Here is a 288,358-nt window from a genome sequence, read left to right as displayed (position 1 = left end):
TCATAGACAAGCATCCAGTCATTTTCTTGAATTTCTCTTTGCCGAAGTCGATGTCACTTATCAAATCTTCTTTTGTTCTTTAGTCTTGGTGTATTTAGCTTCTCAATAGCTGCTTGAATATCTTCAAGCCTTCTTTCTAGCTGCCATATGCGCAAAGTCAACAACTCTTCTCTATTAATGCCTTCCTCCCAAGATAGAAGATTCCATGTGATAATCGATTCTTCAATTGGCATAATTGGTTGTTATCCATGCATAAGTTGGCTGGCATATAGCCAGCCATTGAATTGTGAGTAGTCCGGTCAGTCCATAATGCAAAAGGTAGCATTTTAGGCCATTCTTTGATCTTTCCTATACAAGACTTTGCTAGAGCTTTGAGAATAGGTTGATGACCTCTCTCACTCTTTCCATTGCCTTCAGGTTTGTAGGATGATGTTAAAACCAACTTAATACCCAATTGAGCAAAGAAGTTGTGTGCCTCATCAGCATCCAACTCTCCTCTATGTGCAGTTACTTTACCCACACAACCATATCTACAAAACACTTCTTCAAGAAAAAAATGACAAACAGCTTGAGTGGATTTGGTTGTTAAGGCTTTGCCTTCAACTTGATTGGTTAGATCCTCTCTTACAAGCACTAAATACTGCATATTTCGTATTCCTGTAGGCATGGTTACAAGATCAATAACGCATCTATAATGTATAGACAAAGGATAAGTTGGTTGTAACCCATCTCGATGCTTGACCATAGAATACATTTGACACACATAATAGGTTTCAACAAAATGTGCTATGTCCCAATACATGTTTTGCTACCAATATTTTTCTTTGACTTTACTAAAGGTTCCCCATATGCCTCTTTGGCTAGCCCATAGGCTTTCATGAAATTCCTTCATTACCTATTGTTGCAATCTTTTGTTACCTAAAACTTGGATAGACGCTACTTTCTTCTTCTTTGCGTGCTTCCATAGATGTCCTTCTTTAAGAAAAAAGCCATAAGCTTTCTTGTTGATATGCTTGAACTCCTCATCAGTCCAAGTCTCCTTCTTCTTCATTGTGCTCAAATATTGGCCGATCTTTAGCCAATCTTCTTCATAATCTTCTTCAAGGAAATGAACTAGAACTTGAGCAATGCAATGAGCATGCTGACTTCTAGTTGACCATCATGTTGTTTTCAGCTTTGGACCAGTATATGCAGTAACTGAAAAGGTATTTTCAGCAACCATGGAATGAGAAATTCAGCAAGCATAGATTCTTCAGCTTCATCTTCTTCCATCAGCTCTTCTTCATTGTTATATCTTGCACGTGATAGCATGTCAGCAAACAACTGGATTTGCCTTTCCTACAATATGCTTTAATTCGGGGTTGAGAGACTTAATATATGCAATCCATCTTAGCATAGCAATGTTGGATGTAGAGCAGTTGGCAATCATGCCCAAGAGTGGAAGACAATCAATTTCTACCACTACGGAAGCACCTATAAAGTATTCACGATCACACTTGAATGATGTTACAACTCCCCACAATTCCCTTTTTACTTGTGCATACCTTCTTTGACGTTCATTGAGAATTTTTGCTCCAAAATGAATTGCATACATGTTACCTTCAAGATCCTCTTGGCCAACAACCCATCCTATCCCAATGGGACTTGTATCCACAGTAAGGATGATGGGTTTACTATTTGAATAGTTAGCCCTTTTGAGAGTGGGGGCTGAAATTAATAGCTTCTTTAATTTACACATAGTGAGAGTGTGCTCTTTATTCCAAGAGAATCTTTGGCCTTTTCTTAATAATTGATAAAGGTTTTCGGCTACTGAGCAAAATGTGGTATCCATATGAGATAGAATACACATGCACCAAGAAATCTTCTCACCTTTGAAACATTTGTGTATTTTTCTTGCATTCTGCTAATGGCATCTATCTTGATTGGAGAAGGTTTGCATCCATAGGGGCCACATAGATGACCCACCACTAGGACTTCTTCTACTCCAAAAATCGACTTAGCTCCAGAAAGGGTAAGATATACCTCTTCTAGCCTTGTCAAAATCCTATCACAATCATGAATATGGTTAACTACAAATGTCCTGCAACCATCTTCATCAAGCTTCCCATTATTTTCATTGACTTCACATCCCTTGGTACATCCTCAAGAAATGGAAGAGTAAGTTATGGAATAAAGTCCCTTAAGACTTTGTGCATGGCATTCATCATATGGGCTACGGAGTTTGTTGCACCTTGTGGTAGAGTGTACATGTAGACCAATCCAAGAGGTGTCTTCATTGTGGTAATGTCTTGGCTTTCTAATGAAAGTTGAAATTGGTCATATCCTGAATATAGGCTGCCCATAGAATAAATTGCTCTACTTGCAAAAGCTTCAGCAAACTCATCAACAATTGAACCCGAACAAACATTTTGGATTGTGCACGATTGACAGGCTGTAGATCTTGAATGAATCGTAAAGATCTTTTTTTCTTAGGCACAATAAACCATTGGTTTGAGTAAGGTGCTGAAGAAGGTTCTAAAATCTTCATTCTGATCTTCTCATTTAGAAGTTCCAATCATTTGGGCAGATGCACCCTTGGAACGGGAATGGGCTTGAGGTTCCAAGGAACATGTGGGACCGTAAAAATGACCATAGGAGCCACAATATTTGGATCCACACAGCCTATTTCACCTGGTTGAAATGCAAAATCTTTTCCATGTTTCATTAGCATTTGCATAAAAGAGTGTTTTTCAATTAGCGAAAGGAAAGAATTTTCACCTATTTTGAGCTCTTTTATACTTTCAAATGCGAACTTGTGACCAATGTTTGAAGGATCACGAAGACTTGGCTGATTTTCTGCCCTATCAGCAAGCCCTTCACTTTCAAGAGGTAGTGGGACACCACAGGTTTGACTTTCTTATCCACTGTCTTGTATTTTGTCTCCACTTGTACTTCAGCCTTGTTGAGTAAACCATTGTCTTCCTGTTCAACAAATTCTTGAATTTTTTGATAAAAATCCAATGTACATACTTCTATGGACTGATTTTTAGCCTGATTTTCTGCATGAGCAGCTGCATATATTTCAGCCAATGTGTTAGTAGTAATTAGTCTAGAAAAAATGCCCAAAATATCTTCATTTTCAGCCATAATGTCATAAGTCTTCAGCTCCCTTTTTACATGAAATAAATATTTTCTTTCATCCTTAGTCATGGCCAGAAGAGACTTATAACAGGCCATACTATTGGCTATATATACATACAAATTTGCTAGAGACACAGTTTCTATAGCATAAGGAGGTTCAATCTTTTTACATGACGCACTACCATAGCCTCCCTTTATAGTAGTGCAGCTCGAAAACCTTTGAATTCTCGGGCATTAGGAGGCACAGGATAATCACGCAATCGATCTATGTTTTGATGATGGTTAACACACAGAGTAAAAAATTGGACAGCTCATTCATTATCCTTGCTTTGGATTCCAACATAGGAAGAACCATCATCAAGAGCTTTTGTTTCCAAGCGGGCTTTAGAAATGTAAGGTTTCCCAATAATGATAGGGTAACTACAAGAGTCTTGAACAAAAAAGTGAAAATTGTCTTTTATATCTCCAATAGTTACTTGCACATTAGGACATGCAGTATATAACTCTCTAGAAGAGTTTTTTGCAGCTCTCATTCGCCAACCTGGATCAACATCTATGGGCCATCCGCCACTTTCATAGAGACTCCTTGCCATGATGTTTTTCTCCGAGCCATGGTCTAAGAGTGAAATATATGGTGTTTCTTTTTCTCCAATTTTGACAATTGTCTCCATTGTTTCTCTTGCCCAATGCTTATGGGAGTAGTGACTTCTTGGAATGAACCGAGTCTCTTCTTCCTCATGCATGTGTTATAGACGGCCTTCTTTTTGAGAGGTGGACTGCCCAACTGGTTTAGACCAGCAGATCATTACATTTTTAGCTTTCACTTATTTAATTTTTGCATTCATTGTTTCTTTATCTTTAGCTTCAATTGCTGCAATTAATTCTTTAACTGCTTTAAGTTGAATTCCCTGTGAAGTCAGCTTCTCTTCATCTTGCACAAAAACTCGAAGAACTTGCAAAAAAGCATACATTGTTTCTTGAGCTTCATCACCAACATATTGTATTTTCCTTTTGATTACATTAATAATTACATCATGGAATTCACGTTTAGCAATTCCAAATTTTTTTCCTAAGGTGAATTCAATTTTTCTTCCTAGAATTCGTTCTTCTAGGACTCGTTTGAGATCGGTTTGCAGATTCTATGTCAGACTGCAATTTGTAGCCTGGCTGCTTGCCTTTCTTCTTTCCTTCGATCTTCTTTGTTTTTGGCACATCTTCCATCTCTTGATCTAGGGTTATATTTTCAGCAAGCTTTGGTTGTCCAGGTGTTCTTCTAGTTACCTGTTTTGGAGGGCCAGAAGAGGAAGGCCCTGGTTCATCTTCTCTTCTTCTCTTTTCTTCAATCAAGACTTCTTTATGATTGACATCAGCCAAATGTGCAAAGGCAGAAAAAGAATCTACAGATTCTTTCCAACCGGTTATTCCTCAAACATACTGACTCGTGTTAGCCAAATCTTCTTTGGTTGCTTTACTACGTTCCATTTGATCTAGTGCCTATATCCATACTTTAGATTGCACATTAGCTTTGCATGCTTTCAAACTTGATTTAATTAGCTCAATTTTCAGCCCATAGGTAGCTGCATCAATGGCTGCATAGGCATTCTTACAGTTAAATCTTATAATATTTTCTTCATTCCACCATAGCCAAAATTTGGCTCCAGTGGAAGACCAGTTTTAACTGCATGAATTTTTATGTCTTTCCAAAAGATGAGCTTTTGTGCTTCAGCCTCATGGAAGACAAAACACTACCTCTTGTCATGTTGTTCGCTGTCATACCAAATACAACGCCTCTTAAAGCCTTCTCTCATGGGTCTTTGAGTTGATGCTTGTCCTCGCTCTTCAACTTTGACATCCAGCTTCTCTAATTTAGAACTAATTTCTGTAAGATTCAGATGAAGGTTACACATGCTTTTGATGAGTTCATCCATTACATCATTTTTAGAAGGAACAAAAGAAGAAAGAGTTGGTTGATTAGTCAAAGGAATAGGGGATTTTGAAGGTGGAACAAGCTCCATCAATGGAGTTGTTGAAGTTGAAGTAGAGCCCAATCTTAGTCGCATCCGCTCTCTTTGAGCAATCATGTTAACTGCATCAATAACATCTGTCCATGCAATCTTGACTCCTGATTCAGCATCTTCTAGGAGATCAACAAGCTTCTCTTGCAGAATGGGATCTGCATCCTTAAGGAATAATTCAATATTCCGACCTTCCATACTTTGTTGGTCTTCAACATCAAGTTGTCCAAATTTACTTTCAAACTCGTGATATAGAGCTGTTGCAGCTAAACCTTTGTTGGGTTTTTCAACCCATTCAGTGAAACTTTGCTTCGTCATTAGGCCAGAGTCTTCTAAGAAGAATTCTTCGTATAGGGCTTTTTTGAATCCAGCCCAATCCACATCTTGTTGAAAAAGACCATGGATTCTTTCTTCAAGACCATGCTTGGCTAGTCTGGCAAAATAATGGCTCCATGCATGTTGTGGTATACGAAAGAAGAGCATTTTTTTCAACATACTAGTGAATAAAAACAGAGAAATTTTGACCATTAAATTGTTTTAATTCATGCCCAACTTCCTCTAGGGCCTTGATAGCTATGGAATCAATCTTCTCTTTGTCTTGCCTTTGTTGTTGTTGTTATAACATTTTTGGTTGTTGAGTGTGCTGCAGTATGCGCACTAGTTGTTCTAGAGTATCTCCTAAAGAATCCCCCATCTTGGAGTTCTCTTACACCGCCCTTCACGTTGGGTTCAGCAATGTTGCAGCACGTAGGGTTGAAGGTCACCACAGGGGTTTGGCAAGAGAAGAATGTATGGGGGTTCAAGAGCTTAGACTTCGGAGATAGTAGAGATAAGAGAAGGGTTGAAGGTTTCAAGCCAAGTTCTTGAAGATAAGAGACAACAAGGTGTAGGTAGATTCAAGGAGAGGAGTAGACATAAGAGAAGGGGTTCGAAGAGATTGAAGATGTAGAAGAATACTCCCAAAAAGATTTAGAAAATATAGAAGAATACTAACAGAGATGAAGCTTGTTAGTTTCTTTTGGAATTATGAGAAAATATAACTCTAATAGACAAAAACGTGTACAAAATAATACCTTCCTCTATGCTGCTCAGATCGCCAATCTAATGTTTCCAATGGCTCCAAAAGGGGGGTTAAATACCCAGACACCTGCCTAGAATCCTGCCAGATCACTCCTTCTTCATCTCCCACTTTCAGAGTGCTATTCACTGCTTGAAAATAGCAATCGCGCATCATGTGATTTCATTAATCTCTTTTTTTTTACATAAAATCCTCTCAAATTGGCTGAAAGCTACATGCTTTCTTTTACATGTCCTCTTAATCTAGAAGTTATCTATAGTTTTATGGATTTTTACAAGAGATAATATCTAGAATATAAAAAATTGACTAAAAACATGTCCAAAAAAATCTAATATTTTGAACCATGGACACTAATACTAATGCCTAAAGTGGAATTGGCTCTCTAAATCTAAAAGGAAGCCAACCTCTAGATTTTTTCACACGGTGTGCATGTAGCGGCATGACAACGTGCCATCCAATGGACTATAGAAGATATTCCCCACAAAACATTAGCTTGCACTTATGTGGAACATTGCCAACAGATAACCACAAAAGGCACATGTGCCATCCAATGGACTATAGAAGATATTGCCCACAAAACATTAGAAATAAGCCCCTCAAGCTTTGACTAGAGCAAGTTGGAATTTAAGTCCCGCATCACTCTACTCCAACAATCTACATAGGCTCCAAATCATTCCAAAGAGAAGGAATCACAGGCTCCTAGTCAATGCACCAAGGCAAGCACTGCAATTGCCATCCAAGAAATTCCCATAGCCACCATGTCCCATAGCTCACCTCTGCCTAGGAAATCATAATTTTGATAGAGTTTTTTCCAAATATTGCTCTACATTGCCTAAAATATGTGGTAGGAGGTCTCCAACACCATCAGCTACTATGACTGCAAGTTAGATCACTATACATGGAATTCTAATAGGTGTGGTAGGACAACGATGCCCTACAAGCTCAAGTTCAGTAGTAGTAGGCAGAGCTTCAAGAGCCACGGTAGTCTCTCTAGATCTAGTTGACTCCCTCTAAGAACACTTTTGGTGAGCAACACATGAGTCTCTATTCCTATTTAGAAACCCGAAGAGCAAATACTTCCTCAATACATTTTAGGGCTTGTTAGACTAGCTTCAAGACGGAACTATGGGATGCCAAGAAAGACGCAATTTGGAAATGTTAGGCTACCCTCTCAAATTATTGCTCTTAATTGCCACCTCTTTTGTATCAAAAAGATGATATAGATGCCAATGCAAATTCCCAACCTCTTGATCATCTTGCCCTAACAATTCATGTCCCATCCCTTTCTAACCTTGATTCCACCATACCCTCTTCTTTTCCCACTATAGTGTCTCCCTTTCTGCCACCAGTAGCTTGGTAGCAGTACTTTAGTAGCAATATATAACGCCTAATCCAACCCCTATTCCTCAAGATCTGCCTGCAAAATTTAGCAAGGTGCAAGTAGACCCTTCTCCCATTCTCATGGCCATAAATATTGTAGCTTGAGGTAGAGGAGGCCTCAAACCTCTTTTCATTTTCTAGGTGCAACAATAAGGAAAGAGGTAGCATACCGTGTGAGTTCCCTTTGCACAATTTGGAATCACCCTGGTGTTGCCGAAAGCCATTCCCCTCAACAATGATAAAGCTCTTGAAGGAAACCATGCCAAGTGCTTCTTCAACTTTTCCACTAGCATTTCCTCTCATGATCACAAATGGTTCATGCTCTTGAGCAATAGCATGACAAGGCTTTGGAGCAAGTGTTAGTGTTTTAGAATGATCATCACCAACTATTTCTTCATATAGACATAAAGGTCAAATAGCTATATAAGCACATTACATTGGCTATCCAAAAAGAAAAAAAGGATCAAATGATGTAGCGGGGTGTTATCTCTTTCAAACCGACTATAATCACAGTCATAGCCCCACCAACAATAGTTTGCACTTGAGACAAAATATCCATTGCTATACACATAGTCTAGAGGAAGCCCACCTTGGTGAAGAAGTCCAAGGAGGAGGTGAAAGAACAACACATCAAGAAAAAACTCACCACCCAAGGTAGGAGGTAGAAGAGATGGAGCCCAACATCAAGCTATCTGCTAAAGTGGAGCAACTAATGGGGAGGTTGACGTAGTTAGATGCCCTAGTATCTAAGTGCATGATGTGTATCTACTCCCTCCAAGATACTACTAGTTCACAAGATGAATGAATTGAGCTTTTTTCATAGCAGCTCATAGTGTCAAGGTGGGAGTGTGATTAGCTTGAGCAAGTTGCAGAGCGTGGGACTTATTACTTGGAGATCTTGGCGATCAAACTCTACGCTTACCAAAATTTTTAGCCCTTGTATTAGGTGTGCATGGACCTTTGGCTTCAGCATAATAGTATCCATTACTCCCCATTCTTGGACTCACCTCAAGCTTCTCGAGACCCACTCCTCACTTGAATCTACCCCCCGCCCCACCAGAATCTTCCTATCCTACCCACTCCATGGTATTTTCTCAATTGAACCTCGATTCCAACTCAGTGTCCATACCACCAACCCTTGCACAAGATGTGGCCACTTTGGAAGAGGAAGGTGTCATTAAGGAAGGACATGTGGGTTTGAGTCCTCCATGCATGCCATGTGTTCGATTCAAGACAACCTAATTGGTGACCTGAAATAGCATTTATGGAATGGTGGCTAAAAGAGACCATCAAATCTAATGACAATGGTACGATAATATAAGGTGACGGACTAGTCAAGAATTATAATAGAAGGACTTCATGATAACACAAGCACCACAAGACAAAAAAGGATTAAGGAAGAATTGTTGTGGCCTTCTCTTCTTCAAGTTATCTTTACATGGAATCTTCCTTAGTTATCCCTTTCTTGTACCCCTTCTCTTGGTTTTGCATCCATCTCTCTTCTTCTTTACTCCCTTCTTTCTCTTGCTTTTTAGATCTTGAATCATCCTAAACCCTAATGATCTCCTTGTAATCCTTCAATATAGTGTAGCATTGTAAAGGTAGCCAAGTTAGTCCACTCCATTGTCATGTATTTCTCCTGAATAGTTACCTTTTGAGATGTACTTTGTGTTCCAATGTCTACTATTAGAACTATACACACTTGATGGAACATATAAGTATTCTCTTTTCTTGATCCAATTGTTGTCTCAATAATGTATAATGGTAGTTAACTCTATTGGTATACTCTATTGTTAAGTTCATAATGCTAGTATACCCTTTTGTTGGGTTTGGGTATGATAAGACTTTGATGTCTTATAGAGCTCGTGCAACAAGTTTGTACTTGGCAACCATATCTAGAACTTGGATCCAATTACACATATAATCCTTAGCTTTTTGAGCACATTTACACTCTTACTAAACTTTAAGAGCTTCCTTGTATTCAGCCCAAGTGTACATTGTATCTCTTGATCTTGTTCTTTGTACTTACTTACATCAATGCATTCAAATCATTCAATCCTATAATCCTCTTGGATAGTAGACTCTTGCATTTTCTCCTTAGAAACACTGAGGTAGCTAGGTACGTACTATCCAATCAATAGTTTCACTTCCTCTACAACTAGTTGAAGTGCTTTTAATGTCCAATCATGCATCTGCTTAAATTTTTGCTCAATCATTTCTTCTTCATGCATATCTCTAGCTTGGTATGGTGATAGCATTTGAATTTCCTCCATAAGTGTTTGAGTTGCTTGTATCGCGGAATCCATATCCAAATCTTCATGCTCAACACTGCATATACACTTTCTTAATAGTTGCAGTTACTTCCTACTACATTCCTTGATAAATTCTTTGTCAAGATTATGATTTCTGTAGTCTATTATCTTGATATCCTAATGCAGCATTTCATATTAGATTCACCACAATGTTGAAAGGAAATGTACACATAGATATGATGAAACACAAGAATAAAAGTAGTGAATATTATACTCAACACTAAGAAAACTTTCCATTTTAGATCCTATCTGATTCTTTAAACTCAACTTACAATCTTTTTATGAGAAACTCTTGGGTGTTAGACCTCCACCTCATTCATGCACTTTAATGGCTTAGGAGTGGTTGAGACTAACCCCAAATTGTGGTTAGATCTCCACTACTTTTGAGTATAATGTCACTTAGGAGTGATCAACATTAAGTTTCATGTTAACTGTGATCAATTCACATCGAAACATCATGCATATTTTCTTATAGGAGATATAACCCATTCTTTTTCACTACTTCTCTTCAATAAAGCATTGACTTATACAAACCTAAACAAGTACATGCAATCTTAGTATAGCTATAAGAAATCATCTATATAACGTGCATTCAAAAGATGATAAGAAATACCCTTTCTTTACATGCTCTAAGGCCTTAAAATGACCCCTTTTACTTTACTAAACTTACGAATGTTTTTCAAATTGTAATTTAAAATTTCATTTTATAAATATAATTCTATAAATTTTACTAAAATACAATTTCTTTTAAATTCACGTGGTATCTTCAGCATCACAATGTAACCTTTTGGCAAGAGGGAACACAATGTGTTCTCACTAAAAAGGTTTCTGTGAGCATAAGGCATTTGTAGAGCCAAGAATAATTGATCATTATCCTTATGCTCAAAGCATCAAGAACCAAAGTAAGAAAGGAAGGCGTTTGATTTGATCCTTATTGCATATGACCGAGGTTAATTGAGAGCTATGGACCATACGGTTTTGTCTCAATTCATATCGTCAGGTTGTATCTATTGCAATTGTGCTTGAACTTCTCCATACTGCATTACTAGAACAAGCAACAAGTTGATGAGATAATGTATGTCTTTTTCAAAATGAAATCCATTTCACAATCCCAACATCATCAACACAATGCATTGCCTTGTCATGTCCAAGCACTCACACCAACCTACATAAGAGCTTTTTACTCTTCCACAAACACATATGATCATGAGCTATAATTAAGGCTTTGTCTTTTAAATTCTAAGTGATTAGTACTGCTCTCCTACAAAAAGATCCAAAAACATCCTTCATGAGGCTCGTGTATTTTGCTAGCCGCCTCATGACAGCTTTAGAGAAGGGTTACACCTCCATGGAACAACTAGTGTTGGCCCTCATGTTTGCAGTAACCAAATTTTGGCCATATTTGCTTCCAAAGAGGTTTGTGATCATCATTGTGGATTATATGTTTCCCTATGCACTACAACATATGGAAATATCTGACAAAATAGCAAAGTGGGTGGTCTGACTTTAAGAGTTTGATTATATAGTGCAGGTTGAAAAACAACTCGAGCATGCCTGGCTGATATTTTGACAAACAAGTGCTATGAGAAAAATCTCAGGATGAAAAGAAATGACCTTCCACCACCCCCATCCATAAAGACTCTTGTAGATGCTTATAGCCTCTACTTTGATGGTGCATACAAGAGAACTAAGGATAAGGCAGCCGGAGGCATTGTTGTTTTCTCTCCTTTAGGAGAGAAAATCTATGGTGAAGGAATCATCTTGGAAGGTGTCCACTCTAACAATGAGGCAGAATATCAAGCTTTAATTCATGGTCTTTGTTGGTGTCTTAGTAATTCAATCGAGAGGTTGAATGCTTTTGGAGACTCCATGCTATTGGTAAGGCAAATGCAAGGTACATGGGCATACAAAAATACAAACCTCTCTAGTAAAATGAGAGAGGCCAAATCTCTTATGAGAAGATTTAGGGAGGCACAAGTACATCATGTGCCAAGAGACCAGAACAAGGATGCCGACCATCTAGCATCATAAAAGCTAAATGAGTCAATGGTGGGAGCAGTGGCTATCAAACCCCCACTTCAGTGAGGCAAGGAAGACTTAGAAGATATCCTACACCTCTTAGAGCAAGGAGAAGCTCCCAAACACCTGACTAAGGGAGAAAGACAGTGGCTAGCTCAGAAGGCTACAAGATATCACATGGTAAATGATAGTTTGTATTGTCTTGGTAAGGATGGTGTGCTTAGGAAAGCTCCTTCAAAGTGGAAAATTGAAGAAATCTTAAAATCTTGCCATCATTATGTGTGTGGAGGCCACTTTGCACATGACATCACAAGTAGAAAGATTCTACAAGCCGGCTTTACTAGGCCCAATCTACACCAAGATGTAAAATATTGGTGTCAAACATGTGAAGAATGTCAGAAATCAAGACCACGACAGCTCATAACAGAACCCCAAACCCCAATCAAGGTCTATGGACCCTTTGAGAAGTGGGAAATTGATGCCATAGGGTCTCCACGCATTCCATCAGGAAAAGAGTATATTATCATGGGGGTAGATTACATGATGAGATGGGCCGACATTTGTTGTAGGTTTGGTACCCCTCTTGAAATACTATCAGATAGAGGACCAGAGTTTAGAGCTAATGTGGTGGGTGAACTCATGAAAAAGCTAAATATTCAACGACGACACTCTACCCCTTACTACCCTCAATGCAATGGATTGGTGGAGAAGGTAAATGGAATGATTTGTAAAATCATTAGCAAAACAGGTACATTCAAGGCCTCGGGATTGGGACAACAAGCACCTTAGTGGAGCTCTATGGGCTTACAGAACCTCTTTCAAAACCATGTTAGGGTTCACACCTTTTCATCTAGTTTATGGACAAGAGGCTCTTTTGCCTATTGAGGTGAAATTAACTAGCCTTCATGTATTAGGTGGCACAGTAGGCTCTCAAAAGGAGAAGTTACATCAAAGATTACTAGACCTAGAGAGGCTATAATTGGATCGTGAAGAAGCCATCAACCACTACTCCCAAGAAGCTGAGAAGCGTAGAGAAAAGTTCAACAAGAAGCTAACAAATAAAAACATCAAGGAGGGATCTTTAGTGCTTCGATATGACAATTGCTTTGATAAAAGAAAGGATGGCAAGTTTCTCTACCGATGGGAGGGACCGTTTTGGGTCACAAAAAATTCAACAATGGCTCCTACAAACTTCAAGACATTGAGGGAAAAGTGCACAAGACCAAGGTAAATGGATGGCGCTTAAAACCCTATCACATCAGGGTGGGGTCAGCTCAAGATACCAAAGAGTGTCTAGAGGCATAAATACCTTTAGCGAAGTTGGGGAGGGCTATATGACCTGTGAAAATCATAAAAAAATATTTGTCTAATACTTTGTTGATTTTTTATACATTTGGAGGTTTGAAATAAAGAAGAGGGTGGGAACAACCTCTTGGGAAATCTAAGAAATCACTGGATGGAAATATTTCATGGACGAGTTTACCAAGGGGGGGTGAAGAGTAAAGATCAATGGAGCAAGGTGAAGGGAAAATGTGTAATGTAAAAAGAAAAGATATTAAATGGATTTGGAGCCATCCAAAGGGCATGTGAGACTCATAATGTCATTGCTTTGGAGCCTTATGATAATTCAAACAAATGGGACCCTTCTTGGAAGCATTAGTGGAAGAAAAATCAGGCACATGATTTTGTAAGATTTTATAAAAATACTTCCACTCCGATCCAAAAAAACTTTTCAACATAAAAGTTGTAGCTCGTGAGCTGTAGTTTTAGCTTTTTTTTAATTATAATTTTTTGAAGCTAAGAGTCAAGAGATATGGCCAAAATGGTGGATGGCAACTTTTTCCAACTACGGTGGAGACCACCTCCCAATTTTATAAGCACCCACACTTTCTTCCCCACACTTAACACTTCCATAAAACATCATTCATTAGACCAACCCTTTCCCCTCTCTTCTCCTCTCTCAAGCTAATAAATTGGTGCACAGATCGGATGCTGTATGCTCGCGTAGTGAATGCCGGAAGGTCCCCAAGAACAATAGAACTCTACTTTTTGCACAAAATTCAATGTAAAAAGCATGAACGACATGAACAATAGACCAATTGGGTGCAATCTCCCCCCATGCCTTGTGTGAGCGCTCCACAAAGCATGTATTTTATGTATTAATCATCTTCAAGCTCAAATAATAGCCCAAATTACAAAATATCAAGCTTTTAGCTTTTGAGTTTGCTTTAGCACAAAATAGGAATAAAGCTAGTGGGTGGTGCCCAAAGAGTTTGGCATGCCCAATACAATGTCCAAGTAGAAATAACATAATTGTGCGCCCATGCGCATACAAAATAATAATAAATATCCAACACCTCAATAAATAGGCGTGACAAAATATAGACGCCATGCCTAAGGTATGCGCCCATCAAAATATAATCAATAAATCGAATACTTGCTATCCTCCAATGCTTTCCTCCGCCAGTGCTGCTATCTCTACACATCAACTGAGGCATTCACAATCATTAGTAAAATAATACAATTAAACCAACAAAAGTGAATACCTAGTAGTCTTCAGCTACATAAATAAATCAACTGGTTAGAAATCAATCCTAACCTTAATTTATTAAGAGTGGGAACTCTAAACTCATAAACGTTTATTAATTTAATATGCATTTTGCGGAATCACCTGCTATGGAATCACCCATGTACACACTAAATTAATGAAACGCCCGAAAAGGACAGGCGTCCCCATCAACTTCTCACACAAAGAATCCACTTTGTGTATGAGCCCCGGTCATCAAAGTTTACGAAATCCACCGTAAAACCTCACGGAATCCACAGTGGCACGGAATCCACTGTGAAATATGCCTCCTCGCATCATACCCCCGGGGTGGGATAGAAATTGACCTCAATTGCTATTAGCTCAATGTGGAGCTAACAGAGTGGGGAAAGCATTTAAGTCTCTAGCGCACATCCATTGTGCTTCTTCTACAGGATGGTTTTTAAATTTGACTAGATATCTAGAATATCTTCGGCCAGTTCTAGTGGTCATAAAATCAGTATCTATGATAGCTTCAGGTTCAAGTATTTCAGTCTCTTCCTCTAACAAAGGTGGGTTTTCATAAACAAGGTGTACAGGTAATTGGCCTCTAAATGGTCTTAATAAACTAATGTGAAATATATTGTGAGTTTTCCAGTGAGGTGGTAATTCTAACTTGAATGCATTGTCATTAATTTTATGAATGATCCTAAATGGTCCATAGAATCTAGGGGCTAATTTCACAACTGGGTGTTTATCTACACTTTGTAATCTACGTTTTTCTATTCTCAACCAAACATAGTCATCAACTTTGAAATTCATTGCTCGTCTTTTCTTATTGGCTTGTTTGGTATATGATTGCTAGGCTTTGGCAATCATGTCTTTAACCTAATCAAAAATAGTATTATGCATACTAGAAATATCATCAGCACTCTGAATTCTATTTGACAAAGATACAACAGGTGTAGATAATCTATAACCATAAATAACTTCAAACGGTGCTTTCTTTGTAGATGTGTGTGGTGTATTGTTATATGCAAACTGCAATAAATACAAATGTGTATCCCATGTGTGAGGTTTAGAAATTATATAAGCACGTAAAAGATCTAGAATAGTGCTATTAGTGGCTTCTGTTTGTCCATTAGTTTTAGGATGAAATGTAGATGAGAAATCAATCTTTGTGCCTAGGTTAGCAAACAGAGTAATCCAAAAGTTGTTACAAAATCTAGAATCACGATCTGAAATAATAACTTTTGGTAATCCATGGTTAGTGAAAACAGTTTTCAAAAACAATTGTGCTGCTTGTGATGCTATTAAAGTTTTCTTACATGGAATGAAATATGCTTGTTTACTAAACCTATCTACTACTATCCAAATCATATCATGGTTAGATTTAGTATTAGGTAAACCAGTAATAAAATCCATAGAAATTTGTTCCCATGGTCTAGATGGAATAGATAAAGGCATAAGTAATCCATATTGCTTACCATGATGTCTCTTAACTCTTTGACAAATCAAACATTCAGAAACAAAGTTAGATACATCAGTGTCCATATGCGGCCAATAAAAATCTTCAGTTAATGTACGTAAAGTGGATATGATACCTCTATGACCTTGATATGGGGGACAATGAATCTCATTCAAAACAAAAGATCTGAATGGAACTGTAACACATAATCTCTTTTCATAAAACATAAACCCATCATTATAAGATAATGAATCAATAGGAATCAAGTTATTTTGAACTAATTTATTCCAATTAGAATGAAAAGCAATATCCTGATGATAAGTATCTTTCATAGCAATCAAAGAATAAAAAGATATAACATAAATATTATGAATGGCAGGTCTTCTACTTAATGCATCAGCCACTACATTTTCTTTACCGGGTTGATATTGAATGATAGGATGAAAACTGTGAATAAAAGATGCCCATTTGATATGTCGACGGTCAGATATTTGGGGTTGGCTAAGTAAATGTCTAATACTTTGCTGATTGGTCTTAATCATAAATTCTGAGCCCATTAAGTAGTGTTTCCATTGTCTTAATGCTTGTACAACAGCTAATAATTCTTTGTCATATGTGGAATATTTCAGTTCAGAGGGTTTCAGCTTACAACTAGAATAGGCTATAGGATGATTGTCTTGCATAAGTACGGCTCCTGATCCACTAGCATCAGTCATTACTAGAAAGAATGGTCTATTAAAATCAGGCAACTGTAAGACAGGGGCATGGGTTAATGCATGTTTCAATAAGTCAAAGGATTTCTGTTGATTATCAGACCAATGATAGACAATACCTTTCTTTAGAAGTTTTGTTAATGGTAAAGCAAGTAATGAAAAATTACGCACAAACTTCCTATAGAAACTAGCAAGACCAAGGAAAGATCGTAACTCATGCACATTTTTAGGTACAGGCCAATTCAATATTGCATCTATTCTCTTAGGGTCAACTTTAATTCCATCAAATGATACAATATGACCTAAATACTCAATTTCTGTTTTAAAGAATTCACCTTTTCCAGATTTGCATACAGTTGATTATCTTTTAATAATTGGAAAACCAATTACAAATGCTCATAATGTTCTTTCTCATTTTGACTAAACACCGAAATATCATCAAAGAAGACAATTACACAATACTGATATTTTAAAAATATATGGTTCATTATTCTACTCAATGTAGCATGTGCATTAGTCAATCCAAATGGCATCACTAAAATTTCATAATAACCGAATTGTGTCCTAAATGCAGTCTTGAATATGTCTGACTTATCTAGTCTCACCTAATGATAACCAAATTTAAGGTCTATTTTACTAAATATAGAAAATCCTTGTAGTTTATCCATAAGGTCATCGACTCTAGGAATTGGATACCTATTCTTTACAGTGATTTTATTTCAAGCACGATAGTCAGTGTACATACGATAGGTATTATTCTTCTTCTTGACTAACAGAACAGGTGCACCAAATGGAGAACTACTAGGTCTAATCAATCCTCTATTTAGTAATTCCTCAACTTGACTTTGAATTTCTTTTTGCTCTATCTGGTTATGCCTATATGGTGCTTTACAAGGTGGTTGTGTACCAGGAATCAAATCTATTTTATGGTCTTCTGGACGTGAAGGAGGTGAACCAGGTGGTAGATCTTCGACAAAACAGTCTTTAAAATGTGCAAGAAATTCTTTATGCCTAGGGTGCATATGATTTTATTTAACTTGCAGTTCATTCACCCAAATGAGATAAGATTTACTACTTTTGCGTAATGCACGTTTAGCTTGAGTATGCGAAAGCAGTGGAAAAGCATTAGATGCATGCATACCATACAATATAATATGTTTTCCTTGAAATTGAATATTAATTGAATGTGTGGAATAATCTATATCTGGGTTATGCTGATGACACCAAGGCATACCTAAAATAATGTCACTCGGCTGTAATGGAACAACTAGAAAATTTCTTCTTTCAATGTATTGACCAATTTGAATTTCTAAGTCATGCACTTCCTGTGTACCATTATACCTAGTGCCTAAGAATGCTACTTTGATGCGATAATGCATAGGTACAGTCTATAACTTCAATTCTTTTACTAGCTTTGCTGAAATAAAATCATGAGTACTACCATCATCATGCAAAATAATCTTTTCCTTTCCATGCACTAAACATTTCATAGTCAATAAAGAATGTGGGGTTGGCATACCTAGTAAAGTATCTGAAGGAGTAGTAATGTCATCCTCATCTTCTGTGAAATCAGGCATATCTTCATGTTCTTCATCTTCCATTGCTCCAAGGTAGTTGATATGGACAGGTGGCTTCTTCGAATGGCAATTTTCTACTAGATGTCCGGCTGGTGGCATTTATAACAGACTATAGGCTTGGCTTTGGTTACATTGTTTGCAATGGCAGGAAGTCTAGGGACATTAGGATTTGGCTGTGGAATAGGCTTAGGTTTTTGATTGGCATTGGATGGTAAAGCAGGTGGTTTTGCCCAATTTTTACAGAAAGATGGTGAAGTGAAATGACCTTGATTAAATCTTCTAAAATTTGAGTTGAATTGTTTAGATCCATAGTTACCATTGGCTTGGAATTGCTGTGGACGTTTGTCTCTACCTCGCAGCTTGTCTTCAGTGTCGTGAGCTAATGAAATTGCGTCTTCAAGAGTAGCAGGCTTGAACATATTAACTTCAGCGTAGTAATGCCCAAGGAGTCCAGACATATACTTGCGCTTGTGTGTCGCTTCAGGTACGTCTTCAAGCATGCGTAACTGGAGTAATGCATTCCAAACACGCTCTGTGTGTACTGAGGAATAGGCTCACAATCCCGTTGCTGAAGAAGATCCCATTGCCTTATAGCTTTCTCATGAAATTGTGGAGGAAGAAAATTCTGCATAAACTTCTTCTTGAAATTCTCCTAGGTAGTGGGACCATCTATACTCTTGCGTACTACAGTCCACCAAAGAGATGCTCTATCCACTAAATGATTAGTGACACACTTGATTTTATCTTTTTATGCATAGGCTTCCTCATGAAAGTAGTCATCAAACTTACTAATGAATGCAAGAACAAATTTTCCCTCTCGAGTGCCATTGAAAGTATAGAATTTGAAATTTCTTTTACTTATCTTTGATTCCTTGTGGATAGTTTGAGCTTCGAGAGTCGCGTCGATGGTACGTCGGATAAGATCTTCAGATTGAGGTTTCTCTTTGCCGGTAGACGATCTTTGTAAATTTGCCAATTGAACTTGCAATGCTTGCCTAGCGCGTCATTCTTCATCCAATTACATCATAATTAAGTCCAACTTTTTCTCCATCGTAGGTTCAGGTAGATCGCCTTCAGCCATTAAATCATGTCATCCTGTAAAACTCAAAAGACCTCTCACTCTAAAAGTCAAGTTAGCGGGATGAGCATAGCTCAAGTTCGGGAATACAGGCTTATATATTTTTGGGTGTGGTTTTCACAATCTTTGAAAAATCTGCGTTTTATCCTTCTTCGTATGCTGAAAATGCTTCAGCAAACCTGGGTATGCGTAGAGTACCTTCCAATGAACAACTTTGCAGTTCGGAATTTCTACGCAGGAACAGCCTTTCTATGAGTTTTGAACAGAAGTCAGTTTTTACTCCAGTTGACTTGTCTGACTTGCAGAGTACCAGACTAATGTGACTTGCAGAGTTTGTAGACTTGCAGAACTTAGTTACTTTTTCAAACTTGCAGAACTTGACTTGAAAGAACTTGCAGAATTTGATTGGTTGTGTGTGACTTGGAGTCAGAATTTGGTTGGTTGTGTGTGACTTGGAGTTTTGATATGACTGGACTGATTGATGCTTAAGTAACTTAGAGGTTAGGTGATTAAGCTTTAGGCTTAATCTTTCTGAAAATGGCGATTCGTGGGGGGGGCGTTTTTTCTGCCGACGGAAAGCGGAAAAATCGCTGATGTCTTCAGATACCTCACAAAAATTTTGAGAAGCTTAAAGCTTCTTTAAGCTTAAGCTAAGCTTCTTAAGCTTTTAAAGCTTGATTAGCTTTTAAACTTTTGGGATTAAGAGAGAGCTTATCTCTGTTCTTGACAACTTGATGTAGGAGAGATGGAAGTGGTCCTCCGTCTCTGCAGACCGGTCCTTCGCAATTTGATGATGGAAACTGGGGTTCTTGATCACCAGGAATCTGCTTGTATCGACCGTTCGCGACAAGATTGACCGTAGAGCTCGATCGTTCCAGCAGCTCCACCTTCGCACAAGATCGGTAGCGATTGGAAGCTCTTAATCTCAGCTCCTCTCTAATACCACTAGTGCGCAGATCGGATTCTGTATGCTCACGTAGTGAATGTCGGAATGTCCCCAAGAACAATAGAACTCTACTTTTTGCACAAAATTCAATGTAAAAAGCATGAACGACATGAACAATAGACCAATTGGGTGCAATCTCCCCCCATGCCTTGTGTGAGCGCTCCACAAAGCATGTATTTTATGTATTAATCATCTTCAAGCTCAAATAATAGCCCAAATTACAAAATATCAAGCTTTTAGCTTTTGAGTTTGCTTTAGCACAAAATAGGAATAAAGCTAGTGGGTGGTGCCCAAAGAGTCTGGCATGCCCAATACAATGTCCAAGTAGAAATAACATAATTGTGCGTCCATGCGCATATAAAATAATAATAAATATCCAACACCTCAATAAATAGGCGTGACAAAATATAGACGCCATGCCTAAGGTATGCGCCCATCAAAATATAATCAATAAATCGAATACTCGCTATTCTCCAATGCTTTCCTCCGCCACTGCTGCTATCTCTACACATCAACTGAGGCATTCACAATCGTTAGTAAAATAATACAATTAAACCGACAAAAGTGAATACCTAGCAGTCTTCAGCTACATAAATAAATCAACTGGTTAGAAATCAATCCTAACCTTAATTTATTACGAGTACGCACTCTAAACTCATAAACGTTTATTAATTTAATATGCATTTTGCGGAATCACCCACTATGGAATCACCCATGTACACACTAAATTAATGAAACACCCGAAAAGGACAGGTGTCCCCATCAACTTCTCGCACAAAGAATCCACTTTGTGTATGAGCCCCGATCATCAAAGTTTACGGAATCCACCGTAAAACCTCACGGAATCCACCGTGGCACGAAATCCACTGTAAAATATACCTCCTGGCATCATAAACCATTAGAATTTTCCCCCTAAATCACCCTCAAATCGTCATTAATTGTAGTAGTGATATATGAATTCTCACTAATCTCTCTCCATTATTGCTAGATATGATCTTATTTTATGAAGATTCTCTATATTTTTTTTATATGAGAGCTCTTGGACTCAAGCTATGGGGGGAAGAATAGAGACAACTCACCTATAATGAACCTTGATTAAGTACAAAATTGGTTAACAAAACATCTAGATGGAGCTTCCACATTGGTGGAACCGCCTTAATGTAGCTTTGGTGGTGTTAATTTCTATTCTATCTTAACCTCCTCCTTAAACACCCTCAAGGCCTATATAAAGAGGCCTTCTCCTTTGTAATTTGCAAGAGAGAGCCAAGAGGCCTTCTTCAGCCCTATTGAGCCTTCCCCATTCTCTCTCATGAGCTTATGCAGTTCATTCTCTTACTATAGCTTATGCATGCTCTATAGTGTAATAAGCCCATGCTATTGCTGTCCATATTGTGTATATTGGTTATGTCTTGAGGGTTCTCTATCTCTTGTGCCCTCTTAAGTTTTATTGATTCATCTATTTTTTGTAGTTCTCTCTCTCTCTCTCTCTCTCTCTCTCTCTCTCTCTTAGTTTTCCTCTCTTCTCCCTCACAAGCTCCTCTCCCTCTTGCATAGCATCCTAGTCTGCTCTTCCATGACTAGGTGGTGCCCTTACCTCATTCACTTTCTGGCAAAAGGGAGTTTGGCATAGTATAGAGGCTGCCATACCAAATTTCCTTCGTCACCTGGTTGGAAAGAAAGGAAGTTTAGGGCATTGATGTGTAACTATATTCTATTTTCTGTAATTAGTATTAGGTTGTTAACTTTGCTATGTTACTTTATAGATTGCAAAACTAAGAAGATTGTTAGGCCCCCACCATGGTCTCATGCCCAATCCAAAAGCTAGCACAGTGAAATCTGATCTTTCACTAGTACGTACATATTTTATTATTACAAGCTATTTGAGTATTCAAGTAATGTTCCACCTTTGAGATTTTTAAAAAATATGATATGTATTATTTTTAGTGCCTTTGTTGGAGTAGTAAAGGATGTGCCATATTTAAGTGTTTTAATACTGGTTTCAATAGAAATGTAAATACTGGGGGGATTGTTAGTGGGAGAGAGTTCAAAAGGTCTCTTTTGGTTTGTATTCTGCTAATTGGTCCAAAACTTGGGCATGTATTGAATGATGCCCCTCTTGAGTCAATGCTTTTTCTATAACCACAAACTATGTAGCAAAAGTTAAATTTATGTCTTACTAGGTTTTTTCCTTAAATTTACTCATCTGCTTATGCTTGATGTGGCTAGTGTTTCTGACTTTGATTAATGGATGAAACTTGTGATCAATGAAGATGCAATTTTTGAGTTCAAAGCAAGTAAGGTTAAATATAGAGCTAACAAGATGGGGATTGTTCACGTGCCTTTTGGCAAAACAACATTCATTGTTGATGATTTACTCTCAAACCTTGTAGCATTTGTGGTATGTTAGGTGTGTTCTTTAGTTTTGTTCCTTTCCTCACGTGAAGCTTGAACTTCCCTATCAAGACCAATGGCGGCAAAATTTTGTGGATTCAAATTGGCCTACTGGAGCCAAGGGTGTGCATTAGAACATCACCTTTGTAACATTACTGATGGCAAGGTGGATACGCTGCAATGAGTAGTCAATATTACAATGAGCTTGTTTTTAAAAGACATATTCCAACAATGATTTCTTACCAATATTTTGCTTATTAGGAATCACATAAAAGATGATGGGTAGGCTCTCAATCTTGATAGAAAATGTTAGTTCACATTTATCTAAAAGTGGATAGGACAGTTGTCATGCCGCTACACAATGTGAAAAACCCTCGAGTGCATCATCATCTAACTTTCTTATTAATCTAGAGAGTCAATGCCATATTAGTCATTAGTGTTAGTGTCCATAATATGGGAGGTTTAAAAATACAAGATTTTTGGATAATTTTGGTATATTTTTTATATTATTTCTTGTAAAAATCCAAAAAATATGCAGAAAACATCTAGAATAGAATGACATGCAAAAAGAAAGTGGATTTGTCAGCTAGTTTTGGTGATCTCGTGCTAAAATAAGAGCTTTTGAAATTTCACAGTTCACGATTGCACCACTTGATATGTAACATGTCCCCCTTTCCACTTGTAGGACATGTCTTCGCAATCCATCAGGAAGAGAGTCCAGAAAGCACCGCCCGACACTCCCATGGAATGTCACGGTGTTTGGGATCTAGGTCTTCCCAAGTTTGCCACGAAGCGAAAGCATTCTAGCCGTTTCCACTCAGGACCGACCTGAATCAGGGTTTTCCTAATGGTCAAGTTCTTAGAAGGTAGCTAGCGTCGAACTACTTTACGCAGAAACATCAAGGTCAAATCAAATTATACTGCACTTGGTTCAAGGAGAATGGGAAACGAGAGGGATGCAAAGCTCGACCTCTCTACCCATAAGGCATAGTCCCATTCCGTTCCCCTAAAATAGTATAAATCGAGATTCTAGCTCTAAAGATTCTAGGTCATCGTTTACCTTGCTGTCAATTCCTTTGAGAAAAGTTCCCGGCCAACCAGGACCACCCTTGCGTAGGACAGACCCATGGTCACATCCACCGCACTTTCCTCAGGTTTCTTTAGTTATCTAATTACCTACCACATTTAGTTTGATAAGCAAAAATAGCTTCCTTAATTAACCAATTAGTCATTGGTTCCTTCGCGTAACTTAGGCATTGACATAGAAAAACAATGTCAAGCAAGTTCCTTTTCAACATTTGATCTTTATTTATCAAACTTTGGAATACATCATATAATCTAGTCCGAAGGCTATTCCATAATCTGCCCGAAGGCAATTCCATAATCCACCCGAAGGCAATTCCATAATCCGCCCAAAGGCAATTCCATAATCTGCCCGAAGGCTATTCCAGCAATCCTTAGGGATCGCTATTCCAAGTTTCCGCCTGTTGACTAGTATGTGGGCCTTGAGATCCAATCTCGAGTCACGTCGGCCTCTTGTGCAAGACCCAGAGGCAAGGGATTTATGGCCAGAGCCCCCCTGGTACCCAAGCATCCTCATGCTCCAAGTAGCACCCACGGAGAGACCTCTCACGGTGAGTTCGGTCCACGTACCCGACGTAGCTAACAATCCCCTTAGATAGGGTCAGGTAGACAGTCGGGGGTAATTGATGCTACCTCTCTCTCCAGGCTTTCAACCTAAAGCGTTAGTTATTTTCCAGCATTAGTTCCTTGAGCAAAGAAGAACAAACAATGCTCCTAAGTGTATAAACACAAGCACTCTAGTGGTCGCTTATACGGCCAACTGCTAAGGTATAATTCCTTCTCTGCGAATACATCCAGCATTCGATCTGGGATCAATTGCAACTTGGCAAGATCCCAAGGGTCTCGTAAGCTAAGTTGCTTGTTTACCCTTTATCCTTGGGTTAGGGTTTATACCCTGTTAACCCAAATTGTCAATACCTTAGGGTTCCATATAATATGGTCAATAAATCCTGGGCAACCTCATTGCCCTAACTTTTTTGATCAATTGCTTTCTTGGCAAATTCATAACTCCCTTAATCTTGACAAATCAACCCCAAGGAAGGGTTATGTAGCATGATGACTACTCATCCTCTAGAAAATTAGACTTGTACTTAGAACTTGCCAATCTTGTTCTAAGGAGTGGCAATACTATTTTGATTTAGGCACAAAACCATGCGACATTGCAACTTGTGCACGAGATAGGTGTCGCATCTAACTTGTGGGATTATTTCTCCCATCACACGGTATTTTTTGGCCAAGAATACCTTTGACCAAGATATAGGATTTGGGAGTTGTATTGACCCGATCCAACCCTAACCCTACTAGGCCGATAAGGCTTTGGCCCTAGGGTTCCTAATTTCCTTGCAGAAATCTAGCATTTGGTCATCTGATCATTAGGGTAAGGACCCTAGATCATTCTTGCACGGCCGATTTGACAACCCTAACATTTTCAAGAATGTGGGTAGGACCTTTGAGGTCAGAAATATTAGATTGGCAACCTAAGTGCAATACTAGGCAGAATTTTAGCGTAACTTAACCCTACCTAGCACTTTGAGGTAATCGTCGTGTGCAATCTAATCATACCTTTATGACTTTCATGTGAGCAACTCAACTATCGCAAATTACTTAGTTGATTTAATTAGCCCACGATTAGAGACGATCATCATTTTTAAAGATGCAATTGCTTCCTTCTAAATTAGCAAGTACCTTTCCCTTAGAAGGTGCAAATAACTGCAAGATATAACATTCCATGCAAATATGCGATTTCAAAACCATGGACTTTTTCCTTCTATGTATCTATAAGATCTACAATGATCGTTACTTTTCCTTTCCTAAACTATAATGTTGCGATGAAATCAAAGCTTTAATATTTTTAATGAAGAGGCATTCAAATTTTGATAAAAGAATTCATGCATGAGCGAATGCCATGAGTCCATAATTGACTTAATCCTTCCTTTTGCACTTAACCCAATCTAAAATGTAACCATCTTCTCGTGCAATTTGCAAGTTCATAATTCCTTTCCATGCATTGTAACTATTTGGACATTATTCAATGGCCGTTTATGCTTTGTCTTATACACGAATCGCGGCTAGAAAATTACCACGTTGTCAGAAAGTTTATTGTTCATAATATAAATCATGGAATTCTTATGAACACAGAAGGACTTTACTAGGATTTATATGAGGAATTTTCATAGATAACTCAGTCATTGTTACCCAACAACCAACTTATATATCACTTAGTTACATAAGTTCTTTTGTATTTGTTATACAATTTTCAGTTGTACCATGTATATTGATAAAAAATTAAGTCTATGGGAACCCACAACTTGATTAGCTGGAAATAATTAACAGCTTGCAGGCTAAGTCACATTGGTTCAAGTGGAAAATTTGGTTAGAAATCAAGAAAAGTGCCAAAAGTCCACTAGGTTCATGGGGACCTGAAATAATGGACTAAAATAACGTGTAAGTGACCTAAGTGGTCAAAATGATAAGTGGGAGCTAAGCAGGATGCAGCCCACATTTTTCGGTGCAAAAAGCCGGCATGCATACCTGTGGCAACTAGAGAAGGAGCTATGGGCTATGGTGCATGCTCCAAAGCATGCAAACTAAAGACAAACTGGAGCTAAAGAAGGAGTTACAAACAAGGAAGGTGAGAGCTCTTCTTACCCGTCCATTTGGTATGACGAAAATGAATGCTATGACAGTCCATAAAAGGGGAAAACCTGAGAAAAAGTATTCAACCTGCTCTTATGTATGTCTACTCACATTCTTTTATCTTATTCATGGTCCAATGAAGCCCGACTTATACCCAAGTACTTGAGTGACTTTGGGGCAAGCAAAGGGAAGGATTTTGAAGGTGTATGGGCTGTTATGGACTGAAAAGACCAGTCATAAACAGTGCAGCCCACTGTTCTTGTCCATTTTGATGAGTAAACAAGTGATCTATGTGGTTGTAATAGAGGAAATTGACCTCTTAACATCAGGGATTTACTTGTGAATGATTAGAGGAGCTTATACTTGAGATTATGTATACTTTTTGAGCTTGATTATGGGCTGGAAATTACTATTTTAAAACAAGGCTGAAGTTAAATTTATGCTTTATCAACGCATTTCATGAGCTTTTGATCTATGTCTTGAATGTACTTGAGTCTACCATCAAAATACTTGTCTCTTGGAGTTGTTATCCATCCATGTACATGAAATAAAAACCATTTGAGCTTGCATTTGGAATATGCATTTGGTTTAAATCTAAGATTATCCCTAATGTAAAAACTTATTATTCCCATATGCATTTGATGTGATCAAGACAAAGTCTTTCATTCCATTTATGTATGCCAAATAAATAGAAAAAGCTTGATATCTTCTTCTTCAACTAAGTCATTTTTTAAATCCAAATCTTGTCAAACCCCAATCTTTCCTCCTTCTCCAATCCTTGAATCCCACACTCTTCTTCTGCTCTAAACCCCGGTGGTAGACCTTCAACCCCCAACACGATGACAGTGGTGAACCCGACGTGAAGGTCAGCCATGGAAGAAGAAGTACAATGGGAGAATCATCAAGTTTGGGAGGAGATGCCTTGCAACAGTTGGTTCATTTGATGCAAGAAAGCCAACAACAACAATAGCAATTTCAGTAGCAGTTGCAACTGCAACAACAGCGGAGACAAGAAGAAGAGCGGAATGATGCCACTGCCATTAAAGCTTTGGAAGCAGTCGGGCAAGAGCTCAAGCAATTTAATGGGTAAAATGTGTCCTCTTTTATCCGCCTCTATACTGACAAGATGGTCTACTTTGGAGTTCCTCATCATGCTTGGAGCCGATATTTTGCCCGTTTGGCCGTGCATGGCCTCCAGGACCGAATGTCAAGAATCGCGTGGTGGGGGGAGTTGCTCAAGATGATGCGCCGAACACACACAGAATGCACAAGGAGAAGCTCACTCAAGAGACAAGAAGAGAGATGGAGGCCAAAACGTTTTCTTGCTGATTTCTTCTTCTTCTTCCACACACTTTACAATGTACCCAAAATATAGATAAGATTCAACATAAAAGGAAAGTGGCCTACTAAGTCAAACAATGCATAACCGACTACACTAGTCGACTGGCGCTCTAACTATGCCAGCTGTAAATAGGTGTAACAACCTGAATATAATAAGTAATGAGTCAGTGGCCATCTGAGAGTCATAATGACCACCGACATGCTAAGTGTAGACGTGTGGACCCATCTAACCAGGCGGTCCATCATCAATGTCTGCATGTGTTGAGCTTGTCATCTCAACACTCCCCCTCAAGCTCAACTGCATCTCTGCAACTCCAAGTAAGCTTCAAAACTTTTGAAGCTTCTCTGTACCCAATGCCTTCGTGAAGATGTCAGCTATCTGATCCTATGTGCTAACATACACCAAGTCAATCTCACATGCTAGTACCTTCTCTCTCACAAAGTGGTAGTGTACCTCAATATGTTTTGTCCTGGCATGGAACACAGGGTTCCTAGCCAACTGCATACTGCTCATGTTGTCACAATAAATGACAACTGGACCTTTCACCTACACATCCAAATCAGCCAATAGCTTTTGCAGCCATACTACCTCACATGCTGCAACAGCAGCACCTCTATACTCAGCCTCTGTACTTGACAAAGCAACTGTAGATTGCTTTTTGCTACTCCATGCAACTGCTGCACTACCAAGAGAGAACATGTATCCACTGGTAGATCTTCTATCAGACATACTACCAGCCTAATCTGCATGTATGTATCCAAATACATATACATCTGTACGTGCCTCATAGAAAAGTCCATAATGTAATGTGGACTTCACATATCTCAATATGCGTCTGACTGCATCCAAATGTGGCTTTCTAGGTATTTGCATAAACTCACTCACAAGACCAACAGCGTAGCTCAAGTCTGGCCTTGTAATGGTCATGTAGATCAAACTCCCCACTATCCTCCTGAACATAGTAGGGTCTTCTATCTCATCCCCAACATCAGCACTTAGCTTTACATTCTGCTCCAACGGGACTGAAAGTGGTTTGCATGCAGTCATACCATACTTGGACAACATATCCAAGCCATACTGTCTTTGGGACAGCCATATACCATCATCACATCTGACCACCTCAATGCCAAGGAAGTACCTTAGCTCACCTAAATCCTTCATCTCAAACTTCATCTTCTAACAGCCCTTGACTTCAGCAATCCCACTATCACTATCACCTGTAATAATCAAGTCATCCACATAGATGACTATGATGACCAAACCTGCATCTCCCTTTCTCACATAAAGTGAGTGATCAGCATCAGAAACATAAAAGCCAATATTGACAAGATACTCTCTAATCTTGTCAGACCATGCTCTAGGTGCTTGCTTCAGTCCATAGAATGCCTTCTTCAACCTGCACACATACGTGGGATGCTCTAGATCTTCATAACCTGCTGGTTGATCTATATACACTTCTTCCTGCAAATCACCATGCAAGAAGGCATTCTTCACATCCATTTACTGCAACCTCCAACCTTTGGCTGCTGCCAAAGCAATCACACATCTGACAGTTGCCATCCTAGCAACTGGACTAAAGGTTTCATCATAATCTATGCCATATGTTTGGGCATAGCCTTTTGCAACTAGCCTAGCTTTGTATCTACTAATAGAACCATCTGCATTGTGCTATATTATAAACCCACTTACATCCAATATCTTTATTTCCTTCGGCAATGATAGTAGATCCCAAGTCTTATTGGCCTCTAATGCAGCCATCTCCTCATCCATTGCTGCATCCCAATGAGCATGACCAACAGCCTCCTCAAAAACATGTGGGCTCAACATCCTCAACTAGTTTCACCATATAAGCATAATGGTGAGCTGCATAACCTTCAAAACCAAATCTTTTAACAGGGTATCTCACCCTGCTAGACGTGCGTACCACTGGATCACTCAATGGAGTCTTTACATTAACGCGTGCTCTCTGCACACCTGGAGTCCTCACTGAAGGAATGCCAAGCTCATCATCCAAGCTCTCTGAGCCACTGGAGTCTCCATCAAGAACTGCATCAATGCCTTCTGACACTTTATTATTTCCTTTATCTTTACCTGTAGTGCTACTAGATGCACCGAAAGATGTAGAGGTACTCCTTAGTCTCCCAGACCAAGGACTACCAGATGACGTCTCTGGTCCACTAAGAGTTCGTGATTCTTGCTTCTCAGCCTGCACATGAGTGTCATGATCATCATCATCATCCAATCCATCACCACTAGGTGCATACCAACTGCTCATTTGATCAAAGATGACATCCCTGCTCACTCTGAACTTACATGTGACAGGGTTCTAACAACGATACCCTTTCTGCTCTAAAGAGTATCCAATAAAGTCACACTTTTCAACCTTTGGATCCAGTTTCTTCCGCAACTCATCTGGCACATGAACATACACAATGTAGCCAAACACTTTCAAGTGTGAAACATCATGCTTCTTACCTGTAAAACATTCTTCGGGGGTCATACCATGAACTACAGCTGTGGGAGTTCTGTTCATAATATAAACAGCAGTATGAACAGCCTCAGACCAAAAATGCTTAGGCATATTCTTTTCAGCTCAAGGCACATGCAACTTCTGCAATATGCCTATTTTTCATTTCTGCAACCCCCATTTTGCTATGGGGTATACCTACATGTGAACTGTCTCTTTATCCATGAGACCTCAGAAAATCACTGAACTCATTTGAGAGGTACTCTCCCCCTCCATCTGACCTCAAGCACTTTACTTTCAAGCATGTTTCTCTTTCAACTGCAGCCTTGAAAGTTCTAAAGTGCTCAAAAGCTTCACTCTTTTCCTTCATAAAATATACCCATAGCTTTCTAGAACAATCATCAATGAATGTGACAAAGTATGAACTACCTCCAAGAGATACATTTTGTGTAGGCCCCCAAATGTTTGTATGCACAACATCAAGGATATTTATGCTTACATATCTGTCATGTGAAAAGGGTTGTCTTTCCTGCTTACCAAACTAACATGCTTCACATACCTTCTGAAATTCTGCAACTCTAAATGTAGGCAAACCTGTAACCAACCCTTTGGACTGCATTAATTTCAGCCTCTGTACATTTGCATATCCAATGCATTTGTGCCAAATCTCAATGTCTGCAACAACCCCTTTTCCTTTGGCATACATAGCAGCATTCATAGTAGGAATTCCAACATCCAGAGTAAACATACGTCCAACTCTACTTCCCTTTGCTACCAACCTGCACTTGTCATTGAAGTCTTCTACAAAGCAGCCCTTTGCATTAAATCTGACTTGCAACCCTTGCTCTATACCATTTGACCGAGTGAGACCAAGTTCTTTGTAATAGATGGCACATGTAATACATCTGAAAGACTCTTTGTCTTACCATCATGCAAGGACAAGGGAACTTTTCCAATGTGTAAAATTGGGTGGCATGAATCATCACCTATCTGCACATAACCTGCATTCTGCAAATCCTGCATCTCTCCAAACCATTCTGCATGGCTAGTCATATGATTGGATGCACCTGAATCAACATACCAAACATCTTCATGTGTTCCCTTTCCTGTAACAGCATTCAACATATGCTGCATAATGAACAAACGTTCATTTTTGTCTTCATTCTATCGTGAAGATGATGCATAGTTTTCTTGCTGCAACTTACCATTGCGGATATAATCTTTCTTAGCATCACATTGGACTGCAATATGACCTGTTTTGCCACAGTAGTGGCACACAATACCAGAGTTATTAGAACCTCTGTTCTGCCATCCACCTCTTCCTCTAAAGCTCCCCCTGCCTCTAAAGTTACCATGACCTCCTGAAACCTGCATATCGCCAAATTGTTGATTCAATCTGTTTTGCTGATTATCACTACCACGTCATGTACCACGGCCTCTTGAAGAGAACCTGCCATGTCCCCTTCCTGAACTAGAGTAGAAAGCTTGGACTTGTTCACCACTTCTTTCAGATGTCTCACTTTTCATGTTGATTTCTTCAGTGATCATCAGAGAGACCAACTCATCGAAATCTGGGAATGGCTTTCTAACATATACAGAAGTTACAAAAGACTTCCAAGCATTTTCATTGTTAAGTCCACCCAAGGTTGACGACACCAAATAATCATCATCGGGCATTGCATCAATCGCTGCCAGTGCATCTGCAATGCTTCTTACCTTCAATGCATACTCATTGATAGACATCTTCCCTTTCTTTAATGTATTCAACTCTTGCTTGTGTTGAATCTTTTGTGCCTTTGTATTTACAGAAAACATACTTTCAAGTATGGTCCAAGCTGCATATGAATTCTCTGCATTTTTTATATGTCCCAGCATATTATTGTCAATTACTGCTGATAGCCAATACATGACCTTCTTGTCTTTTGCATTCCATTCCTTCCGTGCCTTTGTCTCTTCTGCCATTGGAGGATCACTCACCTCCGGCTCCTTTTCTTCACCTAAAACAAACTCGTAGAGGCCTTTTCCAATAAGGAAGTTCGTGACATAAAACTTCCATGAAGGGTAGTTGTTCTTGTCGAGCTTCTCAATGATGGGGCTTCCACTGTTCTCTACCATTATCACAAAACTAATACCAAACAGCAAGCAAATCTCTGCAACCCTCGACCTGTAGTGCACAACAATACACCAGACAGCCTTTTTCACTGTCTGCTCAACAATACATGCAATTTGCAACTAGTTTGCAGATAAACCTTGTATTTACTCACTGGTAAACACCTTTGAACTTACAGATCTGAAATCTGTAACCTGCACATCCACTTTCAGTCAATACAGTCGAAGTCACAGTGTACCCTGAAACTGTTGTCCGCAACCTTATGGCTCTAAAATGAGCCCTGAAACGGCCTCAAATGCCCAAGATAACTGCGGGAATGCTCTAAAGGGCTCATCTGTAGAATATACAATGCTCTTCGCACACACCAAATCTCACTACAATCTGAGATTTTTGCTCTGCCTTGCTTCCGGTGCCTCCACAGGCACTATTCAAGAGAAAGAGTGGAAGGATGGGAGAGCTTCTTACCCGTGGCTTGCTTGCTCAAACCTTGCTTCTTCTCCTTTTCTTTAGCCTTTGAAATCAGCCTCTCTCAGTGGTGCGGCTCTAATACCATGTCAAGAATCGCGTGGTGGGGGGAGTTGCTCAAGATGATGCGCCGAACATACATAGAATGCACAAGGAGAAGCTCACTCAAGAGACAAGAAGAGAGATGGAGGCCAAAACGTTTTCTTGCTAATTTCTTCTTCTTCTTCCACACACTTTACAATGTACCCAAAGTATAGATAAGATTCAACATAAAAGGAAAGTGGCCTACTAAGTCAAACAATGCATAACCGACTACACTAGTCGACTGGTGTTATAACTATGCCAGCTGTAAATAGGTGTAACAACCTAAATATAATAAGTAATGAGTCATTGGCCATGTGAGAGTCATAATGACCACCGACATGCTAAGTGTAGACGTGTGGACCCATCTAACCAGGTGGTCCATCATCAATGTCTGCATGTGTTGAGCTTGTCATCTCAACACTCCCCCTCATGGTCTTTTCCAAAAAGACGTGGGATGGTCCGCATTCAAGAAGGCTCTTCGAGAAGAATTTTTTCTTGAAGATTCTGGCCTCATGACGAAGAAAGTCTTCATTGAATGGGTTGAAAGGCCCAATAAGGGACTAACCGCCACTGCTCTACACCACAAATTTGAAAGAAAATTTGCTCAACTAGATCCTAACGATCATTAGGGTATGGAAAGCCAAAAGATTGAACTATTTCTAAAGGCTGCAGATCCTTTCCTTCAAGAGAAGCTAATTGATCGGCTTGAAGATCCTGACTCTAAGATGGGATTGAAGACTGCTTGGAGTGATGTCACTAAAGCAGTTAATATGATTGCTCGAAGAGAGAGGATGCGCCTAAGATGGGGATCTACCTCTACACCAATTGAATCCATGAAGGAGCCTGTTCATGTATCTCGACCTCCTGTCTCTATGGCCGAGCAACCAAGAAATCCTGTTGTTCCATCTCCAAAGAAGGACGTCATGGATGAGCTAATTAAGAGTATGCGGGATCTCCATCTTAATCTAACAGAGATTAATTCTAAGGTGGAAAGGCTTGATGTGAAAGTGGAAGAAAGAGAACAGACAACTGTCCAAAGACCCGTACGAGAAGGCTTCAAAAGACGTTGTATCTGGTGTGATAGCCTACAGCATGATAAGAGGGAGTGTGATGCATTCCGTGAAGCTGAAGCACAAAAATTAGTCTTTTGGAAGGATGATAAAATTCATGCAACCGAAACCAGGCTTCCTCTTGAGCCAAAATTCGGTAACGGTGGCATGAAGAAAAGACTGGAGGATTTGGCAATAAGAACAACCTATGCAACTGTTGATGCAGCAACCTATGGGCTGCAAATCGATCCAACTAATGAAATTGTTAAAGCATGTAAAACTGATGCAAAATCTAAAGTGTGAATGCAAGCCTTAGATCGCATGGAGCAAGGCAAGGCAACCAAAGATGATTTAACTACCTCTAGTCAATGCATCCGAGGAAGAACCAGATGGACCGAGCTAGTTGATTCATTTTCAGCTTTCACTCGATTGGCTGAAATTAATAATCATGAAGCTACGGTAGAAGAAAAGAGAAGAAGAGATGAAGATGTTGCCGGTCCCTCCTCTTTGGGGCCAACTAAACGTGTGACAAGAAGCAAACCGGATCAGCAGAAGGCTGCTGAAAATCCACCACTGCTAGAGCTTGATATGGGAGATGCCCCTCAAGCAAAGAAGACAGAAGGAAAAAGAAAAGGCAAACATCCCAGCTACAAGTTGCAGTCTGACATAAAGACTGCGACGGATCTTAAGCGGATCCTAGAAGAAAGGATTATTGGAAGTAGAATTGAATTTACATTAGGTGAAATTCTCGGAATTGCAAAATGAGGATTTCATGATGTAATAATTGATGTAATTAAACGAAAAAGACAATATGTTGGTGAGGAAACTGAAGAATCCGTGCATGCTTTTTTGCAAGCACTTCATGTGTATTTGCAGGATGAAGAGAAGCTGAAAACTCAAGGGATTCGATTGAAGGCAATCAAAGAATTGATTGCAGCCATAGAAGCCAAAGATGAAGACATCTATGAAGCAGAAATTGAAGAAGCTATTGCAGAAAATGTTATGGTGGGGTCTTCTAAATCCAAAGTACAGCCCATGCATAAGAAATAAGCTCATCTTCACAACATGCAAGAAGAAAGTGATGCTCACTTTATTCCTAGTAGTCACTACTCCCATACCCATTGGGCAAGGGCGACCACCGAAACCGTTGCTAAGATTGGAGAAAAAGAGACTCCATGCATTGCCCTTATAGACCATGGCTCGGAAATCAATGTCATGTCAAGAAGTCTCTATGAGAATGGCAGATGGCCCATAGATATGGACCTAGGTTGGCGCATGAAAGTAGCCAATAGCTCCTCTGGCAATCTCTATGCAGCATGCCCTTATGTACAAGTTACTATTGGTAATGTAAAAGATGAATTTATTTCTTTGTTCAAGATTCCTGCAACTATCCTATCATTCTTGGACAACCTTTTATTTCTGAGTCTCGTTTGGAGACAAAGGCCCTTGATGATGGTTCATCGGATAAGAAGTAAAGATAATAACAAAGCTATCCAATTTTTTACTGTATGTGTAAATCATCACCGGAATAGAGATCGATTGAGAGATCATCATGTACCTCATAATGCCCGAGAATTTAAGGGTTTTTGGGTAGCACTGCTATAAGTGGAGGGTATGGCACTGCTTAATGTCATAAGAATTTCCTCCACATGTAAAGGGGGCAATGCCAAAAGCTGACTTACAGGTTTTTATGGCCAACAATGTGGGTTGTTATAAACAGTTTTCAGCCATGAATAGGGCTGAAATAAAGCATTTATGTCATGTGGAACGAGAGCTGATGCAAATTGATGTTTTGGCTAAAGATGAAGAAATTTCAGGGCTATTTCATGGGCTGATTTATAATGATACATTTGCTGAAATATATGCAGCTGTTCTTGCAGAAAATCAAGTTGAAAATCAGTCCATACAGGTATGCACATTGGATATGTATGACATAATTCAAGAATTTGTAGATCAAGAAGCTTTTGGACAGCCAAACAAGGTTGAGGTAAGAGTAGAAACAAAGTATAAGAGAGTTGACAAGAAGGTCAAGCCGGTGGCTACTCCTCTACCTCCCGAAAGTGAAGGACTGGCAGAAAGGGCATCCAAACATCCAAGCCTTCGTGATCCCAAAGATATTGGTCACCAATTTATAGCTGAAAGTATACAATAGCTTAAAATTGTTGAAGACTCTTTTCTCTTTCCATCTGAAAAGCAAAGCTTCATGCAGATGTTAAAGAAACATGGAAAAGCTTATTCATTTTAGCCACATGAAATTGGCTGTGTGGATCCAAGTGTTGTGGCACCAATGGTGATTTTCACGGTCCCACATGTTCCTTGGAATTTTAAACCAATTCTGGTACCAAGGGCTCATTTGCCTAAGTTACTGGAGCTTTTAAATAAAAATATGAAAATGCGAATATTGGAGCCATCTTCAGCTCCATATTTCAATTGATGGTTTACCGTGCCTAAGAAGAATGGATCTTTACGATTCATTCAAGATTTACAGCCTGTCAATAAAGTCACTATTAGAAATGTTGGTTCGGGGCCCATTGTTGATGAATTTGCTGAGGCTTTTGCAGGTAGAGCAATTTATTCCATGGGAGATTTATATTCGGGCTATGACCAATTTCAGCTTGCTTTGGAGAGCCGAGACATTACCACAATGAAGACGCCTCTTGGTTTAGTCCGCATGTGTACTCTACCTCAAGGAGCTACAAATTCAGTAGCTCACATGATGAATGCCATGCATAAAGTATTGAGAGATTATATTCCCCAACTTACTCTTAATTTCCTTGATGATGTATCGATCAAAGGATGTGAAGTTCATGAGAAGAATGAAGAACTCAATGAACTTGGATGTCGCAAGTTTGTTTCCGATCATATTAATGATTGTGCTCAAATATTGTCTAAATTGGAAGAAGTCCATCTTACTCTTTCAGGAGCTAAATCTGTTTGGAGTTGAAGAAGTTCTTGTGGTAGGGCATATGTGTGGTCAATATGGCCGAAAGCCTTCTCCAACTAAGACTGATGCTATCAGCAAAATGCGGGAAATATCCACAAATGTTTCGAAGGTGAGAAGATTTCTTGGAGCATGTGTCTTCTACCTTATTTGGATCCCACATTTCACTCATGTTGCTGAAAATCTTTATGAACTGTTAAGAAAAGGCCAAAGGTTTATATTGGAAAAAGAGCATACTCAAGCTATTCGGAAATTGAAGAAATTTCTGATTTCAGCCCCCACCTTAAAGAGGGCTAATTACTCTAATGGACAGCTATCATACTCACAGTGGACACAAGTCCCATTGGAATAGGATGGGCAGTCAGTCAAGACGACCTTGAAGGCAACATATATGAAATTCTCTTTAGAGTGAAGGTTCTTAATGAACGACAAAGAAGGTATGCTCAAATTAAAAGAGAACTTTGGGGAGTGGTAACTGCATTGAAATGTGACCGAGAGTACTTCATGGGCGCACATGTAATAGTTGAAATAGATTGTCTTGCACTCTTGGGCATGATTGCCAACTACTCCACTCTCAACATAGCTATGTTAAGATGGATAATCTATATTAAATCCTTAAATCCTAACTTGAAACATATTGTAGGAAGAGATAATCCAGTTGTGCTGACATGCTTTCGCATGCCAGATATAAGGATGAAGAAGAGATGATGGATGAGGAAGAATCAGAGTCTATATTTGCTAAAAATGATGCTGTAGTTGCAGGTTCAAATCTGAAAACAGCAAGTATAGCTATGCCTAATGATGGTTCAGCTGTAAAAAATGTAGGTACAACATTAATTGCAGCAAGCACAATAGGTTCAGCTGCTGAAACAAATTTTATATCAGCAAAGAAAGAAGAAAAAACCATAAAAGGATAGTGGGCAGCCGATACACATCATGCTCAATGTTTTGTTATGGTTTGTTCACACTTTAAAGAAGAATATTATGCAGGTGATTGGCTAAAAATTGGCCAATTTCTGAGCACTATGACAAAGAAGGAGGATTGGATTAATGAAGAGTTCAAGAGAATCAAGAGAAAAGCTTATGGCTTTTTTCTCAAAGATGGCTACCTTTGGAGGCATGCGAAAAAGAAAGGAAGGGTGCCTGTTCGTGTCTTAGGAGATAAGAAGACTCAAAGAGTGGTCATGCAAGAACTCCATGAAAGCCTATTGGCTGGTCATAGAGGCATATGGGGCACTTTTGCCAAAATAAAAGAGAAATTTTGGTGGAAAAACATGTATAAAGACATTGATCATTTTGTTGAGTCTTGTCATGTTTGTCAAATGTCTTAGATGGGTTATTGATTTAGTAACCATGCCTACAGGAATTTGGAACATAAGATATCTAGTACTTGCTAGAGAAGATCTCACAAATCAAGTGGAAGGAAAAGCCTTGACAACAAAGTCTACTCAAGCCATTTGTAGATTTTTACTTGAAGAAGTATTTTGCAGGTATGGTTGTGTTGCCAAAGTAATTGCTGATAGAGGAGAATTGGATGCCGATGAGGCTCGCCATTTCTTTGCTCAATTGGGAATCAAGCTATCTCTTACATCAGCCTACAATCCTAAAGGCAATGGTAAAAGTGAAAGAGGTCATCAACTAATTCTCAAAGCATTGGCAAAATCTTGCAGAGGAAAGATGAGAGAATAGCCTAAAATGCTACCATTCGCATTATGGACTAATAGAACTACCCACAATGCAGTAACAAGTTATATGCTGGCTGAACTGATATATGGGCAGCCACCTAGTATGCCTATTGAGGAGTCTATCGACACGTGGAGTATCTTGCCTTGGGATGAAGGCATAAATAGGGAAGAGTTGCTGAATTTGCGCATAAGGCAGCTTGAAAGAAGGCCAGAAGATGTCAAGACAGCCACTGAAAGACTGAAGACAGCAAGATTGAAGAATAAGAAGAGGTTTGACAAGCATCATCGACTCCGTCCAAGAGCTATTCAAGAAAATAATTGGGTACTTGTCTATGATAGCAGCCTAGACAATCAATATAGTGCTCATAGAAAGTTATCCAAGCAATGGTTTGGACCATATGTGGTGAAAGTAGTACATGATAATGCTACTTATACTTTGGCTTAAATGGATGGGACCATGGCCAAGGTACCAATAGCCCGTAAATGTATCAAGCTCTTCAAATGAAGAGAGTCTTCTACTTATGAGCTTAATGACTTGAATATGAGCCATCTACTTGAAGACAAGCAAGATGAAGAAGACTTAGAGGATGAAAATGAAGATAAGTCAGAAGAAGACCCTCCTTAACCTATAATCTTGTGAAATGGCACATGTCGGAGGATGTGCAAGTTAGGAGGGGGTGAATGTCAGAAAGTTTATTGTTCATAATATAAATCATGGAATTCTTATGAACATAGAAGAACTTTACTAGGATTTATATGAGGAATTTTCATACATAACTCGGTCATTGTTACCCAACAACCAACTTGGATATCACTTAGTTACATAAGTTCTTTTGTGTTTGTTATACAATTTTCAGTTGTACCATGTATATTGATAAAAAAGTAAGTCTATGGGAACCCACAACTTGATCAGCTAGAAGTAATTGACAGTTTGCAGGCTAAGTCACATTGGTTCAAGTGGAAAATTTGGTTAGAAATCAAGAAAAGTGCCAAAAGTCCACTAGGTTCATGGGGGACCTGAAATAATGGACTAAAATGACCTATAAGTGACCTAAGTGGTCAAAATGATAAGTGGGAGCTGAGCAGGATGCAGCCCACATTTTTCGGCGCAAAAAGCCGGCCTGCATACCTATGGCAACTAGAGAAGGAGCTGTGGGCTATGGTGCATGCCCCAAAGCATGCAAACTCAATACAAACTGGAGCTGAAGAAGGAGTTACAAACAAGGAAGGTGAGAGCTCTTCTTACCCGTCCATTTGGTATGACGAAAATGAATGCTATGACAGTCCATAAAAGGGGGAAACCTGAGAAAAAGTATTCAGCCTGCTCTTATGTATGTCTACTCACATTCTTTTACCTTATTCATGGTCCAATGAAGCCTGCCGACTTGTACCCAAGTACTTGAGTGACTTTGGGGCAAGCAAAGGGGAGGATTTTGAAGGCGTATGGGCTGTTATGGACTAAAAAAACTAGTCATAAACAGGGAAGCCCACTATTCTTGTCCATTTTGATGAGTAAACAAGTGATCTATGTGGTTGTAATAGAGGAAATTGACCTCTTAACATCAGGGCTTTACTTGTGAATGATTAGAGGAGTATATACTTGAGATTATGTACACTTTTGGATCTTGATTATGGGCTGGAAATTACTATTTTAAAATAGGGCTGAAGTTAAATTTATGCTTTATCAATGCATTTCATGAGCTTTTGATCTATGTCTTGAATGTACTTGAGTCTACCATCAAAATACTTGTCTCTTGGAGTTGTTATCCATCCATGTACATGAAATAAAAATCATTTGAGCTTGCATTGGAATATGCATTTGGTTTAAATATGAGATTATTCCTAATGTAAAGATTTATTATTCCCATATGCATTTGATGTGATCAAGACAAAGTCTTTCATTCCATTTATGTCTGCCAAATAAACAGAAAAAGCTTGATATCTTATTCTTCAACTAAGTCATTTCTAAAATCCAAATCTTGTCAAACCCCAATTTTTCCTCCTTCTCCAATCCTTGAATCCCACACTCTTCTTCTGCTCTAAACCTCGGTGGTAGACCTTCAACCCCCAACACGACAACAACGTAAGTGCATTATGTGTTTATGCCCTATCCTTTTTTCGCGATGCAACAAGATGCCTTTGCACAACTCCGTCTTTAATTTATGCATCATGCGTTTAGAATTTGCAATTACCCATGACCATGGAAATGCAAGAAATTTCAATTACTCGGCATGCAACTAATTTTTGTAGATCTAACAGGCAAATAAATTTCCCAACGTGTTTGAACTTGCCTACGTGAATTAAAGACATGCTTAAATGCATCCTTTTTATGCAAGAAATTTATCGGAACTTGGGCATTAAGATTTGGAGTGTTTTCCACTCATGTACTTGAGGTGGAAGCTCCCGTGTGTGCGCTTCGCAACTTTTGCTTTGGAGCCATCGATGACGTAGTGGACTTGGACTCCGCGAATTTTCCTTGCCCTTTTTCCCGATCTCCAAAACTGCCTATTAGGCTAATATTTCTTTCCCTGCGCAGAAACTGGGGCTTACAAGACCAGTTTTAGAACTCGGGGAAGGCACGTGTAAACAAGGCTTATGGAAGCCTTTAATGGAAGCTTCCATAAAGAAGCTTCTAAGTTTCTGAGAGAGACAGATGACAACGTGGAGATGTCGATGAGAATGACGATGAAGGAGAGGAAGAGGATGATGTTTATGATGATGGCGATGATGGCGCAGCCTGGCAGCAGCAGCGCATGACATGGCAGCAACAGTGTGACTCCTCATGGTAGCAAGGCAGCATCTTATCCTTGCATTTCAAATTTAACAGACGTTTCACACTTGGTTTACTTTTTAGATTCTATTTTGTTTTTTTTTTACATTCCACCTTACTACCCCCCTTTCCCCCTTTGGAAAAGAAGAATCCGTCCTAGGATTGGAGGTTGCGAGGCCAAGGCTTTCAGCAGAAAGGTCGTCGCTCTATTTGTGTAGGAGCCAAGCGTAGAAGTTGGGGTTATATTCCAGTTGAGCGGCACGGTCCAGATGAAAGGGTCGAATCCCTACGTGTGTGATGTACATGAGGACATCTGTGAGAAAGTCACCAGAGTCGACTCGACTTGCGATGTGGAGTTCTTCCTCTGTTAAGAGGCGGTCAAGATAGGGATGCCCCATGATATGCTCGTCCATGGGTCGACCTCGAAGAGTGGTTAACACTCTATACGAGGTAGGCGTGACGTAGGTGGGATCATACTCTACCGTTTTGATGGCTCGGCATTGTTCAGCGTTGGTCATTATGCGACATCGGTCAACCTCCCATTTCAACCTAAGAGTGTACCACTGCCTTAAGAAGAGCGATCCAGTATCAGCAAGGTGGGATAACCTTGCAATCTCTTGGTCAGTGATAGCAGACGTTGTCCGTGGATCATATGATGTGATGAGGTGTTGCTTAATGGCTTGCTCTTTGGAGACCTCGCTAGCGAGCAACTCAGTGCAGAGCGAGAAGCTTGTGCAAAGGCGTATTCAAAAGTCTCCCAAGAGCAAGGCATATTGCACACTTTTGTTGCAAAGGGTTCCGCTAATAGACCCAAGTCCAAGTGGTCATAGATGAGGGCCATCAACACAAAGGTGGCATCAAGCCGTTTGATGCAGTCCACCATATCATCTCCTATGTCCTCTGCAAGGTCATCAGCGGGGCCAGCGCCAGAAATGACTTCCGTTCATAGGAGGGCATAAGGCCAACGGGTGGTTGAGGTTTGCTAGAACTAGAGGTCCTGACAGTACAGAGTTGCAGTTGGGAGTCCACTTGATCCTGAAAACAGGCTGTTTGCAAGGGAGGTGGGTTAGGGAGAGCACTGCGGCCTATGGTCTTGAGGTGTTGGGGAAAGTGGGCTGATCAGGCTTGAGGGTGGCGTAGGACTAGTGCCTTTGGCCATAGGGGCCTTAGGGATCCACAATGAGGCATTTCCCTTATAGTAGCCTTGCGCACGTAGGAGGGTTTTAGGGACCCATATTTTCTTAATCACGCAGTGCTTCCAGTGATTGTGTTTTAGTTTCCTAGATTTAGAGTTGTAGGTCTTATGCGGACAGGCGCGTCTAGTCCTAGGCGATTCTTGAGGCTGTTTAGGCACCCATTGGAAGCGAGGCTGTGGGGTCCTTACTTTGGTTGCTACGGTCTGCAGTTTATGGGAATCAGGGAGCGGCAGATGCACACTACTCCCCCCTTAGTCTTGCCTACGGATGTTTCTATCGGTGGCCCTGCGGACGGTGATGGTGTTATGCAGCCCTTGCTGAAGGCTGTGACAATACGCACATTGCCGATTGCTAGGTGGATGCACTGCGACTCATAAAAAACATTGCAGTGAGTCTGTTTTTGAAGGTTCACCGGAGCAGTGACTCCATGCATGCATCCATAGCACTCGGCAACACGTAAAACAACATTGAAACAATCTCAGACTCAATAGAAATGGCGACTCTGCACTTGCCGAGAAGTGCGTAAGATTGAGCCCTTAATTTGGCAGTTTGGGTTGAAGTAGTGATTTTCCAAGTTGGATCCAATGCTTGTGCGTTAAGACATTGAAATTTGCTCCCTCATCAATCAAGGCATTGAAAGAGCATGTTTGCTTGGCAGTGATCGTGACACGAAGGTAGGTGGGTTCTACAGCTTCCTCCTCATTCTCGTGGATTTTAGTGATTGTGGCTACTCGTATTTTGACCGGCGATTCTAACATTGGTAGCTCATGCAAAGGATGAGTGTGAGGGTAGTACTTCTTGACACGGCTACCATTGGAGAAGCCTATTCCTTCACCATCCAGGATCTCAAGCTCGACATTACCGGTTCGGCTGATTGCCCGAACCTTGAAGGGTCCAAGACCTTTGAATTTCATCTTTTTCTTATGTACTTTAACTGAGTAGAGGAGCAGTAAGTCACCCTACTCAAACTTGCGCTGCTTGACATGCTTGTCAAACCAGCTCTTGCGTCGGGCTTTCTCATAGATAAGTGCGTGGGTGGCCATAAGACGAGTTTTTGATAGTTGTTCCAGCTCGACCAAACATTGCGTCCATGCTTCCTTCCCTTCCTATCGTTCTTGGAGTGCTATTCTCAGGCTAGGGACGAAGAATTCTAATGGTAGAATTGCTTCAGTCCCATAGGTTAGCCTAAAGGGGGTTTGGCCGATGGCCGTTTTATAAGCTGTGCAGTAGGTCCACAAGACTGCCATCAACTTGTTGTCCCAGTTGCTTTGTGAGGCTGAGACTACTTTAGTCAGGACATTGATGAGAATTTTGTTAGTTGATTCCACCTGGCCATTAGCCTGAGGGTAGTATGGTGAGGATTTGTGATGGATGATAAGAAAGGTGGATAGGAGATGTGCTATCACTTCGTTGATAAAGTGCGTGCCTTGGTCGCTAACTAGTTTGATGGGGCAACCGAAGCGCGAGATCACTTGCTCCCATAAGAACTTGGCAGTCGTCCTAGCATCATTTTTTCTTGTGGCTCTCGCCTATGCCCATTTCGTGAGGTAATCCATGGCCACCACGATGTACTTGGCTTGTGAGTACTGCGCCGCCGGGCTAATGGGTCCTATGAAGTCAATTTCCCATTTTTCGAAGGGTTGGTGAGAAATAACCGAGGTTAACTCCATTTGATCCTTACGAATCGCGACTTTTGTCTGTTGGCACTCGTCACAATGTTTGACGAATTGCTTAGCGTCGCGAAAAAGTGTGAGCCACCATAGTTGGGACTGCAGCACCTTCCGTGCTGTCGTGTCTCCCCTAAAGTGTCCTCCTGCAATGATGTTGTGCGCCTCTGAGAGCACATCGTGCATCTCATGCTCACATATGCACTTATGCAGCAATCCATCTTGCCCCAGCCTATAGAGTTGGCCTGCAATTAGCTAGTAGGGCTGGATCTTCAGGATCAAGCACCTAAGTTGTGCCTTTTCTATTGGTCGCTCAGGTAGTCCGTGCTTGAGCACTTGGACTATGTCATCTGCCCAGTATGGCATCAGATTAGCCTTAAATAGATCTCTCGCGCTGAACAGGTGGAATAAGTGGCCGTCAGGTAACTCGTCAATGATGCCTTGTCCAGCGGCTTCTCCTGTGGGTATATAGGACATGTGATTAGCCATGTAATGTTACTTTCCCTTTCGTACCACTACGGAGAAATCAAACTCTAGGAGCAGGAGGAGCCATCGAGCTATGCATCCTGTAGCACAAGGTTTGTTCACTAAGTAGAGCAGGGCTTGATGGTCCACGAAGAATATGAAAGAGGTGGCCAATAGGTAATGCCAGAACTTCTTCACGGTGAACACCATGGCTAATCCCTCTCTTTCTATTGTCAAATAATTCATCTCCGTCTCAGTGAGTTGCCTATTAGCAAAGCTTACTAGGTAATCTAGGTTATGCTCACCAGGTTGGCACAACACTGCCCCCACGGCAAACTTAGAAGCATCGATGTGTACGTGGAAGGTAATGGTCCAGTCTGGGGCTCGTAGAATCAGTGATGTCGTCAGAGCCTTTTTCAATTCTTTGTATACCTGTTGGCATGCCTCGGTCCACTTGAAGACAATCAGCAGCTTGTACAATGGCCTGGCGATCAGTACGTAGTTCAGCACAAACCGTCGATAGTATCCTATGTGATCTAAGAAGCATTGAACTCCCTTGTAATTAATTGGGGGTGGAAGGTCAACGATAACCCTGACCTTCGAGAAGTCAGTGGGGCAATGCCATTTTTCAATACCACGTGTCCTAAGATGTATCCGTGCTTCACCCCAAACTGACATTTCAAGGGGTTCAGGGAGAGACGATATAAGCGACACCGTTCAAAGATTGCGCGGAGTTTGTCCAGGTGCTCGATCTAGGTCGAATGGACACACAGATCGTCGACAAAGACCTCTAACTCCTTGCAAAGCATGTCTTTGAAGATGGTGCACATGAGGCATTGGAAGGTGGCAGGGGCATTGGTCAACCCGAAGGGCATGACTATGTATGCAAAGACGCCCCATTCAGTGGCAAAGGCGGTCTTGTGCCTGTTTGCAAAATGCACTTGCACCTAGTTGTACCCTGAGAAGCCATCCAGAAAACTGTAGGCTTCCTTGCCTGCCACTCTCTCAAGCATGTGCTCGGTGTACGACAAGGGATAGTTGTCTCTCTTTGTAGCAGCGTTCACCTTCTTGTAATTGATGCACACTCGAATTTTTCCGTTCTTCTTCATCACAATGACTATGGCTGTGTGCTCAATTTCGTAAATGAATCCAGCTCTCATCAGCTTGTCAATTTTCTCTTTGACAGAATGAGCGTGTTTTGGATTCATGGGGTACGGTCACTGCTTGACCGGCGTTGCATCCAACGTCATGGGTATGTTGTGAGTCACAACACTCGGATCTACCCCCCGTAGCTCTTCTAAGGACCAGGAAAATACGTCTATGTACTCCGGAAAGAGAGCGACAAGACGCAACTCTTCTTCACCAGTCACGTCATCGGAAATGAACACTGGTTGGGGTATCTCCCCTTCCAGGGCTAGGTTGACCTCCTTGACCTTGGCTGGTCTTTCGATTGGTTCGCTCATTTGCCCTTGACGCTTGGCACCTAGCAGAACCACTACCCTATCCCCTTTTTTAAATTTAGTGAAGTGTTTAGGGAGGTCCTACGGCTTTCGCTGTTCTTCTGATTGTGCATCCCTGGGGTGCTTTGCCCTATCCTGCCTTGATCATCTATGTCTCAGGTGGACAGGTAAGTCCCCCTTGGTGCATCTGGTCATGGGCGGCCTAGGGATCTCTCGGTCGCTATCCGAAGTAACTTCCAATTCAGAGTCAAACCCTCCATCTTTGCTAGAAGAGGTGGTCTCCCTTGGTGGCCACAATTTGGATGGCAATTCGGTTCTAAGTATTGATGTCGTTCCTGATTGGGCTAGGCCTGCTTGCTCAAGGTCTATTGCCCCTATACATTCCAACCACGCACGATCACATTTCATTTGCATGACTCCTTGCTCCAGTCTAAGGGCTTGCCTTTTCTACAGCTTGGCGTCTGCTCGTATCTGCTCAATTTCTCGTCCTTCAGTGTCGTACTCAATGGTATCCACTTCAGCCTCGCTCTCATCACTGAAGAATTGGCAGTCTTCGTATTCATCACAGGATTCTTTGTCATTCCACTACCCATCATCTCTTAGGGCTTGGTATGCCCCGTGTTGTTGGTCTGGAACCAGGGCCCAGTTATACATGAGGTTCAGCTCGTGCACCCTGGTTCATTGCCACTTAGAATCCTCTAGGAGATCCTGGAGCGGTTTGAAGTTGGCAGCCGGGTTGCCCACTAGCTAGTCCGTTAGGTATTCGAGTACCCCCTGGAGTTCCCTTTTGTTGGATGGCACTTGGAATGTAAGAGGCTTAGGCCTTCCATGGAGGCTTGCTGCCATCATGTAGACTGGTGTAGAAAGTGCTTCATTTTTCTGACCGATTGTTTTGATGGACTGCTCAAATGCCTCATGGTCTGAGAATGGCAAGTCAATTGTAGCGAGAACGTGCATCAAATCCCGCTCATCCTCTGGGTATGGGATATACTTAGTCAAGGACCCATAGGGCTCCCTGACCTGAGTATTCCCTTTGAGCATAGCAGAGATGGTGTCTAGGTCGACTGGTAAGGTCTTCCAAGTGTCCATCTCTATTCTTACAGCATCAGTTCTATTGCCAAGGAAGATCAAACCATTACCCCAATCTTCGATGACTCTAGCATTGCGCATCCAGGGTCGGCCTAATAGGACATCGTAGTCCACTCCCTTCATGACTATAAAGTCGACATAGAACTGGACACCTGCAATCTTCACTAGCCAATTCTTCAAGACCCCGAATGGCTTCACTCTCATACCATTTGCTAGCGTGATGTTAAACCTAGCAGCTTTGACATGCGGGTTTCCCCATGTCTGCAGCACTGCATGGCTAAGCACACTAACCCCAGCTCCCGTGTCTACGATTCCCTTCCTTGTTGTGTCACCTAGGGCTAGGACTACTGGCAGGACTGCGTGCATCTCAGAGCCTTCCCAAAAGGCATTGACATGCAAAGATTTAGGCACGGAGTGCAGCGTCAGACTTGGCAATTGTGTTTCTGCATCCTGGTCTTGAGGGTCTGTCGTGACCTGCTCTTGTGATCCCTCAACCCACTACTTAAGGTCTTGCCATAGGGCGGGGTTGTTGAGATGGCAAGCTCAACACATGTGGACATGGATGATGGACCGCCTGGTTAGATGGGTCCACACGTCTACACTTAGCACGTCAGTGGTCATTATGACTCTCACATGGCCACTGACTCATTACTTATTATATTCAGGTTGCTACACCTATTTACAGCTGGCATAGTTATAGCGCTTGTCGACTAGTGTAGTCGGTTATGCATTGTTTGACTTAGTAGGCCACTTTCCTTTTATGTTGTATCTTATCTATTCTTTGTGTACATTGTAAAGAGTGTGGAAGAAGAAGAAGAAACTAGTAAGAAAACGTTTTGGCCTCCATCTCTCTTCTTGTCTCTTGAGTGAGTTTCTCCTTGTGCATTCTGTGTGTGTTCGGCGTAGCATCTTGAGCAACTCCCCCCACCACGCGATTCTTGACACGGGTGTTGCTTAAGCAGATCTTCTAAGCTAAGTGTTAGAGGGATGGTCACTAGCATGGTCAAGAGATCATTAGATACTCGTCCTTCCTTTAGCATGGTCAAGAGATCGTTAGATACTCTTCTTGTCTCTTGAGTGAGCTTCTCCTTGTCCATTCTGTGTGTGTTTGGCGTAGCGTCTTGAGCAACTCCCCCCACCACACGATTCTTGACACGGGTGCTACTTAAGCAGATCTCCTAAGCTAAGTGTTAGAGGGGTGGTCACTAGCATGGTCAAGAGATTGTTAGATACCCGTCCTTCCTTTAGCCTCGACTGTCCGAGCCAATGGCTACGGGGGCTGATCTGCGGCTCTGTTGCGTCTAGGCTTGGTCTCAGCGGCACTGCTTGTGGCATTGTGGCTTCGGCCGACTTAGGTTGAGGCGGTGACATTGGCATGCTTATGATGGAGAGATCATCGATATTTTCCTCTATGATGGGTTCAGCATCTTTGAGATGTTGTTGACCCTCCCTCACCCATTCCTTCACCTTTTCTATGGCCTCTAATTGTCGCTTTGGATGTGGGTATTCCCCTATCTTAGTGCTTCCCTTTTCGGCTTTCTTAGGGGCTAAAGTCTCTGCCTCCGCATCTGAGACTTTCTTCCCAGCAGGTAAGGTCGTAGCACTCTCGGTCTTTAATGAGACCTTAGCTTCCGATCTCTTCTTTTTCCGCCTGTGGCTTTTCTTTCCTATTGAGGTGGTGCCAAGATTGCTAGGTCCTGGCAGAGAGATGCCGGCCTGCTTCATTTGGGCTCGGGTCATAACTTGCAAGGGAATAGGTGTGGCCTCCCCATCGGGGTTTTCGACACCAAACAACCCCAATGGGATGGATGGCAAATTAGCTAAGCTAGAGGATGGCTTCTGCTTTGGGTAGTCTATGAAAAGATGGGTGATTCCGCACTCTGCGCAACATGGTCAGCCTTGTCCCTGTTTTGCTGCTCTCTTTCAGGGCAGCGTGATGAGACATGACCGGGGTGTCCGCAAGTCCAACAAGTGACTGGATCCTGTGGTTGCCCTCCTAGGCCTCTACCCCGTCCTCGTCCTAACGCCATCACCCGCACGGGTCGTAATCCATGAGGACCGCGTTTCCCTCGTCGTCATGCGAGATGTAAGGGTATATGTAGGTCTCTTCGTCATTCGGCTCCTCCACGTAGTGTACTGGAGCATCGTACGGTGGGTGGGTCACATAAGGACCAGGCGGTCTAGGAATGCCTGTAGGATTTATGTCCATTCTAGGGACAGCTGGTTTCATATTGTTAGGCACGGGTAGAGCCAATGGGGCTCCCCTTTCGAAGAATGGCTACGGCTTGTTAGCTAGATAAGGCTGGCCGTAGGGTTGCGAGTATGGAAGTCTTCGTGGTAGTCTGCAATGTGCGACATCGTGGCCGAACCTACTGCAGTTAGCACAAGGTCTTGACCTAGGGTCTTGACACTCGACCGGCAAGTGGTTTCCGCCATAGTATACGCACTGGATGTGCGGGCACGTTGGTCGTCTCAACATGTCTTGTATCTTGGCTAATTCCATCTTGACCTCAGCCAAGCCTTGGTATGTCTCGCTGGCCTTCCCCTTATCTTGGGATGATGGGTTTGACTGCTCACTAGAAGCCGACATTCTCTCTAAGCTTCGAGGGTTGGCCTCTTCTAGAGTTGAGCTCCTAGAGCTTCGCTCTTTCAGTTGGTCATCAACTCTGATGGATTCCTCAAAAACTCTAGCCACCACGTCCCGCTGCAAGCTTGAATTTCCTGCCAATGCCTTATATAACTCCTTGTCTCTAATTCCGCTGATGAATACAATTGAAATTGCTCTGTCAGTCAATCGCTCGCCTAGAGGGATTCTCTTAAAGAGACTTCTCACATGGGTCACGTAGTCGCGGATGTCCTCCTTCTCTTTTTGCTTGACATTCATCAAGCGTACTAGCAGGTTATCGGAGTATCCGGGCTTGGCGAACCTCTTGACGAAGAGATCCTTGAGATTATTGAAGTTGGCTTGTTCCATGGCATCCAAGCTTGTGTATCACGTCCTACCCTTGTCGCCTAAGCAAAGCCTGAATGCTTGCGAACATTGAGTCTGGTCGTTGAGGCTGTTGGCTTTGCAAACTTGCTCAAATTGCTCAACAAAGCTGTATGGATCATCATGCGTTTGGTACTTGTCGAGTTGCTTGGCAACAATCGGTATTTTGGCCTGGCTCTTTGAGCCCTGGTTTGCCCCTAATCCTACAAGCAGAGACGTCGCTAGTGCAGTGGCACTCTGCTCTATTGCGGTGTTATTGAGTAGCCGTTTCATGAGGAGCTCGCAGGTCTCCTTCTAGCGCTCGCTCATGGTCTGTTCGATTCCGGCCAGCCAAGTTCAGCACTCGCTGCACCTCATGTAGCTCCATGCTTTGCCTTTGGCTCCTAGCCTGTGGATCCCTATTATAATCAGATATGCCCTGCAATGCCTTGCGGGCTAACCTTCTCTCCTCCTCTATGTCTGCAATGATTGCGTCTGCTATCCTATAGCGGTGCTCGTACCGAGCGTGCGCATCGTAACTTCTCACCATCTGCTATATAGTATCTGGGAATACACTCAAATCGAGCTCCTCGTTAGACCGATGGTCTGAGCTTTCTTCCATCATGGTCGAATTCTTGCGCCTCGCTGCGCTGTCGATCAGGTTGAATAGTCATGATAGATCCTCTTCGTTGGCGCTCCTTGCTTGGTTCTACCCTGCACTTCACTTGTTTGTCTATGTCTTGGGTCCTCTCCTATTGGTGGGTTCCTTGAGTGATTTATCTAAGTGAGTTCCTTTGATTATTGAATACAAACCTAATGTTATGATCACCTGGTGAGTGTGTCATTTCTCGTGCACTTGTGCCCAATCAGGCTTTCAGCTTTTTTAGGTGTGCTTCAAGTGCGAAAATTCAATATGAGTACCACAAGCAATTCCTCGGCATCTTACTCACTCTCGCTCGTTTCTGCTTGATAGGCTTTGTTGCTCAAGTCTTTGCCATTCTAGTGGGTTCTAGGGTCTGCGCTGCTTCTCACCGTTCACTAGGGGGTAGGTCGGTGGGGAGTGCTCCAGCACTGTCCCTTGGTCTTGACTCCTACGTCGGGAACTGCCTACAAGGCGTTCGCCATGTCGTCCTGGAGCGGGTTGTGCTGCTTCCAATTGCTCGTGGGGGTCAAGTTTTGATGTTTCCCCCCCTTCTTCTTTTTTTTTGTGTGCCAGACTCTGGGAATCGGACGTCCAATTTATCAATGGTCTGATTCTAGTGGTCGGATTTACCAGTGGTCCGATTCTAAGAATCGGACCAGGTGGGTCCGAGTTGAGTAGTCCGAGTCTCAGAATCGGACGGGGGTTAGGTGTCCGATTTTAGAAAATCGGACAAGTGGTCCGATCGGACAGGGTCTGAGTGTCCGATCCTGGGTGGTTTGGGGGGAATCGGAACAGACAGGGTGGTCCGATTACTGACGTGTACTAATTTCTCCAATCAGACGGTTGGTCCGAGTCAGAGCGTCCGAGTCAGACAAGTTGGTCCGATCGTGGCCGGAGCGTCCGATTCTGGGAATCGGACACTGAGTCGAGTGTCTGATTCCACCGACCTGACAAACTTTCGAGCACGGATTCGTCCAAAATCTCCAGATATCTATGACTATAGACCACAAAATTCACCAGTAATGATGTTGGAGTGGTGGGGAGAGATCTATGTACCTGGGGATCGCCGAATGCAACATCACTCCGTGCCCTGATCGATGGAACGGTCGCCCAAGCTCTCTCTCTCTCTCTCTCAGCTGGTTACAATGAGGATTTCCTTGCCCTTCCAAAACTTATAAACCTGCTGGTCATTCCCTAGATGCTATAGATCACTCTCCTAGCAATTCCTACACATTCAAATGCGCGTTTCCTCCATTTTCCCCTTGTTTTCCCCGATTTTCTCCCTGTTTTACAACAACAAACCCTCTACCTCTTGGTTGTGATTTCCTACTATTACCCTACTCTAAACAAAAAATAAATCGAAAGCAAAACACTTAACTAATTTCTCCATGTTTTCCAATCATTAAACAACCAGAATAATCCCCCAAAATTCTTACCTATTTTGAAGATCAAACACCCAACTTCCTACCTATCTCAAGCTTCGTTTTGGGGATGAATACCCTACTTCGATGCTCAATATGAGGCGCGCAAGTGCTCAAGATTGAATCGGTTGGTCTCGGTAATGGAACCAAAATGTGGGAGCTTTTGCTCAACCGCCAAGACCCACGGACTGCTTATTGCTTCAAGCGTTCCAAGCCGAGCACTAATGGCTACCTCTCACATAGCCGACGCGCCATCCATATCTACGGGTGTAGTGAGCTTACCTCCATGCCGATTGAGTTACCTCCTCTCTCACGCACTCTGGTAGCTCCAGGATCCAAGTGCAAGCTTCAAGCAAGCTCCATCCCCAAGCTCCATGCTCCAAGCTCCATTGCCGCGAGCAAGACAAGAGAAGAGAAGAGAAAAGAAGAAGAGAGGAGAAGATGGAGAGCTTCTCCTCCCCAGTCCCTCACCCTCACACACTCACTCTCTCACACTCTCACACTCCCTCTCTCAAGCACAAGCTCAAGTAAGCAAGAACAAGAAGAAGAAGAAGAAGAAGAAGAGAGCTACTTTTGGCCACACACAAGAATGAGCTTTTCATTCACTTTTCAACTTTATATACAAAACCCTAAATCCCTTTTGGGCGGTCATCCCCTTTTCCCTTTTTTTATATGGCCCCGGCCGTAGCCTAGGCCCTTTTTCCCATTGTCCTTCTATCTTCCTAGCTTCCTTTCCATGGCCCGTCTACATTTACAAATTGCACGGCCGGCGCTCCTTGAATTAAACCATGGTGCACTTGCACTCTTTTACAAAAGTTTTAACTTGCGTTTTTCCTTGTGCGCCTTTCTCCCTTATTTAGGACTCTTCTCCTTGTGTGTCTTTGTCTTCCATTTCTCTTTGCCTTGGCCTTTGTCTTTGTCTTCTGCTTTAGCTTTTCCGGATTTTCCACCTTCGTTTGTTTGAGGGTTAACATTGTTCTTCTTCATTATTCTTCCATCATACTAACTGAAAGAGACTTACACACATAAGTATCACTAACCAAGACTAAGTGTGGTTAAGTCACTAACTACACCAACTTATTGAATGTCATACATGTGTACAGTCACACACATAAAGATAGGTTGACTGAAGAGTAACAAGAGCTTGATATTCTAGCACTCCCCCTCAAGCTCAAAACATCTGATAAACTCCAAGTAGCTGTGTGAAATATATGAAATTTTCTTTACCAAGAGACTTGATAAATATATATGCTACCTGGTCTTTAGTCTTCACATGAATCAAGTCAATCTTCCCTGTAAGAACCATTTCTTTGATGAAATGGTAGTGAACCTCAATATGTTTGGACCTAGCATGGTAGATAGGATTGCTAGCCAACATAACACTGATGAGGTTATCACAATGCAATCTCACTCTCCTTTCCAGTTGTATTCCCAAGTCTTTTAGCAGTTTCATCAACCAAACTACTTCGCAAGCCACTAAGGCAGCTCCTCTATACTCAGCTTCTGTACTAGGCAATGCAACAACACATTGTTTCTTACTCTGCCAACTGATCATACTGTTGTCCAATCTAAATGCATAACCATTGGTTGACCTCCTGTCATAGGCACAACCATCCCAATCAACATTAGTAAACCCTGTGTTATCAAGGGATTTTCCATATGCATAAAACAACCCATAATCTGTAGTACCCTTTACATATCTCATAATCCTCCTGACTGCATCTAAATGTGGTTTGCAAGGCTTCTACATGAACTGACTAATCAGCCCCACTGCATAACATAAGTCAAGATGGGTAATAGTCAAGTATATCAAGTTGTCGATACATGGTCACATTCTCTATGTGATTCCCAACATTAATCTGCAGCTTGGCATTCTGATCAAGAGGTGTCTCCATAGGCTTGCACTCAACTATACTATACTTCTGTAACATGGTATGAGCATACTGCTTCTGTAGCAGCCATATACCTTGAGGCATAGAGACTGCCTCAATCCCAATAAAATACTTTATTTCACCAAGGTCTTTGACTCTGAATTCATCCTGTAAACATGATTTAATTTTAGCAATGCCGTCTTCATCATCTCCAGTGATGATAAGATCATCTACATATACCACTAGAAACACATATCCATGATTTGTCTTCTTTGTGAACAGAGTGTGATCTGCATCACCCAATCTAAATCCATGTTGCTGTAAATAACTGCTGATCTGACCATTCTATGCTCTAGGTGCCTATTTCAGTCCATATAAATCCTTTTTTAGTTTACGTACATGTGTAGGAAAGTTCGAGTGAACATAGCCTTCAAGCTATTCCATATATACTTCCTCAACCAAATCACTATTCAAGAAAGCATTCTTAACGTCCATTTGCCATAATTTCTAGTCTTTGCATGATGCCAAATTAATGACAATTTTGACTATTTCCATTTTAGCAACTGGACTAAAAGTCTCCTCATAGTCAAGGCCATATCGGTGCGCATACCCTTTTGCAACCAGCCTAGCCTTATAGTGTTCTAATGAATCATCTGACTTGCAGTTAACCTTGTACACCCATTTGCAGCCAATGGGGACTTTGCCTTTATGCAACTCAACCAATTCCCATGTCTCATTTTCAGCTAGGTCTGCATACTCCTCATCCATGGCAGCACACCAGTTATCATCTATAATTGCATCATCAAACTTTGTAGATTCTTTGTAACCTGTCACACTAGCCATATATGCATAATGGCGGGCCGAATAACCAATGTATGTAAACTTGTCAACTAGTTTTCTTACTCTCTCAGATCTCCATAATTGTGGCTCACTCTGAGCTTGCCTTGCTCCAGTGAGTACATAACAACTCTGCCTTGCTCTAGTGTCATTATAGATGGAATGCCCAACTCACTATCCAAACCATCACTGTTAGATGACTCATAACCTATTGTAAGTGGACTTGTCACATCCTCAAGCATATTTTCTTTTCCCTTATCCAATCTCCCCCTCACTAACATATCCATGTCAGTGGACGTAGGAGTATGACTCCGCAAGCGTCCTGACCAAGGACTTACTGTAGGTGATCCATCACATGTAGGACCACTCATAGATGTACTCAATGTAGGTGTATTTTCAGCATTACTAGTGTTGGTTGATCCATCAGTAGCCACTGCGATAGGATTACCATACCATGATGCTAGCTCATAAAAAACAACATCTTTAACAATCAATGTCTCATGTGTAGACGGTACATAACACTTGTAAGCTTTCCGGTCTTGTGCGTAACCAAGGAACACATTCTTGATAGCTTTAGGATCCAATTTCTTCCTCTTTTCATCAGGAACATGCACATATGCAATGCTGCCTAATACCTTCAAGTGTGAAATGTCAAGCTTATGACCATACAACTTCTCATATGGATTTACATCATGAATCTATGCTATAAGGGATCTATTCGATACATAGACAATAGTCACTACTGCTTCAACCCAATAACCATTTGGCAAACTCTTCTCCTTCAGCATAGCTCTTGCCGATTCCATCCATACCCTATTTTTCCTTTCTGCTACACCACTTTGCTACGGTGTATAGCTGCAAGATAACTATCTTCTGATCCCATGTTTAGCAAGCTACCTGTTAAAGTAATTAGAGACATATTCTCCACCTCCATCTGATCTAAGACATGAAATTTTACAGCTCAACTCATTTTCAGCATGCTTCTTGAAGTCCTTGAATGCATCAAACAGATCATCCCTATGTTTCAGTATGTAAAGCCAAGTATACCTATGAAATCATCAATGAAGAATACATAGTAATGAGCACCACCAAACAAAGCATTATGACACATACCCCATACATCTGAATGTACCAACTGCAAGGGTCGTGAGCTATTCCGTACATGTCTCATAAATGGAAACCGTGCTTGCTTTTCAAACTGTCATGCATCACATACATGTCCATAGTCATGATACTTGAACTTAGGCAATCTAAGCACAATCTCCTTCTGCTGCATAAATTTTAGCTTTTGTACATTCACATGGCCTATCCGCTTAGCCATATCTCAACATCTTGTATAACACCATCATCATGTGCAAACATGGCTGCTTTCAATTTTGGAATTGATGTATCAATAGTAAACATTATGCCATCTTTTCGGCCTCTAGCAATCAATTTGCAGCCATTACCATATTCTTCAACAAAGCATCCATCTCTATTAAATCTCACTTACAGATTCTATTCTACCATCTGTCCAACTAACAAAAGATTCTTGGTTATTGTAGGTAGATGTAGTACATCATGCAGGCTCTTTTTCTTGCCATCAGGCATCAATAAAGGTACAATTCCTGTGTGTTGAATGTCATGTTGGGTGTCATCCCCAATACACACATAACCATGCACAACTGCAACCATCTCATCAAACCATTCTCCATGGGGTGTCATATGATTTGAAGCCCTTGAATCAATGTATCATCTCTCATCTCTGTTCTACCTAGATGCATTCTTAGACACATGCTGCATGGCAAACAATCTATCAACCTACTCATCATGAGCACCACTAGAAGATGCATAGTGCCCATACTCTTTGCCCTTCTCCTTCATATCTCCTTGCTTCTTGTAACAATCCTCCACAATGTGTCCATATCTACCGCAGTAATGGCATTCCTTATCTCTATTTGACTAATCATTTGACTGCCATGAACCAGATCCACCACCTCTACCATGGGGTGATCTCCCCCTACCTCTAAAGTTGTCAGATCCATGATGGTCCTATGTATTTGTGCCATGTCAAGCATTCTTCTCATGCTATCCATAAGCATTTCAAGTGTCTCCTCGACCTCCAAAAGAGCCATGGCCTCTGTTGCCTCTACCACGCTAGCTAGAGTAAAGAACAATGTCTCTGCTTTGAGATGTACTAGAACATGTATTCAGCCTAAGCCTAACTTCCTCATGTAGTAGTAAAGCAATTAGCTCATCCCAATCAGAGGATTCAACTCTCACAGAAATAGACGTATCAAATGCTTTATACTCTTTGCCAAGTCCATTCAATGTCATTGCAATCATACCATCCTCAAACACTGAAGATCCAATGGTGGCAAGCTGATCTACTATGTTCTTAATCTCTGTAATGTAGGCGTGAATGCTTCTGTCGTTCCTAGACATGTTATTGAATTGTTGCTTTAGCTTAATCTTTCTTGCATATGTTACACTTCCATAATTCTTCATGAGTATATCCCATGCATCCTTTGGAGAATTGCATCCAGTAATGTGTATAACCATAGCATCTGATATACATAAGGAAAACCAATGTAACACCTTGCATGCTCTCTCAGTCCATAGCTTATGAGCCCTTTTCTAATCATTTACCGGATTCCTTTCATGCATTTCAGGTTCAACCTCATCACCTGTACATAAGTCCCAATAACCTCTGACAACCAAAAACTTCTTCATACGAAACTTCCATAAAGCAAATTTTTTGTTATCTAGCTTTTCTCCTACAATTTGAGTGATATTGTCAGTGCCTTGAGCATTTGCCATAGTTGTAGCTTAGATATTCAATGATGTATACAACCAGTAAGTATCCGACTCCTTTTCCTATAGTTCAAGACCAGTTTCCTACTATTTATGACATTTTCTTGCAATTCAAGATAGTTTTCCTGACAACCTACTTGCTATAAACTGTATTCCAACAATGAAAAAACATAGTCAACTGAGCATAAACCAAGCTCAAATAAGTTCAAAACATTCTATGATAGTGGGAAAACATCTCAGTAACAAACTATGTCCATACAAGTATCAATGTTTGTATTGTATACAAGTAGCAGTACCAAATATAGCCATCTCACTGCTATAATTAGATGTATTTTCTATGTTAAAACAAGAGTATTCAAACCTCAAAACAGCCCCAAAACATCTCATTCAATTGCCACTCTATGCAAGAGTTGATACATGTCCAACCGGTCAAAATATATTGCATGTATGTCAACTGAAGATGATAGGTATCCTTCATGCAGACAATAATCACTCAATACCCTAGTATAACTAGCAACAAATCAATCCAAACTTTGGACTTTCAACACTCACAATATCCCAAAAATCATCTACCACTCAAGTGGTATAATCCAAGCATTTTTTTGTAGCAAATAGGCATCACAAATACTTCAACCGTGTAGGTATATTGTTTCCAAATTCGGAACAGCAATCAGTTCACTATTTCCAGCCTGCAAATAAGCTCCAAAATTGAGCATTTAACACTCTAATATCATCCTCAAATGCATGATAATAAGGCCATATACATTGTTAGGATGAAAGCCACCAGTGGCTTGGAATCACCTGCTATTTACTGCAGTAAATAGCCAGTCTGTATAGGTGTGTGCTAAATATCTCAAAATCTGGGAGAAATTTGAAAAACATTTCTTCTGCAAAGTTGTAGATGACGTTCAAATAGTCAATAATGAAGGGATGTTTCTCTAGAAACCATTTTCATAGAAAGATATAGCTTCTGCAAAAAACAGGTTGCAGGCATAGTCTCCTTTGATGACATTTTCTTCATATCTGATGTCTTGATCTCAAATGGCCACTGCCAAGCCTTCAGGATTTAGATGTTCAAGCTCTGATACTATGTTGGAAGAGAGGGAGAGAGACATAGTGGAGTGGAAGATGAGCCTCATCTGATTGTTGTTCTACTTCATTATTCTTCCATCATACTAACTGAAAGAGAGTTACACACATAGGTATGACTAACCAAGACTAACTGTGGTTAAGTCACTGACTACACCGACTTATTGAATGTCACACACATGTATAGTTGTATCCAGCTAATGTTGGTCACACACATAAATGTAGACTGACTGAAGAGTAATGAGATCTTGATATTCTAACAAAGTCAAATGAAAGACATGTTTCTCACAAATGAATTTTTTCCTTTTTCGGAAAACATATCAACATCTCTCCATTCATGCATAGGACTATCATACCAAATGTAGTGATAAATAGATCTCTCTAAAGAGAAGCCTTAGGGTTGTATCCTACTCCTTCTTATCAATCTTTGCAACCTTAGGTTGTAGGTCATACATCCCTTCAACCAACTCATCTATAAAATCGTCTCTAACAGAAGTGTAGCTGTAAATATAAGGTGTTTTATTATAGGCTATGTCATGTTACTAGAGGCTATAGGCGCATAATCCTAATATTAACATGAAATCTAGATTTTCCTCTTGTCTCTTAACAAGAACAAAGACAACATCCTTTACATTTTGCTAGTCTATTTTCAAACCTAATTGTATTGTTTATCTTCCAAGAGCTCTTCCAAGCTTACTTGCAAGGCACGTTCTAGAGCCATTATAGCATTTAGACCTAATATCAATGTTCAAAGTGATGGAATTATTCATAGAAAAGAATTCCTCTTGTTATTATTAGTGTTGATACTAGCATCACTAGAAAGCATCCCTATTTGCATCATTATCACTATTGGTATCAGTGTTGGTATATCAACAACAATATATTGATACTGATACTAATGTTGATATTGATAGTTACAATAAATTTTTGATGCTAATAGTGATGCTTGCCTGTAAATTTTTTTACGCAAATAATATTGATGGTTATAAACAAAAAAAGGCTAGATGACCTAAATTATTTTTCATAATTCATTTACAAATGTACTATATAGTTAATGTCTAATATTTGTAGATCATCATTTACCAAAAATAAGAAATCCATTGATTGAATGTATGAACAAGTATAATGATAGCCTTACATTTCATAATACTCCATCGAATATATGGAGAAGCAACAAAGAAAACTATTTATAAAATTTGTCAAATGTGAACTACATACAATGAAGGAAATATTTTTATAAAGAAAGGATACAATCAATGGAAAAGCTATGTATAGTGTACAAGGCCAAAAAAGAGAGGGGTACTTCATGAATCAAAACTCCTACTATAGTCAACAACCATGTAATAGCTCCTCTCAACACAATGGATTGTTGAAAGGAGTCTAGAACATAACCAATGATCAATCCAGATTAGAAAATGCATTACAAGATCTAGAAATTACAAAATGAAAGAGGCCTGACTTACCAAACTCATGTGCATGTATCTTATCGATAAGTCCAATCAAGAAGGGCTTTTGGTATATCATCTCTCGAAGCCTGTAGGATTCTGATTTGTAATTGAGTGCTGCAACAAAGAAGGAAAAGTAGCATTATTAGAATTATATTATTATAACAAGAAATATATAAAATAAGAAAGTGAACATAGCTAATAGATAACTTATAAAGTCCTCTAGGTAGATCCTGTGATCGGTACTCCCAAGGTGGTGTACGACTCCAACCTCTAGTCATACCATCATGTCTTTTGCTACTATCACCATTGCCTTGGAGAGTCTCACTACCTCCTCTTTAAGCCTCCTCAAGTCCTTCTAGTCTAGCCACTCAGGCTTTCTTATGCCTCTCTTCACTACCTCCATATATATGGTCATCTATGAAACATGTAGTTGTGCATCAACTCCATCATCCATCTTGTGAAGAAATGATCGACTACCACTATAGGTACTCAAACCTCCTCATGTAAGAATGTTATTATGTAGTCCTTGCTATCCTCTGGTACATTATTCTAGTGATCCAATATGTTGTTTCTAAAACGTACAAGAAAAACTCATACATACGTGCGATCAGTATTTTTCCCTCATCATGCATCGTATTTTACTCCATCAAGTATGGATAATCTATAGTAGAATGGATCTCATGTACATACTCTCCAATGAATTTTTAAATAAAAATTTCACTAATTTGGCTATAAAATAGATTCAAAATGTAAAAATTTGGCTATAATTTATATAAAAGGTTGCTATTTATCACCAAAATATAACTATAAAAGATGTTTTTGAGGTATTTTATTGCCAAAAATCACTTATATTTCATAGTAAATCAAAAGCTTTTTTACTTTCATATAAAGCTTTCTCATATTTCATGACTCGGTGAGCTTCACTAACCAATAGCTCACAAATAGAGACATGAATTAATCCACCATTGAAAGAGGACTAGGGATGGTATTTGCCACCATCAAGAAGTTTTGCCATTACTTAATACGAACATCTTTCATATTTCTCATGGACCATAAGGCTTTGATGTACATAATGAGCAAGCCATGTGCTATGAGCTTCATAGAGTGTTTTCATATATAGTGATGCCATTTTGTCCTAATGCTCCTACAACTTTTCAACGATTGATGTGCTTGTACAATGTTTGATTACTTCCCTTCATTCTCACTCTCTTCTTTCTTTCCCACTTAGGTAAGTTACTTATGAATATATGTGTGCATCATGTGGGTTCAAATAATGTATTTTTAAAATACCATTTGTATACATTTTTTACATATAGAAGGGTGTAATATAAAGGGATTATTTATAGATTGAATAGAAAAGGGTTATGTTTTATTGAAGAAAAATTCACAAATAAGGATATTTATAAATAGGCCTTAAACGCATGTGATGTAGAGGATATACATATAGTAGCTTCCCCGAGCTTTCCCATCCTTACTAGTTTCTTCTTCATTTTCCTTCTTGTTTCTAATTCGCATACTTTTTCAATCCAATCTTCTAATCGCATCCTTAGCTATGGATCAATCATCTAATGATCTTTGTAGCTCTAGTAAAAGGTCTCTCTATCATCTTCATATTGAGTTGGATAGTGAGTATGAACCAATAAGGAAGAGAACAAAACCCATTACTATAACAAAGTCTATGAAACATATACTCAAGTTTGAAGGAAAGAAGAATCTTGATATTTGGTTAGATGGCAAGCTATATCCTAAAGATCCTAGCAAAAATAGCACTTCTCCTTTCTATAATAGCTCTTCATTATTGAGATTCATTAGTGATGGTCATAATGGGTCTCTAGGCTATAAGCTTAACTTGGTTGTACAAAAGAATTTTCAAAAATTGGAGAACCATCTTTTTTCAAAACATAACAACGCGTTATTACAAAAGCTAGAAGGCTATCAACAGAGGATTCATTTGTTAGAGAAATTCATCAAATCTTATCAAGGAAAGCAAACTATTTTGGAACTTCGAAATTGACAAAAGGCTCTTAGAAATATTGAGAGTCTCAAATGAGGAGGTGATGGTTGTAGTAAAAGAATCCAAGGAGCAATGTATATTTTTTTCCACTTTAAAAATATGAAATATAACTTTGTTTATAATTAATTGTATTGATTTGTGATGTTGATTTTGTTTAGGTCTCTTCTTTAACCGAATGCAAGTGAAAGATGTTCTTTGAAAGCATCTTAGTTTTATTATCATCTTCTTCCTTCAGTAGTTTCAAAAGATATTTTGGAGAAGAAGAAATTTAAAAAGGCAAAGAAACAATGCTTGGAGTCATTTATAAAGGATCTCTCTTTGGATATTGAGTTAGTGCAAAAGACACTAGATAATATTGGTATCAGTACTCAAGATGCTTATATACAACTTTTCTAGCTTTTACAGTCAAATATGAAGCAAGGACAAGTACATAATTGCATACTTCCAAGGCCATCTATGATTAGAAATACTAGAGAGAGAGTGAATAACAAGGTAATGGAGATTTTGTGTGAGCCTTTCCATATCAAGGCTAGCTTCAAGGGAAAGAAGTGGCTAGATTTGTGGTTAAACTTGATGAAAGTGAGATTCTAAAATGTACAAAACTAGAGAGGGTCTCTATTATTGTAACAAGTGGGATACACATTGACTAGGGTTTAGACACCTCGTCACACTGATGACCGGGGTATTTAAGGTGTAAGAGCCCCAAATTAGGGCAACTAGCTATTATCAAGATCATACTCTTCACCTTCATCTCCAGCTTTCATGGCTTCCTCCCTTCTCTCTTTCTCTCTTCTTCTAGTCTTCTTCCTTTTTCTTCTTTCTCTCTTTCTCTCTCCTCTCAGCTTCTTTCATTACAAGTGGTATCACAGCTTCAAGATTTGGTCCTTTTCTCCTTTCCCCTTTTCTTCCTTCTCAAATCCCTAGTTACTCAACTTACAGGTACAGGTACATCAAGAAGGACCGTTAACTTCAGCTTTTTGGAGTAAGCAGTAGCTATGGTTGGAGACTCAGACATATCTAGAGGTAAAATGGTTAAAATATCAAGTCGTCACTTCTTTTCATGCAAATTTTAAGGGTTCCAAGCCAAGTTTAGGGTCCCAAGAGTTGGAAGAGGGCAAAACCTCAGTTACTTTTTGCTCCAACCCCCTTTCTCTCTCCTCCGAGGCAAGCTGCCATAGTCATATAGCAGAGAGAACTATTTTTCCCTGAAACAGCCATGGTAGGGAAAAATTGAAGCCCCAGGAGCATTCCCCACTTGCCCCTAACCACAAGCAATACCCTTGAGGAGGGTCACAAGCTAGGAGAGACCCCATGGAATAGCCCACAATTTGCAGTGCATTTTGCGTTGTTGTTCGCTGCTCCTCCTACCTCCCCCCTCTCCCCCATGTCAAAATTGTGGGAGAGAAGGAAGGAGTCTCGCTTGAAGCTTTCTTGCTTGCACAATGGGGGAAGACACACAAGGGTGGAGGCTGAAAACAGTTTTCCTCTTCTTAGTTGTGTAAGCCAAAAAGAACTCTCGTACAAAGAAAATAGAAGAACCCTATATATGGGTCTCAAACCAAACTCAACTAACTAAGGTGGCATAATAACTGAGCCACGAACTAGAGTAGATAAGGATAGCTATCATGTAGCTATTATTCATGGGCGGTGTACCAACCGCGTCTGCAACTGACAAGTCGGTGACATAAATATACAACGGTCACCCTGGCGTATCACGAGTGGAGCTCGATATCTCAACACTCCCCCTCGAGCTCAATCCCAATTCCTGCACACCAAGCAGGTCTCTGAACTTGCGCAGCTTCTCTGCGCCCAATGCCTTCGTGAATATGTCAGCTACCTGATCCTCTGTGCTGACATAAACTAGATCAATAAGACCTAGTAAAACCCTCTCTCGCACATAGTGATAATGCACCTCAATGTGCTTTGTTCTAGCATGATAGACTGGGTTATTTGCCAAGTGTATACTACTCATGTTGTCACAATAAATGACAACTGGCCCATCTGTAGACTGATGCATATCATAAAGTAGCTTATGCAACCAAGCTACCTCACATGCAGCCATTGCTGCACCCCTGTACTCAGCCTCTGTGCTCGACAAGGCAACTGTAGGCTGTTTCTTGCTGCTCCAAGTGACTGCAGCACTCCCAAAAGAGAATACATATCCACTGGTAGATCGTCTATCAGAAATACTACCAGCCCAATCAGCATCAGTGTATCCATGCAACTGTATCTGAACCCCAGTCTCATAAAATAGTCCATACTGCAATGTGGACTTCACATACCTAAGTATGCGTCTAGCCGCATCCAAATGTGGTTTCCTTGGAGCCTGCATAAACTGACTTACCAATCCAACAGCATAGCTCAAATCTGGCCTGGTAATAGTCATATAAATCAAACTTCCTACTATGCGTCTGTACATAGTAGGGTCTTCTAGAAGCTCACCTGCATCTGTGCTCAGCTTCACATTTTGCTCCAAAGGAACTGAAATAGGCTTACAGCCTATCATCCCATATTTGGACAGCATGTCCAATCCATACTGCCTCTGCAAGAGCTGTATCCCACTTGGTGATCTAATCACCTCAATGCCCAAGAAATAACGCAGCTCTCCCAAATCCTTCATCTCAAACTTCTGCTTCAATAGCATTTTCACATGAAGGATATCTTCATCACTATCACCTGTCATAATCAAATCATCAACATAAATGACAAGCAGCATAATACCTTTCTCTGTTTTTCTCACATAAAGTGAGAAATCTGCCTTGGAAATCTGAAAGCCAATAGTGACAAGATACTGTCCTATCTTGTCAGACCATGCTCTAGGTGCTTGCTTCAAGCCATACAAGGCTTTCTTCAACCTGCAAACAAACTCAGGATGAACAGCATGCACATAACCTGGTGGCTGCTCCATATAGACCTCTTCTTGCAAATCACCATGCAAGAAGGCATTCTTTACATCCATCTGATGTAAAGACCATCCCTTTGATGCAGCCATAGCAATGACTGCTCTTACGGTTGCCATCCTTGCAACCGGACTAAATGTTTCTTCATAGTCAATGCCATATGTTTGTGCATACCCCTTGACTACTAATCTTGCCTTGTATCTGTTCACAGAACCATCAGCATTGTGCTTCACCTTATAAACCCACTTACAGCCAATTGCATTCTTACCTTTAGGCAAAGGTACTAACTCCCATGTAGCATTTGCTTCCAAGGCATCCATTTCTTCATCCATGGCTTTCTCCCATTTTTCTTTTCCCATGGCTTGCTCAAAAGATGTGGGTTCTGGTTCCTGTATCACTTTGACCATATATGCATAGTGAATGGCTGTAAATCCATCATATTTCAACCTATCCACAGGATACCTAGCTCTTGTAGACCTGCGCAAAGTAGGTTCACTCCCAGGTGCTCTCAAAACATCCCTGGTCTTCCTTACTCCAGGTGTAACAATAGAAGGAATACCCAACTCATCATCAATGCTCTGTTCTGAGCCACTGGATTCACCATCCACATAAGAGTGACCTGCATTCACATCAAACATGGGCTGATCAACCTTCTCTTTTCCTTTTCGTGATACCTGCATACCACTATCTGCATTGCTTTGAGAAGATTCTCCTGATCTCAATCTGCCTGTCCATGGCGAAGAATGTGAACCACTGCTAGAGGACGCTCCAGGTCCACTAATATTTTGTGACTGCTGCTGTGAATTCTGTGTAGCATTACCATTTTGTGCATCTTCATCATCAATCACATTTACTGGTCTATACCAGCTACTCATCTCATCAAAAACAACATCTCTGCTCACTGTAAACTTACGAGTAGAAGGGTTATAGCATCTATACCCTTTTTGCTGCAGAGAGTAACCAATAAAGATGCACTTCTCAGCTTTTGGATCCAACTTGGATCTCAGCTCATCTGGCACATGTACATAGGCAATGCAACCAAAAATTTTCAAATGAGAAATATCTGGTTTCCTACCAGTATACCTCTCCTCTGGAGTCATTCCATGTATTGCTGCAGTGGGAGTCCTGTTCATTATGTAGACTGCTGTAGCAACTGCTTCAGCCCAATAAAAATCAGGCAAGTCTTTTTCATTGAGCATGGCACGAGATACCTCTCCAATATGCCTGTTTTTCCTTTCTGCAATTCCATTTTGTTGTGGGGTATAACTGCATGAATATTGCTGCTTTATGCCATGCTCCTGCAAGAACTTTGCAAACTCATTTGAGAGGTACTCTCCCCCTCCATCTGACCTTAGGCATTTTATCTGCAAGCCTGTTTCTTTTTCAACCATAGCTTTAAGAGTTTTGAAATGCCCAAAAACTTCACTTTTCTTTTTCATAAAATACACCCAAACTTTTCTGCTATAGTCATCAATAAAACTGACAAAATAATGACAGCCTCCAAGAGATGCAGCTTTAGTTGTCCACACATCAGAGTGAATTAATTCCAATGGCTTCTCACTCTCTTGAACATGTCTAGGAAATGGTTTCCTTGCCTGTTTTCCAAACTGACAGGCTTCACATACCTTATGCATTTCTGCAACCTTGAATTTGGGCAATCCTGCAACAATATTTTGGGCCTGCATTGATTTAAGTCGCTGTACATTAACATGACCAATGCGTTTATGCCAGATATCAATATCTGCAACTACACCGGTCCCATGTGCAAACATTGCTGCACTCAATTCAGACATGTCTGCATCCAATGTAAACATTCTGCCCTTCTTCTTTCCTTTTGCTATCAAGCGACCTTTATTTTTCATATCCTCAACAAAGCATCCATGAGGATTAAATCTGACCTGCAAGCCCTGTTCAACCATTTGACCAACTGAAACCAGATTCTTGGTAATATTCGGGACATGAAATACATCGGACAGGTATTTCTTTTTCCCACCCTGCATAGACAAGGGAATTTTTCCAATCTGCACAATAGGATGTGCAGTATCATCACCAGTCTCCACAAATCCTGGTTTTTCCATTTTCCTTGCATCCTCCATCCATTCTGCATGACCTGTCATGTGGTTTGATGCACCTGAGTCAACATACCATACATCATTGCTTTCTTCTGCACTTGTCATAGAATTGTTCATGTGCTGCACCATGAACAAATGCTCATTTCTGTCATCACCCTGTCTACTAGAAGATGCATAATTCCCTTGTTGCAGTTTTCCATTCATGATGTCATTCTGCTTTTTATAGCAGTCTTTAGCCATATGACCCATTTTACCACAATAGTAGCATTCAACATTACTGTTTGCATTTTGGCCTCTTTGCCATCCACCACGACCTCTTTGGCTCCCCCTGCCTCTAGAGTTACCACGTCCTCCTCCATAGGACTGGTTTTCTTGAGTTTGCTGCATATTCTGATTTCTGCCACGGCCTCCAAATCGGCCTCCTCTACCTCTGCCTCTACCTCTTCCAGCATTTGAGTAGAAGACAGCTTCTTTTGAAGTTCCTCCTGAAGAAGATGCACCACCATTTCTCTGTTCCTCAGAAATTAGAAGAGCAACCAACTCCTCAAAATCAGGAAATCTTTCACGAACTGAAATGGATGTCCGAAACTGTGCATAATCCTTTCCTAGACCATTCAAGGTCACGGAAACTAAATCATCATCTTCCACTGGCGACCCAATGGAAGCAAGTGCATCTGCAATCTTCTTCACCTTCATGTGGTAGTCGTTGATGCTCATACTTTCTCTTTGCACATTATGCAACTCTTGCTTGAGCTGCATTTTCCTGGCTTGCGTATTTGTGCTATACATTTTTGACAAAGTATCCCATGCCTCCTTTGGCGTACTTGCATCCTGAATATGCACAATCATAGAGTCTGAAATACTGATAGATAGCCAATACATAACTTTCATGGCTCTCTCATGCCATGTTTTAAATGCCTGCATTTGTTGTTGATTGGGAACATCAGGAAGAACTGGTTCTTCTTCATTTCCTGCAACAAATTCCCAATATCCTTTTCCCATAAGGAAATTCGTCATTCTAAACTTCCATGCCTGGAAGTTGTTCTTGTCAAGCTTTTCAGTGACAATCTGTGAAAGAGAATCAGACGCCATTACAGAATACTGCAAGAAATTCTGTCACTGCAAAAAACACAGCTTCACCCTCACAAGGGCAAATCTGCAAAACTGGCGAAAGTGGTATTTGACCACACAGTCACTTCCTAGTGACAATTTTGCATAAACAGGAACCAAGGATGATTCTGAAACTCCCAATGTCTCTGCGCACAAGCATACGATGCAATTTCTACAGTAACTTTTCACCGACCTGTAGAACAGTGGTCGCACAGCATAAAACTGAGCCTTTTCTTGAGTGCGTGCAGAAAACTTCCGTCTGCAAAACAGGCCCCGAAATGGCCTCAAATCAAAAAAACAATGCACTCTTGCTTCACCGCGAAGGGCGTCTCAACCTGAGACAATGCACTCCTGCAATTTCCGGCTGTGCTACCTGCAGAGATCTGCTCCCAAAACAGGAAATGAAAGCAACACTGCTCCTCTTACCAGACCACCGCGAGCTTGGCTTGCTTTCTTGAGCTCCTTACCACGAACAAGGCTCTGATACCATGTCAAAATTGTGGGAGAGAAGGAAGGAGTCTCGCTTGAAGCTTTCTTGCTTGCACAATGGGGGAAGACACACAAGGGTGGAGGCTGAAAACAGTTTTCCTCTTCTTAGTTGTGTAAGCCAAAAAGAACTCTCGTACAAAGAAAATAGAAGAACCCTATATATGGGTCTCAAACCAAACTCAACTAACTAAGGTGGCATAATAACTGAGCCACGAACTAGAGTAGATAAGGATAGCTATCATGTAGCTATTATTCATGGGCGGTGTACCAACCGCGTCTGCAACTGACAAGTCGGTGACATAAATATACAACGGTCACCCTGGCGTATCACGAGTGGAGCTCGATATCTCAACACCCAGCCTTCCTTCCCTGTTGCCCTCTACCATTCCAGGTCCTGAATGAGCACACTGACCTCCTCCTCCTTGATACTCTTGCTCCCAAGATTCGGCCCACAAGGTTTGGAATAGTTTGGGGCAGCCATGGATTCTTGAAGCTAAACCATCTCTGACCGTAAGAGCTCATACCCCACAAGTCCTTCAGTCCATGAATGATTTCTTTTGCCTCGATGAAGATATTGAATTTAGCATGCATGGGAGCTTTGTGGGCAACCATGAAAGCTTCACTTGAATCTTCCCATTATTGAAGCTCAAGCTCAGGGACAAGCACGAAAGCCTTCTTCATCCAGCAGGAGCATTCGAATCCTGAAGTATTCTTCCAAGGATGCCTAACCAACAACTAGGCTTGATCAATGGAGCAATTGGGCACCATGACAAATTATGCTACAATGATCATCCCAAGCATTAAAGAGGTATGCCAATCTGATCTTAATCTCTCAATTTAGCCACTTGCTGAGCTTAATCCGTTGTTGGAGAGATTTGAGATTGCATAGGTTTAATAGTTCAATCCTCTTTGTGTGCATGCATCATACCTCTTCCTGAAATTTATTGTAATGGCTGACATTAACCCCCATTTGGTCTTGTGATCTTGGATGAGCCCCAAATGAATAATATCCATTGTAAATTGGGTAAGTAGCAGCCAGTGAGTCACTGGACTGCCAAGGCAACCCCTATCCCAACCTTTGTCATTCCTTGCATCTCATGAAAAGACCAAATGTCTTATTTCCAATACATTTCATGATGATTGTCTAATAAAAATGTTTGTCGTGTATACTCTAATTGAGGAAAAAGGTCGATGCTAGGCGAGGTGGTAAGACAAAAGAGAGGTGACCCTCCCTTACCACTTAAGACCCTAAAGAGGTGCACAACCTGGCCCGGGGGAAACTTTGCTCACCTCCCAATTATCCGAAGCCCGATACTTGTATGCAAGTGCAGGTAGTCCCATGAGCTCTACTCCCCTGTCCCAATGATCCCTCTTTGATACCCCACAATGCTATTGGCACCCATGTATGACACTTGAAGTACATGCAGTCAAAGGAGATGTATGGCAGTGAACGTACTTATGTATTAATGGTAGAGCTGATGGGTATGTAATGATGCTTGAAATTATGCTAATTATGCTCAGTATGCTCAAGATGTTACTGATGTGGCTGATCAGGCCCCTTGAACTATTCTCTATCCATATAAGACCTTCGAACTAAGGGACAAGCAGTGTTTTTGGTCACAATCCTGCAAGACTATCACAAAGATTCCATTGTAGAAAATGCTTTTCTTAATTTGGGGGTGAACCCTATAGCTCACCTCGAAGAGGGGTTTGTCCCCTTTGGTTTGAATTAAGAATCTTCCCAATCGAAGCTACGATGTGAAATTTATGCTCATTTTTGTGCACTAGGGTCACTATGGATACGGTGCAGACCGCTCCAAGACAGGCACAATAAACCCATTACATAAAATTCTGATCATTTTCTATCACAAAGATTAATAGCTTATCTCAAAGATGACATTTTTCCCTCTGACTTGAGCCCAAAACCTCATTAATCAGAGATTTCTACAAAGAGTTACATCCCTTTTACTGACAACAGGTCCTATGGACTGCATCCACATGGCTGGCCAGAAAGGCAAAAGCAAGGCCCAAGAGGAACTCCAGAGGGAGATTAGAGACTCCTGGACCTCCATGAATGAGGAACCAAGCTCAGTGCAAGATTACCATGGTGACATATAGGAGGAAATGCATGAAACGGACCCATATACCATTCTCAATCACACCCTCTACCAACATGAGCTCCGTCATATGGAACGACACAATGATATGGTCACCAACCACCACCAAATGATGTCCAAGTTTGATTGAGCACATGGCTATCTCAAACTCGAAGACTCAACAGACCTTAGAGCAGCTCACTACTCTTGTTGCTCAATTAGCGATCGCTTCATCCCAAGAGAAGACCAATGACTCTAGGCATGAGTCTAGACATCCTCCACATCAAGAAACGTTGCATGGTCCATGGGTTATACTTGGTGCTAAGGGAATTTCCCATTCTACCTATGAGATCGGGGAGCCCTCTACTCATGATAAGCCCCTATTGAATTCTCCCATACCATGTCAACAACATCCATTTGAGGCCTTCTCCCACCTTGGGTCAGATTTCACCTACTCTACCTAGGAGCCCCCATGCACCCAATATGAATCAGCCCCATCAAGGACAATATGGTACAAATGGCCAGCCTGGCAATCATGGACATCATGGTTATAATGGACAACATGGGCTTAATGCACCACAAGGGATGTATGGACATCAAGGCATGTATGGCCACCACGGGCTGCATGGACAACAAGGATTTCATCGGCATCATGGCCCCTATGATCTACGTGACAAGATCATCCTAAGAAAGTACAATGGGCAATCCCCCTCACCATCTGACTTGGAGGAATGGATGTCCAAGTTGGAGTCCTACTTCAACATCTACCCTCACATTGATAATCAAAAAATACTTTTTGCCTCTCTCCACTTGGAAGGGTTTGCCCACACATGGTGCCGCTATATCAATTGGGAAAATCAACAGTTCATTGATTGGGAAGATTTTAAATGCATATGGTCCAAGTTTTTGTGTCCCCTATGGAAAAAGAATGGTTGGCAAGATGATGGTACACTCTTGGCCAACTTAACCTCACTATACGTGAATACACAAATCAATTCACGAACTTGACCATGTATGTGGAGAGCATTAGTTACGATGCTAAATTGCACAAGTACATCTATGGGTTGGAACTGATTCTATTGCCCGATGTCATGGCCCAAAAACCTACCACACTATTTGATGCAATCGAATTGGCTGAGAGATATGCAAGAAAGTACCGTAAGAATGAGAATTTTCAACAATGTGTTGAACCTCCCTGCATTCCTTCATGATCAACCCCATACGGAGGTGGGTTTTTGAGGTACTTCTATGCCTAATAACAGCCCCAAAGTACCCACTTACCCCGCCTTCCATGCTAAAAGAAAAATGGGCACTTTTGGGACATCATCGGGCTCTAATGCTGAAAATAGGTATCCTGAAAATAAATAGTTCACTGCATCACCTTCCCATGGATCCAATAGTCAACTATTCATCTCCCCAGATGTTGTGAAGGAACGGAAAGAAAAGGGCCTATGCTTTAAGTGTGGAGATAAGTACACTGCTTATCATGCCTCCAAATGTCCGTACAAGAGAGCTAAGGTCAAAGGTCATATCATGTATGTCATGGAAGATTGGCACACTAAGGAGGATGACTTGCCCATTGACCAAGATGAGCCTATGGAGGATGTTGATCACGAGCAGTTCTATGACCCTGAGGATGGGTTTCCCTTTGACCCAGGTGGTGCTCCATCACAGATACTGGATTTAACATCCCACCCACCTCCCTTTGCTCGATCTCCTTGGATGCTTGGACGGGTTCCCGCAGCCCCAGTACCCTTCGCATTCAATGGAAAGCATGTTTTCATCCTTGTGGATAGTGGAAGCACTCACAAAATTGTCAATAAATCAGCCATTGATTGGTTGAAATATACCCCTATGGCATTACACCACCCCTTGAAGGTCCAAGTAGCAAATGGAGAAGAAGAAATCTGCACACATGTATGTCTTGTAGTTCCCTTATGCCTGGCTAAAAATTATGTGGCACTAGTTGATCTGATTGCCCTATATATGGGCCCCATTGATATTGTCTTGGACTGTGATTGGCTAAAACAATTGGGGAAAATTGCTATGGACTTCTCTCATCTTTACATGGAGTTTATGATGCATGGACAGCCTATCCACCTAGAGAGAGTTCAAGATCATGCTGATTTTCAGCTTATTACAATAAAGCAACTCAAACGGGAGTTTAAGAAATGCTCACAAATATTTGTTTTGCAATTAAATAAGGACAATTCTGATCAGACCTCCACAGTATCTCATGATTCAGCCTTGCAGGCCTTACTTGAGGAATACAATGACTTATTTCAGATGCCTACATCCCTCCCTCCTAAGAGACAAGTAGACCACCCACTTGACCTAGAGCCCCATTCCAAGCCAATGAATGAACCCCCCTATAGACTCTCCAAGTGTGAGCATGAAGAGGTTGCAAATAAAATCAAGGAGTTGTTGGAGATGGGTTTCATTGAACCAAGTTCTTCCCCCTATGCATCCCCTGTTCTCTTAGTCAAAAAGAAAGATGGCTCCTTTCGCATGTGCATTGACTACAGAGTTTTGAACAAAATTACAGTGAAGAACCGCTACCCCATCCCTCAAATTGGTGATTTTTTGGATGAGTTAAAAGGAGCATGCTTTTTCACTAAGATTGATTTGCGCTCTGGCTACCATCAGATTCGTATGCGGGCAGGAAATGAGGTCAAAATGGCCTTCAGGATTGATCATGGACTTTATCATTTTCTTGTGATGCCTTTTGGGTTCACTAGCGCCCCTGCCACCTTTCAAAGCCTCATGAACAAAATCCTGCATCCCTTTCTCTTCAATTTCGTGCTTGTTTTCTTTGATGACATCCTCATTTACAGCAAGTTATCTATGGAGCACTTGACACACGTTCAGAGGGTGTTTGACATATTGAGAGAGCATCTACTCTTTGCTAAGGAGAGCAAATGCATATTCATGCAGACATCTGTGGAGTACTTGGGACACATTGTGAGCAAAAATAGTATAGATTGACCCGAAGAAGGTGTAATGTGTTAGAGATTGGCCCACTCCTTCCACATCACTTCTTTGCGTGGCTTCCTTGGTATCTCTTCATTCTACAGATGCTTCATTAAGCACTATGCCACCATTGCAACACCTTTGACTGATCGCTTGAAAAAAGAGTCATTCTTTTGGGATGCCACTGTGGATCATAGCTTCAAATAGTTAAAGGACGCACTTACTTCAGCCCCCATCCTTGTTTTCCCTGACTTCTCTAAGCTATTTACCATTCATTGTGATGCTAGTTGGTTGCGGTATTGGTGTAGTATTGTTGCAAGAGCATGGTGTGATTGCATTTGAAAGGCGTAGGCTTGATGAGAAGGAGATGCAAATGAATGTATATGACTAAGAGATGTTGGCCATCCTCCATGCCATCAAGAAATGGCACCACTATTTGTATGGCAGCCACTTCCAAGTAAAAAGCAACCACCAAGTCCTCTAGTACTTCTTGACTCAGTCTACTTTGACTCCTAAGAAAAGGCGATGGGTGGCAACCTTACAAACTATGAATTTGATATTTCACACACTCGGGGCAAAGATAATATTGTGGTTGATTCACTCTCTTGAATGTGGGCATGCATAGTGTCCTCTATCTCGGAATTGCATAGTGATTGGGTTGAAGAGCTCCAAGAGACTTACTTGTTAGATTATAACTTCAGCCACACATTTTAGAAATTACAACATGGGGTTATGACTGAAAACTCCCAATATTAGCTCAAGCATGGCCTTATTTGGTCCCATGGCAAGATTGTCATCCCGCACACTTCCCCCTTCACGCAGAAGATCATGGAAGAGATGCATTCTTGCCCCACTGTTGGTCACTTAGGTGTTTTCAAAACATATGACAGGATTGCCAAGATCTTTCATTGGAAAGGCTTATGGAGGGACATCAAGGACTTTGTGACCAAATGTGTTCCATGCCAACAGAACAAGGATAGTACACTTAGGCCCGCTGGCCTCTTGCAGCCTCTCCCTATCCCTAAAGGGAAATGGACTCACATCACAATGGACTTTATCACTAGCCTTCTTGCGACTAAGAAAGGGTGGAACAATATCTATGTGGTAGTTGATCGCCTTACCAAATCTGCCCACTTTATCCCCACCAAGATCCAATATATTGCCTCTCAGGTGGCCACTCAGTTTATGGAAAATGTCTTCAAGCTGCATGGCTTACCACAAGTCATAGTACATGATTGGGATGCAGAGTTTATGAGAAAATTCTGAAAGACAGTTTTCACGTCCATGGGGACCAAACTTGCTCCATCCACTGCATACCACCCTCAGACTGATGGCCAAAATTGATGGCCAAACTGAGAGAGTGAACAAATGTATTGAGACATATTTGAGGCACTTTTGTCATGATGTGCATAGTTGGGATACGTGGCTTCACTTGGCCGAGTTTGCATATAATAACTCCACACACTCTAGCATTGGAGTTTCCCCTTTTGAGGCCTTATATGGGTATAAGGTTCCCCTTTCCAGAGTCTTGTTTACTGATAAGATCAACCCTCAGAGTCAAGTTGAATTGGATCGCATGCAAGCTTTACTTCAGCAATGCAAAATGAACCTTCAAAAGGCCCAAACACACATGAAACTCTATGCTGATGAAAAACAAAGGCATTTGGAATTGGAAGAGGGGGAATTGGACCTTTTGAAAGTGTCTAAGTCCCACTACTCAACTCTCAAAGAGGGCAACAGTAACAAGCTAGCCCATCACTTCTATGGCCCATACCGGATCCTGAAGAGAGTTGGTGACTTGGCCTCCCCCCTACCACCAAAATCCACAATGTGTTTCATGTCAGCCAGCTGAAACCCTTTGTATGGTCCTCAATGGACTATATGGAAGGACTTCCCCACATAGATGAAGAGGGCATCACTCAATATGTCCCTAAAGCAATCATTGGGCAATGAGATAAGCACTTACGATCCTGATCCATCAAATAATACCTCATCAAACAGCAAGGCCTACTCTTGGAAGAAGCCTCTTGGCACCCAGCAACGATCCTCAATGAATTTCTCTACCTATGTGAACCCCAACGACTGGAAGACTAGCCGATCATGCCACAAATTGACCACCCTCTACCTATAGATTGCACACTATTTCAGAACAATTTTATACTCACTCAAATCACATGCATGTGCATTTTACATAGGCTGAAATTACTTGTCATAAGCTCCGTTTTGACATATGGTAAGCCCTATTTGGAGCAGCCTATCAAAAGTTGTGCCTAGTTTACTTCAGCAGATCGGTCCCGAACTGCATGATGTCCCTAGTCTCTCCACACCTAATTTTCATTGTCAAAGGGCTCTGAGTAGTACTCCACAACCCTCCCCTATCCCACCCATCACTCCCATCGATTTTTCCTTGTTTTTTAGGGCGAAAACCTTCCGACTGGGGATGGATTGTAACAAGCGGGATACACATTGAGACTAGGATTTAGGCACCCCGTCACATTGACCGAGGTATTTAAGGTGTAAGAGCCCCAGATTAGGGCAACCAGTAATTATCAAGATCATACTCTTCACCTTCATCTCTAGCTACCATGTCTTCCTCCTCCCTTCTCTCTTTCTCTCTCCTCAACTCTTCTTCTCTCTCCTCTCTCCTCTCAACTTCTTTCATTACAATCACCTTGATGAATATAACACTTTCATCCAATCATTGCAATCACTCAATGTCATTCAGTGTTTAATCGGAATACAACATCTGGTGGCTAGGAGCATTCAAAGTAGATACATGGGATTTTGATATATTGTATTGGGTTTTTCATCGAACACCAATACATGATGTTATTAAGAGACAGCAAGAAGGAGAAGAGCTATTTGTTGAAGGATTTGGAAACTATAAGATTGAGTGGCACATAGTTGGTGACTTAAAGACACTTAAATGTATGTACAATGTATTAAAGGGAGCCAATTGTAGATCTCCTTTCCTATATTGCATGTCCCTAGCCATAGAGTTGAACTCAGGCAATTGGAATAGAGCTCCCTCTAGGCACAACAAGGATCCACAGTTTAAGCCAATCCTAGATATCCCTTTGGTGAATGCCCATATTTGTACACTTCATGCACTTTGTAGCATAATTGAAAAGCTTGTTCATCTTTATATAGGATTTGCATGGAAGCTGAAGCCATTATCAACTAGAACAAATGCTAATGGCAAGAAGTTTGCATATGTATGTCTCTTTATTGTCTGACTCATATAGGGTTTTGTAATTAAATTTCCTTATTTGTTAACTATGCAGCATATTTTATACAACCATGCTCCATATTTTATCAAGAAATATGGATCTCTATCTATTTGGTCAACCCAAGGTATGGAAAAATCACATTATCAAGAAAGAGCAAAATACTTTAGACACACAAGACATGGAGGTGGAAGATACAAGGCAAACAATTTATTAGAGTTCTTTCAATGGTTCTACACACAAATTTGGCACAAATTCAAGCTCAAAGACACAATCACATCATGTAATACATCATCTTTGGTAAGGACTATATCCACTATTACCCAAAGAAGAAAAGATGGATATTTAAACTCTTGTGCAAAGCAAAGATATTTTGAATGGTTACAAACTAGACAAAGAGATGGAAAAAGATGGGTTTCAAGAAACCCTTAACATCTTTTAGTTTGACACTATTGTAGAAGAGTGTTTAGTTTCAGGGAATTCACTAGGTCCTCTAAGGGAATCTTTTGTTTCATCCCACTCTATGAGACCTCTACATTTCAAGAACTCTTGTTTTCTATATCCTAGAAGGAGCTTCAAATTCTTGGCATCTTCTACATGGGAGAGAAAATAAGAGGCAAGAACTCCAAAGTATCCTACCCTAGATGGTGCACAGATCGGATATCGTGCGTATGTAACGAGTGCCGGAAGGCCCCCAAGAACAAAGAACTCTACTTGTTGCTCAAAAACCAAGAGAGAAGACTTGCATGACATGAAGTAAGAAGACCAATTGGGTACAATCTCCCCCATCCTTGTGTGAGCAATCCACAAATCATGTATTGAATATATTATTCATCTCCAAGCTCAAAAATAGCCCAAATTTACAATTAGCACGCTTTAGCTTTTGTGTTTGCTTTTGTCCAAATAAAGAGTAAAGCCATCGGGCACCCCAAGAGTCGGACTGTGCCCAAATACAATGTCGAATAATGAATATCTAAATCATGCGTCCATGTGCATAAAAAATAATAAATATATCTCAAGCACTTTAATAAATAAGCACGTCAAAATAAATATCGGTGCCACACATAAGATGCGCGCCGATCAAAAATGATAATTTTTTCTAAATAACTTGAATACACACTATCACCCAGTGCTTCCCAGCGCTACCACCGCTTGCTCTACACATCAATAAAGCATTCACAATTGTTAGAAAATAATAAAATTAAATCGACAAAAGTGAATACCTAGCAATCTTTAGCTATAAAATAAATAAATAGGTTGGAACTCAATCCTAACCTTAATTTATTACGAGTGTGCAATCTAAACTCATAAACGTCCATTAATTTAAATATGTATTTTGCGGAATCACCCACTATGGAATCACCCACATGCACAATAAATTAATGAGACACCCGAAAAGGACAGGTGTCCCTATCAACTTTTTGCACAAGGAATCCACCTTGTGTACGAGCCCTGGTAAATAAATATAATTTTACGGAATCCAATGCAAAACCTCATAGAATTTATCGTGGAATATGCCTCCTGGCATCATAACCCCGGGGTGGAATTGTCCTCAATTGCTATTAGCTCAACGTGGAGCAAGCTGTGAGGGGTAAGCACTTAGGTCACAAGCGTGCATCCATTGGGCCTCTTCAACATGATGATTTCTAAATTTCACCAGATATCTAGAATATCTACGGCCAGTTCTAGTGGTCATAAAGTCAGTATCTAGAATAGTCTCAGGTTCAAGGATTTCACTTTCTTCTTCTAACAAAGGAGGATTTTCATAAACAGGGTGGATAGGTTATTGGCCTTTGAAATGTCGTCACAAACTAATATGAAAAGTGTTGTGGATTTTCCAGTATTGGGGTAGTTCAAATTTAAAGGCATTGTCATTGATTTTGTGAATGATTTTGAAAGGTCCATAAAATCTAGGAACTAATTTTACAATAGGGGATTTCTCAACACTTTGTAGTCTTCGCTTTTCAATTCGTAACCAAACATAATCATTAACTGTAAGATCCATAGCTTTTCTTTTATTGTTTGCTTGTTTAGTATATGATTGATGGGCTTTCGCAATCATGTCTTTAACTTCATCGAAAATAGTAGCATGCATGTAGACAATATCATCAGCAGCTCTTTGACTTTGGTTAACAATGAAGTAAGAGCTGTAGGCAATCTATATCCATAAATGATTTCAAAATGTACTTTTCGTGTAGATGTATGTGGTGTGTTATTGTATGCAAACTGAAGTAAATGCAAGTGTGTATCCCATGTGTGTGGTGAAAGCGGAATTTTGGTGCCGAGAAGTGCTTAAAAATAGCTAAAAATTATGAATATCAAGGGAAAAATATTCAACATCGAAGGCGGCGGCCCGATCTAGGACGATTTTAAGCATCAAAGTGCTTTAAAGGCGCCCAAGCGACACTTGTTGATTTTTCATAAATTTTCAGACTGCCGTGCGGGTTAACAAGAGTTACCGGCCAATCCAGGATGCCGAGCCGGATGCCCAAGATTTTTTAGAGCTCGATTCGAAGTCCGGACGGGGAAATGGCCAAGAAACCAGTCAAGATACGAAGAGGTGGTCAAAATTTGGCCAAAATGGGCAAGTGACCCTTGGGAGCCCAAATTTTAAATGTAGCATGAGACTTTCATGCATAGGATAGGAAAAAATGTGGAGGAGGGCGTGAGCAGGAGGGCGCCGATTTTCACGCCATGGATGGAGGAGACCAATCTCCTGCCTGTGAACAACCATGCCAATTGACATTGGGCCTTCAATCCCCCCTGGATGTTGATCCTTTCGCCATGCTTCGCTTCTCCAATAGCGGTCTCTATGAGGATCTCTGATTTTATTCTTTCTCTCTCCTCCCTCTCTCTCCCCTAAGGACAGATTTATGTGGTCAAGAAGAAGAATAATAATAGATAGCGAATGCTTGTCTAATGAAGACCGGATTGCTCCGTGGTTCAAGAGGAAGGAAGATTGTTGATTATGGACTGTCATGAGCATTAATGGTGGCTGGAAATCAGTCCCGAGATATGGCAAATAAAAACCCGCAACCCGCCAAGAACGGTAATCTCATTTTTACAAAGGAAATTGATGTTTTATGCAATTTGCTTCATGAGTATTTGTTCCCATGGGATGATTATGCATCATTATGTTGTTTGCAATGTCTTCCAACTATTTTAAATTAGAAAATCAGAAAATCATAAGTGTTGTGGATGAAATTAATAGTGTAAAACCCGTAAAACACGCGAAGTATGGGAAAATTGGATGTTTTTGAGATATAAGTGGAAAATATAATAAGACACACCAACTTAATTTGTGTTTTTGCTGCAAATGAACCTAAGGGCCACAGCCCACAACTCCTTTTGAATTTTCAGTCCTTTAATATTGTAAAAAATACAAGAGAAATAGAAAAAATAAGAGAAAAATAGGGGAAAAATGGATTTTGAGTGCCGAAAATTAAGGAAAAATAAGATTCATGTTTGTGGATGTATGGGGGGTCTGAAGTATGAGGTTTAGCCTCAATTCAGTCCTACCTTTATGTTTTAGTGAGTTTCTATTGCTTTTTATACAATAAAAATGTGAAAAATGAATCCTAAATCGATCAACGATGCACAACCTAAACGGGTGAGGGGGTAGAGTGTATGAAAAGTGTTTAAATACTGAATGGAATGATGAAAAGATTGCTGGTTTTATGCATACCATTTAGGCTGATCGATAATTAAAAATTAAGGACCTAGTAGCACGAGGGTTTCTCGGTGCTAGGTTCATGCAACGCCACATACGATAAAAATCATTGAAAGAAATGTTTTCAACATGTGAACCAATGCTGATTTTCTAAATTGTTTAAGCACGTGGACATTCACAATTTGCATGAAGCATAAATGATAAAAAGTGTCAGACAATATCTCCTGGATGCATGGCAATTGCTTTCTAGAGGAATATGACCAACGTTGAGTGAGTAAGGTTGTCCAAGCTGTAGGCTAGGTGTTGGGTCTAAGGGGAAAGTAAAGTGAGGAAGCATGGTATATCTCCTGGAAATACGCGGATCATAAAAGAGAGAAGTTTGTGTGCGATATTGTGTTATACATGTTTAGTGACGCATCGAGGGGCCAATCCCCAAGGTGTAGGAGAGTCGCAGTGAGGTAGTGGCACAGCCGTGGGAGGACCTCCTATGTTTGTACTTCGTGCTATTTGGCAATGTGCTGGGACTCCCTCTGAGAAGTGTTAATTGGGTTAGAGTTAGACTACGATACGTGAAACAAACGCAAGATGTTTAGGAAGATAATGTATGATGTATGTGTCATCCACGCTCCTGGCCGCGAGGCCGTGGGGTTGTTGAGCGCATGATAGAGGTCCGGCTAGTGCATGAGCCAATGCCGGCCCGTTTTAGGTCCCATCAGTGGTGCGTCTACCGGGAGCGGCTTAGAAGTGGCGGTCCTCGAATCCTGGTTGTCTAGGGACCAGTTAGCAGTTTATGCCAAAGGATATTGAGATTGACCCGTTATTCATCGATAAGCATTGTCTAGCCGAAATCCAAAAGCGAGAGACGAAAGAGCTAGGCGACGTGCTGAAATTCTTAGGAGGTATTCCCCTAAGTGTAGCGGTGCTAAGCCCTTATGAGGGAGTGGATCTAGTGGTCTTGGTGCCACAAGCAGTAAGTTAGGAGAAGGTGGAAGCTCTAGTGCTCCCCTTTCTTCCATAAGGCAGTCTACATCAAGTGCAGGAGGTGTAACCTCACCGTCCCCTATTCCTAGTGCAAATCTAATTTTTGTCATGGCACAGCCCATTGCAATTCCTGCAGGAACAACGGATTTGCCGGCTCTAGGTTACCCGCTACCCATTTTTCATGGGTTAGTTGAGGAAGATGCAGAACTCTACATTAGGGAGTTTCAAAAGCTGATGTTTAATTGTCACATCCAAGAAGAATGACATTTAATGATGTTCTTCAACATGACTCTCAAAGGAAGAGCTGCCATATGGTATCATGGTTTAGAAGCCGGAACCATATTGAATATATGATTCATTTTATGGAGCTTTTCGAAGGGAGTTTACCCCTGAATGGGGTGGGCAATATTGGTTGCATGTACTCAACGTGACCCGCCAAGAAACACACGAGGATATTCGTGCTTATGCGAAGAAAGTAAAAGAGATTTTCCGTAAGTTGTACACCTCTATTCCTATCCCCACAGCTGCCCAATTACAATATTTTTTGCACAATTTGGACTTTAATATCTAGTTGCAGTTGAGTAGTGTCCCTTTGGGGGATATAGATACTGCCATTACATGAGCACAAGAAGTGGAATCCCGACTACAAGCAGCCTATCCTTCTCGAGGCAATTTGAATATGGGTCTAGCATTGAGAAACAATATGGCGACAACCAATGGCAGTGGTAGTCAAGGGATAGTGATGGCTAATCCTAATGGGAGAGGGAACATGATGCAGAATGTGCCTTTATTACTAGCTCCCCCTAGCATGTCGATACCTACAGGCAGTCAAATGGCTCCAAATGGTAGAAGCCAGGCAGTTAACCCTAATACCATGCATGTGGTTCAACAGCCAGTGCCTAATCGAATTGTTAGGCCGATGGAATGATAGGGTAATGATCAAGGCTACGAGTCGAGCGCTTCCAATGTTCTTGGCAAGGTTAGGGACATGATGAAGCATTATATTGACATGATTACGGGGCAATATCGACAAATAGCCATTGATGTCAAATTTCTTAAAAAACAACCAAATTTGATAGGAAGTAGATACCCAGATGAGGGTGCACCTTCGAGGTTTAGTTGCAAATGGTGTGGTGGGTAACATTATCCACGAAATTTCCCAAATATCAAGTGTGACATCTGTGGGAAATCCGGCCATTTAGCAGCCACTTGCTGGAGTAAGATTAGTTCCCTACTAAGGTCCATGTCACTGTTGCAAATGTAGAATGTATGTTGGACTTTAGGGTAATTCGTTTTGCAGGGCGTCCAAGTTACCAAGTATTACTTGGACAACCTTGGATCTTGCAAGCAGACTGCCAAGTGGATATACCCATCGGTCGGCTGATATTCGGCAGAGGTGCTCAGCGCGTGGTGATTGATGCCTATCCTGAGTCCCTGCAAAGTGAGAGAGCTCCTCTATCATCCACAGAATTGGAGACATTAGAGGATTTATCCGCCAGTGAGACATCATCGAGTGATGAGTCCAAAGAGGGATCCACCATGGAAGACATCTATCAGATCACTTTGAACGAGCCGATAGAGGCCCAAGTTCATATAAGAGATGCAGATGTTATCGAGCTAGACCTTAGTACGCCTGATGAGTCGCGACCAATCAAATTAGGGTCCATGCTCAGTGTTCAAGAATGCGAGGAGTATGTCTCTCTGATCCAAGAGTTCCCCAATATTTTTGCATGGAGTTATGATGAACTTAGAGGCATTCCTCCTAGTTTCGCCGTTCATACAATTCCGTTGAAGGAAGGAAGCCGCCCTGTATGACAGAAAGTAAGAGTATGACTTTCGAACTAAGGGACGGGCTATTTGAAGAGTTACAGAAGCTTTGGAGAGCGGGTTTGATTTTTCATGTGCAACACACGGAATGGTGTTCGCCAGTTGTGATCAGAAAGAAGAAAAATAATCAAATCCGATTATGTGTAGATTTTAGAGAGCTGAATAAGCAAACAGTTAAGGATTACTACCCATTGCCATTCATTGACCAGATTTTGGATCAATTAGTGGGTAGGGAGATATATTCATTTATGGATTGCTTTACAGGATATAACCGGATGGCAATTGCAGAAGAAGACAAGTTGAAAACAACTTTTATTACTATCTTTGGTACTTTTGCGTACCATGTGATGGCCTTTGGTTAATGCAATGCACCTGGTTCGTGGCAATGAATAGCAGATAAGACATTCGGTGACATATCCCCTGAAGAGTTGAAGGTGTTTATTGATGACTTAGGGGCAGCCACCATGAGAGAAAGGCAGTTGATTATTTTGCGAAAAAAATTTGAGCGGTGTAGGCAATTTTGCATCGCTCTAAACCCACAGAAGTGTGTTTTTGGTGTACCTTATGGGCTATTGCTGGGCCATGTGGTTAGTTTGATAGGAATTGCGACATATCCCAAGAAGGTCAAAGTCATAGTTGCCATGGGTCCACCACGCACTCCGCAAGAAGTTCATAGCTTTCTGTCTTCTGTTGGTTATTACCGCAGATTCATAAACTCCTTGGCAGAAAGAACGTTGCTGCTTAAAAATCTTTGGCCTTTAGCTGTTTGTTTGTATGGGGTGACCCTTGTAAGGTAGCTTTCGAGGATGTGAAGCAGGAGCTAGTAAAAGCTCCAGTTTTAAAAGCACCTAAAAGAGGTGAGGTATTTTATATATTTCCAGTAGCCACCATGCACAGCATTAGTTGTTGTTTAGCGCGGATATGGGAGGAAAAGTGGTATCATCCGATAGCTTCTGCTAGTCGGAACTTGGGCATTTTAGAGATTAAATATACCTACATGGAGAAGTTGTATCTTGCTATAGTCTTTGGGACCAAGAAATTCAGGAACTATATCCTCTATGAGAAAGTTGTGCTTTATACGAAGGCGGAGGGGCTTCGATTATTGATGAATAAGCTGCAACCGCCTGATCGTCTAGCGAAGTGGTTAATCACTTTGCAGGAGTTTGATTATGAAATCATGAGTAAGCCACCAAGGTTGCAGGGTATTTTGGAATTTCTTATGGACTTTGGGGAGCCGAAAGAATCTGTTGCTGAAGGTAGTGACATGGAGTTGTTATTTAAGATAGATACGGCGTCTATTCCCTCCTGGTACGCTACAATAACGCATTATTTATCCACAAGAGAGGCTGGATCCGAACTATTTAAAGCTAAGAGAAGAAAACTTAAGCAGCAGGCATTAAAGTTTTCCTTGATCGTAGGTACATTATATCGGCAAGGGGTTGATGACATCTATCGCCAATGTGTGATGCCTGACGAGGTGCCATTCATTTTGGAAGAGTGCCATGATTCCGCTTGCAGAGGTCATTTTGCTGGACGGCTTACAGCACAAAAGGCTTTAAGAGTAGGTTACTAGTGGCCTGCCATCTTCCATGTCAAGATTGTGGGAGAGAAGGAAGGAGTCTCACTTGTAGCTTTCTTGCTTGCACAATGGGGGAATACACACAAGGGTGGAGGCTGAAAACAGTTTTCCTCTCTTAGTTGTGTAAGCCAAAAGAACTCTAGTACAAAGAAATAGAAGAACCCTAGATATGGGTCTCAAACCAAACTCAACTAACTAAGGTGGCATACTAACTGAGCCACGAACTAGAGTAGATAAGGATAGCTATCATGTAGCTATTATTCATGGGCGGTGTGCCAACCGCGTCTGCAACTGACAAGTCGGTGACATAAATACACAACGGTCACCCTGGCGTATCACGAGTGGAGCTCGATATCTCAACACTCCCCCTCGAGCTCAATCCCAATTCCTGCACACCAAGCAGGTCTCTGAACTTGCGTAGCTTCTCTGCGCCCAATGCCTTCGTAAATATGTCAGCTACCTGATCCTCTGTGCTGACATAAACTAGATCAATAAGACCTAGTAAAACCCTCTCCCGCACATAGTGATAATGCACCTCAATGTGCTTTGTTCTAGCATGATAGACAGGGTTATTTGCCAAGTGTATACTACTCATGTTGTCACAATAAATGACAATTGGCCCATCTGAAGACTGATGCATATCATAAAGTAGCTTATGCAACCAAGCTACCTCACATGCAGCCATTGCTGCACCCCTGTACTCCGCCTCTGTGCTCGACAAGGCAACTGTAGGCTGTTTCTTGCTGCTCCAAGTGACTGCAGCACTCCCAAAAGAGAACACATATCCACTAGTAGATCGTCTATCAGAAATACTACCAGCCCAATCAGCATCAGTGTATCCATGCAACTGTATCTGAACCCCAGTCTCATAAAATAGTCCATACTGCAATGTGGACTTCACATACCTAAGTATGCGTCTAGCCGCATCCAAATGTGGTTTCCTTGGAGCCTGCATAAACTGACTTACCAATCCAACAGCATAGCTCAAATCTGGCCTGGTAATAGTCATATAAATCAAACTTCCTACTATGCGTCTGTACATAGTAGGGTCTTCTAGAAGCTCACCTGCATCTGTGCTCAGCTTCACATTCTGCTCCAAAGGAACTGAAATAGGCTTACAGCCTGCATCCCATATTTGGACAGCATGTCCAATCCATACTGCCTCTGCAAGAGCTGTATCCCACTTGGTGATCTAATCACCTCAATGCCCAAGAAATAACGCAGCTCTCCCAAATCCTTCATCTCAAACTTTTGCTTCAATAGCATTTTCACATGAAGGATATCTTCATCACTGTCACCTGTCATAATCAAATCATCAATATAAATGGCAAGCAGCATAATACCTTTCTCTGTTTTTCTCACATAAAGTGAGAAATCTGCCTTGGAAATCTGAAAGCCAATAGTGACAAGATACTGTCCTATCTTGTCAGACCATGCTCTAGGTGCTTGCTTCAAGCCATACAAGGCTTTCTTCAACCTGCAAACAAACTCAGGATGAACATCATGCACATAACCTGGTGGCTGCTCCATATAGACCTCTTCTTGCAAATCACCATGCAAGAAGGCATTCTTTACATCCATCTGATGTAAAGACCATCCCTTTGATGCAGCCATAGCAATGACTGCTCTTACGGTTGCCATCCTTGCAACCGGACTGAATGTTTCTTCATAATCAATGCCATATGTTTGTGCATATCCCTTGACTACTAATCTTGCCTTGTATCTGTTCACAGAACCATCTGCATTGTGCTTCACCTTATAAACCCACTTATAGCCAATTGCATTCTTACCTTTAGGCAAAGGTACTAATTCCCATGTAGCATTTGCTTCCAAGGCATCCATTTCTTCATCCATGGCTTTCTCCCATTTTTCTTTTCCCATGGCTTGCTCAAAAGAAGTGGGTTCTGGTTCCTGTATCACTTTGACCATATATGCATAGTGAATGGCTGTAAATCCATCATATTTCAGCCTATCCACAGGATACCTAACTCTGGTAGACCTGCGCAAAGTGGGTTCACTCCCAGGTGCTCTCAAAACATCCCTGGTCTTCCTTACTCCAGGTGTAACAATAGAAGGAATACCCAACTCATCATCAATGCTCTATTCTGAGCCACTGGATTCACCATCCACATAAGAGTGACCTGCATTCACATCAAACATGGGCTGATCAACCTTCTCTTTTCCTTTTCGTGATACCTGCATACCACTATCTGCATTAGTTTGAGAAGATTCTCCTGATCTCAATCTGCCTGTCCATGGCGAAGAATGTGAACCACTGCTAGAGGACACTCCAGGTCCACTAATATTTTGTGACTGCTGCTGTGAATTCTGTGCAGCATTACCATTTTGTGCATCTACATCATCAATCACATTTACTGGTTTATACCAGCTACTCATCTCATCAAAAACAACATCTCTGCTCACTGTAAACTTACGAGTAGAAGGGTTATAGCATCTATACCCTTTTTGCTGCAGAGAGTAACCAATAAAGATGCACTTCTCAGCTTTTGGATCCAACTTGGATCTCAGCTCATCTGGCACATGTACATAGGCAATGCAACCAAAAATTTTCAAATGAGAAATATCTGGTTTCCTACCAGTATACCTCTCCTCTGGAGTCATTCCATGTATTGCTGCAGTGGGAGTCCTGTTCATTATGTAGACTGCTGTAGCAACTGCTTCAGCCCAATAAAAATCTGGCAAGTCTTTTTCATTGAGCATGGCACGAGATACCTCTCCAATATGCATGTTTTTCCTTTCTGCAATTCCATTTTGTTGTGGGGTATAACTGCATGAATATTGCTGCTTTATGCCATGCTCCTGCAAGAACTTTGCAAACTCATTTGAGAGGTACTCTCCCCCTCCATCTGACCTTAGGCATTTTATTTGCAGACCTGTTTCTTTTTCAGCCATAGCTTTACGGGTTTTGAAATGCCCAAAAACTTCACTTTTCTTTTTCATAAAATACACCCAAACTTTTCTGCTATAGTCATCAATAAAAGTGACAAAATAATGACAGCCTCCAAGAGATGCAGCTTTAGTAGTCCACACATCAGAGTGGATTAATTCCAATGGCTTCTCACTCTCTTGAACATGTCTAGGAAATGGTTTCCTTGCCTGTTTTCCAAACTGACAGGCTTCACATACCTTATGCATTTCTGCAACCTTGAATTTAGGCAATCCTGCAACAATATTTTGGGCCTGCATTGATTTAAGTCGCTGTACATTAACATGACCAATGCGTTTATGCCAGATATCAATATCTGCAACTACACCGGTCCCATGTGCAAACATTGCTGCACTCAATTCAGGCATGTCTGCATCCAATGTAAACAATCTGCCCTTCTTCTTTCCTTTTGCTATCAAGCGACCTTTATTTTTCATATCCTCAACAAAGCATCCATGAGGATTAAATCTGACCTGCAAGCCCTGTTCAACCATTTGACCAACAGAAACCAGATTCTTGGTGATATTTGGGACATGAAATACATCGGACAGGTATTTCTTTTTCCCATCCTGCATAGACAAAGGAATTTTTCCAATCTGCACAATAGGATGTGCAGTATCATCACCAGTCTCCACAAATCCTGGTTTTTCCATTTTCCTTGCATCCTCCATCCATTCTGCATGACCTGTCATATGGTTTGATGCACCTGAGTCAACATACCATACATCGTTGCTTTCTTCTGCACTTGTCACAGAATTGTTCATGTGCTGCACCATAAACAGATGCTCATTTCTGTCATCGCCCTGTCTACTAGAGGATGCATAATTTCCTTGTTGCAGTTTTCCATTCATGATGTCATTCTGCTTTTTATAACAGTCTTTAGCCATATGACCCATTTTACCACAATAGTAGCATTCAACATTACTGTTTGCATTTTGGCCTCTTTGCCATCCACCACGACCTCTTTGGCTCCCCCTGCCTCGAGAGTTACCACGTCCTCCTCCATAGGACTGGTTTTCTTGAGTTTGCTGCATATTCTGATTTCTACCACGGCCTCCAAATCGGCCTCCTCTACCTCTGCCTCTACCTCTTCCAGCATTTGAGTAGAAGATAGCTTCTTTTGAAGTTCCTCTTGAAGAAGATGCATCACCATTTCTCTGTTCCTCAGAAATTAGAAGAGCAATCAACTCCTCAAAATCAGGAAATCTTTCACGAACTGAAATGGATGTCCGAAACTGTGCATAATCCTTTCCTAGACCATTCAAGGTCACAGAAACTAAATCATCATCTTCCACTGGTGACCCAATGGAAGCAAGTGCATCTGCAATCTTCTTTACCTTCATGTGGTAGTCGTTGATGCTCATATTTTCTCTTTGCACATTGTGCAACTCTTGCTTGAGTTGCATTTTCCTGGCTTGCGTATTTGTGCTATACATCTTTGACAGAGTATCCCATGCCTCCTTTGGCGTACTTGCATCTTGAATATGCACAATCATGGAGTCTGAAATGCTGATAGACAGCCAGTACATAACTTTCCTGGCTCTCTCATGCCATGCTTTGAATGCCTGCATTTGCTGTTGATTGGGAACATCAGGAAGAACTGGTTCTTCTTCATTTCCTGCAACAAATTCCCAATATCCTTTTCCCATAAGGAAATTCGTCATTCTAAACTTCCATGCCTGGAAGTTGTTCTTGTCAAGCTTTTCAGTGACAATCTGTGAAAGAGAATCAGATGCCATTACAAAAGACTGCAAAAAATTCTGTCACTGCAAAAACCACAGCTTCACCCTCACAAGGGAGAATCTGCAAAACTGGTGAAAGTGGTATTTGACCACACAGTCACTTCCTAGTGACGATTTTGCATCAACAGGCAACAGGGATGATTCTGTAACTCCCAATGTCTCTGCGCACAAGCATACAATGCAATTTTTACTGTAACTATTCACCGACCTGTAGAACAGTGGCTGCACAGCATAAAACCGAGCCTTTTCCTGAGTGCGTGCAGAAAACTTCCGTCTGCAAAACAGGCCCCGAAATGGCCTCAAATCAAAAAAACAAGGTCGCCAAGGGCTAAAGCCTCTCCCGCAGCATATACTGCCCTCTTGCTTCACCGCGAAGGGCGTCTCAACCTGAGACAATGCACTCTTGCAATTTCCAGCTGTGCTACCTGCAGAGATCTGCTCCCAAAACAGAAAATGAAAGCAACACTGCTCCTCTTACCAGACCACCGCGAGCTTGGCTTGCTTTCTTGAGCTCCTTACCACGAACAAGGCTCTGATACCATGTCAAGATTGTGGAAGAGAAGGAAGGAGTCTCACTTGTAGCTTTCTTGCTTGCACAATAGGGGAATACACACAAGGGTGGAGGCTGAAAACAGTTTTCCTCTCTTAGTTGTGTAAGCCAAAAGAACTCTAGTACAAAGAAATAGAAGAACCCTAGATATGGGTCTCAAACCAAACTCAACTAACTAAGGTGGCATACTAACTGAGCCACGAACTAGAGTAGATAAGGATAGCTATCATGTAGCTATTATTCATGGGCGGTGTGCCAACCGCGTCTGCAACTGACAAGTCGGTGACATAAATACACAACGGTCACCCTGGCGTATCACGAGTGGAGCTCGATATCTCAACATTCCAGGATGCGTTCGCGTATGTTAAGAGATGAGATATTTGTCAACGACATGATAGTCGAGAGAATAGGAAAAGACCACTCACCCCTATTACGGCAATACTTCCATTTGAGAAGTGGGAAATAGACTTTGTGGGTCCTATTACTCTGTCGTCGACTGCGCAAAAGAGGTATATTATTGTAGCAACTGACTACTTCACAAAGTGGTCAAAAGCACGTGCAACAAGGAAAGATGATGCTAAAGAAACTGCCAGTTTCCTTTTATATCAGATAATATGCCGTTTTGGTCCACCGAAAGAATTAGTGTCGGACCGTGGAATCCATTTCCTGAATAAGGTGATCAAAAGCTTGACAAAGGCTTGGCAAATCAAGCACAACAAAACGACTCCTTATAATCCGTAGGCAAATGGGCAGCTTGAAAGTACCAACAAGCAGCTTGTGGATATCCTATCGAAAGTCGTATCTGAAAAGAAATGTGACTGGGATAAGAAGCTATATGTGGCAGTATGGGCATATAATACCACGTTCAAGCGAGCCACTGGCCACATGCCGTTTAAACTAGTTTATGGTGAAGAGTGCGTTTGACCCTTAGAAATTGAGTTACCGACTATTAGATTCGCAATAAACCATTCTTTGGGTAGTGAAGACGCCCTATTAGAGCGATTTACTACCTTAGCACACCTAGATGAACTTAAGTTACAAAGTCTATTACATCAAGAGGTGGCTAAACGTCGCATGAAATAGTTGCATGACCTAAAAGCGAAGAAGTATACCTTTAAGAAAGGACAACTGGTTTTGTATTATGATGCGCGTAGGGAGCTTTTCCGAGGAAAATTGGTACCTAAATGGGATGGCCCCTACAAGATTGTTAGGTTAGGGAAGAATAGGTCTACGGGCCTATTAGCTGATCTACAGGGAGTAGAGCTTAAGAATAAGGTCAATCTTAATAAGATTAAACCTTGTTATTTCTAAGAATGCTAATACAAAGAAAATGCATTGCAGGTCCATGCTAGGAATGATTTGAGACCCACGAAAGAGCTTAAAGTTGGTTGATGGGTCGGTTAATCCCTTATTTGAGCACCCATATCTGGAGCAAAGATACCATCAGGGGAAACTCATCTGGTGGAGCAAAGAATATAAAGTGATTGAGCAAGAAGACGGAACCTTTGTATGGAAGATCAAAGTCTTCTGCCATCACTACTTACGACTATTGACGAGTATCCCTGTTGAGTTCAATGAAGGTGGGATGGAGCCGTCAGTTCATTCTCTCAATATGTTAAACTTTGATTACCACAATTACGAATAGAGGAGTTTGTGATGGCCGGCTGTGTAAACCCATTATGGATGTACACATTATATTTTGACGGAGCGTCCAGGGGCCCTAATAAAAAAGGAAGTGTTGGAGTAGTAATCCGAGATCCCTGACGTAGAGTGACGATGAAGTTAGCTGCTTATCTCGGGGTAGGATTCACTAACAATATGGCGGAGTATAAAGCCTTGATTATGGGACTGCATATTGCCAAGCAAGGTGGTATTCGTCGATTGTTAGTAAAAGGGGATTCCCAGTTGATCCTGAATCAGCTAGATGGGACATACACAGTGCGGAATCCCATTCTTTGGATGTATCATCGGACTGCTATGACCCTACTTGAAGAGTTTGAGAGAGTGTCTTTTCAACTGATTCCACGTTACTGGAATCAGTTTGCGGATTCATTAGCAAATCTTGCTTATGAGGAAGACCTCTTCTTTAACTATGGTCCTAGTTTGGATATTGTGATCAATGATGAAACATGACCCGATCGCTTGTGGGGTATGTTATCAGAAACATGCAATATATGGCCGACGATGGTTGATATGGGTGATACAAAGAGTGGTCGAGACCAATCTACCGTTATTATATGGGGCCCATAGGTTGATTAGACAACATATTATGCGTACGCTTCTTGCTATTTATGCAGGAGGGATGGGTCACAACCTTATGTACTTAGTTTAGGGTTACGAGCCTGTTTTTTCTCCTTGGGAGGGAGCCTATTATTGTATATCTGGATTCTTCCAAGGAAGGATGTGTAGGTGATATTATGTTTGATCTCATTAGGCCAAGAGGGCCGATTCAGTTTTGTAGTGAAGTGTTTTATTTCATTAGGCCAAGAGGGCCAGTTGTCTTTTTAGTGCGGGTGCAGTTAATGGTTTTTTGTTTGAGTTTTGTGCTAGACAGGTTCGGAAGAATAGCTTGGAAGGAGCCTTTTGTTGCGTGGAAGCTTCTTGTGGCCCTATCCAGGTGATATCTTTCCTTTATGAGTACTGTGGATTTTATGTTATATGTGTTTGTATACTTGTTAAGGGGTTTTTTCGTTTCTTATTGGGGACCGACGTCCAAGGCATGAAGTCCCAGGATTAGGTTCAGTATGTTTGAGGGAGGTCTGAGTAGTTGTTGCCTCCTATAAAGACATTGTCAAGCATCAAAAGACTTGTTTTAGTAGGAAGTCCTAGTGACCCTCTTCTGCTAGCCTGCTAGGGAGTCGTTCTAGGAGTTCTTGTTAGTTGTGAGGCAGTTAGAGAAGCCTGCTGGAAAAGGAATAATAAGGATAAGGAAAAAAAAACCCTAAATATCTTAAAGACAATGCATAGATACAGAGGTGTGTAAAAAGGGGTTCTAACCCCTATCAAAGAAAAGAAAAGAAAGAAGAATTTACAAGCAGTTGATCATTGCCTTGCAAAGGCCCGGTAGGTTCCTGGGGACGAGTCAGACCCAGGGCCGATGCCTTGTCTTCCTAGGGGTGGCTTCTTGCTGAAAAAGAAGAAAATAAGGAAGGTTGGAGCGAAAATAAAAGTGAGCGTCAGAAAAGGATTAAGTGTCGCCTTGCGAGGGCCTGGTAGGTTCTTGGCAACTGAGACAGGACCTGAGACCAATGCCTTGTTCTCCTTGGGTCACTACGCTCAGCTACCTCCTTTTTACATACCCGAGTATGGAAAAAATAAAAACCCTAAAAGTAGAAATGTGCTGAATGAAAATACTTCTTGATCACGCTACAGGAGTCCTCGCCTAGTAGGAACTCCTAGTTGTGTTGTCCTTAGTTAGGTAGGTAGTTCAGACCACCACTTAGAGCAACCTCTTTGACAGTTCTTTTTAGTTTGGCTGTGTTGGAGCAGTGGGTTAGTGACTAGCTTTGGATCTTCTATCAGATGATGCTAGGCCTACTCCTTGTGGATGTCATGCCTTGGCTTTGTCAGGGGGTAGGGTGAGCATTGTGCTGAGTTTTATTGTATATTTGTTTTGTATCAGCTTGATGCTTCCTTTGGTTGCTTTTGTGCAGATCTATCGTGGGATTCAACGGGCTGAGTTGCCCTATCCCGTGGTCGCCAATGAGAGCAGAATTTTGGTGCTGAGAAGTGCTTAAAAATAGCTAAAATTTATGAATATCAAGGGAAAAATATTCAACATCGAAGGCAGCGGCTCGATCTAGGACGATTTTAAGCGTCAAAGTGCTTTAAAGGCGCTCGAGCGACACTTGTTGATTTTTCATAATTTTTTAGACTGTCGTGCGGCTTAACAAGAGTTACCGGCCAATGTGGGATGCCGAGCCAGATGCCCAAGATTTTTTAAAGCTCGATTCGGAGTCCAGACGGGGAAACGGCCAAGAAACCGGTCAAGATACGAAGAGGTGGACAAAATTTGGCTAAAATGGGCAAGTGACCCTTGGGAGCCCAAAATTTAAATGTAGCATGAAACTTTTCATGCATAGGATAGGAAAAAACGTGGAGGAGGGCGTGAGCAAGAGGGCCCCAATTTTCACGCCATGGATGGAGGAGACCAATCTCCTGCCTGTGAACAACCATGCCAATTGACATTGGGCCTTCAATCCCCCCTGGATGCTGATCCTTTCGCCGTGCTTCGCTCCTCCAATAGCGGTCTCTATGAAGATCTCTGATTTCAGTCTTTCTCTCTCCTCCCTTTCTCTCCCCTAAGGGCAGATTCATGTGGTGAAGAAGAAGAAGCAGAATGGATGGCGGATGCTTGTCCAATGAAGACCGGATTGCTCCATGGTTCAAGAGGAAGGAAGATTGCTGATTGTGGACTGTCATGTGCATTAATGGTGGCTGGAAATCAGTCCCAAGATATGGCAAATAAAAACCCGCAACCCGCCAAGAACGGGAATATCATTTTTACAAAGGAAATTGATGTTTTATGCAATTTGCTTCATGAGTATTTGTTCCCATGGGATGATTATGCATTATGATGTTGTTTGCAATGTCTTCCAACTATTTGAAATCAAAAAATCAGAAAATCATAAGTGTTGTGAATGAAATTAATAGTGTAAAACCCGTAAAACACGCGAAGTATGGGAAAATTGGGCATTTTTGAGATATAAGTGGAAAATATAATAAGACACACCAAGTAAATTTGTGTTTTTGCTGCAAATCAACCTAAGGGCCACAACCCACAACTCATTTTGAATTTTTAGTCTTTTAATATTGTAAAAAATACAAGAAAATTTGGGAAAATAAGGAAAAAATAGGGAAAAAATAGATTTTGAGTGCCGAAAATTAAGGAAAAATAAGGTTCATGTTTGTGGATGTATGGGGGGTCTTAAGTATGAGATTTAGCCTCATTTCAGCCCTACCTTTATGTTTTAGTGAGTTTTTATTGCTTTTTATACAATAAAAATGTGGAAAATGAATCCTAAACCGATCAACGATGCACAACCTAAACGGGTGAGGGGGTAGACTGTATGAAAAGTGTTTAAATGCTGAATGGAATGATGAAAAGCTTGCTGGTTTTATGCATACAATTTAGGTTGATCGATAATTAAAAATTAAGGACCTAGTAGCACGAGGGTTTCTCGGTGCTAGGTTCATGCAACGCCGCATATAATAAAAATCATTGAAAGAAATGTTTTCCACATGTGCACCAATGCTGATTTTCTTAATTGTTTGAGCACGTGGACATTCACAATTTGTATGAAGCATAAATGATAAAAAGTGTCAGACAATGTCTCCTGGATGCATGGCAATTGCTTTCTAGAGGAACATGACCAACGTTGAGTGAGTAAGGTTGTCCAAGCTGTAGGCTAGGCATTGGGTCTAAGGGGAAAGTAAAGTGAGGAAGCATGGTATATCTCCTGGAAATACGCGGATCATAAAAGAGAGAAGTTTGTGTGCGATATTGTGTTATATATGTTTAGCGACGCATTGAGGGGCCAATCCCCAAGGTGTAGGAGAGTCGCAGTGAGGTAGCGGCAGTCAGCCGCCGTGGGAGGACCTCCTATGTTTGTACTTCGTGCTATTTGGCAATGTGTTGGGACTCCCTCTGAGGAGTGTTAATTGGGTTAGAGTTGGACTACGATACGTGAAACAAACGCAAGATGTTTAGGAAGATAATGTATGACATATGTGTCATCCACGCTCCTGGCCACGAGGCCGTGAGGTTGTTGAGCGCATGATAGAGGTCCGGCTAGTGCATGAGCCAGTGCCGGCTTGTTTTAGGTCCCATCATGTGATTTTGAAATTGTATATGCACGTAAAAGATCTAAAATTGTGTTGTTTGTAGCTTCTGTTTGCCCATTTGTTTCAGGATAAAATGCAGATGAAAAATCAATCTTTTTTCCTAAGTTAGCAAACAAAGTAGTCCAAAAATTATTGCTAAATCTAGAATCACGATAAAAAATAATAACTTTTGGTAAACCATGGTTAGTGAAAATAGTTTTCAGAAACAATTGAGCAGCTTGAGATACAGTTAATATTTTCTTGTATGGAATGAAATATGCATGTTTGCTAAATCGATCTATAATAGTCCAAATCATATCATGATTAGCTTGAGTGTTAGGCAAACAAGTAATAAAATCCATTAAAATATGCTCCCATGGTCTTTCAGGGATTGGTAAAGGCATTAACAAGCCATACTGCTTACCATGGTGTCACTTAACTCTTTGACAAATTAAACACTCAGATACAAAGTTAGAAATATAATATTCCATCTGTGCCCAATAAAAATCTTCAATCAAAGTACGTAAAGTGGAAATAATACCTCTATGGCCTTGATATGGGGGACAGTGAATTTCGTGCAACACAAATGATCTAAATGGAACATTTACACATAACCTTTTATCATAAAACATAAATCCATCAGCATAAGATAATGAATCAATTGGAATCCAATTATTGGCAATTAGTTTATTCCAAACAACTTGAAAACTGGGGTCTTGATCATAGGTATCTTTCATAGGGATAAGAGAATCAAAAGATATCGCAGAGATATTATGAATAGTTGGTCTTCTACTCAAGACATTGACAACAACATTTTCTTTTCTGGGTTGATATTGAATAAGTGGATGAAAACTTTAAATAAAAGCAGCCCATTTAACGTGTCTGTTAGATATTTGTGGTTGACTAAGGAGATGTTTGATACTTTGTTGGTTAGTTTTAATCATGAATTCACATCCCATTAAATAGTGTTTCCATTGACGTAAAGCTTGTACTACATCTAGCAATTCTTATCATAGGTAGAATACTTAAGTTCAAAGGGTTTAAGCTTGCAACTGGAGTAAGCTATGGGATGGAAATCTTGCATAAGGACAGCTCCTATTCCAGATCCACTAGCATTAGTGACTACTAGGAAAAATGGTTTAGTAAAGTCACGAAGTTGCAATACAGGAGCATGAGTTAAAGCATGTTTCAGCAAATCAAAATACTTTTACTGATTTTCAGACCAATGAAACACAATAGCTTTCTTTAATAATTTTGTCAAAGGTAATGCAAGCAATGAAAAATTTCTCACAAATTTTTTGTAAAAAGCTAGCAAGACCTAAGAAAGCACATTTTTACGTATCGGTCAATTCAAAATTGCTTCTATCTTTTTAAGATCAACTTTAATACCTTTAGATGAAACAATATGTTCTAAGTATTCAATTTGTGTTTGGAAAAATTCACTCTTTTCAGGATTAGCATATAATTGATTATCTTTCAGTAATTTAAAAACCAAATATAAATTTTCATAATGCTCATTCTCATTCTTACTGAAAACTAATATGTCATCAAAGAAAACAATGACACAATGCTGATGCTTCAAAAATATGCAATTTATCATACGACTAAATGTGGCTGGTGCATTAGTTAATCCAAAATGCATAACAAGGAATTCATAATGTCCAAATTGAGTTCTAAATGTAGTTTTGAAAATGTTATATATGTCCAGTCATACTTGATGATATCCAAATTTAAGATCTATTTTGCTAAATATTGCAGCCCCTTGTAGTTTGTCCATAAGATCGTCGACCCTAGGGATCAGATATCTATTTTTGACAGTGATTTTATTTAGGGCACGATAATCAATGCACATCCTATAATTTTTGTTTTTCTTTTTAACTAATAGGACAGGTGCACCAAATGGAGAACTACTAGGTCTAATGAGTTCTCAGATTAACAATTCTTCAACTTGAGTTTGAATTTCTTTCTGTTCAATTTGATTATGTCGATAAGTTGCATTACATGGTGGTTGAGAACCTAGAATTAAGTCTATTTTATGATCTTTAGGATGTATGGATGGTAAACCAGGTGGTAAGTCAACAGCAAAATAGTTTTTAAATTGTTAAAGAAATTGTGCATGCCTAGGATGCATCTTATTTTCCTTAACTTCAATTTTATTTACCCATATTAAGTAGGATTTGCTTACCTTTTCTTAGCACATGTTTAGCCTATGTATGACTAAGCAATGGAAAATTATCAAAAGTATGCATACCATGCAATGTGATTTGTTTCCCATGAGAATGAATCTTCATTGAATGTGTGGAATAATCTATATCAGGATTATACTGATGACGCTCATGCATTCCTAAAATAATGTCACTAAATTGCAGAGACACAACTAAGAAATTTCTACGTTCAACATAATCACCAATTTTACTTTCTAAGTCATGCACGTCTTGTGCTCCATTGTATCTAGTGCCTAAGAATGCAGCCTTGATGCGATAATAAGTAGAAACAATATGTAATTTCAATTCTTTTACCAATTTTGCAGAAATAAAGTCGTGTGTGCTCCCATCCTCATGTAAAACAATCTTTTCTTTACCATGCACAAGACATTTCATCGTTAATAAAGAATGGAGATTTGGTATACTTGGGTAAAATATCTAAAGTAGTGCCATTATTGTCATCATCTTCCATGAAATCTGGCATTTCTTCATGGTCTTCATATTCAGTTGCTCCCAAATAGTTGATGTGAACAGTTGGCTTTTTGGATTGACAATTCGCCGCTAGATGTCCAAGTTGATGGCATTTATAATAGAGTATGGATTTGGATTTAGACACATTATTGGTAATAGCGGGAAGTTTAGGAATGTTGGGATTTGGCTGAAGAGATGGCTTAGGATTTGGATCTGTGTTTGATGGTAAAGCAGGGGGTTGTGTCCAAGATTTACAAAATGAAGATGGCAGAAAGCAGTTTTGATTGAATCTTTGAAAATTAGAATTCAATTATTTTATACCGAAGTTATCATTGTTTGAGAATTGTTATGGACGCTTCTCTCATCCTGGAATTTTTTCTTCAGCATCATGGGCCAGGGAAATTGCATCCTCAAGAGTCGTTGGCTTGAACATGTTCACCTCCACATAGAAGTGACCAAGAAAACCAGACATAAACTTGCACTTATGAGTCGCCTCAGGTACATCTTCAAGCATTCAAAGTTGCAATAAAGCATTCCAAAAATGCTCGGTGTATTGGAAAATAGGCTCGCAATCTCTTTGTTGCAGAAGATCCCACTATTTGATTGTTTTTTTATGGAACTGGGGTGTAATAAAATTTTGCAAAATTTTCTTTTGGAAAGTCTCCCAAGTAGTAGGAAAATCAATGCTTTTGCGGACAATAGTCCACCATAAGGATGCTCTGTCCACTAAATGATTAGTGACACACTTAATTTTGTCTTTTTTGGCATATTGTTCTTCATGGAAATAATCATCAAATTGATTGATAAAAGGAAGTATAGTCTTTCCATCGTGTGACCCATTGAAAGTACGAAATTTGAAATTTCTTTTACTTATGTTTGTTTCTTTTCGAATAGATTGTGCTTCAAGTGTCGCATCGATCATACGTCGTATAATATCTTTAGATTGCGGTCCATCTTGATCGGCAGTAGATCGTTGCATAATACTGGCCAATTGAGCTTGCAAAGTTTGACATGCTCTTCAATCCTCTTGAAGCTGCATCATAATTAGTTCCAGTTTTTGCTCCATCGTTGGTTTCGGTAAATCACCTTCACCAATAAAATCTTCCATATTTTGATCGGTCATCCGGGTGGTCCTCTGCCTGTAGAGGCTGGTCCTTTGTGATCTGACTACGTAGCAGGGGGTTCTTCACCACCTAGAACACGCTCGTATTGACGGATTGTCACAAGAGTGACTGTAGAGCTCAATCGTTCCAAGAGCTTCACCTTCATACGAGATGCTAAGCAATTGGAAGCCCTCGATCTCAGCTGTTGATGCCAGAGGCATATTCCACGATGGATTCCGTGCCACGGTGGATTCCGTGAGGTTTTATGGTGGATTCCGTAAACTTTGATGACCGGGGCTCATACACAAAGTGGATTCTTTGTGCGAGAAGTTGATGGGGACGCCTGTCCTTTTCGGGCATTTCATTAATTTAGTGTGTATATGGGTGATTCCATAGCGGGTGATTCTGCAAAATACATATCAAATTAATAAACGTGTATGAGTTTTGAGTGCGTACTCGTAATAAATTAAGGTTAGGATTTATTTCTAGCTAGTTGATTTATTTATGTAGCTGAAGATTGCTAGGTATTCACTTTTGTCGGTTTAATTGTATTATTTTACTAACGATTGTGAATGCTTCAGTTGATGTGTAGAGATAGCAGCAGTTGCGGAGGAAAGCATTGGAGTTTAGCGAGTATTCGACCTATGGATTATATTTTGTTAGGCACCATGCCTATATTTTGTCATGTTTATTGGGGCATTGATTATTTATTATTATTTTGTATGCGCCTATGCGCATGGATATGTTATTTCTATTTGGGACATTGTGTTGGGCGTGCCAGACTCTATGGGCACCGTCCATTGGCTTTATTCCTATTTTTGTAAAAGCAAAATCAAAAGCTAAAAGCTTGTCATATTTTTGTAAATTGGGCTATTATTGAGCATGAAGATGGAAATATACATAAAATACATGCTTTGTGAAGCGCTCACACAAGGCATGGGGGGAGATTGAACCCAATTGGTCTCTTGCTCTTGTCGTTCATGCTTTTTACATGGTAATTTGTGCAAAAAGGTAGAGTTCATTGTTCTTGGGGACCTTCCAAGATTCACTACGTGAGCATACAGCAATCGATCTGCGCACCAGTGGTATCAGAGCGGAGCTGAGATCAAGAGCTTCCAATCGCTACCCATCTCGTGCGAAGGCGGAGCTCCTGGAACGATCGGTCTCTACGGTCAATCTCATCGCAAACCATCGATACAGGCAGACTTCTGGCGATCAAGAACCCCTGTTTCTGTCATCAGATCATGAAGGACTAGGCAATACAGGCAGAGGACCACTCCCTCATCTCCATCATCAAGTCGTCAAACAAAGAGAGATAAGTGACAAATACCAAAATTTAATATTTCAAATCTTCAACCATTAAAGCTTCAGAAGCTTAGTTTAAGCTTTAAAGAAGCTTCAAAGCTTCAATTTCTCATCGCGGTACATTAGGAGCTGTCCGCGTTTTTCGCCACCTGGGAAAAATGGCCCCCCCCCATGAAATCTGTCGATTAAGCTTTTTAAGCTTAATCCATTAAGCTAAGCTAAATCACTCAAGCAACACAAGTCATCTCCTGCAAGTCAACAAACTCCAGGTCCCGCACTTCAGAGATCAAGTTCTGCAAGTCATTTGTGATCAAGTTCTGCAAGTTCACTGAGTCGACTAAGTTCTGCAAGTCTGCAACTCCGCAAGTCACATAAGTTTGCAACTCTGCAAGTCAGACTAGTCAACTGGAGTCAGAACTGACTTGTGCTCAAAACTCCTAGAAGGGTTGTTCCTGTGCAGAAACTCCGAATTGCAAAGTTGTTCGTTGGAAGGTATTCTACCCATACACAGGTTTGCTGAAGTATTTTCAACATACGAAGAAGGAAAAATTGCAAATTTTCTGAAGATTGAGAAAGAAATACCCCAAAACACATAAGCCTTGTAACGCCAAATTTGAGCTACGCTCATCCCACTAACCTGATTTTGAGTGAGAAAGGTCTTTTGAGTTTTACAGGATGACGGAACCACATATGGATGATCTTATGGCTGAAGACGATCTACCTGAGCCTACGATGGAGCAAAAGCTGGACTTAATCATGATGCAATTGGAAGAAGAACGAAGGGCTAGGCAAGCATTGCAAGCGCAACTAGCAAAATTACAAAGAGCGTCTACCGACAAAGAAGGACCTCAAGCTAAAGATTTGATTCGACGTACCATCAATGCCACTCTTGAAGCTCAAACCATTCGCAAGGAATCAAAGATAAGTAAACGAAGTTTTAAATTTCGCACTTTCAATGGCATACGAGAAGGAAAGACTGTTCTAGCATTCATTAGTCAGTTTGATGACTATTTCCATGAGGAAACTTATCCAGGAAAAGATAAAATCAAGTGTGTTACTAATCATTTGGTAGACTGAGCATCACTTTGGTGGACTGTAGTACGCAAGAGCATAGAATGTCCTACTACTTGGGAAGATTTCAAGAAGAATTTCATGCAAAATTTCCTTCCACCGCAATTTCATGAGAAGGCTATCAAGCAATGGGATCTACTTCAACAACGGGATCGTGAGCCTATACCTCAGTATACAGAGCGTTTTTGGAATGCACTCCTCCAGCTACGCATGCTTGAAGATGTACCAGAGGCGACACATAAGCAGAAGTATATGTATGGACTTCTTGGGCATTACTACGCTGAAGTTAACATGTTCAAGCCTGCTACTCTTGAAGACACCATTTCACTAGCTCACGACATTGAAGATAAGCTACGCGGTAGAGATAGACGACCACAGCAATTCCAAGCCAATGGTAATTATGGATCTAAAAAATTCAATTCCAATTTTAGAAGATTTAATCCAGGTCATTTCTCTTCATCATCTTTCCGCAAGAATTGGGTAAAACCATCTGCATTACCATCCAATGTCAATCAAAATCCTAAGCCTATTCATAGCCAAATCCTAATGTACCTAGACTTCCCGCCATTGCAAACAATGTAACCAAAGCCAAGCCAATAATATGCTATAAATGCCACCAGCCTGGACATCTCGCAGCAAATTGTCATTCAAAGAAGCCACCAGTACATATCAACTATCTTGGAGCCATGGACGAAGACGAACATGAGGATATGTCTGATTTCACTGAAGATGAGGACGACACTACTACTACTTCCGACACTTTACCAGCACGTATGCCTACTCCACATTCTTTATTGAGTATGAAATGTTTGGTACATGGAAAGGAAAAGACTATTTTGCATGATGACGGTAGTACTCATGATTTTATTTCAGCAAAATTAGTAAAGGAATTGAAATTACAGACTGTACCTACGCATTATCGCATAAAAGCTGCATTTTTAGGCACTAGGTATAATGGTACACAGGAAGTGCAAGACTTAGAGATTCAAATTGGTTCATACACTGAAAGAAGAAATTTCTTAGTTGTTCCATTACAGTCGAGTGACATTATTTTAGGAATGCCTTGGGGACACCAGCATAACCCAGATATAGATTATTCCACACACACAATGAATATTAATTTTCAAGGAAAATCTATTACATTATATGGTATGCATTCATCTAATGTTTTTCCACTGCTTTCGCATACTCAAGCTAAACGTGCATTACGCAAGAGTAGTAAATCCTATCTCATTTGGGTGAATGAATTGCAAGTAAAGGAAAATCATATGCACCCTAGGCATAAGGAATTTCTTGCATACTTTAAGGATTGTTTTGCAAAAGACCTACCACCAGGTTTACCTCCTTCACGTCCAGAAGACCATAAGATAGATTTGATCCCTAGCACACAACCACCTTGCAAAGCACCATATAGGCATAACCAGATAGAGCAAAAAGAAATCCAGAGTCAAGTTGAGGAATTACTAAATAGAGGTTTGATTCGATCTAGCAGTTCTCCATTCGGTGCACCTGTATTGTTAGTCAAGAAAAAGAATAATACCTATCGTATGTGTATTGACTATCGAGCTTTAAATAAGGTCACTGTAAAGAATAGGTATCCTATTCCTAGAGTTGATGACCTTATGGACAAACTGCAAGGATCTTCTATATTTAGTAAAATTGACCTTAAGTCTGGTTATCATCAGGTGAGGCTAGATAAGTCTGACATATTCAAGACTGCATTCAGAACACAGTTTGGTCATTACGAATTTTTAGTCATGCCATTCAGATTGACTAATGCACCTGCTACCTTTAGTAGAATGATGAACCGTATCTTTTTGAAATATCAGTATTGTGTAATTGTTTTCTTTGATGATATTTTGGTGTTTAGTCGAAATGAGAAAGAACATTATGAGCATTTGTCATTAGTTTTTCAGTTATTGAAAGAAAATCAACTGTATGCAAATCCTGAAAAGAGTGAATTCTTTAAGACAGAAATTGAGTATTTAGTTCATATTATATCATCTGATGGAATTAAAGTTAATTCTAAGAAAATCGATGCAATATTGAATTGTCATGTTCCTAAAAACATGCATGAGTTACGCTCATTCCTTGGTCTTGCTAGTTTCTATAGGAAGTTTTTACGTAATTTTTCATTACTTGCTTTACCATTAACCAAACTTCTCAAGAAAGGAATTGTTTATCAATGGACCGAAAATCAACAGAAATCCTTTGACTTACTGAAACATGCATTAACCAATGCCCCTGTTCTACAGTTGCCTGACTTTAATAGACCATTCTTTCTAGTAGTGACCGATGCTAGTGGATCAGGAATAGGAGCCGTACTTATGCAAGACAATCATTCTATAGCATATTCTCGTTGTAAGCTGAAACCCTCTGAGCTGAAATATTCCACATATGATAAAGAACTATTAGTAGTTGTACAAGCATTAAGACAGTGGAAACACTACTTAATGGGTTCAAAATTTATGATAAAGACTGATCAGCAAAGTATTAGACATTTACTTAGCCAACCCCAAATTTCTGACCGTCATATCAAATGGGCTTCCTTTATTCAAAGTTTTCATCCTATCATTCAATACCAACCTGGAAAAGAAAATGTAGTGGCTGATGCATTGAGTAGAAGACCTGCCATTCATAATATTTCTGTCATATCTTTTGATTCTTTGATTGCTATGAAAGATACATATCACCAAGATATTACTTTTCATTCTGATTGGAATAAATTAGTTCAAAATAATTTCATTCCTGTTGATTCATTGTCATATAATGATGGATTTATGTTTTATGAAAAGAGATTGTGTGTTACCATTCCATTCCGATCTTTTGTTTTGAATGAAATTCATTGTCCCCCATATCAAGGTCATAGAGGTATCATATCTACTTTACGTATGTTAACTGAAGATTTTTATTGGCCGCATATGGATGCTGATGTATCTAACTTCGTTTCTGAATGTTTGATTTGTCAAAGAGTTAAGAGACATCATGGTAAATAGTATGGATTACTTATGCCTTTGTCTATTCCATCTAAACCTTGGGAACAAATTTCTATGGATTTCATTACTGGTTTATCAAATACTAAATCTAACCATGATATGATTTGGACAGTTGTAGATAGATTTAGTAAACAAGCATATTTCATTCCATGTAAGAAAACTTTAACAGCATCACAAGCAGCACAATTGTTTTTGAAAACTGTTTTTACTAACCATGGATTGCCAAAAGTTATCATTTCAGATCGTGATTTTAGATTTTGTAACAATTTTTGGATTACTCTGTTTGCTAATCTAGGCACAAAGATTGATTTCTCATCTGCATTTCATCAGAAACTAATGGACAAACAGAAGCCACAAATAGCACCATTCTAGATCTTTTACGTGCATATACTATCTCTAAACCTCAAACATGGGACACCCATTTGCATTTATTACAGTTTGCATATAACAATACACCGCACACATCTACAAAGAAAGCACCGTTTGAAGTCATTTATGGATATAGATTATCTACACCTGTTGCATCTTTGTCTAATAGAATTCAGAGTGCTGATGATATTGCTAGTATGCATAACAGTATTTTTGATGAGGTTAAAGATATGATTGCTAAAGCCCAGCAATCATATACCAAACAAGCCAATAAGAAAATACAAGCCATGAATTTCAAAGTTGATGATTATGTTTGGCTGAGAATAGAAAAACGTAGACTGCAAAGTGTAGATAGACATCCAGTTGTCAAACTAGCTCCTAGATTCTATGGACCATTTAGAATCATTCATAAAGTTAATGACAATGCATTCAAGTTAGAATTACCATCTCATTGGAAAATTCACAATACATTTCACATTAGTTTATTGAGACTATTTAGAGGCCAATTACCTGTTCACCCTATTTATGAAAACCCACCTTTATTAGAGAAAGAGATTGAAATACTTGAACCAGAAGCTATTATAGACACTAACTTTATGACCACTAGAATGCCGAAGGTATTCTAGATATCTAGTTAAATTTAAGAACCATCCTGTAGAGGAAGCACAATGGATGCACGCTAGAGACTTAAATGCTTTCCCCACTCTATTAGCTCCACATTGAGCTAATAGCAATTAAGGTCAATTGCTATCCCACCCTGGGGGTATGATGCCAGGAGGTATATTCCACGGTGGATTCCGTGCCACGGTGGATTCCGTGAGGTTTCACGGTGGATTCCGTAAACTTTGATAACCGGGGCTCATACACAAAGTGGATTCTTTGTGCGAGAAGTTGATGGGGACACCTGCCCTTTTTGGGCGTTTCATTAATTTAGTGTGTACATGGGTGATTCCATAGCGGGTGATTCCGCAAAATACATATTAAATTAATAAATGTTTATGAGTTTTGAGTGCGCACTCGTAATAAATTAAGGTTAGGATTTATTTCTAGCTAGTTGATTTATTTATGTAGCTAAAGACTGCTAGGTATTCACTTTTGTCGGTTTAATTGTATTATTTTACTAACGATTGTGAATGCTTAAGTTAATGTGTAGAGATAGTAGCAGTTGCGGAGGAAAGCATTAGAGTTTAGCGAGTATTCGACCTATGGATTATATTTTGTTAGGCGCCACGCCTATATTTTGTCATGTCTATTGAGGCATTGATTATTTATTATTATTTTGTATGCGCCTATGCGCACGGATATGTTATTTTTATTTGGGACATTGTGTTGGGCGTGCCAGACTCTATGGGAACCGTCCATTAGCTTTATTCCTATTTTTGTAAAAGCAAACTCAAAAGCTAAAAGCTTGTCATATTTTTGTAAATTTGGCTATTATTGAGCATGAAGATGGAAATATACATAAAATACATGCTTTGTGAAGCGCTCACACAAGGCATGGGGGGAGATTGAACCCAATTGGTCTCTTGCTCTTGTCGTTCATGCTTTTTACATGGTAATTTGTGCAAAAAGGTAGAGTTCATTGTTCTTGGGGACCTTCCGGGATTCACTACGTGAGCATACAACGACCGATCTACGCACCAGCTACGCTTTGATACCACTAGTGTACAGATTGGATGTCGTATGAGTACATAGCAAGCACCGAAAGGCCCCCAAGAACAAAGAACTCTACTTTTTGCTCAAAAACCGAGAGAAGACTTGCATGACATGAAGCAAGAATACCAATTGGGTACAATCTCCCCCCATGCCTTGTGTGAGTGCTCCACAAATCATGTATTGAATATATTATTCATCTCCAAGCTCAAAAATAGCCCAAATTTACAATTAGCACGCTTTAGCTTTTGTGTTTGCTTTTGTCCAAATAAAGATTAAAGCCATTTGGCGCCCCAAGAGTCGAACTGTGCCCAAATACAATGTCCAATAATGAATATTTAAATCATGCACCCATGCGCATACAAAATAATAAATATATGTCAAGCACTTTAATAAATAAGTGCATCAAAATAAATATTGGTGTCATGCCTAAGACGCACACCCATTAAAAATGATAATTTCTTCTAAATAACTTGAATGCATGCTATTGCCCAATGCTTCCCAGCGCCACCGCCGCCTGCTCTACACATCAACTGAAGCATTCACAATTATTAGAAAATAATAAAATTAAACCAAAAAAAGTGAATATCTAGCAGTCTTTAACTACAACATAAATAAATAGGTTGGAACTCAATCCTAACCTTAATTTATTACGAGTGCGTACTCTAAACTCATAAATGTCCATTAATTTAAATATGTATTTTGCAAAATCACCCGCTATGGAATCACTCACTTGCACATTAAATTAACAAGACGTTCGAAAAGGACAGGCATCCCTATCAACTTTTCGCACAAGGAATCCACCTTATGTACGAACCCCTGCAAATAAATATAATTTTACGAAATCCATCGTAAAACCTCATAGAATCCACCGTGGAATATGCCTCCTGGCATCAGGAGATCTGCTATATCTAGGCATGAAGCCAAAAACTCTTATAGCTTCTTCCCTCTCCACCAAAATTATCTTTTCTAAATCTCTATTGAAAGCTTGAGATTCAATCACCTTGGAGATAGCTTTCAAATCCATTATTGGTAAGCTTGACAGCCTGCTATGATAAATTGCAATTGTTTGATTATTTAAGCTTCCAATATAATGACCAAGACCTTGACTTTTCCAAGCTTCAATGGCCTTGAGCCATTGGCTGTTCCAAGAAAGTTGTCTGCATCTTCAATTTCTATCTGCACAATAAATCACAAAAATATAAGATATCAACAGATAATATAAATCACAATGGATATCTTAGAATTATCTTTCATATCTTAGGGTTTTCATCTTCTTCAAAAAGACTATCCTCATATAGATTTATTGAACTTTTTGGTTTCTCCTCTAATGGAGACTTCAGTTTCTCTTCATACCCCATGTTATCAATACCAAGTGCAAGGCTATAGAACTATCTTGAAAATTCCCTCCCGCAATATCAAGAGTTGCTAGCAATTTCTCTTCATAACCTATAAAATTATTATCATTTTGACCCCATGCAACAAAGATTGCAAATTAGTAATCTTCTCTAAGATCAAAAAGGTGTTGAATATCATTTGGCAATACATATCTCTTTTTGTTGATGAGATAACTAGGAAATGTTGGGACACATTCAAGAGTGGGAAATGTTGGGACACATTCAAGAGGACTTGTTTCAATCTTTGTACTCAACTCTATCTCCTTTTCTTCCACTTTTGTAATGTTCTCACTTTTAAACAAAGCAACATCGAATCCCTCCACTAATTGGTTCTCAATATTTTTCTGAAAAATTTCACCCTTCTCTTCAACTTCTTTGTCTTTGCATGCAATATCCTCCACCTTCTTCTCTTGTATTGTATCTGAAGAAGAGCTATCCATATATTGAAGATATACAAGAAATCCAACATCCTTCTATACAAGAAGACATTGTTGCTAATTGTGATGAAAAGTGCAATTTGGTTTCCACTTCTTGAATTCTTCATCAATAAGGCTAAACCATGTTTGTAAAGTTGTTCTAGCAGCATTGGAAGCTTCCATTACATTACTATAATGGAAAAATCTGGTGCACAGATCGGACACTGTATGCACGCGTAGTGAGTGTCAGAAGGTCCCCAAGAACAAAAGAACTCTACTTTTTGCACAAAAAACAATGAAGAAAGCTTGCACAACATGAAGCAAGAGACTAATTGGGTGCAATCTCCCCCCATGCCTTGTGTGAGCGCTCCACAAAGTATGTATTTTATATATTATTCATCTTCAAGCTCAAGAAATAGCCCAATTTACAATTAGCATGCTTTAGCTTTTGTGTTTGCTTTTGTGCCACTAAAGAATTAAAGTTATTGGGCACCCAAGAAGTCACGCGGTACCTAAATATAATGTCCAATACAAATATTTAAATCGTGCACCCATGCGCATACCAGAATAATAAATAAATATCAAGCGCTTTAGTAAATAAGTGCGACAAAATATAGGTGCCATGCCTAAGATACGTGCCCATCAAAAATTGATGATAATTTGAATACACGCTATCCTCCAATGCTTCCCAATGCCACCTCTACTTGCTCTACACATTAACTGAAGCATTCACAATTGTTAGAAAAATAATACAATTAAATCGACAAAAGTGAATACCTAGCAGTCTTCAGCTACATCAATACATTGGTTCAAACTCAATCCTAACCTTAATTTATTACGAGTGTGCACTCTAAACTTGTAAACGTTTATTAATTTAAATATGTATTTTGTAGAATCACCTGCTATGGAATCACCCACTTACACATTAAATTAACAAAATGCTTGAAAAGGATATGCGTCCCCATCGACTTTTTGCACAAAGAATCCACCTTTCTAGAATATCTATGGCCAGTTCTAGTAGTCATAAAGTCAGTATCTATAATAGTTTCAAGCTCAAGGATTTTAGTTTCATCATCTAGCAAAGGAGGGTATTCATAGACAGGGTGTACAGGTAGTTGTCCTTTAAAAGGTTGTAATAAACTGATATGGAAGGTGTTGTGGATTTTCCAATGTTGTGGTAATTCTAGTTTAAATGCATTGTCATTGATTTTGTATATGATCTTGAATGGTCCATAAAATCTAGGTGCTAATTTGACAACGGGGTGTTTATCCACACTTTATAATCTTCCTTTTTCAATTCGTAACCAAACATAATCATCAACTTTAAAATTCATAGCTTGTCTTTTCTTGTTTGCTTGTTTTGTGTATGATTGCTGGGCTTTGGCAATCATATCTTTAACTTCATAAAAAATAGTAGCATGCATGTTAGCAATATCATCAACAATCTGAATTTCGTTTGATAATGATGTAACAGGTGTAGGCAATCGATATCCATAAATAATTTCAAATGGTTCTTTCTGTGTAGCTGTATGTGGTATGTTATTATATGCAAACTGAAGTAAATGTAGATATGTATCCCATGTATGTGGTTTTGAAATTGTGTAAGCACGCAAAAGATCTAAAATATTACTATTAGTAGCTTCTGTTTGACCATTTGTTTTAGGATGAAATGCAGATGAAAAATCAATCTTTATTCCTAAGTTAGTAAACAAAGTAATCCAAAAATTATTGCAAAATCTAGAATCACGATCAGAAATAATGACTTTTGGTAAACCATGGTTCGTGAAAACAATTTTCAAAAACAATTGAGGAGCTTGAGATGCAGTTAAAGTTTTCTTGCATGGAATAAAATATGCTTATTTGCTAAACCTGTCTACAACAATCCAAATCATATCATGACTAGCTTTAGTGTTAGGTAGACCAGTGATAAAATCCATTGAAATCTGTTCCCATGGTCGTGATAGAATGGATAATGGCATTAGTAAACCATATAGTTTACCATGGTGTCTTTTAACTCGTTGACAAATTAGGCATTCAGATACAAAATTAGATACATTAGTGTCCATATGTGGCCAATAAAAATCTTCAATCAATGTACGCAAAGTAGATATAATTCCTCTATGACCTTGATATGGGGGACAATGAATTTCATGCAAAACAAATGATCGAAATGGAACAGTCACACGTAATATTTTTTTCATAAAACATAATCCATTAGTGTAAGACAATGAATCAATAGAAATCCAGTTATTTGCAACTAGTTTATTCCAATCAGCTTGAAAAGTAGGATTTTGGTGATAAGTATCTTTCATAGGAATAAGGGAATCAAATGATATCACAGAAATATTTTGAATTGTCAGTCTTCTACTCAAAGCATCAGCAACAACATTCTCTTTTCCAGGTTGATATTGTATAAGGGGATGAAAACTTTGAACAAAAGCAGCCCACTTAATATGTTGGTCAGATATTTGTGGTTGATTAAGGAGATGTCTAATTCTTTGTTGGTCAGTTTTGATCATGAATTCAGATCCCATTAAATAATGTTTCCATTGACGTAAGGCTTGTACTACAGCTAGCAATTCCTTGTCATAGGTAGAATATTTAAGTTCAGATGGTTTGAGTTTGCAGCTAGAGTAGGCTATGGGATGAGAATCTTGCATAAGGATTGCTCCTATTCCAGATCCACTAGCGTTTGTAACTACTAAAAAGAATGGTCTATTGAAGTCAGGTAATTGTAATACAAGAGCATGAGTTAAAGCATGTTTCAGTAATTCAAAGGACTTTTGTTGATTGTCAAACCAATTATACATGATGCCCTTCTTTAAGAGTTTTGTCAAAGGTAATGCAAGTAATGAGAAATTCCTTACAAAAAAATTGTAAAAGCTAGCAAGACCTAGAAAAGAACGTAATTCATGCACATTTTTGGGTATCGACCAATTTAAAATTGCTTGTATCTTTTTAGGGTCGACTTTAATACCTTCTGATGAAATAATATGTCCTAGATATTCAATTTTTGTTTGGAAGAATTCACTCTTTTCGGGCTTAGCATATAATTGATTGTCTTTTAGTAACTTAAAAACTAAAGACAAATGTTCATAATTCTCATTCTCATTTTTACAGAAAACTAATATGTCATCAAACAAAACAATGACACAATGTTGATGTTTCAGAAATATGTGATTCATCATACGACTAAATGTGGCTGGTGCATTAGTTAAACCGAAAGGCATAACCAAAAATTCATAGTGTCCAAGGCAGTTTTGAATATATCAGGTTTGTCCAATCTTACTTGATGATATCCAGATTTAAGATCTATCTTACTGAATATGGCAGATCCTTGTAGCTTATCCATAAGATCATCTACCCTAGGAATTGGGTATCTATTCTTAACAGTAAGTTTTTCTTTCTGTTCAATTTGGTTATGTCTATATGGTGCTTTACATGGTGGTTGTGTTCCAGGAATTAAATCTATCTTATGATCTTCAGGATGTGAAGGTGGTAAATCAGCAGCAAAACAATCTCAGAATTAGGCAAGAAATTGTGTATGCCTAGGATGCATTTATTTTTCTTTAGCCTGAATTTCATTCACCCATATTCAATAGGATTTGCTACTTTTACGTAATGCATGTTTAGCCTGAGTATGAGTACGTAATGGAAAATTATTGGAAGCGTGCATACCATGCAGTGTGATTTGCTTTCCTTGAAAATAAATTTTAATTGAATGCGTAGAATAATCTATATCAGGATTGTATTTATGACTCCAAGACATTCCGAAGATAATGTCACTAGACTGCAAAGTTACAACTAAGAAATTTCTTCGTTCAGTATAATCACCAATTTTAATTTCTAAATTATGAACCTCTTGTGTTCCATTATATCTCGTACTTAGGAATGCAGCCTTGATGCAATAATGTGTAGAAATAGTTTGAAATTTCAATTCTTTGACCAATTTTGCAGAAATAAGGTCATGTGTGCTCCCATCATCATGTAAAATAGTCATTTCTTTACCATACACAAAACATTTCATTGTTAATAAAGAATGGGGAGTTGGCATACCTGGCAAAGTATCAGAAGTAGTACCAATGCCATCATCTTCTTCCGTAAAGTCTCGCATCTCTTCATGTTCTTCATCTTCAATTGCTCCTAGATAATTGATATGAACAGATGGCCTTTTGGTTTGACAATTGGCTGCTAGATGTCCAGGTTGATGACATTTATAACAAACTATGGGTTTTTCTTTGGATACATTATTGGTAATGGCAGGAAGTTTAGGAATGTTGGGATTTGACTGAAGAGATGGCTTAGGGTTTGGATTTGTGTTTGATGGAAAAGCAAGTGGTCGTGTCCAAGATTTATGGAATGAAGATGGAAGAAAACAACTTTGATTGGATCTTCAAAAATTTGAATTGAATTGTTTGGAACCAAAGTTACCATTAGTTGGGAATTGTTGTGGTCGCTTGTCTCGTCCGCGAATTTTCTCTTCAATGTCATGGGCCAAGGAAATTGCATCTTCAAGGGTTGTTGGCATGAACATATTGACCTTCGCATAAAAATGTCCAAGTAGGCCAGACATAAACTTGCATTTATGAGTTGCTTCAGGTACATCTTCAAGCATTCGTAGTTCCAATAGGGCATTCAAGAAACGTTCAGTATATTGTGAAATAGCTTTGCGATCCCTTTGTTGTAGAAGATCCCATTGCTTGATTGCTTTTTTGTGGAATTGGGGAGGAAGGAAATTCTGCAAAAAATTCTTTTGGAAATCTCCCAAGTAGTGGGACAATCAACGCTTTTGTGAATCATAGTCCACCATAAGGATGCTCAGCCAACTAAATGGTTAGTGACACATTTAATTTTTTCTTTCTCAGTATATGTTTCTTCATGGAAATAATCATCAAATTGACTGATAAAAGCAAGGACAGTCTTTCCATCACGTGATCCATTGAAAGTACAAAATTTGACGTTTCTTTTACTTATCTTTGTTTCTTTCCGAATAGATTGGGCTTCAAGTGTTGCATCGATGGTACGTCGTATAAGATCTTCAGGTTGCAATCCATCTTGGTCGGTGGTAGATCGTTGCAGATTGGCCAATTGAGCTTGCAAAGCTTGTCATGCTCTTCGTTCCTCTTGTAGCTGCATCATAATCAAATCCAACTTTTACTCCATTGTTGGTTTGGGTAGATCTCCTTCAGCCATAAAATCTTCCATGGTTTGATCAGTCATCCTACAAAATTCAAAAAGACCTCACACACTCAAAACCTTGTTAGCGGGATGAGCCTAGCTCAAAGGTGGGTTTACAAGGCTTGTATTTTTTTTTTTAAGTTTGGCTTTTGTAGTATTTGTCCTTTACAATTGCGAAATTCGATGTCACAATCGTCTTCCAAGAAAGTAATTGTGCGTATAGATTGCGCATAGTGTGCATGTTGATGATTGTTTTGTTGAGATATCGAGCTCCACTCATGATACGCCAGGGTGACCGTTGTGTATTTATGTCACCGACTTGTCAGTTGCAGACGCGGTTGGTACACCGCCCATGAATAATAGCTACATGATAGCTATCCTTATCTACTCTAGTTCGTGGCTCAGTTAGTATGCCACCTTAGTTAGTTGAGTTTGGTTTGAGACCCATATATAGGGTTCTTCTATTTCTTTGTACTTGAGTTCTTTTTGGCTTACACAACTAAGAAGAGGAAAACTGTTTTCAGCCTCCACCCTTGTGTGTCTTCTCCCATTGTGCAAGCAAGAAAGCTTCAAGCGAGACTCCTTCCTTCTCTCCCACAATCTTGACATGGTATCAGACCCTTGTTCGTGGTAAGGAGCTCAAGAAAGCAAGCCAAGCTCGCGGTGTTCTGGTAAGAGGAGCAATGTTGCTTTCATTTTCTGTTTTGGGAGCAGATCTCTCTAGGTTGCACAGCCGGAAAGTGCAGGAGTGCATTGTCTCAGGTTGAGACACCCTTCGCGGAGAATCTTATCAAAGTAATGCAGATAGTGGTATGCAGGTATCACGAAAAGGAAAAGAGAAGGTTGATCAGCCCATGTTTGATGTGAATGCAGGTCACTCTTATGTGGATGGTGAATCCAGTGGCTCAGAACAGAGCATTGATGATGAGTTGGGTATTCCTTCTATTGTTACACCTGGAGTAAGGAAGACCAGGGATGTTTTGAGAGCACCTGGGAGTGAACCTACTTTGCGCATGTCTACGAGAGCTAGGTATCTTATGGATAGGCTGAAATATGATGGATTTACAGCCATTCACTATGCATATGGTTAAAGTGATACAGGAACCAGAACCCGCTTCTTTTGAGGAAGCCATGGGAAAAGAAAAATGGGAGAAAGCCATGGATGAAGAAATGGATGCCTTGGAAGCAAATGCTACATGGGAATTGGTACCTTTGCCTAAAGGTAAAAATGCAATTGGCTGTAAGTGGGTTTATAAGGTGAAGCACAATGCAGATGGTTCTGTGAATAAATACAAGGCAAGATTAGTAGTCAAGGGGTATGCACAAACATATGGCATTGACTATGAAGAAACATTCAGTCCGGTTGCAAGGATGGCAACCGTAAGAGCAGTCATTGCTATGGCTGCATCAAAGGGATGGTCTTTACATTAGATGGATGTAAAGGATGCCTTCTTGCATGGTGATTTGCAAGAAGAGGTCTATATGGAGCAGCCACCAGGTTATGCGCATGCTGTTCATCCTGAGTTTGTTTGTAGGTTGAAGAAAGCCTTGTATGGCTTGAAGCAAGCACCTAGAGCATGGTCTGACAAGATAGGATAGTATCTTGTCACTATTGGCTTTTAGATTTCCAAGGTAGATTTCTCACTTTATGTGAGAAAAACAGAGAAAGGTATTATGCTACTTGTCATTTATGTTGATGATTTGATTATGACAGGTGACAGTGATGAAGATATCCTTCATGTGAAAATGCTATTGAAGCAGAAGTTTGAGATGAAGGATTTGGGAGAGCTGCGTTATTTCTTGGGCATTGAGGTGATTAGATCACCAAGTGGGATACACCTCTTGCAAAGGCAGTATGGATTGGACATGCTGTCCAAATATGGGATGACAGGCTGTAAGCCTATTTCAGTTCCTTTGGAGTAGAATGTGAAGCTAAGCACAGATGCAGGTGAGCTTCTAGAAGACCCTACTATGTACAGATGCATAGTAGGAAGTTTGATTTATATGACTATTGCCAGGCCAGATTTGAGCTATACTGTTGGATTGGTAAGTCAGTTTATGCAGGCTCCAAGGAAACCACATTTGGATGCGGCTAGACGCATACTCAGGTATGTGAAGTCCACATTGCAGTATGGACTATTTTATGAGACTGGGGTTCAGATACAGTTGCATGGATACACTAATGCTGATTGGGCTGGTAGTATTTCTAATAGACGATCTACCAGTGGATATGTGTTCTCTTTTGGGAGTGCTGCAGTCACTTGGAGCAGCAAGAAACAGCCTACAGTTGCCTTGTCGAGCACAGAGGCTGAGTACAGGGGTGCAGCAATGGCTGCATGTGAGGTAGCTTGGTTGCATAAGCTACTTTATGATATGCATCAGTCTACAGATGGACCAGTTGTCATTTATTGTGACAACATGAGTAGTATACACTTGCCAAATAACCCAGTCTATCATGCTAGAACAAAGCACATTGAGGTGCATTATCATTATGTGCGAGAGAGGGTTTTACTAGGTCTTATTGATCTAGTTTATGTCAGCACAGAGGATCAGGTAGCTGACATATTCACGAAGGCATTGGGCGCAGAGAAGCTGCGCAAGTTCAGAGACCTGCTTGGTGTGCAGGAATTGGGATTGAGATCTAGGGGGAGTGTTGAGATATCGAGCTCCACTCGTGATACGCCAGGGTGACCGTTGTGTATTTATGTCACCGACTTGTCAGTTGCAGACGCGGTTGGTACACCGCCCATGAATAATAGCTACATGATAGCTATCCTTATCTACTCTAGTTCGTGGCTCAGTTAGTATGCCACCTTAGTTAGTTGAGTTTGGTTTGAGACCCATATATAGGGTTCTTCTATTTCTTTGTACTTGAGTTCTTTTTGGCTTACACAACTAAGAAGAGGAAAATTGTTTTCAGCCTCCACCCTTGTGTGTCTTCCCCCATTGTGCAAGCAAGAAAGCTTCAAGCGAGACTCCTTCCTTCTCTCCCACAATCTTGATATGTTTGCTGTAATCTGCTTCTATCAGTTCACAAGTGTGAACAGGGGCTTCGAGAGGGTAGTAGACTGATTCGTGAGTTGCTGAATACGAACTGCCTCTACGATAGTTGTTGAAGATGACTTGTAGGACCTTAGTAACTTGAGTAACTTAGAGAACTTGTAGTTTTAAGCTTTAGTAACTAAGCATGATTTTGGAGGACTTCAGGAGCTTTTCCCCAGATTCGGCGACAGCCATCTCATGCTACCACCGTTGACAGGTAAAAACAGATTATGAAGCTTTTAATAAGCTTCTTTTTGGAAGCCTTATAATTAATCCTTAAATTTTGAAAAGCTATGGCAAGGAATTTCTTATCTGAGAAGAAAGAACCAATGACTTCATGAAGGAACTTTCCACATGGTCCTCCGCCCACCGCAGAGGCCGGTCCCTCGCGATCTGAGTGTACAGCAGGGGGTTCTTGACTGCTAGGAATACGTTGGTATCGACCGTTTGCCACGAGACTGACTGTAGAGCTCGATCGTTCTAGGAGCTCCGCCTTCGCATGAGATGGTAAGCGATTGGAAGCTCTTGATCTCAGCTTCGCTCTGATACCACTAGTGCACAGATCGGACGCCGTATGCACGCATAGTGAGTGTCAGAAGGTCCCCAAGAACAAAAGAACTCTACTTTTTGCACAAAAAACAATGAAGAAAGCTTGTACGACATGAAGCAAGAGACTAATTGGGTGCAATCTCCCCCCATGCCTTGTGTGAGCGCTCCATAAAGCATGTATTTTATATATTATTCATCTTCAAGCTCAAGAAATAGCCCAATTTACAATTAGCATGCTTTAGCTTTTGTGTTTTCTTTTGTGCCACTAAAGAATTAAAGCTATTGGGTGCCCAAGAAGTCAAGAGGTACCCAAATACAATGTCCAATACAAATATTTAAATCATGCGCCTATGCACATACAAAAATAATAAATAAATATCAAGCACTTTATTAAATAAGTGCGACAAAATATAGGCGCCATGCCTAAGATACGCGCCCATAAAAAATTGATGATAATTTGAATACACGCTATTCTCCAATGCTTCCCAATGCCACCGCTGCTTGCTCTACATATCAACTGAAGCATTCACAATTGTTAGAAAAATAATACAATTAAACTGACAAAAGTGAATACCTAGCAGTCTTCAGCTACATCAATAACTTGGTTAGAACTCAATCCTAACCTTAATTTATTACGAATGCGCACTCTAAACTCATAAACGTTTATTAATTTAAATATGTATTTTGCGGAATCACCCGCTATGGAATCACCCACTTACACATTAAATTTACAAAACGCCCAAAAAGGATATACGTCCCCATCGACTTTTCGCACAAAGAATCCACCTTATGTATGAGCCGCGGTAATAAAATTTTACGGAATCCACCACAAAACCTCACGGAATCCACCGTGGAACATGCCTCCTGGCATCAAAATCCCTCAATCTCTAGGCCTTCCACATATCTAAAATCCTTTAGTTTATCTTCAAGATCCTTCAAAAGCTCTTGCAAATCAAAGGAAACATTGAGCATATCTCTGATGTAAATAAATCTAGATGAATTTCTAGTTGCATGAAGAAAATCAAACTGTAAGAAGCTGGGAATAGCAAATAAGTGTTAATAATGTTGATGTTATGCCATGTCACACTGACATTGGTATAAAAGGAGAGAAGATGTAAATTTTCACATCTTTTTGACACATTAATACAATTACAGACTTTCTCTCCCTTCTTGCTCACAGCTTCTATGGCTTCCCCTTCTTTCTTGTCTTTCTCTCTCTAAATCCAGTATTTCTCTCTCCTCATCACTCTTATTCTCTCTCTTCCTGCAGTCTTTCTCTCTCCTCTACAATCTTCTCTCTCCTCTTTCTCTCTCCCTGGTTCTCTCTTTGACACAAACAGCTTTTCATCACAAGCATCCTCCAAATCCTCCTCTTCCATTCCCTCTAAAGACAACTTCCTTTTTGTCATCCTTATTACTCACAAAGGAAAATTTAAAAAATAAAAATAAAAATTAGGGGCATAATATACAAATCCACATTGTCTCATATCTAGTAGACCAAAGAAAGATTGCTAAAAAATATTAGTCAAAACCTATAAGACACTGCTTTTGTAATTTGATAAATTTAACGTGTTTGTTATGTAAAATACTAAGAAATACAAGATGAATGAAATGAATTAAAACTTTATGCAGTAGAGAAAGCATGAAATTCTAGGTCTCATCGATCAAACTTTGTTTAACATTCACGACTCGTGAAACACGAAAACAATGATTCAGACTGCCTCACAATTGATAAAATCATGTTCCACACGTCTCCTCTAACAAAAAACTTGACGAATTCACATTTTATACATTTGAAAATTTTGAACAAAGCAATGCGTCAAGAATATCAAAACCCCATCGTTTAACATGTGTACTAGTCCAATATTGATAGAAAAACAAAGTAAAACCATTACAGAATTTCTAAGTCATTGACACATCTTTCTCTTCTTAAACCAACTAACATCTTCAATGCCTCGAAATTCAGAATTGTAGAGAAATATATTAAGAAAAGTGTGATACTCAATATTTGCAAGCCTTGCTCCTAAGAATTAATGGTTTCTTGTAAGAATATACTTGGTCTGTCTTGTGATGCTTACAAGATACATAGCTGGTCGAAGACAAGACAAGATACGTGAAAGAAATAATAACCAAAACCCCAACCTGAGTGTCCATATATATATGCCAATGGTCACTACACATTTGATCAAAAAGTACATTGCACTAATTTGGAGAAAGTATGCTTAAAATGAAAAAGAAAATGGTAAAAACTTAAAAATCAGAGCCATAAAAGCACTATCATGCTAAAAAAGTAAGTGACATGTGGCATAACTTCCCAGGCAAAACGGTCTGTAGTCGCTAGTGTGAAATTAACTACGCATTATAACAACCACATGTGTAAACCAACCTCCTTATAAACATGATTTCTGAACCGCAAAAGATTTTTTTCGAAGACAAAGCCCTCTCTATGCTCAACCACACCAACACAATGCTAATTTAATCGCAATACAAAATAATTCTTCCGTGCAAGGCTACTAAAGAAGGTTTTATCGCCCAGCATATGCACCAAACCCTCAAGAATGTAAGTTTTTTGCCAAAATAGGAGTAAGCTTTAAATCACTTGAAAAGTCCTACCAAATCATCCCCAAAAATGAAAAACATATGAAATGCGATGGGTGCTAGGTTTCTCTTATAATCCATGTGAGACCTCCTTGTGTTTCATACGACTAAGGCCTGCATTGTTTCTATTGTGATGATGGGTGTAAGCTTTCTCTTGTCCATGTTAGCCATCGTCGCGTTTCATATGTCATGCACATGCACATGTAGGTTATAGAACTTTGAATATCCTCTATGACCTTTAACTTCAAGCTTCAAGTAAATAAATGAGTTCAGGTGAAAGAATCTCTTTGAATCTTCCAAATACATGTATGTCTATTGAAATAGCATATATTACAAAGTCAAAATTTAATGAAGAAGGCAAGAGATGGTTAGGGTAAATATTGTTTCTAGAAAGATATCTAAAAGACTAGTGGAACAATAAAACTTTAAATATAAATTCCTTGAAAGATAAAATTTGCTACATGAAGATTCCTTGTAGAATAGATGTGTTGAATGTTTGTATGTCATTTTCAAATCTTATAGCTTTTGAGGACCTTTATAAGAGAGAAGTATTAACATCCAATCATGGAGCTTTTAAGTAATTGGATACCACATATTGTTCTTTGAATGTTATAGCATGAACATGCACGTATGAAATGCGATGGATGTTAGGTTTCTCTTATCCATGTGAGGCCTTGCATTTCATATGACTAAGGCCTACGTTGTTTCTATTGTGACGTATGAAAAAAGATTGGTGTTATGTTCTCTTTTCCATGTCAGGCCTCCTCACATTTCATACGACTTAGACCTACATTGTTCCCCATGTGTCATATGAAACACGATATGGTGTTAAGTTCCATGGTCAAAAAGACCTCCTCGTGTTTCATACGTCTTGTGCATTATTTTATTGAAATTGGATTTAGACTATTTGGTTAGTGTTTGGTTGCTACATATGAGAGATTTGGAGATCTTTCCTAATTTGGTTGTATGATTTGTTTTCTTGTATATTTCAGATGGCTAGAACTAAGACCAGTGCAAGGAAGCAGAATGTTGATCCTAGAGGTCTTGCTTCAAAGATCCACCAGTCCTCCAAGCTTTCCAAACTTACAAGGAAATAAAAGCCAAGGAGAAGGTTTTCATAGTATGTTAGGTGCCTTAAGGAGATTAAAAATGCAATGAAGGCTTTGAGTAATGTAATTCCAAAACTATCTTTTCATAGGATTGTTAGAGAAATTTGTGATAAGTATAGCCTTGATAGTTTAAGATAGACTAGGGCAGTTCTCAACTATATTCAAGAGGCTATAGAGGATTTTTTATTGAGTTTTTCCAAGATTCTTATATCTGTGCTACTCATGCACATAGGCTTATCCTTATGGATAAAGACATGATAATTCTCAGGAGATTGAGATACATGTTTTTAAAGGTCCTTGAGCTAGTCCCTCTTTGTGATGAGGTCTCGAAAATGCCTTTTAGGAGATAGAAAGAGAGTGCTCTAGACTAATAGGAGAAAGCCTCCATAACAGAACTTTTATTTTTAAAAATACAAAAAATTATTTCACAAAAATATACATATATAATAATATTATAAATTTGTATTGTCAATATCTATTTTTAGCCTTTTATATTTGTGATTATGACATTCTTTGCATTAATAATATACAGTCCTGGCCACTTTTATTTAATGATATGTCTAAATTAATGATAATGATAGGTTTACTCTAATTTCAAATTAGTAAAAAGCTTGGCACATATTTTTTTCTCTCCTTTCTTTTGTCCCTCTCATGCTCTTTCCTTCTTTATGGTAGCCTAGTCCTCTGTGTGTGTGTGTGTGTGTGTGTGTGTGTGTGTGTTATGGATATAGAGATTCAACCTTCAACAAGGCATCCAAGCTCCCAAATCACATCCATATCAATGTTTAACTCATTCCAAAAAGATGGAAGATGGATTCCTTCAATCATTAGCAAAGGCAATTGGATCACCATGCAACATGCAAAATGTGGGAAAAGGCGAAGATATGAGAGCTTATTCATCTCTACTTGGAAGGGTATGGAGTAAATAAGAGTAGCATAAAAGAGGTTCTGGTGCAACATGTGTTTATGCATAGAAAGCTGTATTTGGAACCTAGAAGTTCAAATATTCCAATGCAAAAACCAAATTGTAAGGATTTGATTCTTAAAGTCTTTATTTTCTTGAACTTGGTTTAAGGTTTTCCATTATAAGATTTTTTCATTTTTCTTGTAGATGTCTATCCCTCTAATCTTAAGGAATGGCAACTGGTTGATTCTATTGTTGATGTGATTGATGTGATGCATGGTTTGATTAGAGAAGAGATGTAAAATGATAGAAAGAAGACAGAGCTTGCAGAGATTGCAATACTCTTCTATGACCATTCTTATATTGTACCCATGCATTGAAATCAATGGGGATCAATATCCCCCCTTTGTTTGCCAACTTTTTTAAGCTTTGAGTGGCCTTTGCCAAGTCCAGCTACTAGTGAGGGCTATAGATGTAAAATATTTTGTGAGATACAAAGAGCATTAAAACCTAGTATCTCAAATAGGCTAAGCAAAGTTACTTTGTTCATGCCTATTAATATATTTGTTGACTTCTTTTCTAATGCTAATATAAGAAAATCAAAGGCTATGCTTTGAGTGAAGAGACTAACATATGATCATGCTATGCAATTTTTTGATGAGGGATGGGTCACTAGGACAGAAGGAAAAACTATATGTAAGATAGATCAAGACTCTATAGCATATAAATATATGATTGCTACTCAAAATTTCATCCTTACTTTTATTATAGTGGGTGGCATTATTTTGGCGGTAATTTGGTTGCTTTAGACCAAAAACTTGATAATTTTAGCTAAGATCCTATAGTGGACCTTGATGGTTGGTACAATGAGGACATTATTGCAATCGTAAAGGTTAGATCATCATATACGCTACTTCAAGTGAGGATGGATTTACAAAATGAAGATATTGAACTACCATACTCATTTATATTCCAACTTAATAACAAACGAGTAAGTTTTTATTTCATATTATATCCACTTAAGTGTATATCTAATTTCACTTCTTGATTAATAAACATTTGTAACATTTTTTTTTTACAGATATCAATGAGGAGAGAGAAGAATATACAATGCAAGGATAGTGAAGGGAAGATCTCTTTACTATCAATAACAAATACATGTACAAATTTTTGATAGCTATCTCCATGACTTATATAAAAGGGCTTACAATTTTAGGGAAAGCTACTTTTTTTTAGAACTTTTCTTACAAGAAGGGACATCCTTTCTAGGAGTCCTTTTGCCTATCTTTGATGCTTTGGTTGCCTTGGGTGTTGAAGGCATAGCTTCACTTGTTGTAGTTACATGAACCTCCTATCCTTCAATGTCCATGCCCCCACTATTGTCCATTCTTGTTGGTTGTATATAATTAGCCATTATGTACTTCATGAGCTTTGCTCTTATATACCAAACATGCTCACTTGTATAGCAATCCCTTATAAATTTTCATACATTTGTAAGAAAATATTTTTCATTCATTGTTATTTTTTACAATGGACTATTTTGCAATAAAACTCTATCTTAAAGTTTAGTATGTTTTACATTACCTTTATAAGTTTATCATAATTGAGATAAATAAACTGAACCAATCTTCTGGTATTTACAATTACTCTCTAACCACAAGAGTAACTATCATCCTGATGAGGACACGACAATCAACAATATAAAGTAAAACTATGAAACTTGTTTATGGTAGTTTTTAGAATAAATTTTCTTAGTATGTTCCAACCATATTAATCAAGACCTTACCACAACTTGTCTATATTGCATTGTTGCAAGTAAGTCAAAAGGCATGGGAGGTCTTTTCTCTAGCACTTCAATCAACCTTTTTACAACTCTGTATCAAAAAGATAATAAAATTTAGAGTTATTACAAAAGAAAGATCAAAATATTTAGAGTACATGCAATAAAAAGATCAAAATATCAAGGATAGCCTAGATTATATAACTTACAACTTGGCATTTCCATGGCTTCCTTTTATAGAATTGATGAGGAAACATTGCCTCTCCACACAGTCTATTCCAATTAGGCTCCAATGAGAACTAAAAACAAAAATATTTCAATAATATAGTAAAACAAGATCTCATAAAAACTAATAAAATATCAAATCACTTACTTTTCATTGTGTGGAATTAGAAGAAGCTCCAAAGATTCAAAGTCAATTGAATTGAACCAATGGTCAAAAGTACTTGCATCAAGCTCACTCCTCATATAGTATGAGATAGATGGATCAAGAACCTCAATATTTTGTTGTATATCAAAGGGGGGCTCATGCATTACACACCTAGCAAAGGAATGGAGATAGTAAGCATCAACATGAAAGCCTATTGCTTGAAAAATATGGTGACTAAAAAAAAAAAAGTGTACTATACCTCATCCTTGCAAGAAGGATTGAGTCATTTATTTCTCTCACTTTATTCTTGGGAATTTGAACACAATCAGAGTCCAAAAATACCATATCAGATCTTTTATTAATATCACCAGGTAAAAAGCAACAAACATTGAAGTCCTTAGGGTAAGCCCTTTCAAGAAGGGTAGATGACTCCTCTTCAAAAGATGGGAGTTGTTTTGCTTCCTTTTCTTCTTTAGTCTTTCCTTTATACTCTCTCCATTTATCTCCCTCCTCTACTGTTGCCTTTTCCTCTTTCTCATGTTGTCTTGTGTCCTTTACATGTGTAACATCTTTAATCTTTAGACTAGGATCATTTTTCTTCTTTTTGTACTCATCAAATGGATTGATTAAACACACTCCCTTCAATTTAGTGGTTGATAAAATGGGCCACTATGATACTATATTTCTAAGGTCAAATATCAAGAATTCTCTGTCAATGAGGGACTTGTCTATTTTAGCACAATATTATGCATACCCTCCTAGCAGGAAACTCAAACAGAGAATACTTTGGAAAGCACATGACTCCCCCTTTTCAGGCCATCCCGGATATGTCAAGACCCTCAACACGATCAGAAAGAGCTACCATTGGGGAAGGCTTAAGGGAGATGTGCTTAAATATATCACGAAATGTTTGTCTTGCCAATGCATCAAGGCAGAACATGTTAAGATGCCTAGGAAGCTGCAACCTCTTGACATCCCCCAAATAAAGTGCGAATTTATTAGCATGGATTTTGTTGTTGGGTTACCCTCAGTGCAAGGGGCTACAACTCAATTATGGTTATAGTAGATATGCTCACCAAGGTTGCACGCCTCACTCCAGTTAAGACAAATTATAAAGCTTTAGATATTTCCAAACTGTTCATCAAGGAGATATTCAGGCTTCATGGGTTGCCTAGAAGGATTGTTAGTGACTACGACTCCCTCTTCACATCTCACTTCTGGAGAGGGATATTTGGGGCCATTGGGACTCAACTCTTTTTCAGCACATCCTATCACCCTCAAACTGATGGCCAAACAAAGAGGGTCAATCAAGTCATTGAAGATATCATTAGAGCTTATTGCTATCGTGAACCCAAGAAATGGATTCAATATCTATCATTAGTAGAGTTCGCCTATAATTCTTCCTACCAACAAAGCATCCAAATGACACCTTTTTAGGCATTGTATGGGCATGATTGCCGTTCCCCACCATTGAACTTTTCAAATCCTACTTTAAGAGTAGAAGCTTCTAAGGAAATGCTCGAGGAGATGGATGAGCATGTTAAGACCATTAGACAAGACATTAGAGCCACCAAGGATAGGCAGAAATCCTATGCAGATCTAAATAGATAAGAGCGACTCTTCAATGAGGGAGACATGGTTTTTATTTGTGTACTGCCCAAGAGGAGTTCCCTGTCATGGGGGGATTTTAAAAAACTAAGTCCAAGGTATTGCGGACCCTATAGGATCCTCAAATGCCTAGGGCCCAATGCCTACAAACTCCAACTCCCTGAGAACGTAAAGGTTCACAATGTATTTCATATTAGCCTACTAAAGAAATATGTATCAAATCCTAGCCATATACTCGATGATCAACAAGTTGTAATGCCAAGTCAAGGAGTCCTTCAGCTTTGGCCCCAACTTTGGCTAGCCAGAATCCTGGACATACGAGAAAAGAGATTGAGGAGTAGAATCTTGAAGGAGTACCTCATCCAATGGAAGGATTTTCTAGCAGAAGATGCCACATGGATTGACGAGAGTACTCTCAACCAAAAATACCCCCAAATCCTTTCGAGATGAGGACATCTCTATTCCTTGAGGGGGAAGAATGTAACATTTCCCCCCTCCTTCCCGTCGTATGACCCCCCCTAAATGATTTTTTTAAATAAAAAGAATTAACCCCCCTAGTTACGCTGCCAACTGGCGGACGGCGTGAGGGGAGGGGGCTATCGTGGTAGACGGATCAGGGGGGGCTGGCGCATGCCTGGAAGGGGCAAGGGGGCTACCACGAGCCCTTGATGTGGTGGGGGAGCTGCCACATGAGTATCAGAGCTGGGGGTGCCGCATGCCCTGGATGTGGCAGGGGGGGCTTTCGTGTGCCATGGAAGGACGAGGGAGGGCCTCCATTACTAATCCCCCCAAACCCTATAAAAAGGGATTAAGTGTGGGAGGGAGGACCCTTCATGCTAGAGAGAGAATAGGAAAAAAATTTGAGAGAGAGGAAGCAAGAGTAAGAGGAAAGAGGGAGAGTAAGAGAAGAGAGAGAGAGAGGGAGAGAGAGAGAAGGAAATAGTTATTTTTTCTTCCTCCCTGAAGAACTCTGAGCTTCTCGGACCTTGCCATCTTCTTTCTCCCCCCTCTTGGAGAAGGTCCTCGCAGACGAGTCCCTTCCACGAGGAGCTATCTCTCATGTAATCTAGGTGTGTGGCCACAAAGAAAAAGCCAAATCATATGATGCCTCCCAAACAAAGTAAGGTCCAACCAAATACGAATCCTGTCTCAATCGATGGAGCTACGGAGCAAGGAATCGTGTCACTTGGTAATCATGTGTGTTTCATACATGCTACCCTGATGGGAGGTCTTAAGGACATAGGCCAACTTCATTGGGAAGGGAAAGCTATTCGGCGGAAGTCTATCATAACTAACCACCATTTAGTTTACATCATTTTATCATATTGGAATTGTGCTTACTTGCACTTTGGTATGTTTTTGAATGAGTAAATTGCACTGAAGATTTTTGCATTCATGTAGGCAAAAAAAGAAGAAGCCAAGATCTTATTGATCATGCTCGTAATACTTTAGATTAATATGCACTAACATTAGCATGCTTAAAAATGAATTGTTAAAACACTTATGCATATTCGAAAATTAAGAGGAAATCATACATTTTTTTTTTCTTTGCATCACAAAATTTGTGAAATTGGAAAGGTAGAAGTGATGGTTTGAATCAAGTACATGAAATTCCTGAACTGCTACGATGACATTTAAGTATATCTAGGCCATTGCAATTCTAAAATAGGTATTAGGCCCCTATAAACCTTCAGAGGGGAGTGGTTCTCTTTTTCCTTAGGACTGATAACTTCACGTCCTCCACCCAAAAGAAAAAAAAACTACAAGTCTCTATTTGTGTTTTGCAAAACGCATCGAAATGAATTTCCAAAAGCAAAGTCCTACATTGCATCATTGTTTAGGAAAGATATGCCTCTAAATTGCGTGGCATCATGATCAGTTTCAGTTGCAATGCTAGGGATTCATCTTGAAGAAAACTGTAAACCCCACATACGAAATACTAATAATTGTTCAAGAGCCCTTCAATAAAAATGAACCCTATACATGCAAGGATAGGGCTCAACTCAACTTATTTAGGGTTTTGAAGAAATTAAGCCAATCTATTGTTACTTCATAGGGGGATGGAATGAAGAAATTCCCTATCCTTTGGAGGATATTGGAAATTACTACTAAGGCAAGAAGGACAAGTGCTAGGGTCAAGAGAGGGACCCCACCTTAGCAAATGTCTCGAGCACTCACCTACACCTTTGTTTGTGCTTGTAAATTTAGAAACACTACTTCAACTAAAAAAGAAAAAAAAGAAAAAGAGAGATTGTGTAACCCCAAACTCATAAATGAGCATAGTGAATCAGGTTGAACTTTTGGAGGGCGCGCCAAACCACCCCCACATGGCAGCCAACCCTAGCCAAGGGGGTTCTAAATAGCCGTGACATGAACGTGGACCGAACCCACCATGAGAGGTCTTTCCGCAGATTGGGTTGAACGTAGGAGGACGCTTGGACAATATAGAAAAGATGCAAAAAAACGGACACCAAGAAACTCTATTTACTATGTAAGGATAGTCTACAATGTAGAGAAATCAAGTACCTAGATATTTCTTATTATGATGAGTTAACTCTTTGGGCAAGAGGTAACTCTACCTTGATAAGTCTCTTATTTAGTTAGGTTCTCTTTGATCCAACAATGAGATATTTGGAACAAGGTTTGGACAATAAGATCCAATCTAGATTTATAGGTTTTCTCTGCTTAGAGGACCACATGCGCTCTTGTTTTCCAATTAGAAAAACACAAGCTCTTCATGCTTTTTATTTACTTTTTCCTCAAGAGTTTGAGTTCTCTAATTTGGTGTGACGACTCTAAAATTCTTTCTAGCCATTTAAAAAAATTCAACTATTATTCTAATGGGTTTTCTAGTTCTTTTGGTTCATTTATAGCTCTGCGTAAGGGAGTTCTTTGATTTTGACATAAGCATATGATTGACTCCAAAAGCTAGTTATTATCAAGAACATCTTTTAACCTTCATCTTCAGCTTCCATGGCTTCCTCCTTTTTTCTCCCCTCTTTGATTTTCTCTCTCCTCTTCTATTCTTTCTTTCTCTTCTTCTTGCTCTCTTTCTCTCTCTTCAGTTCTTTCTCCTCTCTCCTCTCTCCTCTCAACTTCATTCATTACAAGTGGTATCAAAGCATCAGGATTTGGTCATTTTCTTATTTCTCCTTTCTCTCTTTTCAACTCCCAAAACCCTAGTTACTCAGGTTATAGGTACAAGTATAGGAGGAAGGACAACTGTTAGTCTCAACTTTTTGGAACAACCAGGAGTATGGCTGGAAACTTGGGCATATCTATAGTTAAAATGGCTAAACTAGTAGGTCATAACTTCCTTTCATGAAAATTTTAGGGGTTCTAGGCCAAGTATAGAGACTCACAAGCTAGAAGAGGGCAAAAGTCTCGATTCCTTTTTGCCTCACGAGTTAGAAGACATCAGCCACTACCAAGAACTAATCCCCCATATATCCAACTACAATTTGAATTCCCTAAAGGGTAGAGAGACTCAGCCATAAGCATCAGGCACAATAGCTGGCAATTTGTGGTGCAAATTGCGCTGCTGCCCCTACCCTCCTCCTGCCTTCTAATCCAGCATATTGTAGCTCCCTTGGCCTCCCTAACTCTATGGGGCAATTGGCTGAAAGCAAGATTGGTACCTTTCATTCTGACATTGAGCTCCCATATGCGAAAACCCTACTGCACACTGTTTAAGGTAGCCATTGGAGCTCAGCCCAAGTTCTCACTTTAGCCCACAACCTCTGGAAACTCAACCCTTTGGAGATCCTTCATCCCTTTTGACCCTCCCTTCTACTTGAATTGAAGACATGGAGCTCAACATCATAGAGAAGTTTTGTGGGCAACCATGAAAGCTCCATTTGAAGCTTTTCATTTTGAGACTCAAGATTATGAGCAAACACAAGAGCCCCATCATTAGTGGAAGCATCCTAATGAATGCTTGAAGTCTTCATCCATTGGAGTGCTCCAACCAAGTGGGATTGCTTGATGGAGCAATGGTTATCATGATGGGCTATGTTTCAACCATCTTCCCAAAACTGAAGAGGTATGTCAATATGATATTCATCTCTCATATTAATCCTTTTGTTGGAGAGATTAAAGATTGCATAGGATTTACTAGTCCAATCCCTCATTGTATGCATGTGTCCACTGAAAGTTAATACCCCATTTGCCTCCTAATGCAACATAACTAATCCTAAATCAATTATAATTGCTGACATTCACTCCCTCTTTATCTCGTGTGCCTTGATTAGTTTCAAGTGAATAATAGACCTTTGTAAATGGGTAAGTAGGAGCGAGTGAGTCATTGGACCGCCAAGGTAATCCCTATCCAAGCTCTTTTTCATCCTTGCATCTCATGAAATGATCCAATGTTTCCTTTCCAATGCATATCATGCTAATTGCTTACTAAAACTTTTTGCCACATATACTCAAGCTGATGAAAAATGCCGATGCCAAGCCAAGTGGTAAGACAAAAGAGAGGTGACCCTTCCTTACCACTTAAGACCTTGAAGGGTACACAACCCAACCCAAGGGGAACTTTTCCCACCTCCCAATGATTTGGAGCCTCTCTTATGATCACCACCTCTCCCGATGCAATGATCCCCCTTTGATACCCTTTTAGTGTTGATGGTACCTATATCGTATGACACTTGAAGTGTATGCAGTTAGAAGAGATGTATGGCAGTAATCTCTAAAGGTGTCCCAAACTTGTAGCATATGTCCTCATATATGAATTTATCCACATCAATGGCTCTGATATTTTTAATTGTTTTAGCTTTTTCCCAACAAGAAAGGTAATCAACTACAATCAGAATGTATATCTTTCCTCTTGATGTATGAGGTAATGTACCAGTGGCATTTATTTTTCATTTTTCAAAAATATCATATGCAAGAATTTTTTTTCTTGTTTTTGGGTTTAATATCTTCTTACTCATTATTTGACATGTGTGACATGATTTAGAACACTGATTGACATCTTTATGCACACTTGGCCACATATATATTTCAATTAAAATTTTTTGAAGAGCTATTTTGTAGGAATAATGTCATCCACATGCTCCCTCATGATTATTTTCAAGAGTATAATATATTTCCTCCTTTCAAGGTACTCTTGTTAAAATCAAATACACTCCCTTGGCATAACAAATATCATTCAATAATTTATACCTTCCAGTTCTTGTCAAAAACCCGTATTTCTTGTCTTTATGAATACTAGACAATACTTTATGAATAATTTATACCTTCCAGTTATTGTCAAAAACTTGTATTTCTTGTCTTTATGAATACTAGACAGTACTTTCCCAATTAAGAGAAATTCTTCTTCCAATTCAAGGGTTTCTCTTCCTCTACAAAGGAAACTTTGTTGTAATAGCAAATGATTGCTTCTTGGGTTGCATTATGAGCTTCTAGAAACTCATTTTAATCTCTCCGAATTCTATTACAAATTCTTCTAAGTTTGGGATTCCAGATTTTTGAGACTCTGAGAATTTGCTTTACTAAAAGTAGAGCATCACCTCTAATCCTCCATCTTTGAATGTCCATCATTTGACAAAGTAAGATAGTTTCTTGCAAGGCTGCATATTCAACTTCATTGTTATTGAATGCCTCAAGTTTAACACTTTCTTTCCTTATCAACTTTCCACGTGGATCATAAACTACAATCCCTCTTGATGATGCTTGATGTGTTTTTCGACATGATCCATCAAAGTACATCAAAAATGAGTTTTCAATCTCTAGTTTAACTTCTTCTTTGTCTCAAAATTTTCCTTTTTATAAGAATAAACTTTCCCTATAAGTGAAAATATCTACTATTGTAGCTCGAGTTGAATCCTCGACTTGAAATTTATACTAAAATTCTTCAAGCTCAACAATCCATTTTATAACTCTCCTCCAAATATTTGACTTATTTACTAACTATGGCAATAGTGTATAGCTTGTCAAATTGTAAATGGTTTTGGTAACAAATATCTCCTAAATGTTTTGCAAGTAAATATTACACTAATAATTACCATTTCAATTTTAGTATATGTCGTTTTTACTTGTAACTTCACTTGACTTGCAAAATAGATAGGTATTATTTCCTTGTTGTATAAGAATTTCTCCAATACCATCTTCTCCTACTACTGATGGATTCACAAAAAAATCAATTTCCCAATTAGATGCATGAACCAATTATACATGGCATATAGTTTTTTTAACTTGTTGAAATACTTTCTCAGCTTCTATTATCCACTCTAAAGAGTATGCCAAATGTATGAACATTGATAGGTATCTTACCTTATAAATAAAAATCATAAGGTACTTTGTATTTGAAGGTGATACTAAAGTAACTAAAGCTTTAACCTTTCCAAGATCAAGCTTAATTTCATTTTTCGAAAACCACATGACTAAGACGTTTCACTTTTGGTTGAGCTACCTTGCATTCTTTTGGATTTAATTGACAACCATAATTGTCCATTCTTTCAAACACTTTATCCATCTTTTAACAATGTTCAAGTGTACTATGTACATAGCCATCATCAATGACACCTCTCACAAACTTCCTTAACAAAGGAGCTAGAACTTTGTTTACTCTCCTTGGATACCAAACCGGTCCATTACTTAGTCCAAAAGGTAGAACTCTATAACAAAAATGTCCCCACATTGTTATAAAAAATGTTTTCCTCTAATCCTCCAGAGCAATGGGTATTTCAAAGTATCATGAATAGCCATCACAAATATTGTACATTTCATATTTCGCAAAACTGAATCTAAAATCTCATCAATGAATGGAAGTGGATAATGGTCTCTCTTTGTGACCACATTTAGATATTTATGGTTTACTCACCAACCTCTTGTTTTCTTTGGTGTTGTGACTATTATGCTTACGCATTCAGCATGTTCAATAGGATAAATAAATCCTACTTGCAAAAAAAAATTAAATTCTTCTTCTAAAACAAACATTTGTTCTAAAGTCAAGGGCTTTAGTTTTTGACAAACTAGAATTGCATCTTCCTTAAGTTCAAGTTTTAGCCCTTCCCCTTGCATACCTCTGATTTCTGTTTAAGAAGTTACAAAGAGATTTGGGTATTTATTGATAATTGTTTGGTATTGTTTTTTCTCTCCTTCAATCATGTGAAGACTCAACATTTTCCCCAACAACTCTCTTTTTTAAACTCCTCTAGTTTTTCTTCTTGAACTTCTTTGATTATTATGCTTTCTTGAACTTCTTCCATTTTTTTTTACATTTATAACTTGAACTCTTCTTTTTTCTTTCTCAATATTATTTGAAATTTCTTCTTTAGATGATAATTATTCATCCTTAGCATAAACAAAAAAAAAAACTTTAGATGAAGGAAATAGTCTATACTTTTCTAAATCTTTAGACACTTTTGAAATTATTGATTGTTGAATATGTATTCTTGACTTCTCTTTAGCGCTGAAGGGTTTTGTCTTTCTCTCTTTCACTTTCTCTATTATTATTGATAAAACCTCTAGGTTTGAGTGACTTTCTAAACTTTCATCCTCATTTTCATCTTCCTTAGAACTATCACTCTCCTCCTCCTCATCTTCTTCACTGCCATCCTCATTCACCAATTCTTTTCTTGAAGCCATATCAATCTTCTTTGATATTCCTCTACGGTCATAAATCATTATGATTCCTATCCCCAAATCATCTATTGCATCTACCTTCCTAAGCCTTAGGATAAGTGAAAAAGCATCAAATCTGCTAGCATCACATGGCATGTTATTTTCATTGCTACGCAATACACAGTGACTTTCAAATTTTGAATTATTCTTATACATATCACTTTGGCATGATTTCTAAGCCTGATCCAAAAATCTAGATCGTGCAATTATTCAGAGTTTGAATTGTTTTACACATGCTTATGTACTCACATTGACTTGTGCTCCCCCATATGTATATGCTTCTCCTATATTCTAATTTTTATACCAAGCATCGACCACCACAAGATAAATATCAAGTAACTCCTCCACAACTAGAACTCTTACTATTCCTTTTCTTTTTTCTCTATTTCTTTTGGATTTACTAATTTCTTCTATTGTACTCTCATCCTAGGACACAACTCCATCAGTTGAGCAAATGTTATATTTGCTTTTCTATCCATCAAATCCTTTCTTATGTCATAGTCACTTTCCCCTTCCCCTAAAGGGATATCAAATGCATGATAATGTCTCCTAGGTTTTCTTTTTTTCTCTCTCTTTTTATTTTCTCTTTTTTTAAATTTTTTTCCTCTTTCCTCTCTAGCCTTACTAGTCTCAGGTTTATCTCTCTCTACATTTCTCTCCCTTTTAGTTGCTAGCATCACATCTACAGTTTATTTTCCTCACCCTTTTTTTCAACAAGAATACAATTTATGGTAGTCTTCCCTTTCTCTTCTTCTCTTGGCCTTGGTGTTTGAGAAGAAGTATGGTTTTTAATTTCTATACCATAATCATTTTGTCTATTGGGAAGATTTTGAGGTAAACAATGCATATCTCCTCTTGCTCTTGGTAGATATAGACAATTTGTGCTTTTGTGACCTATCTCCCCACAAGAATAACAAAGTAGTGGTCATCTCAAATGTCCTCTTACATTCCCTCCTCTTCCTCCTCTTATATTTTCTTGATTAGTTTTTTCAATTAATCCCCCATTACCTCTTTCTAAAGGCGTGCTTCTCAAAGGTCCTAACCTCATCTTTTGCTTTTGTCTAGACAACTGATCTTCAACCTCTACAACTAATTGAGCATTTTATATCACTTAAATTTGAAAAAAAATTCCATCCCCTTGCCAAATTTTTTCTTTTTTTTAAATGTTAAATGTTCTATATGGTTCTCTTTTTTTATTTTTCTTTCTTTTTCTACAGCAATGATCACTACTTCCTCAAAAGTACTTGGTTCTTTCATTTCTAATTTTGTCCTTACCTCTCCTATTATATTTCTACAAAATATTTTATTTTCAAACATTTTGGGTGCTCTCTTTCCTTGCCTAATGATGCTTTCAATTGCCTCAAGCTAGGGTATATTCTAGGGAAAAATTTCTATGGTCTAGTATTCTTTTTTCTAGAAAGTTTCTATTTTTTGTCAAAGGTCTTTAGAAGTTTCAATTTCCATAAATTGGTGAAGCAATGCCTATTTAGTAGCTTCATATTCCATAGAAACAATAGGATTTCTTAATTTGAGACTTTTTTCATAGTCTTCAAACCAATTTCTACCCTTGTCCAACAACTAAATTTTTGAAATTTGAAGTTTCAAGGTTGAATCAATTACTCACTAGAGTATACATCCAAGCTCAAGCTTTTTGAGGAATAGTTGAGGATCCTCTCTTTTTGTACCATGAAATTTCAAAAAAGAACTAGCCATCAAGAATCAATATGAAGCAAATCAAATTCACAAATCTCAAGCTAAGTCAAAATTTTTGGCACTGTCCAATAGGGTTACCAAAAAAAGATTTTTCACGAGCAATGTTCAAAAACAAACATGTCCGAGATAGCAATAGGCCATTGCTCTTGGTGTATTCAAATATTTGGGGTCCAACATGTAATGTGTTGTTTAGTGGTATAAGATATTCTGTCTCCTTTAATTGATGATTACAGCAAGTACACTTGGTTATATATTTTAAAGCACAAGGATGATGTGTCGTATATCTTTAAATATTTCAAAAACTATGCTAAAGAAGAGTTTGAGTGGTATATCTCATGCTTAAGATAAGATGGAAGAGATAAATATATCTCTCATGAATTTGACATGTATGTGGCCAAGCATGGAAGCAATAGGCAACTCACATACTACACACCTAGTATAGAGCACAATAGAATGATGTAGCAGAGATAAAAAATAGAGTGCTTATGGAAGTTGCAAGGGTTATGCTCAATGGGAAGAATTTTCCATGGCGTGAAGCAATTGTTACTATAGTGTATGTTTTGAATAGGACTCCTCTAGCTAGCATTCATGACATTACGCCTTATGAGGAACTCTATGGACACAAACTTGATATCATCCATTTAAAAGTATTTGGATGTATTGTCTATGTATATGTACCTAATGAGAAAATAAATAAGTTGGATTTGAAGTCAATCAAGTGTATATTTGTTTGGCCATGCACAGGATACGAAATTCTACAAATGCTACAACCCTTCTACAGTTGAGATATTGATTAGCAAAGATGTTATGTTTGATGAGTAAGCTTCTTGGTATGGCAATCAAAAAGTGGTTATTTTTAATGAACCAACACATAATACTCATGTTCAAATGCATCCTTTGAATGCTACTACTGTTAATGGGACGATAGGTGATATGCCTTCTACTATCAATCCATGGATAGGTAGCTTACACAGTCATGGTTTTCTCTCCACTAACATGAATATGTGAATGAGAGGAAGATTGGATAAAGGAAAGGGAAATTTTTTTGAAGATGTTATTGGGTTACTTATAAACATGACTCCTTCATAATCATGATAAATCACATAGCCAATTGAATAAAATAAAGATGCATATGGAAAAAATAGAGAAGAAGAGAAATCCATATAATATATTATCAAGTCTATAGAGTAGAAATAATGGACCATCATATCATGTGAAGGGAAATCCATATAATATATGATCATATATTATATGGATCACTCATAAATATATGTATGTATCATGTGAGTTCAAAAAAGAAAATTTTTAAAAGACCATTTTGATACATATTTTACATACAAAAGGGTGTCATATAAAGTGGTTAGGGTTGTATTTTATTTTAAAAAATCACAGATAAATTTATTTATAAATTGGCTTTGAATGCATGTGATATAGAGGATATATATAGAATGAACCCCTTGAGCTATTTTCAAACTTGATTTGTGATCAAATAGATTGAAATTTGGTCCAAATTTCTCTCACAAAGTTTGAAGATGAAATCGAGATGAATATTTAATAATCTCACATAAAGTCCATAAATCTAAGATTATGATTTAGTAAAAATCCAATTTAATTTACTTTATATGCTTTAGTGTTTGTCATGCATGAGATCAAGCATCAACTAGTTTATTTGAGGCTAAAAAACAAACCAAAATATACATTAGAATAGTCTAGTACTCATGTACCCCACATAGACCAACAATATCATGTTCTAAAGCTTCCCTCTATTTGGAAAATCCAATATCAATAATATACCTCTATTCAAAATAAGCCAAGAGCCAAGATTAATAATATCCCATATATTCAAGGTAGATGAAAGTATCCTCTCCAAGAACCACAATAGGCAACCTATTTGCCCAATTTGGAAAATCTCGCAATAATGCAAATGATTCGAGATCAGTCCTCTATCATGGAATAAGAGCTTCAACCACTACTCTTTTAGTATTTACCATTTCTTTCTCTTTCAACTCAACATTAACGCTTTGCTTTTCATTTCCCTTTCTCTTCTATAGAAATAGCTTGTTGGTGCTTGGAAAACACGTATGAATTATAGGTATTATTTTGGTATCTTTCACACTATAAAACCACACTTAAATTTGGTCCAATGAGAGTACTTAACTTGATCTATTGAGCTACCCAAAACAAGTACTTACCACTTTGTATAAAACATAGGTTGAAAACCCAATTCAATTTCCTAATAGATGTGGACACATAGTGTATATTTAGTATGAACACTAATAGAGAAATCATATAGGCATACAAGTAGAATATGATTACTATCAGACTACTCAAGACCTTTCAATCATTGCATATACAACCACATGATATCCACCCCCTCTAAATGTATAGAAGCAGAAGATATAAGGCAATAGAAATCTAAGAGATAGATAAATTCCAACTTTATAATCCTAAGCTTGACTACAACTTGATTTTGCTCTAACTTTTACACCAAAACTCAAAATATAGTCATCCACGTACTCTAACTGATTGAGATAAACCCAATCTACAAGATTACATATGCAAAATTGCATAAATAATCTGAGAATGGCTAAAAATGTAAATTTTCATAAAACATGTCGCTTTTTTCTATTTTTTAGCCCAAGTTCCTTGAAATACTCAAGATAAATCCTTGCATACATTTTAAGCCACCCAAAATTTCCATTAAGTTATTAGAACCTAAAGATGGATATTACACTATTTTGGAGATGACTTCTTCTGAGCCTATATAAAATTATTCGTGTCCTAAATAAATCACATATAACTTGTCTCCTTTTATATCCTATAGACAGTGCCATTAAACTCTCTAGGGTATAGGTAATCATCTGCTTTTAGATTACTCAATATTTTGCAAGGTCAAAACCCTCGTCATCCACCTCCATTTCATTCTCATGCTCATCTTTATTAATGGCATGAGTAGTACCTATCTCCAAGCTCTTATACCTCATATTTATGAGCCTGATGTTTCTTAAAGATCTTGATCCATTTCCTCACAATAGGAATTATCAATTCTATCTCATCTAGTTCAGTGAGTGAATATGTGGCATTGCATGTAAATGTCTCACCACATATGGACCAAAACACCATTTAGAGACTTTTCTTGTTGCAGTATATTGATTCTCTAAGTTGTTATCATAAATCAACACCTAAGCACCTTCCTATATCACCCTTGTCCTAAGTCGCTACCTCTTATCAAACCTTTTCTTATTCTAAATATGTGTGGTCTCCAATCTTTACGCTTGTGTCTCAATGTCTTCTAGTTTCCTAATGCATAGAGGTACCAAATCCTCTCTATTCAATCCCTCCTACCAAGGCAATACACTCCACATAGTAGCCACCCCTTTAATAGGCATGATGGGTTATTGTCTATACAACAATTCAGTAGGCATGTATACAATCATTGCATTATACATCATCTTGTCAACCTATGAAGCATATGGCAACAAATGAGACCACTCCTTCATTCTTCCCCTACATAACTTTACGAGTGCTTTAATAATAGGTGGGTGCACCCACTCACTCTTTCCATTATACTCGATATATATAGGCTGAAGTCAATGCAATTTGAATTCACAATTAAGTAAATAATTAGTGTGTCTCATTTACATTCAACTCTCCTGGGTTGTAATTTTTTCCACACAATCAAAATAATAAAAGACCTCACCTAAAAGAAAAGTATACACTGCATGTGTTGTCTTTGTAATGAGAGCTCTCCCTTCCATCTGACTTGTCAAATGTTCCTGTGCAAGTACAATATATATTTTCTACCACATACATGCAGGCATAGTCAGGAAATACATCACCCATTTAAAATGAATAAACAAAGGATAAGTTGGTTGCAACCCATCTCTATGTTTCACTACTGAATGTATTTCACAAGTGGCACACGATTCCAAAAAGTGAGTAATATCCTAATACATCCCTTGCCACCAATATCTTGCTTTGAGCTTCTTAAAGGTGTCCCAAACACCTCTATGTGCCAGCCCATAGATTCTCATGAATCTCATGCATTAGTCATACTTGTATAGCTCTATCACCAAGGAATCCCATTGACATCCCTTTTTTGTTCTTTGCATGGTTCCATAAGTACATATCTTTTCGAAAAAACCCATATACTTTTTGTTGGAGCTATATATAGCTCACCCTATCTAGACTAGGTCTCACACATATATATGTAGATTGTGATCAATGTGATATAGTCTTTGGGAGTGTATATGGTGTGTCTCTTATTTCTCTATTGCATCTCTATATATATTCTCTCTCTACATTTCAACATGGCATCAGAGCTATGATGATCAACTACAACCAATTCCTTGAAGAAGACAATCAAGAAGTATACCTATGTAATATCTTTGCTATTCTTAATTCATGTTATTTCTATGCTTAAATTTGATGTATTTTGTATGTTATGAGCAACTTATGTTATAAATTTTAAGCATAAAATAAGTTCACTCAATCATCATTTAGATTGCAGATATGTTGAATTGTAGATATGCCTTGCTTGGGCACCCTAAAAGTTTCTATTTTGAAAAATCTTAGGAAACACCTTTTTCCAAAAACCCACTTTTTCTGATCTGCTAGGAGTCACAAGCTTTCGTTCTATCAAATCCATACTCAATTTGGAGTTTTGTGTCCAAATTTATGTCACTTCAACTAAACTGGACTTAAAATAGGAAAACAAATAGGACAATAGCTTTTTGTGTAGACTTCTATGACAGAGGCTTCATCACAATTACTCACTCTTGTGTTTCTGTGTTTCTACCAAAATTAGTCAGACCATCATGTATTCTTAGCCAAAAAGTAAAGCGATAACACTTTGGGCACAATTCATATTTCTCCTCAATGTTGGTTAATTTCTTATCTCACACATTTTGTCTATTTGGGGTTGCTTTATTCTTACCCACGTTTTGTCTATCTTGGGTCTCTTTCTTTTGGAGTATACTTTTTAAACTAAATGTCTTTCCTTATAGCATAGCTTCTACGTATGATTTGTTGTGCTGCACTTTAATCGCCATTTCATATATGGTGTGCAAATTCTATGATCTCATATTGTATGTATTCTCTCAACTAGGTATGTCAAATTCTATAATCATCAACAGATTTTCTCTTTTGGACAATGCTCCATCTCTCACTTTCAAGGACAAGGATTCATTAGGTGGAAGTAAAGATGTTGTTAATTCTTGAAAGGCAATGACTTGCATAATATTATTCTTGGTAATTATGAATGTTTCCTCAACCAATTGATTAGGCTTGTGATAATACTCTTGTAACTAAAGGACTTGTCTTTAAAGAATGGCAAACAATTTATAATGAGTGGGTCTTATGTGACAAAGCAAATCATCGGTATATTCTTTTTGCTCATCAAGAATTTCTTATGCTTGATGTATGTAATCTTTCAACCTCACAAGCTATATAGGAGTATTTGATAGCAAATTTTGAGAAGAAATCTATTATAGAAATACTTTGTCTTCGTAGTCAACTCACTGAGTTACAATACAACATTAGAACTTCTATGAAAACACATATTGAATCATTCATGAATATTATCAATTAGCTTGCTGCTGGGCTAGTGATTCTATTCCATGAAAGAAAATGATAACATAGCTTCTTGACAATGTAAAGGATCATGCTTATGATAATATTGTTATGATATTAGATGGGATCAATTTTGATCAAGCTTGTATATCTTTGATTGATAATATTGTTAACGACGATGTAAAAATCAAGAAATAGTTATGATCTCACAAGAAGACATGCAATTTAAAAAAATTGACCAAGCTTTACTTCCTTGAAGGCATCCCTTTCCACGCTATACACGTAGGGGTCATCCTGGTGGTAACTTCTCTCGTCTCAAGTTTCCTAACACACATTCTTATTATTGCAATAGAAATGGTCACACTATAGATGATTGATGGGGAAAACAATATGATGAAGGACATGGTATTACAAATAAAACACCACGTTTATCTAGAGATTATTCTCCTTGTGAATACTAAAAAAATAGTGATCATTCAACCCATCTATGTTTCAAGACATGTTTTGATTCAGATCTTAATAGAACATATGCTGCTACACATGGCAACACTACTGAAGAAGAAAATTGTGCGATTTTTTCTATCTCTCCAGAAAGGATACTTCATGTGTTTGTGATGGATCTCTTTTTATTATTGATTTTGGTGCTACGAGAAACATGACATATTAGTCCCAATGGTTACTTAATTATCATTCTATTCATGTCAAGAAATTAGTTTATCTTGACACAATTTGTTAAGTCATAGGTATGGGTAATTTATATCTCAGTACTCTTTCTTCAACAAGAAATTTGCATGGAGTTTTATATGTCCTAGATCTACAAAGGAATCTTATTTCAATTGCAAGACTTGTGGACCTTGGTTTCTTTGTCGATTTTGACCATACCAAGTGTTGTAATGAGAAAGACAGCCATCATAGGCCTTGCTCCTCAAAATTGTAATATTTTTGAGTTATCTTTAAATTAAGATGTTGCAAATGTTGTTACAGCTCATGGTGATCTTAATAGAAAAATATGGCATTATCGCTTTGTTCAATCTAATTTTTCTAAGCTTGTCAATCTTTATCGGCATGACCTTGTTCAAGGTATGGAATTCAAAGCTTGTCCTTATATGTGTATTTGTGAATATTGTGAATATTTTCACAAATCCATTTTCATTTCCACCACAACTCATTCGAGAGATTTGCTTGATCTTATTCACACTAATATTTATGAACCTTTTCCTCCATCAAAAATCTTAATATCGGTATTTCATGACTTTTATTGATAACTTCTCAAGATACACCACTATTTTTATATTGTGATACAAATCAAAAGCTTTATTATCTTTTAAGCAAAATCAAAAAGCTACAGAACTTCATATTGGTTGTCGCATGAAAAAAATTCATTGCAAGATCATGTTATCATCTTCCAAAAGGAAAAGAAGCGTTTTGGAGAGATTCATGGAGGAAAAGGCTTTGAATAATAATTGGAAACTTAAGGGTCTGAAATCTCCACTATTATTAATGTGGCCTTTCTTATGAATCCCTTCATGCACAAATATATTATTGTTTTTTTTGTGACCCATAGCTTTTTCTATGTAAGCACCACTTATGAAGCTTCAAATATTTAAAAATAAATAATATATTAGTTAATTTAATAATAGGATAAAAAAGTGAGATATATAAAATGAGAAAAACACAAGACATAAGAAAAAAGAAATTTTCCATGCATGCACCATTTATGAAGCTTTAAGTATTTAAAAATTTATAATATAATAGTTAATTTAATAATAGACTAGGAAAAGTGAGATACATGAATAGGGAAAAATACAAGAGATAAGAAGAAGAGAATCGGATGTATACACTATATGGAAGAGTTATTGGAGTATTTTCTTAAAATACTCAAAGACATGTGTGCCTAAGCTTGGCTCATCTCCTCCTTTCATTTTCAAAGATGACTCCAGGTGATTGAAAACTTTGAATTTTATGTAGAAGGTGTTCTCATATTCTCGTGTCCCCATATTGACTTCATTGTATACTTGGTATCATTTTCTTAAATGTAAGGAGACTCTTGTGCACCACTCCAATGTTTTTCTTAATCTCATGTAGCTCACCCCGAAATCCATCCAAACCCAATGCTAAAATTATTATAGATAAATATGCCTAAAGAGAATTACTTCTAGAAAGGAATTTCTTAAGGGATAAGTATATCACTTGTTTTGTAGAAATATGCAAGCCTGTATAAACATTGGTTCCTATATAAGGCATAAACTATACATCCAAAAGCTATGTACACCTTATGTAATTCTAAAATGAGGTTCCCATGGAAAGAATAAAAGGTTGTAAAATGCACCCATCAAGGTATCCTTTATCATGTTTTAGGGCCATTACAATATCCCAATTCTCTCTTCACTTGTAGCTACCTTTGTTTCCTTTCATTGAAGACCTTTGCATCAAACTTTATAGCATATTTGTTTCACTCATCTTCTTCTTGCCCAAATTGCCCACTTAATACTAATATAGCTCATATCCACTATGATGATTATATGCCTTTTCTTTGAGTAGTGAGCCTTTCTCAATGTTGGCATTGACTTCAACAGTCTCTTCAATTTCTTCATAGCTTTGGTATGCTTTTGACCCCACTGTAATCTCTGTCCTTTCCTCAATAGCTAATAAAGATAATCAATCACATGCGCAAAATGAGGAATCCATATAAGGTAAAAGACATATGCTCCCAAAAGCCTTTTGACCTCTCAAAAACTAGCATAGATATCTTACATCCTTTCAATATTGTAATGTTCCCATTACTTAGTTTATTTTAGTAAACAATGTGTGTATATATTCCAAAGAAAATTGATTTTTGATTGTACATTTTTAGAAAACTAGATCTAATTATGAAATTGGTTCTAATTATAAAGATAATTGTTATTATTAAAGAGGTATTATATGCTAGTTCATGGAAGAAAGACTTGGGAGACCCTCCCAAGACTAGCTTATTAAGACTATGTTTATAGCATAGAATAACAAAAAGAACTAGCCCAGTGGTTAGTCACTTGGTAGTTAAGTACACTTGGGTGATACTGTCAGGATGGGTGACCTTCCAGGAAGATTTTCCTACCAGCTTGTGGCAGCTTCCCACAGCGCCAACAAAGACTTCATAGCCCGTTGCCAAGTATGCCAAGGCCAAGATGTCAAGGTCGATGCCTTGGTCACCGCCTTAGTTGTACATCTTGGAGTGACGACCGCTCGAGGATGTGATGCACAACAAAAATATAGCCCCCTCCTTGATGTCATCAGTGACGTCAGCAAAAATGCTAAAAGAAAGTGTTCTCGCTTTATCATCGATGACATCATAAAAAATGCTAAAAAAGCGAGTGTCCTCTCTTTACTCCCCCTCCCCCCGGTTACTATATAAACAAGGGTAGAGTGTTATGTCAGAGAGAAAATACACACACACACATCCCCCTCACCCATACAGAAGTCTCTATGTTGTTGACATGATAAAGCTTTGCTGCAACCTCTCTCTCTCTCTCTCTCTCTCTCTCTCCACACCTACATGGAAGCGTTGTGCTCGAACTCATTAGCTTTCTCTAGGGCTCCCAAGAGACATCAAGATGCTAAGTGAAGTCATGCTCAGAGAGCTCTCCAACACGAGGAAGTAGGCATTTTTGCTAAAGAGCAAGCAAAAGTTAACCCCGAATCCATTCAACTCGAAGGAATAGTTATTCCACAACAAACCGAGGTTACGGCTATAACCCGTAATCACAATGGATGGCCAAATGGAGATAATTAGGTTAGTACATAAGAAAAGGATCACGATTAGTTAGAACTTACTTAGACTTGTAAACACATGTTAGTATTATCGAATGCTTTTTAAAAAGGAACACAGAAATTGATGAGGGGGATAGATTCTATGCATCACATACATTGATAACTGTGTTAAAAATGTTTTATGGTTATGACTGCTTTTGAATTTATGAATGATGAATTATGGCTCTCATGATTCCGGGCTTGTAGAGCCAGACGATGAGTTGTGGATTGTGGTGGTTCAAGACATTGGGGTCCCCAACCCAATCCTCCCTTACACTCTGTGGAGTGTGGAAAAACTCACCTGCGGGTGGATCCTATGATCTTGGGGGAGATAGGTGTTTTTTATATTTGATCACTCGAGCACCTAAGAGGGCAAAGGATGGAGTGATAAGTGCCCCTGTTATGTAGGACGGATCTAGAGCCTCAAGGAAGCTTAGAGGGGCTCTAAGCCAGTAAATTCCCTATTGACTGTAGATGGAGTGCAATCACATACAGCCCAATCCTAAGGGATTGGGAGGTCATATCCTAGGCTGGACAATGTCTTTCTACAGAAAGACGATTTTGTATCACTCTACGAAGTGATTGTGAAATAAAGTATTTGATTTTTGAATTATTTGTTATGTGCTAAAGATTGAGTTTAACAAACCCAGTTAAACAGAGTAATAAAAGGAAGTTTATTTTATATGTCGAAACAGTGTGGTAGTATACCTTGCTAATTAGAAAAATAAGCAAACCCCATCGATGAAAGTGGGAGGCTTTGATCCTGATGATTGGATGCCTATGGCTAGGTGGACTTGATAAGTGGTAACTTTCCAATACTAGATATAGCTGATTAAATCGTGACCCTCCCAATACCGGTAGGATTAGTTACCTTGTTTAACATCATCTTAGGGGGCCAGAGCTAAGATTTTACCTTATGGGTAGAGGGATCAAGTTACACTCTCCCTTGTCTCTCACTCTCTTTGAACCAAGTGTGGTGTTAACCTCACTCGACCTACCTTTGATTGATTACAAAGTGGTCTTTCCTAGGTGATTGTCGTTAAGGGTGACTTGTCTATGCTTTCCCTATGAAGTAGAACTGAGATCCCCATGTTCAACTAAGTTTGAGGTTTCCTATGGGGAGACAGGATGATGATGTGCATGGATACGAATTTCAATCAACTACCAAGAGGACTCGTGCGGGTTTGTTGGAGGAGAAACCTCACAAATACCATCTAGCTCATGAAGTCTTCCTACCATGAGGCCCACACATATGTCCCACAATTAAGATCTCTTCAACTCCAAAATTGACTTGTGCCCTAAAATTGTCAAATAAACTTCTTCCAAGTGAGATAATATATTCTCACAATCAACTATATGTATTGCAACAAACTCTCAATATCCATAAGCATCCAATTCTTGATTCTTCTTATCCTTCCCACAACCCTAGATTGGTAAATCATCTATAAAAAGGCATAGTAAGCTCTGTTATGAAATCCATGTGCACCTTACTTATTTCATTTATCATGTGTGTTGTCAAGTTTGTTTCACCCTTCAGAAGAGTACACATTCAAGCCCAACCTTAAGGGTATCTTCATGGTCGTGATGTCCCCACTTTCAATTGCCAGCTAGAATTAATTATAACTCAAGTAAATATCTACCACATAATTAATAACTCTTCCTTCAAAATCCTTTAAAAACTCATCAACTAGAAGCCCTACACCCATATTTATTATAGTCACTTTATTGACTAGCTACATGTTGTGAATAAACCTCAATACACTCTTTTTGTTGGGCATAGTAAACCACCCATTTGAGTATGGGGTTGAAGAGGGATCCATTATTTTCATATATATCTTTTCATTTAGCTACTCCATCAACTTAGGAAAGTAAGCTCAAGGCACTAGAATCAATCTTAAATTCCACTTACTAGGAGGCCAATTCCTCATAAACATATCACATACATCTATAAGTGATATGAAAGTTTGCATATTTACCTGTCGATAAATACTTTGGACCTAAAAGATTAGTATCATGTCTTCCCCTAATAGGTTGATATACCTCTTCTTGCCCACATCTCATGCCCCATATACATCTTATTAAGAGGCTCATCCCTCATAAAATTATCACTTATGTACACAACTCCCTAAATTTAGAAGATACATCCTCTTTTGGCTTTTAGCCTCTATCATTAAAACCCAAATACCCTGTTCAATGCTAATCAAAACAAGGTTAAATTCAAGTTTAAAGAGACCTATTGATGTGGCATGATAGACAAGTCTTGTATATAAGCACAAATTTATACTATATACTTGCATTTAATCATAAATAAATACTATAATCTATGTGGAGGTATCATATGTGAAGTATATGGCTGGTTGTACCGATCTAGCAAATCAAAGAAAAGAAAAAAGAACCATTTCTTTAACCAAAGGTCTTATAGATATTGATCTATCTAGACCACAAAAATGGACAAGTTCTTCAAACATGACTATATGCATAAAATGGAGGGCCATCTCGGGTAAGTTACTCATGAATATATGTGTACATCACGTGGGTTCAAAATAAAGTATTTTTTATATAGCATTTTTATACATTTTTTACATACAAAGGAGTATAATATAAAGGGGTTATTTACAGATTGAATAGAAATGGATTATGTTTTATTCAGGAAAATTTCACAGATAAGGATATTTATAAATAGGCCTTGAATGCATGTGATTTAGAGGATATACATATAGTAACTTCCTTGAGAGGGCCATTACCATCATACTTCTCGTGGGTCAAGACTTACCATATTTTCCACTAGTAGCAAAGATTGCACAAATCCTTTTTAACTTAGTTATCCAAATATGTTGCTTATATGGGTAAAAGAAAAGTCAAGTCATAAAAAATAAAGTAAATAATGATGAGATATTTGGTGGATTAATAAATCTATTGGGGGGGGGGGGGAGAGAGAGAGAGAGAGAGAGAGATATGCTACAATTTCTCATAAAGAAGAGAGTGGCCCACCAGAAATCCAAGTGTCTATGCTACTACACTTGAAGTGTATACATTAGAATGATCTTTGCTCTAATTGATGAGGGAGATCATGGCCCACATGTGTTTAAATTTCATGCTAAATCTCCATGATATATGTTGTATGGCACTCATTCATGTTGAATGAAAGTCATGTAACTTTGTATACTACATATCTATAGAATGCTCTCCTCTTTCCCATTAATTTTACAAAATGATCTAAGCACCATAATTTTTTGGTCATATCAAGGCCATTGGTAAGAGCTTAAACAAGAAACATCAATATCACTAGCATTCATCAATTCTACACAAGAGGAGAGACAAAAGCAATAGGACAATTAAGTTTGTAAGCCAAAACTTAAGATTGAAACATGTAAGCTTTTTTTCTTTGATTATACAAAGGATCATTGGTAGGGTTCAAAATTTAAGAAAAACTTCAAATCATATTTAATTAGGATTTTTTGACATGATTAGTATTTCTACTATTGTAGTAGGAAAAAAACACACAACTACTTAATAAGGATTGCTAGCTAACACTTTATATAAGAGTACATCATGTATTTTCTCTCAAAAGTACATAGTTGTACCAATATTGTTAGGTAGTTAGAGTTTCACAAGTACATATAACTAAAGATGTGATAGCTTTGTGATAAGATATCTATGGCAAGATTTGGCAATTGAGTCATAATTTTTTGGAACATAGTTGTACCAATATTGTTAGGTAGTTAGAGTTTCACAAGTACATACAACTAAAGATGTGATAGCTTTGTGATAAGATATCTATGGCAAGATTTGGCAATTGAGTCATAAATTTTTGGAAAGAATAGTAGCTATATGCATGAATGATAATGTAGTCTAATAGCATAGAAATCTATTCCTTTTCTCTATTGTTTTTCCTATATATTTCACTATCAGTGTTTTATCTTCAAAGTGAGTTGCTCATTTAGCCCATTGATATTTCCAAATGGCCTAACCACCCATTATTATTATTTATCATAGCCATGGCATTCCCAAATACATCCACTAAGAAAGAATTACCATCACAAGCATTCATGCATCTAAGCATAAGATAGCTATTTCATGCATTTCCCTTATCCTTGCAACTTAATGATTGATCTCAATGATATTGAGTGTAAGTTCAACAACCCTACCAAAGTTATCATGCAACACTATTTAGGAACCCTACTTTTGAAAGCTATCAACTAGTTGAGTTGCAAAGGAAAACACTAGTTCATGTTTTAGAAACCCTTATTTAGAAGTTACCAATTGGTATATGTGTAGACTACATGTGGCATGCAACCTAAGGTTGATTAATACCTAAAATCATACTTACTTTTTTGGGAGTTTAAGTTTTTTCGCCAAGTGACATCAAATTAAATGAGATATTAATTAGAGCACCATGCTTAGTTTCACACAAAGTCTTAATTAGGTTACAAAAGGAAATTCACACATTGGAGGCAAGGCTTGAAATCCACATAGTGTTTCCATTAGCATGTATCTTCATCATGTTGTGAATGTGTATTAATAGCATTAATTAATATAGTAGACTTACAAAGCACTGATGTAGACTTATTAATGTTAAAGAAAAGCTCATTATATGAAAGTGTCATATGCCAATTATTCCATATAAGTTAATTATAGAAATGGAAGACATTTAGGATCTTAATGTGAATACAATATTATTATCCCCACATTGTGTTGTAAATGCCACAAACTATATTTCTTTTCCATTAAATAATTAGTAGTGCCACTTGTTAGGTATCTATTACTTTTTATGGGAGAAAAATACTTTAGATTTGGAACTCACAACAAAAGCTTCAATTTTACACATGAAAAATGTCATGATGGTCAACTTTAAGAAGACTTATAAGAGAATCATCATACTAACAATGGCGTTCCTAGAGTAGCTTGGAAATGGAATAGTATTTAAATTAGTGACCATGCTTGATTTTTAAAAGAGATGTGTGACATGTTTGGTGCAACTACAAGCTATAGCTCTATTCGATTAGATTAAAGGCCATTTTAAGCTTTAGTTTTTGGATCTTCTCAAGATTAATCATCACCTAGTGGGATTAAGATTAGTCATATACTTGTTTAAACATGAGGCTTATAGAGGATCTTAATAATTGACGGACAAATTGAATGTGCAAAATATTTCATGTTCAAGGTATGGTTCATATTAAGATAAAAAGAAGATAAATGGTGTTAGATATGGACATTATGTTACCACAAAGAAAGATTCAAGGTAGAAAAACACGTTAATCTCAATAAAAAATAAGATCAATGAAAATACATAAGCACTATAAACAAATATGTCGTGTCAAAAAGAAGAAAGTAAAAACCTCCACATGTCTTCTTTCTTGTAAATGCTCTTAAAGATCTTCACTAAATGATAAGAACATAACAATATTACATTTAGTATCTTTTCTTAAACTTGCATTAAATGCTTCATAAAGTGTATGCTTGTGTGTTGTATAAAGAATTCACAGTTGTCTATAATATCTCTTGTCTTTCAAGTCTAGATGTTGGCTATTGTTGAATGCGGTTGTTTGTTGATCATACCCCTAGTCTGAGGATCTCTATATAATTTCCTAGTTGAGAAATTAGTATAAGTTTAGAAATTATTATATAATATCTACTTAGAAATTCACATAAGTAGGAATGTGCAAATAAGGAAAAATGAAATATTTCCAAGTTAAATAGAAATTAGAGTAACCTAAGAAATTTCCTATACAAGGAAACTATTAGATGTAGGAAAATTTCCATATGTGGATAAACATAGGAAGTTTTTCATGAATAATAGGGAAAATAGAACATTTTCCTATGTAGGAAATTTTCCTACATTGATAATTTTTTCCCCACGTACGAAAGTTTTTCAATCTAGGATATTTCCTATGTGATTTCCTAGTTTCTCTTCAATTACCCTATTATTTAATTTTCTTGCTTATGTGTATTTTAAACTAGGAAATTCCATTTTTCTTCTAATGTAGGAAATGATTAAAATTTCCTTGTGTCCGTGTATCTTTTTTAGATCCCATATTAAAAAATATGCTCAGACATTCGGTGATCAAATGTAACGAGTGGGGGACACAGGAACATGGCATGGGAACATACCAGTCACACTAACAGTATATAAGGTGTAAGAGGGTATTTTGAGGTATTAGGGAATTATCAAGAATCTCTCTTTTCACCTTCACAAGCTTTCATGGCTTCTTCTTCTTCTTTCTCTCTTTCCTCTCCTTCTCTCTCTTCTCTCTGTCTTTCTCTCACCTCCCTCTCTTCTTCTGCAGTCTTTCTCTCTCTTCTCTCTCTTAGTTAGATTAGTTAGGTCTCTTTCATTACAATTGGTATTAGAGCTTTGTCTTTGATCCTTCTCTTTCCCATAGATTTAGGGTTCTTACAATTAGAAAATCTCAGTTACATATCTCTCACACGTACACAGGGAGTACTCTGACAAGCTATCAGCCCTCTTGAAGACTATGGTAGTCTTTCTTGGAGATTTCCCAAGAATCATGGATACATTTGGAGGTAGGAAGATAAATTTGGCAGGTCGTCACTAATTTCCATATAAGTTTCTCGAGGTTTTTGGGCAAAAAGAGTGTAGCAGAGTTAGAGAAGACCAAAAGCATAGTTACTTTTTCAAGAGAACCTTCTCTCTCTTTCTCCCTTTAAGCTACCATGGAACCTTCAGCTCAAGAAGTGCAGAGATCTTGATCCCCCCTCTTTCTCAGTTGGAATGGCTTGTCCCAGAGCTTCCCCCACTTCATACTTAGCATCTAGAGCACCCTTGAGCATTGTCTGCCACCCTTCCTAGAGCCTCCTGAGGTCAGCCGGCAATTTGCGGCATATTTTGCGCTGAGTGGTCTGCTCTCTTCCTCTTTCTCTAGCTCAGTTCAAGCACTCCTTGCTTCATCTTCCAGCTCTTGGCATACCTTTGGGCAAGACTTGAGCACCGGTTGTTGCTGAGTTCTCCCACCATTCTTGACATATCTCAAACCCTATTGTGGGCAGCAGCCATGGCAGCCATGAAACCTTCAATTGAGCTCATGGCACACTGAAGCCCCTTCAATTTCTTACCCCTCGGAACCTTGGGAGTAGCCACAAGCTTCAACAAGTCAAGGTACATGACATTGAAGGCCCCCATACAACCACGAGCTGCAAGAAGAAGGGCAACCACAAATTTCTTGGAGAGATGGAAGAATTTCATGCCTTCTTGAAGCTTGAGAGTGCCAATTAAATTCCCATCCCCATTCCACACTCTTGAAATGCATGCATGGTTGAATGCTCTTTAAATTTCTTTCCCCATTGATCAAGATTTTACTCTAATCCTTAACCATACTCTTGTCTTGATTCTTGACCGATAAGAAAGAAATTTGTAAGAAGGGTAAGTCATGCAATCAGTGAGTCATTGATTGGAGAGGTAACCCCTTCCCCTATCCCATTTTCTTATTGGTCATGCATCTCATGAAAAGCCTAACTCTTCAATTGAAATTGCATAGCATGCTAATTTCTTGAATTAAAAATCCTTGCCATGTATACATAGACCAGCCGAGTCGAGAGCAAAAGAGGGAACCCTGAAGCCCCTCCCGATTAAGATCCTGACGAGGTGCACAACCCGGCCTGGAGGGAACTTTGCCCACCTCTGAGGACCTATTTCAACCCCCCACCACTCTCCCACCTTAGAGATCATTGGATCACCCAATTGACTTAGAGCCCCATACCAAGCCCATCAATAAACCCCCATATCGGCTCTCAAAATGTGATCGGGAGGAAGTAGCTAAGCAAGTCAAGGAGCTCACTGAAATGGGATTCATAGAGCCTAGCTCTTCCCCTTATGCCTCCCCGGTTCTATTGGTTTAGAAGAAGGATGGATCCTTTCGATTGTGCATTGACTACTATGATCTCAATAAGATCACTGTCAAAAATAGATACCCCATCCCTCAAATCAATGACTTGCTTGATGAGATCAAGGGAGCACGCTACTTCACTAAGATTGATTTGTGATCAGTCCACCACCAAATTAGAATGAGAGTGGGTGATGAAGTTAAGATAGCCTTTCAGACTGTGGCTTGTACCATTTCCTTGTCATGCCGTTTGGGCTCACTAATGCCCCTACCACATTTCAGAGCCTAATGAACAAAATATTGCAGCCATGGCTTTTTCCATTTGTGTTGGTATTCTTTGATGATATACTCATTTACATCAATTCACTACATGAGCATTTGAAGCATGTCAAACAAATTTTTGATATACTAAGAGAGAACCAGTTATTTGCCAAGGAAAGGAAGTGTGTCTTCATGCAAACGGAGGTTGAGTACTTAGGACACATTGTTAGTGAGAAAAGCATCCAAGCTAACACTAAGAAAGTGCAGTGTGTTCGAGATTGGCCCACACTCACTACCACTACCTCCTTGTGTGGTTTTCTTGGCCTCTCCTCTTTTTATCGGAGATTTATTCTCCATTATGCCACAATTGCAACACCATTTGATAGGCTGAAAAAAGAGGCCTTCTTTTGGGATGCTTGGCTGATCGCAATTTTCAGTAACTAAAAGAACTACTCACTTCAACCCCCATCCTCGTATGCCCTGATTTTTCAAAGAAATTTACCATTCATTGTGATGCTAGTGGACATGGTATTGGTGCAGTCTTGCTGCAAGAACATGGTGTAATAGATTTTGAGAGCTAGAAATTGGATGATAAAGAGAGAGAGTTGCATGTCTATGATCAGGAGATGTTGGCAGCCATTCATGCTATCAAAAAGTGGCACCACTACTTGTATGGCAGTAAATTTAAGGTGAAAAGTGACCACCCTGTGCTCAAATACTTCTTGACTTAGCCCAACCTCACTCCCAAACAACATAGATGGGTAGCTACCCTGCAAAACTATGACTTTGAGATCACCCACACCCATGGCAAGGACAATATAGTGGTTGATGCACTCTCTTGCATGTGGGAATGCAAGGTTATATCTATCACTGAATCCACCATGATTGGATTGAAGAGCTCCAAGAGGCTTACTTGCTTGATGCTCAATTTATCCCTCTTTTTCAAAAATTACAGCAAGGTGTTATGGATCAAAACTCTCAATATCAGCTCCACAATGGCCTCATTTGGATCCATGGCCGTATCATGATTCCCCATGTCTCTCCTTCTACCCAAAGGATACTTGAAGAGATGCATTCTTCACCGATTGCAGGCCACTTAGGGGTGTTCAAAACATATGACCACATTTCAAAACGCTTTCATTGGAAAGGCCTATGGTGAGATGTTAAAGACTTCATGTCTAAATGTGTGCCTTGTCAACAAAATAAGGATAGCACTCTTAAATCGGGTGGATTATTGCAGCCCTTGCCTATTCTCAAAGGCAAATGGACCCACATTACCATGGATTTCATCACCAGTTTACCTACAACCAAGAAGGGTTGGAATAGCATCTATGTGGTAGTTGACCGGCTCACTAAAGAAACCCATTTCATCCCTACAAAATCTCAGTTTACAGCATCTCAAGTTGCCACTCAATTTATGGAGCATGTATTTAAGTTGCATAGCCTACCCAATGTGATAGTTGTAAAATATTACACGGCGCAGCGAATAGAATCTGAGAAAGAGATAGAGAGTACACAACAGATAAGAGGAGAATCAGTAAATTCTTTAACTCCAAACAACTGATACAAAGATGGCTCTGTCCACCTGTGTGCTTCCACTGTGTGAAGCTTAGATGGCGATCTAGACGGAAGATAGGTGAAGAGCTTAAGGCTAGCTGGAATAACAACTCTGACTGGGTGAAAGATGAGTGAGTGATGGCTGCAAAGGGGTTTAGCTTTTATAGCCCACGAAGGTCGTTCGGTCGGCCTGCTGACCCGACCTACCATATGAGCCTCCACTAGTCGGCCAGGGAATATTCCAGGGAATATTCCCTTTACCATCAGGCCGAGGGCGCTGCCCCCGGCCCGCCAGGGGGGCCGCTGGCCCCCCTGGGACCCCCCAGCCCTAGGGGCCGCTTCCGCGGCCCCTGGACCCCACAATAGGGGCCCCTTTTAACTCCCTTACACCGCAACTCAATGCAATGCGCCTCGAGTTGCTACCAGCTTAACCACTCCGTCTAACCCAAAGATTAGACCCACAACAGTCACCTTTTTGCCATCCGGTCACATAGACCTCATCTGATATACAAGTCAGGACTCAACCAATGTTCGTGCTCACATTTGGCTTCTCCTCATAATGGGGGCCTTACAACTTTGAGCACCATGGATCATTGGTAGCACCTAATGAGGGTGGGGCATTGATCATATCTAACAAGTACATGATCGGGACACCAAATTTATGAGTTAGTTTTGGCAGACAGTTTTCAGCTCCATGGGGACCAAATTAGCTCCGTCTAGAGCCTATCATCCCCAAACGGATAGGCAAACTAAGCAAGTCAACGTGGCTTGAGACTTATTTGCGACATTTTTGTCATGATATGCAGAATTCTTGGGATGTATGCTGCATTTGGCTGAATTTTCTTACAACAAGTCCACTCATTCGAGCATTGGAGTCTCCCCCTTCGAAGCATTGTATGGTTATCGAGTGTCCCTTCCCACCGTGATCTTTAATGAAAAGCTCAACCCCCTTGGAAAAGAAGAGTTGGACTGCATGCAAGCTTTACTTTAGCCATGCAAGACAAATCTCAAAAGGGCTCAAGAGCACATGAAGCTCCAGCTGATGCAAAAAGGAGACCCCTTGACTTTCAAGAGGGTGAATGGGTACTCCTCAAGGTCCCCAAGTCCCGTTATGCTACACTCAAGGATGGTTCTTGCAACAAGTTGGCACACCGCTACGATGGGCCCTACACAATCATTAAGAAGGTTGGGGAATTGGCATACCGTCTCCAACTCCCTCCTACTACTAAGGTCCATAATGTCTTCTATGTGAGCCAATTGAAACCCTTCATTGGCACTCCCAAAGATTTTGTAGAGGAGCTACCCCCCATGGATGAGGAGGGCCTTATTCAGTATATTTCCAAAGCGGTCATTGGGCAACGTGAAAAGCAACTCCATACCCGTTCTATTTATGCATACTTGATCAAATGGCAATGCCTACCAATGGAGGAAGCTTCTTGGCACCCGACCTCTATCTTGGATGAGTTTCCCACCTCAAGGAGGTCGTATTGGGTGGAACTTAACCACACTTGACCCCTGTTTTGGGTTGCAGTGTGCTTCTAGAAAGCCAACTATTTTGCACTAGTTTTGGTTCTGACACATTTTCAGCCGTGCTTCCCATACATATGCTAAAAGTATACCTCAAGGGCTCTGCAACAACATCTCACTTGCCCCAATCGGAGTGTCCTAAGGAAGTTATGGATGTTTTTCTCCATCCATCTTGTCTTGGACGGCACACTAATTGCTTCTGGATAGCCATCTGTTCTGCAAATAGTTTTGGTCCTGAATTATTTTCAACCCCCCTTCACCCACATGGGCTAAAAGTACATCTTGTGGGCTCCGTAATGACACTTCACTTGTCCCGTTCAGAGTTTTTTACACAAAGTTATGGTTGATTTCCTACAGTAGACCCCTACAGGACAGCATGGTGTCCACCCCATCCAGGGTCTTGTCTAATCATGAAATGGTGGATTATAATGCGGGTGAGACCCTCCCATATGGTCTCCCATACCTCATGCCCTTAACACCCCATTTCTCTTCTATGTCCAGCCGCCCTTGCTTATTGCCATTGTATCATGCGCAAAGTAGTACTTTGTAGCTCCCACTTTTTCTTTTCTAGTTTATCCCTTGTTTTTTAAGACAAAAACTCTATGAGATGGGATGGTTTATAATGAGTGCGGGATAGGGAACATGGCATGGGAACATACTAGTCACACTAAAGGTATATAGGTGTAAGAGGGTATTCTGAGGTATCAGGGAATTATCAAGAATCTCTATTTTCACCTTCACAAGCTTTCATAGCTTCTTCTTCTTCTTTCTCTCTTTCCTCTCTTTCTCTCTCTTCTCCCTGTCTTTCTCTCTCCTCCCCCTCTTCTTCTAGAGTATTTCTCTCTCTTCTCTCTCTTAGTTAGATTAGTTAGGTCTCTTTCATTACATCAAAGCTTATTTATCATCTAAACTTATTATGGTTAGGTAAGCCATACATACATGTATACAAAGCATACATATATATACTCAAGTGCTCACTTGCTTATGTGATGTTGAATAACACATGAAATATATTCTGTATGAGAAAGCTTTATATGAAAGTAAAAAAGCTTTTGATTTATTATGCCTCTTTGCACTGTAATGTAAGGGAGTTTTGGCAATAAAATATCTCAGAAACCTCATTTATAGATATATTTGGTGATAATTTAGAAACTTTTTATATGAATTATAGCCAAAATTTTACATTTTGGATCTATTTTATAGCCAAATTTGTGAGATTTTGCTTAGAAAACTCATTGGAGAGTATGTACATTAGATCCATCCTACTATAGATTATGGATACTTGCTGGAGTTAAATACAATGCCATAGACGTGCATGATGAGGGAAAAATACTAATCGCATGTATGTATGAGTTGTGCTTGTATGTTTTAGACACAAGTTATTGGATCACTAGAATAATGTAGCAAAGGATAGCAAGGGCTACATAATAACATTCTTACACGAGGATTTTTGAGTACCTAAAGTAGTAGTTGATCATTTCTTCACAGGATGATTGATGAAATCGATACACAACTACATGTTTCATAGATGACCATATATATGGAGGCAATGAAGAGAGTCCTAAGGAAGCCTAAGAAACTAGACTAGAAGGACTTGTGGAGGCTTAGAGAGGAGGCAATGAGACTCTCCAAGGCGATGGCAATAGTAGCAATAGACATGACGATATGACTAGAGGCAGGAGTTGTACACCATCTTGAGAGAAGTGATCATAGGTACTACCCAGATGCCTTTATAAGTTATCTATTAGTTAGGTTCACTTTCTTATTTTATATATTGCTTGTTATAATAATGTTATTCTAACAATGCTACTTTACCTTTTTTATTGCATCACTCAATTACAAATTGAGATCCTACAAGCTTTGAGAGATGATATACAAAAAGCCCTTGTTGATTGCACTTATCATAATTTCTAGATCTTTGATGCATTATCTAATCTAAATTGATCATTGATTGTGTTCTAGACTCATTTTGACAATCAATCAATAAGAGCTATTAGATGGTGGTCAACTAGTAGGAGCTTCAATTCATGGAGTACACCTCTCTTTTTTGGCCTTGTACTCTATACATACCTTTTCCACAGATTGTATCCTTTCTTTATAAAAATATTTCCTTCATTGTATGTAGTTCACATTTGACCAATTTTATAGATAGTTTTCTTTGTTGCTTCTACCAATCATTCAATGGAGTATTATGAAATTTGAGGCTCTCATTGTACTTGTTCACACATTCAATAATGGATTTCTTATTTTTGGTAAATCATGATGTACAAATTTTAAACATTAACTGTATATTACATTTGTAAATGAATTATGAAAAAATATTAAGATCATCTAGCTTCTTCTTTTTTGCAACAATCAATATCATTTGCATAAAAAGATTATCATGCAAGCATCACTATTAGCATCAGAAATTTATTGTAACTATCAATACATTGATATCAACATTAGTATCAATATCAGTATATTGTTGTCGTTATACCAACACTAATACCAATAGTGATATTGATGCAAATAGGGATCCTTTTGAGTGATGCTAATATCAACACTAATAATAACAATGATGGGGGAGCTTTTTTCTATGAATAATTCCATCACTTTGAACATTGGTATTAGGTCCAAATGTTGTAGTGGCTCTAGATCGTGCCTTGCAAATGAGCTTGGAAGAGCTCTTGGAAGATAAAACAATACAATTATGTTTGAAAATAGACTAGCAAAATGTAAAATATGATGTGTCTATTCTTGTTAAGAGACAAAGAGGAAAATCTAGATTGCATGTTGATGTTAGGATTATGCCTATAGCCTCTAGTAATGTGGCATAGCCTATAATGAAACACCTTATGTTTATAGCTACACCTTCTATTAGAGATGATGTTATAGATGACTTGGTTTAAGGGATGAATGACTTGAAACTTAAGGTTGCAAATCTTGATAAGAAGGGGCAGGCTACAACCCCTAAGGCTTCTCTTCAAAGAGATTTGTTTGTCACTACATTTGGTATGACAATCTTATGCATGAGTGGAGAGATGATGATGTATATCTTTTGGAAAGAGGAAAAGATTAATTTGTGAGAAACATGTCTTTCACTTGACTTGAATTTTAAAAAAGGTGGGATCCATGAATTGTTGGAGGAAATGGCTACTAGAAACATGTATGAAGTAGTGGAAACCATTGCTTTTGGGTTGTAGCTTGGAAAAGCTCATAAATGTTGTATGGATAGTAATATATCAAAGATTTTGACTCATGCAATGCACACAATTGAAGGGTAAGATATCTAGGGTACAATTAGCTGGTTTAGGTAAGAGAATTTATGAGATGATGGCATAGTATCTTCCAGAGGAGATGCTTGTGGTACTATTTACAAACATTGGGAAGCTCATTAGCTTGGCAAATTTTAGGTTCTTTGCCAAGTCATAGCTTACCTATCATACAAGGGCAACAGCAGCAGCACAAGTGGTAGAGAATGCAGTGGAATGCAAGTGGTAGCAGTGGAATACTCTAGATTTCAGTCTTGGTCCCATCAACACTAGCTATAGACGTACTAGCAGCAATAGCAAATTCAGCAGAGCAGCAGTTCTAAGGCTAAAGTAGAAGCAAGAGTTGTGCTAGGTTGAGGCAACACCATGCATAACATGCATAAGATGGAGGAATTTTTTGAGGCGATCCAGCAACAGTCAATGCAATCACACCAGCCCTTTGAGGTGCAATGGCAGCCTTTTACTCAATAGCTTAAACAACCATTAGCACATTACAAGCAACAATAGTTGCATCAAGAGTCTGGACAGCAACATAATGATTATGTTTATGCCGAATTTGGTCATACATGTTGTGTACCTTGCCACAGATATGGACAGCTTGATTATTATGGGCAAAAATATGACCAAAGTTTTGGTAGTAGGCAACAGGAAATAGATGTATTTGGGTAGCAGCATGAACATTTTTGTGACATGCATTCTCATAGAGATTATGGACAGCATGACCAATGCTGTGGGATCAATGATCAAAGGCACCATTCTTATGACGATTATGCGTGTGATGCGCAGCAGGGCTATTATCACCACATGCAGTATGGACAACATGAGTATAATCATGAGCAGCAGCCACATTGCTACGACCATCCATATGGACATCATGAGCATTATGGTCATGAGTATGGATAGCCATCTGTTGTATATGAGTAGCATGCTTATGTATGTGAGCAGCAAACATCAGTGGAAGCAAATGCATATGCTCAACCAAATTGTCCCTCTGATGCGCAGCAAGGCTATTATCACCATATGCAGTATGGAGAGCATGAATACCATTATGAGCAGCAGCCACATTGGTATGACCATCCATATGGATAGCATGAGCATTGTGGTCATGAGCATGGACAACCATCTCTTGTACATGAGCAGCAAGATGACTATAAGCAGTATGTCAGAACTATTACTGAGCTGACCAATGGTGATGAGCAGGTGTGTAAATTGCTATCTAAGGCTAAATGCATTAGACATCTTACTAGTGATACGATACGAGAATTGCATGCTGCAAGCTTATGCTATCGATGTGCCAATCCAATATCTTGTAATCATCAAGCCACATGCAGGGCAAAGATTGCCAAAATACTCTTGGTATTAGAGTATTATGATGCAAAGGATGGAGAATATCTTGTTGAAGACCATTTTGATATGGGTCCACAACAAAAACTTCAATTCAAGAAAGAAGATCATGGGCAGCATGTGGATTTGGATGATCATGACCCCATGCGGGAGCCCCTTCAGTCCATAGACCTGTAGTTTAAATGCTTGGACATCACTCAGAATGCAAGGTCCATGAATATGCAGCACTTAGGGGCTGATGCAGTCCATCCAATGGTGACTTCATCCTCATATGCTTTAGTCATACAGAGCATGGTGATGCTTGAGAGGCTTATGGAAGAGCTAGTGAATACCACTATGCTGATCATGCTTCCAGCTGTACTTGACTTTGACCTTATGAAAGATGTTCCAATGCATGGCAGCGATACCACTTTCCCTTTTGACCTGGGTGGCTATAGGCTGACCTTGACCCTCTGCATAGACTAGTACTACTCTTGAATATTAGGCAATCTTTTACTGGGTCTATGCCAAGACCCCCCCCCCCCCCACAATCTTTTGCCACTTGTAATGTTGTACATAGTACTCTGCAACCCACTACTTGGCTATACCAATAAGTCTGATCTTTGTTTTTGAGGACAAAAACTTCATTTTGAGTGGGGATGGATTGTAATGAAGGGAAATACTTAGGTCTAGTTGACCTAAGTATAAAAGGTGTACGGGACACTGCATAGGCACCATTTGATGAATACACATTTGTCCTTTCATCTTCTTCACCTTCTTCCCTGTCCTTCCATGGCTCCCAACCATTTCTCTCTCCTCTTCTTGCCTTTCTCTCTCTACTCCTAGTCTTTCTCTCTCCTCGTCACCCCCTTTCTCTCTCTTTCTCTCTCCTCTCTGCAGTCTCTCCCTTCTCTCCTTCTCTCTCCTAGGTCCCCTTCATTACAGATGATATTGTTAAATATGCTTAATGCCCCACCCTCATAAGGTGCGACCAATGATCCATGGTGCTCAAAGTTGTAAGGCCCCCATTATGAGGAGAAGAAAAATGTGAGCCGGATATTGGTTGAGTCCTGACTTGTATATCAGATGAGGTCTATGTGACCAGATGACAAAAAGGTGACCATTTTGGGTCTAATCTTTGGGTTGGACAGAGATAGTTAAGCTGATAGCTTTGAGGCAATTGCATCGAGTTAAGGGGTAAGGGAGTTAAAAGGGCCCCTATTTTGGGGTTCGGGGGCTGTGGAAGCGGCCCCTGGATGGGGGGTCCCAAGGGGGGCCAACGGCCCCCTTGCCTGACGCTAAAGGGAATATTCCCTAGTAGACTAGTGGAGGCTCATATGGTAGGTCGATCACACCGACCTAACTGCCTTTGTGGGCTATAAAAGCTAAACCCTTCATAGCCCATCGATCATCTATCTTTCACCCAGTAAGAGTTGTTCCACCTAGCCTTAAGCTCTTCACCTATCTTCTATCTAGATTGCCATCTAAGCTTCACAATGGAAGCACACGGGTGGACAGAGCCATCTCTATATCAGTTGTCTGGAGCTAAATAAATTTTCTAATTCTCCTCTTATCTGTTGTGTACTCTCTATGTCTATCTCTTTCTCAGATTCTGTTCACTACGCCATGTAATTTTTACAGATACACATGATGTTTTAGATATTGCTAATGCTATAAATGTGGTGGTTAAAGGTGCAAAAGTTGATATGTTACTTGAAAGATAACTAAATTGTAGCAATATACAAAGTAAAGTGGCAGAGATGCATTATAATGAGGATGATACTTGAAGCTTGATTCGTAGAAGTTATTGCATCCAAAATTGTTGGGCTCAAGTTATGATAGAGACAATTGTGAAGATTGGGAAGCATGAGACTCCATGTATTGCACTTAGTTAACTTTAGGTTAGATATCAATGTAATGGTCAAAAGTATTTATGAATACAATAGAAAGTGGATTAATGTTGATCATGTATAGACGATGTGGGCAGCAAATAACTTTCCACAAGATCTTTTTGCAAATTGTGTGAATGTAAGGGTTATGATTGGTGGCATGCATGATAATAAATATTTCTTTGTATATAGCACTTCAACTTATCTAATTATTTTGATACATGCATGTATTGTGACTAATTGGATGGAAAAAAAGTGTTAGATGATAAATTAGCTTATGCACAAGTAAAAAGTAGACATGGAAAAAGTATGGTTGAAATTTCAAGAATGTTGAAATCTAACAACATTGCTATCAACAATTTGATATAGGTTTACTCATTTGATATATTTCAAGTGATATACGAGCTTGTTAATTAGGAAGGGTTATGTCTCAATAAATGAAAAATGAAATGGTAGATAAAATACAAAACTATAGACACAAAAGTTAAATTACTTGCAATGCCATTGCCACCTGACAGTAAAGAAATATATGATTTGGTGTCTAGACAAACAAGCTTAAGAGATCCATTAGTAACAACTTTGTTTTGGAATTTCTTACTTATATTAGCTCATCAATTTGCTCAATGAAAATGAATATTTGAGAGACTTCATCATTTCCTTTTTCAAATAGATGGTTTGCCATACCAAAGAAAAACTAGACTTTAAGATTTATTCAGGATATGTAGCTATTTAATAAGGTGACCATCATGAATGTGTGTGCAAGTCTTGTGGTTGATGAAATTGCATTAGCATTTGTGATAGAGAAATCTATTCCTTAGGGGATTTTTATTTGGGCAATGATCAATTTCAATTTTGGCAATAGTGATCACGGACATTATCAATATGAAGACACCATCAAGCTTAGTATGTATGTGTCATCTTTCTTAAGGAGCAACAAATTTACTAGCGCATGTGATGACTACTATGAACAAGGTATTAACATATTATATTCCTCATTTTCATATGTTATTCTTGGATGATGTCCTTATTAAATGGTGTATAGAGGAAGAGAAAGAGAAAGAGCTAATGAATAGGGCTACAAGAAATTTGTTGCTAGACTATAATAGAAGAGGCTCATCGTACTGCCTTTGAGTGAAGTGCTAATTATTGGTCATATGTGTGGGCATTATTGCAAAAGGCCATCTTAAGTGAAGGTTGATGTGATTGATAGGATGTAAGAAACTTATTCTTTCAAGATTTTTAGAGGCATTTGTATTCTATCTCATTTGGATAATGCACTTTACACATTCTGCTCTTGTTTTTTGCAATTTTGTAAGGTTTAGAAATAACAATGGGAAAAAAAACATGCAAAGGCCATGAGAAAATTGAAGAAGTTATTCAAGACTACACCTACTTTAAGAAAGCTTGACTACTTAAATGGGAAACCCATTCTCATTACAATGGATACCAACCCTATTAGCATTGGTTGAGAAATTGGTTAGCATGATAATGTGAGGGAAACATGTATGCATTTAAGTTTGGGGAAAATATTTTAAATGAGAGACAAAGATTTGACCTGAAATTCAACATGTAACATTTCCTTGATCTCTCCAATTCTCGTGGCATCATCACCTATAATGATCAAGTTATCCACATAGATGACTAATATCACATAACCAACCCTTGCCTTATTTGTGAATAAGCTATGATCAGTCATGCCCATAGTGAAACCAAGTTTCTGTAAGCATGCACTTATCTTAGCATTCCAAGCTCTAGGTGCTTGCTTCAACCCATATAATGCCTTCTTCAATCTACACACAGGTGTAGGAAAATTTGGATGCACAGAGCCCTCAGGTTGATCCATGTATACCTCCTCAATCAAATCACCATTGAGAAAATCATTCTTCACATCCATCTGATACATACTCCATCCTCTACATGTTACCAATGCAATCACTGTTCTCACAATTCCCATTTTAGTAGTGGGGATGAATGTCTCCTCATAATCAAGACCATATTGTTGTGCATACCCTTTTGCCACAAGTCTTGCCTTGTATCTTTCCAATGTGCCACCTGATTTGCACTTCACTTTGTATACCCATTTGCAACCAATAGCCATTTTTCCTTCAGGTAAATCAACCAAATCCCAAGTGTCATTTTCAGCCAATGCTGAATATTCCCCATCCAGCCTTACACCAATCATCATCCAAAACAGCTTCAAAAAACTTGGTGGGTTCCTTGAAGCTAGTGACTTTTGCCATATATGCATAGTGCCTCACTGTGTAGCCACTGTATGTAAGTCTATCCACATGCTTCGTAACTCTTTTTTATCTCCTCAACTCAGGTGCAGTATGAGACTCTCCTCTCTCATGAGGTGGTAAGTATTTATGTCTCACACCAAGAGTCACAACTAATGGAATACCAAACTCACTATCCAAGCTGTCAATGATGCCAAGTGAATCATAACCACAAGTGAGTGGCCCTGTAACATCATCAAGTTTTCCTTTGCCTTTATCCACATTTTTCCCTCTCAAATTGACATACTCGTGTCAGTGGACAAAGATGTTGAAGTCCTCAATCTACCTATCCAAGGACTAACACATGTAGTAGCACCTTTAGAAGGCCCAAAAATTTCTGCACTCTCATTTGTACCTGCATGTACATAAGTCTCCTGACAAGCATCATCATCATTCATCAAGGTGATCTTCTTCTCATGCCATGATTTCAGCTCATCAAATACTACATCTCTTGAGACCAATGTCTCATGAGTAGAAGGATTGTAGCATTTGTACGCTTTCCTATCTTGTGCATGCCCAATAAATATGGCATTTTTTGCCTTTGGATCAAGCTTCTTCCTCTTTTCATCTAGAACATGTACATATGCCAAGCATCCAAAAACCTTAAGATGGCTAATGTCCAACTTTATCCCATAAAGCCTCTCATGCGAAGTCACCTCATGTATACCTATTGTATTTGTACGATTCATGACATACACTATAGTCATTACAGCCTCTGCCCAATATGCATTTGGTAGGCTCTTCTCATTCAACATGGCTCTTGCCAATTCCATGATCACCCTGTTTTTCCTTTCTGCCACACCATTTTGTTGTGGTGTGTACCTGCATGTCAATTTCCTTTTTATCCCATGGGCTGCCAAAAAGTAATAAAAGTCTTTAGAAACGTATTCTCCACTACTATTAGATCTCAAGCATGAGATGTAACAAGCCAATTCTTTCTCCACATGTCTCTTGAAGTCCTAAAAAGCATTCATGACATCGCTCTTGTGCTTCAGCACATACAACCATGTGTACCTACTATAGTCATCTATGAATTACACATAGTAACGTGATCCCCCAAGAGATGCATTCTGTGAGGGTCCCCATACATCAAAATGTACAAGCTGTAATGGTCTAGTAGTAGTGCTTACATGCCTCACAAATGGAAGCCTTGATTTCTTCCCAAATTGACACAACTGACATACATGTTCCAATTCCACATACTTGAATATAGGGAGTCCAATTACAACTTTCTTATGCTACATATTCTTCAGCTTTTGAACATTTACATGACCAATCCTTTTATGCCATATCTCAATGCCCCTTATTGTAGCATTGTCATGTGAGTACATAGCAACATTTAATGCTGGAATTTTCGTATCCAATGTAAACATCCTACCATTTGTTTTTCCTTTTGCAATGAGTTTGCATCCTTGACCATACTCTTGAATGTAGCATCCATCTCTATTGAATCTAACTTGTAGATTTTTTTCAGCCATTTGTCCCACAGAAAGTAAGTTTTTGGTTATGGAGGGTACACGTAATACATCATAGAGACTCTTTTTCCTATCACCATGCATCATCAGGGGAACATTACCTATGTGCATAATGTCATGATGTGTATCATCCCCAGTGTGCAAACATATCCATGAGCACCTTGTACGAATGTGTCAAACCACTCTCCATGAGAAGTCATGTGATTAGATGCCCTTGAGTCTATATACCATACATCATCTGCTTTGCCTTATGTAGACAACCCTTTCTTCACATGTTACATAGAAAACAACATGTCATCCTCCTACATGCCACTAAAAGAAATATAATTACCATGTCGCCTCTCTCTTCCTCTCTGATCATTCTGCTTCTTGTGGCAATCCTTAGATGCATGCCTATATTTGCTACAATAATGATAATATTTATTTTCATTTGATTACTTACTATCCATGACTCATTTGAGGTTGCTACAAAGTGTCTCTTTCTGTAGCTGAATAACCCCCTCTTCCATGAGAATTTGAGGCATCTCTATTTGCTTAAGGCTGCTTGTTTTGCCATTCAGTGTAGCTTGCTTTCCATGGGCTGCATATGCATTTCCAAAACCTCTTCCTCTAAAGTTTTATCTTTCTTTTCCACGTCTACCCCTTTGATTTAAGTAGAAGACGTTGTCCCTGCTATTTTTAGATCCACTAGAACTTGTATTGAGTCCAAGTTTCACTTCTTCATGCAATAGAAGTGTGACAAGTTCATCAAAGTCAAGCTGCTCCTGACATATTGATATGGAAGTGTCAAACTACTTATACTCCTCTCCAAGTCCATGGAGGGTAGTGGCCACCAAATCATCATCCTCAACTTCACCTCCAATTGAGCCTAGTTGTTCTGCAATGGTTCTTATCTCACTCACATAGTCTTCAATAGAACTTCCATTCCTGGATATGTGACTTAATTTTTACTTCAGTTGTGTCTTTCTTGCATGAGTGGCATGCCCATAATTCTTCATCAATAAGTCCCATCTAGCTTTTGGTGAAGTACAATTTGCAATTTGCATAGCTTTTGTGTCTGACACTCATAAGGACAACCAATTCAATACCTTACTAACCTTTTCCAACCATGTTGTATGTGCCTTTAATTGATCATGTGTTGAAGATCTATCCTCTGGTAGCTTGGGCGCATCTTCAAGACCTCTGACTAGGTCCCAATAGCCTCTTCCAATTAAGAAATTAGACATCTTGAATTTCCATAGTACAAAATTGTTGTAGCCTAGCTCCAACTATCTGAGTGATAGTGTCCTTCTCTCCTGTGTTTGCCATTTCAAAGTCTTCAACTTTGCAAAACCAGTAGATTTTAGTTCACAGCAATATCATACATTTCCAAACATGTAGCAAAGTATCTAAATGTAATAGCATTCCAACCAAGTAGAATTGACATGTAGGCATGTGCTGCATTCAATGACTGGCAGCAATCTGTAATCAGCAGTCTGTAAGTAACCAGTTGTATATTCTCTATCGAAATGAGGTTATTCCTAGCTCAAACAAGACATAAACCACAACAACCAAGTGCCACAACCTATGGGGGTCAATACATAACTCAATAGACACCAACGCTTGTCTAGCTCTTCAGGCAACAATACCACATATGCTTCTGCAAACCGTTAATAGTCCGCTCCATTGCAAAAACTATAGTAAATTAGTTCAAAACTGAGCATTTGATTCTCACAACATTCCATAAGTCATTCAATACCCATGTGGCCTCATCGAGGCATGGTGAGACATCAATGCATACTCCTATGAGCTTTAAAAATCTAAGACTCAGATTATTCCAATATTATGACAGCAATCTGTTTGTTGTGAACTGCTTGTACATGAACCTCAATAGCTTCCACAAGTACTTAACCAACCAAAGGTATTGACATGATCTCTTATCAATCATTGTACCCTCTGCCAGTATGACATTCATTAACAATGGGCTGCCATTAATCATTTCCAGTGGATAAGAGAGAATCAAGTACAATTCAAGCTAAACTAAGTGATCTTCAAGCTTACTTGATACATTCATTGCTGTTGCAAACATGAGACAAATACAAGCTTCAAATAGTGTTCACTAATATCAATTTTACCCTTGAATTTAATGCTTAGGACGACCTACTGTACAAGGCAAACATAACCTGCTAAAATTATCTCCACAATCCAAAAGAACATGCACATTTTTTTCTTGCTGTCCACAATGTCTTTCCCACTTGGATGAACCCATCACCTTGCCAGATTTACACTCATTGCATTTGCAGAAAATTTGATGCAACCTCTCAATTGTATGGGAATCCACACCCTTGCTCGACTTTGAGATGGCCAGTTTCCGAGTTTAACCTGGCATGGCTAAATCAGAAACACGCAGGGGCTAAATTTTGGCCCAAGCTGGGATTTTTTCAACGCAATCTTAGCTGGTCTCCTCCATTGTTCCACTCATCATGGACTGCAGGAGTCTATGCTAGTGCCTTTTGCTCTACGCTGTCGTTCTCTACCTCTACTATACGAATGCCATTGCTCCTCCAAAAATAAGGATTGGCACCTTAATTGCTGAAAACGCAATAATCAACCAATTTTACTGGTGGTTGGGCCAAGCTCGTTATCCACGTCTCTCAGCTCTAGAGTCCCAAGTGGACATGATACTGAAACTACTGCCTTGAACCTACCCTGCCTACGAAAAGAAGGGTGTTATGTCTACATAAATAGTGTACCTTTGTGGGTTCGGGCTCCTCACTGTCTAGACAGAGAAAGTCAGGCCTTGCATAATGCCTCATGCGTAGCCACACGATGAGACTTTCCATCCAAACTCCATAAGGGGGTGCTACAAACCCATTCGTCGCTCACTTCTCAAAACCACTCTCATACCATGTACAAAAGTAAGGAGAGAGATTCACAAGGGCCAGTCCACAAGGGTAGCAGTCATGCTCTCCGCTCAATCCATTATCATCAACATAGTCAAGTCAACTATGGTACTACACTCACATACAAAAGATCAAGAAACCTAGATCTAACCATGGTTAAGTCAGTATGACTTAACCTTATTCAGCTAAGGTAGAACACTGACCGCAGACTATGAGCTTGACTCTCAACATTTGATCCATATAATGCTTTATATATAGGTATACAAATTCATTTCAATGTCTTGGATCCATATAATGCTTAATATATAGGTATAGATTGCCCACCCACCACAAGCAAAACTATGCTAGATCTCTCCCCACCCACACCCTACTTTTCATGGGGCCCTACCTTGAATGTATATGCTTATGTACATTTTGAAACCAAACCCTATCCCTCTTCTACACCTACATGATTCCATGAGCTACCCATGTAGAACTATGGATGTATGGAGTCATGATCTTTCTCTATATGAAACTATCATTTTGAGGCGTATAGGTGCAAGTAAGTTGCCTTCTTGTCCAATGCCTAGCTATTGATTGAATTCTTAGGATAAGAATTCTCCTGCATTATCTAATCCCAAAACATCTTGACTTTTCTCTATGTGTCATCATATCAACCATAACATGAAAGTTCTTGAAAATATCAAACACTTCATCCTTGGATTCCATGAAGATAAAAGTGTTTGAAAAATCAAATACTTCAACCTTGGATTCCGTGAAGAATATCTATGTATGCTTAGAAAAATCATCAATAAGACTGACACAGTTATGCATGTCCACATATTAAGAGTGTATGGGCCGATTTATATAATTTTTTATAAATGAGATCAAGAACTCATTTTGATCTATTTGTACTCCTTTAGAATATAGTTCTTGATCATGTTCTAATACAACATGCGTTGTTATGCCAGTGGGTGATCGAGAGCAAGCCTCACTCACAACCCGATAACGAGACGTTAAGGAGTGCCGGTTGGGATAATTGACTTTCTCGAATGCACAACATAACTTTAAAAATTCAATTATTCGATCATATACCACAAGCCACACAAAAAGAAAACAAAGCCTCTTATAGCTCATAAGAAATTTAAAACCCGTATGCGGGTAGAGCATCACACAACCACAACTCAACAAAAAAAATCCAACAATTTGAAAATAAACCAAGTGAAAAATATTCTCGTACCTTAACAACCATGATACGACACTCGGCGCTTTGACTTCCAAAGGCTCCGACTTTCAAATTAGCATCACAAGAGCTCACTCTAGCATGTGACCCTCCTCTTTCCTCTCTCACAAAATACAATTGTACAAGAGGGGGAAGGTCCTTAACTGTTCAATCTCCTCTCCTTATATAGTTTTCTATCCACACTCATACACATTAGGCTTTTTACTTTCAGCTTTTGGCTTTTGCTTTTCTATTGCTTTTCACTATTTTCGTTTTTTCTACTCTATGCCTGTTTGCAACTTGTTTGGATTATAACTTTGTCATTTGAACTCCGAATATAGTCATTCGGGTACTTAAAATGATCGGAACGTATCTGGTCAACAAGCTAACGTGAGAAGAATTACGAAAATCCATTAAAAAATGGGCAAAAATATTGATATTCGTAAATCACATCATATTTCTCCATCTTTTATCTTGGATGACTTATTCCCTTCCTTGGCCTAGTGTTATTGTAATTGCACATACTTTCACCACACATGTCATCTTTTCCTTCAAGAAATACTCGCTAACGATGTAAAACGTACGACCTTTTCCTTTGATCCTTAAGTCTTCAAAATATTCTCTGGATATGAACTTGTTTTTTTATGCAATGTGTCCTAGCAAGAATATGTTTTTTTGAAATGAACTCCGTGCCCAATCATTCATGATATGGAAAAATATGCAATGTTGGATCCATGATATGCAACCAATCAATTGATGCTACACACAAAAATAATGTATGCATTGAAGAAATTGTGCCTAGTCTATCTAGAGGTGATTGTGCATCATGCAAAATGAAAACATAGTTCCTTGATAATTTAAAATTCCTTATCTTCACCTCTCAACTCTCATAAAAAAGATATGATATACTCCACTCCTCCCATCCAAATCTCACAATCTCTCAAGAAAATGATGGTCCTCAAGATGTCAACCAGATATGAACAACCCTTCTCACAATTGGTGGCATCCTTCACGACCCTCTAACTCACCCAACCTCCTTACACACTCAACCAAAGGTTCCTAACTTTGTGATGAGCATCCCAAATGGTGTTGCAAGAATTGTACGTGCTCAATGATAGGTGCTCTCTTATGTGCGCGTGCATCTAAAATTTACTGCATATAGCTACAGCAGACCTCATATTGTGCTTGTGCTCAATGATGGTGCAAAACGTGCATAATCCCAACCCATGGCATGGAAGTATTTGATAAGAACAGGAGACGACCCCCAAGTGCAGTGCATCAACAAGTGCAACGTGAAGTGCTCGTGAACCCATTATCCCCGTGATGTGCAAAAGTCTCGACAAGAAAACATACCTAGCTCCTCAATGTTCAGTAGCTATTGACAAACACAAGCTTCATCCTTTTCAAAAAAAACCAAGCTCGACCAAGGCTATCAAGTTTCACACTCAACAAATTAAACAAAATGATAGAAACAAATTCTAAGCTAGACAAACATAAGAAATCCAACTACGAAATAACAAAATAAACAATCATGCAAACAACTAAGCTAGCAAAAATCAAACCTAACTACATTTTGACTAGGGCTTTTCAGTTTTCAGAAAAACACTTGACAGCGTCATGAACTTTGTCAATCCTTTCTAGTGATGATATGTCCAAAACCATGGCTTGAGACTTCAATATACACATGCTTATTAAGTTTGATTTTCCATATCTTCTATATTATAATTGAGTAGGGAAAGAGGGGTTATTGGTTATCTTATATGGTTGCAAATGATGAAGGAATTCCATCAAGTTTGAAGAGTTTCCAATTCTTCTTTCATTTGGCCATTACTTTTTGTACTGATTCTTTGTGTCTTTATGTAATGAAAGAAGCTGAGAGGGGAGAGAAGGGGAGCTGAGGAGAGAGAAAGAGAACAAGAAGAAGAAGAAGGAAGAAGACTAGAAGAAGAGAGAGAAAGAGAGAAAAGGGGAGAGAAGAAAGGAGGAAGCCATGGAAGCTGGAGATGAAGGTGAAGAGTATGATCTTGATAATAACTGGTTGCCCTAATCTGGGACTCTTACACCTTAAATACCCCGGTCAGTGTGATGGGGTGTCTAAACCCTAGTCAGTGTGTATCCCGCTTGTTACAATCCAATCCCACTCAAAAGGTTTTTTCCCTCAAAAACAAGGAGAAATAGAGGGGAGTGATGGGTGGGCTAAGGGAGGGTTGCAAAGTACTACTTAGAGCCCTTAATAATGAAGATTAGGTGTGGAGAGACTAGGGACAACATGTAGTCTGGAACCGGTTTGCTGAAGTAAACTAATCATAACTTTTGATAAGATGCTCCAAATAGAGTGCACCATATGTCGAAATGGAGCTTGTGCTGAGTACTTTCAGCCTATGTAGAATGCACATGCATGTGAGTTGAGTAAGTACAAAACTTTTTTAAAACAGTGTGCAGTCTGCGGGCAAAGGGTGGGCAATTTGGGGCATGACTGACCAGTCTTCCAACCGTTGGGATTCATGGAGGTAGGGAAATTCATGGAGGATGGTTATTGGGTGCCAAGAGGCTTCTTCCAAGTGTAGGCCTTGCCATTTGATGAGGTATTCTTTGATGGATCGGGATCGTAAGTGCTTATCTCACTGCCCAATGATTGCTTCAGGGACATATTGAGTGATGCCCTCTTCATCTATGGGGGGAAGTTCTTCCACATAGTCCACTGAGGAGCCTACAAAGGGTCCACTGAGGAGCCTACAAAGGGTTTCAGCTGACTAACATGAAACACATTGTGGATTTTGGTGGTAGGGGGGAATTCTAAGCAGCAGGCCAAGTCTCCAACTCTCTTATGGATTCGGTATGGGCCATAGAAACGATGGGCTAGCTTGTTATTGTTGCCCTCTTTGAGAGTTGAGTAGCAGGACTTAGGCACTTTCAAAAGGATCAATTCCCCCTCCTAGAATTCCAAATGCCTTCATTTTTCATCAGCATAGAGTTTCATGTGTGTTTGGGCCTTCTGAAGATTCATTTTGCATTGCTGAAGTAAAGCTTGCATGCGATCCAATTCAGCTTGACTCTGAGGGTTGATCTTATTAGTAAACAAGACTGTAGAAAGGGGAACCTTATACCCGTATAAGGCCTCAAAAGGGAAAACTCCAATGCTAGAGTGTGTGGAGTTATTATATGCAAACTTAGCCAAGTGAAGCCATGAATCCCAACTGTGCTATACATCATGGCAAAAGTGCCTCAAATATGTCTCAAGCCATTTGGTCACTCTCTCAGTTTGGCCATCAGTCTGAGGGTAGTACGCAGTGGATGGAGCAAGCTTAGTCCCCATGGAGGTGAAAATTATCTACCAGAAGTTTCTCATAAACTTTTCATCCCAATCATGTACTATGACTTGTGGTAAGCCATGCAGCTTGAAGACATTTTCCATAAACTGAGTGGCCACTTGAGAGGCAGTATATTGGATCTTAGTGGGGATAAAGTGGGCAACTTTGATGAGGCAATCAACTATCACATAGATACTGTTCCACCCTTTCTTAGTCATAGGAAGGCCTGTGATAAATTCCATTTTGATGTGAGTCTATTTCCCTTTAGGGATAGGGAGAGGCTACAAGAGGCCAACGGACCTGAGTGTACTATCCTTGTTCTGTTGGCATGGAACACATTTGGTCACAAAGTCCTCGACGTCCCTCCATAAGCCTTTCCAATGAAAGCTCTTGGTAATCCTGTCATACGTTTTGAAAACACCCAAGTGACTAGCAGTGGGGCAAGAATGCCTTTCTTCCATGATCTTCTACGTGAAAGGGGAAGTGTGCGGGATGACAATCTTGCCATGGGACCAAATAAGGCCATGCTTGAGCTGATATTGGGAGTTTTCAGCCATAACCCCATGCTGTAATTTCTGAAATATGTAGCTGAAATGATCATCTAACAAGTAAGCCTCTTTGAGCTCTTCAACCCAATCACTGTGCAGCTCTGAGATAGAGGACACTCTACATGCCCACATTTGAGAGAGAGAATCATCCACAATATTATCCTTGCCTTGCGTGTGTGAAATGTCAGAGTCATAGTTCTATAAGGTTGCCACCCATCGCCTTTGCTTAGGAGTCAAAGTAGACTGAGTCAAGAAGTATTGGAGGACTCGGTGATCTCTTTTCACTTGGAAGCGGCTGCCATACAAATAGTGGTGCCATTTCTTGATGGCATGGAGGATGGCCAACATCTCTTGGTCATATACATTCATTTGCATCTCCTTCTCATCAAGCTTGAGGCTTTCAAATGCAATCACACCATGCTCTTGCAACAATATGGCACCAATAGCCTGGCCACTCGCATCACAATGAATGGTAAATAGCTTAGAGAAGTCAGGGCAAACAAGGATGGGGGCTGAAGTAAGCACGTCCTTTAACTATTTGAAGCTATGATCCATAGTGGCATCCCAAAAGAATGACTCTTTTTTCAAGCAATCAGTCAAAGGTGCTGCAATGGTGGCATAGTGCTTAATGAAGCGTCTATAGAATGAAGAGAGACCAAGGAAGCCACACAAGGAATTGGTGGTTGAAGGAGTGGGCCAATCTTTAACACATTGCACATTTTTCGGGTCAGCTTGTATACCATTTTTTCTCACAATGTGTCCCAAGTACACCATAGATGTCTGCATGAATATGCATTTGCTCTCCTTAGCAAAGAGTTGATGCTCTCTCAATATGTCAAACACCCTCCAAACATGTGTCAAGTGCTCCATAGATGACTCGCTGTAAATGAGGATGTCATCAAAGAAAACAAGCACGAACTTGAACAGAAAGGGCTGTAGGATTTTGTTCATGAGGCTTTGAAAGGTGGCAGGGGCGTTAGTCAACCCAAAAGGCATCACAAGAAAATGGTAAAGTCCACGATCAGTCCTGAAGGCCATTTTGACCTCATGTCCTGCCCGCATACGAATCTGATGGTAGCCAGACCGCAAGTCAATCTTAGTGAAAAATCATGCCCCTTTTAACTCATCCAGCAAATCATCAATCCGTGATATGGGCTAGTAGTTCTTCACTGTAATTTTGTTCAAATCTCTGTAGTCAATGCACATGCGAAAGGAACCATCTTTCTTTTTGACTAAGAGGACATGGGATGCATAGGGGGAAGAACTCAGTTCAATGAAACCCATCTCCATCAACTCCTTGATTTGCTTTGCAACCTCTTCACACTCAACTTGGAGAGTCTATAGGGGGGTTTTTCACTAGCTTGGAATGGGGCTCTAGGTCAAGTGGGTGGTCCACTTGTCTCTTAGGAGGGAGGGATGTAGGCATCTGAAATAAGTCATTGTATTCCTCAAGTAAAGCCTACAAGGCAGAGTCATGAGATACTGCGAAGGGCTAATAAAAAATGTCCTTATTTAATTGCAAAAAAAAGATTTGTGAGCATTTCTTAAACTCTCGTTTGATTTGCTTTGCTGTAATGAGCTAAAAATCAGCATGATCTGGAACTCCCTCTAGGTAGATAGGCTATCCATGCATCATAAACTCCATGTAAAGTTGAGAGATAGAAAATTTCCCCAATTGTTTCAACCAATCATAGGCCAAGACAACATCAATGGGGTTCATATCTAGGGCAATCAGATCAACCAGTGCCACATAATTTTCAGCGAGGCATAAGAGAACTGTGGGACATACATCCGTGCTGATTTTTTCTTCTGCATTTGCTACTTGGACCTTCAACGGGTGATGTAATGCCATAGGGGTACATTTCAACCGATCAATGGCTAATTTATTGACAAAACTGTGAGTGCTTCCACTACCCACAAGGATAAAAACATGATTTCCATTGATACTGCCTTGAATGTGAAGGGTACTGGGGCTATCGGAACCTATCCAAGCATCCAAGGAGATCGAGCAAAGGGAAGTGGGAGGTGGGTGGGATGTTAAATCAAGTATTTTTGAGGGAGCACTACCCGGGTCAAAGGAAAACCCATCCTCCAAGTCATAGAATTGCTCATGATCAACATCCTTATGGGCTCAGCCTGGTCAATGGCTAGGTCATCCTCCTCATTGTGCCAATCTTCCATGACATACATGCTATGAACTTTGACCTTAGCTGTCTTGTACATGCATTTGGATGCATGATCAACAGTGTACTTATCTCCACATTTAAAGCATAGGCCCTTTTCTTTCCGTTCCTTCACAACATCTGGGAAGATGAACCATTGACTACTGGATCCATGGGAAGGTGATGCAGTGGACTGTTTATTTTCAGCATACCTATTTTCAGCAGTAGAGCCCGATGTTGTCCCAAAAGTGTCCATTTTTCTTTTAGCATGGAAGGCAGGGTAAGTGGGTACTTTGGGGCTGTTATTAGAAATAGAAATGTCTCGAAAACCACTCTGTATGGGCATGATCGTGAAGAGATGCGGGGAGGTCCAACACCTTGCTGAAAATGCTCATTCTTATGGTACTTTCTTGCATATCTCTCAACTAGTTCGATTGCATCAAACAGTGTAGTAGGTTTTTGGGCCATGACATCAGTCGATAGACTTGGTTCCAACCCATAGATGTACTTGTGCAATTTAGCATCATCACTAATGCTTTCCACATACATGGTCAAGTTCATGAACTGATTGGTGTAGTCACGTATAGTGAGGTTACGTTGGTCAAGAGTGTACCATTGTCTTGCCAACCGTTCTTTTTCCACAGGGGACACAAAAACTTGGACCATATGCATTTTGAAATCTTCCCAATCAATGAACTATGGATTCTCCCAATTGATATAGCGCCTCCAAGTGTGGGCAAAACCTTCCAAATGGAGAGAAGCAAAAAGTATTTTCTGATCATCAGTACGGGAGTAGATGTTGAAGTAGAACTCCAACTTGGATGTCCATTCTTCCAGGTCAGATGGTGAGGGGGATTGCCCATTGTACTTTGTTAGGATGACCTTGTCATGCAGATCATAGGGGCCATGCTGCCCATGAAATCCTTGCTTTCCATGCAGCCCGTGGTGGCCATACATGCCCTACTATCCATACATCCCTTATGGTGCATTAAGCCCATGTTGTCCATTATAACCATGCTGTCCATGAGTGCTAGGCTGGCCATTTGTACCATATTTTCCTTGATGGGGCTGATTCATATGGGGTGCATGGGGGGCTCCTAGAGGTAGAGCGGGTGAAATTCGACCCAAGGTGGGAGAAGGCCTCAAGTGAATGTTATTGGCATGGTGGACAGGGGAATTCAATAGGGGCTCATCATGCGTATGAGAGGGTTCCCCGATCTCATAGGTAGAAGGGGAAATTCCCTTAGTACCAAGTATACCCTATGGGCCATGCGACCGTTCGTGATGTGGAGGACGACTAGACTCATGTCTAGAGTCATTGGTCTTCTCTTGGAATGAAGCGGTCGCTAACTGAGCAACAAGAGCAGTGAGCTGTTCCAAGGTATGTTGAGTCTTTGAGTTTGAGATAGCCATGTGCTCGATTGCTTCATCAAACTTGGACATCATTTGGCGGTGGTTGGTGACCATATCGTTGTGGCGTTCCATATGACGAAGCTTATGTTTGTAGAGGGTGTGATTGAGAAGGGTATACGGGTCCGTTTCAGGCATTTCCTCCTGTATGTCACCATGGTAATCTTGCACTAAGCTTGGTTCCTCATTCATGGAGGTCCGGGAGTCTCTAATCTCCCTCTGGAGTTCCTCTTGGGCCTTGCTTTTGCCTTTCTGGCCAGCCATCTAGATGCAGTCCACAGAACCTACTGTCAGTAAAAGGGGCGTAACTCTTTGTAGGAAACTCCGATTGATGAGGTTTTGGGCTCGAGTCAGAGAGGACAACAGCCTCTTTGAGATGATCTATTAATCTTTATGACAAAAAATGATCAGAATTTTTTGTAAGGGGTTTATAGTGCCTGTCCTGGAGCGGTTTGCATCCTGTCTACAGTGACCCTAGTGCACAAAAATGGGCATAACTTTCACACCGTAGCTCTGATTCGGGAGGTTTTTGATTCAAACCAAAGGGGACAAAGCCCTTTTTGAGGTGAGCTATAGGGTTCACCCCCATATTCATGATAGAATTTTTTGCAATGGGATCTTTGTGACAGTCCTGCTTGCAGGACTATGACCAAAAACACTGCCTATCCCTTAGCACCAATGTCTTACATGGATAGAGCATAGATCAAGGGGCCTGATCTGCCACATCAATAGCATCTTGAGTATATTGAACATTATCTCGAGCATCATTGCATACCCATCGACTCTGCCATTCATGCATAAGTACATTCACTGCCATACATCTCCATTGACTACATGTACTTTAAGTGTCATACATGGGTGCCATTAGCATTGTGGGGTATCCAAGAGAGATCATTAGGGCAGGGGAGTGGATCTCATGGAAGTGCCTACACCTGCAAACAAGGATTGGGCTCCAAATCACCGGGAGGTGGGCAAAGTTCCCTCAGGCCGGGTTGTGCACTTCTTCAGGGTCTTAAGTGGTAAGGGAGGGCCACCTCTCTTTTTCTTACCATCTCGCCTGGCATCGGCCTTTTTCCTCAACCAGAGTATACGTGGCGGACATTTTTAATAAGCAATCAGCATGAGATGCATTGGAAAGAAGACATTGGGTCTTTTCATGAGATGCAAAGAATGATAAAGGTTGGGGTAGGGGTTACCTTGGCAATCCAGTGACTCACTGGCTACTACTTACCCAATTTACAATGGCTATTATTCATCCAAGATCATAAGACAAGGTAGGGGGTTAATGTCAGTCATTACAATGAATTTCAAGAAGAGGTATGATGCTTGTATGCAATCTTGAATCTCTTCAACAATGGATTAAGCTCAGCAAGTGGCTAAATTGAGAGATTAAGATCAGCATGGCATACCTCTTTAATGCTTGGAAAGACCATTGAAGCACAAATCATCATGATGCCCCTTGCTCCATTGATCAAGTCCGGTTTTTGGTTGGGCATCTGTGGAAGAGTGCTTCAGCATTGGAATGCTCCTACTAATGAAGAAGGCTCCCATGCTTATCCCCAAGCTTGAGCTTCAAGAATGGGAAGCTTCAAGTGAAGCTTTCATGGCTGCCCGTAAGGCTCCCATGCATGCTGAGCTCAATGTTTTCATCTAGGTAAGAGAAATCCTTCACGGGTTGAAGGGCTTGTGGGGTGTGAGCTCTCAAGGTTAGGAATGGCTTTAGCTTGAAGAATCTATGGATCCCCCAAACTATTTCAAACAGTCCAACTATTGTCATCTTGGGGCTGAATTCCATGAGAAAGAGTGCCAAAGGGGAAGACCAATGTGCTAAATCAGTGCCCTGGAGTGGCAGGGAGGGGAGGGAAGCAAGAGGAGGAGTGGCAGGAGGGCTGAGGAGGGGCAGGACAGCCAGGCAAATGCACCAAAATTTATGGGGCTATCCTACAGACCTTCTAAGCAGCAAATCCCCCCCAGTGTCCACTACTTGATCAGTAGCTTGGGGGGTCAAGGAAGGAGTCCCGGGCTGGTTGATGTCTAGGAGCACCTGACTGGCCAAAGACCAAGCCACTTTTACCCAGGTTAACAAGCCAACTCCTAAGAGTTGTTGCACTAAACAAGTGATTATTGCACTAATTGTTTTAATTCAACTTAACTTAGCCTTCCCTAAAATCTACAACGTTGTTTGTAGTAGTCCAACTGCAAAGATTCTAAACTTCAGTAAATTATACTGGGCACTAAATTGCTAAACCTAAGATAACTATGGTTTCTCCCCATCTCTCAGAGGCAGCTCCTCATAATGTTCTCCTGCCATGCTAGTGGCGGTTTATCCAGGAAATGTTTTTAATGTTTGATTTTGGAAAGGTTGTTTCAAGAATATAGATCTCTTGGATCTATTTGTATATCTCCATTTAAAATTCCTTTTTATGTTTCTCTCCACCTGATTAAAATTAATTCTTTTTATTTGTTTAATTTTAAACAAACATTCAAATCAAATTATCTGACATATCATAAACCCCTAAATTTTAATCTCCCTTGGTAGACATTTCCCACTCCGTATATAAATTTCGTCGTTGCTTATTAGTTTTTAAGTACTTAATTCATTTTGCGAATATAACGTCCTTTCCTTCTTTCTTCTATAACCAGTATCAGCATGATAAAACAAATTCTTTTCACACTCTTATGGTTCACATAAAACGTTCATTTTAAATCCCGTATATCCCCTTAGCTTTCTTTAAATTATCCTAGTAGCCCTCCACTCCATATATTTAAGAAGTTGGTTGTAAAATGAATAGCATGTAAAAATTTAACATAGATGCTGAGGCTTTTTCTCATGCCATCCAATCATCAAATTGTTTGATTTTATTTTGGTTTTAATTTAAACTAAATTTTATAATTGCAACCTAACATTATAAATCATTATAAAGTGTTGTCAAACTTTTTATTTGTAATTTCCCATGTTTCCCAAATGTTCACACCGTGTATAATCCCTCCTTTCAAAACCAAAACACCATATCTTTATACGAGCATTTCTTAAGTAAAATATTATTAAATCATTATTTCTTTTCTTTAACCCTTACAACATAAATGCACTAACCAATCAAAGATTTTGTTTTTAATACTTCACTAAGAATCCATAGTTTATATCAATAAATAACACATTTACATAAAGGAAAACTATGCCTTTTTCCTAAATATAACTCTTTTCTAATTTTTAAATATAACAAAACATCTTTAAAAATCTTGATAGAAATTCTTTATAGGAAAAATATCAGAACTTATAAATTTTCAATCAATAATTTTATAAAATTTTATTTATGATAATTTTGAGTCATTTTTTAGTGTTTTCGACTGTTTTTTATTTTTAATATAATAAAAACCAGTTTAAATAAATGCAAACAACCATGTAGCATAAGAAAACAGGTTTAAAGACATATTTTAAAAATATTAAACTAAAGAAATTATCATGCCATATCATTTACTTTAGATAAACCAGTTAGACACTTACTTGCAAAACCCGCAGGTCGTCGTCACGTCCTTGGAGACCGTGTCCTCTTTCTGTCTAGCCACTATCCAGCCATTGTCTGTCTTCTATCCAGTCGATTCAAATGGAAGCTCATCAATTTTTTCTTTCTTTTCCGCACAGTTTCCCATATGCTATTCCTGCCTACGACTCCCACACTTATTCTTCAAACTCCATGTTGCATAAAAAACAAAAAGGATCTCCCATCCGCCTTTGATCCACAAAAGAACATCTCCCACAACATAAGAAGAATGACTTTGCCACCTTGAAGCTTTGTGCAAGAAAGGCCCCATAAAAAGATTTTGCAATGCAACACACCCTCACTTAAGATTTGGTCGATGAAGATCTCCTCCCACGGCCTTGTGAATCTTATGCATGACTTTTGGGTATGTTTAACTTGACCCTTACTATGGTTAGCTTGTGTGTGATAGAGAAAAGATGTGCAATGACATATGAACTGGACTTAAGAGGTAGGTTTTCTTTAGATTTGTTAATGAAAGAAAGAAAGAAGAGATATATGGCTCTTAACAAATCAATGATTGGAAAACTGTCTGTCGCTTCGTCCCACTATTTTCCAATGACGATGGTTGCAATGTAGCGCTGCCTCTTGATTTTAATCTCGTAATGCCACCGATTATGTCTTCATCTTCTCGCTTCTCTGGTGGGAAGAGAGGGTCTCTTCACCCTCATCTATCTCTCTCTCTCTGTGCACGATTTTTAATCTTATCCAAACTATTGCAGCCGTAATGCTACTTCCCTTCCCTCATCTGATAGAGGGGAGGCTAACAAACCATATTTACAAATCTGGAATCCGCATATGCTTCAGGGCAGTCAACAGCGCAAATTGTTTTTGGCCTGCCATTGCAACTGCAACAGGCCTTATAGAGAGACTATGCTCATTATTCATGATCTTGTTCTTGGAAGTAGGAAAGCATGTTCTCTCTCTCTCTCTCTCTCTCTCACAAGGGGAAATACTCCCATCCTTTTTCCACCACGTTCGCCATGGCGCTGATGGAGATGTGGTACAAGCGTCAGCGGCCTCTCTCTGTCTCTCTGGCGCCTATCACCAGCACGCGGCGGCTGCTGATGATGATGACATTACTGAATCAAGTGGAGGAGGAGAAGAACGTATCATCGCCTGCTGCTGCTGCAACTCCACGCCACTTTCTTCTCAAACATTACTGTTGAATACCATGCCATCGTACAGAACCCAAGTTTCTCCTGCAACTACGCATGAATTATTCCTCCATCTCAAGACTCGATGTTTGATAGTCCAAAACTTCACCAAAAATCTCCCTTTGATCTCACAGTCTCAAGACTGTGCGTCGTTGATCTCTCCACCACTCAGAACACCATGGTGTAGTAGAGAAAGAAGATGATCCATTGAGATGGTAATGGCTAGCCTCCTCGCTGTTTTTCGTGTCCACACCCTTCGTGATCCCCTCTTCAAAACGACCATCTTCGTAACGGTCCTTCTCTCCCATGACATTCATTTTGTTTTTTTTTTCTCTTTCTTTTTCTTTTAAGTTCCTTCCATTAAAGTTTTTACCTATTAAGGTTTTTTACTCTCCCCCAACACACAACCCCCTAAGGCAAAGTCCCAATTTCAATTGTAGCTGTTCCAATTGCAAGATAACTGCATCAAGGGAAGGTCTTTGAAGTGGATCTCGCACAAGTACAAAATGGAGAAATCCCATTATAGGCTTGAAGTGATTCACCTTTGCTGCATTCTCATCGGGTATAAGATCCTGTGTTTGTAATGATTTCATGTTGGCATTGGATTCATTATAGCTAATTGGAACTTTCAGCTCTCTATTGCATTTTCTTATGCACTACTCCTTGATTGCATTGATGCAGTGGCATTCATCTTCAGTTGAAATAAACTGTGTTTGTAATCATTCGATGTTGGCATTGTGAGTCGTTATAACTGCCCTCCATGACCTAAACCATAACCTAAAACTACATAATCTGCCATGAATAACACGATTTCTAGTGACTCTAAGAATATGGATTGCATAAGCTCAAAGGACTTCATTTCTGCAATGTCCTACAGTCCCTAAGCCTTGGTCTTAATACCCTATTTCTGGCAAATGAGATATAAGAGTTTCTTATGGTTGTAGACAGGCCAAAAGATTAAATTTTGTACCGACATTCCCTGGCCAGACTGCAAGGACACGGTCTCCAAAGACAGCAACAATGAACACCGCATCTGCATTGAATTCATGTAAAAATTTAGTAATAAGGTGTCAATTGTATACAGTTTTGCCAAAAAATTGTTGCAATAAATGGCATGTTTTTAGGTGTTGTCAGCACCCTATGTCAGATTTTGGGGTTTCTTTGGGTTGGTAGCCACCCATGGCACCTTGCAAGAGAAGAGAGAGAAAGAGGGCTGGGGCAAAAAGTGACTGAGGTTTTTCCCTCTTCCAACTCTTGGGACTCTAAACTTGGCCTGGAACTCTTAAAATTTGCATGAAAAGAAGTGAATACCTACTATTTTAACTATTTTACCTCCAGATATGTCTGAATCTCCAGTCATAGCTCCTGCTTGCTCCAAAAAGTTGAAGTTAACTGCAATCCTTCTTGTTGTACTGTACATGTAAGCTGAGTAACTAGGGTTTTGGGATTTGAAAAGGGAGAAAGGGGAAAGAGGAAAAGGACCAAAGCCTGAAGCTATGATACCACTTGTAATGAAAGAAGTTGAGAGGAGAGAGAAGGGGAGCTGAGGAGAGAGAAAGAGAACAAGAAGAAGAAGGAAGAAGACTAGAAGAAGAGAGAGAAAGAGAGAAAAGAGGAGAGAAGGAAGGAGGAAGCCATGGAAGCTAGAGATGAAGGTGAAGAGTATGATCTTGATAATAACTAGTTGCCCTAATTTGGGGCTCTTACACCTTAAATACCCTGATCAGTGTGACGGGGTGTCTAAACCCTAGTCGGTGTGTATCCTGCTTATTACACTTTAATGAGGAATTATTGGATTTTAAATTTTTAGTTTCAAACCATCATCAATCATGGCTCCATTGAGAGTAGGTTTTTTGGTCAATGAGAATACCAAGAAAATATCTCAAAGGGTTCTTTTCAGTCCTATATTGAGCTCAATAGATATGCCACCTTTACTTGTAATAGCATTATGAGTACTATCTGTAATAGTATAGATATTAACATTGTGAGTAGAATCTAGTTTAGAGAAATATTAAATTTGAGAAGTCATTTGGAAGCTTGCCTACTATCATTCCACTATGGTTCTTTTTTAATTCCAAATTATATAATTTTGGCTTGTCTAGTCTCCTCAATAGAGAGTAGAGTGTTGTCTTGAGAGAAGCATTTAGAGCTTCCTTCTCCATCAACAAAGTTGGTTTATTTTCACATCCAATAAACTTATTCTTTGTATAATCATTTTTAAAATGTCCATTTTTAGAATAATAATGAATTGAGTTATGATAACCTCTACCTCTACCTCTTTCTCTAACTCTAGAGGAGCCTCCTCTTTCATAAAAAGACTAATTATCTACCTAATATAGCTTAATTTTATTGTGGTTGAGCTAATTTTATTGTTGTCTTCCTCTTCCTCTTTGGGTGTTCAATGTTCCTCCTCCTCTTTGTGAAAAAAGGGATTTATCAATTGTACCTATTGAAGTACTTCTAGAGATGCCATTGTAAATGTCCTATATGAATGCTTTCCTTTGATAATCATTTATTCCATCTCATTAAGTGAGAGTTTTTGCCTCAAAATGATAAGGTCTTAGAAAATGTGTCATATTCTTCCATCAAACCATGAGTCATTATTGTGAATGGCTCATTATTTCTCATTTTATCTCCCACAACAATCAATTTGCTAATACTAATCCTTTACTCTTTTGATGAGCTTTGTGGCAATCTTATCTTTATTTCTCTTTGTGTTAGTCGTATTGGCAGTCAAGGCTTTTTTTTTAAATTTAAATTGTGATCCAAAGGTGTATTAGGATCTCTTAGGAGTTCTCACATCAATTAGATGGCTGAGAATCATCCTTGACACTCACATTTATCATATGAATATTAAACATGGTATGTCATCATGCTCCATGAATCCGATAACTTCAGATTCACGGCCTCTTTCTTCTAAAAACTTCTTCTTCTTCTTCTGAGCATCACATTTCTCCCTTATCTTTGGGATGCAAGATTCTTCTCTCCCTATCCCTCCCTATCCCTCCCTCCCCCTTCTCTCTCTCTCTCTCTCTCTCTCTCTCTCTCTCTCTCTCTCTCTCTCTCTCTCTCTCTCTCTCTCTCTCTCTCTTTTATATGATGCTTTTCTTGTGTAGAATCCCTCTCCCTCTCTTCTCTTTTTTTAAAAAACTCCACACATTTTTTCTTTCTTCCCCTATTTTACCAAGCTGCCCCTTGCTTTCCTGAGTTGGCAAATGGCAAACATGCCCCCTACCACATAAAATTCCACTCAAGGACTCAAAATCAGAAGCAAGAACAAGTTTCATGTATGAGGATATCTCTTCCTACATGAGGCACGTGTCTCAAAACTGAAATATCATAACCACATGTCGAACATGCATGGTACCACTTGGGATTTCCACCTATCAACTCGATTCCCACTACAGGTAGGTGTTAGAAAGATTAAAAAATGATATTTGCATGTATTACCCCACTTGACCCCATGCAACATCATATCCCCAGTCACTCATTTTCACCCAACATAATTAGCCACCCCCTTGGTTTGGAACACAAAGTGTGAACAAACCTTTATTAAAAGCTTTGAAAACATTTGACAAAGACAAACCCCTTTTCCTGAAAATTTATCTCGTAGATCATTGCACAGAACATCTCATAACTTTCTAACTAGGTCTTGGATTGCCAAGCTTCAAAAAGGAAAGTTGTAGCTCTCTTTCCAATCTAGAACTCTTCAGTACAATTGAGAGCCAAATTCTTTGAGATGTTGTCCTACAACATCTTTGCATATCCTACAATCCTAAATTTATGTATATAGTCTACTTCAAACACCTTCAAAAGACCATTACTTTCACATTCTTGCTCGAATCACCTGACAGAGACCTTTAGTAGGTGTCAAAGCACACTTTAAATATGCTATCCATCATTTACAACCATTTGATTAGCACTAGATTTCAAAAAATTGAATCTGCCCCAAATAATAAACTGGAAGCAACCTCTACATATAGTATGTGTGTACATTACTTACATCCCCTTTATTTACAAGATTTTGCAAATATATTTCTTTAGATGGAACCCATTGATTCTACTGTTGTGAATAGTCCCATCAAAATCTTGTAGCAAGTGCATGCCATTTTCAAACTTCTGCTTGATGTGAGGAAAGGTCCTTCCCATTTAACTCAAAACTTGGTTTGAAAAGTGGAGTCTAAGCTACTATCATATCTCATAACCAGCAATCCCTCTACAAGATTTTTCTTCTTCAGTTGTATATTGAACCATTCCCTTCTCTTCACAGTCTACTTGTCATAACAATCCATTGCTTGTTGCATATCCAACTATAGGGTATGAAAATTTAGTCCTTTGTCAATTCCCAATTTTATTTTATGTAACTGATGCTTTCTTACAAACTCCATCATAGGGAACATGACATTCATAGGTAATAAAGCATATTGACCATATACTAACTGAAAAGGGGTGAATCTTGTTCTTGTCTTCTATATTGTTCTACAAGCCCACAAAGCTTAATGTACATAATTGTCCCAATCTTTAGGATGATCTTTCACCAGCTTAATGAGAATCTTCTGTAACCTTCCATTGAATGCTTCCACCAGTTTCTTGCACTGAGGGTAATAAAAAGTAGCAAATATGTGTTTCAATTCTAGTTTTCCTATTAATTCTCTCAATAGCTTATTTCTGAATCCAATACCTTGATCTCTTACTATTTCTAGTGGTATTCCAAGTCTACAGCATATGTCCTCCATTATGAACTCAGTTATATACTCTTTCTTGCAATTCCTTGTAGCCTTAGCTTTAGGCCATTTGGTCATATAATCAACTACATTAATGATGTAAGACTTTCCTATTTTTGTACCAAGGCAAAGGTCTAATAAAATCCAAACTCCACTTCTCAAATGGTCCATAAGCAAAAATGGCTTTAACAGGTTCTAGAATTAGTACCATTTTTGCATATGACTGGCAAGCATGACAACCTTTACACCAATGAGCAACATTAGTACTCAAACTAGGCCAAGTAAGTCCTACTAGTAGAATTTTCCTTTTGGTAAGCTCAAAACCAAAATGAGCACCACATGCTTCCTCATGACACGAAGATAAGCAAGCAAGAATCTCAGAACTATCCAGCACCCTTCTCAGTAGATTATCAATCCCCTCATGTACAACTGATAATTTATGAGCACATATGCCCTCGCCTTTCTGACAATGGCATACCTTTTGTATTTATCAGCGAATGACTTTAACTCCCAATTTTTTAGAAACTCTTCAATGAGGTGAAGGCTTTTCCTACCCTTATATCTAGGATTATTCACCCTCATGGCAGCAACATATTGGGAAAGAGCATCTTCAGCCAATTCATGAGCTGTACAGTTGTTTTTCTTGCCAATATGCCAAATTTTTAATTTTTGCAACTACCCCATGAGGTTTTTTATCTTAAACAGCTAGTCCTTCAAAATATTTTTATCGCCTTTCCAAACATTTTGAACCTATCTGACCACCAACATAGCATCTCCTTTTGCAACTATCTTCATATATCTGAGTTGAATACACTATTTTAGGCCAGCATGTAAACTCGCATATTTAGCTTCATTGTTACTTTGTAACTCTTTACTTTCTTGACTTCTAGAAAAGACTTCTTGATTTTTGGCATCCATAATGACAAAACCCAGTCCTCCCTTTTTTAGTACTCTTCTGTAACTACCATCAAAAAATAAGGTAGCATCTTCATCTTTCATCTCCTCATGAATTTGTGGATGCAGAATTAGTTTCTGTCTTATAACAGCTACACTTTCAAGAGGTTCTTTATAAGTCAAAATATCATTTAAGCTAGCTCTTACAGTATCCTCCTTCAAACATGTATTCAAATTCTTGCAAAGCCATCAACCACTTAGTAACTCTTGGAACATTTTTAGCATATCACAAAACATGTGGAAGCAATTGAGAACTAGTAAGTACTACAAATGGTTGTTGAATCAAGTATGATTTCCATCTTTTAATTGCATATACTAACCCCCATACCAATGATTCTTCTTGCATCCAAGCTTTTTCAATCACTCCAATGGATCTACTTATATAAAACATAGGCCTCATATAAGACATCCCCTTTCTCTTTTGCATTAAAATGGCTCCTACAACATTTTTCCCAACAATGATGCTAATGAAGAAAGGTTCATCCCAATTTGGAGGCATAAGAACTAGCAAAGTGCTTAACTTTTCTTTAATAATCTGCAAGAATGCATTCTCTTCAACTTGTGTCCAAAGTAAATAATCTCTTTGAGTTGCTTTCTGTATAAGATATACATACTCAACCAACATATGGAATGATCTTGATAGATACCTCAACTTTTGAACAAAGCTCATCAGTTCTTTTATAGTTTTTGGAGAATCCATAAGAAGTAAAGTCTCAACTTTACTAGGCTCACGTGAAATACCATTAGCAAACACTTCATGACCCAAGAGTATCACTCTAGTTCTTGCTATTTTATATTTATCAAGATTCAGCTGACTGCCATCCTCATCAAGTCTATAGAAAACTTCATCAAGTTTTTAAGAGTGTAATGCCCTTGAGCTATACACACAAAAATCGTCCATAAACTCCTGCAAATATTTCCCAATGAAAGGGGCAAATATCCAACTAACCCATCTTGAAAAGATGGTGTACACATTTATCAGGCCAAAGGGCATTACTCTATAGCAGAAGTATCCCCATGGGGTAATGAACGTTGTTTTCTTCTAATCTTCTTTTGCTATTCTGATTTGGAAATATCTAGAGTATCCATCGCACACACTATAAAATTCATGACCAACCACTTGATCCAAGATCTCATCCTGAAATGGAAGAGGATAGTAGTACCTCTTAGTCACTGCATTAAGAGGCTTGAAATAAACACATACTCTCCACTTTTCATTCTTCTTTGGCTTGATTACAACAGGAGACACCCACTATGCATCATCAATAGGATAGATAAATCCCACATCAAGTAACTTCTAAACTTCATCTTTAATTACATTTTCCTTAACTGTACTAAGTCTCCTAAGTTTTTGAGCCACTAGTTTATACCCTTCTTTCAATTTGATATGGTGCACAATGTTGTTAATACCCCTCAATTGGTGATATTCTGTAGCAAATAGTTTTGGGTATTTCTAAAAAATGGCTAAATATTTATCTCTTTCATCATTAGTCAAGTTATTTCCCACAATTTTCATAAGCTTGGGCAATCCAACATTCATTTCAGGTTGTTGATCACATGTTTCCTGCATGAAGTCCGTACTTCATGTAGCAATATTTACAAACCTTTTCCACTCTTTTTGAACCCTGGATGATTGACAACTTGAAGACGTAAAGACTAGGTGGTGCACAGATCAGATACTGTATGCTCGTGTAGTGAATGCCGAAAGGTCCCCAAGAACAAAAGAACTTTACTTTTTACACAAAACTCAAGGTAAAAAGCATGCACGACATGAACAAGAGACCAATTGGGTGCAATCTCCCCCCATGCCTTGTGTAAGCACTCCACAAAGCATGTATTTTATGTATTAATCATCTTCAAGCTCAAATAACAGCCCAAATTACAAAATAGCACGCTTTTGGCTTTTGAGTTTGCTTTAGCAAAAGATAGAAATAAAGCTAATGGGCGGTCGCCCAAGGAGTCTGGCTTACCCAATACAATGTCCAAATACAAATATCATAATCGTGCACCCATGCGCATACAAAATAATAAATAAATATCCAACGCCTCAATAAATACGTGTGACAAAATATAGGCGCCATGCCTAAGGTATGCGCCTATCAAAATATAAGTGATAACTCGAATACACGCTATCCTCCAATGCTTTTCTCCACCACTGCTGCTATCTCTACACATCAACTGAAGCATTCACAATCGTTAGTAAAATAATACAATTAAACTGACAAAAGTGACTACCTAGCAGTCTTCAGCTACATAAATAAATAACTGGTTATAAATCAATCCTAACCTTAATTTATTACGAGTGCACACTCTAAACTCATAAACGTTTATTAATTTAATATGTATTTTGCGGAATCACCCATGTACACACTAAATTAATGAAACGCCCGAAAAGGATAGGCATCCCCATCAACTTCTTGCACAAAGAATCCACTTTGTGTATGAGCCCCGGTCAACAAAGTTTACGGAATCCACCGTAAAACCTCATGGAATCCACCATGGCACGGAATCCACCGTGAAATATGCCTCCTGGCATCATACCCCCAGGGTGGGATAGCAATTGTCCTCAATTGCTATTAGCTCAATGTGGAGCTAATAGAGTGGGGAAAGCATTTAAGTCTCTAGCGTGCATCCATTGGGCTTCCTCTACATGATGGTTTTTAAACTTGACTAAATATCTAGAATATCCTCGGCCAGTTCTAGTGGTCATAAAGTTAGTATCTAGAATAGCTTCAGGTTCAAGTATTTCAGTCTCTTCATCTAACAAATTTCATAAACAGGGTGTACAGGTAATTGGCCTCTAAAGGGTCGTAATAAACTAATGTGAAATGTGTTGTGAATTTTCCAGTGAGGTGGTAATTCTAACTTGAATGCATTGTCATTGATTTTGTGAATGATCTTAAATGGTCCATAGAATCTAGATGCTAATTTTACAACTGGGTGTTTATCTACACTTTGTAATCAACGTTTTTCTATTCTCAACCAAACATAGTTATTAAATTTGAAATTCATTGCTTGTTTTTTCTTATTGGCTTGTTTGGTATATGATTGCTGGGCTTTGGCAATCATGTCTTTAACCTCATCAAAAATAGTAGCGTGCATAGTAGCAATATCATCAGCACTCTGAATTCTATTTGATAAAGATGCAACATGTGTTGACAATCTATAACCATAAATCACGTCAAACGATGCTTTCTTTGTAGATGCGTGTGGTGTATTGTTATATGCAAACTGTAGTAAATGCAAATGTATGTCCCATGTCTGTGGTTTAGAAATAGTGTAAGCACGTAAAAGATCTAGAATAGTGCTATTAGTGGCTTCCGTTTGTCCATTAGTTTCAGGATGAAATGCAGATGAGAAATCAATCTTTGTTCCTAGGTTAGCAAACAAAGTAATCCAAAAGTTGTTACAAAATCTAGAATCATGATTAGAAATAATAACTTTTGGTAATCCATGATTAGTGAAAATAATTTTCAAAAACAATTGTGCTGCCTGAGATGCTATTAAAGTTTTCTTACATGGAATGAAATATGCTTGTTTACTAAACGTGTCTACTACAGTCCAAATCATGTCATGGTTAGCTTTAGTATTAGGTAAACCAGTAATAAAATCCATAGAAATATGTTCCCATGGTCTTGATGGAATAGATAAAGGCATAAGTAATCCATACTGTTTACCATGATGTCTCTTAACTCTTTGACAAATCAGACATTCAGAAACAAAGTTAGATACATCAGTGCCTATATGTGGCCAATAAAAATCTTCAGTCAATGTACACAAAGTAGATATGATACCTCTATGACCTTGATATGGAGGACAATGAATCTCATTCAAAACAAAAAATCTAAATGGAACTGTAACACATAATCTCTTTTCATAAAACATGAATCCATCATTATAAGATAGTGAATCAATAGGAATCCAGTTATTTCCAACTAATTTATTCCAATCAGTATGAAAAGTAATGTCCTGATGATAAGTATCTTTCATAGGAGTTAGAGAATCAAATGATATAATAGAGATATTATGAATGGTGGGTCTTCTACTTAATGCATCGGCCACTACATTTTCTTTACCTGGTTGATATTAAATAATAGGATGAAAACTCTGAATAAAAACTGCCCATTTGATATGTCGGTCAGATATTTGAGGTTGACTAAGTAAATCTCTAATACTTTGTTGATCAGTCTTAATCATAAACTCAAAAGCCATTAAGTAATATTTCCATTGTCTTAAAGCTTGTACCACAGCTAATAATTCTTTATCATATGTAGAATATTTAAGTTCGGAGGGTTTCAGTTTACAACTAGAATAGGCTATGGGATGATTATCTTGCATAAGTACGTCTCCTATTCCAGATCCGCTAGCATCAGTAACTACTAAAAAGAATGGTCTATTAAAATCAGGTAGTTGTAATACAGGAGCATGGATTAATGCATGTTTCAATAAATCAAAGGATTTCTGTTGATTATCATACTAATGATAAACAATACCTTTCTTTAAAAGTTTAGTCAAAGGCAAAGCAAGTAATAAAAAATTTCACACAAATTTTCTGTAAAAACTAGCAAGACCTAGAAAAGAAGGTAACTCATGTACATTTTTAGGTATAGGCCAGTTCAATATTGCTTCTATCTTCTTAGGATCAACCTTAATACCATCTGATGATACAATATGACCTAAATATTCAATTTATGTTTGAAAGAACTCACTCTTTTTCGGATTAGCATACAATTGATTATCTTTCAACAACTTGAAAACCAAGGGCATATGTTCATAATGTTCTTTCTCATTTTTACTAAATACCAAGATATCATCAAAGAATACAATAACACAATACTGATATTTCAAAAATATACGATTCATCATTCTACTAAATGTAACAGGTGCATTAGTCAATCCAAAAGGCATCACTAAAAATTCATAATGACCAAATTGTGTTCTAAATGCAATCTTGAATATGTCAGACTTATCTAATCTTACCTGATGATAACTAGATTTAAGATCTATTTTACTAAATATGGCAGAACCTTGCAGTTTATCCATAAGATCATCGACTCTAGGAATTGGATATCTATTCTTTACAGTAATTTTATTTAGAGCATGATAGTCAATGCACATACGATAAGTATTATTCTTCTTCTTTACCAACAAAACAGGTGCACCAAATGGAGAACTACTAGGTCTAATCAATCCTCTATTTAGTAATTCCTCAACTTGATTTTGAATTTCTTTTCGCTCTATCTGGTTATGCCTATATGGTGCTTTACAAGGTGATTGTATACCAGGAATTAAATCTATTTTGTGGTCTTCGGGACGTGAAGGAGGTAAACCAGGTGGTAGATCTTCTGCAAAATAGTCTTTAAATTGTGCAAGGAATTTTTTATGCCTAGGGTGCATATGTTTTTCTTTAGCTTGCAATTCATTCACCCAAATTAGATAAGATTTACTACTTTTGCGTAATGCACGTTTAGCTTGAGTATGAGAAAGTAGTGGAAAAGCATTAGATGCATGCATACCATACAATGTAATGTGTTTTCCTTGAAAATGAATATTAATTAACAGGAACTCCTAGAACAGCTGCCTAGCAGGCTAGCAGAACAGGGTCACTAGGATTCCCCTCTGAAATAGGTCTTTCGATGCCTGACAATGTCTTCACAGGAGGCAACGACTACTCAGACCTCCCTCAAACATACTAAACCTATACCTGGGACCTCATGCCTTGGTTACCAGTCCCCAACAAGAAACGGAAAACCCCTTTAAAAAGTACACAAACACATATAGCCTAAAAACCACAGTACTCATAAAGAAAAGATATCACCTGGATAAGGTTACAAGAAGCTCCCACGCAACAAAAGGCTCCTACCAAGCTCTTCTTCAAACCTGTCTAGCACAGAACTCAAACAAGAAACCATTAACTGCACCCGAACTAAACAGACAACTGGCCCTCTTGGCCTAATGAAATAAAGCACTTCACTACAAAACTGAATCGGCCCTCTTGGCCTAACGAAATAAAACAAAGTAACACCTACATATCCTTCCCTGGAAGAATCCAAATATACAATAAGAGGCTCCCTCCCAAGGAGGCAAAACAGGCTCGTAGCCCTAAACTAAATGCATAAGGTTATGACCCATCCCTCCTGCATAGATAGCAAGAGGTGTATGCATAATATTTGTCTAATCAACCTATGGGTCCCAGATAATAACAGCAGATTAGTCTCAGCCACTCTTTGCATCACCCATATCAACCATCATCTGCCATATATTGCATATTCTGATAGCATACCCCACAAGCGACCGGGTCCTGTTCCATCATTGATCACAATATCCAAACTAGGACCACAATTAAAGAAGAGGTCTTCTTCATAAGCAAGATTTTCTAATGAATCCGCAAACTGATTCTAGTAACATGGAATTAGCTGAAAAGACACTCTCTCAAACTCCTCATGTAGGGTCATCGCAGTCCGATGATACATACAAAGAATGGGATTCCACACTGTGTATGTCCCATCTAGCTGATTCATGATCAATTGGGAGTCCCCTTTTACTAACAATCAACGAATACCACCTTATTTAGCAATATACAATCCCATAATCAAGGCTTTATACTCCGCCGTATTGTTAGTGAATCCTACCCCGAGATAAGCAGCTAACTTCATCGTAACTCTATGTCGGGGATCTCGGATTACTACTCCCACACTTCCTTTTCTATTAGGGCCCCTGGACGCTCCGTCAAAATATAATGTATATGTCCATAATGGGTTTACACAGCTGGCCATCGCGAACTCCTCTATTCGTAGTTATGATAGTCAAAGTTTAACATATTGAGAGGATGAACTGACGGCTCCATCCCACCTTCTTCATTGAACTCAACAGGGATACTCGTCAAGAGTCGTAAACAGTGATGGCAGAAGACTTTGATCTCCCACACAAAGATTTCGTCTTCTTTCTCAATCACTTTATATCCTTTGCTCCACCAAATGAGTCTCCCCTGATGGTATCTTTGCTCCAAATATGGGTGCTCCAAATAAGGGATTAACCGACCCATCAACCGTCTTTTAAGCTCTCTTCCGCAGGTCTCAGAGCATTCCTAGCATGGACCTGCAATGCATTTTCTTTGTATTAGCAGACTCAAAAATAGTAAGGTTTAATCTTTTTAAGATTAACCTTATTCTTAAACTCTACTCCCTGTAGATCAGCTAATAGGGGTGTAGACCTGTTCTTCCCTAACCTAACGATCTTGTAAGGTCCATCCCATTTAGGTTCGAACTTTCTTGGAAACAGCTCCCTACGCACATCATAATACAAAACCAGTTGTCCTTTCTTAAAGGTGTACTTCTTCACTTTCAGGTCATGCAATTGTTTCATGCGACGTTTAGCCACCTCTTGATGTAATAGGCTTTGCAACTTAATTTCATCTAGGTGAGCTAAGTCGTAAATCGCTCTAATAGGGCGTCCTCATTACCCAAAGAATGGTTTATTGCGAATCTAATGGTCAATAACTCAATTTCTAAGGGTAGAACGCACTCTTCACCATAAACTAGTTTGAACGGTGTGTGGCCAGCGGCTCGCTTGAACGTGGTATTATATGCCCATACTGCCACATATAGCTTCTTATCCCAATCGCGTTTCTTTTCATATACGACTTTCGATAGGATACCCACAAGCTGCTTGTTGGTACTTTCAACCTGCCCATTTGCGGATTATAAGGAGTCGTTTTGTTGTGCTTGATGTGCCAAGCCTTTGTCAAGATTTTAATCACTTTGTTCAGGAAATGGGTTCCACGGTCCGACACCAATTCTTTCGGTGGACCAAAACGACATATTATCTGCTCTAAAAGGAAATTAGCAGTTTCTTTAGCATCATCTTTTCTTGTTGCACGTGCTTCTGACTACTTTGTGAAGTAGTCAGTTGCTACAATAATATACCTCTTTTGCGCAGTCAACGACGGAGTAATAGGACCCACAAAGTCTATTCCCCACTTCTCAAATTGAAGTATCGCCATAATAGGGGTAAGTGGTCTTTTCCTATTCTCTCGACTATCATGTCGTTGACAAATATCGCATCTCTTAACATACGCAAAAGCATCCTGGAAGATGGCAGGCCACCAGTAACCTGCTCTTAAATCCTTTTGTGTTGTAAGCCATCCAGCAAAATGGCCTCCGCAAGCGGAATCATGGCACTCTTCCAAAATGAATGGCACCTCGTCAGGCATCACACATCAGCGATAGATGTCATCAACCCCTTGCCAATATAGTGTGCCTGTAATCAAGGCAAACTTTAACGCCTGCTGCTTAATTTTCCTTCTCTCAGCTTTAGATAGTTCGAATCCAGCCTCTCCTGTTGATAAATAATGTGTTATTGCAGCATACCAGGAGGAAATAGACGTCGCATCTATCTTAAATAATGACTCCATGTCACTACCTTCAGCCACAGATTCTTTCGGCTCCCCAAAGTCCACAAGACATTCCACAATACCCTATAACCTTGGTGGCTTACTCCTGATCTCATAATCAAACTCCTGCAAAGTGATTAACCACTTCGCTAGACGATCAAGCGGCTGCAGCTTATTCATCAATAATTGAAGCCCCTCCGCCTTCGTATAAAGCACAACTTTCTCATAGAGGATATAGTGCCTGAATTTCTTGGTCCCAAAGACCATCGCAAGACACAATTTCTCCATGTAGGTATAATGGATCTCTGAAACACCCAATTTTTGACTAGCAAAGGCTATCGGATGATACCATTTTTATTCCCAAATTTGGGCTAAACAGCAGCTGATACTCTGCATGGTGGCTGCTGAAAATATATAAAATACCTCACCTCTTTTAGGTGCTTTTAAAACGGGAGCTTTTACTAGCTCCTACTTCACATCCTCGAATGCTACCTTACAGGGGTCGCTCCATACAAACAAACAACTAAAGGACAATAGATTCGTAAGCGGCAACGTTCTTTCTGCCAAGGCGTTTATGAATCTACGGTAATAACCAACCGAAGACAGAAAGCTATGAACTTTTTTCGGAGTGCGTGGTGGACCCATGGCAGCTATGACTTTGACGTTCTCGAGATCTGTCACAATTCCTACTGATCTGACCACATGGCCCAGCAAGAGCCCATAAGGTACACCAAAAACGCACTTCCGTGGGTTAAGAGCGATACAAAATTGTCTACACCGCTCAAAGCATTTTCTTAAAATGATCAACTGCCTTTCCCTCACGGTGGCGGCCCCTAAGTCATCAATAAACACCTTCAACTCTTCGGGGGATATGTCACCGAATGTCTTATCTGCTGTTCGTTGCCACGAACCAGGCGCATTGCATAAACCAAAGGCCATCACATGGTATGCAAAAGTACCAAAGACAGTAATAAAAGTTGTTTTCAACTTGTCCTCTTCTGCAATTGCCATCTAATTATATCCTGCAAAGCAATCCATAAACGAATATATCTCCCTACCCGCTAATTGATCCAAAATATGGTCAATAAATGGCAATGGGTAGTAATCCTTAACCGTCTGCCTATTCAGCTCTCTAAAATCTACACATAATCGGATTTGATTATTTTTCTTCTTCCTGATAACAACTGGCGAATACCATTCTGTGTGTTGCACAGGAAAAATTAAACCAGCTTTCCTCAGCTTCTGTAACACCTCAAACAGCCCGTCCCTCAATTCAAAAGGCATACGCCTTACTTTTTGACGCACAGGACGACTACCTTCTTTTACGGGAATAGTATGAATAGCCAGGCTGGGAGGAATGCCTCTCAGCTCATCATAACTCCAGGCAAAGATATCGCGGAATTCTTGAATCAAGGACACATAGTCCTCCCTTTCTGTTGAGCTGAGCATGGAACCTAATTTAATTGGCCACAAATCATTTGGTGTGCCAAGGCCTAGCTCGATAACATCTGCATCTCTTATACGATCTTGGGCCTCTATCGGCTCATTCAAAGTGATGTGATAGATGTCTTCCGTGGTGGATCCCTCTTTGGACTCATCACTCGATGATGTCTCACTGGCGGATAAATCCTCTAATGTCTCCAATTCTGTAGAAGATAGAGGAGCTCTCTCACTCTGCGGGGACTCAGGATAGGCATCAATCACCACGCGCTGAGCACCTCTGCCGAATATCAGTTGACCAGCAGGTATATCCACTTGGCAGTCCGCTTGCAAGATCCAAGTTCATCCAAGTAATACTTGGTAACTTGGATGCCCTGCAAAACGAATCACCCTAAAGTCCAACAGGCATTCTACATTTGCAACAGTGACATGGATCTTAGTAATGCAGCCTTCCAGCTGTCTCAAACTATCATCCGCCATTCTGAGAATTGTTGAGGTATCTTTCTGGATTGCAAGACCCAACCTTTCCATCAGTTCAGAACTAATAATGCTAATAGATGATCCCATGTCGACAATGGCATAATCTACTAATATCCCATCGACATAGGCCGCAACCCTTGGGCAATGCTTCTCAGCATGCTCGAATAGTTCATCACCAACTCGCGCAATACCCAAAGGTTCTACGATATACCCAGTACGCAGGATCTTTCTAAATTCCTTGCGTACTCCTGGGGAAAGCTTAATAAGCTGTATAAGATTCACATCGGGCTTGACTTCGCAAAGCGAGCTCGCCAAATCAAATTCATGATAGTTCGGTAGAGTTTGCTTTTCACGCCAAACCATCTGCTCTTTAGGTCGCTGAACCGGCTTTATTGCCTCTTTTTTAACTTTCACCTTCTTCCTCGGTGGTTCCTTATCCTTCTTAGCATCGGCTTTACTCTCCATAGGCTTCAGAGGTCCCCCTTCCATGGCAGGATCCAGAACTTGCGTTCCTTTGTCGCCTTGTTTAGGGTTTCCGTCGACAGGCTTATCCTTGTCGGCCTCTCTCCCCTTTTGACCTCTTGTAAGGACAGCTTGCAAATTAGAGGTTTCAGCATCATTAACGCGCACAGCCTCAATCAAACTAACCCCACTGCCACTCGGTAGCTCCTCCACTGTAGTCTTTGGTCGTTGGAGTATTTGTTAAGGCCCATCTTCTCGCTAGGAATCATTTCCTTGTGCACGATGATTAACAAGCCCTGGCTGCCGACTACCTCGCTGGAGGGAACTAATCTTACTCCAGCAAGTGGCTGCTAAATGGCCGAATTTCCCACAGATGTCACACTTGACATTTGGGCAATTTTGTGGATAATGTTGCCCACCACACCATTTACAACTAAACCTCGAAGGTGCACCCTCATCTGGGTATCTACTTCCTATCAAATTTTGTTGTTTTTTAAGGAAGTTAACATCAACAGCTATTTGTCGATACTACTCCATAATCATGTCAGTATAATGCTTCATCATGTCCTTAACCTCGCCAAGAACATTAGAAGCACTCGACTCGTAGCCTTGATCAGTACCCTGTCGTTCCATCGGCCTGACAATTTGATTAGGCACTAGTTGTTGAACCACAGGCATGGTATTAGGGTTAACTGCTTGGCTTCCACCATTTGGAGAAATTTGACAGCCCATAGGCATCGTCATGCTAGGGGGAGCTAGTAATAAAGGCACATTCTGCATCATGTTCCCTCTCCCATTAGGATTAGCCATCGCTATCCCTTGGCCACTACTGCCATTGGCCGTCGCCATATTGTTTCCCAATGCTAGACCCATATTCGAATTGCCTCGAGAGGCATAGGCCACTTGTAGTCGGGATTCCACTTCTTGTGCTCGTGTAATGGTAGTATCTATATCCCCCAAAGGGACACTACTCAACTGCAACTGGATGTTAAAGTCCAAACCATGCAGAAAATATTGCAATTGGGTAGCTGTGGGGATAGGAATAGAGGTGTCCAACTTACGAAAAACCTCTTTTAGTTTCTTCGCATAAGCACGAATATCCTCGTGTGGTTCTTGGTGGGTCACGTTAAGTACACACAACCAATATTGCCCACCCCTTTCAGGGGCAAACTCCCTTCGAAAAGCTCCATAAAATGCATCAATATTCAATATGGTTCCGGCTTCTAAACCATGATACCATATGGCAGCTCTTCCTTTGAGAGTCATGTTGAAGAACATCGTTAAATGTCCTTCTTGGATGCGATAATTAAACATCAGCTTTTGAAACTTCCTAATGTGGAGTTCCGCATCTTCCTCAACTAGCCCATTAAAAATGGGTATCGGGTAACCTAGAGCCGGCAAATTTGTCGTTCCTACAGGAATTGCAATAGGCTGCGCCATGACGGAAATTGGATTTGCACTAGAAATAGGGGATGGTGGGGTTACACCCCCCGCACTTGATGTAGACTTGACTTATGGAAGGAAGGGGAGCACTAGAGCTTCCTCCTTCTCCTAACTTACTGCTTGTGGCACCAAGACCACTAGATCCACTCCCTTGTAAGGGTTCAGCACCGCTACGCTTAGGGGAGTATCTCCTAAGAATTTCATCACATCGCCTTTCTCTTTCGTCTCTCTCTTGCTTTTGGATTTCGGCTAGACGATGCTTATTGATGAATGATGGGTCAATCTCAGTATCCTTTGGCATAAACTGCTAACTGGTCCCTAGACAACCAGGATTCGAGGACCGCCACTTCTAAGCGGCTCTCAGCAGACGCACCACTGATGGGACCTAAAATGGGCCGGCACTGGCTCATGCACCAGCCGGACCTCTATCATGCACTCAACAACCCCACGGCCTCGCGGCCAGGAGCGTGGATGACACATACATCATCTTCCTAAACATACGTTTGTATCACGTCTCGTAGTCCAACTCTAACCCAATTAACACTCCTTAGAGGGAGTCCCAACACATTGCCAAGTAGCACAAAGTACAAACATAGGAGGTCCTCCCACTGGGCTGATTGCCGCTACCTCACTGCAGCTCTCCTACACCTTGGGGATTGGCCCCTCGATGCGTTGCTAAACATATATAACACATTATCGCACACATTTCCACTCAAGGTACCAATTGATCATATCCAGGAATGTACCATTCCTCACTTTCTTTCCCTTAGACACAATGCCTAGCCTACAACTTGGACAACCTTACTCACTCAACGTTGGTCATGTTTCTAAAAAGCAATTGCTATGCATCCAGGAGGTATTGTCTGATACACTTTAAATTTCTTTCTTCATGCAAATTGTGAATGTCCACGTTCTCAAACAATTAAGAGAATCAGCATTGGTGCACATGTGGAAAACATTTCTTTCAATGATTTTGACTATCACTCGTATGCTGTGTTGCATGAACCTAGCACTGAGAAACCCTCGTCCTACTAGGTCCTTAATCTTTAAATATCGTCCGATCTATATGGTATGCATAAAAACTAGCAAGCTTTTCATCATTTCATTCAACATTTATACACCTTTCATACACTCTACCCCCTCACCCATTTAGGTTGTGCATGGTGCATAGGTTTAGGGTTCATTTTCCACATTTTTATTGTATAAAAAGCCATAAAAAACTCACTAAAACATAAAGGTAGGGCTGAACTGAGGCTAAACCTCATACTTCAGACCCCCCATACATCCACAAACATGAATCTTATTTTTCCTTAATTTTTGGTACTCAAAATCTATTTTTTCCCTATTTTTCTCTTATTTTTTTTATTTTTCTTATATTTTTTTCAATATTAAATGACTGAAAATACAAAATGAGTTATGGGATGTGGCCCTTAGGTTCATTTGCAGCAAAAACACAAGTTTAGTTGGTGTGTCTTATTGTATTTTCCATTTATATCTCAAAAACACCCAATTTTTCCATATTTCACGTGTTTTACGGGTTTTACACTATTAATTTCATCCACAACACTTATGATTTTCTGATTTTCTGATCATAAATAGTTGAAAGACATTGCAAACAACATTATAATGCATAATCATCTCATGGGAACAAGTATTCATGAAGCAAATTGCATAAAAACACAATTTTCCTTTGTAAAAATGAGATTACCATTCTTTGCGGGTTGCGGATTTTTATTTACCATATCTCGGGACTGATTTCCAGCCACCATTAATGCTCATGACAGTCCACAATCAGCAATCTTCCATCTTCTTACACCACGGAGCAATCCGGTCTTCATTGGACAGGCATCCATCATCCATTCCTCTTCTTCTTCTTCACCACATGAATCTGCCTTTAGGGGAGAGAGAGGGAGGAGAGAGAAATATTGAAATCAAAATTCTTCACAGAGACCGTCAATGGAGGAGCGAAGCCCGGCGATAGAGTCAGCATCCAGGGGGGATTGAAGCCCCATGATCACTTGGGTGGGTTGTGTTGAGCAGCCATGATGCCTCTCCATCCCTTCAAGCGAAATTTGCGCCCTCTGCTCCACGCCTTCTCTCCACGATTCTTCATCTCTCATTTGCATGAAAGTTTCATGCCACATTTAAATTTGGACTCCCAAGGGTCAGTTGCCCATTTTGGCCAAATTTTGTCCACCCCTTCACATCTTGACCGATTTCTTGGCCATTTCCCCGTCCGGACTCGGAATTGAGCTCTGCAAAATCCTGGGTGTCCGGCTTGGCATCCCGCACTAACTGGTAACTCGTGCCAACCTGCAGGACTATTTGAAAAATTATGAAAAATCAAGGAGTGTCGCTCGGGCGCCTTTAAAGCACTTTGGTGCTTAAAATCGTCCTAGATCGAGCCGCCGCCTTCGATGTTGAATATTTTTCCCTTGATATTCATAATTTTTAGCTATTTTTAAGCACTTCTCGGTATCAAAATTCCACTCTCATAACATTAGCCTTCTTACCTTTTAAATCCTCAAGCAAGTTGTAAGAAACTTGATTGACTCCCAAAGCAAAGTCCCCCATTTGAATCTTCATTCACTCTCTAGCTTTCTTGCTGGTTTCTAGATCGTCTGCAACCTCTTTTCCTTTTCTAATCCTTGCTTCCCTCTAAGTTTCATTTTCAGTATCCCTCTCTCTGGCTCTCTTGTTAGCTAAAACATATGCATTTTCCTCATTATCAGACATGTTGGTTTCGATCTGATTCATACCCGATGTGCCTTCACCAGGTCTTCATTCCAACTATTGCCTAGGTGGTTCAAGTTGCCTTTGTTCTTGTTGAGGTCTAGCATCTTGCCTAGCATTCCATTGTGGCATGGGATACATCTCCCCTCCTATTCTTCTTGGATAAGTGTAATCATGATAAATATGGCCTCTCTCCTTGCAATTAAAGCATTCAAAGTTTTCCCATCTATCTCTTGGAGGTTCTCTAAATCTAGGTTGCATTTGAGACCACCTTGCTTTCAATAGGCTCATATTCAAATTCAAATTTGCCAATAGTTCCTACAATTTATTAATCACATCATTATCAAGTTTCCTATGGCCTTGTTGAGTCCCATTCTCTACTCTTTCAAATTCCCCATGAAGATTCATAGCTCTTTGTCTTGCATTTCCTACAATAGTGTCAACCTGATTAGGCCGCAAAAACGCATGTACAACAATAACTCTTGATTAATCAAACCTCAACTCTATTTTCCTTTTCTTTTCTTTGGCTATTTTGATTGCATCTTCATATGTATCAAGGTCTTTTATGAGAATCTTGCAGCAGATTTAGACACTTCCTCCTTTTCCCCCTGAAACATCCTTTCTAAAGATTTCCATAAACTCATTTTTGACTTCATTCCAATTTGCCCTTGTCTCTTCATTCAATGAGTTCCATCATAATCTTGCAGAACCTTCAAGCAGCATGTTGACCATTCGAAGCTTATCTGCATCACTGTCCCTTTGATCGTGGTAAGCCATCCACTCCAATCTCTTGATAAACTTATTAGCATCCTCATTTTCAGTACCAAAGAAGGGTTCATATCCAAAATCTGCCATGCTTGAGTTTGTGTATTGGTCGATTTCCAAACCTTACACTTTCCAATTGATAAGATCAACAAGAGATCTTCAACATTGGAGATCCTCAATGGGGGCACCAACCTTACACCACAAGATAAAGACTAAGGATCTTCCCTCAACAAAACCCATGAGATAGCACCACTGAACACATGATCAACTATTCTTGATCACTCACTTCTCACTAAGACTTCAACTCAATACTTAAGCAGTTTAAACCTTCAAGCTCAGATTTTACCATTTTTAGAGAGAATCTGATGTTTGAACAACCATAGCTGAGACTCTGACAACACAAGCTTTTAAATTCATACAACTCCTATTTTTTAGGGATAGCAATCCCACACAGCAAGTGCTCCACAAAGCATGGTTTCCTCAAGTAGTGCAAAATCAATTGTGTAGAACCTCTTTATTCTTCTTTTCTCAGAGCACACATAAATACAAACAAAAAACATAGTCTACCAAAGCTCTATAAGGCGAATTTTCATCCCAACTCAGTGGTGGCTACAAGCATTTCACTATTGTAGACATTCCATTACTAGAACAAAAACAGCGATAGAGCAATGGATAAGGTGACGTAGATGCTACTAAATTCGCATGTTTCCTCATAGAGCACAAAAATTGTATCATAGATCACTCTACAGAATAGTTCATAACTTTCTAACCAAATCTCAGATCATCGAGCTTCAAAAAGAAAAATTTGTAGCTCTCTTTTCAATCTAGAACTTTCCAAAGCATCTCAAAGCCAATTTCTTTGATCTGTTATCCTGAAATAGCTCTACACAGCCTACAATCCGGAATTTACTACTACTCTATATAGCAAACACATAACTCCTCTGTGCAATGAAGTACAAACTTACAAACAGGAGGACACTTTCTTTGATTTGAGATTATCATTTCAGCATACCAACAGATACATCTCAACCTATCTTGCATTGATGAAGAGTTACGGGAGCTTCAAACTTTTTGAGCTCTAATTCATCATTTTCCTGGCTCTAAATTCTTTCGAATTTCCACTAACTTGAGTCCATGCATTCAACACCTGCCCATAAAACATATTATATGCCACACACCCAATTTTTGATGTAGATATCCTTTACTTCCATTCTTCTCTCTTGTACGGGAAGCCTCACGCAAACAACTAACATACATCACTCTCAACACAATGAAGAACAGCCCTCTGCTGTCTTTCACTCATATCCATACATTAGAACAAATTAGCATATTGTTTGCCCCACGCATCACTAGAAGGAAACAAGACAAAAGGAGGACTCTTATTAACATCATCTGAAAATTGAGAACTCACATCAGTGAATTAGCTTCAACAGCCCTACCATCATGCTCCATGACTCCGATAACTTCACCTTCATGGCCTCTTTCTTCTAAAAACTTGTTCTTGATCTTTTGAGCATCAAATTTCTCCTTTCTCTTCAGGCTGCAAGAGTCTTCTCCCTCCCTCCCTCCCTCCCTCCCTCCCCCCCTCCCCCCCCCCCCCTCTCTCTCTCTCTCTCTCTCTCTCTCTGATATGTTGATTGTCTTATGTAGAATCCTTATCCCTCTCCTCTTTTTTTCAAAAAACTCCTCACGTTTTTGCTTTTTTCCCTATTTTACTAAGCTGTCCCTCACTTCCCCTTAGTTGCTTGATGGCAAACATGCCCCTGCCACATAAAATTCCACTTAGGGACTTAAAATAGGAAGTGAGAACACGTTCCATATATGAGGATATCTCTTCCTATATGAGGCATGTGTCTCAAAACTAAAATATCACAACCACGTGTCGAACATACATAGTACCACTTGGGATTTCCAGCTAGCAACCCGACTTCCACTACGTATAGGAGTTAGAAAGATAAAAAATGATATTTTCATGTTTTACCCCACTTGACCCCACGCAGCATCATGTCCCCGGTTGCTCATTTTCACCCAACAATGTCTCTACATATCTTCTCTCTCTACATTTAAACAATCTTTATGCAGTGAGAGCGAGAGACCATTCCTCAGTACACTCAAAGATTTTGGAATACTTTGTTGCAACTTCAAATGGTCAAGTGTGTAGCTAAATCAACATTTAAGGGGAAGCATATGACCCGTCTTCTTTTGTTTTTCCAAGCTAAAGTCAATATGTTTAAACACAACACATTGAATGAGGCTATATCTTTGGCACATGATGACACCGAGAAGATACAAATTGTAGATCATTGATCATTTTCAACTTCCAACAAGAAATAATATGGGTAACAATAATTCATTTTTTAATTCTTCTTGTTCTTTCATCTTTCATTTTGGAAATAATCGTCATAATCATAAACCTTGCAGAAGTTTCACAATCATCAACATGAATTGTCATCAAGTTCAAGCTTGATAATAGCTTGAGCCTTATCATCATTTTTATCCCATGTTACTAAGAGTTTAGCTTCCCTTTGTCTTCTTCTCTTGACCACTTGTGATTGACCGCAAGCCTTTCTTCATCAGGATGAGTTTGATCATTGTCTGCCATGTGTGAAACACAACACCGTTGAATTGGCATGAGGGTGAATCTTTGCACATTTTGTTGGCAAGATTAGTAGCAATTAACTGAGAGTAGGCTAGCAAGAGAGTTAAAGTTGAGTGTGTCAAAAGACACAAGCATCACTAGTTCCAAAAAGCACTATGTGAGTATCAAGAGATACTAGCAAGTTGAGCCTTTGATGTTCGATCTCAAGGCTGAATCCTGTTGAGAAATAGACAAATGATGTATGCTGCAGGATGAGGTGCTGTATCCCATAAGCACATTGAGGAGAGTGGAGAATTTGGAAAGCTATAAAGACATGTAATTGGTTCACTTTTCAATGCAATGCTATTGTCCTTTCAATCAAGTGTTAGTGTCATTTTCCGTACACACAAGAATGTCTTTATGAGTCCAAGTCTCAATCTTGGAACCAAATTCACTTGTGTGACAATTGGTCTTGTCTAGTCTATGTCTTCATGAGTTTGTACTTTGAGTTCCAACATCCATAGCTGCCATGCTCTAGATCCGTATTTTTTAACATGGTATCAGAGCTCAGTTGAGAATGATTTAGCTCTCCTCTGCTCTCTCTCAATCCCTCTTCAACTCTAGTCAGCTCAGTTCTAGTCCATGACTTTATCTCTCAACTCTATCTTCACTTGAGCTTCCATGTCAGCCATAGCCAGCAACACCCTATCATCTTGAAGCTCCTGTATCTCACTCCATATACCAAATCTCTCTGAGTCTCCTTCTGGAGAGGTGTTTCCCACCTCACAAAGCTTCCCTGTATCACATCAATCCATGAGATATGGCTACTGGACCTCAGCATTGTCACTATTGTCAGTTGCTGCCATAACCCTAGTTTGTGGCTTGCAGGACATACCTCACTTTGAGCTCTCATATCTCTCAAATCAGGCAATATTTCAATGTGCTTTCTATTGGAGGATTGTTCTTCTACTCAAGGAGCTTCTTCCTATCACATCTAAGCTTGACATTGGGCACTCACAATCTTGGGATTGTTGAAATTCAAGGTCGCTGCCATAACTGCGCCTGCTGACAATTCATTATTCTGCACACATGCTGTTGTACCCAATCGTGACGATTTTCACGGGGCTGTTGTAGAGCATGGAGTAAGCTACATTTCCATTTAAAAATTTTTCAAAATGATCAACTCTAGCTCTAGATATCTTTAAAAAACCAGGCCTAGGTCAAAACCCTAATCGAGAAAGCCATAGCCATCAAGGTCCAAGCTCACCTTTTCTTCAATTTCTCATTCCCTTCAACTTAAGGGACACATTGCCACTCTTATCTGAGTTTGAACTCAGTTCCGAGCAAGATTAACACTTCAAATCAACAAGCAAGAAGAAGATCAAGCACTGACATTCAATACTAAGCTCAAGAATAGTATCTATTAATACTCAACTAGTGTTAGTTGACATTGACCTCATGGGATAGGTTAGAAACCTTGTTTGGAGCTCACTCAAAATCCTCCAAATATGGTTTTCTAATTGAATTTTTTAGGCTTGATATGAAATTTAATACCTCACTTGTAACTCATTTAAATTATATGGAAAGCTTGTTGACACAACTCGTAGGAATCAACTTAAAGATGGATAAAGACATTTGCATTGGAGTACTTCTCAAAAGTCTTCCACTTGAGTATGATAATGTATTTACCATATTAATCAACATGCCAAGATCAAAGCTTGTGGATATCAAAGATTCTCTCCTTGAAGAGGAAAATAAGATCAAAAGCAAAGGAGAAGCAAGCACCCCAAGAGGAGACTAACAACTCCTCTATGTGAAGGACAAAGGAAAGAAGAACATAGTTTGTGATTTTTGTAAAAGAACTGGGCATATTGAGAAGTTTTTTCATGCTAGGAAAAGATCTCAAAGAGCATATCTTGGAACAATCAAAGAACATGAAGATAACAATGGAGAAGAAGAAGAAGACACCCAAGAGAAAAAGGATAGGGCTCACCAGTCTATCTTTTGTAGCTCATTTTCTAATAGAATTTTTAAGGTTTTAATTGTATACTTGCCTAATGTTCTTACCATAAGCTCTTGTAATCCTCATGTAACCTTTGCATACTACAGCTTCTATACACTTAGTGAGGCCATGTGACAACCTCTAGCTTTATATGGTTATTTTTTTCCATGTCTATACTTACCAAGGTTCTACTCATGATAGCCTCTATATACTCAATATCTTTCTTGGTTGTGATTGAGGAGGGGTGTTGAGAAATGTGCAATCACACCCACTCCATATCCCCTTTGTAATGAACAATAAGGCAAAGGATCACATTGCAAACAAAGCCTTAGACTAGGTCATGTATGCATGGTTTATTAAAACCACAATTCGTGAATACCATGGTCCCTTTCCACCTTTTTCCACCTACCAAAACCACCTACTATAAGCCTATAAAAGGCACTCATCCCCACACTCAATCTATCCATCATTCTCATTCAGTTGTACTGGCATTATGCATGAATAATATCATTTGTTCTTCTTTGTTATTACTTATGTCTCCTTATGATTGTCTACTTGCTCATCAGTGATCCAACCTAGCATGCATCCTCAATATTTTAACATTAGGCCCCCTCGTAGTAGAGCTCATGAAGAGGATAGGGATGACGTCTAGCATGCTCCATCCTAATGTATTACATGTAAAAAAAAACAAACAAGAAAGAAAGAGACGAGAAAAAGAGAGAAAGAAGGCAAAGAAAGGACACACGATGAAGCATAAGAAAAGAAAGAAATGGAATTCTCATATTCTATCAGAGTGCCATAGACAATGCACCTAGGGACAATTATATCCCTAGGCCCCTCCTCTACTTCACACTCAGGCACATCAAGGGTAGGACGCACTTGGGGAGTTTTCACTCTAGACCCATCTCCCTGAGTAACACCCACAGTACCTCCCCTCGCACATGATGTCATGACATTGCGTGTCCACCATTGCGAACCTAAGGCCGAGTTTTTTGCCATGAATTTGAACTCATTAGTTAGCATCATTAGGAATTTGTTTTTCATTGTGTGTCTTTGTGTTTGCATTTTTCATGATGCACGAGCACATGTTGTCAAGAAGTTACCATAGATGGCACTTCTCTTTCCACAAGATCATATAGGAGATCTCCGTGGACACACAAAATTGCTCCTCTACCTTGAATTAGACCAAGAAGGCTAGTATTTGATGATGACGGAGCACACCTAACTGACTCACTGAAGAAACAAGAGTTGAAACAAGAGTGAAGTACCAAGGCAAAAAGTAAAGCCTCTAATATATTGGGGATTACCCCACTATTCCAAGCACCCCTGAGCAACAATAGCTTTTTGCACTTAAGAGATGAAGGAAGTCACCACATTTGATTGAGAAAGTTCCTTCTACAGAGAATCCAATTGGCAAATCTTTACCCTACTCCAGTAAAATAAAGAGTATGTAAACAAGGAAGATAAGCTTTCTCCAAAAGTAGATAGACATTGCAACAAGCCTTCAAAGAGTGTTAAAACGAAATGTCTTCATTGTGTAGTGGTGGACAGGACTAAACTCCATGTTGGTGATGATGTATATCTCAAAAGAACTGAGAAATATGTGGATGAAGAGGCTGAAGGATGTCTTATGTGTGGAAAAACAGGAAAGCTTGATGAGTGTGACAGTTGATTAGGTGGAGTCCATTTGAGATGCATGGATCCTCCAATGAATCAGGTTCATGAAGGAGATTGGTACTGTTCACAATGTGTAGCAGTAAAAGATCAAGCAATAGTTCCTGACTTTAGCAATGGTGCTCAACAATTCAGAACTACAAGGGAGCTTATATTGGCAGGAAAGCTATGGGCAACTCGAATAGAAAGACTTTGGAAGGGTGAGGATGGTTCTTACTGGTTCAAGGGCCGATGATACTTAATTTTAGAGGAAACTAATGTGGGGAGACAGCCTCATAACTTGAGAGAAGAATTGTTTTGCACCGCTCAAGTGAATGATAATGAGGTAGCATCTATACTGCGACGATGCTATGTGATGGGCTGAGAAGATTTTCGGAAATCAGGTAGGGAGGGTGATGATGTGTTTCTCTACTGCTGCGAGCTTGAGATTAACTTCTCCTGAGCATCTGTATGCGGTTCTTCATGAAGCATTGAGAGGTCATCATCTGGTTCTTTTGATTGATGAGTTAGACCTTCTCTCTCATTCCTATCCTGGAGGTTTTTCCGCCATATCTCAGTAGCAGTGGAGCTAGCAGTAGAGCCAGCTAGATTTGCAAGGCTACCCAGATGCTGATTCATGTGAGCAAACCTGATCTGTGTTTCTTCCTGTGAGGATTGTAGACTGTGTCACGCAGGGCTGTGGACGCTCAAGCAGGAGAAGCTGTCTTTGCAGAAGGCGTCAAGAAAGCCTTTCCTAGCTCCCCCTTGCCTCTCGAGAAAGTAAGCTGTGTGGAGCCGTCGTCGTCCACGCAGTTAAAGAAGAGGCTTAGAGAAGCAGATGGAGGAGTAGTGGTTCAAGCAGGTTGATGATATAGGAGAAGAAACTCCTGCAAGGAATGTGGAAGGAGCTGAGGCAGACACAAATATGGACATTGACAGTAGTCGGGCTGATGAATGGGAATCTGGGATGATGTCGAGGGTGACGGGCAAATTAGCGGCATCAGATATGATCACGAAAAAGCTTAACAAAAGCTAAGGCTTTCTAATTTGCTTCGATTAAAGCTTTAAGCTTTATTAAAAGCATTAAGCATGAGAAAATAATCTAAAGCTTTTCAAAAAGCATATCAACGTATGAATAACTTGAAAAACTATATAAGAGGCACTAGTGGTGCTCTTAAGGAGAAGGCCATCAAAATCAAGTGAGAGAGGCTAGAGGTGGAGCTTGTATCCATTGCTCTCTTCGAAGATCTTGCCATCAAATTAAGGAGAGAGGCTTGAGGTTGAACTTTGTGTCCCTCACCTACATTGAAGTTTCCATCACATCAAGTCGCTTATGAAGGTGGCTTGAGTTTAGCTTTAAGCTTCTTGTCTATTTTGAAGGTTGTCTTCAAGTTCCATTGAGTGGCTTTTGAGTCGAGCTATCAGCTCCTTGCGCTCTTTGAAGTTCTTGTCATCGAATTCTATGAGAGTGGCTTGAGTCCGAGCTTAGTGCTCCTCACTTCCTTGAAAAGCTTTTCTTAAAACTTGACATTCCACCTTCTTCTATTCTCTTTGAGTGAGATTTCGATCTTGTCTTTCCCGAGATCCTTTGATCATATCAAGAAAGTCTTTTGAACCTGTATCTTATCTATTTTTTTAAAACAAGAATTTGTTTCTCATTCAACTTTATCTAAAATTCTTCTGGATAATTATTTTATGTTGAGTTCACACATCACAAAGCACCCCTGCGCAACAGCGAGCAACTTTCACAAACCCCCCTGTGAATCCCGTGTGACAACGAGCTCGGTCCTTATGTGTGGGACAACATCATAGGCTTGCCTTGACCTAACTTCCAACTCCTTTGGCATGGCCACTATGCAACACTGCATGGTGAGGTAGACACACCCCCAAGTAGTGTACCTCCTTTTCTTTTTCAGGTACATTCGACAACCCGCGATTAACCATCGACCTTGGAGGCCCCATCACCCACTCAATCTATCCTCAACCACCACAACCTCTCATCCATTTTATTATACTTTTTCTCTATGACCAATCTCCCTCAAGCCCCATCATTGACCCACAGTGCCACCCTTCAACCACCTGAACCCTCACCAACAAGTGCCATGGGGCTAGCACTTGACTATAGGAGGGGGGTAATGTTAAGCTTGGTGCAAAGAAAGCAAATGAAATTCAAAAGATGTAGGATAAAGAGGAAAAAGGCGACCCAATGGAAAAGTGAATGAAGAAGCTCATTCTTGTGTGTGGCATAAACTAGCTCCCCTCTTTTTCTTTTTCTTCTTCTTATTCTTGTTTGTGCTTGTACTTGAGAGAGGGAGTGAGTGTGTGAGGGTGAGGGACCATGGTGGAGAAGCTCTCTATCTTCTCCTCTCTTTCTCTTCTCTTCTCTTGTCTCGCATGCGGCAATGGAGCTTGGAGCTTGAAGCTTGAGGATTGAGCTTGCTTGAGCTTGTACCTGGTGCGCAGATCGGACGCAGATAGCTCACGTGGTGAATCCCGGAAGGTCCCCAAGAACAAAGTACTCTACTTTTTAGCACAAAAAACCAATGTAAAAGCAAGCACGACATGAGACAAGAGACAAATTGGGTTCAATCTCCCCCATGCCTTGTGTGAGCGCTTCACAAAGCATGTATTTAATGTATATTTCCAATCTTTATGCTAAAAAATAGCCCAATTACAAAAATATGACAAGCTTTTAGCTTTTGAGTTTGCTTTCTACCAAAAATAGGAAAATAAAGCTAATGGACGATGCCCATAGAGTTTGGCACGCCCAATCTCAATATCCAAATAGAAATAACATATCCAGGCGCATAAGCGCATACAAAATAATAATAAATAATCGATGTCTCAATAGACATAACAAAATATAGGCGTGGCGCCTATCAAAATCTAGTCCAAGAGTCGAAAACCCGCTAGACTCCAATGCTTTCCTCCGCCACTGCTGCTATCTCTACACATCAACTGAAGCATTCACAATTGTTAGTAAAATAACACAATTAAACCGACAAAAGTGAATACCTAGCAGTCTTCAGCTACATAAATAAATCAACTGGTTAGAAATAAATCCTAACCTTAATTTATTACGAGTGTGCACTCTAAACTCATAAACGTTTATTAATTTAATATGCATTTTGCGGAATCACCCGCTATGGAATCACCCATGTACACGCTAAATTAATGAAACGCCCGAAAAGGACAGGCGTCCCCATCAACTTCTCGCACAAAGAATCCTCTTAGCGTATGAGCCCCGGTCATCTAAGTAAGTTTACGGAATCCACCGTAAAACCTCACGGAATCCACCGTGGAATATGCCTCCTGGCATCATACCCCCGGGGTGGGATAGCAATTGACCTCAATTGCTATTAGCTCAATGTGGAGCTAACAGAGTGGGGAAAGCATTTAGGTCTCTAGCGTGCATCCATTGTGCTTCCTCTATAGGATGGTTCTTAAATTTCACTAGATATCTAGAATACCTTCGGCCAGTTCTAGTGGTCATGTAGTCAGTATCTATAATGGCTTCTGGTTCAAGTATTTCAGTCTCTTCTTCTAGTAAAGGTGGGTTTTCATAGACAGGGTGGATAGGTAATTGTCCTCGAAATGGTCTCAATAAACTAATATGAAATGTATTATGAATTTTCCAATGAGATGGCAGTTCTAACTTGAATGCATTGTCATTAATCTTATGAATGATTCTAAATGGTCCGTAGAATCTAGGGGCTAATTTGACAACTGGATGTCTATCTACACTTTGCAGTCTACGCTTTTCTATTCTAAGCCAAACATAATCATCAACTTTGAAATTCATGGCTTGTCTTTTCTTGTTGGCTTGTTTGGTATATGATTGTTGGGCTTTAGCAATCATATCCTTGACCTCATCAAAAATAGTGTTATGCATAACAGCAATATCATCGGCACTTTGTATTCTATTAGACAAAGAAGCAACAGGTGTAGATAATCTATATCCATAAATAACTTCAAAAGGTGCTTTCTTTGTAGATGTGTGCGGTGTATTATTATATGCAAACTGTAATAGATGTAAATGAGTATCCCATGTCTGAGGTTTAGAGATAGTGTATGCACGTAAAAGATCTAGAATGGTGCTATTTGTGGCTTCTGTTTGTCCATTTGTTTCTGGATGAAATGCAGATGAGAAATCAATCTTTGTGCCTAGATTTGCAAATAGTGTAATCCAGAAATTATTACAAAATCTAGAATCTCTATCTGAAATAATTACTTTCGGCAATCCATGGTTAGTAAAAACAGTTTTCAAAAATAACTGTGCTGCTTGTGATGCTGTTAAAGTTTTCTTACATGCAATGAAATATGCTTGCTTACTAAATCTATCTACAATTGTCCAAATCATGTCATGGTTAGATTTAGTATTTGGTAAGCCAGTAATGAAATCCATAGATATATGTTCCCAAGGTTTAGATGGAATAGATAAAGGCATTAATAACCCATACTGTTTACCATGATGTCTCTTTATTCTTTGACAAATCAGACATTCAGAAACAAAATTAGATACATCTGCATCCATATGCGGCCAATAAAAATCTTCAGTTAACATGCGTAATGTAGAAATGATACCTCTATGACCTTGATATGGGGGACAATGAATTTCATTCAAAACAAAAGATCGGAATGGAATAGTAACACACAGTCTCTTTTCAAAGAACATGAATCCATCATTATATGATAATGAATCAACAGGAATGAAATTATTTTGAACTAATTTTTGCCAATCAGAATGAAAAGTAATATCTTGGTGATATGTGTCTTTCATAGCAATCAAAGAATCAAAAGATATGATAGAAATGTTATGAATTGCAGGTCTTCTACTTAATGCATCAGCAACTACATTTTCTTTTCCAGGTTGGTATTGAATGATAGGATGGAAACTTTGAATGAATGAAGCCCATTTGATATGACGGTCAGAAATTTGGGGTTGGCTAAGTAGATGTCTAATGCTTTGCTGATCGGTCTTTATCATGAATTCTGAACCCATTAAATAAGGCTTCCATTGTTTTAATGCTTGGACAACTGCTAAGAGTTCCTTGTCGTAAGTGGAATATTTAAGCTCAGAGGGTTTCAGCTTAGAACTAGAATATGCTATTGGATGGTTGTCTTGCATTAGCACGGCTCCTATTCCTGATCCGCTAGCATCGGTCACAACTAGAAAGAATGGTCTGTTAAAGTCAGGCAATTGTAGAACAGGGGCATTGGTCAATGCACGTTTAAGTAAATCAAAGGATTACTGCTGGTTTTCAGTCCATTGATAAATAATGCCTTTCTTAAGAAGTTTGGTCAGTGGTAAAGCAAGTAATGAGAAATTACGTACAAACTTCCTATAGAAACTAGCAAGACCAAGGAATGAGCGTAATTCATGTACATTTTTAGGAATAGGCCAATGCAATATTGCATCAATTTTCTTAGGATCAACTTTTATTCCTTCTTTTGATACAATATGACCTAGATATTCTATTTCTGTCTTAAAGAATTCACTCTTGTCAGGATTTGCAAACAATTGATTTTCTTTCAGTAATTGAAAAACTAATGATAAATGCTCATAATGCTCTTTTTCACTTTGACTGAACACTAAAATATCATCAAAGAAAACAATCACACAATATTGATATTTTAGAAAAATGCGGTTCATCATTCTACTGAAAGTAGCAAGTGCATTAGTTAATCCGAATGGCATAACTAAGAATTCGTAATGGCCAAACTGTGTCCTGAATGCAGTCTTAAATATGTCGGATCTATCTAACCTCACCTGATGATATCCAGATTTAAGGTCAATTTTACTAAATATAGAAGATCCTTGCAGTTTGTCCATAAGGTCATCAACTCTAGGTATAGGATATCTATTCTTTACAGTGATCTTGTTTAATGCTCGGTAGTCAATACACATCCGATAAGTATTATTCTTTTTCTTGACTAAGAGCACAGGTGCACCGAATGGAGAACTGCTAGGTCGAATTAAACCTCTATTTAGTAATTCTTCTACTTGACTCTGGATTTCTTTTTGCTCTATTTGATTGTGCCTATATGGGGCTTTGCAAGGTGATTGTGTGCCAGGTATTAGGTCAATCTTATGGTCTTCTGGACGTGATGGAGGTAAACCTGGTGGTAGGTCTTCTGCAAAACAATCCTTAAAATATGCAAGAAATTCCTTATGCCTAGGGTGCATATGAGTTTCTTTTGCGTGCAATTCATTCACCCAAATGAGATATGATTTAGTGTTCTTGCGTAGTGCACGTTTTGCTTGAGTATGCGAAAGCAGTGGAAACATATGAGATGCATGCATACCAAATAATGTAATAGATTTTCCTTGAAAATTTATATTCATTGTGTGTGTGGAATAATCTATTTTGGGATTATGTTGGTGTCTCCATGGCATTCCTAGAATAATGTCGCTTGACTGTAATGGGACAACTAAGAAATTTCTTCTTTCAATATATGGACCAATTTGAATTTCTAAATCTTGAACTTCTTGTGTGCCATTGTACCTAGTGCCTAAAAATGCAGCTTTTATGCGATAGTGCGTAGGTACAGTATGCAGTTTCAATTCCTTTACCAATTTTGCTGAAATAAAGTCATGCGTACTACCGTCATCATGCAAGATAGTTCTTTCTTTTCCATGCACCATACATTTCATAGTCAACAATGAATGTAAAGTAGGCATACCTGGTAAAGTGTCGGAAGTAGTAGTAGGATCATCTTCTTCTTCAGTGAAATCCGGCATATCCTCATGCTCGTCTTCGTCCATAGCTCCAAGGTAATTGATATGTGCTGATGGCTTCTTTGAATGACAATTTGCTGCGAGATGGCCTGGCTGGTGGCACTTGTAGCATACGATGGGCTTGGCTTTGGTCACATTATTTGCAATTGCTGGGAGTCTGGGTATATTTGGATTTGTTTGTTGAATAGGCTTAGGATTTGGATTGACAGTGGATGGTAATGCAGGTGGTTTAGGCCAATTCTTGCGGAAAGATGGTGATGAAAAACGACCTGGATTAAACCTTCTGAAATTGGAATTGAATTGTTTAGATCCATAATTACCGTTTGCTTGGAATGGTTGTGGTCGTCGATCTCTTCCACGTAACTTATCTTCAGTGTCGTGGGCTAAGGAGATGGCATCTTCAAGGGTAGCAGGCTTGAACATGTTCACCTCAGCGTAGTAATGTCCAAGAAGTCCAGACATATACTTCCGCTTATGTGTCGTCTCTGGTACGTCTTCAAGCATGCGTAGCTGTAGGAGTGCATTCCAAAAACGCTCTGTATACTGTGGAATAGGCTCACGGTCGCGCTGTTGAAGTAAATCCCATTGCTTGATTGCCTTCTCATGAAATTGCGGTGGAAGGAAATTTTGCATGAACTTCTTCTTGAAATCTTCCCATGTAGCAGGACATTCTATACTCTTGCGGACTACAGTCCACCAAAGTGATGCTCTATCTATCAGATGATTAGTAACACACTTGATTTTATCTTTCTCAGGATAAGTTTCCTCATGGAAATAGTCATCAAACTGGCTAATGAATGATAAAACAGTATTTCCTTTCCTTATGCCATTGAAAGTGCGAAACTTGAAACTTTGTTTACTTATCTTGGATTCCTTGCAAATGGTTTGTGCTTCAAGAGTGGCGTCGATGGTACGGCGAATCAGATCTTCAGCTTGGGGTTCTTCTTTGTCAGTGGACGCTCCTTGTAGCTTTGTCAATTGCGCTTGCAAGGCTTGCCTAGCTCTTCGCTCTTCTTCCAATTGCAGCATGATAAGATCCAGCTTTTGTTCCATGGTAGGCTCGGGTAGGTCGTCTTCAGCCATAGGATCATCCATATGTGGGGTAGTCATCCTATAAAACTCAACAAACCTTTCTCACTCAAAATCAGTTAGCGGGATGAGCGTTGCTCAAATTTGGGGTTACAAGGCTATGTATTTTTGGGTATTTTCTTCTTCAATTTTCAGAAATTCTGCAATATTTCTGTCTCCGTTTGCTGAAAGTACTTCAACGAATTTGCAGATAGGTAAAACAGCTTGCTGCGAACAACTTTCCAGTTCTGAGTTTTTGCAAACGAACAAGTCTTCTATGAGTTTTAAGCACTAGTCAGTTCTGATTTAGTCTGACTTGCAGAGTTGCAGACTTAGCAGACTTGCAAGGTTGTTGACTTGCTGAATTTAGCCGACTTGCAGAACTTGCAGGACTTGATTCCAAGTGACTTACTGAACTTGACTTCTGTAGTGCGAGACCTGGAGTATTTTGACTTCTCTGCCCTGTAGAACTTGCAGAGTATAGTGTGTCTTAAGCTTAATTAGTTAAGCTTAAGCTTAATAAGCTTAAAACAGGCCGCCGTTTTTTCGTGAAGGGGGGGGGGGCATTTTTTTTTCCGCGCGTGATTTTCGGACTGATCTTCTTACACCTCGAGACGATTTTGAGAAGCTTAGGCTTCTCTTAAGCTCTTAAGCTTTGTAATTAAGCTTTTAATGAAGAAGATTAGAGCTTTCTCACTATTTTTTTTCAACGACTTGATGGAGAGAATTGATGAGTGGTCCTCCCCCGACAGAGATTGGTCCTTCGCGATCTGACAGTGGAAATAGGGGTTCTTGATCGCCAGAAGTCTGCCTGTATCGACGGTTCGCGACGAGATTGACTGTAGAGGCCGTTTGTTCCTGGAGCTCCGCCTTCGCCCGAGATTGGTAGCGATTGGAAGCCCTTGATCTCTGCTCCGCTCTGATACCACTAGTGCGCAGATCGGACGCAGATAGCTCACGTGGTGAATCCCGGAAGGTCCCCAAGAACAAAGTACTCTACTTTTTAGCACAAAAAACCAATGTAAAAGCAAGCACGACATGAGACAAGAGACAAATTGGGTTCAATCTCCCCCATGCCTTGTGTGAGCGCTTCACAAAGCATGTATTTAATGTATATTTCCAATCTTTATGCTCAAAAATAGCCCAATTACAAAAATATGACAAGCTTTTAGCTTTTGAGTTTGCTTTCTACCAAAAATAGGAAAATAAAGCTAATGGACGGTGCCCATAGAGTTTGGCACGCCCAATCTCAATATCCAAATAGAAATAACATATCCAGGCGCATAAGCGCATACAAAATAATAATAAATAATCGATGTCTCAATAGACATAACAAAATATAGGCGTGGCGCCTATCAAAATCTAGTCCAAGAGTCGAAAACCCGCTAGACTCCAATGCTTTCCTCCGCCACTGCTGCTATCTCTACACATCAACTGAAGCATTCACAATCGTTAGTAAAATAACACAATTAAACCGACAAAAGTGAATACCTAGCAGTCTTCAGCTACATAAATAAATCAACTGGTTAGAAATAAATCCTAACCTTAATTTATTACGAGTGCGCACTCTAAACTCATAAACGTTTATTAATTTAATATGCATTTTGCGGAATCACCCGCTATGGAATCACCCATGTACACGCTAAATTAATGAAACGCCCGAAAAGGACAGGCGTCCCCATCAACTTCTCGCACAAAGAATCCTCTTTGCGTATGAGCCCCGGTCATCTAAGTAAGTTTACGGAATCCACCGTAAAACCTCACGGAATCCACCGTGGAATATGCCTCCTGGCATCAGTACCTTGAATCATGGAGCTACCAGAGAGGTGGGAGGAGGCAACTCGATTGTGTATGAAGATAAGCTCACTATGATCATAGGTGTGGAAGTGCACACACCTATGTGAGAGGTAGTCATTGCACTTGTCTTGAAACTCTTGAAACAATAAGTAGTTTGTGGATCTTGGTGGTCGAGTGAGAGCTCCCACACATGCGCACTTGAGAGAGCACCTTTCATTGTGCACACACAATTCTTTGCAACAAGAGTTTTGAATTTTTATTCACCAAATTAGGAATCTTAGGATAAGTGGAAAAGATAGATGGGTGAGTTTTGCGGGTTGTGAAGGATGCCTATAGTTGTGAGATTGATTGTTTTACCTAGTCAACATCATGAAGTCCATAGTTTTGTTGAGTGATTGTGGGATTTTGGGTAGGTGGAGCATAGTACAATATTTTTTCTTTGATGAGTGATGCGAGCTGAGGTTAAGGATTATAAAGTAATCAAGGAATTGTATTTGCATCCTACATAATTCATGGATACTTGTAGATAGGCTAGGCACTATTTTTTCAATGCATCCATCTTTTTGTGTGTACCATTGCTTGTATGATCACATGGCATACATCCAATTTTACACTTCTTCTTGGAGTCATGTGTGATTGAGCATTGATTTTATTTTCAAAAGCATATTTTTGCTCGGACACATGTCATGATACTAAAGCAAGTACATCTGAGGAAATATCACTTATTGAAGACTAAAGGGAGATAGTGGGTTTAAGGCATACTAAAGGGAGGTAGTGGGTTTAAGGCATAGGAGAGAGAGCATTTAGAAAGTTCTTAAAACTTTTGGAGGGGTTTTTTGAAGAATTGAAGTTCTATTAGGGATGCCAAGGTTTCCTATATTTGTGCATTCTAGGAGGGGACATAGTTGATCAACTATTAGAATCCTAGCATCTAGTCATGTGTGAGAAGCTTGGTGACCTACAATTTAAGTATGATCATCTTTATTAACCAAGGCTCATAAACAGATAAAGAGGAGGACCAAGATTTGAAAAATAGATAGCAGAATAAGCCGTGAGTTTAGAGTGGGGTGCAATTATCACAACCATATTTAGTGATATATAAGAGAGTAATTGAGAGCATTTTGAAGCGACTAACACGATTGTAATCATGATATCAAGAGGCATCAATAGATCAATCATTGACCTCAAGAATGGATTGTCTACAAGTATTCTATGTGGAGCTTCATAGAGTTGTAGTTGATGAAGACTATATAAACTATAAGGCAAAAGGCTAAGGAGGGTGTAGCATCTATCTCTAGTGGGGAGAGAGTTTTAAAGATGCCTTACATGAAGGTGTAATACATGTATTTACAATAAAACACCATATTAGAGAATTTGGAAATCTCAAGTCCCACTTTCAAATAAGGGGTAAAGATTTGGCCATGTGGCTAAATCTTAACCCATGCTTCAAAGTGGGACTTGAAAAGATGACCTATATAGTAATTAGGGCAGGCTCGACTTTTAAGTAAGGGGATAATATTTGATCATGTGGTCAACTATTAACTATATTGGGAATTCCCAAACTATATAAGAATTCGTGAATTCCCTAATATAGTGTTATATTGGTATGCTCGGCTTCACACGTTGCTATGATGATCTATGTCATGATTCACAAATATGTTCCATCAAGCGGGTTGCACCATGAAATCATATCAATAAAAAAGAAAGAGTTCACTTCTTATAATGATAAGATAATCAACAAAAGTATGTAGCAACTCTCTGTAGATGTTTGGCCACATGCTCTTGGGTGCATCCTGGTTGATGAAGAAATGAACATTTGAGTTTTCCTACTTGGTTATGTGATTGCGGGGGTTGATAGTTAGCATATATACTAATGGGGAGCTAACAATGTTTCATGATGAGAGACGCAATTATGAGACGAGAATGTAGGATGCCGAAAAACTCAAGGGGTGAGGCTTTGAAAGCAGTGATCCTTTTGATTGAAAAATCTAATGGTAAAGGTAGATGGAAACCAAGTTCGGCCCAAGTGTGGTTTAGCCATGGTGAGGAAAGAATAGTCATTAAAAAAACATCGTGACCGATATGTTCCTATCATTGACCATTGTGTTGAGTATGTGGAGCTTTTGATTGGCAAGGTTGGGTAGCGGCATGTTTGAAAGAAGGAAAAGCCTCAAGACCTTAGAAAAGCAAAATGTAAGAAAATGCAATTAAGCTTTTTAGCACATGTTGTGTTTGAAGAGAAAAACCTATATAAAGAAGAGTTATGAAGAGATAGAGGCCCTTCTCTTGCAAAATTTTTCTTTTCTATGGTGAGGAGAGGAGGGTCACACCCAAGTTTTTTGGAATCAAGTTTGTGTTTGTTGAACTTCTACAAGCTTGGTGAAATCAACTCAATGTATCACTAGAACCAAAATATGAGGTATGAAGATTTTATGTGAGGTTTTTCCAAAGGTCTTTGCTTTGTTCTTTTGAGGTTACCAATGCTCTACTTTTGTGTGATTTCAATGAGTTTGTGGCAATAAGAGGCTTAGACATTGTATTGTAGAGTTGGTTGTGTTGATGATTTGGTTGTAAATTGCAATTTTTCTCAATAAGTTTAGTATTTAGACAAAGTCAATTCCTTTACCGGCACTCCTTGTCATCTTATTTTTGGGTTGTGTGAGAGGATTGTCATCAAACACTACTCATGAAACATTGGTAAGGGTGCTAGGGGGATTTCGTAGTAAATTCTTGATACACCTAGGATTTGCCTAACCCTTACAAGCCCAGGATGGTCTTGTTTGAATGCCATGTCACTAGTTAGGGGTAGGAACTTAGTGGATTGTACCTTTGGGTTCATCCTTAAGGATGAGAAAGGATATTGTAATAAGATAAACCTTTATGATAAAGAAAGGATTGTTTAACAAGGATTGCTTTACTTGTTTAAGTATTGTGATTTGATTTACTTGAATGAATCTAGTACCTAAAGGTTAATCAAGGAAGCTACTTTTATGTGTTCACATAAAATGTGGTAGGTAATTAAAAAATGAAATAATACCCATCTCAAAAGGAAAGTGGGAGGGTGAAACTCTTGATGGGTTTGCTCTAATGTTCGTCCTAAGGATCGATGGTCTCAATTAGCCTAGAGCTTTCTTTAAAGCTATGTTAATTAGGAAATCAAGTAGAGTCCTAACTATGTTGTTTTAGGAGACTAAAGTGAGACTATGACTTATGGGCAGAGGGGTTAATTTGTTGCACTCCCCCTCATTTCTCACTCTGTTTCAATGAAGTGCGACATAGTTTGGCTTTGGTTCGAGTGGATTTGTGCAAAGTAGACACTCAAAGATCATGTTAGAAGACCGTTCAGTGACCTTAGCTTGTGTAGGGATCTGGATTTAGGTTGATCCTTGTGGTTATAAATAGAACCTTCCTATATGAGGTGGACTCAAGCAAACCTAGGAGGTGACAAACTCTATGATATTCCAAGGAGTTTCAAACAATCTTGTATAGAAATATCTGTTGATGGACCACTAAAAATTTGTGCCATTGAAGGCTCTTCGATTGGACACATCACATTATGGATGATTTTCTTAGTTCTCTGATTGGTTTTGAGAAAGACAATGCAACTAATAAGTTGGATTTTAGTAAAAAGGCTTTCCAAACACTTGAAGTGTCACTACCCATAGTGCAAAGTGCACTATTTTTTTATGTATTTTTTAGGAAACCCATGTTTTTAGCATGGAAGATTCTATTTAAGGTCATTGCATTGTTCAATCAAAAGAATAAGATAGTCTTTTGATTGCTCAAACAAAAGCATAAGAACAATAGAACATTATTTGTTTCTCCTAATAGCTTTAGCTTTTTTATATGGATTAGGAGGATTTTTGTCAAGTGGATTCCTTTTTTCTCGATGAGCTTTGAGCAATTCCTTGAACACATTTTTACCATCCTCACTAGGTTTTGTGGGGTTGACTTAGAGATTGGTCTCTTATCTATTCTTTGTAAAGAAGCAAGATTATGTTTAGTAAAATATGGAATTATCTTGACACTTTGTAAAGTCAAGTGCATTTGTTTTGCTATATAATCAATCTCACATTTAGTCACAAACTTGAAATTTCTTTTAAGATTGAATGCTTTTCCTACATGTTTCCCATTAGGAAGCACATAAAGCTGGATTGGTATGCTCTCAATATTGATGGCCATGATCAATTTGCATTTACCTAGAAGAGAATGTGTAGATGCTCCATGAGGATTGATAGTTGCATTTGTTTTCACAAGCTCTGGTTGTTCAATTCTAGTCCATAGTTGGCTACTATGTGAAATCCACTCCTTCATCAATAAGAGCAAGCAATAATATGCTCTGTGTTTGCAATATTTTGATCTTAAGAAAAGTTGGTGATATTAGCTCTTTGTCTTCAAGGTCAACATTTCTACCTTGACCTTTTGAATTGAGATGTTAGGTCTCGTAGACTCAAATTGGGTACTGTTGGAATGCTTGGTGCAAATGAAAATATTGATACATATGAGTAATAGAGCCATTTGGTTAATGTGAGATTAGAATTCAAGATTACTTGTATACATATAATAGTAATACTCCTAATAGCATAGATTCAAAGGACCATAGCTTTTGCAAAAACTGATTGGTTAGTGTAAAAACTAGTTAAGGAGCTACATATGTTAATATAATATATTAAATGTTCAATTATCTATATGACACTAACAAGTTAAAGGCTAGTAGGGATTGCAAAAGTGTGGTATGTAGGTAACATTTCGCTTCAACAAAACTTGAATCATATGATTATTTGAAAATTAATGAATTATCTTAAATGATTTACTTGATAAATCACATTAAATTCAATAACTAATTAATGAAAATGCATAGTAAAATAAATAATACACCTACATTGTTACGAGAAAACATCATCACTCATACACTTAAGTTGAATATGGAAAATTTTCAATAACTAGTAATCAAATTTAAGTACAATAAAACATGTCATTTAAAAGAAACACACAAATTTTTGAAGACATAATTAAGTAACTAAATAGAACCCATCAAAGAATATATAAAGCAAAAAAAAAGGGATAAATCTAAAGAATGGATCTAAAATTGTTTGGAAATTGTAATATCACAAAGACCCCAAAGGATAAATTGTCAATGAAATAAAACTAAGTAAACCAATTTATTGTATTCCATTGATGGTACTTCTTGGGAGTAGTTTTTCTAGGCTCGAGTGGGTGAAGAGTCTAGCTCTTACGTGCATCCATACAAAAGAGGAATGTGAGAACCTTGTCTTCTATTACATATTGCATGTGTCATCATGGGACATGATTGCCACACTCAATTGCCGCGACAAAGATCTAGAAAAAATAAATCTTAAGGACTAATATACGTTTTTCCATAAACAACAAAACATCCCATAAAGTTAATTTATGTTCTTAGAAGAAAAAGAAGGTTATTTTACATCATACTAAAGTTTTACATTCATCTCAAAAAAATCAAATCATTTTTCAAAAATCTCAAAAACCAATCATTTCATAATGTTTGCAAGCTCCTTATCCAAGTGAACGCAAGGCAATATGTAATAGATTTAGACAATTAAGATGCCTTTGAAACTATCTCAAAACAATGTGGTAATAAACTTCCTTATCATGTAATCAACAATATGAGTATGTATAATTGATCATTCATAAAGCTTTAAAAAATGTTAAATGTCTAAGGTCTTATATGAGATTCGATACTCCTACGAAAGATGTTACGAAGATCTTACCTAAGAAAGCCTATAAAGAAGAGGATTGAGGAGAGATAATATTTTCAAAAGGGGAGAGAAAGAGAGAAAGACAAGAAAAGAAAGAAATAAGGAAGGAAGCCATGGAAGCTTTGAGAAAGGTAAATAGACTTCATTGATTCAATTTCTAAATGTCATAATTAAGTCCCTTTACACTTTTATAGATCGTCAGTGTGATCGAGTATTTCCCATTGTTCATTCCCATTCTATCCCACTCTTTACATATTCTTACAACAACTTTTGTTCAAGATTGCTCAAGATTGAAAACTTGGAGCTCAAAATTCAAGGGATTCTTCATGGCAACCATGAAATCTTCACGTAAGCTTTCCAATTTTTGAAGTAAGGCCTAAGAAGGCTTAGGGGAGTCATCTATAACAATGCATGATTCTCACCCTTGGAGATTTCAAGGCACTAAAGGTATTTTGCTCCTCTATGGGTTGATTCGGAAGAGAGGTTTGGGTCCCTTGATCATGGAAGCTTAATCAGACTACTTCAAACATGGAAGATGTATATCTTATGAATACTAATCTCTCAGTTTTATCCATTTGTTGAGCCCATGCCAATTGCTTAGACATTAAGAATTTAAACCTCTTCTATATTAATCATTATCTTTTGTATAGAATGGATCAAATGATTACATAAGTCTCTTTACACCTTCTATACCCTAATATCACTATGACCAAGTATTTCCTGTGGTTCCCAAATTAGTGATGGGGCTGATTCACTCTCATAGATGTGCGAATCCAAAGTATCATTTATATCAAAGCTACATAGTGATTGGATTAAGCAATTCTAGGAGGCCTATTTTCTAAATGAATAATTCAACTATATATTTCAAAAATCACAACATGGATTAATGAAAGAGAACTCTGAGTACCAGCATAAGAATGTCCTCATATGGTCCCATGTCAAGACTGTCATCCCCCACATTTCTTATTCACATGAAAGATTAGGGAAGATATGCATTCTTACCCCATTGCTAGTCACCTAGGTGTTTTCAAGTCCTATGACAAACTTTCCAATAGGCTTACTAGAAGGACATATGGATGGAAGTCAAAGACTTTATCTCTTGTTGTGTTCCATGGCAATAAAACAAGGATAACACTCTTAAACCAATTGGTTTATTACAACCCTTGCCTATTCCTAAGGAAAAATGGATGCATATTAATATGGAATTTATTAGAGGCCTATCCACAACCAAAAAAGGATGGAATATCATATATGTGGTGATAAATAAACTCATCAAAGCAGTCGACTTCATTTCCACAAAGACTTAGTAAGATTGTCATCCCTTCACATGAAAGAACATGGAAGACATGCATTCTTGCCCCATTGTTGGTCACCTAAGTGTTTTCAAGACCTATGACAAAATTGCCAACAATTTTTATTAGAAGGACCTATGTAGGAATGTCAAAGACTTTGTCTCTTGCTGCATTCCATGCCAATAGAATAAGGACAATACCCTTAAACCAACTAGTTTATTGCAGCCCTTGCCTATCTCTGAGGGAAAATGGATGCATCTTACTATATGGACTTTATCAAGGGCCTACTTACACTCAAGAAAGGATGGAATGTCATATAGGTGGTGCTAGATAAACTCACCAAAGTAGCCCACTTCGATCCCATGAAGACTCAGTATACATTGTCAAGTGGCCAATCAATTTATGAAGCATATATTTAAATTTCATGGATTACTGTAGGTCTCCAAAGTTTATGTAAGTGTCTTGAAGTCTTTGTTGATGACCTATGTGTCCATACCAATTGGGAAGAGCACTTAACCAAGCTTTGCCTTGTCTTTGAAAGATATCGGTAGTATTAGCTTTCTCTAAATCTGCTAAAATGTCAATTTTGGGTAAAGCATGGAATTATTCTAGGACATGTTGTGTCTAAGAATGGAATTTCCACTTATACAACTAAGATCAAGGTTATTATGGATCTTCCACCTCCCACCAAATGCTTTCTTGGGCATACTAGCTATTATCATCATTTTGTTCTAAACTATGCTGCTATTACTAAGCCACTTTATAAGCTTTTGGTTGTGTGGGAATGGACTATTGAATGCCAAGACACCTATGAGGCCCTAAAGAAGGCTCTTGTCTCTGCACCCATTTTACAAGCCCTAGATTGGACACAATCGCATTCCATGTTCATATTGATGCATCCAAAATTGCCATTGGAGTTGTTTTGTGCCAGCCTAGTGAACATAACATGGACTTTGCAGTGAGCTTTGCAAGCGGGCAACTCACTAAGACTAAGATGAATTATTCCACCACTGAATAGGAAGGTTTAGCAATGGTTTATGTAGTAAGAAGTTTCAACATTATTTACTTGCCACTCCCTTCACTTTTTTTGTTTCCTAAATGCCCCATTGAGAGGCTCATCTCACTCGCTTGTTGATTAAGACCCGACCCTACTAGATGATTGCTAGTTAACTTTATCGACTAGAGTAGAATGGTCTCCTTCAACAATGGTATGTGAACATGACATGGAGCATGTGCTCCAAGAAGCCCATGGAAGCATTGTTGGTGGACATTTTGACGATTAGGCTATAGCATGTAAGGTTTTATAGGCCTAGTTGTGGTGGCCCACCTTGTTTAAGGATACATCACGTTTTGTTAAGCATTGTCATGAGTGCCAATGCACCGAACTTCCTATTCACAAGGACAAGATGGAGCTATCACCTATCATTGCTAGATAACCTTTTGAAAAATGGGGGATTGAATTTGTAGGACCTATCCTTCCAACTGCCCAGCATTCACAAGCACGCTAGATCATTGTGGCAAAATCAATTATCTGACTAAATGGGCTGAGGCACGAGCCACTCATAAGAATGATGCTAGTACAATGGCTAAATTATTGTGGGAACAAGTGACTCCATTCCAACTCACCTACAACACTGATGCTATTATGCCAGTTGAGTTTCTCATCCCTAGTCTTTTCATTGTAGTACAAGAGTGTTGGGATGGCATTAGTGCTTGGACCAATCACCTTGTAGAGTTGGAATGGCATTAGTGCTTGGACCAATCACCTTGTAGTACAAGAGTGTTGGGATGGCATTAGTGCTTGGACCAATCACCTTGTAGAGTTGGAACACCTCAATGAAACTCACATTTTGGCCACACATTACCTCCTTTTGCTAAAAAGGCTCGACATAAGGCCTGTTTTGATAGACATGTGCAATAGTGTTCCTTTGACAAAGGTGACATGGTGCTCTTGTATTCTCTTAAGGGCCATTAAAATTTTTTGAAACTTTGCATCCTAGGATCGTATTGCATTCATCAAATTAGCAAGATGAGCAATGTTGAGCTTGAAACCTTAGAGGTGAAAGGCATTGGATACTTTAATGGTAGCCGCATTAAGAAGTATTACCCCCTAGGCCATCAGTTGCATGAACGTCCCATGCACCTCCTTATGTTCTCATTAGTGCGGTCATGGTCGTTGAACAAACATGGTATGAGTAACTTAAGCAAAAGATTGTTGCTCATAATTTGGCTTCACCTAGCCCCATGCAGAATTCCTATTCATTTTTCAATGTACAAGGTGTTTTCATATCTTTAGTTGACCCCAAGGATGACCTCGTTATTCCCCCGGCCTTCCTTTAGATCCAGTTGACTGCTACCAAGCACGTCACTACTACTGATGCTCTCATTGATGAAGGTTCTGACTAAAAAACCCTTCCATATAACCTCTAGATGGATTTGGACCAACCCACCTTAACACCCACTCACACTAAGCTTAACCCCTATGGTGGCCAACCTTACTCGCTATTGGATAAAAGTAAGCTTTGTCTTATTGTTGCAATTGAGAGAATTCCTCTTCTTCTTTACATTCTTCCAAACCACAAAGATGTGGGTAAGGAACTTCTCTTGGGTCACCTTTTAAGTATCAGGTTCCATGCACCATCAACTTTGTTGATCAATACATTACATTGCCATTTCCAGGTGTCTATGTTGTTTCTGCTTTCAGTAGTAGAGGGGATCTTTATGCATGGCAAATACCAACTCCTCATCCCACCCCTTCTCAATCCAGTACCTCCTTATTTCATCAATTTCTTCAATCCCACCATCACCATGCTACTCCTACTAGTCGAGCCTCAAAACCCACACCTATGAAGTCCACTCACTTCCACTGGCAGCCTTGGCTCCCATTACCAATTCCAGCTCCACCTTCACCACCCTCAATGCCATTGCATAAGAAGCCAATTCGACATTTCAAGACTCCTCCGAAGCCAAAATTTTCCTTATGTTGGTTGGGTGGCATGCCTCTCTTGGCGGCCTAAGGCTATTAAAAGGTAATGCCAACATTTGCATTTCTAAACAATCTAAATTTTTATGTATCATTTCTTCTTAGAATTCATCCACAGCTGCTCCAGCTAGATCCAAGTGCCCAACTTCTTGTCCATGAGCTTTTCATTCATTCCCACCCCCAACCATGTTATCTCATAAAGCGTTCAATTCTCCACCCCCTTCCATCCCACTTACACACCCACTACCTAAGGAGTCACTTATATTGCCTTCTTGTAACTCCCCATCTCCATCTTTTGCCATGGATTCACCTCTATTGAACTTCTTCCCACATCCACCCTTGCACCCTTAAACTCATTTGAGGCATCTGCCTCTAACAACCCCTCATGGCTAGTCCACCAATTGCCATGGATTCACCTCTATTTAACTTCTTCCCACATCCACCCTTGCACCCTCAAACTCATCTGAGCCATCTGCCTCTAACAACCCCTCATGACTAGTCCACTAATTGAATCAAGCAGGCCAAGCTAAACTTGGATCCCGAAGAGGAACACCAAGGAAAAGGGGATTCTACTACAAGAAAATCTATCTTGTAACATCAACAAGCTTTTATTTCATTCTTTTGATGACCAGAACAAAGAAAACAGCAAATCTTCACGCAGCATCATAGTAGATATCTCCCACGGATTTGATAAAATCAACCATAATCTTCAACATCTTCACAAAATCCATCAATAGAACAAAGAACATAAAAGAAAACACCATTTTTTAATGGAAATCAATCACATAGTATTCATCTTCAATGTCTTCATAGTTGTCTCTCAATCTCTCATATACAACTACACTCTTTTGATAGAATTGACTATCTCTAACTCTCTCTCTCTCTCTCTCAATAGTACATAATCTCAAAATAATCTAATAATTACTTTCAATAATCCTTCTTAGGTCGTGGATGCACCTCCCAAGAGGTATGTCTGTGTCGAAGAGACACCAGAGCCACTACAGTGTCTCTTCATAACTCACTACTGTCACTGTCACTCCAGTCTGCTCTTCAATCTTCAGCAGCTGCTTCTTCCATTTGTTTTAGCTCTTTTGAGCTTAGATCCATCCTTTCCAAAATTTAGAAAACTTTCCCAAAGTCACACATACATTCTACAGAACACTTACAGAAGATCTACAGAGAACATAACAGAATATGAACAAAGCAGAGATAGAGGCTCTATAGAAGGTTTACAGAGGGTTACAGAAGGTCATTTGAGAACAGTAGATCCTCATAACTCATACTAAAACCATTCCAAAATATCAAAAACCTTCAAAATATTTCAACCTTCATCAATCGTCAATCCATGCTTCATATAGAAGAAAATCAGAACAAAATAGAAGCTATACAGAGGGTATCAGAACCAATCAGAACATCACATTTCTACTAAGAATCATCATGAACTTCCAAAAAATAATCAATATCATCCAAAACACTCTCAAACACTTCCAATAATAACCATATATCACTCTAAATCCATCAAAAATCAATCATTCAAACCTCAAAAACAACAAAAACCAGTCAAGAATTCAATCTTTTTCCACTCTCAACATATCCCCGCACTTAGAAAGGAAGCGTCCTCACGACCTAAGGGAAAGAATAATATAATTTAATCTTCTTCAGTATCTTCAACAAACACTCCAAACCATGACCCCAACTTATCACCTGTATCTCTAGAAAAGAATACTAATAACGGAAAACTTCGTTATTCATTAACACATCTGATAAACAATAAAAAGTCATGACAAATTTGTAAAGGATATAAAAGGTTCTTCAACTCTCCATCGTTGGCTTGCCATCCACCACCAGTATCAATAGTTGAAAAGAGAGCTCTCGAACAAATTATTCAACCAGCACGAACTCATCACATACAAATTATTACAACACACACACAAACACAACCATCTGAATGACACCTCCAAAAGATGTCTCATTAAGAAGCATAGAAGATACATCCAAGGGTATCAATGAAGATGATCTGTCTTGAAGGCTTGATGATTACGAAAGCGATCCAGGGATAAAGACTCGTCTACAAAAGATTTTGGAGGATTCTGAAAGAATTAAAGGCAACACATCCGTTCTAGCAAAACAAGGTATCTGCTAGGTAGACAAAGGGCATGAAAATATAGGACATCCAACTGTTGGGAATCAATGTTCACATTGAAATTCATACAAAGCTTTGGAATTGCCTTTTGATTGTTATGGAAATGCCTATGCATATATACTAGATACCAAGCAAAATGGGTTGTCAATCTCACTGAAGGATCTAGAGATTGTGAATATTGTTGAGAAAAATGGATGTAATTTTGGTATGCTTGACTAGCAGTTGTCCAGTCCCCTGGAATTAATGGCCAATTAATCTGTGGTCCCGTGAGAGAATCAGTTGAGCTCAATCCTCTTCTTCTGGTAATCTGCTGATCAAATCCTTCGTACCCACTAATCAAATGAGGGGGTTGAGAAATAGAAGTGGCAGGAGATGGAAGTGGAATAAGTAAAAGGGGATGAAGAGATGGGTAGGCAAAATCATAAAATGAGAAATAAGCTAAAGGAGTGGCTGAAAATTTAAGCGAATCAGTTAGGAAAGGTGTCAATTGATAAGCAGGAAAAGTAGAAGGTATATGGATAGATGGAGAATGGCATGGCGGAGAAGGGGAAAAAACTCGATCTTCAATGAAAGAACAATAGGTAAATATTGGAATTTGAGGAAAACCCTGAGGTTGGAAAAGGAAAGGTAAGATAGCTGCTGAGTTGGATTGATAAAGGGAAAAATAAGCATCATAGTGATGGGCCATTTGTTGGTAGTACAATAAGTTAGGAATAGAGGGACCTAAAACAGATCGTCGATGGTAGGCATCAAAGAAGGATGAATCAAATGGATGGTTCTTGAAAAGATAAGCTAGGAGATCCACCCTCAGTTGGTTAGTGCTCTGCACATAAGTAGAAGCTGTATTCTGGCGTTGGTTCAGGACTACAGTATCAAACATTGAATGTGATGAAGTGTCAGGGCAAGTAGTCACTTTAGAATAATAGCAGTGGAACATGTCATCTATCCTCAACTCCAAATGGTTGACATATAAGGCAACTTGTAAAACCACATCTCCCACATACCAAGCTAGATCTACATCATCTGAAATCAACAAATCACCTCGTAGATACATATAAGACAGCAACATGGTATTCGTTGTCACGAAATACTCAAAGACCATACGGGCAACTTCTGTCAACAAATCAAAAGACCAAGCCCCACTCCAACCATCCTCTGGAAGAGGGAGATCCATCGTTGAGAGCTTAATATAGAAGGCCAACTTCTGTAACTGATAATGGACAAAAAAGGAATGGTCCAGAGGAACATACTCTTGAAAGTACTCAAATGTAGACCATAATAAATCCATCTTGGATTGCAATCTTTCCACTTTATCTTGAAACAACAGACATAATGTGGCCTGCCCTCTGGAGAACTGCCAAGTCTTGGATATATAGAAGGAATCATAGGAACACTGGGACTTGGAGGAATGGACCGTGACTGCGCCATTGGTCCTGGAACTACTTAATTTGGGAAGCTTGGGATTCCAATGTATTATGAGCAATCTGCAAAGCTGACAGGTTCGTATCTAAAAGAGTCTTAAACTCTTGAGCTTCTTTAGACATTTTCTCTTTCTCTTTCGAAACTCTAGTGACCTCTGACTAAGCCTCTACTAGCTGAATTTTCAAAGAAGATATTTCTTCTCGCTGGGTCTCAATCATTTGGGTCTGCTGCTCCATCTGCTTAAACAAATCAGTAAGAGTGTCTTTAGCAGAGGCTAACTTTGTGGTTGCCTTATGCATCTGGTCTTTGGATTGCATCAATTCTTCATAGAAAGAAACATATAACTATTGAACACAAGCTGTCACTGAAAGTTCAATAGAACTCTGGATGTCGTTACAAAGGAAAGGAATGGCATCACTTGACACTAAACTGTTCAACGAAGGAAGTGGTATTTCCAATGAACCCTCTCGATGTGCCCTGAATAAGTTGTTACATGTGATGTAGGTAGGGAGGTCACTTCCAGAAGTAGTAGGAACAGTTACTGAAGAAATGACTGGTGGAACTTTCTCTACTACATGCTTCAAGCGCTTCCACTGAATGACCAATGGAAGAGGGGAATCAAGATCCTCTATGTTAATAGATTCTAAATCCTCTAAAGGTGGAGGGGGAGGAACTGGATCAGATGGATGAGATGGTAGCACACCCTTCTTAAGACCGGAATATGTCAAGAAAGCATATAAATATGAACCATAAGTGACATTGGTAATATTCCCTCTGGTCACTTTGACAAAATGTTGGTCCATCTTCATAAGAAGGTAAGTACTCCAGTCAATGGCAACCCCTTTTAACACCATCTTGGAAGCTGTGAATAGCTCCTTGGACAAATAGTGGGATGGTGTCTTGGTAGGCATAAACCTAGTCTTGGAGAAATTGGCAGACTGGCTTCCAGAGAGGATTAGTGATCATGGAGAAAGACACTCCTGAAGTGTTAATCACCTTCTTGACATCAAGGACCTCTTTGGTCTGCTTCTATAACATCTTGAGAATCTCATTATTTGAGAATAACTATCTGGCTATAACAAAGGGTTCTCCTTTGTAGGGAAAAGTCAAAGCCTTCCCTAACCCTCTAGGTGTGAAGACCATGGAAGTGCCATGAACCAAGCTCAATTTCTTACTATAGAACGCAAGAAACTCATCACATAGGGTTGGATCGTCTAGAATTATAGGGAGTGAAGTAGCCACGAAAGTTGCAAGGCCTGCTTTCGCAATAGGCTCAAAAGTTAGTAGGGAAGAATAATCCCTACTGATCAATGGGACATACTGAACAAGAGGAGGAGCTTGAGGTGCCATTCAGATGGAATATACACACACCACAAACACAGACAATCACAGAGAATGCCTGCAAAACAACAAAATAGCTATAAAAAAGAAATCGATCAAAAGAAGCACACACAGATGTAACGAACCAATTGACCACCCCAAACAACCCACATCCTAGAAAAAATTCGGCATGAACCCTACACATATGCGACCGAAAGCTTCATGCTATGCAACAAGCAGTCGCCCAAGACCCCGTATCAGGCAAAAAAGAAGAAAACTATAGACCGTAGCTTAAAGGACTATACGTGCCCATCCCACAAAGCGTATTTATTAAAAAGGAGAAAAAGTGCAGTGAGGGGAATGATTTTAATGAAGGGTTCATTTTAATAAATTATTAATAATGGTTGAAATTTTATTAGGTTGTAAACCTGAATAAGAAAACAGTGGTTGGTTACAATTTATTAATGTGAAACGGTGCTTTTAACGAAACCTGGACTGCAATCCCCAAACTCAGTTCTCTAAATGCATATTCATTGATTAAAAATTTAATGTGTCTGAAGCGCTCTTCTTTTTCAGCGCGTGCATTTTTGTGATGGCTGGTTTGTTTTTATTTAAAATTAAAGTGCCTCTAAAGCGCACGTAGCGCATGCAAAGTGAACCACAAGTTGATTTTAAGTTATTAGAAAAATGTGTGTTTAGAGCGAGCGCACGTGGAAAAGTGGGTGAATAAAGTTCATTTTAACAATTAACTGTGGTTAAAGGATGACCATAATAAATAAAGCACGAAAAATAAATACCTGGTAGGGGTGTGTATGCAAGAGACTGAGGGCGCACTGAGTAGTCCCAAATACAAGGAATCCAACAAAAAAGCAAAAGCCACTGACTGGAAAAAATAAAGCACCTTAGTTTTTTTGTTTTATTATTATTTTTTTATTAAAAAAATAAATATCAAAGTAATATTAGGGGGATCACGTTTGGTTTAGGCAATGTTCATTAATGTTTGGGTGAAAATGTTATTTTATTATGATTTTTTAAATTATAACTTAAGTGTGTTTTTTATTTTTGATTTTTTTCCCTCTCTTTTGGGTATATTTTTTCATTTTAAAATATTCCAAAAGCAATCAAATGCATTGGTGGAATTTTTTGTGATTTTTTGAATTTAATTTTGATTTTTAGGAATTTTTAATGAATTTTTTTCCATTTTTAATAAAATTTAAAAGGATTTTAAATATTGTTAATTTTTTTGCAATTAATTCTTTATATTATAATCAACAAGATCAGCCAAAAATTTGCCCAATTTAGTAAGGAAATTTTCAGTAATTTTTTTGTTTTTAATTGAATTTTTATGAATTTTTAATATTTTAAAGTGTTTTTATGTATTTTGTAGATATGTTTCTCAAATTTGTGGAAAATCAAAAGAGATACCCGGGCTACGTGTGAATAGCTGTGTGGGCTCGGAAACGGCACGCACCACCGCACAAAGAAGACCAAAAGCGCGTCCTCGCGCGTGAACACCTGTTGGCCACGCCCGTACGCGCATGTACACTTGGACGGTTGTGCTGCGTGTGGAGAGTGGAGGTAGAGCGGAGAAGGGACAAGGTAGGGGGCTAAAACGGAGGGAAACGGGGGTTAGTTGAGGTTAGTTGATTAAGTGATCTAAGTTAGGTTAGGTAACTGAATTAGGGGAGTTAAGGAAATTAAGTTAATGAAGTAAGTTAGGTGAGGGTAAGTAAATTAGGTTAAGTAAGTTAATTAGGTTAGTGAGGTAAATTAAGTTAATTAAGTTAGTTAGGTGAGTTAGGTTGATTAAGTGAGTTAGGTTAATTAGGTACATTAGGTTAAGTAAGTTAGTGAGGTTAATCAGGGCAATTAAGGTAGGTAGGTTAGTTAAGTTCACTAAATGAATTAGGTTAGTTAGGGTGATTAAGTGAAATAGTTAAGTTAGGTTAGTTAATAAAGTTAATTAAGTGAGGTTCGGTAAGGAACCTAACCAGGAGGGGGGGTGGAGACGACGTTAGGCGGCGGAAGGGAGGAGGAGGGGAGGAGGAGGTGGGAGGTGCGTGCGACGGCGTTGGCGCGGCTAAAGGGAGGAGGAGGTGGGAGGCGCGTGCGGCGGCATTGTTGGAGGGGAGTGGCAAGCAAGTGGGGTCGGAGGAGAGGGCGTAAGGAGGAGAGGCGGCGTTTGGAGGGGATGCGAGGGAGATAGGAGGAGGAGGAGGAGGGGATGACGGGGCGGCACTGGCGTTCCTGAAGGGAGGAGGAGGTGGAAGGCGCGTGCGGCGGCGTTGGCGCGGCTGAAGGGAGGAGGAGGTGGGAGGAATGTGCGGCGGTGTTGGCGCGGCTCAAGGGAGGAGGAGGTGGGAGGCGCGTGTGGTGGCATTGTTGGAGGGGAGTGGCGTGGGGGAGGAGAGAAGTCGTCGGCTGAAGGGAAGGTGCAGGGGGACGCAAGGTGGGGGCGAAGGAGGAACGTGGGAGCGAGGGACGCTGAGGAGACGAAGGAGGAGCTGGGGGGCGTCGGCTAAAGCCTGCACAATTTAGGAGGGAGGACGAGGGAGATAGGAGGAGAAACCCGTGAGGTCTGACAAGTAAGGTAGTTTTAAGTTTTTTTTTTTCTCGTTTGAATAATAATAATAATAATAATAATAATCGTGTTTTTTAGTTTTGGTTGTTGTGTTTGTGTAACTTTAGAGTTCCATCGTGTGTGGTGGGTCGTGTGGTTCTCTCGCCTTGGTTGTTGTTGTTTTTTGTTTTGTTTTAAATAAATTTGGATTATGTGTGTTATGTTTCTTCGTTTGGGTTTGTTTTTGTTTTTTTTTTGAAGTTATAATAATTTGTGTTTGTTGATTTATGTGATGTTGTTTGGTGTGTGGGTGTCTGTGTTTTGGTTGTGGTGTGGTGTTTTTATTTAATTTTATTTTTTATTTGTTTTTTAATTTATGTTTTTGTTTATTGTTTAGTTTTTTATGTTGGAAGTGTTTTGTGTTGTTTTTTTGTTTTTTTTTGGGTGGTTTTTTGCTATTGTTTGTTTGGTTTGGTGAAATCCAAGAAAAAGTGAGCGCACCGCCGTCCTGTGCGCAGGCGCGAGGCGGGAGTAAAAAAATTTACATCGACGGAGCAGACGGGGCGAGGACGACGACACGCGAGGCACAGAGGCCACGGGGGTGTCTTGAGGCACGTAAAACCGAAAACATGCACGTTCATACGCGACATAAGAGACGTAGCCACACGTCAAAAGGAAGAAAATTTAATAAAACCCAAACCATACGTCGGATCGAAAAACTGTAAAAAGGAAAAATGTGCCGAGAGAGAAGGGGAAGATGATAGAAAAATGTGACATGGGTTCCGGACCCAAATCAGGAGGTTCACATGGAAAAAACCCAAAAAATAGACTCGAAAACACATACGTGTATTAATATCGGAAAATCCGCTCGTTGGAATGAAAGGAATAAAGAATGAAAAATGTGCAAAATAATGTGTTCAACAACCCTATCATAGCATAACACAGTTCCAATTGAGATAGGACGCATTCACATGGGAAAAACCCCAAAAACGAACCCAAAAATGGACTCAGAAAGCAATACAAGAAGAATTAATTGCCAGAATGAAGTGCGATAAGTAGGAAAAATATTCGAGGAAAGGGGATTCACAGGGCTGTCACATCCAAACTTAGTCTGGGGGGAATTAGGAGGGGTTCACATGGAAAAAATATGAAAAATACGCACGAAAAGGTCCCAAAAACCCGCAAAAATGAATAGCGGATGAACCGTGCATCGGAATGACACGGAGTAAAAAGGAAAAATGTCAGGGAAATGGGTAGGGTAGGATTGACACATCATATCAGTATTCCAAAGCAATAAAAGCACGTTCACATGGAAAACCGTCCAATTTATGGGAATTGCTTCAAAAATTAATAACTCAAGAGCCATAGGTCGGAATAGGGGTTGGTAAAAAGGAAAAATGGGCAGTTCAAAGGGACGAACAAGGTTTTAAGGTTGGATATGAGTCACAGTGAACATAGGGTGCGTTCACATAGAAAAATCACAAAACAAAGAATAAAGACAAACTGCCAAGGAACAACCCTAGGGACAAGGTGAAATAAAATGGAGGAGTGGGAAAGGGACCCCATCAAAGCATTAAAAATGAATTTTCTGCATTTGGAGGTGGATAGATGTATTTCCATGATGATATGCAGAACTGATGTGCAAGGACGCGTCTCCACACTTAAGACCTTACCAGGTAGGGTAGATTGATCGTCACGGCCATAGACTTGTCAATCAACTGGACGCTAGCATCCCCACACTTAAGACATCACATACACTTGCAAACATAAAAGTAGGGTTAGGAACACTTGGCCTGTTTCACGTATGGTCGAAGGAACCATCACTGCTACAGAAGGGTTGGAGTCCGCTGTGCAGGAGATACCACGGCTCGCTTCAGCATTTGGTTAGCATGGCAATGACCATGCAGCAGCACCCAGGGAGATAGCTGGTTGATAAAGCCCATTGAGGGAGATGTCATTGACGAAGGAGAGTCACTCAACTCATGGGCACTCAAATGGAATGAGAGAACAGTCGCTCACCCCATAACTTACATCACTCGAGTTAATATTGATGAAAACCCAGATCTCACACCCAATTTAGGAATCGACAAGGGGGTAGTGTAAGGGGAGTATGCCATGATACACAATTGATGATGCATCAGTGCGTCCAATCCCATCTAGCATAGGTGCAAGCAAGAAGGCCAAGGAGCCTTGTAGTACCGTGTACAAAACAGAGTGACGTGTCATGTGCTAATGACAGAGACCCATCCCGTGGGTGCATAGGGAAACAGAAATGTACCTAACTCCAATGGTCATAACGTCCCTCAATCCTCACCTCTCAATAATTGATTGAAGAACCATCCGTCACACTCAGCCCACCCTCTGTCTCACGCTTTGTTGAAAGATATAGAGGGCAGCCCCTTCCTGAAACCCATTGATATAATCCTCACTATCACCTATGTAGAGCTTGTGTGCCTTGTGCGCATTTGATGGTGCAACTGTGCATCCTGCTCTGTGCCGGCATACAGTGCAAGAAGGAAGGCCAGGGAGCCTTATGGTGCAGTGCACATGAACAAATCGTACATTATGCATTGAGAGGCCCATCCCGTGCGTGCAACACTCTGTTCACACATCTCACCTCATTTGATTTGAAGGGAAAAACTGGTCACTCACCCCACCCTCGGTCTCATGTTGATAGATGTAGAGGGCAGCCCATACTCATGTCCCCATCCTGTTAGGATGAAAGCTCACATCCCTCAAGGGGTTGGTGATGAAAATCACTTGATCTGTTGTTGTTATCAGGATGTTGAAGACGAGGTGTACCCAGGGAGGCATCCAACAAGTCTTATACTTTAATGATTTGTAAGAAAGGTCATCTATTAAGAAGGACAGACGGACTGATATTGCAGAGACAGTGCACCAAGGGAGGTGGCTTCAAATTACTTGCTGGAAAGATTCTGCTGGTGAGTTAACTTTCCTGAACTACGGGGCGTTACCACCTTTTCCACAGTCAGCTTCCCGCCCAAGGGTGTTTCCACCTTTTCTTAGAACGAGGCCTGTTATGACAGGGAATTTCTTCCTTTTCTCCCATAACAGTTTTGTCTATTTTGTTTTTTTTTTCTTTTTTCTTTTTTTTTTCCGTTAAGAAAGAGAATGGTAGAAATACCATGTGTCAGGACCAACCTCGCTATCTTTGTTGGATCAGACGAGAAGAGAAAAAGGTTGGGTTGAGAGGTATTTGTAAGGGGCTAACAGAATGAGACCGCCTCATGAGGAGAATCATAAGGGCTATCAGAAGCACGAAGAGAAGGACGGTGCAACTGCCAAAAGGGAGAGGGTAGGTTGACTGTGATTGTCAAGATCCCCAAGGAGGGAAGTACTTCTTCAAACGATAGCCATTGATCAGGAAAGGATAATCAGAGGCATCAACGGTCTGCACCTGAATAGAGCCATTAGGATTGATAGCAAGTACCTTGTACGGACCCATCCACCATTGTTGAAGCTTGCCAGGAAACTTGCCAAATCTCGAATCATAGGCTAAGACAAGATCACCTTATTTGAACTCCTTATGCTTGATGAAACTATTATGATAGGCCTTGTGTCGCGCTTGAGTGGTTTCCATGCACTGTAGGGCCATCCGTCGTATCTCATCCAAGCATTCCAAGTGCAGGAGGCGGCATTGTAGTGACTCATCATCTCCCAAGCGTTCTTTAATCGCCATGCGCAAAGAGGGCAATTCCAGTTCAACAGGGAAGACGGTTTCTGTACCATACACTATTTGGAAAGGGGTCTGTCATGTAGTTGCCTTATGGGAGGTTTTGTATGCCCAGAGGGCCTCTGTAAGTCGATCGTCCCACTCGCGACGATGTGCAGCAATCATTCTTGTCAGGATCGAGCAAAGGATATGATTGGTGACTTCAACTTGGCCATTAGCTCTAGGGTAATAAGGAATGGACTTACGATGGCGGATCTTATACAGCTTTGTCAGCTCCTCCATGATTTTGTTAAGGAAATGAGTACCTTTGTCACTTACCAGCTCGAGGGGACTGCCAAAACGGGTGATAATATTCTCATACATGAACAGGGCTACGCTGTTACCATCATCCTGCTTCAAAGCTTTAGCTTCACACCACTTTATGACATAATCCGTACATACTAAGATGTATCTCTTCTCCTTCTGTTTGGTGGGTGGATCAATGGGACCCACAAAATCAATCCTCCACTTCTCGAATGGCTTTAGGGGAAGAATGGGTTGCAGTGGCATGGCACTTGTTTTGGTGGGTTTCCCCATTCGTTGACAAGCATTACATCTCTTGCAGTAGTCATATGCATCCTTGTGGAGGGTCGGCCACCAGTATCCTACTAACAGAGCCTTCCTAGTGGCTGTAGCTTCACCTGCAAAGTGTCCACCACATGGTTCTTCATGGCATGCTTTCAATGCTATGCCGATTTCATCCCTTGCAACACATCTTCGCAGCACTTCATCTTTGCATCTCTTGTACAGTGCTTCACCTAGCAAGGTGTAGGGGGTTGATTCTAACAGAAGCTTTTTCTTCTCATGGCTTGAGATGCAAGGAGGATATTGTTGAGTTGCTAGAAGGTTGGCTATGTCTGCATACCACGGAGTAATTTTTTCAACTAGAAACAAGGAAGCATCAGGAAGGTCTGGATCATCCTATCCCTCTTCCGTAGTTTGAGGAATCTGTGATAGACGATCAACTAGGAAATGGGATGGCAAGCCTTAGTGACCACTTCAAAATCGAACTCCTGGAATAGGAGCAACCATTTCATCAGTCGTCCTTTAACATCTTCTTTGTTCATCAGGACGGACAGGGCTTAATGATCCACGTAGAACTTCAAATGCATGGACAGTAGATAGTGTCGAAATTTCTCCAATGCAAACACCATTGCCAAGTACTTAAGCTCTGTCACTGTATAGTTCCGTTCCCTATCAGTGACCTTTCTACTTGCATAATATATTGGTTTATCTAATATAGAGGGGCCCTTTTGATATAGGGCAACACCTAGTACTTCAACTAATGCATCTATGTGCATATGAAACTCCTTCGTCTAGTCAGGAGGGTATAAGATAGGTGCTTGGATAAGGCACTATTTTAGGGTATTAAAGGCTTCTTCATAGTCATTAGTCCAAAGAAAATCCACATCTTTCCTTAGGAGCTTGTGCAGAGGGGATGCCTTGGTTGCAAAATGTGCAATAAATCTTCTGTAGTAGCCCACATGGCCAAGAAATCCTCTCAATTACTTGAGGTTTGTTGGTGCTGTCAAGGTGGCAATCTTCTTAATCTTCGTCGAGTCTGTTGCAATCCCTTGTGCAGAGACAATATGGCCCAAAAGAACTCCTGATGAAATGCCAAAGACACATTTGTCGAGGTTGAGAGAAATCCCATACTCTCGGCATCTGTCAAAACATTGCTCTAGGTGTCCCCAGTGCTCACGGATCAAACTATAGACACAAAAGTCATCAAGATACACCTCAGTAAAATCATGCAAATGATTCTGGAAAGCAGCCATCATCACTCCTTAAAAGGTGACAGGAGCATTAGAAAGCCCAATTGGCATCAATCTATAGGCATAGGTTCCCCATTCTGTGGTGAAGGTTGTTTTGGATTGGTCCTCTTCTGCAATTTGGACTTGGTAATATCCGTTGAATCCATCCAAGAGGGAATACAGCTCATGCCTGCCACTGTGTCCAACAGTTGGTTTGTAAAAGGGATAGGGAAATGATTATTCTTCATCTTCGAGTTCAGCTTTCAAAAGTCTACACATATTTGAAGTTTCCCGTTCTTCTTGGGTACTACCACAATGGGCGAAACCCATTCATTGTTAGCCAGGGATAAATGAACTCAACTTCAAGAATTTTCAATAATTCAGCCTTCACCAGAGCAAAATAATTAGGATCCATACGCCTTTGTCTTTGCCTTACAGGCTTGGCATCGGGCTCTAGGTCAATGTGATGTTGGCATACTGTGGGATCAATCCCCTTTAGGTCTTTATATGACCAAGTAAACACGTCTAAGTTCTCCTTTAATAAGTCTTGCAGGACCACTAGTTCTTCTTCTGGAAGATTGAGGCCCACTTTCAGGTGACGTTCAGTACCATCAGTATCCAGGAACGTTACTTGTCTTTCACCTTCCACTTCATGGATAAATGTCCCATGGATTGCTTCTGGACAGAGGTCTGACACTTTCAAGGAAGTAGTGTCCTCGACTGATGTTCCACTAGAACCAGTGTCCTCCTTCTGAACATATGACTCATTTCGCTATTGAGGTTGCTGGAAAGGTATCAGAGCTTTGTTTGCTTCTGTGTGAGTGGTTATTTCTTCTGGGCTTAGGGATTCATCTTCAAAGGATGCATCTAGGAATGTCACATAGCACGGACCTTCTAGAGTCCATGGCTCTCAGGGATTTGGCTTCTATTGACAAGGGGCATCATCATCATCTTTTCTCCAAAATGAATGGTCAGGGCAACAAGAGCCACTGGTGAACTTAATTTTTATGCCTTTAATCCATTGCTTATGCAGATTTTCCATACTTTGTGGTCCATTGGTCAACCCAAATGGAACCATTGTCATTCCATCCAACATCTCAAGATCTTCGGCCTCTAAGGTCTCTATAGGGACATCAACAAGATCATCCACTATCAGAGGATCTTCTTCAACTGCAATTTCATAACCTAGTTCATTTTCTTCCTCATCATTTTCATCCTCTTCCTCTAGAGGCTCTGTCTCTGCTTCTGTAGAGGCTCTGTAGGAGAAGAGCAAATCTTCTGTCTCTGTGTCTATTTCTGCTTCTGCTTCTGCCTCTGTCTCTATCTCTATGACTATCTCTGCTACTACTACCATGTAACAGGGAGAACAGTATATCCATGCTTCTATTTCACTGTCAGAGGTGATTTCAGAAGTCAAGTCTAGTTGAGGCAGGAGGTATTCTCCCATGGACAAAGACTTTGCTTCCTTGGGTAGTTGGCTTACAGTGCCCACTATTTAGGGACTATGCCTCTGTTTTCTTGCGAAAAATCTATTTAACAGCCTCTTCATCCCCTAATGTACCATCTATTACTTCATTGGAGGAGTCAGTTATGACTTCGATAGATGTGGATCCATTACCTTTTTGCGATCCATACAATTTCAACACTACTTTTTTGGGTCCTCTGCCTAGGGTTAGGGTTCCTTTGAACCAATTTGTCCTGGCCCTTGCTTCAAAAAGCGAAGGTCTTCCCAATAGCAGAGGGTATGAAGTCCCATAAGAATTTGGTTTGACCACCAAATATGTCAACCAATAGTCTCTTCCTGCAAGGGTTGTTTTTACGTATGGGAGAATACCCAACGATTTAATTCTACTTTGGTCTACCAATCTGATAAGCCGCTGTGTAGGTTGAATTCCTTGCAATCCTAAGTCCTTCATTGTCACATCCATCATTATGTTTACTAATGAACCTCCATCAATCAATGCATCTGAAATAAAGCATCCTTCTATCCATACACTAATCTATGGGGTTCCAGGATCTAGGAAGGTGTTAGCCACATCCACTTCCTTCGCCGGTTCTGAGGCTCTATTGGACTTTATTAATGTTGGGGGAGCAATCCTTAGTCCGCGTCTTCTTGTCAAGATGCTTTTGGTTTTTTTTTTAGAGCTGGGAGATAGCATCAGATTGTCGAAATGTTAAGTTTGGTTTAAAGGTATCTAGGTCTTTTACCAAGTCATAATCTTTGATAGGATCCACAGGCTTCTCCAGCCTGCTGGGGAATGGGGCTACACCCATTTTTATCTTTCCTTTTTCTTCTAGCAATGGCAACATCAGCATTTCCTGTGTTTCTAGAAGTGCTTCTGTATCATCTATCTCCTAGACCTCTGGTCCTATTTCTAGGACTATCTCTATGACTCTTTGTGGCACTACAGTGCTTTGTACTGCGATGTTCTATCCTGTACTGCTATGTCCCTCTGTTGACAGGTTGAACTTCACAGTCTTAGAAGGATAATTATTTTTGTTCTGAACAGCTGGTTCCTTCTTCGTGGCACGTGTGATAGCGGCAACTTCCAATTCTACCAAATTGGAGGCAGGCTCTTGTGCCTTCTATTGGCTATCAGTAGTATTGGCCTTGACAGGGGCTGGAGTTGGACAGTCCTTTGCAGTGTAGCCTTCTCCTTTGCATCAGCTACATAAGGGCTTGTAATCCACAGATCGTCTAGGGTTTGGACAATTCAAGGAGATATGACCCTTTTCTCCACACCTATAACATTTCACCTCTAATCTCTGACTACCGCTAAATTGTCGTCCCCTCTGTAACTTTGAGAGGGAAACCTCCTGGGACCGAAATTAGGACCAAATTCCCTAGGCTTTGGTCCAATATCCTGTGTTGTCATTTTGGATTCCAGCAAGTTGAATCTTGCATTTTCATCTTTTTGTCTTCGTTGGTGCATCTCTTTTAGAGAGCAAATATCCTCTGTATGGTTCTTCCGCAAACAATAGGAATAGAAGGCTCCAGGAATGGTTGGTTTTCAGGTACATTCAGTGGCTAAATGCCCTGCTTGATGACACTTTCTGCACCATGTATTAGAGCACATCACATCTCTCATAGGTACCGTAGGGGTAGATATATTGGCGGTATTCACCTTCAACATCTATAGCTGCTCTGTAATCACATCCATAAGCTATTTCTTGATACTTGCAACTAAGTTGGATAAGTAGTCCTTCAAATTTTCACCTCTTGAAGTATTTGTAGTAGGGTTTTGGGAAGCTTCTGTAATTACTGCATACATTGGTTGGGTCAATCCAGAGGGTCCTCTGTTCTAGTTCTGATTCAGAGCTCCTGTTGAGACTTGGCGTTGTTGATTCCAGTTGGTAGGGTTCCATTGTTGTTGAGTCGCCATTGGAGGAACTATTCGAGGCCACTATTGTTGTGGTTGAACCATCATTTGAGGCACTGTCGTCTGTGGTGACCACAATGGATTAGGTGCACTATACTGTGGCACTGTTTGCATCTAGGGATAGGAGTAGGGAACTGTCCCTAGGACTGCATTTGGTGGGTATACCATTCTTGGCATGGGAGGAGGTAAGACTCCTCCTCTTAGAGTCATTGACAACCTTGCTTCAACTTCGTCATACAATCTTGCACCTTCCATTGCAACTTGCAAATTGACTAGTCTTCTCAATTCCACGAACTTGCAAACTTCTGGTTGTAGGCCTCTGAGAAACACTCCTTTTTGGATACCTTCAGCCAAATGATGGTTAGTCCATCTCTTCAGGATGTTTCCATTCGCGAGACATAAGCTTCTACTCTTTCTCTAGAGGACTGACTTAGGTTCATGAACTCCTCTCACATCTGCTCTTCAAAACCTTCACGCTTGAATTTAGTGAGGAAGGCCAACTTCAGGTCGTCTCATGTGCCAAAAGTTCCTACTGCTTGTCTCTCATACCAGTGAAATGCCATGCATTTGAAAGTGGAGAGGAATATTGCTAACCAATGCTCAAGGATTCTAGAATTGTTAGCCACACATGCTATCATAAACTCTGCTACATGAAGATGAGGGTCTTCATTGTACTCTCCCTTAAAAAGTGGCAATGGAACTACATTTGTTGGCCTGTCATCAATATTTCCAGGACGAATTTGACTAGGAAGGGGACCTTGAGTTGCTAATCAAAACAAGGTTAAATTCAAGTTTAAAGAGACCTACTGATGTGGCATGATAGAGAAGTCTTGTATATAAGCACAAATTTATACTATAAACTTGCATTTAATCATAATAAATACTATAATCTATGTGGAGGCATCATATGTGAAGTATATGGCTAGCTGTACCAATCTAGCAAATCAAAGCAAAGAAAAAAGAACCATTTCTTTAACCAAAGGTCTTATAGATATTGATCTATCCAAACCACAAAGATGGACAAGTACTTCAAACATGACTATGTGCATAAAATGGAGGGCCATCTCAGGTAAGTTACTCATGAATATATGTGTACATCACATGGGTTCAAAATAAAGTATTTTTTATATAGTATTTTTATACATTTTTTACATACAAAGGAGTATAATATAAAGGGGTTATTTACAGATTGAATAGAAAATGATTATATTTTATTTAGGAAAAATTCATAGATAAGGATATTTATAAATAGCCCTTGAACGCATGTGATATAGAGGAAATACATATAGTAACTTCCCTGAGGGGGCCATTACCATCATACTTCTCGTGGGTCAAGACTTACCATATTTTCCACTAGTAGCAAAGATTGCACAAATCCTTTTTAACTTAGTTATCCAAATATGTTGCTTATATAGGTAAAAGAAAAGTCAAGTCATAAAAAATAAAGTAAATAATGATGAGACATTTGGTGGATTAATAAATCTATTGGTGGGGGGGGGGGGGGGGAAGAGAGAGAGATATGCTACAATTTCTCATAAAGAAGAGAGTGGCCCACCAGAAATCCAAGTGTCTATGCTACTACACTTGAAGTGTATACATTAGAATGATCTTTGCTCTAATTGATGAGGGAGATCATGGCCCACATGTGTTTAAATTTCATGCTAAATCTCCATGATATATGTTGTATCCCACTCATTCATTTTGCATGAAAGTCATGTAACTTTGTATACTACATATCTATAGAATGCTCTCCTCTTTCCCATTAATTTTACAAAATGATCTAACCATCATAATTTGGTCATATCAAGGCCATTGGTAAGAGCTTAAACAAGAAACATCAATATCACTAGCATTCATCAATTCTACACAAGAGGAGAGACAAAAGCAATAGGACAATTAAGTTTGTAAGCCAAAACTTAAGATTGAAACATGTAAGCTTTTTTTCTTTGATTATACAAAGGATCATTGGTAGGGTTCAAAATTTAAGAAAAACTTCAAATCATATTTAATTAGGATTTTTTGACATGATTAGTATTTCTACTATTGTAGTAGGAAAAAACACAGAACTACTTAATAAGGATTGCTAGCTAACACTTTATATAAGAGTACATCATGTATTTTCTCTCAAAAGTATGTAGTTGTACCAATAGTGTTAGGTAGTTAGAGTTTCATAAGTACATACAACTAAAGATGTGATAGCTTTGTGATAAGATATCTATGGCAAGATTTGGCAATTGAGTCATAAATTTTTGGAAAGAATAGTAGCTATATGCATGAATGATAATGTAGTCTACACTATAGTCTCAAAACTGTGAACTAACTCTATTCATACATGTCATGTGGTATTTGGTGAGCTTTCCACACTACATAGCATAGAAATCTATTCCTTTTCTCTATTGTTTTTCCTATATATTTCACCTTCAATGCTTTATCTTCAAAGTGAGTTGCTCATTTAGCCCATTGATATTGCCAAATGGCCTAACCACCCTTTTTTTTTTTTAATCATAGCCATGGCATTCCCAAATACATCCACTAAGAAAGAATTACCATCACAAGCATGCATGCATCTAAGCATAAGATAGCTATTTCATGCATTTTCCTTATCCTTGCAACTCAATGATTGATCTCAATGATATTGAGTGTAAGTTCAACACCCCTACCAAAGTTATCATGCAACACTATTTAGGAACCCTACTTTTGAAAGCTATCAACTAGTTGAGTTGCAAAGGAAAACACTAGTTCATGTTTTAGAAACCCTTATATAGAAGTTACCAATTGGTATATGTGTAGACTACATGTGGCATGCAACCTAAGGTTGATTAATACCTAAAATCATACTTACTTTTTGGGGAGTTTAATTTTTTTCGCCAAGTGATGTCAAATTAAATGAGATATTAATTAGAGCACCATGCTTAGTTTCACACAAAGTCTTAATTAGGTTACAAAAGGAAATTCACACATTGGAGGCAAGGTTTGAAATCCACATAGTGTTTCCATTAGCATGTATCTTCATCATGTTGTGAATGTGTATTAATAGCATTAATTAATATAGTAGACTTACAAAGCACTGATGTAGACTTATTAATGTTAAAGAAAAGCTCATTATATGAAAGTGTCATATGCCAATTATTCCATATAAGTTAATTATAGAAATGGAAGACATTTAGGATCTTAATGTGAATACAATATTATTATCCCCACATTGTGTTGTAAATGCCACAAACTATATTTCTTTCCCATTAAATAATTAGTAGTGCCACTTGTTAGGTATCTATTACTTTTTATGGGAGAAAAATACATTAGATTTGGAACTCACAACAAAAGCTTCAATTTTACACATGAAAAATGTCATGATGGTCAACTTTAAAAAGACTTATAATAGAATCATCATACTAACAATGGCGTTCCTAGAGTAGCTTGGAAATGGAATAGTATTTAAATTAGTGACCATGCTTGATTTTTAAAAGAGAAATGAAACATTTGAACCATTTCTAATGGGCACGTTCCTCTTCCTTTTATGCATTTCATTTGCGTTGATTTTAAGGTGATATCATAGGGATGTGTGACATGTTTGGTGCAACTACAAGCTATAGCGCTATTCGATTAGATTAAAGGAAAATTTAAGCTTTAGTTTTTGGATCTTCTCAAGATTAGTCATCACCTAGTGGGATTAAGATTAGTCATATACTTGTATAAACATGAGGCTTATAGAGGATCTTAATAATTGACGGACAAATTGAATGTGCAAAATATTTTATGTTCAAGGTATGGTTCATCTTAAGATAAAAAGAAGATAAATGGTGTTAGATAAGCACCACAGACATTATGTTACCACAAAGAAAGATTCAAGGTAGAAAAACACGTTAATCTCAATAAAAAATAAGATCAATGAAAATACATAAGCACTATAAACAAATATGTCGTGTCAAAAAGAAGAAAGTAAAAACCTCCACAGGTCTTCTTTCTTGTAAATGCTCTTAAAGATCTTCACTAAATGATAAGAACATAGCAATATTACATTTAGTATCTTTTCTTAAACTTGCATTAAATGCTTCATAAAGTGTATGCTTGTGTGTTGTATAAAGAATTCACAGTTGTCTATAATATCTCTTGTCTTTCAAGTCTAGATGTTGGCTATTGTTGATTCCGGTTATTTGTTGTTCATACCCCTAGTCTGAGGATCTCTATATAATTTCCTAGTTGAGAAATTAGTATAAGTTGAGAAATTATTATATAATATCTACTTAGAAATTCACATAAGTAGGAATGTGCAAATAAGGAAAAATGAAATATTTTCAAGTTAAATAGAAATTAGAGTAAGGTAAGAAATTTCCTATACAAGAAACTATTAGATGTAGGAAAATTTCCATATGTGGATAAACATAGGAAGTTTTTCGTGAATAATAGGGAAAATAGAACATTTTCCTATGTGGGAAATTTTCCTACATTGATAACTTTTTCCCTACGTACGAAAGTTTTTCAATCTAGGATATTTCCTATGTGATTTCCTAGTTTCTCTTCAATTACCCTATTCTTTAATTTTCTTGCTTATGTGTATTTTAAACTAGAAAATTCCATTTTTCTTCTAATGTAGAAAATGATTAAAATTTCCTTGTGTCCGTGTATCTTTTTTAGATCCCGTATTAAAAAATATGCTCAAACATTCGGTGATCAAATGTAACGAATGGGGGACACAGGAACATGGCATGGGAACACACCAATCACACTGACAGTATATAAGGTGTAAGAGGGTATTCTGAGGTATCATGGAATTATCAAGAATCTCTCTTTTCACCTTCACAAGCTTTCATGGCTTCTTCTTCTTCTTTCTCTCTTTCCTCTCTTTCTCTTTCTTCTATGTGTCTTTCTCTCGCCTCCCTCTCTTCTTCTGCAGTCTTTCTCTCTCTTCTCTCTCTTAGTTAGATTACTTAGGTCTCTTTCATTACAATTGGTATTAGAGCTTTGTCTTTGATTCTTCTCTTTCCCATAGATTTAGGGTTCTTACAGTTTCTTACAGTTAGAAAATCTCAGTTACATATTTCTCACACGTACACAGGGAGTACTCTGACAAGCTACCAGCCCTCTTGAAGACTATGGCAGTCTTTCTTGGAGATTTCCCAAGAACCATGGACACATCTGGAGGTAGGAAGATAAATTTGGCAAGTCGTCACTAATTTCCATATAAGTTTCTTGAGGTTTTTGGGCAAAAAGAGTGTAGCAGAGTTAGAGAAGACCAAAAGCATAGTTACTTTTTCAAGAGAACCTTCTCTCTCTTTCTCCCTTCAAGCTACCATGGAACCTTCAGCTCAAGAAGTGCAGAGATCTTGCTCCCCCCTCTTCCTCAGTTGGAATGGCTTGTCCCAGAGCTTCCCCCACTTCATACTTAGCATCTAGAGCACCCTTGAGCCTTGTCTGCCACCCTTCCTAGAGCCTCCTGAGGTCAGCCCGCAATTTGCGGCATATTTTGTGCTGAGTGGTTTGCTCTCTTCCTCTTGCTCCAGCTCAGTTCCAGCACTCCTTGCTTCATCTTCCAACTCTTGGCATGCCTTTGGGCAAGACTTGGGAACCGGTTGCTGAGTTTTCCCACCATTCTTGACATATCTCAAACCCTATTGTGGGCAGCAGCCATGGCAGCCGTGAAACCTTCAACCGAGCTCATGGCACACTAAAGCCCCTTCAATTTCTTACCCCTCGGAGCCTTGGGAGTAGCCACAACCTTCAACAAGTCAAGATACATGACATTGAAGGCCCCCATACAACCAGGGGCTGCAAGAAGAAGGGCAACCACAAATTTTTTGGAGAGGGTAGCCATTAACTCTTCCCCGAGCTTGAATAATGTATGTCAATCGGTTCTTGGTCTCTCTTTTACATCCAATTGTTGAGCTTAGCCACTTGATGAGAGAGATGGAAGAATTGCATGCCTTCTTGAAGCTTGAGAGTGCCAATTGAATTCCCATCCCCATTCCACACTCTTGAAATGCATGCATGGTTGAATGCTCTTTAAATTTCTTTCCCCATTGATCAAGATTTTACTCTAATCCTTAACCATACTCTTGTCTTGATTCTTGACTGATAAGAAAGAAATTTGTAAGAAGGGTAAGTCATGCAATCAGTGAGTCATTGATTGGAGAGGTAACCCCTTCCCCTATCCCATTTTCTTATTGGTCATGCATCTCATGAAAAGCCCAACTCTTCAATTGAAATTGCATAGCATGCTAATTTCTTGAATTAAAAATCCTTGCCATGTATACATAGACCAGCCGAGTCGGGAGCAAAAGAGGGAACCCTGAAGCCCCTCCTGATTAAGACCCTGACGGGGTGCACAACCTGGCCTGGGGGGAACTTTGCCCACCTCTGAGGACCTATTTCAACCCCCCACCACTCTCCCACCTCAGAGATCAGTGGATCACCCGACTGACTTAGAGCATCATGCCAAGCCCATCAATAAACCCCCATATCGGCTCTCAAAATGTGATCGAGAGGAAGTAGCTAAGCAAGTCAAGGAGCTCACTCAAATGGGATTCATAGAGCCTAGCTCTTCCCCTTATGCCTTCCCGGTTCTATTGGTTAAGAAGAAGGATGGATCCTTCTGATTGTGCATTGACTACTATGATCTCAATAAGATCACTGTCAAAAATAGATACCCCATCCCTCAAATCAATGACTTGCTTGATGAGCTCAAGGGAGCACGCTACTTCACCAAGATTGATTTGTGATCAGTCTACCACCAAATCAGAATGAGAGTGGGTGATGAAGTTAAGACATCCTTTTGGACTGTGGCTTGTACCATTTCCTTGTCATACCATTTGGGCTCACTAATGCCCCTACCACATTTCACAGCCTAATGAACAAAATATTGCAGCCATGGCTTTTTCCATTTGTGTTGGTATTCTTTGATGATATACTCATTTACAACAAGTCACTACATGAGCATTTGAAGCATGTCAAACAAATTTTTGATATACTAAGAGAGCACCAGTTATTTTCCAAGGAAAGGAAGTGTGTCTTCATGCAAACGGAGGTTGAGTACTTAGGACTCATTGCTAGTGAGAAAGGCATCCAAGCTAACACTAAGAAAGTGCAGTGTGTTCAAGATTGGCCCACACTCACTACCACTACCTCCTTGTGTGGTTTTCTTGGCCTCTCCTCTTTTTATCAGAGATTTATTCTCCATCCACAATTGCAGCACCATTAACTAACAGGCTGAAAAAAGGGGCCTTCTTTTGGGATGCTTTGGCTGATCGCAGTTTTCAGTAACTAAAAGAACTACTCACTTCAACCCCCATCCTCGTATGCCCCGACTTTTCAAAGAAATTTACCATTCATTGTGATGCTAGTGGACATGGTATTGGTGAAGTCTTGCTTCAAGAACATGGTGTATAGCTTTTGAGAGCCAGAAATTGGATGATAAAGAGAGAGAGTTGCATGTCTATGATCAGGAGATGTTGGCAATCATTCATGCTATCAAAAAGTGGCACCACTACTTGTATGGCAGTAAATTTAAGGTGAAAAGTGACCACCGTGTGCTCAAATACTTCTTGACTTAGCCCAACCTGACTCCCAAACAACATAGATGGGTAGCTACCCTATAGAACTATGACTTTGAGATCACCCACACCCATGGCAATGACAATATAGTGGCTGATGCACTCTCTTGCATGTGGGAATGCAAGGTTTCATCTATCACTGGACTCCACCATGATTGGATTGAAGAGCTCCAAGAGGCTTACTTGCTTGATGCTCAATTCAGCCCTCTTTTTCAAAAATTATAGCAAGGTGTTATGGATCAAAACTCTCAATATCAGCTCCACAATGGCCTCATTTGGATCCATGGCCGTATCGTGATTCCCCATGCCTCTCCTTTTACCCAAAGGATACTTAAAGAGATGCATTCTTCACCGATTGCTGGCCACTTAGGGGTGTTCAAAACATATGACCGCATTTCAAAAAGCTTTCACTGGAAAGGCCTATGGTGAGATGTTAAAGACTTCATGTCTAAATGTGTGCCTTGTCAACACAATAAGGATAGCACTCTTAAACCGGGTGGATTATTGCATCCCTTGCCTATTCCCGAAGGCAAATGGACCCACGTTACCATGGATTTCATCACCAGTTTACCTACAACCAAGAAGGGTTGGAATAGCATCTATGTGGTAGTTGACCGGCTCACTAAAACAACCCATTTCATCCCTACAAAATCTCAGTTTACAGCATCTTGAGTTGCCACTCAGTTTATGGAGCATGTATTTAAGTTGCATAGCTTGCCCAACATCATAGTACATGATCGGGACACCAAATTTATGAGTTAGTTTTGGCAGACAGTTTTCAGCTCCATGGGGACCAAATTAGCTCCGTCATCCCCAAACGGATGGGTAGACCGAGCGAGTCAACATGGCTTGAGACTTATTTGCAACATTTTTGTCATGATGTGCAGAATTCTTGGGATGTATGGCTGCATTTGGCTGAATTTTCTTACAACAACTCCACTCATTCGAGCATTGGAGTCTCCCCCTTTGAAGCATTGTATGGTTACCGACTGTCCCTTCCCACCGTGATCTTCAATGAAAAGCTCAACCCCCTTGGAAAAGAAGAGTTGGATTGCATGCAAGCTTTACTTCAACAATGCAAGACAAATCTCAAAAGGGCTCAAGAGCACATGAAGCTCCATGTGCTGATGCAAAAAGGAGACCCCTTGACTTTCAAGAGGGTGAATGGGTACTCCTCAAGGTCCCCAAGTCCCGTTATGCTACACTCAAGGATGGTTCTTGCAACAAGTTGGCACACCGCTACTATGGGCCCAACACAATCATTAAGAAGGTTGGGGAATTGGCATACCGTCTCCAACTCCCTCCTACTACTAAGATCCATAATGTCTTCTATGTGAGCCAATTGAAACCCTTCATTGGCACTCCCAAAGATTTTGTAGAGGAGCTTCCCCCCATGGATGAGGATGGCCTTATTCAGTATATTCCCGAAGTGGTCATTGGGCAACGTGAAAAGCAACTCCGTACCCATTCTATTTATGCATACTTGATCAAATGGCAACGCCTACCAATGGAGGAAGCTTCTTGGCACCCGGCCTCTATCTTGGATGAGTTTCCACACCTCAAGGAGGTCGTATTGGGTGGAACTTAACCACACTTGACTCCTATTTTGGGTTGCAGTGTGCTTCTGGACAACCAACTGTTTTGCACCAGTTTTGGTTCTGACACATTTTCAGCCCTGCTTCCCATACATGTGCTGAAAGTACACCTCAAGGGCTCCGCGACAACATCTCACTTGCCCCAATCGGAGTTTCCTAGAGGAAGTTATGGATGTTTTTCTCCATCCATCTTGTCTTGGACGGCACACTAATTACTTTTGGATAGCCATCTATTCTATAAATAGTTTTGGTCCTGAATTATTTTCAGTCCCCCCTTCACCCACATGGGCTGAAAGTACATCTTGTGGGCTCTGTAATGACACTTCACTTGTCCCGTTCGGAGTTTTTTACACAAAGTTATGGCTGATTTCCTACAGCAGACCCCTACGGGTCAGCATTGTGTCCACCCCATCCAAGGTCTTGTCTAATCATGAAATGGTGGATTATAATGTGGGTGAGACCCTCCCATATGGTATCCCATACCTCATGCCCTTAGCGCCCCATTTCTCTTCTATTTTCAGCCGCCCTTGCTTATTGCCATTGTATCATGCGCAAAGTAGTACTCTGTAGCTCCCACTTTTTCTTTTCTAGTTTGTCCCTTGTTTTTTAGGACAAAAACTCTATGAGATAGTATGGTTTATAACGATCACACGACACGGAACATGGCATGGGAACATACTAGTCACACTGATGGTATATAAGGTGTAAGAGGGTATTCTGAGGTATCAAGGAATTATCAAGAATCTCTATTTTCACCTTCACAAGCTTTCATGGCTTCTTCTTCTTCTTTCTCTCTTTCCTCTCTTTCTGTCTCTTCTCCTTGTCTTTCTCTCTCCTCCCCCTCTTCTTCTACAGTATTTCTCTCTCTTCTCTCTCTTAGTTAGATTAGTTAGGTCTCTTTCATTACATCAAAGCTTATTTATCATCTAAACTTTTTATGGTTAGGTAAGCCGTACATACATGTATACAAAGCATACATATATATACTCAAGTGCTCACTTGCTTATGTGATGTTGAATAACACATGAAATATATTCTGTATGAGAAAGCTTTATATGAAAGTAAAAAAGCTTTTGATTTACTATGCCTCTTTACACTGTAATGTAAGGGAGTTTTGGCAATAAAATATCTCAGAAACCTCATTTATAGATATATCTAGTGATAATTTAGAAACTTTTTATATGAATTATAGCCAAAATTTTACATTTTGGATCTATCTTATAGCCAAATCTGTAAAATTTTGCTTAGAAAACTCATTGGAGAGTATAGATCCATCCTACTATAGATTATGGATACTTGCTGGAGTTAAATACGATGCCATAGACATGCATGATGAGGGAAAAATACTAATCGCATGTATGTATGAGTTGTGCTTGTATGTTTTAGACACAAGTTATTGGATCACTAGAATAATGTAGCAAAGGATAGCAAGGGCTGCATAATAACATTCTTACATGAGGATTTTTGAGTACCTAAAGTGGTAGTCAATCATTTCTTCACAGGATGATTGATGAAGTCGATACACAACTACATGTTTCACAGATGGCCATATATATGGAGGCAATGAAGAGAGGCCTAAGGAAGCCTAAGCAACTAGACTAGAAGGACTTGTGGAGGCTTAGAGAGGAGGCAATGAGACTCTCCAAGGCAATGACAATAGTAGCAAGAGACATGACGATATGACTAGAGGCAGGAGTTGTACACCATCTTGAGAGAAGTGATCATAGGTACTACCCAGATGCCTTTATAAGTTATCTATTATTTAGCTTCACTTTCTTATTTTATATATTGCTTGTTATAATAATGTTATTCTAACAATGCTACTTTACCTTTTTTGTTGCATCACTCAATTACAAATCGAGATCCTACAAGCTTCGAGAGATGATATACAGAAAGTCCTTGTTGATTGCACTTATCGTAATTTCTAGATCTTGTGATGCATTATCTAATCTAGATTGATCATTGATTGTGCTCTAGACACATTTTGACAATCAATCAATAAGAGCTATTAGATGGTGGTTAGCTATAGTAGGAGATTCAATTCATGGAGTACACCTCTCTTTTTTGGCCTTGTACTCTATACATACCTTTTCCACAGGTTGTATCCTTTCTTTATAAAAATCTTTCCTTCATTGTATGTAGTTCACATTTGACAAATTTTATAGATAGTTTTCTTTGTTGCTTCTCCCAATCATTCAATGGAGTATTATGAAATCTAAGGCTCTCATTGTACTTGTTCACACATTCAATAAATGGATTTCTTATTTTTGGTAAATCATGATGTACAAATTTTAAACATTAACTATATATTACATTTGTAAATGAATTATGAAAAAATATTAAGATCATCTAGCTTTTTTTTGTTTGCAACCATCAATATCATTTGCATAAAAAGATTATTATGCAAGCATCACTATTAGCATCAGAAATTTATTGTAACTATCAATACATTGATATCAACATTAGTATCAATATCAGTATATTGTTGTCGTTATACCAACACTAATACCAATAGTGATATTGATGCAAATAGGGATCCTTTCTAGTGATGCTAATATCAACACTAATAATAACGATGATGGGGGAGTTTTTTTCTATGAATAATTCCATCACTTTGAACATTGATATTAGGTCCAAATGTTGTAGTGGCTCTAGATTGTGCCTTGCAAATGAGTTTGGAAGAGCTCTTGGAAGATAAAACAATACAATTATGTTTGAAAATAGACTAGCAAAATGTAAAATATGATGTCTCTATTCTTGTTAAGAGACAAAGAGGAAAATCTAGATTGCATGTTGATGTTAGGATTATGCCTATAGCCTCTAGTATTGTGGCATAGCCTATAATGAAACACCTTATGTTTATAGCTACACCTTCTATTAGAGATGATGTTATAGATGACTTGGTTGAAGGGATGAACGACTTGAAACTTAAGGTTGCAAAGCTTGATAAGAAGGGGCAGGCTACAACCCCTAAGGCTTCTCTTCAGAGAGATTTGTTTGTCACTACATTTGGTATGACAGTCTTATGCATGAGTGGAGAGATGATGATGTATATCTTTTGGAAAGAGGAAAATATTAATTTGTGAGAAACATGTCTTTCACTTGACTTGAATTTTAAAAAACGTGGGATCCATGAATTGTTGGAGGAAATGGCTACTAGAAACATGTATGAAGTAGTGGAAACTATTGCTTTTGGGTTGTAGCTTGGAAAAGCTCATAAATGTTGTATGGCTAGTAATATATCAAAGATTTTGACTCATGCAATGCACACAATTGAAGGGAAAGATATCTAGGGTACAATTAGCTGGTTTAGGTAAGAGAATTTATGAGATGATGGATTAGGATGCACTACTAGTTCATTTTCAGCATATGCTTATCTTATTAGGAGTTAGAACATAGATGTGATTGCAGAAGACAAATAGAAAATGGATGAGGATAATGCATGCACTTCTAAGAGAGTTAGTCACTTGTGGAAATTCTTATCAGCCTAGGGTTTTTTGCTAGGCCTACTCCAGAGCATGTGATGGAACATGCATCTCAAGAAAGAAAGTAGGATGGAAAAAGAGGAAAAATAGCTAGGGTCACAAAGTGCATTCGAATATTGAGACTGCAACTAATTTGAAGAAAGCACTTGAGCAACACATTTTAAATAACACAGTTGAGGTCGCTCTCAAAAAAGCATATTAAATTGCAAAAACAGTGGTGACTTCAACTTGGCCATTGGCTCTAGGGTAATAAGGAGTGGACTTATGATGACGGATCTTATACATCTTCGTCAGCTCCTCCATGATTTTGTTAAGGAAATGAGTACCTTTGTCACTTACCAGCTCGAGGGGACTGCCAAAACGGGTGATAATATTCTCACACATGAAAAGGGCTACACTATTACCATCGTCCTGCTTCAGAGCTTTAGCTTCACACCACTTTGTGACATAATCTGTACATACTAAGATGTATATGTTCTGCTTCTGTTTGGTGGGTGGATCAATGGGACCCACAAAATCCATCCCCCACTTCTCGAATGGCTTTACGAGAAGAATGGGTTGTAGTGGCATGGCACTTGTTTTGGTGGATTTCCCCATTTGTTGACAAGCATTACATCTCTTGCAGTAGTCATATGCATCCTTGTGGAGGGTCCGCCACCAGTATCCTGCTAAACAAAGCCTTCCTAGTGGATGTAGCTTCTCCTATGAAGTGTCCACCACATGGTTCGTCATGGCATGCTTTCAATACTATGCAGATTTCATCCCCCGCAACACATCTTTGCAGCACTTCATCTTTGCCTCTCTTGTACAGTGCTCCGTCTAGCAAGGTGTAGGGGGTTGATTCTAATAGAAGCTTTTTCTTCTCATGGCTTGAGATGCCAGGAGGATACTGTTGAGTTTCTAGGAGGTTGGCTATGTCTGCATACCAAGGAGTAATTGTTTCAACTAGAAACAAGGAAGCATCAGGAAGGTCTGGATCATCTTTTCCCTCTTCGGTAGTTTGAGGAATCTATGATAGATGATCAGCTAGGACATGGGAATGGCAAGGCTTAGTGACCACTTCAAAATCGAACTCCTAGAATAGGAGCAACCATTTCATCAGTCGTCCTTTAACATCTTCTTTGTTCATCAGGAAGGACAGGGCTTAATGATCCACGTAGAACTTGAAATGCATGGACAGTAGATAGTGTCGAAATTTCTCCAATGCAAACACCATTGCCAAGTACTCAAGCTCTCTCATTGAATAGTTCCTTTCCCTATCACTGACCTTTCTACTTGCATAATATATTGGTTGATCTAATATAGAGGGGCCCTTTTGATATAGGGCAGCACCTAGCCCTTCAACTGATGCATCTGTGTGCATATGAAACTCCTTCGTCCAGTCAGGAGGGTATAAGATAGGTGCTTGGATAAGGCACTGTTTTAGGGTATTAAAGGCTTCTTCATAGTCATCAGTCCAAAGAAAATCCACATATTTCCTTAGGAGCTTGTGCAGAGGGGATGCCTTGGTTGCAAAATGTGCAATAAATCTTCTATAGTAGCCCACATGGCCAAGAAATCCTCTCAATTGCTTGAGGTTTGTTGGTGCTGTCAAGGCGGCAATCTTCTCAATCTTCGCTGAGTCTGTTGCAATCCCTTGTGCAGAGACAATATGGCCCAAAAGAACTCCTGATAAAACACCAAAGTCACATTTATCGGGGTTGTGAGAGAAATCCCATACTCTCGGCATCTGCCAAAGCATTGCTCTAGGTGCCTCTAGTGCTCACAGATCAAACTATAGACACAAAAGTCGTCAAGATACACCTCAATAAAGTCATGCAAATGATTCTCGAAAGCAGCCATCATTACTCGTTAAAAGGTGACAGGAGCATTACAAAGCCCAATTGGCATCACTCTATAGGCATAGTCCCCCATTCTGTGGTGAAGGTTGTTTTGGATTGGTCCTCTTCTGCGATTTGGACTTGGTAATATCCGCTGAATCCATCCAAGAGGGAATACAGCTCATGGCCTGCCACTGTGTCCAACAGTTGGTTTGTAAAAGGGATAGGGAAATGATCCTTCTTCGTCTTTGAGTTGAGCTTTCGAAAGTCTACACATATTTGAAGTTTTCTGTTCTTCTTGGGTACTACCACAATGGGCGAAACCCATTCATTGTTAGCCAGGGATAAATGAACTTGACTTCAAGAATTTTCAATAATTCAGCCTTCACCAGAGCAAATAATTAGGATTCATATGCCTTTGTCTTTGCCTTACAGGCTTGGCATCGGGCTCTAGGTCAATGTGATGTTGGCATACTGTGGGATCAATCCCCTTTAGGTCTTTATATGACCAAGTAAACACGTCTAAGTTCTCCTTTAATAAGTCTTGCAGGACCACTAGTTCTTCTTCTGGAAGATTGAGGCCCACTTTCAGGTGACATTCAGTACCATCAGTATCCAGGAACGTTGCTTGTCTTTCACCTTCCACTTCATGGATAAATGTCCCACGGATTGCTTCTGGACAGAGATCTGACACTTTCAAGGAAGTAGTGTCCTCGACTGATGTTCCACTAGAACCAGTGTCCTCCTTCTGAACATATGACTCATTTCGCTATTGAGGTTACTGGAAAGGTATCAGAGCTTTGTTTACTTCTGTGTGAGTGGTGATTTCTTCTGGGCTTAGGGATTCATCTTCAGAGGATGCATCTAGGAATGTCACATAGCACGGACCTTCTAGAGGCCATGGCTCTCAGGGATTTGGCTTCTATTGACAAGGGGCATCATCATCATCTTTTCTCCGAAATGAATGGTCAGGGCAACAGGAGCCACTGGTGAACTTAATTTTTATGCCTTTAATCCATTGCTTATGCAGATTTTACATACTTTGTGGTCCATTGGTCAACCCAAATGGAACCATGGTCATTCCATCCAACATCTCAAGATCTTCGGCCTCTGAGGTCTCTATAGGGACATCAACAAGATCATCCACTATCAGAGGATCTTCTTCAACTGCACTTTCATAACCTGGTTCATTTTCTTCCTCATCATTTTCATCCTCTTCCTCTAGAGACTCTATCTCTGCTTCTATAGAGGCTCTGCAGGAGAAGAACAAATCTTCTTTCTCTGTGTCTATTTCTGCTTTTGCTTCTGCCTCTGTCTCTGTCTCTATGAGTGTCTCTGCTACTGCCATGTAACAGGGAGAATAGTATATCCATGCTTCTATTTCATTGTTAGAGGTGATTTCAGAAGTCAAGTCTAGTTGAGGCAGGAGGTATTCTCCCATGGACAAAGACTTTGCTTCCTTGGGTAGTTGGCTTACAGTGCCCACTATTTAGGGACTGTGCCTCTGTTTTCTTGCGAAAAATCTATTTAATAGCCTCTTCATCCCCTAAAGTACCATTTGTTACTTCATTGGAGGAGTCAGTTATGACTTTGATGGATGTGGATCCATTACCTTTTTGCGATCCATACAATTTCAACACCACTTTTTTGGGTCCTCTACCTAGGGTTAGGGTTCCTTTGAACCAATATGTCCTGGCCCTTGCTTCAAAAAGCGAAGGTCTTCCCAATAGCAGAGGGTATGAGGTCCCATAAGAATTTGGTTTGACCACCAAATATGTCAGCCAATAGTCTCTTCCTGCAAGGGTTGGTTTTACGTATGGGAGAATGCCAAACGATTTAATTCTGCTTTGGTCTGCCAATCTGATAAGCCACTGTGTAGGTTGAATTCCTTGCAATCCTAAGTCCTTCATTGTCACATCTGTCATTATGTTTACTAATGAACCTCCATCAATCAATGCATCTGAAATAAACCATCCTTCTATCCATACACTAATATCTGGGGTTCCAGGATCTAGGAAGGTGTTAGCCACATCCACTTCCTTCGCCGGTTCTAAGGCTCTATTGGACTTTATTAATGTTGGGGGAGCAATCCTTAGTCCGCGTCTTCTTGTCAATATACTTTTGAATTTTTTTCGAGAGCTGGGAGATAGCATCAGCAAAACTGTCGAAATGTTAAGTTTGGTTTAAAGGTGTCTAGGTCTTTTACCAAGTCATAATTTTTTATAGGATCCACAGGCTTCTCCAGCCTGCTGGGGAATGGGGCTACACCCATTTTCATCTTTCCTTTTTCTTCTAGCAATGGCAGCATCAGCATTTCTTGTGTTTCTGGAAGTGCTTCTCACGCATGATAGTGGCAACTTCCAATTCTACCAAATTGGAGGCAGGCTCTTGTGCCTTCTGTTGGCTATCAGTAGTATTGGCCTTGACAGGGGCTGGAGTTGGACAGTCCTTTGCAGTAAAGCCTTCTCCTTTGCATCGGCTACATAAGGGCTTGTAATCCACAGATCGTCTAGGGTTTGGACAATTCAGGGAGATATGACCCTTTTCTCCACACTTATAACATTCCACCTCTGATCTCTAACCACCGCTAAACTGTCGTCCCCTTTGTAACTTTGAGAGGGAAACCTCCTGGGACCGAAATTAGGACCAAATTCCCTAGGCTTTGATCCAATATCCTATGTTGTCATTTTGGATTCCAGCAAGTTGAATCTTGCATTTTCATCTTTCTGTCTTCGTTGGTGCACCTCTTTTAGAGAGCAAATATCCTCTGTATGGTTCTTCCACAAACAATAGGAATAGAAGACTCCAGGAATGGTTGGTTTTTAGGTACCTTCAGTGGCTAAATGTCTTGCTTGATGATAGTTTCTGCACCATGTATTAGAGCACATCACATCTCTCCTAGCTACTGTAGGGGTTGATATATTGGCCGTATTCACCTTCAACATCTGTAGCTGCACTATAATCACATCCATAAGCTATTTCTTGATACTTGCAACTGAGTTGGATAAGTAGTCCTTCAGATTTTCACCTCCTGAAGTATTTGTAGTAGGGTTTTGGGAAGCTTCTGTAATTACTTCATACACTAGTTGGGTCAATCCATAGGGTCCTCTATTCTGGTTCTGATTGAGAGCTCCTGTTGAGACTTGGGGTTTTTGATTCCAGCTGGTAGGGTTCCATTGTTGTTGAGTCGCCATTGGAGGAACTGTTTGAGGCCATTGTTGTTGTGGTTGAACCATCATTTGAGGCACTATCGTCTATGGTGACCACAATGGATTAGGTGCACTATACTATGGCACTATTTGCATCTGGGGATAAGAGTAGGGAACTGTCCCTGGGACTGCATTTGGTGGGTATACCATTCCTGGCATGGGAGGAGGTAAGACTCCTCCTCCTAGAGTCATTGACAGCCTTGCTTCAACTTCATCATACAATCTTGCACCTTCAGCTTGCAAATTGACTGGTCTTCTCAATTCCATGAACTTGCAAACTTCTGGTTGTAGGCCTTTGAGAAACACTCCTTTCTGGATACCTTCGTCCAAATGATGGTTAGTCCATCTCTTCAGGATGGATTCCATTCGGGAGACATAAGCTTCTACTCTTTCTCCAGAGGTCTGACTTAGGTTCATGAACTCCTCTCACATCTGCTCTTCTAAACCTTCACACTTGAATTTAGTGAGGAAGGCCAACTTCGTCCCATGTACCAAAAGTTCCTGCTGCTTGTCTCTCATACCACTAAAACGCCGCACCTTTGAAAGTGGCGAGGAATATTGCTAACCAATGCGCAGGGATTCTGGAATTGTTAGCCACACATGCTATCATAAACTCTGCTACATAAAGATGAGTGTCTTCATTGTACTCTCCCTTAAAAAGTGGCGATGGAACTACATTTGTTGGCATGTCATCAATATTTCCAGGACGAATGTGACTAGGAAGGGGACATTGAGTTGCCATGGGGACTTCTGTAAAGATTACTTTTAGGGTGTCAAAGGAGGCTTCTGCTGCGAGCTCGTTCTCAGCTTTGATTTTTGCCTTCTCTCTTCTCACGTACCTCTGGACTCGTTCTAATGCTTGCCTCTTGATTGTGTCATTCATCAAGGGCTTGGCTCCAACCAGTTGTTCAGTACTCAAGAGAATAGAATCAAAGAGGGCTTCAGTCTCTAGGGGATTCTCTGGCCAATATCTCTACTTTCTTCTTTTCAACATCTCTAAATTCGGCTTTCAAACCCTACAGAGGGGGAGATATTCCATTTTGAAAGTATCAAAACTCATTCTTCTTAGGATCCTTGTTGTGCCATTAATATAATACCAGCTTCTGATGGTTTCAACAGTATATGTTGTGAAAAACACTCTGTCTACCAACTTCTAGTGGGTTGCTAATTGGACAAATAGAAGGTTGTCAGTGCACCAAGCATCCCACGTATCTTGCTGTTGAGCATCCACAAACAAATTCCAACTCTTTTCCTTCTTGTTTTTGTAAACCTCCACAGACCACGACTCCTGAAGCTTCTTAACGATCTCCCACTTGATGATGTCTGGAAACTTCTCAATGAATTATAAATCTTCCATGGATAGTCATTCTCTCTGCTTTTCTATTCTTCAATTTGTTCCCAAACAATTTGCCACCAAGATGCAAGTTTTTGCTGCTTCAACAGGAAGAGGAAACAGTCCACCGCATAGAGCATGCATCATGATGATAATATGTTTTCGCCATTATGGGATGAACTTATTGTGGAAAGTGGCTTTGAAAATGAGAATATCCAACTCTTCAGTGGAAGAAGGAAGATTGCAAACATCCATTGAGTTCTTTTCTTCTTGGCAATGCCATTTCCTTCATTTTCAGTCTCTTTTGATGCTTGTTGATGGCAAGTTTCCCCGGCTGCACACCAAAAACATGGAGCCCCAACAGGAACACCAAGGAAAAGGGGATTCTACTGCAAGAAAATCTATCTTGTAACATCAACAAGCCTTTATTTCATTCTTTTGATGACCAGAACAAAGAAAACAACAAATATTCTCGCAGCATCATAGTAGATATCTCCCACCGATTTGATAAAATCAACCATAATCTTCAACATCTTCACAGAATCCATCAATAGAACAAAAAACATAAAATAATACACCATTTTTTAATGGAAATCAATCACATAGTATTCATCTTCAATGTCTTCATAGTTTTCTCTCAATCTCTCATATACAGTTACATTGTTTTGATAGAATTGGCTATCTTTGACTCTCTCTCTCTCTCTCTCTCTCTCTCTCTCTCTCTCTCTCTCTCTCTCTCTCTCTCTCTCTCTCTCTCTCTCTCTCTCTCTCTCTCTCTCTCTCTCTCTCTCTCTCTCTCTCTCTCTCTCTCTCTCTCTCTCTCTCTCTCTCTCTCTCTCAATATTACATCATCTCCTCACTACAATAATCTAATAATGACTCTCAATAATCCTTCTTAGGTCATGGATGCACCTCCTAAGAGGTATGTCTGTGTCGAAGAGGCACCAGAGCCACTATAGTGTCTCTTCATAGCTCACTACTATCACTGTCACTCCAGTCTGCTCTTCAGTCTTCAGTAGCTGCTTCTTCCATTTGTTTTAGCTCTTTTGAACTTAGATTCATCCTTTCCAAAAGTTAGAAAACTTTCCCAAAGTCACACATACATTCTACAGAACACTTACAGAAGATCTACAAAATAGAACAGAACATGAACAAAGCAGAGACAGAATAGAGAGAGAGGCTCTACAAAAGGTTTACAGAGGGTTACAAAAGGTCATCAGAGAATAGTAGATCCTCATAGCTCATACTAAAACCATTCCAAAATATCAAAAACCTTCAAAATATTTCAACCTTCATCAATCATCAATCCATGCTTCATACAGAAAAAATCAGAACAAAATAGAGGCTATACAGAGGGTATTAGAACCAATCAGAACATCACATTTCTACTAAGAATCATCATGAACTTCCAAAAAATAATCAATATCATCCAAAACACTCTCAAAAACTTCCATTAATAATCATAAATCACTCTAAATCCATCAAAAATAATCATTCAGACCTAAAAAACAACAAAAATCAGTCAAAAATTTAGTCTTTTTCCACTCTCAATAAAACTTTAACATGAACGCAGAGAATTGGTTCCAACTCATCTTTAGATTGGTTCCACTGCTCCTAACCCCCCTTCTAGTCTAAAACCTTTTCTCATCTATCGCTCTCTTAGTGGCATGGCAGCGGACTTGGCCACAAAGTACAACTCCATCAAAGCTAGTTAGTTACTCCAATTCGACTCTATGTTTACACTTTTATGAAATTGTTTACTATGATTGACCTCAGCCTTGCCAACAATGAGGCACTTGAACTTGCTAATCAATGGAATCCCACATGGGAGGAGCATGAACATGTCTTTCGTAAAAGTCTCTTAGTGCAAGTTGATATGCCAAGAATCTTCCTTAGAAGCATCTCCAGTCCTCCCATTTCATCTCTTCTTATGCTTTAGTGACTAAATGTGATGATGCCACTAAGATTGTAGACCTTACAGCCAAGCAAACCACTTCTATCCCTTTCTTACATAGTTGGTATGGCCACTGCTTGAGATTGCTCATGCTGGTAGTTGCCTTATGACCACTATTGAGAAATGATGTGCCATTAATAACCTTCGGGTTGATCCTACATATCATTAGCTAGTTTTATTCCATGCCATCATTTTCACTCATGACCTAGAAGTGCCTTCCAACTTGTAGCACCATCCATTGTTTAATAAGGTTCTTCTAGAGGAGGAACTCCATGTGGCTAGTCACTTTGTTGGTCCCTATCTACTCACAAATATTACCACTTATTTGTGTGGCTTGGCTATAACAACATCTCGATTAATCGTTTTGGTCCCCATTTGACCTTGATGCATTTGTGGAATTGGAGTATAACCCTAACTTTTACACTTGGTGGCTATCTACCTTCATCTCCCCATTCAACCTAGTTGCCTTTCTTTTTTCTTTGGCCATACTTCATCTTGTGTGTCTATTTCATTTTTTTGTATTGCATTGACATCCTTTCTAGTCCTCTGCTTATACTTGCAACCTAGGAATCTTGTTTGTGTTCATTGCTTTTGTAAGGGGAAATGGCATCAATCAATGTTAGGATTTGTGAAAGATATGATTTGGTTCTTATTGTAACTTTTGTATGGATTAAGTGAAAATTTCTCAAGATGTGGTCTTATTTTTTGAAGTAGATGGCATCTATGCAAATTTCTCTAGCCAAACCAATTGACATGCCTACAGGTATTTCCATTAAGGACCCTCACAATGATGAAAAGGTTGTGTTCACAATGGACTAATGCAAAGAATTTGGTCTTAAATTAAGCTTGTGGGGCTATGAGTCTTGAAGTTTTGCCACCTTACCAACTTGGAAAACATTATGAACAAGTATCCTGAAACTGAGTTGGTGGCTACATTTGGGCTAGATGACTATATTAGGGAAACCAATGGGCCTATTCATTTTGCTATTTGTCACAATTTTGTGCAAAACAAGTAAGATGAGATATTGGGTGGGAAAAGAGAAAACAAATGGGGAGGTGGCAAGATACTTTAACAAAGGGAATGAAGAAAGAAATTACTAGAAAGGAAAGAGACTTTAACAAAGGATAGGGGGAGGCTCAAGAAGAACACTCAATGATGGGTTCGGTAGATTTTTGGATGCTCGGACCACTTTTACATACCATACATGCCAAGGTCAACTAGTTGGAATAGGGTAAACAAAATAGGAGAAAGAAATTACTAGAAAGGCAAGATACTTTAACAAAGGATAGGGGGAGGCTCAAGAAGAACACCCAATGATGGGTTCGGTAGATTTTTGGATGCTCGTGATCACTTTTACATACCATACATGCCAAGGTCAACTAGTTGGAATAGGGTAAACAGAATGAAGATGTTACAGTCAGTTCTTATATGGAGAACCAAGGACATGTTGAGACTATCACTAGTTCAAAATACTGCACAAGAAGGACATCAATGAATTTGGGTGGTCATGCCATATTAGAGCTCTTATGTGAAGAGTTGAAACATGACAAGGAATGAGAGATTCTAGAGAGAATGGAATTACAAAAAAATTATGAGGAAGAGAGATCAGCTCATCAGGAATTTTTGAGGCACTCAGCCTAGCAGTTACATGACTTACATACCCAGTTTGCGAAGAACAACAAGGAGATGGAGGGGCTAAGAGAACAACAGCAAGAAGTTGAAATCATGAGGAAAAGAGATGAAATTACGTGTGCTCAAGTTACAAATCTTATGGTCCAACTAGAGGAGAAAAAGAAAAGTGCAACAACTCTCACCAGAAAGTTAGCAAAAGCACTTCACACTCAAGCATGGATGAAGATAGCCTTTATAGGGTTGCAAGATACAATTGGATATTAGTCTAACTACTACTATCAATCAAGTTGAGGAGAAAGCTATTAGAGAATATGAGGAGATGCTACAACAACTACTCATAGAATTGACAAATTGCCTTCATAAGGAACACTAGTTTAAGCTTCATGTAGCTCCCTATAAACATGCACTATCATTATAGTAAGGGCTTTATTAGCAGGCTATTCACACATCATCTGGGAGCACATGTAATTTGGAGAAACTCAAAGCTCAGTTGGGACTAGCACTAGGTTCATTGGCCAATTTTGACCAGGGAAAGGATGTCACATTATTCACATTGGACCCAACTCAAAGCTAGATGATTGCTCACTTGCATGACATGGACTATAATGGTCAATATTTGAGAGATGTAGAAATGGTACACCCAACATCCATTGAGTTGTGTCTCACACAGCATGAGTCACTTGTTGAAGACCCTATTGCAATAGATCCTCTTGAGGACAAGGTTCCTTCTTGTGATTACATGGACCCCCAAGATTTTGTTGAATAGGAGGAGGGAGCCATGGAGGAAACTCACGAACCACCACCAATACCAAACATGGCACTTGAGGTCCAGTAGTGCTTTGACAAGATGGTTTAGGTCCTTCGGGCTACCCCTCACAATGTGGTAGAGTATTCCATTGACATGCAAGGTGTTGAGGCACAAAGAGAGGATCTAGATGAGCCCATTAAGACCTATCAAGAGAAGTAGAAAAAGAAGGAGACCATCATTTTTATTTCAATGTCTATGAAGATGTCAAACTTAGAACACCCTTACCACTTAGTAGAATGCAGAAGCTTATTAAAGTGGGAGAAAGATTACCAAGAAGTGGTTGAAGCAATAGGATAGGTTGGCTTTGAAAGCAGCTTGTAATATTACCAAGGAGAAGAACAAAAGGGAATATCTCACAAAGAAGCCACGAGAGGTGTGGAAGCTTCAACCAAAATGGAGACACCCTATCCTTGAAGTAGATGAAATGGCCCATTCTGCCTTTTGCTACTCAAATCAGAAGACAAATGTGCTCCATTGCCCTTATCCCAGAAGGTATGGAAGAGACTATGATGTTGAAAAGCATGGCAGACATAACTTTCCAAAAATTCCTAAATTATGCGCTTGGTTTGCAATTTCTTCAATGATGCCCTCTATGACGCATAATGCTGCCCTCTAATGTGCCATGCCAGGTCGCCTTGTGTTGGGGAAGAAGTCCTCAGTAGAAGTTAGGAATTGAAATGCTCTCTTTTGGCTTCCCTAGGCTCTCTAAGGTCAAGGGGTCAAGGTTTGGCTATGGAGGTAAGGGGGAAAAGATGAAGATGATGGAAAATCATGTGCACATAGTGAAGTTGAGGTTAGAGAAAGCTGAAAGGATCAAAGGAGGCTTTGATACCATGTGAATACTTAGAGTTTGTAGCAAGCAAGGATGTGCACAAGGGAGATGAGAGCTCAAAGTACAAGAACAAAATCTTGTTTACTAAGTTGCTTAGAGTACAACTTGGGTACACTCTCTCACAACTGATAGTGACCCATAGGTTGTTTATGTAGCCTCTACCAAGCTAGAGTTAGGGTTTCCCCTGTGTCTTAAGGCCATTCACATACATATACCCTTATAGACCCTTGCTTAGGGTGGATTCCCATGCCTACATTCTAACATCTTCCCACAACATCACATTGTCATGTTATTGGTCTCTTGAAAGTTATGCATATAATTTGTGGCCATATGTTCCATGCATTCACCTTCACATTTTTAGCATGCTTCTTTATGATAGTCATTGCATGTGGAACTCATTATAGAAGTTTGTAAACGAATGTGGCATCTGCAAAACAATCTCATTGATTCATAACACTTGGATTGAACAACTTCAAGAATTTGTTGGTCTTGTGCACCTCCTAGTGAAACAAAGTATAAGAAAATTTGATTTGAGTGATAGAGAAGGCAATGTAAATGTATAGACTTAATACATAAACAATATGTTTGGGTATGAAGCATCATTCTTGAGGAAATAAGGGAAATAACTACATGTGTTATGAAATATATACTAAATTAATGTAAAAGACCTTCATAATAAATAAAAATGCAATTTAGAGATAGTGCTACAATTATATTGTTATGAATGTTTCTGCTATGTTTGATTGGGCTTCCTATAGCCACTTCAAAGGCAACATGTTTAAGAATGTGGATTTCATCCCTGTAAGGAAAGATTATGATCATCAAATAAAATTAGGACTTGTTGGTTAATGAGCCATTATAATATGAATATCTTACATCATTCATCATAGGTTTTACAAGGTTTTTGGTCTTCCAAAAATATGATCGTAACACAACATACTCTTTGTTGAGCTAAAATCATCAACATAAATAGAAATTAATATGCTTACATAGCAATACTTGGTTGGTTGTGGCATAAAAACTCATCATTATTAGGGTTTTTGGTCATTTTTTCATTGTTTTTCTTTGAATTTTTAAGCCATTTGTTCAAAATTTAAATAAAAGCTTATACTTTCTAATCTTACATTAGGGTCTTAGCATCGAATGTTTTTATCTCTAGATGTCTTCTCATGCACATCCTTTTATACTAAATGATTTTTGCAAATCTTCCTCGTAAGGAAATGTTTTTTTAGGGGGACTTGTGGCATCTCCATGCACCCCTTGTAGAAAGCCTCCCGAGGCCATGTGTCCCCCTAGCATTCCTCGACTAGCCCACATAAAGCCATGCCCATGCACCTTATGCCTTGTCCCACCCACGTGAAGTCAGAAGGTCCTATGAGAGCGCCGTCTATATCATAGGTAGAGTGGCACATAGATTGTGACTAGGAGAATAAAATAAAGGGTAGAGGACTACTAATCAACACATTTGGTTATAGCATACCATGAAAGATAAGGCCTTTTTGGTATGTTTCTTTTAAGTTATTTCAAGTCTTTTTTTTGCCAAACTTTGTTGTCCTCCTTGAGTTGTAGATCTCATTATGTCCTAATTTTTTTATGATATATCCACATGGAGATGCTTTCTAGCCAACTCAATTGAAGGATACCGTGACAATGTGAAGTAGTAAGTTCCATGAGAGGGAGAGGGAGAGGGGGAGAAATAAAAGCACTAATTGTGTTTTCTTTTACCAAAACAATTCTTTGAAAAAGCTAATAAAGGTCTTTGAGGCAACAGTTCAATATCATAAAATTTTGGACAACACAAGAATTATTTTTTGCAAAGTGCTGGTGGAGCAAGGTGAGGGCCATAGTTGCAGATGGAGAGTAATGTAAACTTGCTCTTAAAACATCTACTTGGGCAACAAGTGGATCATGTAAGTTTAATTTTCATTAATTTAATCCTGCATAGCCTTAACAATTTTCTACTTAGTCTCATTTTTATGATTTTATGTAGGGTGATAACTTAGCAACTTATACAGATGATGACCTTCTTTTGTTTAGAGTAGATGTGGGAGCTTTCACTCAACCGCCAAGACCCACGGACCGCTTATTGTTTCAAGTGTTCCAAGCGAGCTCTAATGGCTATCTCTCACCTAGCTGACACGCCATCGATCCTATGAGTGTAGTGAGCTTACCTTGATGCCGATATGAGTTGCCTCCTCTCTCACACACACCGGTAGCTCTACGATCCTAGATGCAAGCTCAAGCATCCTCAAGCCTCCTCCACCTCCAAGCTCCATCCTCCATAGCCGAGCACACAAGAAAAGAGAAGAGGAGAGGAGATGGTGAAGAGCTTCATCCTCTTGATCCCTCACTCTCACACACTCACTCCCTCACACTCTCACACTCCCTCTCTCAAGAGCACACACAAGCAAGAAGATGAGGAGGAGAGAATAAAAGAAGACTCTTGTTGCCACACACGAAAAGAATGAGCTCTCATTCACTTTTTGAACTTTATGTATACAAACCCTAAAATCCCATGGGCACCCATCCCTTTTTTACATGACGAGCCCTTGTGGCAAGGTCTTTTTTTCCATGTCCCTCTTCTAGCCTTATGCCTCTAGCCTACACCCGTCTAGTATTTTACAATTGGCACAGGAGGGAGCTTGGCGCTCTTTTACAAGAGTTTTTCAAGTTTTTTAAGGCACCCTTCATTTAAAATTGCGCTTTTTTACCCTGGCTTGGTTTGGAGGTTGCCTGCATGTCTTTGCTCTTTTTCCATGTTTATCTGCTTTTTTTCTTTCTTTTTTCGCCATCTCAACCTAGGGACATCTTGATTTGGGGTTAACATTACCCCCCTCCTAGACGGGTGCCAGTCCCATGGCACTTCCATGTTGTTGTAGGTTGGCAGGAAATTGGCCAAGTGGTGCAATGGTGAGGGCCACTTGGAGACTTAGGTGCTTGTAGGAGCTGTGACATTGTTTGTCGGAGGAGCCAAACAGGCATTGCGTGGTTGACGGGGCCTCCGAAGTCAGTGGTTTATTACTCTTTGATGTTTGGAAGGAGAAGGTGCAGTGATGTTCCTAAGGGGAGTGTTTATCTCAGCGTGTTAGTGCATTGTGCTCATGCTAGTGGAATGAAGAGGTGGGTCTAACCGCAGGCGAGCCTGGGTGATGTCCCACACTTGAGGACATCACTGCAGGCGAGCCTGGGTGATGTCCCACACTTGAGGACCCCATTTGTGCCAAGGGGGTGCGGTGCCAGTGGCTTAGGGTGACAAGTCTAACCATAGGTGAGTGTTACCTCCCTAGGTGTGTCCTGCCCTTGATGTGCCCTAAGCATGAAGTGGGGGAGCAAAAAGGGCTAGGGGGTTGGGAGTGGAGCCGGTCGACCGAAGCCACCAGACATGTCTAACTTAAGAACCCCTAGGTGCAGTGATCGTGCTTTATGTGGTGATAAGTGCTTCTACAAGTGGGTGATGTTGACCAGTCAGTTTTTTTTTTTGGTAGTGGAATGAATGACAACCAGGCCTAATCCTCTTCATCTGAATGAGGGGGGGAAGGAGGGTGGATGGATTTGCACAAAAATTGGTGGCTTTGCATGTACCCTTTCAGGTTCATGCGGACATGGAGAGAGGTGGTGGAGAGGAAGGGGTGATTACACCTAGTAAATTGGCTATCACTCATGTCCTCTAGGAGAGCTAGGCAAAAGGAGGGGAGTAGGCTAGCTCTCATCATTAAGCGTACCATAGCGCAGCTATCAAAAGCATTGGAATCAAAAAAGAGGGGGGGAAAGCCATTCTCCTGTGGTGCCGGATCTTGCTTGAGTAATAACTTAAGAAGCCTAAGGTAATTACATGTAGTTATAAAAGCAGGATCGGGGCAGGAGGAGAATTCTATGAGAAAGCGCATCATGGAGTCGGTTAGGCTTCCTAAATCAAAAAGGAGGGCATTCTCGAAGGAGGTGGCATTGGAATTGTAGATGATGGGAAAGTCATGCCGCCCATGGAGGGTGGAGACAAAATCCATGCCTACCCTACGAGGATACGCCATGAATGTGGGGTCATTCCTCTTGTAGGGTAGGGTGTTGCAAAATGCCATCCAAGCGAGCATGTTAATATCGCATATTCGCCTTCTCCAGAGGGGTTGGCAGTTGTAGCCCCTTGCAGTGTGTGGCACCTGGAACACTTTGTCTTGCCAAAACTCTACTTCCTCCATGCCCCACAGAGTGGGCATCTTTGCCTTGTTGTCCAGCCATTTTTGGCCCAGTCGGCTGCCAACCACGATCACCTCCCTCATTACTTTGATCGGCAGGACCCTTCTCAGGCTATTAGGCATAAGGAAACTGAAAGAAAAAGGGTTCTTTTCGATTTCCTGCCATTCCCACACCACCATTTCCGTGTGAAATTCCGTTGGGAGGTCATCGGGGCATGGTGGGAGGGATGCGGATGGCCGCACGACTGGCTTGGCCTGCAGCTACCTTCTGGCTTCTTCCACCAATTTTTTCCATCACTCCTTGAGCGTGGCTTATCTGTCCAGGGGCGGATCGAGTTGTTGCTATTCTTGATCGTGCGGCGAGGGGGGTTGTGGGATTATTTCTTCACTGGTTCTTCTTATGATGAATTCAATGTCAGTGTCCTCCCCCTGTCAGTCGTCTAGCTGCGCCCCTTTCTCAAAGTCGAGTGCATCTACCTCCTAGGGGGTTAAGCCGACCAATAGCATGTGCTTTCGTTGTTCTTCTAAGCCCAACCTAACCTCCGCAGGTTGGGGTGGCATCTGTAGCCCCGCATGCAGGGCTCTGCGTGCGATGCATAGTTTCTTCTGCACCACCTCCAACGGCTCCTTTCCCTCCGGATGGGTTGTGTCCAGTAGTGTATTGAGGAAGGCATGTTGCTGGGCAGTGAAGGCTATCTGGGCGGCATCCGCTTTGCTTTCTGCCAAGATTTTTTCTTTCTCCACCAAGGCGAGGTGTCATGCCAGTGCCTTCACCCGTTTCTCATTCTGCGTGGCCCATTCCTCGGCCCTTTTGCTCATTCCTTCCATGCTCTCCCCCTGCTTTTGTGCTAGGGTTACGAGCTTCTACTCATGGGCTCTGAGTTCTTTGCTCATGTTGTCTTGCTCTTTCCTCCTGAGGTGTAGTTGATCGGTCATGGAATCGATCTCTTTTCATTGTTGCTCCCTCTCTTGCCTTCTCTCCTCTTCTTTGGCATTTAGTTCCTCCATCATCTGCTCAATGGTGGCGGTTTTTGCCTCTAGTTCCTTATATTGCATCAGGAGGAGCTTGTATTCCTGCTGCATTTGCACAAGTTCTTGATTCTCGTCCTCCAGCCGCGCTATTTGTAGCTTTCTTCCCTGTTCTCTTTTGCTTTCAATTCTTGCTTGAGTTCAAATATTTGGCATTGTTGCATGGCGATGATGCGGGTTTTCTCCAGTTGGAAGGCCGTCACTAACTCTTTCTCTGTCACCAACTCAGCTACTGCCATTCTTTTTTCCTCCTTCGCCCTCTCCAATTGGGAGAGTAACTCAGTGATGTATTCATTGTAACTGGCTGGTGGTGTCATTGTTGCATGGGTGGGGGTGGTTGAGGTCTCCATACATGGACACTTCTAGTTCTGCCTCGATTCTGCATCTGCAGCTAGCCTTTTTGGCCCCATGGTCATGGTTTCTGTGCTCTTCCCTTGGGCCATTTCTTTACTGATGAAGTATTGCATCTAGGCCACCAGGTTGGACACTTCCAAGCTGGTGGGGATGCTAGGGGTGAGTGTAGTGGGTTCAGTGGGGGGTGCCATGAGGGTGGGGATAGGATGGAGGGGTGCTTTTTCTTTTTCTTCTGGAACTGCGGGTGGCGCAGGTTTTGGTGCCTGCATGCTGGAGCTAGGCCCTTCTTCCTCAGCTAGTTCCATGCTTCTAGATCATCTGCCCTGCATTGCTGCTCGATGGACCGGCATGTAGCCTCGGACAAGTCCTCCTCTTCCTTTCTTCTTAACTCCTCTTCCTCCTCCGCGACTCTTCTTTTCCTTTCCTTTTTGGCCTTTTTGTATTCTTCCTCTAGTTTCTGCTTTTCCTCCTGCTCTTCTCCTTTCAGCCTCTTGCTTTGACGCCTTTTTAGCGTGCCTGACTTGCTCTGTTGTTTCTTCTTCTTCCTGCTTCCTCTTCCTTTCTCTCTCCTTGACCTCCCTGAGGGATTGTCTTTTCGCTTTCTCCAAGTCTTCCTTCTCCTTGCTGCGACCTTCATCCTGTTTCTTTTTCTTTTGCGCTGCCTTTTTCTTGGTCTCCTTGACCTGCTTTTTGATTTTCTGTTCTTCCCCTTCTTCCTCGGTCTTAGTCCTATCACTGGACCTCTCCTGGTGTTGATGAGGGGGTGACTTGTCAGGTGTTTTCCCCTCCCCCTCTTCTACTTCTTGCGTCTCTTTCACGGCCTCTTGGATGAGCGCCGTTAAGATGCTCCCATAGGCGATGAACACGGCTTTGGAGGAGGCCATCTTTCTTTTTGCGGCCTTAGACGCTAGGGATTCTCCTCCTGCGGGCATGCTTCCTAAGGCTAGCGCTCTAGCTACCTGGTCGATGGTTTTGCGCATGTAGCCATTCCAGACAACTTCATGCAAGGTATGGGCGGCCACATTCTCCAGTATCGGCACACTGATCCAATGCATCAACACGTTGTAGCGCTGGCTGGAGAAGAGCACATGTATGAGTTTCGCATGCAACCTGGTCTCTGCATCGGGGATGTCTTGGATGCTGATGCCATCGTTTGCCAGCACGTCCTCCTTTCTCATCCCCAGCATGGCGTATACATCCCTCTTCTACCTCTTTTCCACCTTTGGTTCCAGTCCCAATGCCTTCTCCACCAAGGCCGGGGTTAGGCGAACCAATACTTGCTTGGCATTCTGCCCTCTTCCCACTGTGACGGTGCCGCATTCATTGTCAGGGTCGTAGGACCTGAGAAATTCCACACAGCTCGTGTGGTCAGGTTCTTATGCGAATCTTTCCAGGTACTTCTTGAAGTTTCAGCTTTCAACGCCTCTTCCTTGGCCACTAATCCTTCTATATTATGAATAGTTTGGAATTTTAATTGGTTGTAGGAGCGGCTCTCTAGGGTGATGATGTACTGCGTTCTCTCTTCTTCCATGAATGGAAGCTAGTGGGCTCGATCCTACTGCAACATTTTTCGTTCCTGTCATAAACCAAAATTTTCATTAGTGCTTTCCACATAGTAATGTGCTGAGTGCTGAAAAAGAGAAACTCTATGCTTTTTGAATGAATTCATTAAGAACCATTGTAGATTTTCCTTTTCAACCTTTAACTTTTTGCCTATTTTTCATAATATATGTTTATGTGTTTCACTAATTCCCCCTCCCCTTTCAGCTTGAGAAGAATCCTTCCTAGGATTGAGGGTTAGAAAGGCAAGGGCATTTGACATGGTGGCATAGGAGTTACTTATGAAGGAGCCAATCATAGAATTGGGGGTTGTACTCTAAGTGAGTGTCGCAGTCCAGATCAGAGGGTTTAATCCCCACTTGTGTGATGTATGTGAGAACATCTGTTAGGAAGTCACCAGAGTTGACATGGCTAGCAACGTGTAGCTCTTCCTCAGTCAACAAGTGGTCGAGGTAGGGGTGTCCTTTGATGTGTTCTTCTATGGGACGGCCCTGAAGAGTGGTTAACACTTGATACGAGGTTGGCGCGACATATGTGGGGTCATATTTTGTTGTTTTGATAGCGCGGCACTGCTTAGCGTTGGTCATTATGCGGCACCCTTCGACTTCCCATTGCAGCCTAAGAGTGTACCAACTCTTCAAGAATGGGGATTCAGTATCAGCGAGCTTCGATAACACTGTGATTTCTTGCTCAGTGATCGCCAAAGTGGTTTGCTAATCATATGACGTGATGAGGCGTTGCTTGATGGCTTTCTCCTTGGATATCTCGCTGTTGAGCAATTCAGCAGCAGCGGACTGGGAAGCGTTTGCGAATGCTAAAAGGTTTCCCAGGAGCAGGGCATGGTTTGAACTTTAGTTGCAAAGGGTTCCTCCAATAATCCTAAGTCCAAGCGGTCGTAGCTTAGTGCTAACAACATGAAGGTGATGTCTAGTCATTTAATGCATTTCACCACGTCATCCCTGGTGTCCTCCGCGAGCTTGGCGGTCAGTGCTAAAAAGAATTTGTGTTCATAGGAGAGCGTAAGGCTGACGGGCGGTCGCAGTTTGCTAAAACTAGCGCTGGTGGGAACGACGAATTGCAGTTGGGTGTGTGTTTGATTCTGGGGTTGAGCTGCTCGGATTATGGGTAGATTAGGGGCAACCACAACGGACGGGCTGCTGCATTCAAGGTGGATTTGAGGAGTCGGGTTGACTTTGTCGGTGATGACTCATGTGACGAAGTCAATTGTTTGGGCCAATAGGCTTGTGTGACTTCCTTGGGTTTAGGCGTGGATGGATTGAATGGCTGTGGTTTTGGAGGGCGCTATGGTGAATGGTTTGGAGGGCTTATGGGACTTGGGTTGATCAAGCTTGAGGGCGGCATACGAGTAGCGCCTTTGGCCATGTAGGCCTTAGGGATCCACAGCCAGGTGTTGCCCATGTAGTAGCCTTGCACGTGCAAGAGGGTTTTAGGAACCCATCTTTGCTTGATCATGTAGCGCTTATTGTGACTGCGTCTTAATCTCTTAGATTTGGCTTTTTTGGTTTTATGAGGATAGGAACAGTGATTCCTAGGCAGCGGTTGCGGCTGCTTAGGCTGCCATTGAGATCTAGGTTGTTGGGCTTTAGGTCTTGCTGTTGTGGCCTGTGATTCCTAAAATATGGGCAGTGGCGGTCGCGCACTACCCCCCTCCTTGGAGTTGGTTACGGACATTTCTACCGGTGGCATTGCGGACAGTGATGAGGTCGTGTGGCCCTTGCTGAAGGCTGTGACAATGCGAACGTTGCCTATTGCGAGGTGGATGCGTTGCGATCCATAATCAACATTGCAGTGAGTCTGCTTTTTGAAAGTTTGCCCCAATAGCGACTCCGTGCCTGCATGTTTAGCATTTGGCAACACGTAAAAAACCAGTGGAACAATCTCAGACTCGATAGAATGGCGGCTTTGCACTTGCCGAGAAGTGCATAGAAATGGGTCCCATATGAGCTTAATTTCGCATTAGTGGGTTGAAGTTGTGGCTTGCCAAGTTGAGTCCAATGATCGTGAGTTAAGACACTGAAGTCTGCTCCCTCGTCGATCAGGGCGTCGAAAACGCATGTTTGTTTTGCCGTGACCGTAATATGGAGGTATGCGGGCTCTACGACTTCCTCCTCCTCATCATCAACCTCCGTGATTGTGGCCACTTGTATCTTGACAGGCGGTTCTAGCATCGGGGGCTTGTGCGAAGGATGGGTGGGAGGGTAGTACCTTTTGATACGACTGCCATTGAAGAAGCCTATGCCCTCACCATCCAAGGTCTCGAGCTCGACATTGCCTGTGCGGCTAATTGCACCACGAACCTTGAAAGGTCAAAGACCTCTAAATTTCACTTTTTGCTTGTGCCCCTTAACCGAGTAGAGGAGCACTAAGTCGCTCTGTTCAAATTTGCATTGCTTGACATGCTTGTCAAACCAAATCTTGCATCGGGCCTTCTCACATATAAGTGCATGGGTGGCTAGGAGGCGAGTCTCTGAGAGGCGCTCGAGTTTGACTAGGCATAGCGTCCATGCCTCTTTCCCTTCCCATCGTTCTTGAAGTGCTATTCTCAGGTTAGGAACGAAGAATTCTAATGGTAGAACTGCTTCAGTTCCATAGGTCAACCTGAAGGGGGTTTGACCGATAGTCGTTTTATAAGCTGTGTAGTAAGCCCACAGAGCCGCCATCAGCTTGTTGTCCTAGTCGCTGCGTGAGGCTGAGACCACCTTGGTCAGGACATTGATAAGAATCTTATTCGTGGATTCTACTTGGCCTTTTCCTGGGGGTAGTATGACCTGTGAATACTAGGCAGCAAGACTAATGGGTCCGATGAAGTCAATTTCCCATTTTTTGAAGGGTTGTCGTGCAATAACAGGGGTCAATTCCATCTGGTCCTTGCAAATTGGGACTGTTGTCCGTTGGCACTCGTCACAATGCTTGACGAATCGGGCTGCATCGCAGAAAAGCGTGGGCCACCACAGTTGAGATTGCAACACTTTTCGTGCTGTCGTGTCTCCGCTAAAGTGCCCTCTAGAAATGCCATCGTGTGTTTCTGAGAGCACATCGTGCATCTCATATTCATATACACATTTGCACAACAATCCGTCTTGCCCCAGCCTGTAGAGTTGGCCTGCAATCAGCTGATAGGGTTGGATCTTAAGGATCAATCACCTAAGTCGGACTTTTTCTATCTGTCAATCAAGTAATCTGTGTTCAAGCACTTGGACTATATCATCCGCCCAATATGGCGTTAGATCAGCCTTGAATAACACTCTCCTGCTGGACAGGGTAAAGAGATGGGCGTCGGGCAATTCGTCAACAATGCCTTGCCCAGCGGCCTCTCCCGTGGGAATGCGCAACATATGGTCAGCCATGTAGTGCTGTTTTCCTTTTCGTATAACCACGGAGAAGTCGAATTCCAAGAGCAGAAGGAGCCACCGAGCTATGCGTCCTGTAGAACAAGGTTTGTTTACTAGATAGAGCAGGGCTTGATGGTCCACAAAAAAGGTAAAAGGTGTGGCTAATAGATAGTGCCGGAATTTCTTCATAGCAAACACCATGGCTAACCCTTCTCTTTATGTCATCGAGTAGTTCATTTCCGTCTCAGTGAGTTGTCTACTAGCAAAGCTAACTAGATAGTCTAGGTTGTGTTCGCCAGGCTGGCACAACATTGCCCCCACGGCAAATTTAGAAGCATCGATATGCACGTGGAAAGTAATGGTCCAATCTGGGGCTCATAGAATTGGTGCAGTGGTTAGAGCCTTTTTCAACTCTTCGTATGCTTATCGGCATGCCTCAGTCCATTCGAAGACGATCAGTAGCTTGTACAAGGGTCTCACGATCAATGCATAGTTCAGTACAAACCCTGATAATACCTTGTATGGCCTAGGAAGCATTGAACTCCCTTGTAGTTGATTGGGGATGGAAGGTCGACAATAATCCTGACTTTTGAAAAGTCAGTGGCAATGTCGTTCTTCAACACCACGTGCCCTAAGATGCATCCATGCTTTACCCAAAATTGGCACTTTAAGGGGTTCAAGGAGAGACTATATAAGCGACACTACTCAAAGACTGCGCGGAGTTTGTCTAAGTGTTCAATCCAGGTTGAGTGAACACAGAGGTTGTCAACAAAGACTTCCAACTCCTTACGAAGCATGTCTTTAAAGATGGAACACATGAGGCATTGGAGGGTGGCAGGGGCATTCGTCAACCTGAAGGGCATGACTATGTAAGCAAAGACGCCCCACTCAGTGGCGAAGGCAATCTTGTGCCTGGCCGCAAGATGCACTTGCACCTGGTTGTACCCTGAGAAGCCATCCAGAAAATTGTAGGCTAACTTGCCCGCCACTCTCTCAAGCATGTGCTTGGTGTATGGCAATGGATAGTTGTCCCTCTTAGTAGCAGCATTCACCTTCTTGTAATTCACGCACACTCGGATTTTTCCATTCTTCTTCATCACAATGACTATGGGTGACACCCAGTCTGTGTGTTCAATTTCGTAAATGAATCCCGCTTTCATCAGCTTATCAATCTCCTCTTTGACAGCATGAGTGTGTTTTGGATTCATAGGGTATGGTCGTTGCTTGACCGGCATAGCGTCAGGCATCATGGGTATGCTGTGAGTCACGATACTCGGATCTACCCCCTTAAGCTCATCTAAGGACCAGGCAAGCACGTCTATGTACTCTCGCAAGAGAGCGATAAGACTCATTTCTTCTTCCTCAGTCAAGTCATTGGCAATGAATACCAGTCGGAGTGTTTCCCCTTCCTGGGCTAGGTTCATCTCCTTGACCCTGGCTGGTCCCTCAATTGGTTCACTTGTTTTCCCTTGACTCTTAGCACCTAACAGAACTACTACCCTATCCCCTTTTGTGAATTTTGTAAACCGTTTAGGGAGGTCCTATGGTTTTTGTTGTTCTTCCATTTGTGTATCCCTGGGTTTTTTTTCCTTTTTCTGCCTTAATCGTCTGCGCCTCAAGTGGATGGGTAGATCCCCCTTGGTGCGTATAGCCGTAGTCAGCCTAGGGATTTCTGGGTCACTATCCGAACTAATCTCCGACTCAGAGCTGAACTCCCCGCCATCGCTAGAAGAGGTGGTCTCCCCTGGTGGGCGCAGTTCGGACGGTGACTCTGTCCTAAGCACTGATGTCATTGCTAGCTGGGCTAGGCCTACTTACTCAAGATCTATGGTCCCTATGTGTTCCAACCAGGCACGATCGCATTCCATGCGCATGACTCCTTGCTTTATCCTGAAGATACTCTTTTTCTACGGCTTGGAGTCTGCTCGTATTTGCTCTATTTCTTGCCCCTCAGTGTCGTATTCCACCATGTCTACCTCGCCCTCGCTTTCGTCACTGAAGGATTGGCAGTCTTCATATTCGTCATGAGAGTCCTCTCTGTCAGACTGCTCGTCGTCTCCTAGGGCTTGGTATATCTCTTGTCGTTGGTTAGGAACTAGGGCCCAGTTATACATAAGGTTTAAGTCATGTACTCTGGTCCATTGCCACTTGGATTCACCCAGGAGATCCTGGAGTGGTTTGAAGTTGCCAGCTGGATTGCCAACTAGTTTGTCCATTAAGTATTCCAATATCTCCTGGAGTTTCCTTTTGTTGGTTGGGGCTTGGAAGTTGAAAGGTTTAGGTTTCCCCCGAAGGGTTCCTGCCATCATGCAAAATGGTGCAGAGGGTGTGTCATTAGACTTGCCGATTGTTTTGATGGCTTGCTCATATGCCTCATGATCGGAGAATGGCAGGTCGATTGTAGCGAGAATGTGCATCCAATCCCGCTCATCCTCTGGGCATGGGATATACTTGGTCAGGGGCCCATAGGACTCTTAACCTGGGTGTTACCCCTAAGCATAGCAGAGATGGCATCTAAGTCGATTGGTGAGGTCTCCCAAGTGTCCATCTCTACTCTCATGGCATCCGTTCTATTGCCAAGGAAGATCAGGCCGTTACCCCAATCTTAGATGACTCTAGCATTGCGCATCTAGGGTCGGCCTAATAGGATATCGTAGTCCACTCCCTTCATGACTATAAAGTCCACAAAGAATTGGATACCTACGATCTTCACTAGCCAACTCTTAAGCACCCCGAATGGCTTGAATCTCATATCATTTGCTAATGTGACATTAAACCTAGCAGTTTTGACAGGCGAGTTTCCCCAAGTCTGAAGCACCGTGTGGCTAAGCACACTAACCCCAGCTCCCGTGTCCATGATTCCCTTTCTCGTTGTATCGCCCTAGGGCTAAAACTGATAAGACCGCATGCATCTCGGAATCCTCTCAGAATGGCTATGCCCTGGTTGCTAGGTAAGGCTGGCCGTAGGGTTGCGAATACGGAAGTCTTCTTGGTAATCTACAATGCACGACGTCATGATCAAACCTACAGCAGTTAGCACAAGGTCTTGACCTAGGGTCTTGGCACTCGGCTGGCAAGTGGTTTCCGCCCCAATACATGCATTGGACATGTGGGCGTGTTGGTCGTCTCAACATGTCTTGTAACCTGGCCAACTCCATCTTTACATCAGCCAAGTCTTGGTTCGTCTCGGTGGCCTTCCCCTTATCTTGGGATGATGGGACCGATCGCTCACTAGAGGCTGACGCTCTCTCTGAGCTTCACGAGTTGGTCTCTTCTAGGCTCGCGCTCCTGGAGATCCACTCCTTCAGCTGATCATCGACTCTAATGGCCTCCTCAAATACTCTAGCTAGCGCATCTCGCTGCAAGCTCGAATTTCTTGCCAAAGCCTTATACAACTCCTCATCTTGGATTTCATTTACGAATACAGTCAAAACTACTCTTTCAGTCAGTCGCTCGCCCATAGGGATTCTCTTAAAGAGACTCCTCACGTGGGTTACGTAGTCGCGAATATCCTCCTTCTCTTTCTGCTTGACATTCATCAAGCGTACTAGCAGATTGTCGGAGTATCCAGGCTCGGCAAATCTCTTAATGAAGAGATCCTTGAGGCCATTGAAGTTGGCTCGTTCTGCGGCATCTAGGCTTGTATACCAAGTCCTCCCCTTGTCACCTAAGCAGAGCCCGAATGCTTGAGAGCATTGAGTCAGGTCGTTGAGGCCGTTGGCTTCGCAGACTTGTTCAAACTACTCTACAAAGCTGTATGGATCGTCATGGGGTTGGTATTTGTCGAGTTGCTCGGCAATGATGGGGATTTTAGACTGGCTCTTTGAGCCTTGTTTCACTCCTAATCCTGCGCGAGCAGAGATGTTGCTAGTGTTGCGGCACTTTGCTCTACTGCCGTGTTATCTAACAGCCACTTCATGAGAAGCTCGCTCAATGTCAAGTCTCCTTCTAGGGCTCTCTCATGATCTGTTCAGTTTCTTCGTGCTAGGTTTAGCACTCACTGCACCTCACGCTGTCGTGTTGCTATGCATCCAAGCTGTAAACACCTCCATTTTTGTTGTGCATCTGTGTTATCTTATCACGTGTGTTTCATTGTGTGTGATTGATGCATTATCTTTCTATCCTTTTCAGTACCCGCATCCAATGTACATACTCCACTTGTGTGTTTGTGTTTGTGTGTGTTTCAGTTTGTGTGTATGTTGTGTGTGTGTCAGAAAATTATGAAAAACTGATGCCAAAGAGTAATATTATGTTGTCAATTACAATGATGAATTCTAAGAAAAGTGCAGGATATCGTGAAATCGAAGGAAGGCTCGGGAATTCGCTGTGGATGCTGTGATGAAGTGGTTAGTTGTTCATCATTTGAAGCTCATGCTGAATGTGGAGAAGGTTGAGGCAGGAGAATTTTGAAACTCTCTCACCTCAGGAGTGCTTGAGAAATGGTTTTGGAGTATGGAGTGGATACATTGGCTGAGGTTCTACTTGAAGGTTTCTCGTGCGTCAAGAAATGTACTAATAAGGGTCGTGCTCTAATGTCACTAGACCTTCAGGTTTTGATAAATGGATTGAGGCATCTAGCTCCACACAGGCTTGCCGCAAATCTGCATGTCGTTGAGGCTTATATTAAGGCATTTTATCTTCCTGAGATAGAATACATTCACTGCTTTCGTGCTCATCCGGAGTACACAAAGACCCAAGTGACAAATCTAATAAACTTAGTTGCTCTTTCAAATAACTGGAAGAGGGAAAAACGGGAGCTGGCTACTGGAATTTCAGAGGGAAAAGCGAGAGGGATAAGCATTGGTTGTCATTGTTGATGTCATCGACCAGAGCAGGTTAGACACCAGAAATATTTAGTTTATTGGTTTTTTTAGAATGATCAGTCTCTCTCCCATGGAATCAATGGGAAAAAGCTAGTAAGGAGATCTTCCCTGAATATGGCCGGAATTAGTGGTGATCATGGGGGCAGATGTGATGATCAATACATCATCGAGTGCGCCCGACAGAGATCGGATATTCTTACGTGAAGGAGATTGACGCTCCCAGCGATGATGACAATTCTGAGAATTTTTGTTGTTGATTTGAAGGATTGATCCACTTCTGGAGAGGCGGCCTATAGCTCCACAGGACTTTCCATCACTACCGATTTGCCGCACCGCCTTGCTCCCTTCCGAGCTTTCTTGGCCCGATCATTCATTTGGATGGCCTTCTCAACTCCGTTTCATCATTATCGAAATTCAGCAGGCAGTTTCTAATGTGCTTGTCTTCTCTCGCTCGGAGCCCCTTTCTGCGCTCACTCTGGTGAAAAAGCTTCAAGACCATGGGTCCTCAGCTGTGCAGGGACATGTTATAGAAACTGAGGAGGAGGCATCGGATGATTCGAATGTCGAGTGGAGAGGGAGAATCGAATCCACTGTATGATGCAGTAGTAAACGACAACACGTTCTCAGCTTTTCGTTTGACGGAGGCCTGATTCAAGCTCTAGATTTTAACACGTTTCGTATGAAGGAAAGGTATTAAACCTTCAGCTGGATGTGCATCAAATTGGGGGATCTACTGATCGGCTCCAACTCCATAGATGCAATAGTCGCATCAGTTGAATGTGGAGGCGATCATCCGAGATGTGTTCGGCCAGCTCCTTCTTGACGTGGAAACCTTTCACTTCTATCCCTTCACCCTTTTGGGAAACAAATCGAGAGATGGCATCGAAATCCCTCCACAATACGTCCGCCATAGCCATTGCTTCCTTGCAAGCCAATCAGGGCAAGTGGATAAGCTACGTTACAGGAGTTCTGTTCCAAGATTTCTAGTGCTATTTCAACAAGTCAGTCTTTCTATCGTAAACACTTTGCTGACATCTTCTCCGTTGTGAGGGTCCTGCCATGTAATTCAAACATAGATAATCGAACAGTTATTGATATCTATGTTGCAGGTGATTAATTGAACGAACCTCGTCATCTGAAATAAATTAGGAAGGGTACCTATTGGTCTGGATTGTGGTGGTGGTCTATCATCAACAGAGGTAGTGTTGTCTTTTATTATGGCCGAATAACAAGAAAAGACAGAATTCAGCACATTACCAAAGAATTTGGAAAGTTATCTAACTATCTCAACTCTGTCGTTGATGGAGTGCTGACATTGGAATGTACCTCCACAATTTCCCACATATGCCGCAACAAATTGCAGAATTATCAGTTGGCTGTGAGCAGGGAAACACGCATGAAAATTGCACATGGTGCTGCTCGTGTTTTGGCATACCTGCATGAAGATTGTCATCCTCGAGTTATCCACCATGACATCAAATCTTCTAATATTCTGCTATGTTTTGAGGCACAAGTTTCAAATTTTGGCCTTGCAAAGCCAACATCAGATACAAATATACATGTGACCACTAGAGTTATGGGACCATTTGGGTATCTGGCCCCTGAGAATGCCTCAAGTGGAAAACTCACAGAAAAATCTGACATGTACTCTTTTGGAGGATTGCTGCTGAATACAGTTGTGAAGTTTCTAAACTGAAACTTGTTGATGCAAAGCTGGTTATGAGTTACTACAGATTTTTCTGAACATGGACCTTATGTATTTTACTTGACAAGAATTATAGTGATCTTTGGCATCAAATATTGAGTTATTGAGATCATCTTGTTAGCCTCTTTCCTTGCTGTACCTTGAACTCCGTGTTCTGCAGCTCTTGCACGAACTCTACGACAAGACGCCCATACAATAACGATCTAGGGTTTTTACCCTAGGGTAAATTGGCCTAATTTCTAGACTTCCAATTGAGTTTAGAAACCCTAGGGCCAAATGTTGTCAGCCTAGTAAGGTTAGGGTTGGGTTGGGTGACGAGATTGCCCAGGAATTACTGTCCCTAATGTAAGGAAACCTAAGGTATTTGTTGATTGGGTTAATAGGGTATAAACCCTAACCCAAGGATAAAAGGGTAAACAAGCAACGAAACCCTTGGGGATCTTGCCAAGTCGCAATTGACCCCGGATCGAATGCTGGATGCATTCGGAAAGAAGGAATATACCTTAGCAGTTGGCCAAACAAACGACCACTGGATTGATTGTGTTTGTACAGTTAGGAGCACTATTTGTATTTCTTTGCTCAATGAACTAAAGCTGGAAAAAAATAATTAATGCTTCAGGTTGAAGGCCTGGAGGGAGAGGCAGCATCAGTTACCCCCGACTGTCTACTTGACCCTATCCAAGGGGGTTGTTAGCCACACTAGGTACGTGGACCAAACCCGCCGCAAGAGGTCTCTCCATGGGTTCTACTTGGAGCAAGAGGGCGCTTAGGTGCCAGGGGGGCTCTGGCCGTAGTTAATTGGAGCTGCTCAACATGGCAGAGCTTGAGCAAATAGCAAAGTTCAATGGAGAAGGCTTCCATGACTGGAAGGAGAAGACCATGTACCACCTCATGCGAAAGGATTTGTGGGACCTATTTGAAGATGAGGAAGAAGATACTG

The sequence above is a fragment of the Lygodium microphyllum genome, chromosome 24 (assembly GCF_053477565.2).
Source record: "Lygodium microphyllum isolate KBCC chromosome 24, Lygodium_microphyllum_v1.1.10, whole genome shotgun sequence".
NCBI lineage: Eukaryota > Viridiplantae > Streptophyta > Polypodiopsida > Schizaeales > Lygodiaceae > Lygodium > Lygodium microphyllum.
This window is presented reverse-complemented; position numbering follows the sequence as displayed.